This window comes from Pongo pygmaeus, chromosome 15, assembly GCF_028885625.2.
Source record: "Pongo pygmaeus isolate AG05252 chromosome 15, NHGRI_mPonPyg2-v2.0_pri, whole genome shotgun sequence".
Lineage (NCBI taxonomy): Eukaryota > Metazoa > Chordata > Mammalia > Primates > Hominidae > Pongo > Pongo pygmaeus.
This window is the reverse complement of record NC_072388.2, coordinates 94,236,966-94,472,841: the sequence shown is the minus strand read 5'-3', so window position 1 is coordinate 94,472,841 and position 235,876 is coordinate 94,236,966. Positions and strand designations below refer to the sequence as shown.

The 235,876-nt window shown below is 46.6% G+C and overlaps 1 protein-coding gene and 2 long non-coding RNA genes across 6 annotated transcripts; 1 reads left to right on the top strand and 2 right to left on the bottom strand.

Annotated features, from left to right (window-relative positions):
• Positions 1 to 69,474: 69,474 nt before the first annotated feature.
• Positions 69,475 to 83,650, bottom strand: LOC129012506 (uncharacterized). The gene is made up of 5 exons (XR_008493631.2): positions 83,431 to 83,650; positions 78,364 to 78,506; positions 74,284 to 74,494; positions 71,178 to 71,317; positions 69,475 to 69,935 (listed from the first exon to the last, which is right to left on the bottom strand). It is a non-coding gene; the product is annotated as an uncharacterized LOC129012506 (long non-coding RNA).
• Positions 83,651 to 83,952: 302 nt separating this feature from the next.
• Positions 83,953 to 215,517, top strand: CLMN (calmin). Of its 4 annotated transcripts, none has more exons than XM_054448190.2 (14): positions 83,953 to 84,206; positions 176,914 to 176,975; positions 183,240 to 183,335; positions 185,302 to 185,385; positions 191,357 to 191,449; positions 193,690 to 193,880; positions 196,212 to 196,405; positions 197,621 to 197,703; positions 202,608 to 204,233; positions 210,347 to 210,543; positions 212,447 to 212,507; positions 213,127 to 213,197; positions 213,631 to 213,727; positions 215,316 to 215,517. In XM_054448190.2, the coding sequence occupies exons 1-14, from the start codon at positions 84,125 to 84,127 to the stop codon at positions 215,478 to 215,480; spliced, it is 3,102 nt and encodes a 1,033-aa protein (XP_054304165.2). In that variant the 5' UTR covers positions 83,953 to 84,124; the 3' UTR covers positions 215,481 to 215,517. The 4 variants fall into 4 exon arrangements, with proteins under 4 accessions (XP_054304165.2, XP_054304168.2, XP_063508115.1 ...); XM_054448192.2 differs by lacking the exon at positions 83,953 to 84,206 and adding an exon at positions 84,624 to 84,687; XM_054448193.2 differs by lacking the exon at positions 213,631 to 213,727 and having other exon boundaries at positions 215,312 to 215,517.
• LOC134738169 (uncharacterized) lies at positions 163,178 to 167,793 on the bottom strand. The gene is made up of 3 exons (XR_010123784.1): positions 167,711 to 167,793; positions 167,132 to 167,235; positions 163,178 to 163,343 (listed from the first exon to the last, which is right to left on the bottom strand). It is a non-coding gene; the product is annotated as an uncharacterized LOC134738169 (long non-coding RNA).
• Positions 215,518 to 235,876: the final 20,359 nt, after the last annotated feature.

The window sequence follows — 235,876 nt, the reverse complement described above, 5'->3', positions numbered from 1 at the left end:
AGGCTTGGAATCATCTTGATCAGTGTTTGGCTCCAAGCAACCAAATCTGCAAGGCATTGGATCTTAACAAAGTTCTCCCATCTTCTGGAATACTTATCTCAAAGGAATGTGGTTGTGCGGATTAAATGGGATAGTATGTATGAAGGGCTTTCACAGTGCTCAGCCCATAGGACACACTCCATAACTGGAAGCTATTTATGCCACCCCATCCCAAATAACTTCCCCAGTCATGCTAGGCAGGTTCTGAAGAAGTATCTTCTTTTACATTCTCTAGGATGCATAATCTGACCCCAAAGTACTGCCCTGCAACTACTGCCAGGAGTCCCTTATGGGCTTACAAGTGTCCTGAGGATGCTTGTTAAGGGGAGAGTGTAGAATCAGTCAGCAGTCAGTTGCAGAAAACAGAATCCACTCTAACTAGCTTAAGGAGAAAGGGATTTATGATGGGGTATAAAATGGCTCACAAAATTGTTGAAGAACAGACTCTAATCTGAGATTTCAGGAGGAGCTCAGCCTTAGGACCATGCTGCCTCTTTCATGGTGGAGAAAGTTGCTGCTGCTGCCCCGCGGGACGCTGCCAGACCGGGAGAGCACTGCAGCTGCCGACTAAAGGCCTCGCCTCCGCTGCACTGCAGCAAAGGGGTGCCCATGTCAAGCTGTCTCCTCGTGCACCTCCCTCCCACACTCAGCATCCTGAAGGAGAATTGGAGTTGGAAAAACCTGGTTCACATTTAGAACACAGCAGCAAAGGAGGCAGGGATATGCCACGTTATTTATTTTTTTTAAAAAAAATGATTTTTTTTTTTTTTAGAGATAGTCTCCCTATGTTGCCCAGGCTGATCTCGAACTCCTATCTCGGCCTCCCAAAGCACTAGGATTCCAGGTGTGAGCCACCACACTCGGCCAATACCATTTTAGCTTTACCCTTCTGCATTACGGGAAAGCATCTGGCAAGGAGTTTAATGCACAATTAATAAGCAAATCTATGGTATTCCCCACGGCCCATGCCTCTGGATACTTCATGTCCCAGTGTACCCCAATTTCCATATTTAAACTTCCAAGCAAAAACAGCAGTGGAATCAATAACTCCCATATTCCACCTAATGCACCTACCCCCATATGAGCAAGTGAGTGCTTAGCAAAACGTCCCGTTTATCAATATATCCATTTCTGTGCTCTATTAGTTTTCCTCTGGTTCATTCACAATTTTACTTGATGTCCTGAAGTCTGCAAACTAAATTATGAGGTTAGCTGTCACATCCCTGCCACCAGGCCTGCTTGTTCATGGGCAACTGAACTGACATCCAGTGATGTCTGGACACCTGATTATCAAGAGCCTTCTCTACACAAATGGACTTTTGATGAGCATTCAAATAGTACATACATATTGTTCTACCCAAGATCTCGCTGAAAGGGCTACCCATATATATTTTCCTCAAACTTCCAGGTTATCAATCCCCATTCTTGTCCTTTTCAAGCCCTTGACCATCCTTAAGGAAAGAATCAAGTAAAGAATATTTAAATAAAAAACATCATTGAGCTCTTTTTTTTTTTGAGATGGAGTCTCACTCTGTTGCCCAGGCTGGAGTGCAGTGGCGCGATCTCGGCTCACTGCAACCTCCACCTCCCAGGTTAAAGCGATTCTTCTGCTTCAGCCTCCCGAGTAGCTGGGAACTACAGGCGGGTGCCACCACACTTGACTAATTTTTGTATTTTTAGTAGAGACAGGGTTTCACCATATTGGCCAGGCTGGTCTCGAACTCCTGACCTCATGATCCACCCCCCCCCCCACGCCCGGCCTCCCAAAGTGTTGGGATTACAGGCGTGAGCCACCGCACCCGGCCTATTAAGCTCTTATTATACATCAAGAATAAATAAAATGGTGAACAAAACAGAAACCCCCAAACACTGCCTTCCTGGAGCTTACTCTCTGGTGCTGGGTACTGCCCGTTCTTCTGTGTAGATCTGTGCTCTCAGTCATTTCTCCTTCTAGGCAAAATGAACTACTAAATACACATTTCAAAGACAGTGGGGGACGTTCCTTCCCCATTGTCTTTCATCAGCAGCCTTCACGGGGGCTGTAATCCTATAGCATTATACATCTGACTACTTGCATTATATCAGGCAAGGTCATCTAGGCTCAAATACATTTTTTTTTTTTTTGAGACAGAGTCTCACTCTGTCACCCAGGCTGGAGTGCAGTCACTCTGTCACTCAGGCTGGAGTGCAGTGGTGTGATTTCAGCTCACTGCAACCTCCGCCTCCCAAGTTCAAGCGATTCTCCTGCCTCAGCCTCCAAAGTAGCTGGGACTACAGGCATCTGCCACCACGCCCAGCTAATTTTTTGAATCTTTAGTAGAGATGGGGTTTCGCCACCTTGGCCAGGCTGATCTCGAACTCCTGACCTCAAGTGATCCACCCACCTTGGCCTCCCAAAGTGCTGGGCTTACAGGTGTGAGTCACCATGCCCGGGCTCAAATTCTTTATTCTGAAGACAACTGGTCATGGGGGACGCCAAGTGAAGCCGTGGGGTGGGCTGAGGGTTAGGGGTTTTGCAGCAGGAGTAGGCATCCTGGGGGGTGTGGACCATTGGTAAGGCCTGCATGTTTATTTCCCCCCACTCCCAATTCATACGTTGAAATCTTAACCCGCAAGGTGATGGTATTAGGAGGTGAGGCCTCTGGAAGGTGATTAAGTCGTGATGGTGGAGCTGTCACGCATGGGATTATTAAAATGACCCCAGAGGGAGAGCTTGCCCCTTCAACCATGTGAGGACACAGCAAGAAGGCACCATCTATGAACCAGGAAACATGCTCTCACTAGACACTGAAACTGCTGGTGCCTTGATCTTTGACTTCCCAGCCTCCAGAACATGAGAAATAAATTTCTGTTGTCTATCAGCCACCTAGGCTATGATATTTTGTTATAACAGCCCAAATGGACTAAAATGCCCACATACACATGCAGCTCACAAAATGACCAAATAAGACACTGGGGAAAGATTTCAGGCCTGGGCATTCATTCAGCAAGTGGACCATGGCACTGAGGACAGGCAGTGTGAGGTTACCACCCACGAGAAAACTGGACAAGCATCTGCCGAGGTCCCTCCAGCCCACAGGGCTCCTGCTCCCCTGAGCACTGCTCCCGCTATGGAGTTCTTCTCCGTTGCCTCACTTTGGACCCTCCTGGAAAATGGACCCTCTCTCTGACCACAGTCTGTGATTGAGCGCCATACACCAGGGACTCCAACCCCCAATCTCTGCAGGCCAGTTTGTGACCTCAGCTCTGCACTTCTCACACAACACCGCCATGGCTCTTTGTTTGCCGCGTGTTCTGTGCTCTCAGCTGCTGGCACTGACCTTCTTGTGTTTGTTCCTGTTTGGGGTTTCATAAGTTCAGATTTGTCTACTTGTTTGTTTTGATTCTCAGCGCCTCGGACAGGGGTAGACCTGTGGGTCAAATCTATCTGCCACCAGTTTTCATACAGTTCAAGGAGTAAGAATGGTTTTTAAATTTTTAAGTGGGTTACATTTGAAATGGTTATGTAAGTACCAACAAAATAGCTTTAATTTTGCCTCTTGCGCTACAAAGCCCTAAAATATTTACTCTTTGGTCCTTCACAGAAGTGTTTGTCAACTCATGCTCAAGGACATCGCTCGTGCAATTTCCCACCTGATTAATCCATGTAGCCAAGCTGTCCATCCCCAAATCCCAGCAAAGTCCTTTCTTATGACGAGCTCCCCAGCAGGCTGGCCGTGACCTCCCTGAAGGGGGCCAGGGAGAAAGCACGCTGGTCGGGGAGGCAGGAGAAATCGGTTCCAGCCTCGCAGTCATCACCAACTTGCTTTGTGACTTTTGGTAAGTCCCATTCCCTCTCTGTACCTCAGATCCCTCTCTGTCAAATGGGGAGTTTAGATGTGAATCACCTTGGAAATCTCTCACAGCACTGCCAGTCCTCGCCAAACCATTGTTCTCCATAACCATGAGGAACATGGGAGAGAACAAGGCACGGGACTGTCCCAGGGCCCCCAGGATTGAGCCCACGATCAATTCTTCATCCTAAGGCATGGGTGACAGGTCATGTGGGTACACAGACACACATGCTATACACTGTAGACACGTGCACGCACCTGAGTGCTTATGCACACACACCACTCATTCATGCACCACACACACAGAGGCACACATAGACACAGACACACTCCATACACACACACCTACACATACACCACATACCTGTGTGCAAGTACATGCACCACACACAACCATGCACCACACACAGAGGCACACACAGACACGGACACATTCCATACATACACACACACACACACACACACACACACTTGTACACATACACTACACACCTGTGTGCAAGTACATGCACCACAAACAACCATGCACCACACAGAGGCACACATAGACATAAACACACTCCATACATACACACACTTGCACACATACAATCACACACACCATGCATACACACACATGCCACACACACAAAACACACACCACACACAGAGATATGCACACACGCCAAACACACCCACCACACCACATACAGGCATACACACATGCACGCACCACACACAGACACACACATACACATCATAGACACATGCACATGCTTGCACATACCCCCTACACCTGCATATATGTGTGCACACCCCCCCACGCACCAAACACACACAGATGCACACATACACTACACATACAGATACACTACATACCACACACAGACACCACAGAGGCACACATGGATACAGACACAGACAGCTAATATACACAATTGCCAGACATGCAAGCTATATACACAGGTGCACACCCACACCACACACACAGAGACCTACATAGACACAGGCACATGGTGCTCTGGGCAAAGTGTTGTGACCGTGTCTCACAGCTCGTCAGGTTGGGAACCGCAGCAGAGCTCTGGGGGCACATCCCTGGGGGATCCCTCCTCGACTCTGGTCTGATTAAGTCAGCTCTGCAGAAACCAGAAAATTAAATTTGGGGCCATGTCTGTGTTCCGGATATGGTGCATAATTTCAGGATTACTCTGGGTAAAGAAAAGAGAAAGGGCTCTTTTCTTTTTTTAGGGTTTGGAAAGGAAAACATGGTTGTGTGGGCTAATGTGTGTTGCTGGGTGAGGTCTTCAGGGGTATGGTTCGGAGCAATGGGGGAGGTGTCTGTGCAAGCAGCAAGCCTTCCTTTTTGGGGTCAGGTAGGGGGTTGGTAATGCATGGGTTATAAAGAAAGAGATTGCATTTGATTAATGAAATATTTCTTACAATCATGTTTTTGCTGAAATGCATGTTCAACCCTGACCAAAGGCCAGGGAAACCAAATGCAAAATATATAGTGTGCGGTTGCCAGAATATCTCCCAAGCTACATTTTAATATATGGCAAAATTCAAATTTACCCCGAAGTCAGGGTAGTCAGAGAGGGAGCCCTTTGCCTTATGGGCACTGCACACCATGCTTCATAAAATGATCATGCAACCTTCACAGTTTGCTGGGCACTTCCACCCACAGTCTTGCATTTGATTCTTACAATAATGTCAAATGCTTTTTTATCTCTTCTACTGAAGAGTAAAACAAGGCTGAGAGAGGTAGAAAGGTGACCTCAAGGTCATAGCCTGAAAATGGCCTTGCTGCCGTCCAGCCCTGCCCTCCAGTGATCTCTTGTTCCAAACCTGCAACACAGCAACGAAGCAAAACCACTGTTTACATCTCTTCATTTGCAATCCCAAAACTATCAGAAGCAGATGAGAGCAAGCCCTTAAAGATAATACAGCAGAGTTAGGGAACCCTGAGCAAAATCTCTTATCCCTGAGGTACCTGATTGGTTATCTGAATGGCTGCCAACACAGAGCACTATGTTAAGAGGGATTCTAAGGCTGTGATCAAGGAAAGAGCTGCATGATCTCTTGGTGATATCTCCCATAACCGTCGTAGGGAGGGGCTTATTGTCATCTTCACTTTGGCCTCAGTTTCATTATCTATAAAGGTGAAGGAATTGCTCTCAATCTGGGTCTGTGAACTAACATGCTTACAGAACCCAGACAGGAAACATCTGAGCAGACCAGATGTGTTAGTTTGTTCTCACACTGCTATAAAGAACTACCTGAGACTGGGTAATTTATAAAGAAAAGAGGTTTAATTCTGTCACAGGTTCTACAAGCTCTACAGGAAGCATGGCTTGGGAGGCCTCAGGAAACGTACAATCATGGCAGAAGGTGAAGAAGAAGCAGGCACGACTTACGTGGCTGAAGCAGGAGGAAGACAGCGAGCCTCTGCTACACACTTTTAAACAAGAAGCTCTCATGAGAACTCACTATCACGAGAACAGCAAGGGTGAAGTTTGCCCCCATGATCCAGTCACCTCCCACCAGGCGCCTCCTCCAACACTGGGGATTACAATTCGACATGAGATTTGAGCAGGGAAACAAATCCAAACCACATCCCCGACCAAAGGTAAAAACATCCTGAAAGAGGGAAGGTTGGGGTCTCTGCCCAATCATTGCCATGTGGGGATGTGGGCTTTGGATTACAGTGACAGTTTCTCGATCATTCAAGATTTCACGTTATAATGTTAAGAAATTTTTTTCAGGTGGCAACTAATTTGAATATTGTTAAAAAATACTGTGCTAACATGCGTATGTACGCATGTGCTGTCAGGCTGGGTGTGGCCCACAGACCATTGCTTTTCAAGCTTTGGTTTAAATAGTCCCCAAGATTCCTTTCATTTCAAAAATTCAAAAATTCTGTGTGGGATGCAGGTCCACAGATTAGGTGCCTGTGAAATGTTTCTCAATAGATCTAGAGTTCTAAACTCAGTCCCTCACCCACGTGGGCCAAGATTAGTTTGAGCACCTGCTGTGTGCCTATTAGGCTTCTACAGACATTGTCTCACTCAGGCTTCATGACTAGTCCAGCTGGCTCTTCTCCCTTATTTTGCAGCTGAAGACACAGGCTCAGAGAGAGGACTAATTTATCCAAGGTTGCCCAGCACATAACCAAATTGAAATTTACTCCTTGGTGATTTCTCAAGATTTTGGTTTTGTGATGGAAATTCCGTGACATAATCAGCACTCAGTGGAAACTCAATGATAAATGGGTAAAGCTTGGGAGGGCTTCACCCCAATATTGTATCTAGATCCACTGTGGAATTTCCAGCATTCCCAAGGATAGTAACTTGATCGTCTTCAATGAAGAACCCAGCAGGCATTATCAGGCTGGGCCGGTACTGGCAGCCCCTGGGTGAGCAATTTCTTGGCAGCCATCCAGCCCATAAAGTGTTCTAAAAGGTCACCTGGTTTTGGCTGTTGGTAGAAAGTGGAGAGATAGAGAGGCCCTGAAAGCTGGGGTCTTTCCCATCTGTTCCACATTACAATGCTGTTAAATATGTTATGATGTTCATTGTACCAACAAATACAAGCAGAATTAATCTCTTTGTTTAAGGTTCCTTGACTGACATCATTGGTAATTAGATGAAATACTTATTTTCTCATGACAAGAGTGGACTGGTTCAGTGAGAGGTTTGGAAAGAGTATAGGCTCTCACCCACGAAGTTGAGTGGAAAGTATCTCGATGCTGATGGACGTGAAAAACAACGACAGCTCCAGGGATGGGGATGGAAAAGAGAAATGCTTTGCCATTGTCTCAGCCACAGAGATGAAATCTAGAGGAGACTAAAGACTTTCTGAGTGTCTATTCATTCATCCATCCATCCATCCTTCCATCCATCCATCCATACATACAATTATCCATCAATCCATCCATCCATCCATTCATCCATGCATCCTTCCATCCTTACATCTATCCATACATCAAGCCAGCCATCCATTCATCCATCCATCTATCCAACCATCCATCCATCTTTCCATCCATTCATCCATCATCCATCCATATATTCAACCATCTATTCATCTATCCATCCATCCATCCTCTGTTCATCTCTCCAACCATCCATCCATCCATCCATACATACATATCTTCAACCCTCCATTCACTCATACATCCATACATCCACACATCCATACATCCATTCATCCTTCCATTCATCCATCCATCATCCAGCCATCCACCCTTCCATTCATCCATCCATACGTCCAACCATCCATTCATCCATCCAACCAACCATCCATCCATCCTTCCATCCATCCATGCATCCATCTATCCTTCCATTTATCCATCCTTCCATCTACCCTTCCATACATGCATCCGTATCCCCATCCGTTTCTTTATCCCCATTGCTGGAAGGGAGCCAGAAGCTGAGGGATGCACATGGTTTCTCAAGGCTGCATAAGGCAAGGAACAGATTTTCTCTAGATCTTCAGAAGGAACATAGGCCTACTGATGATTTTTAGCCCCATTTTAGGACTTCTGAACTCTGTAAGTGTAAGAGAATAAATTTGTGCTATTTTCAGACATGAGATATGTGGTGGTTTGTTACAGCAGCAATAGGAAACTCATACACAACCTCATGGGGTCACCAGAAGCATTAAATTAGCTAATATATAAAACGCAGTTAGCACCATGCCTGGAGCATAATACATGCTCAAAAAAGTAGTAGTGTCTCTTATTTTTGTGAGTGCTCTTATGATGTATTTCGGGGATGTGGCCTTGCCCTCTGAGGAGCCCTCAGTCTATTGTAACACAAGAGAAGTAAATTTCTGGGGGTTGGATAAAGGGGAAAGCAAAGAGAAGCCCTCAAAGTGAGGAGGGCTGTGGTTTTGCTGCCTGAAACTCATTCACCACGTGAGCACTGGGGCTCCAGAGGGGTAAGGGGCGAGTTAACACCTGATCCTAATGTCAGGGTGATGTCGCAGCAGCGTAGCCAGATCCAAAGCAGACTGCAGGCCTGATGGAGAGGGGGCTGTTCACATCTAGCTGGGGGCCTGGTTCTTAGCACACCATCCCCCAGGCTTCTGGGCAGCTTGTAATGCTCTTCCTCATGCATTGACATGTTTAAATCTTGTTTACTCCTCATAATAATCCTCTCTTGTTTTCTAAGCACTATTTTTGTTTCAAAGTGATAATAGCTAAATTTGTTTCTGATTGAAAATTTAATGCATGCTCATCGAAGCAAATTTGGTAGACAAAGACAGTAAACTTTGATATTTTCTAAAACAATACTTATGATTAGTCCCAAATCTTCACACTCCCCCTGCCAGCTCCCTGTGGCATGTGCTTGATCAGGGGCTACTGCTCCGTGTGGGATGCTCGCCATGTCTTGGCTCTAGGCTCAGCTATGCAACTTGTTTTGACCAATGAGATGGGAGCAAAAGTGACAGTAAGCAGAGGCCTGAAAGCATGTTCCTGAAAGAGGCCTGAAAGCTGGATTAGCATGTTCTCATGGCACATGGGGCAGAGATCCTCATGCCCATTTTCAGAGACACGTGGCCTATTTGCCCCATCATTTCAGTGGACAGCCAGCTGGCATTGAACCTGTTAAGTGAGCCCAGCTACAACCAAAAGAACCACACAGCTGAGACCAGCCTGCCTCACTGACCCGCATATTCCTGGGATAAACAAATGCTTATTGTTTTAAGCCACTGGATTTGGAGAGAGTTTGTCATGTACCACTATTGTTGTAATAATTAGAATAATGATTACAACAGCTACCAATGACATATACTGAAGACTTACTGTGTGCTGAGTTTGTTACTAAACCCTTTTTAAACATCAGTGTTTCTTACTAACATGTCTAGATAAAAGAATCACCTAGAAGTTTGTAGGTAGGTCCCAGAGTCCCAACTTTACTTAAGTAATCAGAAAATCTGAAGAGATGCCTGGGAACCTGCATTCTAACATCTCTCTCTTGATTTTTGTGCACCATATGTCTGGGAACCATTAACACTTGTCATCTTGTTTCAGCTATACAGCATTCCCACGGGGCAGAGACCCTCATGTCTGTTTTACAGACAAGGAAAGTGAGACTCAGAGGAATTAAGTTTGCTAGCTCAAGGTAGAGCCAGAACTTGAACCCAGGCTTTATGATAGCCAGAGATCAAGCCCTTGGTTCATCATCAAGTCTGCCTGCTGTGGTCAAGGGCTAGCTTGGTATAGCTCCCCTCTCGGCCTGACATTCTAGGGGCTGCCTCTGGTGACCAGCAATAAGTGCTGTTCTGGGCTCACCTAAAGCTGGGGTTGCTCCAGAAAGAGGTGAGAAGTGGCAGGGGATTAAAGTCTGCTTTCTTTGCTAAAATGGAAATTGTTGTTAAATAAGAGCATAAATATTTAATTACCCACAGTGACTACTCTTTGCATAACAATTTCAAGTCCAGATTCAATATGAAGCAAGCTTAAGATAAACACAACTGGGTGCAAGTCCCATACCTTCTGGCTAAAGTCAGCTCTTCCTGCTTACTCACTCCAAGGCTAGTTTCCCATGGTCTGCCCTGAAGAGAAGCCTTTTATTTTATGCTCACTTCTGCTCCCAGGTGATGAAAAGTGCCAGCTACCCGTCCACAAGACCTTCTCACACCACAAATGGCTCCAACATTTAAAATCTCACCTTTTTGCTGCTAAAAGCCCTTAGAGCACAGTTCACTGTCTGAGGTAGAGGTGATAGTGGTGTGGTTTCCCCCTGCCATTGGCTGTACCTCGTGACTCCCAAAACAGCAAGTTTCAGGGGCTACTTTTCCCTGTTCTTTCCATGACTTATGTCCCTTTGCCTAGATTTTCTCCTCTTCTAAGCTCAAAGCAGAAAAGATGCAGCCATCTTGCATTACGTCTGTCTCTGCGTGCTATACGAAGGCTGATATACAAATCCCTGCCCATGCTGGGATTCTTTCTTCCGACTTAGGCTCCAGCCTTTCCTCTTTCTCTCTGAGCTGTTCTCTTGCCCCTCAGATGGTCTGTGGCAGCAAATCACTTCTCAGGAAAGCCCTGCTGCATTTAACACTTCATCACCTCCTCTGAGAAATATTTCTGGGATCTGCTACTTCAAAATGGCAGGCTTATTCTCTGTCTAAACCCTTTAAAGATAAGAGCAACAGAACCTTGAGGCAAATTCCATAGAAATTATTTCAGCTGGGTGAAAATGTGAAATGGCTTAGCATTTGAGAGGCTCGCAGATGGCCAAGGATGACTGGAGTGTTGGAGCAAGAGACAGGGTGGTGAGACATGAAGATGGAAAGAAAGACAACAACCAGATCATGAATAGCAAAGTAACAAAACTAAAACAACCACATTAATAATTACAGTAGCTAATTCTCACACTGTGCTTATCATACATTGGATACCTATAATAACTCATTTAATCCTCACAATGCCTCTACGAGGCAGGCACTGTTATTACTCCCATTATACAGATGAAGAAACGGAGGCTTCCTTGGTTCCTGCCATTTCTAAGTCAAATCTTCCAGCCTCTTGTTACTAAGGAATGTCCCCCCTACCTCTACCATAGCCTTTCTGTACATCTCCTTTTGGGAATTATCTTAGTTCATTGTTGTGCTGCTATAACAGAATACCTGAGACTGGGTAATTTATAATGAACAGAAATGTATTGGCTTATGGTTCTGGAGGATGGGAAGTCCAAGAACAAGGTGCTGGCATCTGGTGAGGGCCTTCTTGCTGTGGCACCACATGGCAGAAGGCATCACATGGTAAGAGAGAGAGGGAAGTAGGCCAAACTCATTCTTTATAAAGAAACCAGTCCCACAATAATGGCGTTAATTCATTCATGAGGACAGAGCCCTCATGACTTAATCACCTCTTAAAGGTCTCACCTCTCAACACCATTGCATTGAGGACTAAGTTTCTAGCCTGTAAACTTCTGGGGACACATTCAAACCACAGCAGGAATGTCAGCAAAAAGTGACATTCGCTGCTTGCCACCCAAGATCCTAACCAATGTGGGGCAAGCCAAGGAGTCACCATTTATTCCACTAACTGGATCTTTGTTTACTCCCTTGCTCCTGAGTCTGCCTCCCAAATCCCAAACATGTTCATTTTCCGTATCTCTCTCAGCCTCAACAGGAGACAATTTTGCCTCCCTGCTCTATGGACATTTGGTGATGTCTAGAGATATTTTTAGTTGTTACAACTGGGGAGGGGGTGTTACTAGCATCTAGTGTGTGAAGGCCAGGAATGCTGCTAAATGTCCTACAACACATAAGACTGTCTCCAATGACAAAAAGCTATCCAGCCCCAAGTGCCAGTTGTGCCAAGATTGAGGCATCCTGCTCCAAGCCTGGGGTTTTGCTTTGTTCTTGGAACTGGCCCCTAATATGAGGATCCTATTTCTAAATTTCCCCCTTTAACTAGAACTATGAGAGCTCATTCCTGCCTCCACTTAATGCCAGCAAACTACCTTTGGGCATCCCATGGCTCTCTGTGGATCCTGACTACTTGCTGGTGTGGTCACCTTTTCCTTGTCAACATTGCCACATGCCACTGGCCATCTGGACATCCTCCACCACCCACAGCAGGTCCACTCCACCCACCTGCCCTCCCACAGTGCCAGCCTTGACACATGGGCACAACTTGCACCCAGGTCTTGACCAAAACCAGCTGCTCTGCCAAGACACAAAAGGACCCCTGCCGGAGTGAGGTCATCTCACTCTAGGACACAGTGTCCAGCTCAGACAGAACACCACCCACCAGCTTCCTGCTGAAGCTATTCATTTCCCAGGCTTCCAGAGACCCAATTCCCTGGAGTTCCAGTGCGGGGGCGAACCCGGCAGCAGAAAGAAAAGACTCTGTGACCCATGCCTAAAAATAAAAATATTATTCAATTTCATGTCTGACAGACTGAATGTCTGACGCAGAAAGCAAACCCATGGCAACTGGAAAAACACATTGGAAACCTTTTCACTTGGGTGGATCAGAATGAAGTAAGGCTGGGCCTTCTGGAGGCAGAGAGTTTCTCAGCTCAACCCTCTGGTTTTTGGGCTGGGATAGGGGGTGTCTGTGGGTATGTGGGAAGGAGGAAGGGAGTGGACCCCGCTGGGTGGGTCTCATTTGTTTGGGCTTGCCCTGCCTTCCCGGGATTGCTCCCTCTCTTGAAGGACACGCAGCTTTAGAAGTAAATTTCCACTAGAACACGGGGACCTGGAGGGCAAGTCAATACAGAGACTTCATTTGGGTCTCCAGTTCAAGTGAGCCTCTTTCCTTTTTCACCCACATGAAACTGTGGGCTATGGACAAGCCAGACAGGACTACCTTTGTCCCCCAAATACTTCCCTGGCTTTAGGTCTTGCTTCTACTCTCCGCCTTGTTTGAAACATCCTTCCCTCTCATCTCTGCCCCACTAAATCTGACTCATCTTCCTAGATCTAGCTAAACTGTGACTTCCTCCACGAAGGATTTCTAGGTTTTTTCTCTCCACCAGCCTTATCCCAACCTTTGCAGGCAGCAGTGGTCTCTGCCCACCCAGAGTTCCCATAGCATTTTGTCAATGTGTATATTGGGCCTTCTAGCTCAGCAAGGTAGGGCCAGGAGCAACTTGGAGGAGAAGTCAGGTGAACCTGCTCAAATCCCAACTCTGCTCCTAAGTGGGGTTGTGTTACTTTGAGCATTTCACCTCTGCATGCCCTAATTTCCTCACCTAGAAAATGATGGCCCCAGTGCCTACCTTGTAGGGCTGTTATGATTTTTAAGTAGTAAATATGTAAGGAATTGCCCATACACCACAGTCCCCTGAAAACACTGGCTGTCATTATCATCAGCTTCAGGCAGAAAGAGCATGGACTCCGGAGTTGGACATGGGTTTGAGGCCTGGCTTCACTGCTTAATGGGTTTTAGGAGTTGAATTGTTTCCTCCAAAAACAACGCATTGAGCTTTTACTCCCAGTAACTCAGAATATAACCTTATTTGGATATAGGGTCATTGCAGATGTAATCAGTTAAAACGAGGTTGAGCTTTTAATCCGATATGCCTGGTGTTCTCATAAGAAGATGGCCCTGTGACCATGGAGACAGAGGTTGGAGTCAGCAGCTACAGCTGTGGAATGCCAGGATCACCAGCAACTACCAGAAGCTCCGAGACAGGCAGGGAGTGGGTTCTCCCTCATGGCCCTCCAAAGAAATCAGCCCTACTAAGACCTTGATTTTGGACTTCTGGCTTTCTGAACTATACAAGAATAAATTTCTGTTGTTTTAAGCTACCCAGTCTGTGGTCATTTGTTACAGCAGCCTAGGAAACTAAGACAACAGGTGTTCACCTCTTTCAGCCTTGGGCCCCCCAACTGTAATCCAGGGCTTAAGGGAGATAATGGATGTGAAAGTACCAGACACCCAGAAGATGCTGAATTAATATTAATAGAATCTGAAACCCAACCACCTTCAGAAAAAGGAATACAAAAGTGGGGAGATATGTGCATTCCCAGCCCAGGCTAGAAGGAGGCAGTGTGGAACCCAAACGAGAAATCCAATCAGCAATGCCTGCTTTATGTTTATGCATGTATTTATACTCTGTGACCTTTCACAAAGGCAGACAGTGTGCTGGAACACTCGCCAGGCAATAAGACAGAAAGGGTATCAGCCGGAGAGAGTACAGATAGAATAGAAAGATGAGGTGGGAAAGAAATATCTCTGAACGATCCAGGAGTCCTGCCAACCTACGCCCCCAAACGAAGTGGTGCGGAGGTCATCTGCTGTTTCTATTTGTCCAGCATCCCTTCCTACATCTTCTTGAAATAGGATCGTCCTTCTGCCTACTGACCTGTCCTCTGTGCATGTGATTCTAGTACAGCTGCCAATCAGTCCCTGGGCAAAGGAATGGGCATGTGACCCAGGCCTTGACAGTCAGAACCTCCCACCTTCCTGAACATAGTAATGGCAATAATACAGGAAACACAGGTGACCCAATTGACCAGTCCCAAGCTGGGATTCTACCTATGGAGGTTGGAGAAAGAAGACCTAAGCTTAGCCTGGGGCTAAGTTGGGATGACGTACACCTGAAGATCCTGCAGCTGTGACCCTTTCTCCTACTGCGCGGAGGAACTCATCTACAGTAGGAAAAGCTGGGCCCACGTGCAGAGGGGAGCAGAGGGTGTGTGTGTGCAGTGGGGAGCAGGGAGAGAGAGAGGGAGAGAAAAGAGAGAGAGAGCAAGAAAGAGAAGAGGTCTGATGACATTATTTCCATCCTTAAGCCAGCTCCACTCATTGACTTCTCAGTTACATGAGTCAATAAATTCCCTTTTTCACTTTAACCAGTTTGAGTTAAGGTTCTGTCATCCACAGTGAGAAAGTCCTGCTCAGTCCAGGAGGGCTGGTAGACAGGAAGGTTTATCAAAGAGTGAAGCCTCACAGGACGGAGCAGCCCCAGGGCGCCCAGAACCCTTCAAAGGAAGGAGGATTCTGTGCCTAAGTGCAGGCGCAGGGAGGGGCTTGTCTGGGGAGTGTTTGGAGTAGCTCCCAGGGTGGGGGGCTTTTCAGAAATGCTTACCTGGGGCCTAGCGCGGTGGCTAAAGCCTGTAATCCCAGTAATCCCAGCACTTCGGGAGGCCAAGACAGGCAGATCACCTGAGGTCAGGAGTTCAAGACCAGCCTGACCAACATGGCAAAACCCCATCTCTACTAAAAAAAAAAAAAAAAAAATACAAAAATTAGCCAGACATAGTGACATGTGCCTGTAATCCCAGCTACTTGGGAGGCTGAGGCAGGAGAATCTCTTGAAATCAGGAAGGCGGAGGTTACAGTGTACTGAGATAGCACCACTGTGTTCCACCCTGGGCGACAGAGTGAGACTTCATCTCAACAACAACAACAACAAAAGAAATGCTTACCTGGGCATCCAGGCAAGGAGGCCTCAAACCTGCATTCCGTGCACCCTGCTCAGAACTGTCACCATCACCTCCCTAGGCCGGCTTTAACCTGCTCATTTTAGTAAGTGTCTAGTGGAAGAGTCCGTTCAGTTGCCTGCCAGGCTCACCTCTGCCTCCTGACTCAGCTGTCTGGGAAGCTTCCATATGGAATCTTCTTCCATAAGCCCTGAAAGGGGCTGAGGGATTCAATACCTATCAGAGCCTTTTGGACTCTTTCTTTCTTGAGAATCTCAGATAAGTGACATGAAAACAGTGGACAGTAGAGTTGTGTCAGAGTCAGCAGGGAGGGAGGCCAGGACTGTGAGTAGGCTGGGAAAGCCGGTCTGCAGTCAGTTGTGGGGAGGTGCAGGGGGATGGAGCCACCAGAAAGGGGCAGATGAGCATCCAGGGGGCCTCTGGAAAATGCGTCTCGATGTTGTTCTAGTTCCCACGAGGCCATGCTGTCCTTCCCGCACCTCCTTTCTGGGAGATTCCTTACCTTCTTCAATAACTTCTCTTGACTTGAGTTAGTTGGATGGGGGTTACGTTCCTCGCAGCTGAGACACAATGGCCACGCCTTCTCTGCCTCAGGTAGGCATGCTGGCTGCCAGCAACAGAAACCAACTCTGCCTGACACAAGCAAGAGGGAATTTATTGGAAGCCTGGCAGCTAAACTATCTGGCTGGGAATAGATAGGTGCTGGCTGTTCTGGAAAGTCTGGGGAGCATGAGCTTCTCAACAGTCTCCCTGGGCACTGGAGGTGGAATAGATGAATTCTAACCAGGTTCCCGTCCCTGGGTCAGAAGAGTGGAGCCAACTGGTCTCCCTGAGACTGTGCATCAACTATTTGCCTGGGCTTGGTGGTGAGGGGAGGATCTGGCCCAAGAAGCTCCTGGGTGCCCTTAGGCTTCTGTAGGGAAAGGGAGGTACATGAAGTTACATCCCAGCAATAAAGCCCAGGGTTTGGCAGATATGAGTTCCCCAAAGGAACTGGGAAGCAAAAACACACACAGATGCAGCTGCCCAGCCTCTACACGTCGGGGTCACTCTTGCCCCTTCCTCACTCTGGCCCCCAGTTGCCCAGACCTGGGCCAGTGGAGAAGGAAGAGTTCAAGATACAGAGCTTATGTTCCATACAACTCAGACACAATGGTGCCATCTTCATCTTCAGGAAGAATGGGCAGGGGTCCATGGGGAGACCTTCCAAGTGGGGAGGAGGGACAGATGAGGAGCGCAGAGGGCAGGATTGGTACCAACTTAGAGGAGGGATGCTTTTTCTGCTAAGACAGGGGAGAGGGGAACAAGTGGCCATGGTTGGACATGGGCTGCAGGTGTGCGGACGTCAGGTGTGAGTGACACGCAGGAGCCCTATGGTTCCTTCTACGAATTGGGCGTCAGGTCTTCTCCTGAGAGTGGAGAGGCTGGAAGAGAAGGAGATGTTTGTGGTTTAATGGAGGCTTGAACACGCTGATGAAGGATGAAATGCAGAGAACATCCCAGAATCGGTCCAACACTCACCAAGGCATGGAGGGCCCCAGTGGGTAGAGACCACGGGTTTTTGGTGGCATCAGTTGCCCTTGGCGGCCAGGCAAGAAATAAAGCAGGTAGAGGGCTGGGTGGGCACAGAGGGATGGGTGAGTAGAGGGCTGGGTGTTTACAGAAATGTAGGAAGAAGGCAAAGGAAAAAGACATTGAGGATGGGGGATAGGAGACTCCAAGGAAGGAGGGTGGGGGTGATGGAGGAGAATGGGGGATCCAGATACTGGTGGTGCAGGTGGGCAGGAGGCTGCTCAGGGAGGGGCACTGGTGATCTCCCATATGATGGTAGTCCCAGGTGTGCGGGGAGTGGTGGCCAAAGTGGAGTGGTGGGGCCCTGGGAGCCAGGGGCTGGGTCGTGCACATGTCCCCTGAAGTCCTCTGGAAAAAGACAGGCCTGGAGAGGAAGAGAATACTGGATGCCAGGGTGAACTCCTCATTCTTTGGAGTCTCCAGTTATTTATTTGCAAAGTGAGTTGAGAGAGGTGAGACAGGGAAGGCCCCTCTGAAGCGTTGAGCCTCATGAAGCTCCAGGGTGCTGCCCAGAGGGTGAGTGGCCGCACCCAGGTCTGGTGCTGGGAGCTCAGCAGATGTCAGGAAGAACAGAAAGCTTGCAGCCTGGGCCCTCTGCCCCAGCTCAGCTGTACCTACACCGCCCTGGCTCAGGTCTGCCTGGCTCAGGTCTGGGACAAGGTCCTGGCTGGCCCTTCTCAGAGAGCACCCAGCAATCACACGGCTGGCCGCCCGCATACTGGGCTCTCCTTACTGCTCATGTCACCCCCTCACCTGCAGGTTTGTCTGTCATTGTTCTCTATCTTCCTATTGGGCTATAAGCTCCTGGAGGACAGGGCTTTAGTTTTGCTCACTGTCAAGTGCCCGGAGCCTAGCACAGTGCCTGGCATGTGATGGGCATCCAGGATTTGCTCTGGAGGGGGCTGCAGGGAGATGGCACAGGGCTTCGTCAGTTGCAGGAAGAGTTTTCGGTTTTGTTCCACACTCCAGGCCTGAGCCATTGGAGGGAGTGAGCAGGTACAATGGGACCAATTTTAGCCTTTGACAGGGCCTTTCTGGCTGCTGTGTGTGTGTGTGTGTGTGTGTGTGTGTGTGTGTGTGGTTTGTAGGGGCAAAAAAGGAAACGGGGGCGTGCTAGGAGCCCATCCCTGCAGTCCAGGTGAGGGAGGAATATGGACGGTCTCAGACGCTGAATGTATAAGGGCCACACTGGAGACCAGCTGCAGGGGCTTGGAGTTCCCAGCACACACTCTGTCCGGGGCAAGGGGAGGAGGTGGGTGGACATTGACAATGCCTGCCTGCTCCTCAACACACACAGAGCCAGGCTCACTGTTTCAGGGAGGGACAGGCACGTGGACAGGAGCCGAGATATAGCCAAAGTGGAGAGGTGCAGGGTGAGGTAAGGGAGTCCAGCTCTGAAAAGTCCACGTCCCAGGCCAGGAGCAGCTGGAAACTGAGTCCTACTCCTGGACACTATTTCTTTTCTTTTCTTTTTTTTTTTTTGAGATGGAGTCTCGCTCTGTCACCAGGCTGGAGTGCAGTGGTGCGATCTCGGCTCACCGCAACCTCTGACTCCCCGGTTCAAGCAATTCTCCTGCCTCAGCCTCCCGAGTAGCTGGGATTACAGGCACGTGCCACCACGTCCAACTAATTTTTGTATTTTTAGTAGAGACGGGGTTTCACCATGTTGGCCAGGATGGTCTCAATCTCCTGACCTCGTGATCCGCCTACCTCGGCCTCCCAAAGTGCTGGGATTACAGGCGTGAGCCATCCTGGACACGTTAAATGCAACATGGTCTCTCTCTTTTGCTACAGAGCAAGCCACGCTTAGTGCCAAGGAATGAGTCTTTCTTGTGCCTCCCCCACCTTTGTGTAATTATGCTCTTGAATACGCCTGATGTGAGTAGCAGTACACGTAGTGGTTAAGAGCCAGGAGCCAGACTGCTTGGAATCAGATTGTAGTGCCTCAGTCACATGCTGTGTGACCGGTGACATGTTAATTAACCTCACTGTGCCTCAGGACCCCATCTACACGATGGGGGTGACATCAAGAGCATCTGCCTCATGGGCTTTTTGTGAGTGAGCATTAAATAAGACAGAATGCAGAAGGCCTTAGCAGAGTTGGAGGACAAGCTGGAGAAGGGGGCTCCTGTAAGCCAAAGTTTTCACGGAGTGATTGTCACAGAGTAAGACAAGGGCCTTCCAGGACAAGGCCTGAGGAGTGGCCACAGGATTTGGGGACAAGGAAGCAGCCAGGTACTCCTGGTTGAGTTTTTTTAAAAAACAGGACAGGCTTGTGAATGGTCTTAAAAACTTTGAGAAGAAAGGCGCCTCCCTCTGCTTTTCTCTGTGTCTGCAGGTGGGTTCCCAGTCTCAGCCTCCCCAGCAGGTCTGCATGGGAGCCTCCAGAGTAACAGACCTCCCAGGCTGGCTCTGCCTGTCACCGGATTGTCTCTTGAGGACTCCTTCTAGTGCACACTGGACAGCCTCTGCTTTGCAGGCAACTGAGGAAGGGCCAAGGTGATTCCGATGCAGCCAGACTCACAGTGGAAACAAATCAACTGAGCTGAGGGTGCACCTGCTCCCACCTATGCCCACCCATGAGCTTTCAGAAGCATCCACTGCAAGGATCACTCTTGCAGGAAAAAACTGATAGACCTGGAGATCATTTGAGCACACTGACCTTGGGCATGGCTCACACTGGGCCTACCCCATCTTTGAGCCTGGAGGACTCCTCAAACCAAGGGCTCCTCCAAAGTCACCATCAGGGGCCCTCCTTCTGCAGACCATGCCCTGCCCTTTGCCCTTCATGCCCCACTCCACTCTGTCTCTTGCATAATGACTGGCAATCACATCGCATTTACCCTTCACAAAGCTCTTTCAAGTCCATTATTTCATTGACCTTCTGTCTCCCATCCAAAGACTACTGGCTTCATGAAGGCTAGCACCAACAAGCAGACAGCTGCTGCAAAGGATGCTGGGCTGTGGCAGAGGTGCTGGGGCCATGCAAGCACCATGCCAGGAGCAGGAGGTCAGCACAGGCTTCTCAGAGGAGGTGACACCTGAGATCCACTGGATGAGTGGCATCTTGACTATAGAAAGTTTTTATGCAATCATGACTTTGCCACATGTTAATGTGCTTCTTTGGGTTATATAATGAATAGAGGAATTGAGACATGTCATAATTACTGGTGGCCTCATTGTTTCTGGACAACTTCACAGAAAATGCCAGAATGTATATAGTAGTGTCAGGAAATATGTGTGTGTGTGTGCATGCACATGCATATTTTAATCATATAAAGACTACTGGACTGTTCAGACTCCTCCAAGCCAGAGACAAATTATCTACTATGAGATTTTCATTTGCCCCCAACATTTTTATGCTGAAACTTAAGAAGAGGCTTGTGCTGCTCCCCGCAGCTACCCCCAACCCAGGTTTTTTCTAGGTAGAAGCTATGGATTCAGACAGACCTGGGCCTGACTTCATGTTTGACCTCATGACTTCACGTTTGACCTCCTGACTTCACGTTTGACCTCAGTCAACTTCTCTGGACCTCCAGTTCCTCCCCTGTGATTCTTCCTGGGGTTGCAATGAAGCTCTGTGTGTGGAGGCATCTAGCCACATGCCAGGCCCATAGAAAGTGGCCAGTAAGTGTTGGTTTTCTCTTTCCCCGCAGCTTGCTTTTAAACACTGGGACTGTCTCAGCTCGGTAGAATGCAGCATGGTACCTGCATAAAGATGGCACTGAAAAAATCCTTTGTGAATGAAATAGACTCAGGGGGAGACAAACCACTCAGAGAACACAGGTTGATAAACGAATCCTATTTTGGAGTCTTTTGCTTTACCATTTGATGGAAACCACGATGCTAGGCTTTGAGGACACTCTCATCTTCCCCAGTGGCTGTAAATCCTGCCAACAAGTTATCAGATAGTAAACGTTTCTCTTGTGAAGTTTTAGCATTCTCTTGAACAATAAAGGTGACCCTTTGGCCTCACTTATCACATTTCATGATAAAGTCAGGCCTCAGTGATGGGCCAGTTTGGAGATCATAGAAACATCTGCAATGAAAGCAGAAGGTAATACTCATTCAAGACAAGGGCTTCAAAAGGGAGAGTTCCATGCTATATAAAATCCCAGCTCCGTTTCCACCGCAATAAACTGCTTTAGAAACTCAAATCTGATTTGGGCCTCAAAGGAGAAAATTAAAACCAGAAACAGAGACGTGAATGCCATATTCTGTTTGGTTTGTTTTTTTTTCTGTATGTGTGGCAGCATTTTAAAAGACAGAAATGCAAACATCCTCCTGTTAGGATTCTACTCCAACAACGTTAAATTTTCACTGAGCTATTGTTCTCAACAGCAAATCTGTGACTTCACAGACTTATAAATATTTTGCTGATGTGCATGAAGTTTCAATTACATGAACAGAGGAATAGGACTGGAATTTCTGTAAGCAGAGACTGCCTTGTCTGCCACTGTATCCTCAGCCCCTTGCACAAGACCTGGCCCATAGCAGATGCTCATCCAATATTTGCCCAACAAATGATTAAGCCATAGCCTCACACATAATCATAACGCCATAATCAGTTTGGCAAACATTTTAGAGTCACAATGCACTTTCACCCTGTCTCAAGTAGTTCAGCCTACTGTAACACCATACCATCGACGGGATGGCTTATTAAACAACAGAAATTTATTTCCTACAGTACTGGAGGCTGGGAAGTCCAAAATCAAGGAGCAACAGATTCATGTCTGGTGAGGGATCACTTCCTTATAGACAGCTGTTTTTTCACTCTAACCTCATGTGGCAGGAGGGGCAAAGAAGGGGCACTTTCATCAGGGAACCAGTCCTATTCATGAGAGCTCTGTTCCCACAATCTAATCACCTCCCAAAGGCCCCACTTCCTAATACCATCAGTTTAGAAGTGAGGATTCTAACATAGAAATGTGGGGTGACACAAACATTCAAACCACTGCATATCCTTGTCAACAGAAAACCCCAAACAGTTTAAATCTGATACGTCCAGACTTCAGAACAGACACTCATCCAAAGGAAAATACTTGAACACCTCAATTTCCTATCAGGTCACAAGTCAAACTCTGCTCAATTTCCTATCAGGTCACAAGTCAGACCCTGGCCAGCCCTATATCTAGGCCGAACATGCCTCCCTGTGGTGAGTTAGCTGTCTTCTTCTCATTTCTCATTTGAGAAGTGTCACATACAGTGATGCAGTGGCCTTCAATTTATTCTTTATCAGTCACATGCAGGTATCTCACCTGCATAAACAACTCCATGAAACTCTTAAGAAGACCTGAAAGTTAGTGCTCCATCCACCTCCAGCTGTCTAGTGTGGTGTATTAGAAAGAGCACAAGACTGGGGCCTATACTGAAAAGAAACTGCTGGAAGGAAATAATAAAAGCTGAGTCATAAGGAAACAACTGAGACTACAGAACAAGAAAGGCCAGATAAGAGTGGGGAGCTGAACAGAGTCAGGGGACTCAGGCAGTGGCACACCGTATTTTAAAATATGACATGAAAACAACAGAAGAAGCAGCTCTGTGAAGTTAGGAGCATTATCTGAACCAAGCTTTCTTGTGAAATTTCAAGAAAAACTAAATTGGCACAAAAAGGAGCAACAGGAAATAACCATCTTATACCAAATTATTGTAAGAAAAAAGAGAATAAGAATCAGAATAATATCCCTACAGACAATGAAAGCACACCAGAGACACTCACAAAATACATCAAACTGAAACCTACTATTAAAAAAAGAAAAGCTAAAAGGCATTGGGGATAAAATACGAGACACAATGGAAAAACATAAATTAGAATTTAAAAAACTAGAAAAAAAAATGAGAACTAAGAACTAGAAATAGAAGAAAAATTCATTTTAGAAATGAAGACAAAACCAGAAGAACACAATAGCAAACAACACAACTAAACATGCCCCAAGAGAAATCAAAGATAAAAAGCAGTTCAGTTTTTTTAAAAAACAACAACAAAAAAAAAATAAAAATGAAAGAAAGAGACAAAGTGTTGAGAGGATGTGACCAGATATTGAAAATAGTCAAAGAAGGTCTAATATATGGATAATGGAAACTGAAAAGTAGAATGAAAGCAAGAGAACAGAAAATACTGAAAACTGTGATTCCAAAACTCTCTTCTGAAAGAAAAACATACAATTTGAAGATATATATTGAAAGAGCACACTGTATATCTAGGAAAATTTGCCAAGAACAACCAATGCCAAAAGAGTCTATTAAAACCACAGACTTCAAGGAATAAGTCCTTTGAAAGCTTACGAACAAAGAACATGTGATTTATAAGGTAAAGAAAATGATCAGATTTACTATCAGATTTTTTAAATTAGTAGTTTATGCTAGAAAATGGAATAACTTAATATATGCAAGAGGAAAAATGCAAAGCAAGGATTTTATACCCAAGAAAACCAGTTTTCAAGAATAGAGGGTATAAAGATTACACAAACTGTCATCAACATGTGGCAACCAGAAAATATTGTTAGCTGGGTGTGGTGGCTCACCCCTGTAATCCCAGCACTTTGGGAGGTCGAGGCAGATGGATCACTTGAGCTCAGGAGTTCAAGACCAGCCTGGGTAATGTGGCAAAACCCTGTCTCTCCAGATAAAAAAAAGGAAAAAATTAGCAGGGCATGGTGGCATGTGCCTGTAGTCCCAATTACTGAGGAAGCTGAGATGAGAGGATCATCTGAGCCCAGGAGGTCGAGGCTGTAGTGAGCCATGATTGCGCCACTGGACTCCAGCCTGGGTGAAAGAGTGAAACCTCTCTCAAAAAGAAAAAAGGAAAAGAAAAGAAAAGTAAAGTAAAGAATTGTTCCTGTAGTCCTTCCTAAGGAATCTACCAGAGAATCAGCTGCAGATGACCAAAACGATAGAGAGACATTAACATGAAATATATATACTTACCAGTAGAACTAGGGACAAAAGACAGCTTAAAGAAGGCATGCAGTCCAGGTGCAGTGGCTCGTGCCTGTAATCCCAGCACTTTGGGAAGCCAAGGTGGGCAGATAACAAGGTCAGGAGATCGAGACCATCCTGGCTAACATGGTGAAACCTTGTCTCTCCTAAAAATACAACAAATTAGCTGGGCGTGGTGGCACACACCTGTAGTCTCAGCTACTTGGGAGGCTGAGGCAGAAGAATCGCTTGAACTCAGGAGGCAGAGGCTGCAGTGAGCCAAGATCATGCCACTGCACTCCAGCCTGGGGGAAAAGAGCGAGACTCCATCTAAAAAAAAAAAAAAAAAAAAAAAAGGCACGCACTGGCCATATGTCCTGACAATGGAGACACTGTACAACAACAACGAGTGAGAGGAGAGGGAAGCACATGTACAAGACATTCTTAACAGTTTTCAGTCATCATAATTGGTCATATCAATGTTATGAGACTGTTGTGTGTGAAAGATGAGATAATACAAATGAGTAATTATGGGATATTTAAATTCTAGCATCTCTTGTGCCCTTCAAAATCAAGATGCTCAGCTATGGAAGAAAGTAGATATAGATATAATCAAAAGAGGTTAAGTTAAAAAACAAAAACCTATAGTCCTGATTTGAATTAGAAACATCATCATAAACTTATGAGGCACGTTTTGCATAGTCTAGATATCCTAGCTCTGGCCACTGAAAAGACCTAGAAAAAATACTGGTCGCGACATGCAAACATTAACCCAGACACTTAAATGTGAGAGCTAAAACTAGAAAACTTCCAGAAGAAAACATAGGCAGAGAAAAATATTTGTGACTTTGGGATAGAGAAAAATGTCTTAGGAAAAAAAAGTTTTGATAATCTAAGAAAAAAATGGATCAACTGGACTTCATTAAGTTAAAACTTTCTGCTTTAAAATAACACCATTAAGATCCTCTTAGAATGAGTGAATTTTATAAAATGTAAATTATACTTCAATAAAGCTGTTTAAAATTTAAAAGCAAATAAAAAGATACTAGAAGAAAATAGAGCTTTCTTATTGTTTAAAAAATAACAAAACTCGAAGACACCAAAATAAGCTGTGTGTGGTGGTGCACACCTGTATTCCCAGCTTCTCGGGAGGCTGAGGCAGGAGGATCACTTGAGTCCAGGAGTTTGAAGCCAGCCTCGGGAACATAGTGAGATCTCCATCTCAAAAAGGAAATAAATAATTTTTAAAAATAAATTTTTTAAATGTACAAAAGAAGGAATTGAAAATGCAAGACATAGTCTGGGAGTAAATATTCACAACGCATGTACCTGATAATGGACTCATATTCAGAACATATAGAAGACTTCTACAACTCAATAATAAGGAAACAAAATGCAATTTTTTTAATTGGCAAAAGAACAGATGCTTCACAAAAGAAGGTATGTGAATGGCAGATAGAGATGGATACAACTACACACCCACTAAAACAACTAAAATTTAAAATCCTGAAGATACCTGATATGGTTTGGATTTGTGTCCCCACCAAATCTCATGTCAAATTGTCTCATGTTGAATCCCCACTGTTGGAGGTGGGGCCTGGTAGAGGTGATTGGATCATGGGGGCAGAGTTCTGATGAATGGTATAGCACCATTCCCTCGGTGCTGTTCCTGTGATAGTGAGTGAGTGAGTGAGTTATCATGGGATCTGGTTGTTTAAAGGTGTGTAGCACCTCCCCACCCTCTCTGGGTCCTGCTCCTGCCATGTGAAGATGCCTGCTTCCGATTTGCCTTCCCCCATGAGTAAAAGCTCTCTGAGGCCCCCCAGAACCTAAAGCCACTATGCTTCCTGTACAGCCTGTGGAACCACGAACCAATTAAACCTCTTTGCTTTATAAATTACCCAGACCCAGGTATTATTTCTTTTTTTCTTCTGTTTTTTTTTTTTTTTTTTTGAGATGGAGTTTTGCTCTTGTCACCCAGGCTGCAGTGCAGTGGCATGATCTTGGCTCACTGCAACCTCCATGTCCCAGGTTCAAGTGATTCTCCCGCCTCAGCCTCCTGAGTAGCTGGGATTACAGGCACGTGCCACCATGCCTGGCTAATTTTTGTATTTTTAGTAGAGACGGGGTTTCACCATGTTGGTCAGGCTGGTCTCGAACTCCTGACCTCAGGTGATCCACCCGCCTTGGCCTCCCAAAGTGCTGGGATTACAGGAGAGAGCCACCGCACCCAGACTTCAGGTATTTCTTTATAGGAATGCGAGAATGAACTGATACAATACCCAAAGCAGACAAGAATGTGGAGCTGGAGTAACTAATTCTCATAGGTGGCTGGTAAGAGTGTATGATGGAACAACTCCTTTGGAAAACAGCTCAGAAATTTCTTAAAAAAAAAATAAAGTTAAACGTGCACCTACCATATATCCCAGCAATTCTACTCCTAGGCATTTACCCAAGAGGAATGAAAACACATAACCTTGCAAAGATTTATACAATGATGAGTATGAGTCAGTAAAGAAAGGAAAGAACTAGAACCCAGAATGAAAGAAGCCAGTCACAGAGGGGATCATTCTACATGTCTGACTCCATGCACAGGAAGTTGTAATATGGATAAATTGATTTCATAGTGATTCAGACCAGATGAGGAGTTGCCTGGTTGGGAAAAATTGTGGATATTTGACCAGAAAAGGACAGAGGGACCTTTCTGGGACTTTGGAATGTTCTCTATTTGGATCAAGGTGATGGTCACTTAAGTATACAATTTGTCACAATTTGTTAACTATACATTTATTGTTTATAAAGAATACCTCAATAAAATTGATTAAAAATAATAGAGTAACAGGCTAGTCAATATACGTTTGTATAAATACGGGGGTTTGAGGAAATCCTAAGTCACAGCTCTTCTTTCTTTAAGAAACATTGAGAAGTAGATCCAAGAACGAGGCAGATGGAGATTTTTTTTAAACCAGTTTCATTACTGAAGTTGCAAAGGTCACAGTTTCGCCTGGAGACCACAGCTGGGCTCCCTGCTTCTCTCCTCTTGCCCCTCAACCCAGTGCTGGCAAAGCAGGTGTAGTCAGGCTCACGCCCACACCTGCCAAACCCAGCACTGGGCGGTCTTAATTTGGGTTCTCCAGAGCAGAGCCTGAAGCAAGGACTCAGGTGCTGGCAGTTGATTTGGGAGGTGATTTCAGGAGGCAGGAGTGACAGGCGAGGAGAGCAAGGCAGTGCACGGGGAGGATCCAGCCTAAGAGAGACCCATGGAGGTGGCTGCTGCTGCAGGCAGGGTGGCAATTCCAAGGCACCCTCTGAGAGGCACCCATAAGGACTCACAGAGCTTTTACAAAGGAAGCAAAGCCGTGCCTTCATCCACCACCCCTCTCCCACATGACTAGTGCCTACTGAATTTACCTGGCTTTAGACTCTCAGAAGGCAGGGTGGCTTTGGCTGTGAGGGTCAGTATTTGCAGAAGGAGCCGACCAAAGCTGGCTGTTGCCATTGATGGTGAACCCCTCAAGGGCAGAAATGCTGAGTTACTCATCTCAGTGTCCCCTGGCACACTGATTGGTACAAAACAGATGGTACACAGTGCATACTGTGCAGTAAGTAAAGGAGGGAGGGAGAGAGGAAAGAAGGAAGAGGGGAAGGAGGGAAGGAGAGAGGAAAGAAGGAAGAGGGGAGGGAGGGAGGGAGAGAGGAAAGAAGGAAGAGGGGAAGGAGGGAGGGAGGAAAGAAGGAAGAGGGAGGAAAGAAGGAAGAGGGGAAGGAGGGAGGGAGGAAAGAAGGAAGAGGGGAAGGAGGGAGGGAGGAAAGAAGGAAGAGGGAGGAAAGAAGGAAGAGGGGAAGGAGGGAGGAAAGAAGGAAGAGGGGAAGGAGGGAGGAAAGAAGGAAGAGGGGAAGGAGGGAGGGAGAGAGGAAAGAAGGAAGAAAGGAAAGAGGGAGGGAGGGAAAAAAGAGAGAAGAAAGGAAAGAGGGAGGGAGGGAGAGAAGAAGAAAGAAAAGAAGGAGGGAGGGAGGAAAACAGGAAGAAGGGAAAAGGAGAGGGGAAAAGTCTTTTCCCTATGAAGGGGTAGGTCCTGGGACAACTTCACAGTCTCAAGAAAGATACAGGGGTCACACTGAGCTGGTGAGGGGTGGGGATGGGGGTGTCCAGAAGTGGGAAGGTCTCCAGTGAGAGAGGACTCCTATTCCAGGGGGAGAGCACAGGATTCGGGCTGGAGAAACAGCATGTCAACAGACCCAAGGGTTAAGTGTGTGCAACACTGTGATTGAAGAAATACATATTTGGTCCCGGGCCCCTGACACACAGCTCCTGATGCCCTTGGACTCTCTGGACTGATGAGTGTCTTTTTTATGCTAATGAGATGACCGGTGGCTGGCAGCATAGACCAAGGCAGGATTAGAGGGTTGGGACTTTAAGCCCACCTCCAAACCTCTGCAGAGGTGACAGGGGCTGAGGGTTGAGTTGGTCCCCAATGGCCAATGGTTTAATCCATCATGCCTACCTAATGAAGTCTCCATAAAACCTCAAAGGGACAGAGTTGGGGTGGATCTCCAGATAGCTGAACACGTGGAGGTTCTTAGAGGGTGGTGCAGCTGGAAAGAGTGGAAGCTCTGTGCCCCTTCCCCCATGCCTTGCACTGTGCTGCTCTTCCACCTGGCTGCTTACCTGCATCCTTTGTAATACCCTTTATAATAAATGGATCAATATATGTAAAGTGTTTCTCTGAGTTCTGTGAGCTGCTCTAGCAAATTAATCAAACCTGAAAAGGGGGCTGTGGGAACCCCTGTTCACAGCCAGTCAGTCCGAAGCTCAGGCCACAGTCTGGGGCTTGTGATTGACATCTGAAGCGAGGTGCAGTTTTGTGGGACTGAGCCCTCAGCCTGTGCGATCTGATGCTGCGATCTGATGCTGTATCTCCAGGTAGATAGGGTCTGAATTGAATTGCAGGACACCCCGCTGGTGTCCGCTGGAGAACTGCGTGGCATGGGGGAAGCTCCCTGCACGTCTGATGTCAGAAGTGCTGTGCTGAGTGCTGTGAGAAATCAGGAAAAACACCTTGGTCTTTCCCATCCTTGGTTAATGTAGAACCAAGAAAATCAAGCATGACGTTAGTGCAGGAAGGAGCAGAATCAGACCCACTGTGAGGGGAAAGGTGGCTGAGGGCCTCGATCAGCAAGATTAGGGATTGGGTTCTGGCCAGCTCCTGGGTCAGCAAGATTCGTGAGAGAGTGGGCAGAGGCCGTTGGTGCCCCATCCTCAGCCGACCCCAGGGAACACGTTCCCACCCCCTCAGGCCATCTCCTGTGTCCTGTGCCTGACGACCTTCTCCAGCAGCTGGAATGACCTTCACCAGGGCACAGCCAGGGTGGCTGCAAAAACTCCTCAGCTTCCTGCCCTTGGTGGGACAATTCCGAGGGGCACCAGATAGACTCTCAGAGGGTCCCTGGTGCACTGAGCTCCTGAGGTCCACCCACCACAACTGTCTCATGAACCCCCCTGGTTTCAGCTTTCCTCCCATCCGTGTTCCCTCATCTACTTCCTGGAACAACTTCCCAGATAAACTACTGACACGTAAGTCTCAGGACCCGCTTCATGGGCGCCTCAAACTGTAAGTGAATAAAGGACAGTGGGCTGAACTGCAGGTTGGGTTGGCTCACGTGGAGGTGAAATGAGAGGCTCCAAGAGCTGGAAGCACCGGTGTCCCTGTGATCACACTGTACTAGGAGTGTGCGGCCACCTTCTCCAATCTGCCGAGTATAAAAACAAAATTAAGACCCTCCCTAATCATTTCCTTCTTGTGGCTACCATATTCATTTGCTTGGGCCTCTGTAACAAAGTACCACAGACTAAGGGGCATAAACAACAGAAATTGACCATTCTGGAGGCTGGAAGTCCGAGATCAAGGTGTCAGCTGGGCTGGTTTCTCTTGAGGCCCTTCTCCTTGGCTTGTGGATGGCTGTCTTCTCTCTGTGTCCTCACGTGGTCTACTCTGCATGTGTCTGTGTCCACATTTCCTCTTTTACGAGGGCATCAGTCCCGTTGGATTAGGGCCCACCAGTTTGACCTCATTTTAGTTTAATTATCTTTTTAAAGACCCTATGATGTCCAGGCTGGACACGGCAGCTCATGCCTGTAATCCCAGCATTTTGGGAGGCCAAGGCGGGTGGATCACCTGAGGTTAGGTATTCGAGGCCAGCCTGGCCAACATGGCAAAAACCCATCTCTACTAAAAATACAAAAATTAGCTGGGCATGGTGGTGCACACCTGTAGTCCCAGCTACTCGGGAGGCTGAGGCAGTAGAATATCTTGAACCTGGGAGGTGGAGGTTGCAGGGAGGCGGGGACAGTCAAATTCTGAAGTACTCACATTCATTAGGACTTCATCATATGAATTTGGAGGGGGACATAATTCAGCTCAAACACTAATCCTGAATCTTTTTTTTTTTTTTTTTGAGACAGAGTCTTCCTCCATCCCCCAGGCTAGAGTGCAGTGGTGCGATCTTGGCTCACTGCAACCTCTGCCTCCCAGGTTCAAGCGATTCTCCTGCCTCAGCCTCCTGAGTAGCTGGGATTACAGGTGCCCACCACAGCGCCAGGCTAATTTTTGTATTTTCAGTAGAGATGGGGTTTCACCATCTTGGCCAGGCTGATCTCAAACTCCTGACCTCATGATCCACCCGCCTTGGCCTCCCAAAGTGCTGGGATTACAGGTGTGAGCCAACGCGCCCGGCCAATCCTGAATCTTTTATTACAAGCAGGCTGGCTAGTCATTTGGTTTGGTGGCCCACGCGGGCTGACCTGTGGACAGCAGGGGACCCCCCCCCGGGACAGGCACTCTCTCCCCAGGCATTGCCTTCCCCGCCTCAAACGCCAAGGTCACTCTGGCCACCTGCTGCTCAGAGCTCACTGTGAGCTTAACCCCCACTGGGGTTTTAAAATTTAAATCCCCTCGCAGAATATTAATCCCTGCACCTCCTTCCTATTCCGGGTCCCTAAGAAGGCTGCAGTCATTGAGACCCGGCCATTCAGTCCTCCCACAAGTGAGCTTGGGCTCTCAAGGTGAAGACGATCTGGAGTGGTTTGCATTTGTGTTTTAACGTCCTCCAACTCCAGAGCATTTCCCCGAGCACTCGAGAGGCCTGAGCTCTTTCCCTTCCACCTGCGTCTGCCCCATACAAAGCTCCGTTTGTGTCCCTGCGGCTGAGGAGAAAGGGCTACCCCGTGCCACCTCATCCACCGACAGGCCACAAAAGCCCAAGCACGAGGTGAGGCTCAAAACAGGCCAGGCCGAGGAGCTGACAAGCCAAACACAGAGGAAACGGGTGCGAGCCCAGCAGAGAAACCAGATCCCCCTGGAAATCGCTGCTCCCTGCCGTGTCTGGAAGGCCGGCCCCAATAAAGCGGCTCCAGAAGGCCTGAAGGACCCCCATGGCCCTCATCTTGATGGAGATGCCAATAAAACTCTCAGAACATCCAGCCTGCAGGCCCTGTAGGCACTGCCCCGGGGCTGTAAACCCGGATACGAGCAACTGGGGAGCCAGAGGGAAGAGGCCTGCTCCCAAGAAAGCCCACCAGCCAGCCGGGCCAGGCCCGCAAGTAACCGAGACGGCTTCAGGGAAAGGCAGGCAGGGCAGGCTGGACGGGAGGGAAGCCCGCAGCCGGGGCCCCTGCTCCTAACCAGGTCCAAAGCTGTTAAATCCATGGGAACTTCAGGAAAGAGTAATGACTGCCCAGCACTGCAGGTTCTTAAAGAAACCCGGGAGGAACCCGCCTCAGGAAGCAGCAACAGACCCTGTGGTTGTAAACTCAACTCGGAGGGCACCTTGGGGACACAACTGTGCTCATGATAGAGGAGGAAGTGTGTGTGTGTGTGTGTCTGAATCCATGGCAAAGGACAGCCAAGTTATGCATACGTGTGCACATATTTGTGTCTCTGTATCGGGGGTGTTGTGGAGGCATATCCACAAGTGTGTATTTGTGTGTCTGTAGCATTCTCAGATTTAACAAATAAAAATACAGGATGTCCAGTTAAATTTGAATGTAGGCAAAAAGCAAATACTTTTTGAATGTGAATATTCCCAAATATTGCTTGGGATGTACTTATGCTAAAAAGTGTTCATTGTTTATCTGAAATTCAAACGTAAGTGGGTGTCTTGTATTTCTCTAGCAACCCTATGTGTGCGTGAATGTCTAAATTCAGAGTGGCAATGACATTTGAGATCACAGAAGCGGTCTTTAATAAAGAGACAAATATATACATATACACACTCATATACTTTGCCTCCTTACACACACATATATAAAATGATACTATAATAGTCCTCAAAAGTTCTCCTAACAGGTGATTAGTCATTGTTTGTAAGAAGAAAATTATGTGCCTTATATGGTATGGTTGTAACCTAAATGCACTTAACTTGCAAATTCATCTACAGGGGCTTGCACAGACAGTGGAATAGCTCCTGCTATTCCACTCAGAGTTCAGGCTGGGAGACTCGCCTCTGCGCTCCCTCCACCATCTCAGCCCCAGACACTGCCCCAAGGGGAGCACTGGCTGTCCAGGCTTCTCTAGGGCTTAAAGTCATACATATTTTTCTACTCTGTGACTCTGAAAGTAAGCCAGTTGCTTCATTTGGGGCATCCCACAGAGAGAGAAATCTGTTTGAAGGGGATGGAAAGAACTGATTTGAACCTTCCGGATGCCAGAGGAATTGAACACTCAACACAAAGACTTTTTTTTCCCCCTTCAAAAATGGTCTGAGCTTGCAAACTCCCAAACACTAAACGCCTTCCAAGGATAACTTATTCAATGGTATCACTACATGCCCCACTTGATGTAATAAACACTTCCCAGGCCATTCCTTAGCCTTTTCCTGGGTAAGGATGTGAAGGACAGGAGTTCAGGAGATGGGTAAGGCGCAGGTATGGTGGGTAGGAAGAGGGGCTGTCAAACCAGACTGGGCCCTAGAAATCCTCTAGTTGAGGGATCTCAAAGTGGCACCCTGCTCGCCAAGTCTGCCTGGTCAGCAGTGCACGGTCATCTTTAAATGTTTGAATTTAGTGCTTACAGGCAGGGCACGCACCCTCCATTTTCACCCCTACCCTTTACCCTCTATGATCTGAGGATCAGCTGTTTATTATACGTGGGCCGCCTGCCTGCTCCTGTGCAAGACAGACTCCCTTCGTGAGGACACTGAGTCCCACATAGAGTGGGGCTCGTAGCAAGGCAGGGCAGGAACTCAGGTCTCCAACTCCCAAGCCAGGGCAGGACTCTGTTTCCCCTCCATTCTGCAGCCCTCAGGCCATGGAAGAGTGAGTCCTGCTAGTTGAAAACACAGAAGTGAGACATGATCCCTCAGTCCATGTCACCTTGGGAAGTCTCCTCAGCTGTGGTGACACTACTTTCGAATCTGAATCTGATCAGGCAGAACTCGAAGGGTTACACTGATCCTGCTCTGTTTACAGACCTTGATCCCAGCTCCTTCATTTAATTTGGTTTTTGTTTTTCTGGTTTGTTTGTTTGTTTGTTTGTTTGAAACAGAGTCTCACTCTGTTGCCCAGGCTGGAGTGCAATGGAGCGATCTCGGCTCACTGAAACCTCCACCTCCTGGGTTCAAGCCATTCTCCTGCTTCAGCCTCCCAAGTAGCTGGGATTACAGATGCATGCCACCATGTCCAGCTAATTTTTGTATTTTTAGTAGAGACAGGGTTTTGCCATGCTGGCTAGGCTGGTCTGGAACTCCTGACCTCAGGTGATTTGCCTCGTCAGCCTCCCAAAGTGCTGGGATCACAGGCATGAGCCACCACGCCCAGCCTCAGCTTCTTCATTTAAATCCACTGATTGGAATCCCAAGCATCTGCAAAGAAAAGAGAAAAAGAAGAACCACATTTTTTTCTGTGGGTGTGTTTTTTGATATCCAGGGATCCTGTAAGAACCCATTGTTAAATTTTCAAGATTTTGAAATTGCTAAGCACAATAAATATTAAATTTATATACTTAAATAAATTATATTAAAATGTGGCAATAAATACTTAAAACTTATCCCTTCCTGATTATGTCATGAGATTTTACTGTTACCTATACTCTCAAAGATATGGATGTTTATTGCATCTGTGTGGTGATATTCTTTTTTTTTTTTTTGAGACAGGATCTTTCTCTGTAGCCCAGGCTGGAGTGCGGTGATACAATCAAGGCTCACTGCACCCTCCACTTCCCAGGCTCAGGTGGTCTTCCTACCTCAGCCTCCCGAGTAGCTGGGACTATAGGCGTGCACCACCACACACAGCTAATTTTTGTATTTTTTGTAGAGACAGGGTTTCAGCATGTTGCCTAGGCCTGTCTCGAACTCCTGGGCTCAAGTCATCCACCCGCTTAGGGTTGGTAATATTATATAATGGCATGCTATTGTGCAGCTCTTTCCAACTCCATGTTCAATAATATCACACACATTAGTAGCTTGAAATTTGTTGCTGTGGAAGTATATACACCATGGAAATAGGCAAGTGCTACAAATGAGACTTGGATTTATTGTTTTATTGATTGTCTAGACTTAAGAAGGTGATGAAGAAAATGTTAATGATCAAGATTGTGAGAGGACAATTGTCAAAAAAGGTTAAAATTATGACTCTCAAGCAGGTATAGTATGTATACAAGTCAATTATTTTACCTAACCCATTAATTAATGACGGACCAGTGAGAAGTTACAACTGGGTTAAACAAGGATTTGCCTTGCACAGATTTACATTTTCTACCTGGTAAAATTCATTTGCATAGCCTTGGACAGGTATCATTTGCTTAGCCATGGACATAAAAGATTTGCCCACTATCAATTTTTTATAAGTTAACATCTCTGCAGAGTTGTAAAATACAAAGACAGACAAAGGCACGTACCTCTATAGCATGAGATGATCCCTGGAGGCCCCAGAGATTTACGAAAAGAATATCCAGTAATCTTTTATTCACCTCAAAATCTTCCACAATTTTTCCTCAAGAGATTATATTTAAAAGTATGTTACACCTGTACCCATTACATTGTGAACAGCACCAAAAAAATTAAGAAAATACTCTTAGAATTTGAAAACTATTATCCAACTTAGTAAAGAAGTGACATAATATTGATGAATAAGTGAAGTTCTTTTTTTTGAGACAGAGTCTCACTCTGTCACCCAGGCTGGAGTGCAGTGGCTTGATCTCAGCTCACCACAACCTCTACCTCCCGGGTTCAAGTGATTTTCCTGCCTCAGCCTCCCGAGTAGCTGGGATTACAGATGCCCACCTCACAGCTAATTTTTGTATTTTTAGTGGAGACGGGCTTTTCCATGTTGACCAGGCTGGTCTTGAACTCCTAACCTCAGGTGATCCGCCCACCTTGGCCTCCCAAAGTGCTGGGATTACAGGTGTGAGCATCACGTCCAGCCTGATGAATGAGTGAAGTTGTGACGTACATCTTTGTTGTTTTAGTCTTCTCTCACTCATTAAAGTAAATGACTCATTTTAGTCTTCTCTCTTACTCATTAAAGTAAATGAAAATACCAACCAACATACATGTTGAAACTATACTCATTCATCAGTGATGTGAGTCACTTCTTTGCTGAATTGGACAGTATTCAAACATTTACTTGTAGTTTAATCTTCTCAAATCATGATTGAGATGCAACCATAAGTCAGCTATAGATAAGAATTTAGCAAAAGTTCTCAAAAGCATTCTATGAGAATCAACTGGCTCTATGGAATTTGCAATAAAGAATATTATATATTTTCTTATTTGTAAGTTGTGTGCTACAATCCTTCATATCAGTAAAATGCATAATAAACATGTACACATATGAATGCATACTTTTTTTTTTCTTAGCCAACTGTTAAAAAATTTAACCACACACCACTGGTGGAGATCCTCTGGTTTCTTATCTGGATCATAGAATTTCCTTTAAAAATTTCTTTTTAATTTTACTCTATAAGAGTAAGAACATTTTATATCAAGAACCAGCATACACACACACACACACACCTTTAAAACAATCATAAGACAATTATTTTTTCCTTTAACTCTAGACACATTCCAATCTATTCCATTCCATTCCAGTCCATTTCAGTTAAAATAGTTACCATTTCATTATGATCTTACTATTGATCTCAGGAAGATTCCCATCTGCAGTTTGAAAAACTCTTACCTAAACTCAACTTTCAGCCCTCCCTCGTCTCCCAACCTTCCTCCTCCTCCTCCTCCTCTTCTTCTTCTTCTCCTGCTTCCTTCTCCTTCTCCTTCTCCTTCTTCTTCTTCTTGACAGGGTCTTGCTCGGTAGCCTAGGCTGGAGCTCAGTGGTGCAATCACGGCTCACTGCACCCTCACCCCTCACCCTCCCAGGCTCAGTCAATCCTCCCACCTCAGCATCCGGAATAGCTGGGACTACAGTTGCGTGCCACCACATCTGGCTATTTTTGTGTATATAATACATATATTATATATATATAATATATATATATAATATATATTATATATATAATATATGTATTATATAATATATATAATATATATTATATATAATATATAATATATAATATATATAATATATATTATATATAATATATAATATATAATATATATATAATATATATAAATTATATATTATATATATAATATATACACACATACACACACACTATATATGTATACATATATACACATACATACATATATACACATATATACACACACATATATATATACACACACACATATATATGTATATATATATATATTTTTTTTTTAAAGACAGGGTCTCTCTGTGTTGCCCAGGCTGGTCTTGAACTCCTAGGCTCAAGTGATCCTCCTGCCTCAGCCTCCAAAAGTGCTGGGACTACAGGCATGAGCTACTGCACCTGGCCCCCTCCCAATTCTCTCCTTATTTCCACATCACACTTGAATTTTAAGGTCTGTCTCAGATGCCTTCTCCCCAATCAGTGAGTTGGCTAATCTCCAGAATTAGCTCTCTCCCCCAGTATTTTTTCACACTGGTACAATTGTATGTTCCTTTGTGTCTGGCCCTCCTGACTTACTCTACACAAAGGTGGGAGCAACCTTGTACTCATCTGTGGAGCTTCAGCACATGACACAGTGCCTGGCACAGACAAGTCTTTTGAAAGTGTGTGGAATGACTATATGAATGAACAGTTGAATGAATGAAATTCACAGTGCAATGCCTCTTATGAAAAGACAGCCTTCAGTAGAGTGATCACTCATTCAGTCTCATGAAATCTATAGGAATCAGACGAATCATCATGCCCTTTTCACTAGACAGAGAAACTGAGGCATCAAGGAACAGAGTGACTTGTAGGGAAAAATACACACAGCTTATTCTTTGGCCATCCTGTCAGCAGAAAAGGAAGGGGAAAATAGTTATGATGATTCTTGCACAGAAGAAACCAAAAAAATCTCTCCCACACTGGTTGAAATAGGAAGTAAAGCTGAATGCTGATTTGCAGATGTTGGAAATCAAATTGCATCATGTGTAATGGAATTCTAGAAATTTGTAGGGTCAAAAAACAAACAAAATAACCAAACACACACTTTTCATTTCTTATGCAATACTACCAATAAAATGGTGTTAACCCGAATCACATTTCTTTATTTTAGCTTCAGTTACCCTGAAGAAAATTCCAGCCAACAACTTTCCACACTGTTGTTTAAGTAAGCTGACCCGGGTCTGGCTTTTATGTGAATTGTGAATTAGACACGGACACTTGTATTTTATTTATAGCAAAACGCTATTATTTATTGAGGGCTGATGATTGTTATGTCAACTACGTATAGTCTTTGGTAAATCTCCCATCACCCATAGAAGGATGTTACTATTATTTATTGAGGGCTGATGATTGTTATGTCAACTACGTATAGTCTTTGGTAAATCTCCCATCACCCATAGAAGGATGTTACTATTATTTATTGAGGGCTGATGATTGTTATGTCAACTACGTATAGTCTTTGGTAAATCTCCCATCACCCATAGAAGGATGTTACTATTATTTATTGAGGGCTGATGATTGTTATGTCAACTACGTATAGTCTTTGGTAAATCTCCCATCACCCATAGAAGGATGTTACTATTATTTATTGAGGGCTGATGATTGTTATGTCAACTACGTATAGTCTTTGGTAAATCTCCCATCACCCATAGAAGGATATTACTATTATTATGCCTATTTCACAGATGAGTAAACTAGATTTAAAGCAGCTCTTCAGCCAGCAAGTGGCCAAGCTGGGGTTTGAACCCAGTGCTCCAAAGCCAAGATTTCCTCCAAAACATGTGAAGAGCCTAAGGCAACATGGTGCTGAACTTACCAGGAAGTATCAAAGGAGTCTGTAGGACTGAGCCTGCACTGTGTCTGCTCCACCACAGGTGAGTGTATGGAGATAAAGAGGGAGTGCCTGGCAACCTGACCTGTGGCCCCTGGCTGGTGACCCTTGCCTTGACCCTCTGCTGTGTTTTTGCTTAGTGATTACAGATGGTCAGGGTCAAGGGCAGCTTGCCTTTATGGGTGATCTAGTGGAAAAAGTGCAGGTTTTGAAGGCAAACAGAGCTGGGCTTGAATCTGGACTTTATTATTTACCAGTTACGTAGATCTTCGACCTGGGACTGCCTCTCCCCGAACCCCAGGCTCCTCATTAAAAAGTGTGGCTGCATAAGACTTTCTTCACAGGTGTACTCTGAGCATGAAATGAGCTAACATGCATGGAGGCATGCAGTGAGGGCTGAAAGACGCTGGCCCCTTTCCTTGCCACTCACAAGTACAGCCCCAACTGCTGAGAGTGCTGGGCCACCCAGAGAGAGAGAGAGAGAGAGAGAGCACGAGGGCCTGCAGAGAAGGTCATCACAAGGACAGCAGCATCTTGCAGGTGTCAGGGGGACAAGGGACCAATGCTTTCACCTGCCCTGTGCTGCTTGATTTTGCCCAAACCCATTTACTCGGGCAGGGAAGAGATTGTCATTCTTTCTATATGAGGAAACTGAGACTCTAGTTGGATGACCAAGTGTGACGCCTCCCCCTCCTCTCACTGCCCCCCACACCCCAGGCATTCTCAAACCCCCTTCGTGAATTTGCCACTTCCGTATACCACCCATACTGCAGTTTACTAAATATGTGTCCTCAAGTCTACTTGGTTGCTTACTTAAATTCATTGTCAAAGGAAACTTGACTTCACCACCATAAATGGGAAACCAGCAGTACAACTGCGGCCATAACGAAGAATACGATGGAAGTAAGTCCACTTGATTAAATTCCAGTTAAACACACTATTGCCTGTGAACCTGGAGCCCGCCTGCTGTTGATGAAAAGGGAGATAAACAAAAGTCAAAGAAGTGTTCTAGACAAAGTAGCACCAGAGACTCTCTTCTTAACAGAGGCTTGAAAGCAAACTGAAAAGGAAAGAATCATTTCATATGTGGTCTGTGTTACCTAAAGGTACAGTCCCTGCACCATCAAAATCAACTCTGGGCTTCTAAAATCTCTCTAGTCAGGGAAACACTGATAGACCTGGTCCTACTTTGGGCTCTGAACTGTTGAGTGGCTTGCCAGCAGCAAGAGGGCTGAGAGGCAGTGTCTCAGGCTGGCCTCGACCACTGAGCAGAGCTGTTTCTGCTGCTCCACGGGTCCGGAAATGCTCAGGGAGGGATGTGGGGGCTTTGCTTGCTCAGAACTTCCATTTCCCAGGCTCAGCAGCTATCAACTTTTCTCCCACAGATTGTTCTAGAAATGAGTCTGTCTGGACCCCCCCACACACACGTGGTTTGGCAGTGGCATGTTCACGCCTCTGTGTCTACTGTTTAGACCAGGGTTTGTCACTCTCAGCAGTGTTGGTGTTTGGGGCCAGAAAATCCTTCACTGTGCTGGGGCTGTCCTGGGCACTGCAGGACGTCTAACAGCGTCCCTGGCCTCTGCCCCCTGGGTGATGTTCATCTCTTTCCAGGAGTGACAACCAAAAATGTCTTATGGGGGAAAACCCTCCCTCTCCCATCCCACTTGAAAGCACTGCTTTTGATGGAAAAAAAAAATGTGGTTTTTAGTCCCTGGGGAAAAGTCTACTGTTAGTGAGATTTAGTTTGTTTATTTTACCTTCTTAGAGAAAGACTTACCTTTTTAAATAAATTTGTAAGTTATAGTTATTATTCTTACCTCCTGACTAAAGACTAATAAAGCAGTGGGAAAAAAAAGGGGGCATTTATTGTTTATGTCACTTGAGGCCAACTGAAAGCCAAGATAATGGACCAGAGGGTAGAAGAGGGAGGGAGAGGATAGGAGGAGGGAAGGAGGGAGGAAGGGAATGGCCACTGATTAAGCATCCCCCCAGGGTGCTTGGACCTCAAAACATTGTCTCCTTTCACTCACAGAATCCAACAGGGAAGGTTGGATGAGAAGGTGAGACTAGAAAGGTCAAACAGCAGGCAAGTGACTAGCTGGGTCCTCTCTCTGGCTGGGAAGCCCACACTCCCTTTTCTGGGGAGGAGAGAGGAGGAAAGAGTCAGTTCCAGGACTGGAGGGACTTGGAGCTCAGCTAGTCCTACCTCCCCAAACTCAGAGCTGTGATGTGAATTCCTTGAGGGCATCAGCTAATTGTCACTAGAATCCAAACTGTCACCAAGAAGACAGGGAAGAGGTAGACCTAGTGGATGTTGGTGAAGAGGGGCAAAGCAGGCTTCAACCCACACAGCCTGTCTCTTAGCTCTCTGCACTGCCCACGGCTCAGTCACATAGTCCTTCTCTGCATATGTGCACAGATAGGCTGGCCAAAGGGTGCTAACAGAGATTAGCAAGGCAGGTAGTCAGCTGTCACAAACGGGGCCCCAGTGGGAGATGCTACAGGCTTGGCATGAGGTCTTCTCAGACCCCTGGATCTTTTCTTCTATTCCTCTCTCCTTCCAACTTAGCAACCTGCTACCTAACTGCAGCCAAAAGTGGACGTCTCATGGACCAGCCTCTTGCACCTGGAAAACCAGAGATCACACACAGGTCACCCCTCAGGTCAGAAAAGCCCGTCGAAGTAATCTTAACCCTGCTTGGGTGATAAAGTCCAGCTCCCAGAGCAAGGACCACATTCGCTTGTTTCATTAAACACCATGGAAAGATTCAAGACTCGTCTCAACTGGTCATCCCCAGATCAGAGCAAGCCAATGAGCAGCCCCGTTACTGCCCTCGCCTTCTGCAGAAACGCCAGAGGACTAGAGAGGTTTATCAATTGTGATGGAAATTCTATCCGGGTGGACGTTTGTCTCTCTCCAGGTTTCTCTGCCTGCCGGATACCCAGGCTCACATCTGCTCCATGGCACACTTATTAAATATAATCTGAAAGAAAGTTGCTGGCAATCTGGAGAAAGACGAACCCTTCCCGTTTCTGAGACGGAAGGACTTCTCAGGTGAGAAGCACTTTTACATGCATAGCCCCCTTCTGAGTGCCCCAGCGCCTCCAGGAGGGCAGGTGACTGTCGAGGCTGTGGCTCTGTTTGCGACACAGAGCCGCCATCTACTCTCCTGGAGTCAGAAAGTTAGTTGGCAAGTTTCAGATAATAACTCAGCTAATTTGGGTGGAGCTCTCTCTACTTTTGTTTCCCAAAGGAAAGACGCCAGAGATGGAAAGATGTTAGAGAAACAGAAGAATGAACTCCGCTGAACTAAGAAAGGCAGTCCTTGGCAGGATGTGGGGAGGGTAGCGCCTCCGGCCAACACAATAGGATTCACCTGGGAGAAGGGCCAGCTCCGGAGAGAGGCTCCTCCTCCAGAAGGATCAGCCAGGTTCCGGCAGCTCAACCGGGCCAACGTGCCGGAGCCCCTCGGACTCTGCAGACTGTCCAGTAGGGGGCACTGTCGCCTCCACACCGGCCAACCTCAAACACCCTCTGCTCCTGGTGTGCCCGTCCCCAAGGTCCTCCCCCAGAAGTGGAAGGCCGTCTCCAGCCCTGAAGAGACTCAAGGATCCTACCAGTCTGCAAGCCACTCCAGACTGGCCTACCTGGCAGAGCCTGGGTGACATCCTGCATCCTTAGGGATGACACAGCCATCACTACAGCTGCTGTTTACTGAGCACCTACTATGTGCCAGATGCTTTCACTGTGTGACCTCATTAAAACTCCACCGGAGCCCTCTGACTGGGGTATTATTAGTCCCACTTTACAAATAAGAAAGGCAGCTTCAGAGGCCACACAGTCGGTAAACATCAAAGCATAAGCATCTCAGGTCTTTCCAGGTGGGAAATTTGGCCCCCTTCCACTGTCCCCCACAGTGTCAGATCCTGTGGTTCCAGAGGGCTGCCTGTCCCCTGGGATCCAGGGCTGGGTGTGTATTATCTTGTGAGCTAGGTACTATTTTATACAAAAGCACAGAGCGGTCAGACGCCTGCCCAAGATTGCACAGACACAGCAAGTAGAGCCAGGATTTGAGCCTGGACTTCTGGGATCCAAGGCCCATATTCTTTCCATTACCTGCTCCACCCCCCCGCCCCGCGCAGAGGGCCCATCAAAAACACCTGGGTCCTTGTTTGCCCAAACCAACAGGAGGCCTCTTCCATGATTTCCTTCACTATGGCTTTCATCCCCTATTAATGCATTCTTGTGAATTTGGGGCTTTCTAGGCCTTCTCAGGTTGGCCAGGTTCACACAAGCTCATTGGCCTCTCTGGCCTCAATTTCCCCACCGGAAAATAGAGATTTCAAGGCCTGGGCGGGCAGGGCTGCTGGTACGGAATAAGACCCCGATTCTGGTTCTGGTTGGGGGTGGCCGGCAGGCTTTTTCCACCGCCAGGGTCAGGGAGGCTTTGCATACTTGTGTGGGCGGCGGAACAACTGCCCCCACGTGAGCCCCTGAACAAAGAGGCCTCAGAGCACCTCCCCTCGCCCCGCTCGCCTCCAGCGCCCGCCGCCAGCCGGCTCAATAGAGCGCTTGTAGACGCGCTGAGGAGCTGCGGCCCGGGCTCGGCGCATTGTGCATTGTCTGAGTCCCGGCGCCGCGGCCAAGGGTCGCTCCATCAAGGTCGCGCCTGGGAGGACGTAGGGTGGGGGGCGCGCGGGACTTGCCGGCCGCGGGGCAGCGACACGGTGCATTTGTCCCAGCGCTAGGGGTCACGGGGACTTTCAAAAGAAAGGCTTCCGGGCGCCCCTCTGCCCCTGATAAAGACACCCATTGCTGCTCTCAACCCAACCCAGGCAAAATCCCACATTCCTCAACAGAGCCCTGAACTGAAATGACCCAGCAACCCACGGTGGAGTGAACCTCAGCTGAAGCCAAATGTTCTCTTTTCACTGAACTGAAACAACACTTGGACGTTTTCCAAAATCATTCACTGGGAACATTTGTGCATTTGTTTATTCATTTCATAAACGCTCACTGGTCACTGCCCTGTGGTCCAGGCACAGTTCAAGGCGCCAGGGCTCCTTGTGGGGTAAGCAGAGAGGTCTGCCTGGTGGAGTCACAGATACGGAAACAGACGGGATGGCACAGTCAATAAATGGTTGCCACTCCACATTCTCAGGGCAAGCACAGTGTCTGGCTCAGGTAGGGGCTCAGCCTGTTCCCTGGAGGAAGGAAGATGGAGGAAGGAAGACAGGGAGGGGGCGAGGTGGGGACCCTAATAGAAGCGTGGCTCTGGTCTGTAATACAAGCACTTTAGGAGGCCGGGGCAGGAGGATCGTTTGAGCCCAGGAGTTCAAGACCAGCTTAGGCAACATAGCAAGACTCCATCTCTACAAAAAATAAAAAAACTAATCAGCCAGGTGTCGTGGCGCGTGCCTATAGTCCCAGCTACTCCAGAGGCTGAGGTGAGAGGATCGCTTGAGTTTGGGAGGTCAAGGCTGCAGTGAGCCGTGATGGTGCCACTGCACTCCAGCCTGGGCCACAGAGCAAGACTCTCTCTAAAATAAATAAATAAAAGTGTGGCCAGGTGCTGCAGGATCAGAGAAATTAGGTCTGCTACTTCTCCGGGCAGTCAACATCTGAAAGAAACCTGAATTTACCCTACCTGAACTACGTGTTTTTAAACTGAAAGAAATCAAGTAAGACAAGAATAACGAGAGGTTCAATTGAGTTTTCAAAGGTCCGGAAGGTGTCCTGAGCAAAATGCCAGGTTGGTCGTTAATCATGCATTAATTCATCCATCATTCTTTTCATTCAACCAACACTTATGGATGAAGCACCCACTCTAAGCTAGAATCTGTGGGGATTTACCCACACCCAGGTCCTTCTAGTTTCTTTAACAATGAAAAAGCAACTCTTAAAAAGCCCACTCAGGGGCCAGGTGTGGTGGCTTACACCTGTAATCCCAGCACTTTGAGAGACCAAGGTGGGCGGATCACTCGAGGCCAGGAGTTCAAGACCAGTCTGGCCAATATGGCAGAACCCTGTCTCTACTAAAAAAAAATTAGCCAGGTATGGTGGCACGTGCCTGTAATCCCAGCTACTTGGGAGGCTGAGGCACAAGTATCACTTGAACCTGGGAGGCAGAGGTTTCAGTAAACCAAGATCATGCTACTGCACTCCAGCATGGGTGACAGAGCGAGACTGTCTCAAAAAAAAAAGGAAAGGAGAAAAGAGAAAAAGCCCACTCAGGGATTGGGGCCTGCAGAAGATCCGGACTCAAATTTTACAGCAAGTGACTTAAATAAGAAATGGAATTTGAGCTTATTTCCTCACTTACAAGGCTGCCTGCCTTACAGGGATTTGGGGAGAGTAATGTATAGAAAGTGCCTCCCTCAATGGAGCCGGCATCACCATAATCTGCTACATGTGCCCTGGTCTTTGCAGTTAACAAATGTCCTTCACTTGCAAAGTTTCATTTTGTTTTCACCATAATCCCAGGAGTTCAGTAGGACTGCTATGTTTAATAGTCACCTTACAAAGCAGGAAATTGAGGGTCAGAGAGATGAAGCAACTTACCAAGGTCACACAGCAACTCAGCATTAGAACTGAGATGAAAACACAGAGTTTGAATCTAAAGCTTTGAGGGTTGACAAAGCTTCCTGATGATGCCAGAAGACTCTGGGGACTGGTATTTCCAAAGTAATTGGTCACATCTGACTTAGGAGAGACTTAGGATCAAACACCAAGGACCTGCCACCTATTTTGGGCATGTGAGTAGCCTAAAGAATGTTCTAGAAGGAATACCTGGTGAGAAAGATCATGTTTCCCAAAGATGGCCACAACAGTAGCTCCCATCCCACATGCTGTACCTGTAGTGGGACTTTCTCATTCTCTCATTAGGATGTGGGGTCTAATTTGCCTCCCCTGGAATCTGGGCTGGCCTTACAGACTTGCTTGACCAATAGAATGTGGTCATTAGTGGTATTCTGGGACTTCTAGGGCTAGGTCATTAGAAGCCTTGCAGTGTCCACTGGGGTCTCTTGGGTTGATCTTGGAGCGATCTGTGTTGTAAAATTCTTTACGCAGAGAGGCCATATATGGATGTTCCCAGGGACAGCCTTAACCATGCTCCCAGTTGACGACCAGCAGGTCATCATGCTGTGTGAGCCATCTTGGACATCCTGCATGGTCAAGCCCTCAGATAATTCCAACCCCAGTTGAATCCAACTACAAACAGCGTAAGAGACCCTGAGCAAGAACTGGCTGAGTCCAGTCAAATCCCAGAACCACAAGAGACAATAATGCATCAATATTTTAAGCCATACAGCTGTGGATGGTATATTATAAAGCAATGAATAACTGGAATACCTGGAGTGGTTTACAGGGCTCTTCGTTTAAAGAGAAACTGAGGCTAAGAAATTAATCAAGGCCCTTCCTCTGGGCTCTCAAAATGCCCAGTGTAATTGCTATAAGGGTATCTGAGCCCAAATCATTGGTTTACTTGTCTGTCCCACGAGACTGTGAGCTCTTGGGGGATAGAGAATATATTAGGGCTCTGGAGTTGCTAGTAACGGAAATTGGTTTACTTAAGCAAAGCAAAATTGATTGGGAGGATTTGGGAGAGCTCAAAGAATTAGAATAAAAACCAGACTGGGTTCAGAGAACAGCAGTGATCCAGGGCAGGGGCACATGGAGAGTCTCTGGGGGTGCCAGGGCTATACATGAAGAGTAATCCTTTGTCCCTGTCATGTTATGCTGCTCAAGATTCCAATTCCAGGGGGAGTACTCTTGACTGGCCTGCAGTGGGCCACAGAAGGGCAGGCCCCACTTGGATGTGGGCCCCACTCGGGCTCTATCCATTGGATGGGCTGTCCCCCAAATAAAATCAGGATACCGATGCCAGAAGAATGGGGAGTGAGTATTGAAGAGGCAAAGTTGGGCCATCACATTTGCCTCAGCAACCCCAGTACCCAGCTCAGTGTCTGGCACATAATAGGTGCTCAAGAAATATTTTTTTGATGTGTGAACAAATAATCTAATGAATAAATGTGCATGAATGAATGAAGCAACAAATGAACAAGTGCACAATTGGACAATGCGTGGGCCATGTGCAGGCCTTTGGAGACACCTGCTAGATATTACAGCACTTTAACTCCCCTCCACCAAGCCAGGCATTTTTTTCTCAAGAGAGTTTCTGATACCTGGATTCTAGAATATATAGAATTTTAATCCCCTAATCCTGTCAGTTTAAGAACATTATACACTTTGAACAGGGTCTGTGATAATTCCTGAAAACACCCCAGGAGCGGTGACTCCCTAGCCCTGCTTGATTTTAAATTCAGTTTTCAGGGGAGGGCTGGTGGAGGAGACAGATGTGAGGGAGGCTTGTCTCTGAGGCAAGAGCTGGGAGGTCTGGCATTTCCTTTTATGGGTCCACAGCTGTTCAGCAGAAGGCAGCTGGATGAGGCTTGGTCTGGTGGCAGCCACGCTACACCCAAGGCAGGTAGATGCGTCATCTGCACATCTGCCCAAAACCTGCACGTAAAGGACAACAGACCATGTTGTCTCACGCCTTACACAGACTCACTAAGGGTAAAAGGTCAGACTTCACCAACTCCTGAAAACCTCGCTACTTCTATTTTTGGTACACTTTCAAGGCACTCGTCCTAGGTGGATAAGCTTTGGGGGGACAGGCCAGAACGAGGTCCTGGGTCAGGAGCCTGGCTGGCTGGGCCCAGCTGCCTGTGTAAGGCCTTCCAATTTGTTCTGAGACCCCCACCCCATGAACTAAATCCAAATAAAGTGACATTTCCAGCCTGCTGGTCCTGTCCTGGTGGCTGGAGGGAGAATGGGTTCTCCCTCCAGCCAGGACTATAGAATTTAATGTTAATGATGGCCAATAGTGCCCCCTGGGATGGGCAATGGATTTTATTGGCCCCAGACATAGTCATTCTGGTGGGGGACTCAGGACCAGAGCTGGTTCAGCCTAACGGTGGCAGAGGAGGGTGGCCAAAGAACTGGATAAGTGTTGGCAATAGTGAATAGAATCTTTGATGCCTTTACAATTTGTTAGCACACACACAAAGAAAACTTAAAAAGCAAATTGGCTCAAATATATATTAATACCTCGACACACCCTGATTTACTCATCTGGAGGTAACTTACCAGTCAACAGATATTCTCCAGGACGGGAGGGAAAGGGTTAAGGAAGGAAAGGTCATTTGTGCTGAGCACCAGGGGGTGCCAGGGGTGTGTTAGGAACTTTCAATGTATTATGTCCTTTAGGCCCTACAGCAAACTGGAGATTCAATGCAACCCCATTTCACAGGTAAGGAAACTCAGTCCAGAGAGGTGAGGTACATTGCCCAAGGTCATGATACTCCTAAGTGGCAAACCTAGGATTTGAACCTGGGTCAAGTCAGACTCTGTGGCCCATCTCCATTTCATTGCATCATACTGTCTCCTGGGAAGTAAACAAAAGAGGTGTTTGCATGGAAACGCACAGACCTCATTGACCAGAGAGTCTGCCAGAGCCACTGACTTTGGCTGTTAAACAATTCTCACAAGTATGATTATTCGATCTCCTGGTTCACAGACAATGGGAAACATCAAATAAGTAGGAGAGAAGGCTACAGAAGGAAGCATACAGTGTGACAAGTAGCTATGGAAGCCAGGGTTCCAGGTACAGTAAATGGTGGGGTGGCTTGAATCTGACCAAGCCTCCTGATTGTAACCATTAAAAACTCTGAATAGCAAATTTTTAAAAAACCATTTGAAGGCACTGGAATGCAATTCAGAACTGGTGGGAATACAGCTCTTGGAAAAAAAAGAAAGCATATCATTTTATGATTTTCTCAAAGAAAAAGCTTCTGTTTCATTCTCTCCTTTTTTATTTTTTATTTGTATATATTTGGGGGGTACAAGTGCAGGTTTCTTCCATGCATATATTGCATAGTGGTAAAGTCTGGGCTTTTCCTATACCCATCATCTGAAGAGTGAACATTGTACTCAATAGGGAATTTTCTATCCCTCACCCCCATCCCCACCCTCCCATGTTTCGTAATCTCCAATGTCTACTATTCCACTCTGCATGCCCCTGGGTACCCATCATTTAGCACCCACTTATAAGTGAGAACATGCAGTATTTGACTTTCTGTTTCTGTCTCCTCTTGGCTTTTCAATGCCACTGATATTTAATTTTATTTTATTATTTCCTTTCTTCTTTTTACTTTGGACTTGATTTGCTCTCTCTTTTCTTGTTTCCTAAGGTAAAAGCCTAGGTCATTGCTTCATGACCTTTCCTCTTTTTTTTTTGTTTTGAGACAGAGTCTGTCTCTCTCACCCAGGCTGGAGTGCAGTGGTGCCATCTCGGCTCACCACAAGCTCTGCCTCCCGGGTTCACGCCATTCTCCTGCCTCAGCCTCCCAAGTAGCTGGGACTACAGGTGCCTGCCACCACACCTGGCTAATTTTTTTGTATTTTTAGTGGAGACGGGGTTTCACTGTGTTAGCCAGGATGGTCTCAATCTCCTGACCTCGTGATCTGCCCACCTTGGCCTCCCAAATTGCTGGGATCACAGGCATGAGCCATCACGCCTGGCCCTTTCCTCTTTTTTAATGGCAATTCATGCTATGAATTTTCCTCTGAGCACCACTTTAGCTGCATCTTGCAAGTACTGATAATGTCAGTTTTTATTTTCATTCACTTTGAGTTACTTTTGATTTCTTTTTTTAATTTTTAATTTTTTTATTATACTTTCAGTTCTGCACAATGTGCAGGTTTGTTACATATGTATATATGTGCCATGTTGGTGTGCTGCACCCATTAACTTGTCATTTACATTAGGTATATCTCCTAATGCTATCTGATAATGTCAGTTTTTATTTTCATTCACTTTGAGTTACTTTTGATTTCTTTTTTTAATTTTTAATTTTTTTATTATACTTTCAGTTCTGCACAATGTGCAGGTTTGTTACATATGTATATATGTGCCATGTTGGTGTGCTGCACCCATTAACTTGTCATTTACATTAGGTATATCTCCTAATGCTATCCCTCCCCCCTTCCCCCACCCCAATTTTTAAATTTTATGGGTACATAGTAGGTGTATATATTTATAGGGTGCATGAGATGTTTTGATATGGGCAACTTTTGATTTTTGCTTTGGCCCATGCATTACTTAGATGTATATTACTTTGTTTCTAATATTATGTCATTTTCCAGATGTCTTTTGGGTATTGATGTCTAATTTGTGAGCACAGAGCAAATTTTGTAAAGTGGGGGTTCATTTACATTTATCAAGACTTGTTCTGTAGCCCAGAATATGGCCTACTTTGGTATATATTCCATGTGCGTTGGAGAGGAGCGTGTATTCTGTTGTCCTTGGGTGAAGTGTTTTATAAATATCAACTAAGTCATGTTGGTTGATAGCATGCCATCTGTTGTTTCCTTTTCCTCTTTTTCTGCCATCTTTTAGGTTGAGCTTTTTTTTTTTTTTTTTTTTTTTTTTTAATGGAGTTTTGCTCTTGTTGCCCGGGCTGGAGTACAGTGGTGTGATCTCAGCTTCACTTCAACCTCCGCCTCCTGGGTCCAAGTGATTCTCCTGCCTCAGCCTCCCAAGTAGCCAGGACTACAGGTGCCTGCCAACACACCCAGCTAATTTCTGTATTTTTAGTAGAGATGGGGTTTTGCCATGTTGGCCAGGCTGGTCTTGAACCCCTAACCTCCGGTGATCCTCTAGTCTCAGCCTCCCAAAGTGCTGGGATTACAGGTGTGAGCCACTGCACCCGGCTGAGAATTCTTTTATGATCCTATTTTATACCTTGTGGGCTTCTTGGCTACCCCTCTCTGTTTTCTTTCGGTGGTTGCTTTAGGGTTATAGTACACATTTTTCCCTTATTACAGTCTACCTTCAAGGGATATTATAACATGCCATGTGCTATATGAAAACTTTATAACAGTATACTTCCATTTCTCCTCTCCTGGCCTGTGTTCTAATGTGTCATATATTTTTACTTCTATGTATGTTGTAAACTCCACCTTACAATATGTTAGTTGTCAGTAGTTTTACTTTTAATAATTACCTTTTAAAGGAATTATTTATTTATTTATTTATTTATTTATTTATTTATTTTACAGAGAGGGTCTTGATCTGTCACCCAGGCCGTCTTCCCACTTCAGCCTCCCAAATATCGAGAACTAGAGGTGTGCACCACCACACCTGGCTAACTTTTTTTATTTTTATTTATTTTTGTAGAGACAAGATCTTGCTATGTTGCCCAGGCTGGTCTCAAACTCCTGGCCTGAAGCAATCCTCCTGCCTCAGCCTCCCAAAGAACTGGGATTACAGGCGTGGGCCACATTGCCAAGCCGTTAAAGGGATTTTCTAAAAGAAATAATATATTTTGTATTTACTAACATACAGTATTTATCACTTCTAAAGCTCTTCACTATTTTAAAAAGACAGACCATACCAAACATTTCCAAGGATGTAGAGCAATGTAGGGTGTCCTGCACTGCTGGAGGGCATGTAAAATGGAACAGCCACTTTAGAAGCACAGTTTGGTGGTTTTTATAAAAGCTAAATACATACCTACCTATGATTCAGCCATTCCATCTCTACATATTTACACAAAAGAAATGCAAGCACGGCTGGGCATGGTGGCTCACGCCTGTATTCCCAACACTTTGGAAGGCTGAGGCGGGCAGATCACTTGAGGTCAGGAGTTCAAGACTAGCCTGGCCAACATGGTGAAATCCTGTCTCTACTAAAAATACAAAAACTAGCTGGGCATGGTGGTGGCACCTGTAGTCCCAGCTACTCGGGAGAGTGAGACAGGAGAATCGCTTGAACCCAGAAGGCAGAGGTTACATTGAGCCAAAATCCCGCCACTGCCCTCCAGCCTGGGTAAAGAGTGAAACTCTGTCTCAAAAAAATAAAAAAAGCAAGCAAGCAAGCAAGCAAGCAAGCAAGAAAGAAAGAAATGCAAGCATATTTCCACACAAGGATCAATACATGAATGCTTATAACAGTTTTATTTTTAATAGGTAAAAATGAGAAAAAGCCCAGGGGCTCATCAGCAGATGAGCAGATCAACAAATGGTGATGCATCCATATAACAATAAAAACAGGCACGCAGTCAAGCAGGGATGCCTACGGCACCCCACAACAACATGGATGAAGCGTGTGGCTATCATGCTGGGAGGAAGAGCCAGAAAAAGAAAGGGTGCGTGAAATTCCAGAAAATGCAAACCAATCAGAAAGCAGAGAGAGAGGAATGGTTTTCAAAGTAGCCCAAGGAAGCTTTTGGGGGTGGTGCCCTTTGTATGGTCGTAAACCTATGTCAAAACTCCTCCAGGTTTACATTTTAAATATGTGTGGTTTATTGTATGGCAATTATACATCAGTAAATCTGTAAAATCTATTGAATGGGCTTAAAGCAGATCCGACGTGGCGGAAGAAATGAGCAATGACCTTGAAAAAAACACACGATGAAATGATCTGAACTGAGAAAATAGTATTGAAAAAAATAAGGAAGAGCATCTCAGTAATTACTGGGACAACACCTGACAGGTTAGCATATGTCAACCAGGGTCCCAAAGAGGGAGGAAATGAGACAGAAAAAAATATAGGAAGAAATAATGGCCATATTTTTTTTTCAAATTTCCAACATCTACAGGCTCCCAAAGTTCAACAAACCCAAGAAGGAAAAAAAAATAATAATAATAAAATAAAGAAATCCACATCAAAATCAAATGGCTGAGAAGCACAAATAAAGAGAAAATCTTAACAGACTCCAGAAGTTAAAAGATAAATGAAATCCGGGGATACGTTAAGAATGACAGCTGCCTTCTCCATAGAAACAACAGAGGACAGAATGGCGCTGTGTTCTTTAAAGTGCTGAAGCAAAATAACCACCAAGCCAGGGTTCTATATTCAGTCAACATTTTCTTCAGAAATACAGGAAAATAAAGATGTTTTGAGAAAAACAAAAGCTAAGAGAATTCAGTGCCAGCAGAGCCATGCTACAAGAAATGTTTTTAAAAATTCTTTGGGCTAAAGGCAAAGGATATAGTTGGAAATACAGGTCTCAAGGAAGGAAAGAAGATTACTAGGTAATTAAATATATGAGTAAGTATAAATGACCATTTTTTTTCTTAATTTCTTTAAAAGATATGCATGTATGTTTTATTTTGTTTTTTGAGATGGTGTCTCGCTCTGTTGCCCAAGCTGGAGTTCAGTGGCGCAATCTCGGTTCACTGCAACCTCTGCCTCCTGGGTTCAAGTGATTCTCCTGCCTCAGCCTCCTGAGTAACTGGGACTACAGGTGTGCACCACCATGCCCGGCTAATTTTTGTATTTTTAGTAGAGATGGGGTTTCACCATGTTGGCCAGGCTGGTCTCAAACTCCTGACCTCAAGTGATCCTCCTGCCTCGGCCTCCCAAAGTGCTGGGATTACAGGAGTGAGCCACCTCACCTGGTAAAGATACACATTTAAAGTGAAAAAATTTAAAACATATTATAGTATTTATAACTTATATAGAAATAAAAATATGACCATAAAAGCTCAAAGGAAGAGAGAATAATAAATGGATTTATGCCATTGTAGTTCTTGTAGTTTACATAAAGCAGTACAGTATTAATTTATGGCAAATCAATATAAATTAAGGGTGCATATTGTAATACCCAAAGTGCTAGTGGTAAGGTATTACTACTAAAAAAAATCCAACAAACAAACAAACAAAAATGGATACAGCCAAAATGGCAATAACTGAAGAGAGTAAAACTGGAACACAAAAAAAATACTCAATTTTCCCAAAAGAAAGCCTGAAAGAAAGAATAAAGAAATAAGAAAAGAAGAAAAAGAAAATAAGTAGGAAATGGAGGCTTACATCCAACCACATCAATAATTGATCTAAATATAAAATAAACCCCCCAATTAAAAGACAGCAATTGTCAGACTGGATTAAAAAGTTAAAAATCAAAGCAAGACCTAGCTCTATGCTGTTAATAAGAGAGAGCTTTTAATATAAAGAAGAAAACAGTTCTGAAATTAAAGTGACAGGAAAAAAATCTAACACGAAAACACAAAGGATAAGTAAGCGAGTGTGAATATAATAGTGTCAGAGAAAGTAGAGTTCAAGACAAGGTGTGTTGCTAGAGATGAGGAAGGTTTTTGATGTTAAAAGGGTAAATTCATTTAAAAAAATCTTTAATGTGTATTTAGGAATAATAGAGCTTCAAACCAGGTAAAGCAAAAATCAACAGAATTAAAGGGAGAAAGAGGCAAGTCTATGATCATAGTTGGAGATTTTAACACATCTCTCTCAGTAACTGATAGAACCTGGGCCAGGTCTAGGGCAAGGCAAGTGAGACACTCCCCTTGGGTGCAAAATTTAAGGGGGCACCAAGAAACTTTGTAGTTAAGGTAAGTAATATTTTAGAAAATCAAAATTACTGCAGAAAAATCCCAGGTGAACAAAATATCAATGAAATTTTTTTTTTTTTTTTGAGAAAGGGTCTTGTTCTATCACCCAAGTTAGAGTGCAGTGGCACAATTATAGCTCACTGCAGCTTCAAATGCTGGGACTCCAATGATTCTCCCACCTCAGCCTCCCAAGTAGCTGGGACCACAGGTGCACGCCATCACACCAGCTATTTTTTTTTAAGTTTTTGTAGAGATGGGGGTCTCACTATGTTGTGATCCTCCTGCCTCAGCCTCCCAAGTCTTGAGATTACTGGCATGAGCCACTATGCCCAGCCCTCAAAATTTTAAATAAAGATAAGTGCTCCATGCCACCATCCATCAGACCTGTCCTGAGTGTAGCTTACAGACAAAGCCACCTTCTCTTACCTGGCCCCTGGGGAGCAAGAAGCTGCTTTGACAGGACAGCTGGCCAGCCACAAGGGTCCTGAGAACACACCCCTTCTTCTGCTCAGAGTCCACACCCACATGCAGTGCAGAGTCCATTCACATCCACCAAGCAGCACTGTAAATATTGAGGAGAGGGAGCTGTTTGCAGGTTTGGAATAATATCTGTGTCTTTACCTGTGCATGCATTTCACCACTTGTAAAGCCCTATCCTGTATCTCATCAGATCTTCACAGTCATCTTCTGAGACCTCAAAGTAAGAATCACATGCCCATTTTACAGAAACTGTCCATCAAAAGGAAGTAGAGACTTGTCCCAGGGTCCATGGTAATTGGCACAACCGAGACTCAAATCCTGCCCAAATCTTTGTCCTTGACTCCATCAGGCTGTGCAGAATTCACTTATTTCCCTCCAGTTGGAGGGAATTTGCACCCAAGGCAAATGTCTCGCTTGTCTTACCCTGAGCCAGGTCTAGGGTGAGGCAAGAGAGATATTCAGTTTGGGTGCATGAAGTACATTCGCTGGGGAGGCTGAAGGCTTGGCTGGGTCTTTTTGCCTTATATTGACACTTGTAAATATCTTTGGAGCCAGTGAGGCCAGTAAAATGTTACACAAATAAGAGCTATCTCCTAGAATCTACAGGTCATTTCCTGGAGTCAAGACCAACAAGGCATGGGGGGCTGGGTGCACCTTCTGTTGGAAAGAAGCCCAAACAAAGCACCCTTTGGAGGGTAGTGAGTTTTTAGGGATGGGCCTTTGCTTTCCTCTCCAAATCTGTGTCGCATCTGAAAGGATGTCCAAAGGCTAGATCGGTGTTTCCCAGGGTGGGTGACACAGATAGACAAAGATGGAACTGAAAGGTAACTTGTTCAATGATGACCTGTCTCCCACCCATGACCAGTGAGGGGTGCTGAGGAGCTGTTCGTGGCCGAGGTTTTCCCATTCTTGTGCTGTCTCCCCTAGCTCCTGCCTCCACGCTCCTTGGGGACTGCTTCTCTGGGCTGTGCAAATGTCAAAGGTGCCCAGTCCTCATTTTCCAGGGCTCATGTTTCTAGATGCCTCATGTCCCCTCCATTTGTTTCTTTGAGGCTGCCTGATGCATGGTTGTTTGGCTTTTTCTCCCCATCTGGATGAAAGTTGCTTCTCTTTGGAAGCAGAAATGTGAGTGTCTTCCTGCAATCCCTTTTTTCCTGAATCCTACTCCAGGGGAAATTTCTGACCTTTTGCTTCTCCTGAATTCCTCCTGGCATCTCCATCCCAAGGGCAGGGTCCAAGTACCCAGACCCACCCCAGGACTGTTGCAGTTGCCTCTAAAGGGGTCTCTCTGCCTTGGGTCTCACCCACTGGGAGCCTCAAAACCAGCTTGGGAGGGTGCCTTAACTAACTCCACCCCTATCTCCGTCAGCCTCCTCCCTCCCAAGCCATTCCCATAGACTTCAGTCCAGGAGGAAAATAGCTGTCTTGTTATGGGAACAGCTTCAACACAAATATCATATCTTCTCCTCTACTTGAAGGGAGATGCATCGTCCTGGCCTATATTGAAATTCTGGAGCTGCTATAAGACCTCTCAATACCTGTGTGCCTCAAATTGCTTATCTATATAATAGGAATAATAATAGAATCAACCTTTTAGAATTGCTGGAAGGCCTGTAACTATTGCATCAAATGAGGAGAACTCATAAGGTGCAAGCACTGAACATTCTCCCCTACCCTAACACCCCCATTCCCCTTCCACCCTAGTGCTTGCTCCAGCCTGCTCTTGGGGACTATTTCCTGTGCCTTGAAGAAATCTTGGGGAATCTTCATGCTCACTCTTTTTTTTTTTTCTTTTTCTTTTTTTTTTTTTTGAGACGGAATCTCGTTCTGTCACCCAGGCTGGAGTGCAATGGCATGATCTCAGCTCACTGCCACCTCCACCTCCCAGGTTCAAGCGATTCTCCTGCCTCAGCCTCCCAAGTAGCTGGGATTACAGGCATGTGCCACCACACCCAGCTAATTTTTTGTATTTTTTAGTAGAGACAGGGTTTCACCGTGTTAGCCAGGGTGGTCTCGATCTCCTGACCTTGTGATCCTCCCGCCTCAGCCTCCCAGAGTGTTGAGATTACAGGAGTGAGCCACCGCGCCCGGCCCATGCTCACTCTTAGATACTGCTATTACTACTAATAATCCTGCTATCACAGTGGTCTCCTGATCTCATTTTAGTAAATATTACATTCATTTGAGGTAGTGGCCAACACTCCTAACTTCATTCAGAATTAAAGCTTCTTCAGTCCCTTGGCCAGGGCCTGATGTAGGGACCCAAGGGCCAGACAGCATCTTGGCTCCTGGGGACTCATCTGTATCATCTGCCTGTTGTCAACAGGAGCACAGCTTTGCTGCCCTGCTCTGTTGCCAAAGCCACTTCATGCAGCCTCGTTAAGGCCTTGGGATTCTTCAAGGGTGAGTCAAAAAACAGCCCACTGTGTCTCTGAAACTGGAGAAAACAGGTATCACACTCTCTGAGGCCTCCTCAAAGCCCCCTAACTAGCTTGGATGAGAGAAAAGCACTACCCATGCGTCCCTGATTGGAGGTGGGGAGGTGGAGCTGGGAGGGACCACTCACAGCTCAGCATAGAGACCATTTCACTTATGAATCCTCCAAACCCTGCGCCTGTCCTTTGTGTCTGTCCTGTGGTGGATGAGCAGACAAAAGTCACAAAAGCAGTCTTCAGCCACTTCCTTTGCAAGTTCTACCTTCGTGGTCTAGTCTCCACTCCAGAGTTCAGAAGTCCATTCATTTGAGTCATTATCTAAGAGCCTTGATAAAAATGAATAAAATATTCCCAGCTAAACACTACAAGACAGAATATTCTTTCCACTTAAAGGGCCTAACGCACAGCAAGCACTCAATAAATGTTATTTTTCATTTGTTTAAAAAAACGTGGTCTCATTCTGTCACCCATGCTGGAGTACAGTAGCTTGATCTCGGCTCACTGCAGCCTTGGTCTCCCCGGCTCAAGTGATCCTCCCACCTCAGCCTCCCTAGTAGCTGGGACTACAGGCACATGCCACCATGCCAGGCTAATTTTTCTTGTTTTTGTAGAGACGGGGTTTCACCATGTTACACAGGCTGGTCTTGAACTCCTGAGCTCCAGTGATCTGCCTGCCTTGACCTCCCAAAGTGTTGAGATTATAGGTGTGAGCCACCGTGCCTGGCCATAAACATTATTATTCAACTAAATAAGTAAGTGCTAGCCAGTGCTATTCTTACTACTAATCATTACTATCCATACCTGTCCAGACTCAGCCCTTCCAAGTCTTCTCTGCCTTCATGCTCCAAGCTCTCCCAAGGCTTTTGATTTCCTGCCTTTACATATACTGTTTTTGCCCTGGATGCCTGCCCATCCCACTCCCAGGCTGGAACACTTAGGCTCTTTCTCCAAGCCCCAGTCAAGCCATGGCCACATTGGCAGGCTGTTCTCTCCTCCCCAGATGAAGCTGACCCCTCTCTTATTCTGGCGCTCCCTGTAGCGTGTCCTCTGCCCCTATCCTGGGCACTAATCCTACTCACTGCAAGGTCTTCAACCTGCTGCTGTCATACCCCCTCACCCCCACGTACACACACACATACACACACACACACACGACTTCAAACCATGGCTTATGCATTTCCATAGCCCTAGTGTGCCTCTATTCTGCAAGGATTATTGAATGAATGAGTTACTAGTGAATGAATGGATGGATGCATCAAAAAACCGCAAATTAAAAAATAAATCTGTCATCACTATGCTAGGAAAAGAATGAAATCCTCCTCAGTGAATCTTGCGCTAAGTTACCACCTCTGCTGAGCAGTTTTAAGGGGGCCTTGATGGCTAAAATGATGATGGGATTTTCCCTGCATATGATTTTATCTATATTTTTCTACCCCATTCACCTAGAAATAGAGAGTGATGAATAGTAGCAAGAGTGTGGTTCATGTTAGGTCTTTGCAGCAAAGTATCAAGTGCCTTGCAAATCCCAAGGTTCTGAGGCCACTGTGACTATGTTTTGAGTGGCGATGGCTATTCCTTCACTCTTTGCTGGGCTGCCATTTCTGTGACTCCAGAGTTGCAAAGGACCTATTCCCAGTGGAGCAACAGTAACTGTGATTATGAGCCCTCTGTCAGACACTGTACATGCCCTGCCTCAGACAGTTTATGAAGGAAATCCATTTACCCAGTCTCGCTTGTCTCACTTTTAGTCAATAGTCTTCACACTTTCCTTTTGCAAATTCAATGGTCGATTCTTACCCTTCATGGTTAATAGTGATTAACCATGTTAAATGCTTCTCGGCGGCATCCATCTTGAAACACTTCCTTCACTTGCTTTCTAGACCACCACATTTCCCTGGCTTTTCTCCTTAGCTGGCTGCTCATTCCAGATGTCTCCTCCTCTCCCCTCCCATTCTCTTCTCTTCCCCAGTCATTCTCTCCTTTCCTCTCTTGTCCTCTCCTCTCCTCTTCCTACAATCACTCCGTTAGTGACCTTGTCCATTCTTAAGGCATTAAACATCATTTATACACTGATAACTCTGAAGTATTTATCTCCAGCTCTGTCTTCTCTTCTAAGCTTCAGATTGACAATGCCAACTGACTATTTGACACTTCCCTCCTCTTGGATGTCTCAAATTTTGAACTCATGATTGCTACTGCTTACCTCACCACACTTAAACCTGTCCCAGCCCACTGGCCTCACCCATCTCAGTAGATGAGGTCACTGATCATCCAGATGGTCAGGCCAAAAACCTTGCACTGTCATTATTGCATTCTTGTTCTCCCTCTCCTATTAGCAATTGCTGTAAATATCTTCAAAATATATCTGGAATCTGATTACTTCCCTCCTTCCTGTTTCCACCCTGATCCCCATCATGATTAACTTTTTCTTGGATTATTGCAAGAGTCTCCTAACACCTCCTTGCTGCCACAACCTGCCCCATTTGTTCGCCATGCAGCAGCCAGACTGATCTTTAAAAACAACAAGTTATATCATTCCACTCTTTTGCTTAACACTCTCAGGTGATCTTCTAGCCAGTGCAATAAAGCAAGAAAAAAAATAAGTTTGTAAAAGAAGAAACAAAACTATAATGAGAGTGTGGTTATGAGAAACAACACATTGCATTTCATTGTTGTTTCTCTTTATCCCCTTCAATCTGGAATGGATCCTTATTCTTTTTTTTTTTTTTGTTTTGAGATGGAGTTTTGCTCTTGTTGCCCAGGCTGGAGTGCAATGGCACAATCTTGGCTCACTGCAACCTCTGCCTCCCAGGTTCAAGCGATTCTCCTGCCTCAGCCTCCCGAGTAGCTGGGATTACAGGTGTCTGCCACCACACCCAGCTAATTTTTGTATTTTTAGTAAAGACAGGGTCTTGCCATGTTGGCCAGGCTGGTCTTGAACTCCTGACCTTGGGTGATACACCCGCCTCGGCCTTCCAAAGTGCTGGGATTACAGGCATGAGCCACCGCGCCCTGCCCTGGATCCTTATTCTTATTCTTTCCCTATCTTTCATGTTCTCAATTATTCTGTAGGATTATCCTCAACCTGGGCCCATCTGATGTGTATACTAATAGGGTCTATGTATGTTCAACTTTAGTAGAAACCACAAGTTTTCCAAAGTGGTTGTATTTCATATGCTCTCCCACCAGCAATTGCTGCACATCCTCATAAACACTTGGTATTTTCTATGTTTTGTTTAATTTTAGTCATTTTGGTGGACGTGAAGTGAAATCTCATATAACTTAAATGTATACCTCTTTGATAACTAATGATGTTGCAGACATTTTTGTGTGCTTATTGGCCATATGAATGTCCCCTTTTGTGAAGATCCTATTCAATAATTTTACTCATTCAAAAAATTGGCTTGTCTTTTTCTTTAAAAATGTTTTATTAATATTATTTTAACTGACAAATATTCATTGTGTATACATATTATACACATATATATAAACATATATATATACTTTTTTTTTTGAGATGGAGTTTTGCTTTTGTTGCCCAGGCTGGAGTGCAATGGCATGATCTCGGCTCACCGCAACCTTTGCCTCCTGGGTTCAAGCGATTCTCCTGCCTTATCCTCCCGAGTAGCTGGGACTACAGGCATGTGCCACCACACCTGGCTACTTTTGTATTTTTAGTACAGACAGGGTTTCTCCATGTTGGTCAGGCTGGTCTTGAACTCCCGACCTCAGGTGATCTGCCCACCTCGGCCTCCCAAAGTGCTGGGATTATAGGTGTGAGCCACCATGCCCAGCCTAATTGTATATTTTTTATGGGGTGCAATGTATATGTATACAATGGGGAATACATAAATTAAGTTAATCAGCATATATAACACCTCACTTATTTTTTGTGGTGAGACATTGGACATTCACTTTCTTAGTTATTTTAAAATATACATTATTATTGGCTATAGTCACTGTGCTATACAATAGATCTCAAATCTCATTCTATCTGAAACTTTGTGCCTTTGACCAACAACTCTCCATTCTTTTTCTTTTTGATCTGTATCAGTTCATTAAATATTCTCTATACAAGTCCTTAAATGTTGAAAATAAAACAATAAAGCTTCTAGAGGAAAACATAGGAGATTACATTTGTGATCTTTGTAAAGGTAAAGATTCATTTAACTGAATACAAAAGGCATTAGCCATAAAGGAAAAAGTTGAGAAATTGAATTACATTAAAATCAAGAACTTCCGTCCACGAAATGACACTTTTTTTTTTTTTTTTTTTTTTGAGACAGGGTCTCACTCGGGCTACAGTGCAGTGGTGTGATCAGAGCTCAGTGCAGCCTCAAACTCCCAACTTCAAGTGATCCCTCACACCTCAGCTTTCCAAGTAGCTGGGACTATAAGTGCATAGCACCACACCTAGTTAATTTTCAACTTTTTTTGTAGAGACAGGGTCTTGCAATGTTGCCAGGGCTGGTCTCGAACTCCCGGCCTCAAGCCATCCTCCTGCCTCAGCCTCCCAAAGTGCTGGGATTAGGGGTGTGAGCCACCATGCCCAGTCTTCATTGAATGACACTTTTAAGAGTCAAAAGGCAAACCATACAGTAGGAGAAGAAACTTGTTTTATATCTTTATACACCTATATAACACATAGTAATATATATTGTTATGTATTATGTAATATATTAATATACTGTTTTCTATATTAATATATATAATGACATTTATTGGCCATATTTACTAAAGCTGACCATACATATACCCTATTAACAGGTACATACACACTCCTCCATATATACCAAACAGAAATGTTTATATCTGTGCAGCAGAAAACACAAACAAAATATTCTTAGCAGGATTATTCTTCATAGCCCAAAACTGGCAACTACTCAAATGTCCATCAACAATAGAAAAGATCAATAAATTGAGGTATAGTCATATAATGCATACCATACAGTGATAGGGGAGGATACAACTGCTCCAGGTGAGGACATAGATGAATCTCACAGACATAAAGTTGATCAAAAGAAAACAGGCACAAAGGAATATGTACGGTTTAATTCCATTTACATAAAGCTGAAAAAAGTCAAAACTAACTTTTCACTTTCTAAAAACTTATCATTGAACTGTATATTTAACTAATATTTGTGTGCTTTATAGTATGTGATATATGCCAATTAAAATTAAAGGAAAAAAACCAGCCTCCAGTGGCTTCCCATTACACCTAGAATAAGTCCAAATTCTTATCAAGGACATTTATGAAGTGGCTGCCATCCCGGTCCTGACCTCATCTTCTCCCCTTTTCACCTCATTCACTCCACACTGGCCATCCTGACCTTGTTGCCGATGCTTCAGCACACAAAGCTAGTTCCCACTTGCAGCAGCCAGCACTGATGTTCCCAATTCTTCACCCATCTCCCTGTCCATGCCCTCTGCCATTTGCCGTTCCTACTACTAGAGGTACAGTATACTTCTCAGCTCCATGGATGTTAAGCTTGGCGTTGTGCTATGTCTTGGTCAGGAAAATATGAGTAGACTCACAGTGCGTCAGTTCCAAGTGAGGCCCTAAGTGAATCACTTCTTTCTGTTTGTCCTATCCCTCTGCTGCCACCAGCCTGAGAACTTGCCCTCCCTAGCCTGCTGATCCAAAGACGATGAGAGACACAGATATGCAGCTTGGAGTCAAGCCCAGCTGAGCCCATCCTACATCAGCCACTCACTAGAGGACCTGCAGAAGCATCACCAAGAACAAATAATTATTGTTTTCAGCGACTGAGTCATAGGTTGTTTATTATGCAGCATCATTGTAGCAATAGCTGATTAATACACCACCTCAGTGTCTTTACATTTGCTGTTCCTCACATAGGTAACATCCTCATTCAAGTCCTTCTTCAAACGTCACTTCTTCAGAGAGCCCCTTCCTAACCACTCTATCTAAAACAGCACCATCTCTTCCCTTCATTTCTCTCCATCCTCCTGCCCTGCCTTACATGTCTTCATAGCACTTACTGCTACCTGACATTTTATTTGCTTATTCAGCCTCCATAAGAGAATGTAAGCTCCATGAGGGCAGGCACCTGTTCATTTCCACATCCCTGGTGCTAGCACAGTGTCTGGCACTTATCAGGAGCTCAATAAATATTTGTTGATTGAACAAACCAATCTCTGCCCTCTCCCTCATCCCTGCTCACAATGTTTCCAGCATATGGAGAAACTGACTCAAAAGTCACATCCTGCCCCTGTTTACCAAGGTGCGGCTGGTGAATGACAGGTCACTAGCAAAGTGACCCATCATTAAGTTGGTGGAAGGAAAAAAAACCAAAGCAAAGAATCCGCAAAACCTACGATCTTTCATACCAGCCCTTGGGAAAACCATTTCATCATGATAATAATTGGGTGTGAGCTAGTGTGGTCCATAAAAGCTCACTTTCTCAGCGTGTCTCTTCCTGGAGTCCTCTCCGGGGCCTTGCTGCAAGAGAACATGCCCCAGGCAGGAAACAGACTGGCTGGATCAGCATGGCATTGTGCCTTTGTCCAGCTCTGCTCACACACCTAATCTTTCGGGAGTCAAGGCACAGCCCACAAAGAGAGTTGAGCACCATCTGTGTGTTGGCCTCTGTGCTGGGACCTTTGTGAGCTTTATGACACCAATTCTCCCAAGATCTTGCCAGGTAAACATCATCAGGGCAGTTTGGGAACATGCCCAAGGACACTGGCCGAGCTGGAATTTGAGTCCCCGTCCTTCTGATGCCAAAGCCCATGTGGTTTCCACCCCCTGCACAGGAGGGGAGGAGGGCGAAGGCTCAGAGCTGATGAGGCTCAGGGCCAGAACTTTGATTCTCCCCACATTTTTCTGCATCAGGAATTTGACTTTGTGGAAGCTTCCATGGAACCTGACCTGCTCTCTGTGAATTATTTTCTAGGTCTTCGATGAATAAACAGGCAATTCTCTGTATCCATATATCTTATGTACCCCACAAATATATATACCTACTATGTACCCATAAATATTAAAAAACAAAAAAACAAAAAAGACCCAGAGAATTCTCACTTTTTGGCTTCAGATCCTGGTCCTCTGTTGAAATGCTTATAAATAAAGGAGAAAGAATAGCACCTACATACACCTATAAATAAAGGAACACATAGTTATAAAGATATATAGTTATAAAAAAGGAAATGGCCATAGAACTATTTAGAGGGATCTACATAGAAGGAAGAGAGACTAAAAATCAACTTGAATTCTATGAGCAAATAGCAGAGCAGTTTGCAGAGTTATGTATACAGAAGCCTCTGGCAAGAGGACAAGAGTACAAAAAGTTTCTCGTTAAATAACTTTTCAAACAGCAGTGCAAAGGTCTCTGGGTGTGTGCCCAGCGCACCTCAACCTCGAAGGCATTGCAGTGGGTGCAAGGCAGGACAAGCCCACAGAGCAAGCACTTTGGGTCGGCACTCACCTGCCTAGGAACTGAGAGGTAGGTCATGAATCAGCCTAGAAAGAAAGATCCACGTGTGACTTCCCCGTGGCTCTGCAAGTCTCCCAGGCTGTAGCGCAGTGTAGTGGCTAAGAACATGGCACTTTGGTGACAGATAGACCTGGTTCCTGTCTTGGCTCTGCCCTTCACTGGCTGTGGCACTGTGAGCAGGTGGCTTCACCACCCAGCCTGTAAAGTGGTGACAGTAGTACCTACCTTGCAGGACTACATGAAAAAGAAGTGAGATCATCCATGTAGCACACATGGGACCAGATCCCAGAAAGTGGAGGAGGAGTGAAGCTCAACTCCATTGGTCTGGACTTTTTGCAGTTGAACGGGGACCTTCCTTAGTTCTGGCTAATATTAAAAATGATCTGGCCAGGTGCTGTGGCTCATGCCTATAGTCCCAGCATTTTGGGAGGCCAAGGCAGGCAGATCACCTGAGGTCAGGAGTTCGAGACCAGCCTAGCTAACATGGTGAAACCTGTTTCTACTAAAGATACAAAAAATTAGCCGGATGTGGTGGCATGCGCCTGTAATCCCAGCTACTCAGGAGGCTGAGGCAAGAGAATCGCTTGAACCGGGGAGGCGGAGGTTGCAGTAAGCCAAGATAGCGCCATTGCACTCCAGCTTGGGCAAGAAGAGAAAAACTCCATCTCAAAAAAAAAAAAAAAAAAAAAAAAGATCTGCATCCTTTGAGCTCACACCAATGGATGAGAAAGCAAGCAGGTGCAGGAATTTATTGTTATATTATATTAAATAAATAATAATAGTAACAGCCCTTATGCCACTCTCAAGGGGCCTTCTCGTGTGCATAGTTGCTTGCTGTTGAGCCCACTGAAATATCTGCTTCTGCAATGAGGATGTTGAGCCCTGGGCAACCTGGAGAACCTACCCAGTGCTGGCACACAGGAGCACAGAGAGAGCTGGGACAGACTGTCTAGTGTAATCAGCCCTCAGTGGACACCCTCGCCAGCATGCAGCATTACAGGCACTATTATCTGCATGTCTCTAGACAACATACTAGATAGACTCAGGGTTCAAAGCTTAGCGCCAATGATGTCTCCTTCTGGAAGCCCTCTCCTTCCTCTGGTTGGAATGAATCCCTTCTGCCCTGTGTTTCCATGACTATGCTATGGCCTTTATCATTCCATTCACCATAGCGGTCCCCTTTCATGAATGACAGGCACTATGTCAGTGGCCTCAGTGAATCTCTCCGTGGGAGAGATGAGGGGCCACAGGAGGGCTGGGGCAGAGAAGCATCATCACCTTAGTGGTTAACAGGGTGCAGGGGAGCAGGGATGGATGTAGGCAGACAGGTCAGGAAGCCATGGCAGTGATCCCAGTGAGAGCTGATGGTGGCAGTGAAGGCAGGAAGAACTAGTTGGATTATAGATTTTTTTTAGGTTAAACTGACAAGATGTCCTTGTGGATTGAAGGTAAAATACCCGAGAAATGAAGGAGAGGAGAATGACTCTACGGTTTTTAGCCAGAGTAACTGCAAAGTTAGAGAACCCAAATACAAAGATCAGGAAAATTGTGGAAGAGCTGGTTTTGGAGAAAAAATAAGGAGGCCAGTTTGGGACGAGTTGAATTTGAGACACCTGCTAGATATCACACCTGCAGTTGGCTATGGGAAGATGTAAAGGTGGGAGTTATCAGTGTATAGGTGGGGAAATAAAGCTCCGAGCTTAGATGAGATAACCAAGGAGTAAGTGTAACTGATAAAAGAAGAGGACTAAGGAACTGATCCCTGGGCTTGACAAGGGTCGGCTGAGCATTTACATCACACCCAGCTCTGTGCTAGCAGCCCTAGGAAGGGGTGGATCCGAAGGACACCCAGTTTCTGTCCTCAAGGAACTCAGATCCTGTAGGGAAGGTGGAGTGTGCGTCTCAGCCACAGACCCGGGGAACTGTGCCACATGGAAAAAGCTCTGAACCTGAGCCCAGCACCCAGGGCTGAACTGCCCCCACCACCCACTGGCCATGCCTTTCACCTGCTGTGTGACTATCTCTGAGCCTGAGTTTTCTCCTTCGTAAAATGGAGATAATAATATATCCTGGCAAAGGAGTTGCTGAGAGGATCAGAGAAGAGATATGCCTGGCACAAAGGAGGCGTCCGGCAACCTGTACAGCCTGTGCTTGTTAGTATCTGCCGGCATGCTCTCCACACCCTCAGCTGGGGGGCCCATCTTCACACATAGTAGCAGTGGGGTTTCCAGAAGCACCAACCCCACGAATGGGCCTGGGGACTCCCCTTGTCCACGGCCCAGCCCCCCTCATGGCTGCCACTACCCCATGTGGGCTGGGGACGTCGGTGGCGAGGTCAAGGCCACTCTGTCCCTTGGGGTAATTGAAGATGACAACAGTATTTTGTGTCTCACAGAGACTGGTAGAGATCAAAGGCAACAAGAAGGAGCTGCTGGGACAGGCAGGAATTCCCTGGCAAAGGCCGCCAATTATTGGAAATTGGCTGCAGTTACAGCTATTACCATTAAGGGCTGCCTGGCTGCCCTACACTGCTGGAGAGGTACATTCTGACAGAGGGTGTGAAAGTGGCCCCAGCAGGGTTGGTGGGGGGCGAAGAGAATTCCATGGGTTTGCACCTACCACAACTCAGACTTCTCTATGGATTGCTGTCCCAGAGACAAGCAAAGGCGAGCCTTGGAATACCCTCTGGACAAATAGGAAAAGGCGTCCTGGAGAGACATGTGGGGAGAGAAAGGGGGCTGTAGAGCCCAGCAGGGAGAAAAGCCATGGACTCATGAGCTTCAGGGAAGAAGAGCTCCAGTAGAAGGGGGAAGAGCAAAGACCAGCAGGGAGAAGAGCCGTGGGCTCATGGGCTCCAGAGACCAGCACGGAGGAGGGCTGTGGGCTCATGAACTCTAGAGACCAGCAGGGAGAAGAGCCATGGGCTCATGAGCTCCTGGGACCAGAAGGGAGAAAAGCAGAGACCAGCAGGGAGGAGGGCCATGGGCTCATGAGCTCTAGAGACCAGCAGGGAGAAGAGGTGTGGGCTCATGGGCTCCAGAGACCAGCAAGGAGGAGAGCACAGACCAGCAGGGAGGAAGGCCGTGGGCTCATGGGCTCCCGAGACCAGCAGGGAGAAGAACCATAGGCTTATAAACCCCAGAGTCCAGCAGAGAGAAGAGCCATGGGCTCATGAGCTCTACAGACCAGCAGGGGGAAGAGTCGTGGGCTCATGACCTCTAGAGACCAGCAGGGGCAAGAGCCTTGGGCTCATGGGCTCTGGCTCATGTTAGCTGAAGCTGTGCCATGGTAGGGATGGGCATCAACCCTCTACTCCTCGATCCTGACCAGAGAGGCACAGCTGTAAACAGTGTGCCAAGGATAGCTCTCACTTCGGGCATGAGAACAAAGCAAGGCACCTTGGCAGGAGGCAAGACCCTGAGCCAAGCTGAAGGGCCCTGCTGGTGTTTGAAGCCCTCTTACTGCCTTGTCCTGGCAGCAACCTAGTAGAGTGGGTCCCAAGGAAGAGGGCAGCCAGTGATTCCCAGAGCAACCCAGGGTGCAGATAAGAATTCCAGCAGGTACCAGGGAGGAGGGGAGGGCATGGCAAAGGAGCAAGCTATTCCTTCAATAACTTCAATAACCTCAGGGATCTTATTTCTGTCTCCTTTGCTTATGAGCTGTGTGACCTTAAACAAGTTACTTAGCCTCTCTGAGCTTCAGATTCCACATCTGAAAAGTGAGGAAATCATACAAACTAGAATCATACAAGATGGCACGGTAAAATAAGTCATGAAATTATGGTTGCCGTTAGTGAAAGGTCCAAGGCTAACCACTTGCTCAGTAGTCTGAGAGGGGCCCTTACTTTTCAAAGTGTCAGTAAAAAAAAGTATAGCCGTCAATCACTGGGGTTCTAGTGCATCATCCTGAGATAGTGTCACCTCACTCTCATAGAATGTCAATACTGCAGCATTATTAAGCAAAATGAGGGAGCCTATTTCAGGAAGGCCTCCATTTTTGCTTTAAAAAATATATGATGAATTAAGGGCTTGCATAGCAAAGAAGCTCACTGACAGGAACAATAAAGGGGTCTCATCAATTATGGCAGAAGCAGGTGTGTGGCCACACATGGCTTTCAGGCTCCTGTCATCTGCTTCCATGGATGCCTTCAAAGCTCTCCTCCAGCACATTGGCCTCCATGCAGGCTCCATAACCATGAGGCCATGCCATGTGTCTTTCCATCACCAGGTCTTTGATGATAATCTGCCCCCCCGCCCATCTCAGAAAGCTCTCCCTATGGCAGGACCACCCCAAGGCCAGCCATGTGGCATGATGGAGAGAGCACTGGCTTGGGGGCCTGGTTACGGAGGGCTTCCTCTGACTATGCCATTCATGGGCCGGATGACCCTGGAGGAGTCACTTCCTGTGTCAGGCAGACTTTGAGGGATGCAAGCAACAGAAACCAATCTGGCTATAACCTAAATGGGAAAGGGCAGACCCAAGAGGGTCTCAAAATTTAAAGGAAAGCAAAGGACCAGACTCTGAAGGCGGAATAAGGCTGTCTAGGGGTGGGGTGGGGCTGGGATCCAAGGAGTCCAAGAAGCAGGGTCCCATAAGAGCATCTCCTCAGGACACGACCCCACCCTCCTCCTGGGGCAAATCAGCTTCAGCCATTTCTAATGCTTCTGTCCTTATGCTTGAAACAGAAACTCCAGAGACTGAGAGAGATGGGGAGAGCTAGAGGAGGTGGGCACCTTGACTGATAATCCCACCAGTCAGCCTGTCACAGAGAAGAGGGAATTCTCCCAAAAGAAGTCAGGGCACCATGATCAGAAGGAATAGGAATCAACGTTGGGTAGGGAAAAATTAACTCATCTACACTTTCCTCTTCTGGAGGCTCAGTTTTCTCATCTGTGGAATGGAGACAGTGACACCTTAAAGGAGTGGTGTAGATTTGGTGCATATCGTGGCATAGATGAACAGCAGTTGTTGCTATTAGTGATAGCGCACAGGGCATCGAGCAATATTGAGAGCATTCCTTATGTTGATGACTGTTACACTAGTTGTATTGTCATGCAGTTAGGACTGAATAAAGACTAGATGTTATTGACCATTTTTCTGAGTCCCAGAGGTGTCTTCCTTTCATGAAGAAAGGAGTGAGACACATGGACATTCATTCTCATTTAATACTCAGAGCCAGTCCATTTTCCACATGGAAACTGAGCCTCGGAAAAGTGAAATTGTTGGACAGTTGTGGGCATTGCTGGATCCACCTCAGGTCTGTGCTGCTCTGAAGTCACAGTGGCAGACACAGTTCCGGGTGATGCAAGCTCCAAGTGAACGTCCCCTAGAGTCCACCTGGGGTGATACATCCCTCCGCGTGGGCCTCCTGTGGAATTCCTCGCTGTGTTTCTTGGTCCCTCAGCCCTGCAGATGGTTCTGCTTTCCCTCTGGAAGAGTATTATGTGGATTCACTTGAAGTCATGTTTGGGGCAAACAGGGCACCAGATGCTGGAATGTGGTCCCCTCCACTCTTCCAGAGAGGTATGAGGATTTAATCTTTGCTTTTCTTAAAAAAAAAAAATAATAATGGTTCTGAGGGCTGGAGGACATGTAAAATCAAAGGGAAATTACAGGCAATGTGCAGAGAATTCTTAGTTTCCAGATGCTTGTCAACCCACCTTGGGAAACGAGCCCCTCTCACAGGTAGGGGCTGCCAGAAGCCCTTTCCGGCTGGAGAACATCACGGAGGAGAATTAGCAAGACCCCTGCCTTCTCGCCTGGGACCTGGCACTGCATTTAGCAGCATTTAAGAAACAATCTCCCCATCACCGCTGATTAGGAGGAACATCAATTTTAATGGAGAGGTGTTGCCTAAGTCTGGCCACATGGCCTAGCTGCAAAGGTCGCCCTTTCTCAGAAAGTCTGCATTCCCTTCCTCCCCAAATCACGCACTGGTGTGTGGGAGAGAGCCAGCCTTTGCTACTGAGTGGCTGACCTCCATCACTCCACAGGGCCCGGGGTCCTCTCAGCAAAGATATCCCAGGGCAAGCAGAACCTGTCCATTTGTACAGGGCTGTGGCTGTGGGTCAGGTGAAGGGGGGGTTATAGATTTTTCTGGAACTAAAGCCCACCTAAAGCCTCTGGGAAAATGATGATCCCTCCCTTAACCACAAATTCCACTGACATCATGTACCCTAACGAGCGATTTCGTGACTGTGTGTGTTTTCAGCAACCAAGCAAACTTCAGTGCATGCACATTGCAAGTTGTGAAAATAAAGAGAAGCTGGATATTTGTGTGGAGGCCCAACTCTCTCAGTTGCAGAGCTTCTGCCAGTGCTCATTCCCTAAGATTCACTGATGCTGTCAGGGAGGAAGACATGGACTCATGCCTCTATGTCAGCTGGGCTGGATAATCTAGGATGGCCTTATGTGTGTGCCAGTTAGTATCCTGTTGCTAGGGGCACCTTGGTTCTCCTCCGTGTGACCTCTCAAGTAGGCTAGCTTGGGCTCTTCCCATCAATGTCTCAGAATTCCAAGTGCCACAAAAGAGGGCAAAAGTCTGAATGCACAAGCACTTTTTAAGCCTCTGCCTCTGCCATGTTTGCTAATGTCCATTGGCCAGAGCAAGTCATGGCCAAGCTCAGAATCAAGAGGTGAAGAAATGAACTCCACCTTGGCTGGGAGGAGTTATTGAGGCCGTGTCTTTGTAAACAATCTACCACCCTGCCCCACCCACACCCCACACAGAGAACAGTTTCCCTGTTGGATATTCTCACCACTCCCTGAACTTTCTCTTCAGGGCACTTACCCACTGTAGTTGACTGTTTGTACACCGAGTTGTTTGTTGTCTTTCTCTCCCATATCCCTGTTCCACCACGCGGGCAGGGGCTGATGTGTGTCCATCCGTGCCCAGCACAGTGGCTGGTGCATAGTGGGTACCAGTAACTACTAGTGAAGGAAGCAGGAAGAAAAGAAGGGAAAAAAGAAAAAGAAGAAAGAGAGGGCGGAGGGAGAAAGAGGGAGGAAGGGAAGAAAGAGGTCAGGAGAAAAGGAGGGAAGGAGTCCTGGAACAATGGGGGCACTTCTTAGGCAGAGGACTAACTGGAACCTCTCTGGGCAGCGGGTGCCCTGTGCATCCCCCAAGCCCACTGAGCTGCTTTTAGCCTCCATATCTTGGCTCCTCCGGCCCTCCCACCTGGCTACCCTCCCATCCTCTTTCCTCTGCTGGCTCAGCCCTGGGTTCCTTCCACGTGCGTCTCAAGTGTCTCTCCCCACTCCCAGCATCTTCCCCTCTACCCCTTCCTCCTGAGCATCTGCCCTGCTCAGGCAGCTCCCCACACCCCCGTCTATTGCTGCCCATGCTGTCCTGCACATGCATCTCTCAACTGAGCACCGCACTGGCCCTTTGAGAAATCTAGGACAGGCATATTGATCTTTCCATCCCATTGATGAGAACTCAGGTTCAGGGAGGCTCGATGTCCACAGTCACCCTCTAGGACCAGAGTCAGTCTGGTTCAATAGCCCCCAGACTGCAATGACTGTGGTGAAGCCTCAAGGCCCTGAAGGAAGAGGCTCCATCCTCTCTGTCTTGGTGAGAGTGGATGCCCGTGCCACAGGACCCAGGATTCTGACCTCTGGGCAACGGCAGTCAGAGGGCAACCAATAGGTCAGAGGCGGAGCCTGCCGTCTCCTAGCCCACAAGGACTTCCAGAATGACTGGGCCCTAGGGCAGGCCTGCAGCCTCCCAGGTGACACTCCCATGGCACCACCTCTCCCATGGAATGACTTCTTTAGAAAAGAGATGAGCCCATTCTCAAAAGGGGAAGGGGCTTTCAAGGTCACACAGCAAATTAGGGCAGCCGGAACTCCAGACTCAGGCTCCTGCTGTCCCTGCAGTCACGTCCTGCCCTCCCTCACTGCCTTCCCAGTCCTGCCTCCTTCCCACCTCCACAGGGCTTGTGACCAACTGAAGGGGATTAGACTAGTTAGCAAGGGGCCAGTTCCCCAATCCAGGCGCAGAAGGGAGGGGAGTGGTAGAGGGAACAGGCCCATCCAGCAGGTGATGGACCTCACAATAGGTATTTGCCGCGTATTGGTGACTGTCTTCAGAACTGCGCCTTCGTCTACACTGCTTGATGTACATGAGTGTGCTGGTTAACTTTAACCTGCACCCTGGGGGTGGGTGCTTGAAGTAACATAATTAGGAAGCAGCTCCACAGGGCAGCGAGCCTCGGATCTGGTCAATCATGGCTTTGCTAAATCGGCACTGGAGGCTGTGGCTAATCAGCATAGGAGATGTTGCCAGTGCCTTTTCATTGGTGAAATGAGCTGTACAAAAAAAAATGTGGTTGGCTCCCGAGATCGTGCAGTACCCTCCTCTCTTGGTGAACCAAGCTCAAGAATCCACCCCCGGCTCCATCTGGGCCAGCGGCCCCCCACTGAAGGGAAGGCACTGAGTCCACTGGAAACCTCAGGACCTGCCTTCACTGGGGATCCTGCCTTCTCCAGGTCCTGCCTTCACTAGCGATGCTGCCCTCAGTAAACAGTTGCACTTGCCTGGGAGTGACACTGGCCTGTCTGGGTCTGGTCAGATGTCCCCAAGGACAGCGCGTGGTCCCTGCTGTGTGCCTACTCTGTGCCAGGAAAGTTCTCCACATCATGTATATATTACTTCATTGAAAAATCACTGCTATCTGGGTGTGGTGGCTCATGCCTGCAATCCCGGCATTTTGGGAGGCCAAGGAGAGTGGATCACTTAAGGACAGGAGTTTGAGACCAGCCTAGCCAACATGGCGAAACCCCATTGCTACTAAAAATACAAAAAATTAGCCAGGTGTGGTAGCACATGCCTGTGATCCCAGCTACTCAGGAGGCTGAGTCATGAGAATCACTTGAACTCGGGAGGTGGAGGTTGCAGTGAGCTGAGATCATACCACTGCACTCCAGCCTGAGTGACAGAGTGAGACTCTGTCTAAAAATAAATAAATAAAAAATAAAAGTCACTGCCACCTCCATTTTACAAGAGATACCAAGTGGATATGTTGCTTCTCCAGGGCCTCACAGGGAGGAAGTGGTGGAGCTGGGATTTGAACCCGGGCTGTTGTTTTTGTAAAGGATCGAATAAATGATGTGAATGTACTGATCTATGATAAGCTAGCTGCATGAGATGGAGACTCAGGCACAGATGAAGCCAAAGCCGAGATGCAGAATTTGCTGAGAAATCTCATTGTATCTCACAAGAGCAAATTGCTAAGCCCACCACGATCCAGGCTGTGCCGTCTGATTGAAGAGCCTGTGCTCTGAACACCATACAGCCTCCTTCCTGCAGCTGAGGAGCTGGAGGCCTACGGGAAAATGGGCTCTAGATGGCTGAGTTTCAACGGGAGCCTACAAGTGTCCCTCCCCAGCTTTGCATCTGCCGTGGCTCCATAACCAAGAACCCACTCTCCCCCTGGATCTGGCCCTCCACCCTTCCCTCCCAGCTCATATGCTTGGCCCAGGCTACACTGAGCTCCTGGACCATACCAGGCAGTTTCACACCCAGCAGCTTTGCTCACCAGGCTCCCTTCGCTTCCCTTGGCCATTGCCCACCAGGAAAACATCCACTTATCCTTGGCTTCATCAGGCCTCATCACCTCTACCAAGAGAACAACACTGGACACCAGATGCCCTTTGGGACACACCAGTGTGAGGCCACCCTCACCCTGCTGTGTGACCTTGGACAAGTGACTCAACTTCTCTCAACATCAGTTTCCCCATCTACAAAGTAGGAAAATGATGTTTACCTCATGGTTTGTTGTACAGGTTAGAAAAAATGCACATTAAGCCTCTGACATGGCTTCCACTAAAAACACGGTACTTATTTTTAGAAAGTTTTCCTGCCATCTGCCCCAGTAGAATTGAACTCTGTATACCTGTATACACCTCAGACTCTCTGGACATACTTGTGTCTTTTTTCGTTAGCACTTCTCACAAGCTGGCATCTTGTGTATTTTCCTCTGTTTATTTTCTGTCTCCTTCATTGCTGGACTTAGTAAGGTGCAGCTCCTTGGGGGCAGGAATCTTGTCTGTCATGTTCATCACTGGATTCCAGGGCTTGGAATGCTGCCTGGCACTTGGTAGGCCCTCCATTAAAGTTGGTTGGTGAAATGCATGAACAAATAAAGGAATAAAAAAATGAACAAATGAACCCATACCCACCTCCTGCATTAATCTTATCCATCAATCTGTCCCCAGCTCCCAGCACAGTAACTGACATGTGTGTTCAGCTGGGATTATAGAACAAATCTTATCAATTCTTTGTTTATGCATTTCTAAAACACAATTTAATGATGCACTAAATCAGATCAGCATGAATGAAGCTTTCCAGATGGGCACTGAACCAGGATTCTCTTTCTTCGTGCCTTGCTTCCTCAAAACTGGTCCACATTATCCTCCCCAGCAGCATAAGAACCGCCCAGATTGCCAGCCATAGAATCATGAGCTAATTAATGAGACTGCTTTGAGTCACTGTGCTTTGCTTGTAGGTATGTTCGCCCCACAGCCAAGACTAACTGATGCAACAGAGGAAGGGCTCTCCGAAGAGGGGAGGGCTGAGCTACATCTGAACAACCAGAAGAAGACTAAGAGAAAGCAGTAAATTCCAGGTGGAGGAATTTGGAAGGCGTGTGTAGGAAAGTCATTTGGAAGGAGATAGGACAGCACTTTTTTTTTTTTTTAACACTTTATTGAACATCCAGCCAGAAAATGTACAATTGGCGAACTACCCCCTAGAGAATAACATGCTTGTACAACCAGATCCACATGAGAAACAAAGCATGACCGGCACCCCAGAGGCACTCCTTATGCTCCTTCCCATTTCCCACCTCCCTCCCAGGCTAACCACTATCCTGACTTTTCTCATTACACATTGTGTGTTTTTGAGCATTTTTTCAACCGGACTCTGCATTGTGCATTATTTTGTATCTGGCTGCTTTCATCCCATGTTAGGGTTGTGAGACTCATCCGTGTTGTTCTCTCCTCCTCTTGATAAATCGTATTCCATTATTTACCCATCCTCCTGATGGATCTTTGGGCTGTGTTGGCTATGGAGAATAACACTGCCATGAATACTCCTGAACACATCTTTCAAGGAATATATTTGTACACTTTTTTTTTTATTTTTTCGAGATGGAGTCGCGCTGTGTCACCCAGGCTAGAGTACAGTGGCGTAATTTTGGCTCACTACAACCTCAACTTCCCAGGTTCAAACAATCCTCCTGCCTCAGCCTCCCAAGTAGCTGGGATTACAGGCCTGCATCATGATGCCCAGCTAATTTTTGTATTTTTAATAGAAGACAGGGTTTCGCCATGTTGGCCAGGCTGGTCTCAAACTCCTGACCTCAAATGATCCGCCCACCTCGGCCTTCCAAAGTGCTGGGGTTAACAGGCATGAGCCACCATGTCCAGCTGATATTTGTACACTTCTGGTGAGTGTAGACCGCCAGTGAAATTCTTGGGTCATAGGGTTTGCATATAAAGCAGCTCTTTTGAGGAACTGAAAGATACAGGTGGCTTGAAAGAGGAGGGGGGAGCTAATGAGATGAGGGGTCAAACTTTCTCAAGCCCCGTGAACATGGCAAGGAGGCTGATTTTCAAGAGATGTGCAGGGGGAGGCCAGGGAGTGACATGCTCCAATGACATTTTAAGATCACCCTGGAGAGTGAGGTTGGAGACCACCATGGGGGACAAGGAAACAGGTAGGTGGTGGTGGAGGGAATCTAAGGGAGAGATGACCATGGCCTGGACCAGGACGCTGTGGAGATGGAGAGGAGAGGATCGTGCTCTAGTTAGTTAGTACCGCATAACAGAGCTGAGCAGCTTAAAACTAAGCAATGGATTTTCTCCAAGGATTTTGGGGGTTGACTGAGCTCTGCCGGGGAATTCTTGTATGGGATCTCTCATGCTGTTGCAGTCAGGTGATAGCTGGGGCTGTAGCTCCAGCCAGGCCAAAAGCTCAGCTGGCTGAAGATGAGCTCTTGTCCGAGGTGGGTTTTTCACTCACCTGCTTGGCTCCTGGGCTGAGATGGCTCAAGCAGTTGGGGGCTGGTGGGGCCTATGTCATCCCATATGCAGCTGACTGGGCTTCCTCATAGCATGGCACTCTCAGATTGATTAAATGGAAGAAGCCTGTGACCAGAGCGAGTGTTCTAAGAGGCTAGGACAGACGCTGCAAGGCTTCCTATGACCCAGCCTCAGGGGCCCCCAAATATTGCATCCACTACATTCTCTTAGCCAAGCAAGTCATTAAGTCCAGCTGAGGTAGGAAGCAGGACTCGACTCTGAAGGTGGGGCTCAGATACCGGAACAAACTGAGGACTAGCTGAAACAGGTTGGGACAGAAGCACTTCCCCGTAAGACACCCCACCAGTTTGCCATTGTGAGTTTACCATTGCTATGGCAACACCTGAAGGTTACCACCCCCTTCCATGGCAATGACCCAGCAATCCAGAGGTTGCCAAACTTTTCCTAGAAATTTCTGCATAAACTGTCCCTTAATTTGCAATATTATTAAAAGTGAGTATAAACGCGACTGCAGAACTGCCTCTAAGCCACTATTCTGTGTACGCTGCCCATGGGTTAGCCCTGCTCTGCAAGGAGCAATGCCTTTGTTGCTACTGTTGTACACTGCTGCTTCAATAAAAGTTTCTGTTTAACACCACCAGCTCACCCTTGTATTCTTTCCTAGATGAAGCCAAGAACCCTCCCAAGCTAAGCCCCAATTCTGGGGCTCACCTGTCTTGCATCACAGCCCACTTTCAAGGGAGGAGAAATGAGATTCTCCTGTTTCATGTGAGGAGCAGCATGCCCCTGTGGGAAGGGAAGAGTTGGTGGAGGTCCTCTTTGGATGACACTGGCTACCAAGGATGGATTTGGACTTTTTGCTGGCTTGGATAAAGGCCTTTTGTTTGTTTGTTTTTGCTTTGTTTTGGAATCTACATGTTGAAATCAATTTGAACAGCAGGAAACGTACATACTTTTCCAGCACAGCCACAGTGTTTGGGATGCTCAGGGGTCAGAGGCATAAATGTCCTTGGCATTTCACACACACAGAAGAAACCTTTCTGCAGAGGGCAATGGAGAGACTTTTTGCTCCTGGACTAATAGGGAAAACTTGCCCCTTGTGATCTTGTTTACCTGAGACCAACAATTGGCTGAAAGTATTTCTTAGTGAATTTCTAACTTGAACTATTCTCCTGAAAGGCTGCTGCTGCAGAGCAGAAAGATCAGACTTGGTTTCTGCAAAACAGCTGGACTCCAGTTCCTTCTTGGCTAACCTAATGACTTATGTGACCTTGGGGACATTACCGAACTTTTTTGTCCTTAGTTTCCTCATAAAGAAAAGCAGGATGATAACAGTATCTCCTTGGAAGAGTTGTTGAGAGGATTAAATTAGATAATACATACAAAGCACTTGGCCCAATCCTTGGGAAATAGAGAGTTCTTGGTCAATGTCAGCTGCACAGTAAGTTAACAGATGCACAACGAATTTGTTGTAATTGAGTTGTCCATGTAAGGAATGTCAGCTCGAAGCACTGGCTCAAAGATTTTATCTGTGCCACACTTTAGTATTTGTTTATTTATTTATTTAGAGATGGAGTCTTGCTCTGTCACCCAGGCTGGAGTGCAGTGGCATGATCTTGGCTCACTGCAACCTCTGCCTCCTGGGCTCAAGCGATTCTCCTGCATCAGCCTTCCGAGTAGCTGGGATTACAGGTGTCCACCACCATGCCTGCCTAATTTTTGTATTTTTAGTAGAGACGAGGTTTCGCCATGTTGGCCAGGCTGGTCTCGAACTCCTGACTTCAGGTGATCCACCCTCCTCGGCCTCCCAAAGTGCTGGGATTATAGGCGTGAGCTTCCTGGGACTATCAGCAATAAAGTTTGCTTTTGATTCCAAATGTTAAAAAATTATATATATATGTATATATAATCTGCAATGCTGTTGCAAATACCTCATATATAGTGCTTTCTCTCCTTCCATAGTACCGTATCTCTCTTCACATCTTTACATTGCCAATTTCTCACACTTTGTAGGTGGGAAGTTTATCATTTGCTTCACTAGGAGATGTACACTCTTTAAATAGTGTTCTAATGTCTGCAAAAAAAAAAAAAAATTAGCAGAGCTGTCTCTAGGGAAGCAGCCTTTGTTCAAACCTGGAAGAAATGAAGGGTTTTATTTGTGGAAATTGGGGCATCCGGTGCCGTCTACTTAGGGAAGCAGGATTTTTTTAACCACCCACCAACACCTACACACACCAAAAAAATTAATAAAATCTCAGAGAATATATTAATCTTTTACTTATAGGTAATCTCCCAAGTTCAGGGCAAGTTTTTCTTCTGAATGTTGTTCACTCTGTCCCATGGAAATGATCTGAATCTTACCAAAGAGCCTCACTGAAAATCTCTTCTCTATACGCACAGGTTTGATCTCACACAATCCTTCCAGGCAGGGACACTGGGCCCCATTTTACAGATGACAGCACAGAGGCCAAAATTAATTAGGAACTTGCCCAAGTTCACATAGCTCGTGAGTAGCCACTTCTGTCCGTTGTCTACTGCACCACACCCACCATTCTTTTGCCTGAGCCTGGATTTTCTTTTTTCTTTTTTTTTTTTTTGAGACAGATTCTCACTCTGTCACCCAGGCTGGAGTGCAGTGGTGCGATCTCAGCTTACTGCAACCTCTGCCTCCCAAGTTCAAGTGATTCTCCTGCCTCAGCCTGCCACGTAGCTGGGACTACAGGTGCGCACCACCACACCCAGCTAATTTTTGTATTTTTAGTAGAGACAGGGTTTCACCACGTTGGCCAGGATGGTCTCCATCTCTTGACCTCGTGATCTGCCTGCCTCAGCCTCCCAAAGTGCTGGGATTACAGGCATGAGCCACTGTGCCCAGTTGAGCTTGGATTCTTTCTATGTCTCAGCATCTCTTTCTACTACCAGCCTTCGCATTATATCCCGCAGGATTCCTGGAGGTAGGTAGCAATGGGTGAGAAAAGTTTAGCAGGCAAAACCTCAGCAGACAGGCTGACACCCAGCATTCCCAAGCACAGATGAGACCCTGACTCTCCTGAGGAGCTTGACACTCAATGAGTTACTGCTTGGTGAAGTTTAAATATTTGTTTATTCATGTATGCAACTAACATTTATTGAGCTCCTACTATGTGCTCAGCACGGTGCTGGGCTCTGGTGATGCACAGATGAATTAGACAGCTCTGCTTGCAAGGCATTCTTGAGGAGTTTGCAGTATAGTGGGTGAAACAGACATATAGAAGTCCTAGAAGCAAAAGCATGTGGACAGGGCATTGCCAAATTCCTCAGCCAGCTGCCAGGTACTGCTGATTCCACTGTCTGAACAGCTGGAGAATCCATCTCCACGGCCACCGCTCTGGCGAAGGCTGCCACTGCCTGACACCTGTATCACCAAGGCCAGCAGGGCCACCTGACAGCCTGCCTCACCCCTCTGATCACTTCTCCACACCGCAACTAAAGGGACAATCTCATCCCTGTTTAAGTTCTCCAAGGCTCCTTGATGTCCTTTTGATAAGGTCTAAAATGCAGAGGCAGGCTACACTGTAGAGAGTTGGACTCCCTCCTCACAGATGGATTCTGGGTCTTGTTCACAGTTGGGTGCTAGCACAGGGCCAGACCCTGGGTGACCAATGATTCCAGGGGGACTTTATGATACATGCAGCCTGGTGACATCATAATGCAAGCCCCCTGCCCAGGAGATGTTTCTGGCTCATTTGAAGGATAATCATTGGTCAATCTAGCTAGGATCCAATATCATCACTTAATCGGACTTAATTTGAAATTTCTAAAGATTTTTATATGCTGGTGAACACTCTGATTTAATGGAGTTAAGACTTTTTAAAAAATACAACATAAACATATAACTAATACCAATTGCCAAGTGTCAATCTGGCCCATAGCATGAGCCCTTATGCAGTCATATTTGGGAGAGATGTGGGTAGGCGGTAAGAGCTACAGGACAAAGATTGGTTTTGCCTTGCCCTGCGATCTTGGGTGGGTTACTCAGTAGCTTTAAGCCCCGTCTAAAACTGATCCCTGCCTCCTTGGCCTCATGAAGTCACTGCAAAGACCAGATGAACACTGGCTAAGAAAGGGCTGTCCAAACCCTAAAGGGTTGTACACATGTGAGGGCTTGAGGCCGTGACCAGAGAAGGCAGCATCCCCCTTGCCACAGCCCCCAACACACTCCTCTCCCGGAAGTGGCTGGGAGGGGGCACTGGGCTTATCTTCATTGTCCTGTTCTTCCCCAAAGTGGGTCTGGGATGAGGAGATGCAAACCTCTACCTGGGTTTCCTGCCAGAATTCATCAGTTCCCATAAGCAGAGGCAGGAAGACCACTGGGCCATCCATCATGAGACAGGTTGCAGGGAATCTGGACCTGTCTGGACCATGTTTTAGAAGCCCTTACATGGGAAGAGATGTTAGACTTAGCAATCTTTAAGGTTCATTTCGGGGATTCTCTACAATTCTCTGACTCCAAGTCCTTTCCCTCAGCAGAAATCAGTTTTAAACAATGACAAGGATTCTAACAGAATTGGGCAACTTCTATAAACTCAGTTTCTGGAAACTCCCAGGAAGCCAAGCCTTCAGGCAGAATACTTCTCCTTCCCCCAAAGAAGTGCAAAAGAAAAAGAGTACTGTTGATTCATGCAAGATGCCACATACCTAATTCCTTCTGAAAGTCACACACCCTTCTCTCCCAGCCAGAACTCCAGATCCAGGAGGCTGCACACACCCAGAGGAAGGGACATATCATAAATTGGTATGTACCTGGTTGCCAAAGATGTGCTTTGCCTATTGCACATAAGCAAACTTTTTAAAAATCACCTTTCCAGGAGTGTACTGGGGCCTTGGACATGAAGGTCAACTGTTTTTTCACTTTGGTTCCCCGGTTTCTGAGTTCAGGCCTATAGTGAGAGTCATTCATTCATCCATCCATTTAATTTTGAGACCTCTCCCTGTGCCAGACACAGAGCAGCCGTTGTTTTCACGTACTTCACAATTTACTGGGGAAAACTGTCAAGTAAACATAATTATAGCACAATGCAATCGGGAAACAGAACTGCAGAGTTCATGGAATATTATACGATTGTACTTAATATTACGGGAATTGTACAAGACAGGCACCCAGCTGGGCCTAGGGGTGTTGGAGAAGTCTCTGAGTTGCACATGATTAAGCAGGAGTAAGCTAGGTAAAGGTGAAGTGCAGGGAGCAGGGGAAGGGCGTTTCAAAGGGGCAAATGAGCAAAGGTCTGGAAGTGACTGGATGTGGCCAGGACCTGCGGCAGCTCAGCACTGCTGGGTCAAAAAGTGTAGAGCCAGGATTGAGGGGCACAGATCAATCACAGATGACTTTGTGTGCCCCACAGAGGAGCCCAGAGACACTGTAGGAGACAGGGGTGATAATGACACATGAGTTCAATGAATATTCAAGTACCTTTTAGAGGCCAGCCTCATGCTCAGTACTGGCTTCTATTCCTTTTTGAAAAACACCTAAAATTCTTTCTACCTTACTGAAAAGCAAAGAAGTTCTTTAGGCTGAGAGTCGTCCAACACCTGGTATACAGTTGGTGCTCAATCGATGGTGATCATAGTCCCTCCCTGCCAGGGAGCTGTTGCTGCCTGGGTAGTGTTCCCCAAATGATGTGGCTGTCCATTCCCAGGATCAGACATCTTTGCAGCATGAAAAATGGCCCAACCCTGTAGCTAACATCCACAGGGCACGTTGCTTAAAGACAGATTCCCTGCAACCTGTCTCATGATGGAGAAGAAGGCTGATTCTCTCAGCTCTCTGCTTTGTAAAGAAAATGGTTTTCAGCACAACTTCATCCCACAGCAATTATGGAAAATAAATTGAAGCGTAATAACAGGGAGATGGCTAGCAGACGGGGCAAAATTAGCCTGGCTGCTGCTATCATCCTGGTTCCACAGGACGCAGAAAGAGATCCTGCTCCCTGGAGTGTGAAATGACCACAAGATTAAGAATCAAGGCAGCAGCAAGGAAGCTCCTGCCTCAAGCCCAAGCACTCAGGAGCCCCTGATGGGGCCTCCACTTCTGTCTCCACTGAGCCCACCTTCCCCCGCCCAAACTGCTGTCCCTGTGGAGGTTCCTCTCCTTCTGAGCTCAGCCCCAAGGTCAGCCTTTAGAGATCTCTGCTGCCCTCCACCCCCATTCACAGTTCCTTAACCCAAATTGACTTTCTCCTTTCTGGAGTCCACTTTAGAAATCTCCTTTCCTTGTTTAATGGCTACCCGAAAACCCCTGCCCCCATGGATGACTTGAGGGTAGACTCACCCTCCTTCAGGGCCCTGCCTCAAGGGCACAGGTCTGTCCTTCGGGGGACCTCCATAGCTACTGGGTAATTAGTGAGCAGCCGGGTTTCCCGGATTCATGGCTGTGAACAGAGCAGCAATGCACACAGGCACATGTGTTTAAACGCCCAGTGAGCCCTGTCCATTTTTTTCCCCCTCTTGGAACACTGAATATTTAAAGCCATTTTCTTTGCGGCCTTAGTTGTCACAGAAAGGGCCCAAGCACTGAGCTGGGAGCAGGGGGCTGGGACTTCCTGCTCCTAAGTCATTCCTCAGCCTTGGGCAAATTCGGTAACTGGAGGGTCTCACTTTTAAGGAGTGTAAACCACATGGTGGGTACCAAACAAGATAAGATCCTGGAATTCTCTAGAGTTCAACAGTGGAGGTGGGGAGGGAGGGGACCGGAAGGCCTGTCCTGGCATTTTCAGTAATTTCCACAGGAAGTTCTGTCCTGGCATTTTCAGTAATTTCAAGTGACCCCACAGAGGGTCACTTGGAGACTCAGTGGCCAGAGACCCCACAGCGTACCCCAGCTCCTAGGAGTTGGCCTGCTTCTTGCTCCTTCCTAGAAGCTGGAGTCACATCACTGGACCGGAAAAGGATCCTAGTGTCTAAACCAACGAAGAAGGCCCTTCTTTCACAGCTCCCCACTTTGGAGACTCCCACAACTTTACCTCCACACTCGTTTGCCCCCCGACCCAGACCCTCGACGCTCCCCACGCAGGGCTCCCAAGATTCGGGGATGGGCAGGGCTCGAGTCCTGGTCCCTCCAAGTGGGGCTGCCTCTCCAGAGTGGGCAGCGGACAGGGAACCCGCGGAGGGGGCGTCTTATCCCGTACGGGAGGGAGACGCTGCCTCCTGGACCAGGTACTGGGACCCGCGGGCCCACCCCCAGTTGCGTCACCCGGCCCACCGCCCCCTGAGACATCACAATCTGGGGGCCGGGACCCGCGCCTCATCACCGCCGGTTTGTAACCAAACAATCCAACCTACAAACACCCCGGAAAGAAAAAAAACACAAACTGGCCAGACCCAGCCTCCCGCCCCTGCCCCGCCCCGCCCCGCCCCGCCCCGCCCCGCCCCGCCCCGCCCCTCGCCCCTCAGGGCCCCCGCCCCCGCACGGGGGAGTGAGCGCGAGCCCGGCGCCCAGCACCCGCCGCCCCGCGCTCGCTCGCTGCCAGCCAGCGGCGGGGGCGGCCTCGACCGCGCCGCCCGCCCCGCCCGCCCTGCCCGCGCCCCGCCCGCGCCCGCCGCAGCTACAGCTCCGCGGCGCCCTCGCCGGGTGCGTGCCGCTCGCGCGCCCGCCAGCCAGGCTCTCCGCGCCCGCCGCCCGCGCCGCGCTGGCCCGGGCCCTCCCGCCCGCGCTTCATGGCTGCACACGAGTGGGACTGGTTCCAACGCGAGGAGCTCATCGGGCAGATTAGCGACATCCGAGTGCAGAACCTGCAAGGTAACGCAGCCCAGGCTCGCCCCGGGATCGCCCGGCCGGGCGCTCGGGGAGCCCGGGGCGCCGCTCCGACACTTGGCAACTCCCCCGCGCCGCCCCCGCTAGCCGGCCGTTTGTTGTTCCTGTCACTTGCCTCGGGGTGGGAGGCTGGGGTTGGACACCCGCCCCCAAGCCCCAGGGCGGCTAGCCCCAGCCAGGTTTACAGTTGCCCAGGGGGTGGGGCCCCACACGTGTGTGTGTTGTGTGGAGAGGGCTCGCATTTTCATTAGAGGGGCGTCACCACCCCCTCCAGCCACCGCTGCGAGTTTGGAGAAGTTTGTACGTGGGCTCTTGGGGGCGGTGGCCCAGGTCAGGGAGGGGAGGAGACAGTGCGACTCTGTGTGTGTGTGTGTGTGTGTGTGTGTGTGTGTGTATGAGTGAGTTCGCGCACTTCCTAAGTACCTTCGAGGCAAGAGGAATTGAATGGTGGGCGGCGCTTCAGGGGGTGAGTTGGGGAAAGGGGGGCCAGGGGTGCGGATCGGATCGGTGGGGTCAGGCAAGCACCCAACTCCAGCGGCCACTTTGCTTAGGGAGCTGCCCCTCCCCTGCAGGATCAGTACTCTAACTGGGGAGAGGGCGAGAGCCCCCCCACACGCTGGTCCCCAACTCCGACCCTGCCTGGGCACAGGACACTGGGACCAAGGCTTCTACCTGGGAGGTAGCTGAGAAGAGGTGAAAGAGAAACTCCAGTGGTGGAGAGCGGCTGGGGATGGCGGTGCCACACATGAAGTGTGTTTCTCTTTCAAAAGAATGTATTCAATGTGGAAACTTAGAAAGCACAAAAATATTTGAAGGAAAAAAGTCACCCATAATTTCCCCCCCACAACCTACCCACCCAAAAGACAGCTGTTCTTCATGGAACTGTATCTCCAGCTTCTTTTTTTTCATATGTGGGCTTTGCAGAACTAGACAGAACACCACTTCCGGCCCTTCTTCACCCACATTGACCTGTGCAGGTGAAGTTTCTGTAGCTGCTTCCCCTGCAGGCTTGGGTTTCTAGAGAGTTCAAGGTTAGGAGTGGCTAGGAGCGAGCTGGGAGGCCTGGGCAGAGAGGCGATGGGGCTGTGGTTGCCCTTCCCCAGCAAGGGCAGCGACTTTACTGTTAGAGGGCAGGGAGCCCCAGCCGCTGGGGGATGGCCGAGCAGTCAAGTTTAAACATTACACCTGGTTGAATGTTTCCTGGGAGCCCAGGATCTGCCCCACCCCTAGGTTGGGCAAGGACAGTGCCGGCAGAGGTGACCTCAAAAGGATTGGGGAGCCTCCTGGAGTGGACACTGGAAACTGAGTTTGCTCTGGGCCGCTCTGATCTCTTCTGGCTGTGATTTGTGTTAAAGGAGGAGGCTTGGGCTGGGGATGTTGAAAATGATCTCTTTTGATAATAAGCCAAGTGCCTGGATCCTGTTGCCTGAGAAGAACTGACATCCTGTTTGGGGGTGGGCATTAGTGTCTTCTGCTGAGATGCCATCTTGTTTGGACTGTCAGGGTGTGAGTGTGTGTACCTGTCTGTCTTAGGCAATCATTGAGTGTTTAGTAAGCACATACTAACCAATGTTTCGTACAACAAGTTACTGCATTCCTCTAGGATTAGCTCCTGGTTTAGAGAAGATTGACTGTTGTGAAGAGATGCCCCGCAATATGAACATTAGGTTACAACCAGAACAGTGGGAGAAGGCTTTACAGAATAGGGACAATTTGAGATGGGTCCTGGAGGTTGGGTAGGAGTTCACTGAGTAGGCTCCTCTCCCTCAGCTCCCAGTGAACTGTCCTCACCTTTAGGCAAACATCAGTTACAATTTAAGCATCAACTTTGCCATTAGAAAAATAAACTTTTAAATTTATGTATATGTTTAAATGTGCACTTATTCTTAAGTTCAACAAAACTTTATGTATGGGTACATCTATGTAACAACCACCCAGATCAAGAAGTAGATTTCCAGTACCCTAGACGGTCGATTCATCTTCTTTCCCAGCCAGTAACACTGCCCCCTGACCACCAAGGGAACAAAGTTGATCCATTACTGAAAGTTAGTTTTGCCGCTAGATCCTGATATACAATTGGATCATACAGTATGTACTCTGGCCTTTTTTTTTTTTTTTTCAGCATTGTGTTGGTGTGATTCTTCTGCGCTCTCGCCTGTATCTGGACTTCCTTTTCTTGCTGAGTACTATTCCATGGTATGGATGCACCACCGTTTGATGATCCATTCACCTGTTGAGGGACCTTTGGGTTGTGTGCAGTCTGGGGCTATTATGAATGAATGAAGCTGTCCGTGTCTTTTGGGGGCATTAGCACTGTAGAGTTACCGTGTCAGGCGTTGTGCTTTGCTTAGCGTTGCTGAGAAGAGGCTGGGAGTGGAGTTGGGGGCAGGCATCTGTCTTCTCTTGATTTTTTCCTTGGTCAGTCTCTTGACTGAATGCTTAATAGGCATTTTCTCTCCTTGCTCCTGTGGTACTCAGGAAGTCTCAGCCAAAGGGCCGAGTCCAGAAGGTGCTCCACGCCGAGCTTAGTTAGAGCATCTGCCATAACTGGCTGTCAGATGTCAGATGGCCCGGGATGTGCCTGGATGATCGGCTTTGGGGGCCACCAGCAGGGGCCTTGTTCTTCTGAACTCAGTGCAGAGGGTAGTCAAGGGAGGCAGGAGGAGTCCAGGCAGAAGGGCTGCCATTGAAGCTGTGTGCCTGCTTACAGCACAGATAGCCGCAGTTGTCGCGGCGATGGAAGGAGGGCTACAGTGGGAACTTACAGATCTGTAATCATAGGGATTGAGAAGGATTCCCGGCCTCCATCTGCAGGCAGCAGCTGCTGTCAGGATCAGGCATTCCTGATTCTTTTCAGAAAGCTTTGACTCTCTTGGGGCTCTGGGATGGGGTGATCCTGGGGTCATTAATGAGGGGTAGCCCTGAGGTTATGGCCTCTGGGATATTGCATTTCAGGGAAGAATAGTTTGATAATACAGCTATATCTTTATATCTTTCCATATATCCATATGTTTAAGTTGACTTAGAAGTATCTTGGCCTCTGCTCACTTGCTCATCCAAGGCTTTTATCTCTCACGCTGAACTGTGGAATTCTGAAATCCATGCAATATGATTGTGATGTCATAGATCATCCCCCAAAAAACATTGGAATGAAGATTTCTAGACCTGTCTTTGGAGGTCCGGGTGAGCTGGGCAGAGTGATGGCCCCTCCCAAGAGGCCTGCCACTCACCTTCCTGTGTCTGATACTTGAGCAGATGCAGTGTTCATGGATATATTCACATGCATAGCTCAAAAAGACGTTCGTCAAGGAGGAGCCCTCTGGCAGAGCATGGACATGTCCCTCTGGGCAGACTGCCTGTGCCACCCTCACAGGGTCCCTTGCGAGGAAACGGGGGTGGTCCAAGCTGTTGACCTTTTTGGAGAAGAGAAGACGGAATTGCAGGATGCTGGCAGCCTCTGCCAGTTGGTCCCCGCTTCCTTGGAACCATGTGGGAAGGCAGGGACATACTTTCTAGAATTGACGTTAGAGGTGGTGTGTTAATAGGTCTGCGCCTTAGTTCCCTGCCTGGCTGTTAGCTACAAGGGCTCCCGTGTCCTTCGAAAGACAAGCTACTCTGGCTGCCCCCGCTCCCTCTTTGCCTGAGCCTCAGGGTCCAGCTCAGTGTTCCACCAGTTCTGGGGGTCACTGTACTGTTGGACAAAAAGGGGTGTCAGGCCAGGATTTATATGGGAAGCCTCCATTCATATGGGAAGCCTCCACCACCCAAAAAACCCACAACCCTTCTCTGAGCCGTTTAGCACATGTGTGTCGAGCACGTAGCATCTTGCAGACATTGGAGAATGAAAGCTGGTTCTAGTCTCTGCCTTTCAGGAGCGTGAAACTGTCATGGGCACCCAGCCAGACTGGAGCTTGAATTTTCTGATTCTAGCGGTGCAGAGGTCAGTTCTGCTTTGGGCCATCCCCTGTCATTCTGGTGCTTTTGGCGTTTGATGCTGTAATTCTGGACCTGGACTTTTAAGGCCAAGCAGAAACTTGACTGCGTAGGTTCTGGGTTGCACAGTGCAGAAGGGGGAGAAATTATTGGAATCCCCTCAAGGCAGGCTCAGAGGCAGGGCAGGGCCTGCGTTTTCAGAAGGATCAGCCCCGGCCCACGTGGCCCACTTTCTCCTTTTGTTCCACTGGCTCAGGCCCAGGCGCAGGTGTTCCTCATGCGAGCTTGGACTCTGCAGTGACTGACTCCTTTACGGCTTTCCGCCCACCACCCAGCCACTCGAGCATGTTGTTGCTAAAGCCACCAGTAGGTTTTGTGACCTACAGCAGAGCTTCCCAACCCGTGAGCTAAGGGCAGCAGAATGGGGGCCTGGGCGGCTCTTTGGTCCATCCCAGGACAAATAGTATCATGGTCCCATGTGACCATGAGAAAAAGGCTGGGTTGCACTGGCTTACCGGATGAAGTCCAAGCCCCTTGACCTGTTGTGCGAGGTCACCTGTGGCCTGGCTCAGGATGCCACACCAACCTTCTCTTCCATAACTCCCCAACACTTCCTGCCCCCACAGCCCGCCCCTCCAGTTCCTTATCGCCCCATCTTTACCTCCCTATCTCTAGACCTTCCTTTCACACAGCAGTGGAGCACACAGCAGTGGGATGGGATGCTGCCATGGTCACTGTTATCCAGCAGCCAGAGAAGGGATGGAGCCAAGGAGGGACCATTCCTGTTCCCACCTCTGCCAGCTCTTAGAGGGCACAGCAAGTGCACTGAAGGTTTCTATATAAAAACCCAAAGAAAACCAAATGCACAGGTTTCATGTCAAGGAACTGCCTGCCAGGGCACTACCCCTGGGGCTGTGTGCCTGGTTCTAAGGGATGAATCATCACGTAGAAAGTTTCTTTCTGGCTGTGGCTGGGGTCAGGCCACGGGCTTTGAGTTCACTCCTGATTACAGGCAAAAGGCCGTGTTCCAGTGCCAGCTCCGTCCCTATCTCATGGTGTGGATTTTTCTCGAGGGGCCTTTCCAGGTGGAGCATTGTGCAGCTGCGGAAGCCACAGCCAAGACCCAAAGGCTGAAGGCCTGAGCCAGGGTCCTGGCTTTGTTGCAAACTCGCTGTGAGATTCTGAAAAATCTCTCTCCCTTGCAGTTCCTTAGTTTCCTCATTTGCAAAATGAGAGGGTTGGATTATCTGGGGCTCAAATCTACCCCTGGGAAGGTGGTCAAGGAGTGGTGGGCCTGGGCAGGTGCCCACCTAAAGCCGTCTGCCTTCCAGCCCCTGGCATGCATGAGTGGATGGCTGGTGTGTGACTCTGGGCTCTGCTAAGCACTGCTGGCTGCGTCCTAGATTCTTTTCACTGTGGAGTGCTGGAGATTCACTTCCACCAAGTGTCCTGGGTAGAAAATGTTGCATTTCATAAGCTTTGCTATACAAGTACACGTGGTAAATGATGTACATTCTTGGCTTGTCCTTGGCTGTCAAGTTGAAGGTACCTAGGGAGATTTAGTGGCCGGCCCGCAACCAGGGTAGACAAGGGGCTCTGGACTCCACCTATGCATGTTTGTACCAAGGAACAAGTGTGTTCAGGGGCCAGGTAAAACAGAAGCCCATCTCACAAATGGCTTTTCAGCAGGGAGAGGGAAGCCCTCAGTCCAGTTGGCAGCTGAGCTAGGAAGAAGTTTCGCCACAGAATCACGTGTCAGCAGCCATGACTTTGCATCAGAGCAGCCCAGAGCTGCCTGCTGGCCCTACAGCCTCATGAGAGAGGCGGGATGTCTCACCAGATCTACAGCTCTAGGGAAGCAACCCTTTGCCCAAGAGGCCCAGATTTCATAAACTGTCCTCCCTGACCTGTGGAACACTCTGGCATTTAATTTTTCACTGAAATAGCTGAGGCTCTGGACAAAGTCCCTCTGCCCAACAAGCCATAGATCACATCTGCCCTGTCTGAGGGGAAGAGAGAAAAATAAAGTAATTGTCTTTTTTGTGATTGAACCATTAAAAGTGAACTCCCTGTTCCCATAGAAACCTTTTTATAAATTTTTTTTTCTTTCCCCATGCCTCTTTTTGTTTGTTTGTTTAAACAGTGGTAGATTGCGTTTGTCACAAAAGGAATTAGAGGCGGCATCAGAAATCATAAGTGCAGCATCAAAAAATGGACTTTTTCTTCCTTACCAGGTCTTCTTTTCCTACTTTCTTTCTATCAGAGTAGGGATTTGCAAACTATGGCCCACAGGCCAAATCTGGCCTGCTGCCTCTTTTTGTGAATAAAGTTTTATTGGCACATAGCCACACCCATTTATTTGCATATTGCCTATCGCTGCTTTTGCAGGACAAGGGCACAGCTGAGTAGTTGAGGAAAAGAAGTACCCACAAAACCAAAAATATGTATCATCTGGCCCAGTGTAGAAAAAGAGGAAGACAGAAATGGAGAAAGTGTTATAGTAAAATGCTCTCAGCAAAAGAAAAGGGGTGTGTGTATGTGTGTTTTTACTTTTTTTTTTTTTTTTGAGACAGAGTTTCATTCTTATCACCGAGGCTGGAGTGCAATGGTGTGATCTTGATTCACTGCAACCTCTGCCTCCTGGGTTCAAGCAATTCTCCTGCTTCAGCCTCTCGAGTAGCTGGGATTACAGGCATGTGCCACCATGCCTGGCTAATTTTTATATTTTTAGTAGAGACAGGGTTTCAGCATGTTGGCCAGGCTGGTCTCGAACTCCTGACCTCAGGTGATCCACCTGCCTTGGCCTCCCAAAGTACTGGGATTACAGGTGTGAGCCACTGCACCTGGCCGTGTATGTGTATTTTTAGTGTGTATGTCTGTCAGTGATGTTTTTGCTAAAGTCAGCTGCTCTGCCTTGGAACAGCAGCCCAGGATGAAAGCCATCAAGATGCCCCCACAAGCCAGAACTAAGGCGTTATCTTGGAACCCCTGCCACGTGCCTCCCACACTTGCCTGGTCATTGTTATCCGACTTCTGATTCTATCCAGAAGAAAGCCCCAACATCTGTGGACAAGGGATCACTCTTCTTTCCAGCAGCAAGATGTGAATATAGGGGCCTGGGAGGCTGGAATCAGGTTGGTGGGGTGAGGCCAGCCAGCCTCCCTACAGAGTAAGAAATGTATCCTTATCAGCAAGCGTCAGGCTGCTATGCAGAATACGGCAATCTGGAAGACTTCCTGTAGGAAGTTAGGAACTGTATTTTCTGAACCCTGACCCCGGGCACGTGACAAGTAGAAGATGCTTCTCGTGATGACAGCTTGTTGTCATCATCACGTGATGAATGCTTGTTGTATGTGTGGCAGCCCAGCCTTCTTCTCCAAAGGGTGCCTGACTGCCTGGGGTACATTTTGAACCTGCCTTAGAAATGGGCTTACCCACTTGAAGCCTGGTCCTTTGGTCAAATAACAGTTATCGAGTCCTCCTGAAATTCTGGGAGCTGGGGATGGAGGGATGGGTGAATGGGACATGCTAGGAGTTCTCAGTAGAGAGAGGATAGGGTTATGGTGAGGTTGAGATCAGCGTGTAGGAACTGTGGGTGCTCACCGTGGGTGCTGCAGGAGTGTAGGGTAGGGAGAGAGGCCCAGTCCACTCTCAATGGGGATATTTGCACAGCTAGACTGCCCTGTAGGTTTCTTTGTGAGTTTGGTGGAGAACAGGTTGGTGGCAATAGGCCTGAGCTGAGAGTGTACAGACCAGGGCTCTGGTCACGGTGCTGCCACCACTTGGCCACAGAAACCCGGGGAGGCTTCCTGACAGAGGGCAGGAGAGTGGGACTCAAGGGGAAGGAAGTGGCCCGCGTGAGTCACAGACTGTCTACCCAGGAGGCCAGAGAATGTGGTGATGTCATGTCACAGTGGTCGCCTCTATGTTCTGTATCCCTGGGATGAAGAAGGTGGCAGAGGATGGGGTACAGAGGAAACTCTGTCCCATAAACCCATAGGGTAGGGAAGCGTGTGGTGGGGGGCCATGGGGTCAGGGAGAGCCCCAGCAAGCTCCTCAGCAGGACGGAAGCCAGGGTTGGTTCGGCGCATGCAGGATGGTGCGTCCCAGATGGGCCCATGCTGTTGACCTTCACCTTTTATTTCTGTCCCTCTTTTTATTTGGTTCCCTAGTGTTCTACTGCTTCTTGGAGATTGTGGTCCAGTGTCCCCAAGGCACAGAAAAAGCAAGCAGGATTTGGGGAATTTACAGAGGCCCTGGGGTCATCAGGATTTGGGGAATTTACAGAAGTCCTGGGGTCATTTTGGTGTTGACCAGAACTACTTTCAGCTCCTGCAGAACTGCAGACCTCCGGATCTAACTGGAAGGACCCCAGGCTCCGACGGTGGAGGCACGCCCCACCCCTGCCTTCCTCTCCTGGGGGGTTCTCCATGCAGCCAGGAGGCTTTGTGATATTTATATCCCTCTCCTTTTTAAAACTATTTTTAATCCTCTATGGTATGACATACTTAAAAGCAGTGTTCTGAGCCCTTCCAGCTGAGAACTGGGGCGGCGGGTGGGGAGGGGGCTCGGAGGTGACCTGCCAATCTGGTGGTGGAGGAACCTGAACCTTCAGATAGCACTGTTCATGCGCCTCTTCCCTCGCCTCCCGTGTCCTGTCAGTCCTGGCCCCGAATGCCTGTCTCATTTGGGCCTTCCCACGTTTGCCTCCTTTGCACACATTCTCCTTGTTAGTTGCCACGACCACTGTCTACGCTGCCTCCAGTGCGCCCGTCCTGCTCCGGCCCTGCAACCCGAAGACTTTTCTCGCACCCCGTCCATCTCTCCACCAGGGCTCTTCGCCTTTGGGAAGAAGCACTGCTCTGTACTCTGTCCCCACCTCTCCTGGCCTTCCTTGAAGGAACTGGGCCACAGCTGCACCCAGGTGTCTTCCGGGTTTGCCCACAGGCCACACCCTTTACCCTTGCTGTGCCTTTGTCCACGTGGTCCCTTCTGCAGAGAATGACTGTGACCGTGCCCAGAACAGCCTCTTTGGGCGCTGTCTGTGCCCTCCTGGACAGAACTCACAGCCCTGGGATCTGGACTCCCAGGGGCTTCACAGATGCCCTCTGAGCCCGCCTCTGAGTGGAGCCCTGAGTGGAGCGCGTGCATCTTTGTCCTGCCAGCCCCTAACATGGAGCAGGTCTTTAGAACCATTGTAGGCTGGACAATGCCTCCCCCTGCAAGATGTCCACATCCTAATCCCCCAAAGGGGTGAATATGTTCTTTTCCTTGGTAAAAGGGACGTGGCAGATGTGATTAAGTGAAGGATCTTGAGATAAGGAGATTATCTTGGATTATCCAAGTGGACTCAACTAATCACAAGCCTCCTTATAAGAAGGAAGCAGGAGGGTCAGAGAGAGAGGGAGAGAGGAGATGTGATCATGGAAGCGGAGTTGAGAGCAGTGCCGCTGCAGGACGGGGCCAGGAACCGAGGAATGCAAGGGCCTTGTGTTAGGCCGTTTTTGCCTTGCTCTAAAGAAATACCTGAGTCTGGGTAATTTATAAAGAAAAGAAGTTTTATTGGCTCATGGTTCTGCAGGCTCTTCAGGAAGTGTGGTGCCAGCATCTGCTTCTGGGGAGGCCTCAGGAAGCTTCCAATCATGGCGGAAGGGAAGGGGAGGGAAGGGGAGCCAGCACAGGGCCCACTTCCAACACTGCAGATCGCATTTCAACCTGAGATTTGGAGGGGACACACACCCAAACCATATCAGGCCTCTACAAGCCAGAAAAGGGAAGACCTGGATTCTGGAATCTCCAGAAGGAACACAGACTTGCCCGTAACCTTGGTTTTAGCTGGTAAAACCCATTCAGACTTCTGACCTTCAGAACTAGAAGAGAATTTATTTGTGTTGTTTTCAGCCACTAAGCGTGTGGTAACCTGTCACAGCAGCCACACGAATCTCATACGCAAATAAATAACAAATGGCTGTCAAGCCTTCTCCGCTTCCATAGAAGAGACACATTGGGGAGGTATTTGCACAGCCGGACTGCCCTGTAGGTTTCTCTGTGAGTTTGGTGGAGACCAGGGTCGGGGCAGCAAGCTTTAACTGAGAGTGCACAGACCAGGGCTGTGGTCACAGGGCTGCCACCACCTGGCTGGAGAACTCGGGGAGGCTTCCTGACAAAGGGCAGGAGTGGGCTTTAAGAGGAAGGGAGAGGCCGGCTTGAGCCAACAGACTCTTTACCTAGGAGGCCAGAGAAGGTGGTGGCGTTGTGTCATGGTGGTCTCATCTATGCCCTGTGGCCCTGGGACAAAGAGGGTGGCATTGTAGTGTCCTCTAGTTGCATACGCTGTTGTGTGGATTTTGGAACTGAACATGTTCTGGCAGCAGTAACATCTCTGTTCTAATCCTTGTGTTCTTTTGGAGTGGAGATCCATGAACCCTGGAAATGCCGTTACCCTAGAGCAAGCTGAGTCCTGGTTGTGTTGGGTAAACAATCTTCTACTTGATGTGAAATATCACAGTTTGTTTAGAAAACAAGAGAGCATCATTAAAATATGGGTTTATAGACAGTTTCCAACTTTTGGTTTTATTACATCACATATTGAAAGTCCCAGGCTAGACATGCCAGTTACAAGGGACTTCAATTGCCAAAGAATGGAAGAAAAGTCCTAATCCTGCCTCACTGTTTCAGTGCTGTTGGATGATGTAGTCTGTGTTTCCAACCTCCCTAGCCTCCCTCTCCCTCCTTGGCTGAACACGGGATTAGCCCCACAATCTTCATTGCCCCAGTTCCATTGTTGTCTCATGGTAGGTTTATGAAACCAGTAATGATCATGGATAACCACACTTCCCGTTTTTTTCTTCTGTTTCTACTTATTTTTATAAAACAAGGATGAAATGCAATCAGACATTCCAGTAATATTCCAAATATATGGCCGTGCAGCTGAAAAAGCTCCCCCATGCGTGCGCACGGCATCTTCCTTGTCAGGCCACGCTGGGGGAGTTGCAACCTGAGTTACAGAAGACAATCTGCGGTATTGCTGTTGTTGCAGTATGTGTAATATACAGTACAGCTTGTATAAAAATCAATTAAGTCAGGGACTGTCTTTATTGGTTACAGGGCACTGATGTGATCATGGGGAGTGTGTGCGGGGAGGGGGTTGGTAGGCTGGGGAGAGGTGACCACAGTGCAGGACCCTGTGCCATGTCTTTGGAAGAACCCTGATGGTGGGCATTATTATCAGCCCTGAGAACTAAGGCTGAGTGAGATTGTCACAGGTTCCAAGCCATTGAGCTAATAAGTGGTAGAACCAGGAATCAGAGGTAAGCCTGGGAAGATGAAGTCAGTCAAGGGCTGGGTGGGTAGTAAGATGAGATTTGAATGTGAGGACATGGGGAGAGACTTGACCAGCACTAGATCAAGGACCAGTTGGTGCTAGAGAGGACAATTGACTTACTTGGAACCCAGAAAGAAAACTGGATCCCAGCTTAAGGATGTTGGGCAAGATGTCAGCCAGCTTTGCTGCTGAGCCTTATCACAGTCTGTTCAGTGGCCCAGCTGGTTCTGTTTAGAGTCATTTACACACCAGGTTTTTCTTGAACTAACAAAGTAAAGGCTGAGTTCTTGACTGAAGATTTCTGCCTGGTGATTCCCCGGGGTGGATCTCAAAAGAGTGGGGATCTGAAGAAATTGAGGAGATGAAATTCTCATAACCTTGAATGATGGCAGAAGTGAGCAGAGGCAGCCATGGGAACCACCCTCTCGTCCCTGTGTTGTGTTATGCTGATGGCAGATGATAAAGCGAAGCCATCTCCATTATGTCATTTAAGGCTGACATAAACCTCTGGGGCCCCTACTTCACAGATGCAGACTCTGAGGTCAGAGGGGCTCCGTGGCTTTACCCTGTTCTCAGCGAGTGAGCAGCAGACGTGAGGTTTCACAACACACTGTGGTATCTCCAGGAATTTGCTGCAGCCCCCTAGACTCTCCAGGCCTTTCTGGAGGCCGGTCTACAAAGGCTGCTTCCTCTCCTTTCATGTACACAAGCGTGGAGCTCTCTCTTGGAGAGCTGGCCTGGCCTGTGAAACTCTGATCTAAAACAAACCAAACGTGTTACCTCCCGATTCAAAGCCAAGGGCTCTGGGTGCCGAAAGCAGGAGGTTGCCCCGGGCAGTGGCCTGTGTTGAGTTCCCAGGAGTACCTTGGGCAAGGGCCATGAAGTGGCATGTGATTGCTGACCCGTAGGGGACAGAGACATCGCAATGCCATGAGGTCAGTGAGGGATTGCAGAGTGGGCGAGGAAAGGAAGAGGAACAGCAGGAATCAGATAAGTGCTGCAGTCCTAGGTTGAGGCTGTGTAGGGTAGGCACTGCTACACTTGGATTTGTTGTTAATAATGGGTTGTTTACTGTGAGTTTGCCCAGGTAGACCAGATGCCCTATTGGGTCAGGTGCTGGAGTCTGCCCTGGCCAGCCCTGTGACCCAGGCTTAGAGAGTGCTCAGTTTATATTGTTGAATGCATGAATGTGGAACCAAAGGGAGAATGTGGATGCTGGGTTTGGCAGAGCTGGGTTTGAGCCTGTTTTTAGTATTGACTGGCTGTGAGTAGCTGTGAGCCCGACCATGTCTTTTTGGTGGAAAGAGATGATAACCCCAACTTTTCCTGGTTGCTAGAACATTCAGTGAGGTCACATGTCTTCATCAATGCCTGTTTCCCCATTCCCTTGCCTTTTCTTTAAGGTTTATATGGAAAACAGTGAGACCCCAGCCCCTTTCCCTGGAGGATATGGCTTGCATTGTTTTTTAAGCTGATGATTTTAGTATTTTCTTCCATGTCTCTAACTAACATGCATATATTGCTTCGTCTTGAATTTTTGGTTCTAGGCTCTGGTTTCTTACTGTAGAAGGTGAGGATGTAGGACCCCTCTTTACCTCCTTTAACCTCAAATCTGCCCCCTCTCTCAACTTCCCCATATGTTTTCATCATAATTTTGATAAGATCAGTAATTGGGGTTTACAGTGTCACTAGTAGGTCAGTGCTCTTCAGAGCTTCATTGTGTAGTAAATGATGGTCACTTTTCCTTACCTGATCTGCTTTTTGTTTTCTTTGGAATTAAATATTGTCTGCTGTTGCTATTGGTGGTGGGGTATGTGCTTATTAATTCATCTGAAACTCTCTTACTATTCTGGATATCTCCTTAAGTTGTTTGGGTGCATCAGGTAAAGTGTCTCATTTATCTCTTCTTTTTTTTTTGTTTGAGATGGAGTCTAGCTCTGTCGCCCAGGTGTGATCACTGTCTCTGTGCTGTGGTGTGATCTCGGCTCACTGCAACCTCTGCCTCTTGGGTTCAAGCGATTCTTCTGCCTCAGCCGCCGCTTCCCGAGTAGCTGGGATTACAGGTGTGCACCACCGCACCCAGCTAATTTTTTTGTATTTTTAGAGAGATGGGGTTTCACCATGTAGGCCAGGCTGGTCTCGAACTCCTGACTTTAAGTAATCTGCCCACCTCAGCTTCCCAAAGTACTGAGATTACAGGCATGAGCCACCATGCCTGGCTAGTTCTCTCTTCTTGAGCAAGTCTGGGGCCTCTGACCTTCTTCAGTCTGAACTTGTGCTGTCCTCCACACCTGGGTCCCAGCTGTCACCTGGACTGCCTGTCACTGTCACCTGTGGTCCTCCTCGCTTCTCTCCTGGGTCAGATCTCCTGCTTCCTGCCTTCCTCTGACGGCTTCACTTGCTGAATACAGGAGCACATCCTTCCTGAGAGAGAGTGCCTGGGTGGTAAATTTTCTGAGAATTTGCACATGGGAAAATGAACTTATACTCTAATTCTTGATTGCTACATTAGCTGGACATCAAATTCCAGGTTGGAAATGATTTTCCTTCAGCGTATTGAAGTGTTCCTTGCTCCACTGTCTGCCTGCTTCTAGGGCAGCTATAGAGAAGGGTGAAGTCATCTCTAATTCTCTGTTTGCGTCCTGCTTCATGCTATCTGGAAGCTCACAGGAGCCTTGGTTTGTCCCCAGCAGCCTGAGACTTCAAGGTGACCTGCCTTGGTGCTGGTCTCTTTTCATCCATTATGCTGTGCCCTTAGTGAGACCTTTCTGGAAACTATCCTTCAGTTCTGGGAAATTTTCTAGGACAATCCATTATGATTTCTGCTCCTTGGTTTTCTGACCTTCTAGAACTCCTTTTACTTGGATATCAGTCCTCATGGGCTGATCCTCCAATTCTCTTACCTTTTCTATTTTTTAATCCCTTTTGCTCTTTGTTCTGCTTTCTTTGAGATTCCATCAATTTTACATTCCATATTTTAACCTATCACATTTTTAATTTGCGAGAACTCTCTCTTATTCTTCAAAGAAGCCTCTTGTTCACGACTGCAGTATCTTCTCTTATGTGCTGAGGATGGTCATGATGGACACGGCTGGGGCGGAGCTTTGAGAGGTGGCTCACACAGCGCTCAATGGTGTGGAGCCAAATGGCTAGTTGGGAATCCTGGCTCTGCCACTTACTAGCTTTATGATTTTGGACAAGTTATTTAACCTCTCTCTTTTTCAAAGGCCTCATCTGTACAGTGGGAAGAATAATACTGATGTCTGCTTTGGGAGCTACACTAATTGCATGAGTTACTGGAGGTGAAGGGCTTAGAGAGGGCCCGGCACACACTGGATGTGATGGACGTGTGCACCCCTTCTCTTGGCTTCGCTTGATCTGAAGCTTTCGTGTTAGAGGCCTTCTTTCTTTAGCTGCCTCATAGTCCTTGGTTGCTTTCCCCTATTTAAGAGTTGGGGACTAATAAGCATTCTGCAGGTTCCGAGTACATGGGTGTCCTTCCTGACTGGAAGCTTCTCCCATAGGTCCCTACTGGACTGTTTCATGGGGACCCCCATGCCAGTATCTTTAGATCTTTCCTCCCAGGCTGCTTGGGCTCTCCACGGAAGTGTCTTACAGTCTCCAGTCTGGAGGGTCAAGACCAGGCTGCTGGGGGTGAGGAGTGGGGGGTTTCGGAGCTGCAAGAAGGAAGTGGGCTTGGGAGGCATTGGTCCTCTGTATGTAGTATGTCTAAAATCACTTAATCTTGCTGTTGTACAGATTGTACAACAATCTGTACAATCAGTACAATTGTACTATACAGATTGTACGGTACAATTTGCATTGAGATCTTCTCAGTTTTTTTTAACCTCTTCAGAGAATAAACTTCCAGTTCTGTGCCTGATGCGGGAGGGACGGTCACCCGGCTGGGAGATGTGGGGGAGGGGATGCACAGATCCAGCTGGTTCTTTCCTCTCATCCTGTTAGTGCATCCCTGCACTTTAACCCCATTTCCAGAGATACCTGCCACCACTAATTCCCGACCCTTTGGGACTTCTGGGTTGTAAATTGGCTTGGTGTTCATCCTTCCTTGCTGTCACTGAGGATGTAGATTCCTTTTTTTTTTTTTCTTTTAAGACAGGGTTTCTCTCTGTCACCCAGGCTGCAGGCTGGAATGCAGTGGCACCATCATAGCAAACTGCAGCCTTGAACTCTTAGGCTCAATCAAACCTCCTGCCTCAGTCTCCCAAGTAGCTGGGACCACAGGCATGCACCACCATGCCTAATTTTGTTTATTTTTTTGTAGAGACAAAGTCTCACTACGTTGCCCAGGTTGGCATCAAACTCCTGGGCTCAAGTGATCCTCCCACCTTGGACCCCCAATGTGCTGGGATTACAGGTGTGAACCACCATGTCTGGCTGAAGATGTAGATTTCTTTGAGTTTGCCAAATCCGTGACCACTGGTCCTTCTTGCTACCGCCTAGAACTGTATTGCTGTCTCCCCTTCTTCTGTTCTTGCCATCATTGAGCGTTTATTATCTAAATACGTAATGCATACATAAAACAAACTCCCTTTCCTCTGGGTTTCAATAAAGTTGGGAGACGGACAGAAATTAGAAGCCCAGTTGGGTCCGTCCTCATCTCTGAGAAATCTCTGCCTTCCTTTCCAAGCATCACAGAACAGCCAGATGGGAGGCTGGCAAATGGGTGCTGCCATCATCCTAGCTTTGGAGATTCCAAGTCTGCAGATGCCTACTGGCTATGTTCATTCCATTTTGACCATTTCCCAGGCTGCTGCTGAATACTGGTTACCAGGAGAAATTGGGGGCATTGCAGAGGAGGCACTGGTCACACCTAATGGCTATTTTCTCAGCCGCACACTTTGGTTCATCCGTGGTTGAGGTCCCAAGGCATGAGGGTTGGGGGCCCATATGGGGTGCAGCTGCAGAGGCAGAGGACGTTCTCTAATGACCTCCCCGCCAAGGTCCTCCCGGCCTCTAATCGCCCATCAGTGGACTGAAAGCTCTTCTGAGCTTGGCCTGGCAGGGGTGGGAGTGGGGTTAATTTGACACCCCGCTCACCATCGTACACTTGTTGTGATTACTGCTGTTTTAAAGCTGCAGCCTCTGCTGCACATAGGGTGCTTTGGCCCCTTGGGAGAGAAAAGCCACACCACTGAAGGAATGAGTTATTTGCTAAAACATGCATTGTTTGGTGTTGGAGTCCTGCCTGCTTTTATAAAACCTCCTCAAGCCCAAAGCCACAGGCTCCCTGAGGGGAGAACTGGCTGGTGCCAAGTTTTTAAAGTTAAGCTTTTCTTCATGGCAAGATTAAAAGTTATCCTGCCTGAGCCTCTATCAGATACTGACTTTACTTGATCTGCTACATTTTTGTGTGGTTTGGATTACCCGAAACTAGGAGCACTGTGGAAACACTCTTTGGAGACTCCAGTAAAGAACAAATCACTACCTGACCCTCCAGCACCGCTGAAATGATGCCTGCTTATCCTGCAGCCCTTATCTAGTAAACATAGTTGATCAATAAGAACAAAGCCAGAGAAAGGACAGCCTGCCTGGCCTGTGGTGAAAAGAGGAGGTGTTTGAAGCCAGACCCAGATTCCGATTTTAGCTTCTTCACTTTGCAGCTGCAGAGCTTTAGCCAAATTATGGGTCCTTGTGGTGTGTTGGTCTCTTCTATCTGTAATGTCGCTTGAACAAATAGTCAAGCCCTCCCAGGGTTGTTTGGGGGACTCAGTGAAGTCATGAGTGTTAAAAATGCCCAATACTAGTAAAGCCTTTTTATGAATCAACTTTTGTTTTTTTCCTTTATTTAAAGTAAAAGAGGAATGTGTTTGCTTTGGTGGTCAATCTGATTAATATCTCATTAATCGTTTTAAAATATTACCTAAATGTTGAAATGATAATACTTTGGGTATAGTAGATTAAAAATATATATATTGTTAAAATCAATTTCCCCTGTTTCTTTTGACTTTATATATAACAGGGCTACTGGAAAATGTAACATTATATGTGTGGCTCATGTTATATTTCAGTTCATCAGGACTAGGTCTAGGTTAACCCCTTCCTTCCTCCCTCCTTCCCTCCTCACCTCCCTCCTTCCCTCCTTCCTTCTCTCTTTCCTTCCTCTTTCTTTTTTTTTTTTATTTTTTTTATTTTTGAGATGAAGTCTCACTCTGTTGCCCAGGCTGGAGTGTAGTGGTGTGATCTCGGCTCACTGCAACCTCTGCCTCCTGGGTTCAAGTGATTCTCCTGCCTCAGCCTCCTGAGTAGCTGGGATTACATGTGCACACTACCATGCCCCACTAATTTTTTTGTATTTTTAGTAGAAATGGGGTTTCACTGTGTGGGCCAGGCTGGTCTCAAACTCCTAACTCAAGTGATCCACCTGCTTCCTTTCTTTTTTTGAGATGGGGTCTTGCCCTGTTGTCCAGGCTGGAGTTCAGTGGCACGACCATAGCTCAGTGTTGCAGTGGCCCAACTGAATGAGGTGAATGAATCGGTCACCCCAATCTGTTGGGGTGGTGCTGGAGCATGTCAGACTTGGTGTCTGCACTCAGGGACCATGTTGTGGAGAGTACACAGCAGTAGTTGACAAGTACTAAGTGAATTGTCTGGTTAGAGGTCTGGAATTTTTTGGAGATGGGAGAGATTATTGGGGTTGAGTGATCCAGGAAAGTTTCCTGTAGAAGGACTTTGTGTTGGGTGGAGGCTCAAGTAGGTGGGGCTTGGTGGGGATGGCCTCCAAGTGAGTGAGGAGATTGGTATGAGCCAGCATGCAAGGGCAGGACTGTGCTGGGTGTTCAGGAAGGTGACTGGTCCATCCTGGGTAGGCAGCAGACCTGGGGATGAGGGAGTAGGGGGTCCTCATTAATAATGATGTGACCTTTTGGACTCATTTTCCCATGCAGCCATTTCACCCTGTGGACATGGCCTAGGCTGGCTTGAGGCCAGCATCCCTCAATATGTGAGTGTGGGGTGGCCACTCCTGGTTTTGGAGCAGGATGGTCCTCTATGAGTGGGATGTTCCACACATGGCAGGAGGTTTTAACATCCTTGAGTGAGTCCACAAAATGCCGGTCATGTGGCAGTCAAAAAACTTCCCCCGCATTTCCACCTGGGAGTGGTACTGCCCATTTGAGAGCTGGTAGGGTAATAGGCAAATGAAGGGGGAGCTGTGTTTCTCCAAAGAGCTGTCCCCACTCCCGGACACACAAGAATTATGGGAGCTACGTGTGCCTTCACTCAAAAGACTCTTTGATGTGAAGCTTCAGCTTTGGGGCCCTTGGAAAATCAATAGTTGATGTAATAGCTGTTCTGTGAATTGTGTCCATTATAACCAGATACTCTCCAGTCGTGGGAAGAATCCAACAAAATGACACAATAGTGCATGACCCTTTTGGAAAGTTACTTCATGGAAAATTACTTAATGCATCAGGTGCAGAATCTGCAACTTTTATTTCTGTTTTCCAAAATATTGCCTATTTTCAAGTCAAACCAACCAGAGCCCTTCTGATTCCTGAGTTAACTTCATGCAACAGCAACTTCCTACAAATATTTACTGAGCATCTGCTCAGTTCCAGGCTCTTTCCCAGGCACTAGGGATACAGAAGTGAGGAGAACAGACCTAGTCTCTGCTCCATGGCAGGGAGTCAGTCTCCCCGGTCTCATCGGGATATAATGATGGCTGTGATGGCAGACTACAGGGAGAGTATCTAACAAGGGGACCCTGCATTATGTTTTATGGAAGGCTGTTCAGAGAAGGTGGTGTTTTTAAGTTGAAATGAGAAGAATAAATGGGAGTTAGCCAGATGGGAGAGGGAGGAACATTCCTTGCAGAGGGAACAACTCACCCAGAAGCCGAGGTAGGCAGCAGCGTGGCTCATGGACATTCTCTATTGCCCTGAGCTAACAAAGTTTCCATTAGAGGTCTCCTTTGATCTGGAGTACTGAATACACAGAGCCCTCGTGCCCTGCCAGGTGAAGATGGTCACATCTTTGCCGTTGGAGGCAGGTTCTGCATTTCTTCCATTCAGTGAAGCAATGGACTGGGGCGTTATCAGAGAGTCCAGAAGGTCTGTGATTTGCTTCTTTTAAAACAGGCTCAGCTCTAAAGAGGCTCCACGGGTCAGCTCTGACACCAGCCCACAGAGTTGGGGTGACTTTTGTTTTACTCATCTATGTGCTTTGGGGTGCAGCAGGCCACTGGGGCTCTAGCACCCCGTGGTTGTGTCCTCTAGTCTCCCCGTGACCATCTCTCCCATTTCTTTTTCCTGCCGCCATCTTTGCCCTCCTGCCATCTGGTGGGCAGATCTGCCTGGGCTGGGACAGGGCATCATTTTTCTGGGTTGGGGATAATTAAAATGTTAAAAAAAGGTGATGGCAATATATTCCTACCTATATCATCATCATCATCATCATCATCATCATGTTCCCATTTATTGAACATCTACTATGTGCCAAGACCCCTGTTGGGTATTTCATATTTATTTCTCACAACTATATGAATAAGATAATTATCTCCACTTTTCATATGGGAAATTGAAACTAAGAGAGACCAAATACAAAGTTCACAGGCACACAGCTAGTTAGTGGCAGAGTCAGAATTTGGCCTTGGATCTTTCTCACTTTCTACCTGTGCTGTTTCCGCTAAGCCACACCAATCCACCACCGAAATTGCCTTTGGCTCTGTAAATGACAAGCATGTGGTTCCTTGTTCAGTCCTCCATTTCACCCTCAGTTTCTTCTGTGTAAACCGAGGGGTTAGACCTCCGCTGTCCACAACGGTAGGAACCAGTCACGTGTGGCTATGGAGGAACCCTGTTCACTTCCGATTGAGATGTGCTTTGAGTATGAAACATACATGAAATTTGAAGACTTAATATGAAGCAAGAATGCAAAACATCTCATTAACTGTTTTAAAATATTACCTAAATGTTGAAATGATAATGCTTTGGATACGGTAGGTTACGTGAAATACATTGTTGAAATCAATTTCCCGTTTCTTTTGACTTTCTATAATAGGGCTACTTGAACTCCTGGGCTCAGGCGATGCTCCTGCGTCAGCCTCCGAAGTCACTGGGATTACAGGCATGAGTCCCCACACCCAGCGTATAATTTCTAAGAAACTTTTAAATTCTCGTGCTTAGGGTTCTCTTCTTCCTCAATCATGTAGTGTGTTTGAGCTCTTAACCTTTTTCTGAATTACTTGCCCCATTTTATCCCTGACACTCTGCAGTTGGACTCCTACCCTTGACTCCTACTTGACCCTTGACTCCATTGGAGGAAAGAAACTGACCTGTTCTAACATCACCTGCCATCCTGGACAAGGTATTTCACCTTTCTGAGTCTCAGAAGCACCATGTATAAAATGGGGTTGGACAACCCCCTCCTCATGACATTATTAAGATAACAGGGTGTGGGCCAGGCACGGTGGCTCATGCCTGTAATCCCAGCACTTTAGGAGGTTGAGGCAGGTGGATCACCTGAAGTCAGGAGTTCGAGACTAGCCTGGCCAACACCATGAAACCCCGTCTCTACTAATAATACAAAAATTATTAGTAGAGACGTGGTGGTGGGCACCTGTAATCCCAACTACTCAGGAGGCTGAGGTGAGAGAATCGCTTGAACCTGGGAGGTGGAGGTTGCAGTGAGCTGAGATTGTACCATTGCACTCCAACCTGGGCAACAAGAGTGAAACTGCATCTAAAAGAAAAAAAATAGATGATTGGATGTGCATAGAGCCTGTACTATGTGCCAAGATCCCCGCTGGGTATTTCATGTTTAGTTTTCACAACAACTATGAATAGGGAATGATCTCCACTTTTCAGATAGAACTAGTAGGAACTCCCCTGTTCCGCATTCTGTAGCCAACATGGGCCCCTCTCATGACGGTCGGCAATTGTGTTTGGCATAGTCTCTGCCGACGGTGATGTTCATCTCTTAGCAAAGTTCCTTAGTGGCGACATGCTGCAGTCACATCAGCCACCCCATTGATCTTGCTGGCACCAGGTCAGATGGGGTGAGGGTGCCGTTCCATCCTGTGCCCTAGGGGCAGGGATGGAGTTGGAGGAGGGTGTGGGTTGGAGGCCTGGATTTGCCTTGTACACCTGGTGCAGGGAAATCAGAAGCCTCTGGGCAAATGGGTGAAGTATTTGCCTAGAATCTTTTCTCCAGTGGCCGTAGATACCCAACGGGCCCGTCTGTTCGGGCCTCAAGTAGGCTGAAATCTAGAAACTCGGACATTGAAGAGCTGAAATGGTGATGGGGGTGCTGGTGGGAGCAGCTACAGAACAGAGAGAAAAGGCAGGAGGGAGGCCGCTGCCCTTATAGGGTGCTCTGTCTCAAAACAGAGCCCCCACGAGCGACAGATCTCACGGGGAAGCCAACCATGGGCTCGAGGGCGTGTCCCTGACCTCCCTGGCCTGTCTCCTCTTCTGCTGTTGCTGGAATCCGGTGCCCGCCGACACGCCCTTATTAGTAGTGCTCATAAAGCCCTTGGCCCGGCACGGGTATGATCTGCAGGAGGATTATCCACTTGGTTAATCATCTATGGTCGCTACTGTTTCTGTTTTATATGGTTATAAAAGTCACATCACCACATTTTTGGGCCGTTACCCCAGCACAGCTGCTGCTGGCACTCTTGTGGCATCCCTCCTGATCTGTCTCCATTTGAGCATGTGGCTTTTGCACTTGTGTTTCTGGACTTCTCCCATTTGAGTCCTACTCTTTACTTTGCCTTTGCCGGCTAGTGTCTTATCCATTGCCTTCTTCCATGTTGGGGGGCCCTCGCTGGGCTGTGTGAGGCCCCCGGTGCCCTTGGCATTGCATTTCAGCTCTTGCCACTTCATTGTCACACTGTGGTGGCTCTCTCACCGGGTGTGAGCCCTTTGGGGGCAGGATGTGGTCTCAGCAACCTCTAGGAGCCTGGCCCAGAGCTAGCCCAGTGGTGCCCATGGAGTGGCTACATCGTGCCCCACTGAGCATTCGGGCCGTCTCCATAGTGGGAGATGGGAGGCTGCTTTCCAGTCAGAGCTGCCTGATTGAGCATCTCGCTCTGCAGAGGCGTCTTTATGTTGGGATGAAATTTCCTCAGGATAGGTTCCTAGAAAAACAATGATGAGGTCAAACATTTTATTGCCCTTGGTCAACATTTATGCTTGACTGCCATTCTGTTTCTTTCAGGGTATAGGTTTCTGGGTCCCCCCAAACTCCTGTCATTTGGCACTTATGCAGAAAAATATTGAGCTAGTTCTAATGGAAGGCAAGAATGACAATGAAGAGGAACGGTAACCAAAGATTGGGCAGTGTAGGGAGAGGGCCAGCAGCACAGGTCAGTTCTGGGACACTGGATTTAAATGCAGAAAAAATCCAAGTGGGAGGTGGTGGCGTAGGGTGACGATCACACAGCTTAGAGCCCACAGCCTGGACTCGAATCTTGGCTCTGCCTCTTTGTAGCAGGGTCTCTTCCAACCTCAGAAGCCCTGTTTGCATCCCATCATTTACCTTCTACTTCCTAGTGGGCGTGGACAGGTTGCTGTCTCCCCACTGCATTGTGAGTCCTTGTGGACAGCGGCCCTGCTCTCATCCTCCTGTGTCTCCAGCACCTGGTGCTGCACCTGGTGCTGCATAGGCACTTAGCAAACAGTGGCATGAATGAATGAATGCCGGAAGCCCTGGTGCATGGCCCGTGGGGCTGGAGGAGGGACCTGGCTCTTGGGCAGTGTTCTTGCTCCTTCACGGTGTCTCCCATTCTGTCATGGATGGATCCAGTGGGGCCTGGGCACTGAAGAGCCCAGAATGGTCCTCTGGATCCTGGGTTTTTGCATCTGCTCTCTCCTGACTTGGATGAGCCTTTTTGGGTAGGGAAAGGGCCTGTGGCAGTGGTGGTGGGGTTGGGGGGAGCACAGCGAGGACCCTGGGCAGCCCAAGTCCCTTTTCTCTACCCGCTGGCTCTCATTCCCATTAGACCATGTGCTAACAGGGCAGGATTTTTGTCTGGTTCAATCACTGAGGCTTCCCTAATGTCAGACACATAGAGGGCACTCAATAAATGTGTAAATGAATAAACATATGAATGAATAAACATATAAATAAATGAATGAGTGCTGGAAGTACTGGAAGTGGCTTTCTGTGGGGCACCAAAGTAACTGGAACCTGGTGGTAACATAGACGCTTCTAAAATATTGCTAGCAAAGATGCCTTAGAGTCAGGAGAACCTGGATCAGACACCCTGGCCTGTGACCTGAGCAGGTTATGGCGCATCTCTAAACTCCCTTTATTCCTCTGTAATATAGGAATGGTAGGTGGTACCCTGGATGTTAGGTTAAATATGCTTATTTATGTGCACCTGTCTCCATTTCACGGTTACTTCTGTCTCTCCTGCTGTCTTCCTTTGCAGGTATAGATGTACCTCTTTTTGCAAAGACGTGAATATACTCCTTTTATAGGTCCTCCTGGTTTATACTTGGGCCAACATTCTGACCCAAGATTAACTTAGCCTGGTGGAAAGCTTCTTTCTTCCTTATAAAAATTGTGTTTGGTGGGGCAGTTGCTGGCAAGTGAGGGGTCACATTCCTGCGACTGAGGTTACTATCTCTTTGTATGACTGACCCTCTCCACTTTGGGGTGCCTGGATTAGTGGCTGTGTGTCCCCTTGAACAGTCTCTCTGGTTCCTTGCACCAGTTTGGTCTCCAGGGGTGCAGGCGAGACAAGAGAGAAGCTTCTGGCTAAAGAGGATGCCCTTCTGATGCAGCAGCGGGCTACCCTGGAGAAGCCGAGCAGAACCCACCACTCACCTTCTGGCAGATCTGAGTCATGACAAGGGAGAGAACAGGCTCTTCTTTGTGTTTTGTGATTCACTGGGGTATAAAATCTGTTGGGGGGAAGGGGAAGGGAAGGGAGAGGACTGCAGGCAGGAGCCCAGCTAGAATTGGGTGCCATGGTGGCAGCCAGGTGGGTTGGGGTTGATCAATGACGCCATGGGAGCTGGGACAGCCGAGAATTCTGTGACTTTAGAGCAGGCCCATCCCAGTGCCGGCAAGGCCCTGGAGCATCTGGAGCTCTCGTGTGCTGCTGGGGGAAATGCAAAGTGGTACAGCTGCTCCGGAAAGTGTGGCTAGCAGTTTCTTGTCAAGTGAGACATACTCCACCATACAGCCTCAGATTTCCTCTAAGGTATTTGCCAAGAGAAATGGAAGCATATCCACACACAAAACTATATGCGTGGGTGAGCATACATATGCATGCACTCTGTGTGTGTGTGTGTGTGTGTGTGTGTGCACGCCTGCCATATTCATAATAGCCAAAAACTGGGCACAGTCCAAACGTCCCTGTACTGGCAAAGGGATCAACAGATTGGGGCACATCCATGCGGTGGAATGCTGCTCAGGAGGAAGAAGGGAAGAACTGCTAATGCACACAGCACGGACGAATCTCAAAACCATTCCACTAAGTGGAAGAAGCCAGATTCTAAATGCTCTACAGACTGCATGATTCCATGTATATGACAGCTTGGAGAAGGCAAAATTATCAGGACAAAAAATGGATGTGTGGTTGTCAGGGGCTGGGAGTCAGGGAAGAGGATTGAGTACAATAGGACACAAAGGAATTTTGGGGGTGACGGAATATTCTCTCTCTTCCGTATGGTGGTGGTTATATGGCTTTATTTGTTTGCCAGGACTCACAGAACTGTACACAGGAAAGGCTGAAACGTATGTAAATTAGACTTCAATAAATCTGACTTTAAAGAGAGACCTCTAGCGAGCTGAGAATATCCTTATCACAGTTTTTTAATGACTCTGGTATGTCTGTTTAAGCAGGACTGCACAAAAGTGGCCATTTTGGTTCTGTGACCAGCGATGTGCATAAGCGCCTTCTAGTGATTTTTGAAATCCCTTCCTCCTAAAAACCACAGGAACTCCACTGAGCCCCAGGCATAGGCTTACTTTGTAAATGAGACTTTACAGGCTTCTTTCAAGCCTAGTAAAGTGATATCTACAGGGAAAGCCACAGATAGGAGTCCCCATGGCCACACTTTCGCTCCCACCCCTGGCAAGCACCGAGCCCAGAACCCTTCCTTGGAACACACTAGCTGGCATTTGTTTGCTTCCTCCACCTCCAACAGAAAGTGTTCTCTTATCCCTTCTGATGGGAAGATGAAATTCAAGCGCACAGCCCTGGAGTCAGACAGACCTAGGGGTGACTTTGGATCAGTCTCAATTAGGTTTGGCTATGAATTACAGAAAACCTAAAACAACATTGTTGTAAACCAAAACACATTCCTGTTCAAGCTGGTGTGGCCTGCTGTGCATCAGATTATCTGCAGGTTCTCAGGTTTCTCTTTAGCTCATTGCACTGCTATCCCACCATGTACCTCTTGACCTCAAGACACAAGATGGCTGCTAGAACTCCAGCCACTACATTAATGTTTCAGGCAGCATGACAGAAGGAAGGATGATGAAGAAGGATCAAGGGGCGGATGCTAGCTCTCTGTTAATGGACGTTTCAAGAAACTGCCTGATAGCATTTCTGCTGACATCTTATTGGTCAGCACTTAGTCACTGGGTTGTGATTAACTGCACAGGAAACTGGGAAATAAAGCCCGGGGTGCCCACCTAAGAACAAGAGGTTCTGATTCTATGGAGGAAAGAGAGAATGGTTATTTGGGGTGGGGAAGGCAACCAACAGTCTGTACTACAACTTCCAGTTTTGTTGTGTTTTTACAGCAGGGCTTTTGATCAGTCTTTATAATTATGTCGTAAGGGCTCTGCCCTGGTGAATGAATTAGTGTCATTATTGAGGGAGTGGGTTAGTTATCACAGGAGGTGGTCTCTGATAAAATGATAAGTCCAGCCCCTTTCCTCTCTGTCTTGTATGGTCTCTTGCCCTTTTGCCTTCCACTATGGGATGATGCACCACCAGATTCCAGTGCTGTGTTCTTGGACTTCCCAGCCTCTAGAAATGTGAGCCAAAATTCTGTCCAGCATAAATTACCCAGTCTGTGGCATTCTGTTACAACAGCATAAAACAGACTAAGACAACGCATTTTCCCCCTGGAACCTCCAGAGGGAATAGCGCCTTGATTTTTGCCCAGTGAGACTCTTTTGGGCTCTGACCTCCCAACCTATAAGATAAGTTTGGGTTGTTTTCAGCAACCACATCTGTGGTAATTTGTTACAACAAGGGAAACCAAGGAAGCTACTTGTGGTCAGGGGGAGCCTCTCTGAGGAGATGAACAATGAAGAGTAGACGACGCCATGCAAACAGTTGGGTGCACATTACTTTGGACAGAGAAAACAGCAAGTGCAAAGGTCCTGAGGTAGGACCGAACTTGACTTGTTTGTGGGTCACTCATCTGTCATTGGCCACCCATCACTTTAAGTGGCCTGGTCCTTTGGTCAACATGAGAACACTGACCTTTGTCCCAACAGGCCTCTCCCACCCCTTTGTTTTTGTATATGTTTTCCCTTTTGCTCTAAGTGCTCTTTTAGCCCAGAAAACTGCACATTCAAAGAGGGCTAGTCCAGTGTCCCTTGTTCCGAGTCCTCTCCTGACACCACCCCTGGGCAGACTGACAGAGTTTCTTCTTGCCCTTCTCAGCTCTTACCATACCTATCCCCTTTGCAGCAGCCACTTGTTCATACAGTACATCTACTGCCTCTGCTGGGCTATCCCCCCAGGGAGAGCCTGCGTCTTACTCACCTCTCTGTTCTTACCAGCTGGCAGAATGCCTGGCGTGCAGGAAGCACAGTGCTTGTTGAGTGAATGATAGTTCTGACTTCACAACCAATGGCTCTGAAGTCTCCTGCTTACACTTTCCAGTGGCTACCCTCTTCGATTAGACTGAACTAACCAGCTTGTGTGCATTGCAGCCTGAACACATTTTCCCCAGGAGCAGTGGCCTCCACCCTGTAATCATGACTAAAATTGCATCAAGCTTATTGTAGGGTCGTATGAGACAGGAGCCCAGTAGGAAACTCAAAGGGGTGAGTCCAGAGGGTTTGATGCAGAGGCTGTTTACAGAGGTGGAGCAAGAAAAGGGCACCAGCAAGGGCTGGTGCAGCACCCAGTGACTCCCAGCAGCAGGGAGCTGTTACCATTGCCAGGCCTGATGGGCAAGAAGAGGGGGCTGAATTATAGGAGCCCCACAAAGCTATCGCCTGGTGAGGGGCGCTCTGGCTGCAGCTGGGGGCCCAGGTGGAAGAATGCAGCCCTGGCCAAAACCACAGCTAGGGAGCAGGAGCAAGAGTAGGAGGCAGCAGAGGAATAAGTGATGTGGCCCCTCCACCCCCTGTTGTCCTGCCAGCGCCTCCCATTGGCCAAATCCAGTGAGTAGCCAGAAGACCAGGTGCCCAGTGACACAACCTGTAGAGGACCTGCCCCCAGGACACAGGGCAGGGAGAGAAAGGAGGATGAAGTAGGAGGAGGGGTGTGCAAAGGAGGCTAGCACAGGGATTTATCCTAATCCTCACCATCACACTTGAAAATAAGCGCCCTTTTCTACAAGGTAGATACCAGGAGGTAACTTCCCAAGATCATGTGACTCGGAAGGGACAGGTGAGGGAGGGAGAGCCGAAATGTGGACGCAGGTCTGTCTCCAGGGCCTTTGTGCTGGACAGGATCCTTCCCCGCGGATGCCTCTTGGCCCAGACTGGGTGCAAGGCCTGCCCTGTGCATGCCAGACAAGCACACGTTCTGCCCCCAGCCCTTCTCCTTCCAGAGGTGCCCTAAGAGATTGTGTCCTGGAACCCAGCTTTTTCCTGCTTCATTGCAGCGATCTTAACTGTAATTCTGCTGTTGTGCTTTCTTGGTTAAATTTTGTCTTCCCTGCACAAGCAGGGGCCATGCCTTTTCCTCATCTTTGTAGTCTATCCAGTCCCTGGCACATAGTAGGTGCTTAGCAAATTTCTGGAAATATAAGTGAATCCAGCCCACTCCCCCACCTGTTCTTTGGCAGGCAGGCTGACTGCACGCACTCTCCTGGGGCTGTTTAGGGTGAGGTAGGTAGGAAGAGGTTCACCTGGGGAGGGGGGAAGCCCTCCAGCCAGACTTCTGGCCTCCTCCTCCTCCTCTTTGGTGTCACCCTCCAGCCAGGCAGTGGGGCTGGCACCTTCCCTGCTGGCGTTTGGTAAGTTTTACCTAGAACGCTAAGTGAGAGACTGAGGAGGGAGTGGGAGGGAGTTTTTCCTTGTTTTCTACTTCATGTTGCCTCATTCTGTACCATGTAGAACAACATTAGGCTTGGTTTCTAGAGACTGCAGGTTTGTGTGATGGTCCCGAGACCCTTGGGAAAGGAAGGAGCCTGGACCCCATTCTCAGCCTCACAGGACAGCTCAGCCAGGGGATGTGTTGTTGCCTCAGATTTATTTTTTCATTTCACAAACCAGAGAGGGCTGCGGGGCGGGGGTGGGTGGGAGACAGGGGGCGCTGTACACCCACGTGTCTCTGCCCTTTTCATCCAGTGCTGGGGTCTGTGCAGCTTGTTCCTTTCTGCCGGGAGCAGGTGCACAGAGCCTATTCTCCTGGCCTTGAATCCAGAGAGAATGACAGCGAAGATCAGAGGCTGACAGACTGCCTAGGGAGGCCTCAAGATATGTATGGTTATTTGATTTGATTTAAAAACAAGTCAGAGAAAACTTGAAAATAGGGAGGAAGGTTGGAAGGAGGTAAGGAAAGAAGGAAGGAAGGAGGTAAGGAAGGAAGGAAGAGAGGGAAGGAAGGAGGGAGGAAAAGAAGGAGGGAAGGAAGGAAGGAGGGAGGGAGGGAAGGAGGGAGGGAGGGAAGGAGGGAGAGAGGGAAGGAGGGAGAGAAGGAAGGAATGAGAGGGAAGGAAGGAGGGAGGGAGGGAAGGAAGGAAGGAGGGAAGGAAGGAAGGAGGGAGGGAAGGAAGGAAGGAGGGAAGGAAGGAAGGAGGGAGGGAAGGAAGAAGTGAGGGAAGGAGGGAGGGAAGGAAGGAGGGAGGGAAGGAAGGAAGGAGGGAGGGAAGGTAGAAGGGAAGGAAGGAGGGAGGGAAGGAAGGAGGGAGGGAAGGAAGGAGGGAGGGAAGGAAGGAGGGAGGGAAGGAAGGAGGGAGGGAAGGAAGGGAGGGAAGGAAGGAGGGAGGGAAGGAAGGAAGGAGGGAGGGAAGGAAGGAAAGAGAGAGGAAAGGAGGGAAGGAGGGAGGGAAGGAGGGAAGGAGGGAAGGAGGGAAGGAAGGAGGGAAGGGAGGGGAGGGATTTTCCATCCCATTTACCCTGACATAGTTATTGTCATTTTAATTTTTTTATTTCTAACCATCTCCCAAATACATTCCTAGTGGTTCTCATGGCCATGGACGGCTATGTGCAAAATTGCATTCTACTCTGTGTCACTTACCCACTTCTTTCTCCTGCTCCTTGGTTGCCCCCGGATGATCATGTTCATGGCCTGGTTGGATGTGCTGGGGTGGAATTAGCCATGTCCCTGGAGGAGCAGACCCACACCGGGCACCCGTGCTCTCACAGGCCTGCCCTTTTGGAGCTTCGTCTCACCCTCCTTGAGCTGGTTCATGTTAATTTAATCAGGCTATGCTGATTTCTCTCCAGCTCCCAGCAAATCCTAGCTCAGGGGAAAGCTGGTGTTTTTAGTGGGGGCACAAGCATAATGGTCCCCACCCTCCCCTACCACCAGCCTGGGAGTCTGCAGAGCAGGTGAAGTCAGAGGGTACCCTCTGTCCCCATGAGTGTGCAGGGCAGAGCTGTGCTCAGGCTTTTGACCTGAAGTTATTTAAAGTCGAGGACATTGTCTTGGAGGAAGGACAAAAATCAATAAGGGAGATAGTAAGGCTTTTACTTACACCTCCTGGAGGGCCAAGGAGCCTGTGACCCAAGATGCAGGGGGTGGAGGTGGGGGTGGGGGACCCTTGGGGGGCAAATCTCTCATTACTGGTGTTTGTTTGTGTTGTTATTTTAAAACATTCTAGGGGAGCTTATGAAATCTCTGGAGACTTTTAAAAATAGCATAGTTTCTGGTTTTAAAAGTAGTACATGTCCACTGTATAAAATATGGAAAAATACAAAATGTTCCAAATGGTGCCACCCAGAAATGACTACCATTTACCTTTTGACGCATTTTCTTTTTGGGCTTTTTCCCTGTAAATGTGTCGAGTTTTAACATAAATGGTGTAGAGAGTGTTAAGGACATGTAGTTGTGTGGAGCGAGCCTCTGAATTCTCTCCATGCCTCAGTCCCCCTATCTGTGAAATAGGCCCAAAAGTCAGACCTTCCTCACAGGCTTGCAGTGAGGCCAAATGAGGACGTGGGAACACGTCAACCCTTGGCACAGTGCCAGGAACACAGTCAGTTCTCAATAAATGCTTGTCATTGCCATTAGCAATTTCAGTCCACCATATATGTAATTTTGGATCCTATTTTTTTCACTTTGTGTTCTGACCTCAGAATTTTCCCATGTTTTAAATGTTGGGTAACCAGCATTTTCGGGGCTGCATGCGCATTCTTTCTGTGGCTGACTTAACTGCTGTTGGCCATCCAGGGCTTCTCCAGCTTTGCATGCTTTTTGGTACCTCCTGCTGAACCTCCTTGCACATTCATTCTTGTCCCCATTTCTGGTGATCTTAGAGGACAGATACCTAGATGTGGAAATATTAGGTCACAGGCTATGGGAATTTATCTATGGGGCTCTGAATAATGTACACTCAGCTTGCTTTTAAGGAGGAAGATAGGGCTCCCCATTCCCCAGCGAGGCTTGCTGGGGCCAGTCTGACTCCAACTCTCCTGGAGCTTTCACCTGGGCTTGGTGTTTATTTGCAGAAGTGATAATCCCCAGCCGCACCTGCAAGCTGGAGCTCTGGGGATGAGAAACAGCTCCTGTGGCCAATGATATTTCCAGGGGGATGTGAGTGTCTGGGTTTTTTTGGCACAGGCAGCATGCAGTCCCAGGTATTAGCCAGCCCCGAGACGCAGGAGCTGCAGGGATGCGGCTCCATGTGGGCGGGATAAATCTGTTTACAGGCCATTGCCATGGCTAGGCTGCCTGGCTCCCATTTCACAGGCGCCTGCAACAGGTGGTTTCATGGATGGCGAGCCAAGCCCCAGGCAGACAGGAAGCCTCACGCCCAGGCTCAGCTCGGTGGGTGAATGTTGTCATCAGTAACCAGGGACGCTGTCACAGCCCTGGTTCCACTCTGGCCAGCCAAAGCTTTTTCCAAGGTGGTTTCTTTTTAAATTGTTCTTGCTCTTTGGGAGAGGAAGAAATTAAGAATTTGACAGAAGAGCACGGTCAGGTCGGAGCCCAGCAGGTGCCTAGAAGGATATTAATAATCATAGCAGCATTGGCAGCTGCACTCCTGGCAAGCACATGTTTGCGTCATCTCTGCTACAAGCACGGGAGCTCCATGCCCTTGGTATTATTAGTTATTCTGCGTCGGTATCTCTAGGCTACCACCCTTCATAGAACCAGCACTCATTGAGCACCTACTGCATACCACAGCACTAGAGTGAGGACAGGAATACTGAGAAGCTGTTCTGACGCTCGGGAGCTGAAAGCACCATAAGGAGGCCCGTGGGTTTCCTAGGGCTGCTGTAACAAACTTACACGAAGTGAGCACTTTCAAGCAATGCAGATGTGCCGTCTCACAGTTCTGGAGGTCAGAAACCTGATGCAGTCTCACTGGGCTAAATTCAAGGCACTGGTAATACTGCGTTCCTTCTGGAGGCCCCAGGAGAGAATCTGTTGCCTTGCCTGTTTTAGTTTCTAGAGGCCCCTCATATTTGTTGGCTTGTGGCCTGTTCCTCCATCTTCAAAGCCAGCAGCGTCTCATCTCTCTCTGACTTTGTTTCCATCAACTGCCTCTTCTCTTCTGTCTTCTGGATCACATCTCCCTCTGTCTTCCTCTTATAAAGACCCTTGTGATTACATTTAAGGCCCTCCCCGAGAATCCAGGAAAACTTCTCCATCTCAAGATCCTTAACACATCTGCAAAGTCTGTTTTTGCCACATAAAGGCAACACACAGACTCCAGGGATTGGGATCTGGACATCTTTGGAGGAGCAGCAAAGTGTGACAGAGTCACAAAGCACCACCACCCAAGAAAGAAGAGTGGGCGGGGCAGACCCAGGGCGTCATGGTGAGGGTTTAGCACTAGGACCCATTGCACCTGAGTGGCTTTGCACACTGTGAAGGGCTCTGCAGTTGTCAATGAGAAACAGCCTTGGATTGGAGGCAATTTGTCTTTCATGTGAGGATTAAGGAGCTTTTCTCTTTTGAAGGTTATATTATTTTGAAGCTAGAATTCCCGAAAGACGTCCCCCAAAGAGTGGACACTTTGCCTTGAAATGTTATAGGCTTCAGCTGTTGTGTTTGATTCTTGCACGCCTTTAAACCTGTCTTAGGTGGCGATTGCATGCAAGGAGGCTAACCCCCTGGTGGGGGAGGTGACAAGCTGGCCCCTGAGCAAAAGGACCATGGAAGACCTGGCACAGTAGGCTAAGGCAGCCAGTGGGGATTTTGGCGTGATGGGGTCATAATATGAATGACCAGCTCCTAAGAGGATGGGGATTGGGCATAAAAGGAAACAGAGAGGACAACAGCCAAGAGGACTAGGCTGGTGGAGAAAGTGGGCAGCCCAGGAATGGGGCTGGGGGATTGGGGTGGGAGGAGCCTGATTGCTTCTTTTCCCTGGTTTGAAGCCTTCAATGCCCGCGCCCCCAACACCGAGGTCTTTGTTATCAATCCTTTTCTCCTTTTAGCAGTTAAAAAAATTGAAGTGTAGTATACATATGATAAGGATGTAGAACAACGGTTTTTTGTTTGTTTGTTTGTTTGTTTGTTTATTTACTGAGACAGAGTCTTGCTCTGTCGCCCAGGTTGCAACCTCTGCCTCCTAGGTTCAAGCAATTCTTGTGCCTCAGCCTCCCATGTAGCTGGGACTACAGGCACGCACCACCACACCTGGCTAATTTTTTGTATTTTTTAGCAGAGACGGAGTTTCACCATGTTGCCCAGGCTGGTCTTGCACTCCTGAACTCAGGCAATCTGCCTGCGTCGGCCTGTCAAAGTGCTGGGATTACAGGCATGAACCACCATGCCCAGCCTGACCAATGGGATTTATATGAAGTGTCATGTAACAGTAAAGTGTACAGAGTGCCCTAACCTTAGGTGTATGTGACGTGTGCACACACCCATGGCATCGCCACTCAGGTGCAGGCAGAGGCCATGTCTGGAACCCAAGCAGCTCTCTCTGTGCCCCTCCCAGCCATACCTACCTCCAGCGGTAACCCCTATCGTGATTCCCAGCACCATGCTGAATGTTGCTTGTTTGGGAACTTTGCATAAATGGATCCTGCAGTGGATTCTTTGTGTCTTGGCTTCTTTTACTTGATAGTTCACGAGATCCAGAGATTCATGCAAGTTGTGAGTTAATTCTTTTTCATTGCCGTGTAGTATTCCTTTGTGCGACTGTACCATGTCTGTTCTCCTGTTGATGGACAAGTGGATTGATCCCAGTTTTTGGCTATTATGAATAGTGCTGTTTAGAACACTCTTGGGCATGTCTTTTGGTGGACACAAGCGCTTGTTTCTTCTGGCTTATACACAGGGGTGGAATTGTTGAATCAAAGGGTCAGCATATTTTATTTTTTGTGGATGCTGCCAAACAGTTTTGAAAGTGGCACCAATTTACAGCCCGCCAGCCAGCAAAGCATTGATGTGAGCTGAAACTTCTTGATGTGTTTTGTGAGATGCTCAAGAATAGGATCTGCCAATCTCTTCAGCCTTGTCCTTCATCACCTAGCAGAACCCTGTGCTCCAGCTGCTGTAGTTTCCATTGTTCAGATGTGCCTGATCTGTCTTACCTCTCGGCCTTTGCATCTGCTGTTCCCTCTGCCTAGCTCACTGTTCCTTCCCCAGCCCTGCCTTCTCACTGGCTCACTCCTCTTTAAGCCTTGTCTTAGGCTTATCTCTTTCAAAAGCCTACTCTGATCCCAAAACCTCATTAGGTGCCCTCCTAGGGCACCTTAGTCCCCTGGATCAGCCACATCATAGCTGTTGCGACTCTGGTTTGCAGCTGTTCACGTAAGTCATCTAAGAGCAGGACTTTGTGATAAGGCCCCTGCCTTAGGATACAGGGCTTCTGTGGGGGATACCACTGTGGCAGTGTAGAAATCGTATGTAGGTTTAGAAGTAGAAAGCCCAGGTCCTCTTCCAGGCCCCACTATGCTGTGGTTGTGAGATCTTAGACAGGTTACTTGACTGTTCTGATTCTGTTTTCTCTGCTGCAAAATGGGCATAAAACCTGTCTAAGTCACAGACTAATGAACTAATGAACCACGAACTAATGAACAGGAAACCTTTGTACTCTGGTAGGTGATGCCTTGGTGTGCACTGAGAATCTCGATAGCCAGTAATTACGGTGGGTTGGTTGAGAGCATAGGGAGGGAAATGCAGATAGCTGGCTAGGAGCCTCTCTGCCCTCCAGAAACAGGGCTGTATGGCGAGAGGCTGATCACCCTGGACTGGAGGCTGCAGGATCCCAAGAAAGACCCAGAATCCCAGGGCATCTCCTCCCTGCAAGCCAGTGTTGTCTGAGCTTTATGGACATCTTACGATGCTAAACCATTGAAGCTGTCGTTCTCAAAGTCAGGTTCCCGGCCAGCAGCATCAGCATCACCCAGGACCTTGTTGCAACTGCAGATTCTCAGGCCCAACTTAGCCTACTGCATCAGGAACTCTGGATGTGGGGCCTGATGCTTCTGATGGGTGCTCAAGTTTAACAACCATGGCACTGCAGGAAGGGTGCTGCTCTCAGACCCTCCTCTCTCCCTCTCCAAGTAAGTGACAAACAGGGATCCAGCTGCTGCCTGCTACAGCATCCAGCATCCCAGAAATGCCTGAACATCGCGCCATGCTGAGAAGGGCGGGCAGGCTGAGGCAGGCCCAGCATACTTGGCTCTGTAGTTTGCGTGTTTCGTGTGGCCTCCATGGAGCCTGGCCACGGAGCTGGGCTAGAAAGTGACGGGGACAGTTCCCATCAGACAGAGGGTTTGTGCACAGAGAGGGCTGGCAGGAGCGGGGAGGTTTTTATTTATTTGTATAGATGTAAGCTTTGTTGCTCAAATCATAGCATTTCCCTGGTTTGCAAAGTCAGACCATTAGAATTGCCCCTCGTCTGTGCAAATTCACAGGAGGGAAGATAGGAGGCAAGGCCAAAGGGGCCCTTCAGGCAAGGCTGGGATTCTAGCGAAGGTGACAGAAGCAAAATGTGGTAGCCTTGGGGGGATGACATGACCTGGGAGGCAGCTTACGTGTGGCAGCTGGCCTTTTTGTGTTAGTTGTTGGTTCTCCCTTCCAAATCATAGATGCCACCTTTCACAGTCTGGGTCTGCCTGTCTGCAAAGTTGCATGCAAACTTTCTGTGGGGTCATGTGGTGAGCAGAGGCTGTCACACACAGGTGTTGAGTGAGAGCCTGATGATCCCTGACTTATCTACCGTGAGACACGTGCTCTCTCTTCAGGGCCTTTGAACTCACTGTTCTCTCTGCCTCATGGAAGGGCAGCCCCCTCCCTCCAGACTCTTGGTCTTTATGTCTTCAACTCCCATTAATTTTATAATTTTTTTGTGGTAAAACAACATTTTTATTTTGGGTGAAAATATTTTGTAACTGAGCCGAAAATCACACAATATAAAGTTAACCATTTTAAAATGTGTAATTCAGTAAGATTTAGTACATTCAGAGTGTACAACCATTACCACTATCTTATTCCAAAAGTTTCATCACCCCCAAAGAAGACCCAACACATTAAGGAGTCTCTCCCCATTTACCATCCCTCTATCTCCTGGAAACCACTAAACTGCTTTCTGTCTCTATGGATTTACTTATTCTAGATACTTCATTTAAATGGAAGCAGATAATATATAACCTTCGTGCCTGGCTTCTTAGCATAATGCTTTTGAGGTTCATCCATGTTGTAGCATGCATCAATGCTTCATTCCTCTTTATGGCTAAATAATATTCCATTGTATGGCTATTACCCCTTGCCTCCTCTCCATCTTCCCACCTCATTGTCTAGGACTTACTAGTGAAGTGAATTTCAGATGTTGTTCCATTTCATCCATAAATACTTTAGTATTTTTCTTTAAAAGATAAGGACTTTTTAAAAAGCATAACCACATTACCATGATCACACCTGAAATAATTAATAATGTCCTTAATATCATCAAATAGCCAGAGGAAGAAGTTTTTCAGCCTGACATTTGATGCCTGACTTGCTTCATCTCCACTCTTCTCCCCTTCCTCCTCCTCCTCCACTTCCTATAGGTTGGAGATGATCTTGCATATACTTTACCATGTGGTCCTATATGAATCAATTGTTGGTGGCTGCCTGGAGTGCTGAGTGCAGAAGGATTTTGAAATGAAGTCTGGGATGGGTGGGAAAGAGTGCTGTGGTTGATTAGCAATGCCTGCTGTGGACATGAGTGGAGGGTGTGGCCGCACCATGGAGCTTATACCTTATCCACATATCCCAGTGATTTTGCCTGTTACATACCCAGCTCAAATGTCCACCTCATCCTGGAGCATATATCTTAGCCACATATCCCAGTGATCTCCCCTGTGATATACCCAGTGCACATGTCCACTCTTCTAAAAGATTTTCTCAGATCCTCCAGTTATGATTAGTCTTTTCCTTTATGGGACTCTGTGGGGCCTGTCATATGTGTCTAGGGGAGGAAGTCATGTTCTACAATTTACCCAGTGTTTCCCTGGCTTGTGTGTCAACAGCACAGAAGACAGCACTGCTTCTCCAGAGGCCCAGACAGTGTTCAGATGCAGGCCCTACCTTCCTGGGCCCAGATTCTCTCTCCCACACACATTTAAATTTCATACTCTCCTTTCCTGGAAGAGGATTTGATGACTTAAAAGATTGATTCTAATGGGTATATTTCCAGGTACTAGTTGAGGATGGGTGGTTTCAGGTTTAATTTTTCTTCCTGCTCAAAATCAAGCCTGGAAAGCCACATGTATTAGTCCGTTTTTCACACTGCTGATAAAGGCATACCCACGACTGGGAAGAAAAAGAAGTTTAATTGGACTTACAGTTCCACATGGCTAAGGTAGCCTCAGAATCATGGTGAGAGGCAAAAGGCACTACTTATATGGTGGTGGCAAGAGAAAATGAGAAAGAAAGAAAAGTGTAAACCTTTGATAAACCCATTAAATCTCATGAGACTTAATCACTATCATGAGAATAGCATGAGAAAGACTGGCCCCCATGATTCAATTACCTGCCCCTGGGTCCCTTCCACAACGTGTGGAAATTCTGGGAGATAGAATTCAAGTAGAGATTTGGGTGGGGACACAGCCAAACCATATCATTCCACGCATGGCCCCTCCAAAATCTCATATTCTCACACTTCAAAACCTGTCATACCTTCCCAACAGTCCCCCAAAGCCTTAACTAATTTCAGCATTAACCCACAAATCCACAGTCCAAAGTCTTATCTGAGACAAGGCAAATCCCTTCTGCCTATGAGTCCACAAAATCAAAAGCAAGCTAGTTGCTTCCTAGATACAGTGGGGGTACAGGTATTGGGTAAATATTGCCATTCAAAATGGAAGAAATTGGCCAAAAAAAGGGGTTACAGGGCCTGTGCAAGTCCGAAATTCAGGGGTGGGGGGCACCAAAATTTAAAGCTCCAAAATGATCTTTGACTCCAGGTCATGCTGATGCAAGAGGTGGGTTCCCATGGTCTTGGGCAGCTCCACCCCTGTGGCTTTGCAGGGTACAGCCTCCCTCCCGGCTGTTTTCACGTGCTGGTGTTGAGTGTCTGTGTTTTTTCCAGGCACATGGTGCAAGCTGTCAGTGGATCTACCATTCTGGGTTCTGGAGGATGGTGGCCCTCTTTTTACAGCTCCAGTAGGCAGTGCCCCAGTAGGGACTCTGTATGGGGGCTCTGACCCCACATTTCCCTTCTGCACTGCCCTAGTGGAGGTTTTCCATGAGGGCCCTGCCCTGCAGCAAACTTTTGCCTGCGCATCCAGTCATTTCCGTATATCTGAAATCTAGGCGGAGGTTCCCAAACCTCAATTCCTGACTTCTGTGCACCCGCAGACTCAACACCACATAGAAGCTCCCAAGGCTTGGGGCTTTCACCCTCTGAAGCCACAGCCTGAGCTGTACATTGGCCCCTTTCCGCCACAACTGGAGTGGCTGGGACACAGGGCACCAAGTCCCTAGGCTGCACACAGCACAGAGACCCTGGGTCTGGCCCACAAAACCATTTTTTCCACCTGTGCCTCTGGGCCTGTGATGGGAGGGGCTGCCGTGAAGGTCTCTGACATGGCCTGGAGACACTTTCTCTATGGCCTTGGGGATTAACATTAGGTTCCTTGCTACTTATGCAAATTTCGGCAGCCAGCTTGAATTTTTCCCCCCAAAGTGGGTTTTTCTTTTCTATTGCATAGTCAGGCTGCAAATTTTCCAAACTTTTATGCTCTGCTTCCCTTATAAAACTGAATGCCTTTAACAGTGCCCAAGTCACCTCTTGAATGCTTTGCTGCTTAGAAATTTCTTCCACCAGATACCTAAATCATCTTTCTCAAGTTCAAAGTTCCACAAATCTCTAGGGCAGGGGAAAAATGCCCCCAGTATCTTTGCTAAAACATAACAAGAGTCACCTTTGCTCTGGTTCCCAACAAGTTCCTCATCTTATTGTCCATGTTGCTATCAGCATTTTGGGCAAAACCATTCAACAAGTCTCTAGGAAGTTCCAAACTTTCCTACATTGTCCTGTCTTCTTTGGAGCCCTCCAAACTGTTCCAACCTCTGCCTGTTACCCAGTTCCAAAGTCACTTCCACATTTTTGGGTATCTTTTCAGCAATGCTCCACTCTACTGCTACCAGTTTACTGTGTTAGTTCGTTTTTCACACTGCTGATAAAGACATACCCGAGACTGGGAAGAAAAAGAGGTTTAATTGGACTTACAGTTCCACATGGCTGGGGAGGCCTCAGAATCATGGCGGAAGGTGAAAGGCACTTACATGGCAGCGGCAAGAGAAAAATGAGGAAGAAGCAAAAGCAGAAACCCCTGATAAACCCATCAGATCGCATGAGACTTATTCACTATCACAAGAATAGCCATGGGAAATACAGGCCCCCGTGACTCAATTACCTCCCACTGGGTCCCTCTCACAACATGTGGGAATTCTGGGAGATACAATTCAAGTTGAGATTTGGATGGGGAGACAACCAAACCGTATCACCATAGCATCATGCCATGGAGCATCAAGCCCTGAGATCTGCTCCAGCCCCACTGCCCTGTGACCTTAGGTGAGTCCCTCCCCCTCCCTAGTCCTCTGTGTCCTCCTGTGTATAAAAGCAGTGTGGGCTTCTTGATTGTGGTCATTTTTTCTGCTCCTGCATCTGACAGGCTCCAGTTCTGCTCCTGCAAAGAATGTGCTGGTCCTGCTGACTTGAGGCTGTAAGCCGGTGGGAGCAGGGAGGCTGTTAGAACTCGGGGCTGCTTTCCCCTTCAGGCCCTGGTTCTGACCTTCTCTCTGACTGGCTGCTCCTTGTCCAGAGGTAATATAAAGGCTTCCTGGGCTGAGGTGGGAAGTGCCTTGGAGATCTGTCCTTGACTCTTTGTGCCTGTGGATTTTGCCTGCCCTCCGCATAGGTGAGGTGCCCAGGGGCCATTTCAGTGCTTGTTTGGCCTCTGCATACTGGATTCAGCTGCCCCTTTCTGGCCACTCAGTTCTCATTTGGGCCTGAACCAGCTCAGCCTGCATTGCCTCATGGTCCGTCTGAACAAACTGGCAGGTCCTTTCTCTCCTGATATTGCTCTGATCTGACCCTTCCTATATCACCCCCCAGCTCCTACTCCTGTCCAAGCCTCCATCACACATGCCTAGACTACAAAAACTTCCTAACTGGCTTCTTGGCCTATACTTGCTTCTCTTTCCAATATCCTTTCCATATGCTGCCAGAGAGATGTTCTTAAAAATGAAGTCTGGTTTGGCCACTCTCCATGGTTCCCTAGAAGTGCAAATCTTAGTGCAAGAAGAGTTGTTCAAGATCTGGCATTTGCCTTCTGCCCCATCCTCTGCTCCTGCAAAACCAAACTGCTCGTTCTTTTTGTACATGGTGTTCCCTGGACAATCTCTTCTCCAGCAACTGTGACTGATAAATTCCTACTCATCCTTCAGAACCCAATTCACATGTTCTCACTTACTTGTTAAGCTGATGCTCTGAGGAAAGTTACCAACCATAACCAGAGACACACAGCCAAATCCAACAAGTGTGGCCCACAGTAGAGGAAAACAGGGCAGCTCTTTCGTGAATTGAAGGGTGGTGGAGCCCGCCCCCAGCCTCTACTCTCTTTCTGCCTTCATCTGCCTGCATGGTACAGCCCTTCTTGGTACCAGAAAACAGAAAGAACTGTGACTTCTGACAGTAGGTGACACTATCTGGAAGAGTTAAAAAGTGTTTAAGAAAACGTGGAGTAAGCTTATCTTGCATTTCTACACGAGGAGTACAATAGCACTATATTACACAACAGTAAAGCAAAATAAGTAACATTACCCCAAGTGACTAAACAAGAAGGCTTTCCATAAACTGGGCTATTGCTGGAACCAAGCTGATATGGAGTTGTTAGCCTATTCCAATGTGTGCCCAGAATTAGAAAGTCAATCCAGATTTTTACATTACCTATCCCTAGTTTCTCCTGAGCAGTAGCCAGCGATCACTGGTTGGCTCACAAGAATAAGCAGGGTCAGTCTAAATTGCAGAAAAAACTCAAAAACAATGAATGGGACTAGAATCTAATAACAGGTATACCATAGTTTTTGAAACATAATTTTTCTCTCTCCAGTTCCCATTTTTATTAAAAAGAAGTAACAGTAGGACCGATTTGTCTGCAAAATGACTTTTAGTTTTATTATACTTGGCCTGATGATCTGTATAATGTGCAACAAGAATAATTATTTGCCATATAGCCTTCTTTTTAAAATTGGCTTTGATGGAACTTTGTTCCATAAGCAGTGTCAGGTTAGACTTTTTAAAGCCTTGAACCCAGCCATGGATTTATTTAACTGTGTCCATAAATACTTGTATGAGTTGGATAAATTTTTCTCATCTCAAGGTCCCAAGATAATTTGGGGCTCCTGGGCCTGTCAGAACTTTTATTAGTTCTGTCTGTGCAGTTAATTCCTGTTTTGCCTGGTATTTATGAATACATTAGTTTTCCAAAAGAGACTTGGAAGTTTATTTTTCCTCTCTGCATTTAAAAGTGCTTGTCAGAGTTCCATAGCTGATTATAAATGACCTTTTAAAGAGGATTGAAACAAGATAACAATTGTCTGTGGATGACAAAAAGTCTTAGGGCAGCCGCAGTCAAAGACACAATTTACAAGGAAATTTGGTTACTTTCGTGGCATGTAACAATTTTACATAACCATTGTAATTATTACTGATAACATACCACTAAGTCATATCAAAATTATAGGAGTTTCCCCTAATTTTGGAACACATACCAATAACATATTTATACAATTATAGCCCAACAAAAGCAAACACCATTTCCTACTTGACAATGTTTCCTGTATGATTTTAATATACCAAATAAGCCAAATACTTTTTGGACTTTAGGGGATCTAATATCTAAAAGGATTAATCAGGTCAGAAAAAGACTTAATTTAGAATTAGATTTTGGAAAGTTTGTCAAATATCAAAGGTTTAAAACACTATAAGAGAAAACCCCAGGTCACTTTAAGTCATTTATTTAGCCAAAATAACTCAAAGATTTTAAACAAGCAAAAACCTCTATTCATTGACAGAGGGAAGACTTAGCTTTTTAAACAGTCTCTTTTATTTCCCTTCTTTTTCCTGTATTTCAAAGGCAAATAAAAATATTTCATTATCTTTTAGTGTTACATGAAAATCTTGTTCAAGAGAGAAAGCCAAATTTCACCTTTGCATTAGTGTCCTATTAATATCAAACCCAATTCTTAATAAAACCCTATAGACAAATTTATCCAACTTTAATCAGTTTGACCATGAAGTAAGATTTTCAAAACTGTTTATAACCCTTTAGAGTTTTTTGTTAAAGGACAGGTCAATGCTCTAAGAAAATCCTGTTGTGCTTTATTCCAATGTTCAATTCATGGAAAAACCAAATAACGCCTCTTTAATTTTAGCCAAAATGTTCACACACAGAATTTCTTTTACAAGATTAATCTTTCACAAACCTTCCACAACTTGCTCAAATCTTCAGCTTTAGCCTGTCTAACTTAATATAATCCTTTAACCCTCTATACTAGGCAAAAACAAAACAAAACAAAACAAAAACCGTATTTGGATGCCTTCTTATAATCTTTTACCGAAGATACATTCTACATTTCTTATACACCTTGCATGTAAAACTGTTTCTTTAGTCGTCTCAGTTACATGTTACGGCATTAACTCTTAGCAACTTTTATTTTTGGTGAAAAAGCCAGTAAGTAAGTGATTTGTGTTTTGTTTTGTTTTGTCTTGCTCTGTCGCCCAGGCTGGAGTGCAGTGGCGCCATCTCGGCTCACTGCAAGCTCCACCTCCTGGGTTCATGCCATTCTCCTGCCTCATCCTCCCGAGTAGCTGGGACCACAGGTGCCCGCCACCACGTCTGGCTAATTTTTTGTATTTTTAGTAGAAACGGGGTTTCACTGTGTTAGCCAGGATGGTCTCGATCTCCTGACCTCGTGGTCCACCCGCCTCAGCCTCCCAAAGTGCTGGGATTACAGGCGTGAGTCACCGTGCCGCGCCAGTAAGTGATTTTAATTATGTACCAGGTGTGGAGCCTAGGACACCAGACAGAAGTGCAGATAAGGTTTGACTCTTTCCAGCATAGCTGGGGGCATGGCTAACTCCATATGTCCCCAGGCCTTATCTAGAATCTAATGTCTCCAAAGTAGGTAAGTTGAACAATTATCAAGTCATAGAAGCAGTTTAGAGCTTAAAGCATTTAACAAACTTAATATCTGACCTGCATAATTTAGACCAAATGTCTACATTTTGAAGACATTTTTATTTTACCAATAATCTTTAAAGCTATCTGTATTTCCCAAAGTTTACTCAAGTGACATGAACTAAAAGGTATTAAAGTTTTTATTTTTCTCACAAAATATTTGATTTAAGCACTTAATTTTCTTTAAGCCAATTAAGTAGAACTCTTTTATATAAATGTCACACACAGAACAGATATAAATACACACAGACAGAAGATGATCCAGTAGTTGGAAGATTTTTCATTTGTCAGTTTTTAAATTTAATTAGATTACTGGCTTCAGGGTGCAGTCCTTCAAGGAACAGGGCCAGGAAAGCATGCAGTTTTTAGGGCCTAATAAGTGGGCACAGCTGGAAGACAAAAACAGAACAGATCCCCAGAATATTAAGGGTCCCATTTTTATACTGGATCCTGGATCTGAAAAGGGAATCAGCACATCCCCCATAGGAGTCTTATTTGTCAGTGGGGGTGGGGATGTTTCCATAACTTCTAGGCAGCCAAGAACAAGCTTCTCTGATCCAAATATGCAAAGAGAGTATCTCCCCATTACTGCCAATAGCCATCCCTAAAAATATATTTCCTACCTACATCAAGGCTGTATCTATCATAATGCATACGAATTTCTGATACCCTCAAAAGTCAAAAAAGGTCAGGTAACACAATGTAAAACAGAGCAAAGCCTTAGAATTTGAGAGGAATCTATCTACTTCCAGTTTCTGGGGTTCCATGAGGAAAACAGAGTTTTCCCAAAACAGGGTTGGTGGCACCTTCTCCCTTTTTTGCCAGGAATCCCAGGCTGTTAGAAATTATCTTATGTCCTCTCATGTGGGCATCAAGAGTGGCAAGAAGATGAGATGGAGAAAAATGACTCAGTTCACCAAGAAGAAAAAACTTTTTCAGAAAAATAAGATCCAAGAAGAGAAAAAACTTAAAGGCCTTTTAAATACATGTATAGCTTGGATATCCGTTTTTAATTAAGCTGATTTTTAATGAAATCTCTTATTCCCAAACTCTAGCCAGGATAAGCACCCGATATTTCTGGCTTTTGAACTTTCGCAAAGGTAACCTCCCGGGTGAAACCAATATTCCTTAACTAAGGTTATGACTTAACTATGGGTGTATGAGGTACTTTCAAAAAGGTGTAAACACTTTTTTTTAAATGAGATTTAGAATCTCCAAAGGTAGCTCAGAGAAAGGAACTTCAAGATGGCAAGTCAGAAGTTGTACGTGGAGAGGGAAAGAATCAGTAAATGGCAAAGGTCACGCAAATAAAAAACCAGAAAATACTTACTCCCTAGGCTGAGATTGAACCCAGGCTGCCGTCATGAAAAGACAAAGCCTGGCCTGGCCCAGTGGCTCATGCCTGTAATCCCAACACTTTGGGAGGCCAAGGCAGATGGATCACCTGAAGTTAGGAGTTAGAGACCAGCCTGACCAATATGGTGAAACTCCATCTCTACTAAAAATACAAAAATTAGCCGGGTGTGATGGTGGGCACCTGTAGTCCCAGCTACTCTGGAGGCTGAGACAGGAGAATTGCTTGAACCTGGGAGGTGGAGGTTGCAGTGAGCCGAGAGTGTGCCACTGCACTCTGGCCTGGGTGACAGAGAGAGACTCTCTCTCCAAAAAAAGAGAAAGAAAGAAAAAGAATAGAAAAGACAAAGCCTTAGCTACTAAGCTACAGCATTGGGCAGTCTCCATTGACCTCCCCAGAAGGAGCCTAGAGCAATCAACTTTGAGCTTGCAAAGCCTTTTAACTGCTCAAGATAATTTTTAGAGCTAACTATGACATGAATTCCCAAAATTCCCACCTTCCAGATGGCAGAGACCAAGAGACAGAACTGCCACATGGTTAGAAAGTCAAGCTCCCAAGGACATAAAACAAGATGAGAGGGAAACTTCATCCAGTTTTTGTTTCAGGGACCTGCAGCAGCAAAGTTTATAGTTGATCAGTGCTGGGTCAGCTCAAATAGCAGACTTACAGGGGTCCTAGGCCTGCATTATATCCTATGGCACACCTTTTATGACAGAATGACACACAAAGACAAGTTTGTAACACAAAGTTCACCAAATTCGCTACAGCCTAAGACTAGCCTCACCAGTCCTTTTTCCCATTAATCAAAACTTTGCAGAAGAGACAATGATTTTTACCATTCATTCAACCAGTTTGCACAGAGAGAGGCTGAAGCCTGACTGGTAAGAAACTCTTGCCCTTTTGCCAGTGTGCCAGGTTTCTGGGTTCCCCTTCTCTGAGTGGCTTTGATGACCCTGCTTGCTGTGCCATAGCTATGAGGGCCAAGCCATGTTACCAAAAAAAAAAACATCTTTTTCGCTTTTATGGAACCATAGGCAAAAACCTCTCAATTTTGCAAGATGCCACACCAGGGGTTGCATGGGGGAACTGAATTAACATTTTCCATTTTGGCCAGAGCAAAATATGCGTGACAAAACACAGACATTAGCCACCCAGCTCAGTGTCCAGTATCTACCTGGCAAGGCTCAAATTCACCTCCACTGGCCCATATTGTCTTTAATCCATTCAAAGTGGGGTGCAATGACCTCCAACCAGGAGTTTCAACATGTGGTCTCTGGGAAAGATGGAAAAGTGGACAGTTGCCCTGAGTGACAGAAAAGATAGGAAAGGGAAAGGAAAGAAAGAGAGAGAATAAAAGTATTGCCTGCAGCGGGGTGAGGCAGGCAAGGAACTCAGGGAGGTCAGAGAAAGACCCACCCATCGTATCAACACTGAATCAAAAGTTTAGCCAGCCACTTGTCAGTCACTAAAGGACCTTTTCCAGCAATCCCATCAGCTCTCAAGTTTCCCCCTTTGGGGAGAAAAAAGCTCCCCATGTCCCATGATCCTGTGCATACATAATCCTGTCACCCACAGATGACAGCAAAGAGCGTAAAGGCAGATTAATCCAAAGAGAATAGCGGCTAACATCCTGTGGTGCTAAATCCAGTTTTCCTTACTGAGGGACTTCACCAAGGGGACCTCTCATCCCCTATTGTCTTAGGAGTCCCTGCCCGATTCCATCCTTTCCCCAGGATAAAATACCTCTAACTCAATTCCGCCCTTTCCCCAGGGTAAAATACCCAACCACTTACCCAAAGTTGGCCAATTGGGACTGCAGTTGATTTCCTTTGAGTCAGGGGTCTCCTCAATATCACCCCTTTGAGGTTTGCCAGGAAGATGTTACTGGAAAGGGGTCCCAATTCAGACCCCAAGAGAGAGTTCTTGGATCTCATGCAAGAAAGACTTCAGGGTGAGTTCATTGAGTAAAGCAAAGCAAGTTTATTAAGAAAGTAAAGGAAAAAGGCCGGGCACGGTGGCTCATGCCTGTAATCCCAGCACTTTGGGAGGCCGAGGTGGGCGGATCACTTGAGCTCAGGTGTTCGAGACCAGCCTGGGCAACATGGCAAATCGCCATCTCTACAAAAAATACAAAAATTAGCCAGGTGTGGTGGCACGCGCCTGTAATCCCAGCCACGCAGGAGGCTGAGGCAGGAGAATCAGTTGAGCCTGGGAGACAGAGGTTCCAGTGAGCCGACGTCACGCCATTGCACTGCAGCCTAGGTGATGAGAGTGAAACCGTTTCAGAAAGAAAGTAAAGGAATAAACAAATGGCTACTCCAATAGGCAGTGCAGTCCAGAGGACGGTGGGTTGGTGATTTTTATGGTTATCTCTTGATTATATGCTAAAGAAGGGGTGGATTATTTATGAGTTTTCAGGAAAGGGTGGGCAGTTTCCGGAACTGAGGTTTCCTCCGCTTTTTAGACCATATAGGGTAACTTCCAGATGTTGTCATGGCATTTGTAAACTGTCATGGTGCTGGTGGGAGTGTCTTGTAGCATACTAATGCATTATAATTAGCATCTAATGAGCAGTCAGGATGACCAAAGGTCACTTTCATTGTCATTTTAGTTCATTTTAGTTTGGGGAGGTTTTGGCCAACCTCCTTACAGTATCCTGTTTTATCAGTGGGGTCTTTGTGACTGGTATCTTGCACTGGGCTCCTATCTTATCCGGTGGCTAAGAATGCCTAACCTCAGGGGAATGCAGCCCAGTAGGTCTCAGCCTAATTTTACCCAGCCCCTATTCAAGATGGAGTTACTCTGGTTTGAATGCCTCTGACATCTATCTTCATACCAGACTGCAAGTGCCCTGAGTCTGAGATTTTTGTCTGCATCATCTGTGAGATGCCTGTCTTGGGTATATGTGTCTCCAGGGCTAGACTACTATCTGGCCCACAGTGGGATCAGTAAATATTTGTATTTGTTGAAGGAGTGAGTGACTATCTTTTTTTTTTTTTTTTTTTTTTTTTGAGACAGAGTGTTGCTCTGTCGTCATGCTGGAGTGCAGTGGCGCTATCTCGGCTCACTGCAACCTCTGCCCCCCCGGGTTCAAGCGATTCTCCTGTGTCAGCCTCCCGGGTAGCTGGGACTACAGGCACTCGCCACCACGCCCAGCTAATTTTTGTATTTTTAGTAGAGACAGGGTTTCACCTTGTTGGCCAAGATGGTCTTGATCTCTTGACCTGGCGATCTGCCCGCTTTGGCCTCCCAAAGTGCTGGGATTACAGGTGTGAGCCACCGCACCTGGCCATGACTGTCATATAATAATACTGCAAGACACACACAGGAATGAGAAGGCAGTCAGCTTCTCCCCTTCAAGGAGCCACACAGGGTTTACAGATGTTCTTACGAGGCAGCGTGCTGGGTGTGACCTTTGGGGACGCTTCCCTTCTATCCAGCGACCAGGGCCAAGTGCCAGGAACCTGATGGGAAGTGATACCTGTAGCTGTGCTGGGCAGAGGGACCACAGCTCTCCAGGACTGTGTTTGCTACTTGACCACAATTAACATGGTGACAGCTGACACACGACACAGCCTGTGGCTGCTGTGCATGGGCAGGGGTGGTAATAAGAATACCTCCTGACTTCGTGTGCTAGGTGCCACGTAGCCCTGGGAAGTTCATAAGGTGTGGTTAGACCATATGTGGTCTGATGGGGAAAGAGAAAAGACAGGCATTTCCAAGCAGAACAATGGAAACGAAAACCAGAGGAGACGGGGGAATCTGGGTGCGCAGAGAGCTCATGGCTAAACACGTTCAGGAGAAACCAAGTAGGAGCAAAGAAAGTAACAGGGGAAGGTCTGGATGGCAAATTAGGGGAAGTAAAATGGTAATAGCTGAGAAATATAAAAATCACAATAAAACATGGGAAACCTATTGATAAGCCAGAACCTGGGTAATGACACTGAGAACTACATCAGTAAAGGACCAGTTCTTTCTTTAATAACCGAAGGGGATGCCAGGTTCAGAACCAGACAGCTGAGTTGAGCGTGACCCAGCATTGTGAGTTTCCAAGTGCAGGCTGGACTGGCTGGGAGGAGGGTGTGGTAGGTCTGAATGAGGTTCATGAGGTTCATGTGCAATCGGTTTATCTATAGGACTGGCTTTGGGAAGCAGGGAGGCCCTAAGAGTGTGTAGCTTTTATTGTTGACCTAAAGTGTGTCATCAAAGTGGAGACGCTGAGGCACGGAAGGGCAGGGGGCAGGCTTTGCAGAGCTATATGTCAAATACACACTCACATTCACCCACCTTCTTTCTTCACCTCCCCTAATGGCGGGGGTAAGATACTCAAGGTTATTAAATTCCCTGGACATTGCTGCAGGGGCCGGGTGCAGAATAAGTCTGTGGTTATTATGGCACCATCACAAGCACTGATGAGCCTTTCGGGGCCTTTTCTGAACATGGCTTACTGCATTAGGAGTAGTGTTTATTTAGGGGAGAACCAGCCTCAGATTGGAGTGTTAGACCCTATCAGATGATGGAAGTTGGCTGCGCAGCATCATAAGTGAACTACAGCCTCATAGACTCCTCCTTCTCCTTCTTCTCCCTGTGAGGAATCCTCCAGGGTAGGAGTGAATAGGGAGGAGCCCTTCTTGACGTGTGGCCTCTGGAGAGGGGCAGGTAGTGGATCCTTTGACTCACCCCAGGCCTGGCCTCTGTGGGGCAGGAATCTCCCCAGAGCGGTCCTGGGCCAGGCAGTCCAACTCTCCACACTGTCACCTCTAAGTCTTCTGAACATCCTCTGGGGCTTCTCACCTGCTGGTATCTCTTTCTGGAATGTTCTTTCCATCACAATTTGCAGGGCTGCTTTCCATCACAATTTGCAGGGCTGATTCATCCTTGCTGTCCATGGATCAGCCCTTTAGAGCATGCTAAATAGTGTGTAGGGGAGGGTGTAGGCATGCATATGCATTTTCTTCATAGAAGTCTAAAATATTTCATTAAGGACTCACACAACCGCTACTGCATTGTTTGCTTTGGGGGAGGGAAAGTGGCTGGCTGCAGAGAGGGATAGAAGGGAGACATCACTGCATTCCCTTTTATTACATTTTTGGAATTTTGAACCATGCAAGTGTTTGTCTATTCAAAAATAATAAATGAACAAGGGAGGTTTTCAATATCTGGGCCCCAGTGTTTTCCCTTGGGAGCACATAGAAACAACTTACAATTATTTTATTAATCAGCTTGAGTTTGGTCTTTCTTCTGTCCCACTACACCATGAACTCCGTGCAGGCGGGAGCCAGGTCCACTTTGCTTCTTAGCATCTGGTCAAGAGCTTGGCACACAGCTGGACTCAGCTATTGGTTAAATTAAGGAAGAATGAAGCACTCACCACATATGGCTGGTGTATTGTCGTACTAAATGTGAATCTATATCCAAACTTCAAACTTTGAATGTTACTCCAGATGTCACAATTGTCCAGTGAGTTCACTGCCTGAATGCTTGAGATTCCGGGCCCCTGGCATAGGGCCTGGTGCATAGTAGGTGTGCAGGAGAAACCTGTTGAGCATGTGGATGAATGGCTGACTTCATCTCTGGATGTTCTGGAACTTCTCTCCCACCCCATTCTGTTCCTGGGCCCCAGTGAGGTTTGGGGCTTATCTGTTACAGCAGCCAGGATCCCTCTAATACCCTCCTCATCCTCTTCCTGGAGTGCCCTCCTCCCCTCTCCTCTTCCAGCTCCCCAGCCCATACCCTCCTGGCAGGCTCCTCCTCTGGCTCAGTGTCTGCCTTTCTCCAGAGCCTGCTCCAGCCTTCTACTTGTCCTTCCTCCGTTTTGCCACCAGCAGGCTGAGGGCCTCGCCCTACCCACAAACGAAACATCTTGTACACTTTGGCATTTTTCTTTTCACACTTTTCTCCATTCAAATGTTTATATTTTTCTCTGGGACAAGATGCATGCCCATCAACAGAGAACGGATAGATTAATTGCATAATAGTCACACTGTGGAATAATTCATAGCAATAAAAGGACCAGCCTGTTAATACACACAGTAACACAGATGAGTCTCAAAATTGTAAATGGAACAAAACCAACAGGCACAAACTGTTTGATTCCATGTATGTGAAGTTCAGGAACAGGTACATTTAGTCTATGATGATAGAAGTCAAGACAGTGCATACCTTTGGTAGGCACGGGGTGGAGACAGACTGGAAAGAGGCGAAGAGAACATTCTGGGGTGATGCAAATGTTCTGTATTCTTGATCTGAGTGGTAGTTATGCAGATAGATATACAGGCTAAAATTCATTGAGCAAGACACTTAACTTTTACACATTTTACAGCACTGAATCACGCCTCAACTCAGGGAAATTAAAAAGACAGGCCTTATACCCTACATACTACTCTGTTCCCTTGTCCTTTTACTTTATTTAAACCTGCTGCCGGTTGGTAGATCTGCATGGTAATTTTAGTGGCTGCGTAGTATTTCATTCTGTGATCATCGTTTGTATCTTCAGACCAACTTTGTTCCCTGGTAGAAAACCCTTCTGAAATGAGGTAAAAGGAGAGGGGACCCCAGGGCCGTTGGTGCTGTCTTTGTGGCTCTCAGGAATGTGGCCTCTCTAGACAGGTCGGGAGAACACGGCTGATGTTCTGGGACTGAATCGTTCAGAATAGTTTGGCTTATTGGGAATAGTTGAATCAGGTTTCATCAAAATTAAAAACTCTTGTGCTTCAAAGGATACCATCACGAAAGTAAAATGATAACCTGCAGACTGAGAGAAAATATTTGCAAATTGTATATCTGATAAGGGACTGTATCCACAATGAATAAAGAACTCTTGCATCTCCATAATAGATAAACAACCCAGTTTAAAAATGGGCAAAGGATTTGAGTAGATATTTCTTCATAGAAGATACACGAATAACCAATAAGCATATGAAAAATGTTGAACATCATTAGTCATCATGGAAATGAAATACCACTTAATAAGGATATGCCACTTCACACCCACAAACAATGGCTGAAATAAAAAAGACCATTACAAGTGTTGTCAAGGATGTGGAAAAATTAGAACCCCAATGCACTGCTAGAGGAAATATAAAACAGTTTCTTTTAGAAAACAGTCTGTCCATTTCTCAAAATGCCACACATACCATTACCATAGAATCCAGAAATTCTACTCCTAGGTGTGCACCCAGGAGAAATGAAAACAGACCTCCATGTAAAAAAAAAATGTACACAAATGTTTATAGCAGCATGACACAATTATTCATAGTAGCCAAAATATGGATGCAACCCAACATCTATCAACTGGTGAATGAATAAAGAAAATGTGGTATATTCATACTTGGAATATTAATCTGCAATAAAAAGAAATGAAGTACTGATGCATGCTGTAGCATGGATAAACCTTGAAAACATCCTATAATATGGATGAACCTTGAAAACATTATGCTAAAAGAAGCCAGTCCAAAAGGCCACATATTATATGATTCCATTTATATGAAATGTTCCAGATCAGTGGAGCTAGAAGGTCTATTAGTGTTTGCCTGAAGCTGCTGAGGGGAAGGTGGAGAATGGAGAATGACTGCTAATGGGTAATTGAATGTATTTTTGGTGAATGTGTTCTAAAATTAGATTGTGGTATGGTTATACAACTCTGTGCATAGACTAGAAACCACTGAGCTATGGGCTTTAAATAGGTGTATTATATTGCATGTGAATTATATCTTGAAAAAAATGAGTGAGGCACTTGGCTTGGGAAATAAGTTATTTTTAATAGAATTTCCTTTAAAACATTGAATGAGGTGATGGATGGGGAGATGGTCAACAAAGACAGCATGAACTGGACCATAGCTTGGCAGGCAGACATGGCACATCATGGGAGGAGATTCCCTGCTGAGTGCCTGAGTCCTGGCCTTGGGTCTTCCCCTCCCTGGCTGTTTGACCCTGGCCAAGCCATTCTACCTTCTTAGGTTCTGTTTTCTTATTCCTAAAATGAAAGTGTGTTGTTAAGGGAGCGCTAGCAGGGTCTGCGAATCGTAGTGGTTTAACATAGTAGAAGTTAATTTTCTCACTCATGAAGTCCACTGCAGGGGCATGCAGGGACAGGCACCAACCTCCAGCCTGTGGATTGGGGTGGGGGAGGAGCTCGTGTGAGGTGCAGGGGCCAGGCTGGAGAGGGCACACACCCCTTACCTCCCATTCCAGTGTCCAGAATTCATCATGTGACCCACCTAGAGTCAGGACCCTAGAGATATGGTTACCTCCCAGCAATATCTCCATGCTGTGGGTGCCAGTGGGAGCCTTTGGTGCCAAGCAGCTGGGTCAGCCAGGCTGATGTGGGGCTTGGGCATCCAGGAGGGAGCCTGGCGGGGTTTAGGTTGGCAGAGCCTATGGGCCACAACCAAGGGGTCAATTACTGTCGAACAGGAGTCCATTGAGACTCAAAAGGCCAAATATGAACATAAAGCACAATGACCTTGTCACAGCTCATGAGTTGGGGAAAGCCCTTTTAGCTGTGACTTGGGTCTGGCCATCTGACCACCTTTCCGTAGATCTACCAGTCAGAGGTGAAGCATATTATTTTCCCATTTGAAGAACAATGATATTATACTCATATTGAATATCATATAAAAATAAATGAGGTAAAGATAGAAATGTGAAAATACATGAAGATATTTTACATGTAATTGTTTAATACATTCATATATAATGCAGTAGAAATCATAAAATAAGATTTTTTATTGTAATGCTCATAAAGCATTAAGAATACAAAAAGGATGTTATGTCTGACAATAATTAAAACTAAATATAAGCACAGGCATATATTTGATTAACATCTTGGTGGATGAAGAGTTTTTATTATTTTTAACCTTTCATTTTGAGATTATTGTTGATTTACATATGGTTGTAAGACATAGCCAGGTGCAGTGGCTCATGCCTGTAATCCCAGCACTTTGGGAGGCTGAGGTGGGCGGATCACGAGATCAGGAGTTCAAGACCAGCCTGGCTAATATGATGAAACCCTGTCTCTGCTAAAAATACAAAAATTAGCTGGGTATGGTGGCATGTGCCTGTAGTCCCAGCTACTCGGGAGGCTGAGGCAGGAAACTCACTTGAACCTGGGAGGTGGAGGTTGCAGTGAGCCGAGATTGTGCCACTGCACTCCAGCCTGGGCGACAGAGTGAGACTCTGTCTAAAAAAAAAAAAGAGAGAGAGAGAGAGGTCCCAGTATACCCTCACTAGTTTCTGCAGTGGTAACCTCTTTCATAGCTACAGTGCAGTATCACAGCCAGGAGAAAGAACTGGACACAATCCCTCCAGCTCGTTCAGATGTCACCAGCTGCATATGGACTCATCTATGTGCTTGTGTATTTAGTTCTAGGAAGTCTTAGCACCTATGTAGATTTGTGTGACCACGATGGCAGTCAAGATGAAGAAAGTTCCATCAAAAGGGTTAGTTGTGGTTCCCTTTTATGGTCATGCCCCCACCCTTCCTTCTCAGTCACTACCCCCAGCAACTTCAAATCCACTTTCCAACTCTAGAATTCTGTCATTTCAAGAATGTTGTATCAGTAAGAATCATTGTGGTGTAATCATTTGAGATTGGCTTTTTTTTTTTACATAGCATAATTCCCTTCAGATACATCCAAGGTATTGCACATACAGATAGTTCATTTATTATTTTTACAAAATTGTTACATAAACGATATACATATTTTCAGGGTATGTGCAAGATTTTGATATATTCATATTATGTATAATGATCAAACCAGGGCAATTGGGGTATCCATCACCTCAAACATTTATCTTCTCTTTGTGCTTCAAATTTTTCTCTTCTAGCTATTTTGAAATATATAAGAGATTATTATCAACCATAGTCACTGTACTGAACTATTGAACACTAGGTCTTATTCCTTTTATCCAACTGAATTTTTATACCCATTAATCAACTTCTCTTCATCCCCTCTCCCCTCTCTCCTTCCTGGCCTCTGATAGCCATAAATTCATTTTCTGTTTTCATGAGATCCTTTCTTAGCTCCCACACATGAGTGAGAACATGTGATATTTGTCTTTTTATGCCTGGTTGTTTAACTTAACATAATGATCTCCAGTTTCATCCATATTGCTGCAACTGACAGGATTTCTTTTTCATGGCTGAATAATATTCCATTGTGTGTATATATAGCACATTTTCTTTATTCATTTATCTGTGGATGGGCACGTAGGTTGATTCCACATTTTGGCTATTGTGAATAGTGCTGAAATAAATATGAGAGTGTAGATATTTCTTTGATATATTGACTTCCTTTGTTTTGGATATTTACCCAGTTGTGGGATTGCTGGATCATAAGGTAGTTCTATTTTTAGTTTTTTGATGAATCTTCATAGTGGGTGTGTTAATTTACATTCTACCAACAGCGTATGAGGGCTCCCTTTTCTCCACATTCTCATCAGCATCCATTATTTCCTGTCTTTTGGTTAAGAGCCATTTTAACTGGGGTGAGATGATATTCTCACTGTGGTTTCGATTTGCGTTTCCCTGATGATTAGTGATGCTGAGCATCTTATTCATATACTTGTTGGCTGTTTGTATGTATTCTCTTAAGAAATGTCTACTCATGTCCTTTGCCCATTTTATAATTGGATTACTTGGGGATTTCTTTTTCTATTGGGGTGTTTGCCTATTCTTGTTATTAATCCCTTATCAGATGGATGGTTTGCAAATATTTTCTCCCATTCTGTATGTTGTCTCTTCACTTTGTTGATTGTTTCCTTTGCTGTGAAGAAGCCTTTTAGCTTGATGTGATCCCAATTGTCTATTTTTGCTTTTGTTCCCTGTTCTTTTAAGGTCTTTTTCAAAAAATCTTTGCCCAAACCAATGTCCTGGAGCATTTCCTCAATGTTTCCTTTTAGTGGGTTCATAGTTTTAGGTCTTAAAGTCTTTAGTTCATTTTGATTTGATTTTTGTATGCTCAGAGATAGGAGTCTAGCTTTATTCTTTGGCATATGGTTATGCAATTTTCCCAGCACCACTTATTAAAGAGACTGCCCTTTGCCCATTTTGGCCCCTTTGTCAAAAATAAGTTGGCTGTAAATTCATGATTTATTTCTGGGTTCTCTATTCTGTTTCATTGGTCTTTGTGTCTTTTTTTATGCCAGTACCATGCTGTTTTGGTTACTTGGCTTTGTACTGTATTTTGAAGTCAGATAGTGTGATGCCTCCAACTGTGTTCTTTTTGCTTAAGATTGCGTTGGCTATTCAGGGTCTTTTGTGAATTTTTAGAAATTTTAGAATTTTTTTATATTTCCGTGAAGAAAGTCATTGGTATTTTGATAGGGATTGCATTGAGTCTGTAAATCACTTTGGGTGATCTTGACATTTTAATATATTAATTCTTCCAATCCATGAATATGGAATATCTTTCCATTGTTTTGTCTTCAATTTCTTTCATCAGTGTCTTATAGTTTTCCTTGTAGCCATCTTTCACTTGGTAAAATCTATACCTAGGCATTTTATATTTTTATAGCTATTGTAAATGGGATTGCTTTCTTGATTTCTTTTTCAGATTGTTTGCTTTTGTCATATAAATGCTACTGATTTTTGTATGTTGGTTTTGTATTCTACAACTTTACTGAATTTATCAGTTCTAACATTTTTTGGTGGAGTCTTTAGGTTTTTCTAAATGCAAGATTATGTTGTTTTATATTTAAAGACAAGGATAATTTGACTCCCTTTTCCATTTGGATGCCCTTCGTTTGTTTCTCTTGCCTAATTGCTCTAGCTAGGACTTCCAGTACTACGCTGAATAAAAGTAATGACAGTGGACATCCTTGTCTCGTTCCAGATCTTAGAGGAAAGACTTTCAATTAAGGGGAAGCATACTTTTAGATACGCATTTGTAAATTCCCAAATCAAAGGACTGTGGCACTACCTGCTTACTCCCACTCAAATCTAAAGCTGATGACCAGGTGGGGTGGTCCCATCCTGTGGCATCTTGTGCCTCGACGGTGGCTTCTCCAGTGGCCCGCGTGTGAGATGTCCGGTTTCATCAGGAGATGGCTGGTTGTTGCAGCTGCCAAGAGGATTGTGTTGTGGAGCTGTTGCTATAGAGAAAATCTGATTACATTCAAACTCAAGCTCATTAAATCAGAATTTTCTTCTTCCTCAAGGCTAGAGAATGTCACTAGGAGGCCCTTCCTCTTTCTGCCTTCTTCAGGAAGGTAAACGTTCAACAGGGCTCTGTCTGAGCATGAAAAGAATGCCTTGTTTCTTCTGATCCCAGCCAGCTGCTTGGAATATGACTCACCAGGAAGTGAAAGTGAGAAATTGATATGGTTGGGGCAATTGCAAATATGCACAGATGGTCTGATTCACAGGTAGTGCCTTCTCCTCTTTGTAGCACTCACTGTGCCAGGAGTCATACCTATGCATATTAGTCAGGGGTCTCCAGAGAAACAGCCAAGAGGATGAGTCTACATACAGAGAAAGACACTTATTTTAGGGAGTTCGTTTATGCAATTGTGGAGTTTGGCGAGATCAAAGTCAGTAAGGTAGGTCAGCAGGCTGGAGACCCAAGGAGGAGTCGCAGTTTAAGTCTGAAGGCCACCTGCTGGCAGAATTCCTTCTTGCTCAGAGGAGGTCACGCTTTGTGTTAAGGCTTTAACTGATTAGATGGAGCCCACCCACGTTTGATGGAGGGCAGTCTGCTTTTCTCAAAGACAGCTGGGGATTTTTTTTTTTTTTTTTTTTTTGGTTCAGAGTCTCACTCTTTCACCCAGGCTGCAGTGCTGTGGCACAATCTCGGCTCACTGCAACCTCTGCCTCCCAGGCTGAGACCCTCTCAGCCTCACCCTCCCAGAGCAGCTGGGACTACAGGCATGCACCACCATACCTGGCTAATTTTTGTATTTTTTTTTTTGTAGAGACGGGATTTTGACATGTGGTGGTCTCAAACTTATGGGCTCAAACAGTCCTCCTGCCTTGGCCTCTCAAAGTGCTAGGATTATAGACATGAGCCACTGCAACCACACCTGGCTGATTTTTTTTTTTTTCTTTTTTTTGGTAGAGACGGAGAGTTATCATGATATCTGACGGTTTTTTGGTAGATCCATGTTGCCCAGGCTGGTCTCAAACTCCTGGATTCAAGTGATCGTCTGCCTTGCCCTCCCAAAGAGCTGGGATTATAGGTGTGAGCCACTGTGCCCAGTCTTCAAAGTGTGATTTAGATGTTAATGTTACCTAAAAAACGACTTCACAGAAACATCTAGAATAATGTTTGACCAAATCTGTGGGTGCCATGGCCTGGTCACGTCGACACATAAAAGTAACCATCACACTGTGTTTATTCTAAACATGCTCATAGAAGTGGGGGCTTTCCTGTGAAGGGCATGGACCCTAGGAGGCCTGGATGTGAGTCTTTCCTCCTTCATTTTCTAGGAGTGTAACCTTAGCTTCTGCGCGCCTCTGTGATCTTGTAAACACACTAGCCATTTATTGAGCCCTCTGTACTGAGCATGGTGGATCTGTGAAAGACAGAATGTTTTACGGGACTAACCCAGGGTTGTACAGCTGCTAAGTGGGGCCTCGAATCCAGTTCTGGCACTCCGAGGTCACAAGGCTGGCTGAGGATTTATTAAAATAAGATGCAGGGGTCCGGCACAGTGGCTCATGCCTGTAATCTCAGCACTTTGGGAGGCCAAGGCAGGCAGATCGCTTGAGGCCAGGAGTTCCAGCCTGGGCAATATAGTGAAATCCCAGCTCTACAAAAAATACAAAAATTAGCCAGGCATATTGATGCATGCCTGTAGTTCCAGCTACTCAGGAGGCTAAGGTGGGAGGATCGCTGGAACCCAGGAGGTCAGGGCTGCAGTGTGAGCCAAGATGGCGCTACTGCAGTCCAGCCTGGGTGACAGAGTGAGACCCTGTCTCAAATAAATAAATAAATAAATAAATAAATAAATAATAAGGTAATAAGGTGCAGGTATGTTGAATACCAAGTTGGGAATGGTGGTCATGAATCCGGACTCAGAGGGTCTAAGGTCATGATGATACTAGTGACAATGACCATAACTGACACTCACTAGGCATTTGCTGTGCCAGTCACTTGTGTGAGTTCTTCACAGGCACTAACTCATTTAATCCTCACAACAACCCCCCAAGGTGGGCACTGCCATTATCCCCATTTTCCAGAAAATTGAGGCACAACTTACAAAATGTATCCGAGGTTTCCTTTCTTCTCCCAGCCACCCCTACCTCATCTCTTTGGCTGCTCTAGGCTCTGCAAAGCCTGTCCCATGCCCTTCCAGCTGGAATATCCAGTTATGCTACCTGTGAATTCATATTCCAAGTAACGTTTAGGGCTCCATTGCCAAACTCCTGCATTGAGGTGAAGTGGGCAGATGCCTCCCGCTCCTTTTCCTGGGTCACACCAGAACCCTTTTGCTAGGTGGATGTGGCTATTTCATTCCCTCATCAGTGTCCGGATCTTTCAGGCTTGTAGGTACCAGGCCCCAGTGAGTGATATGGTTTGGCTGTGTCCCCACTCAGATCTCATCTTGTAGTTCCCATAATCCCCACGTGCCATGGGACCAACCTGGCGGGAGGTAATTGAATCATGGGAGCAGTTACCCCCATGCTGTTCTCCTGATAGTGAGAGAGTTATCATGAGACCTGATGGTTCTATAAGGGGTCTTTTCCCCTTTGTTTGGCACTTCTCCTTGCTGCTGCCACGTGAAGAAGGACGTATTTGCTTCTCCTTCACCTTCCACCATGATTGTAAGTTTCCTGAGGCCTCCCCAGCCATGCTGAACTGTGAGTCAATTAAACTTATTTCCTTTATAAATTACCCAGTCTCGGGTATGTCTTTATTAGCAGCATGAGAACAGACTAATACAGGGAGCCACACATGCACTGGGCAGTTGGTTTGGATGGCACAGGCTGAGCCTGGGAGCCGCGGTCACTGCACGGTGGTTAAGAGCTGTGCTCTGAGACCATGGCCTAGTTTTGCTCCCACCTCCCAGAAGAACAAGCTGCGTGACCTTGGACACATGACTTGACTCTCTGAGGCCAACTTCTCTTCCAGAAAATGGGGAGGCTGGGCGCGGTAGCTCATGCCTGAAACCCCAGTACTTCAGAGGTCAAGACAGGAGGATTGCTTGAATCCAGGAGTTTGAGACCAGCCTGGGCAACATAGGGAGACCCTGTTTCTAGAAAAAATACAAAAATTAGCCGGGCATGGTGGCACATACCTGTAGTCCCAGCTACTCAGAAGGCTGAGGTGGAAGGATCACTTGAGCCTGGAGAGGTTGAGGCTGCAGTGAGCCATAATCACACCACTGTACTCCAGCCTGGACAATAGAGTAAGATCCTGTCTCAAAAATAAATAAATAAATAATAAATAAATAAAATGGGAAAAAGAGTAGGCCCTACCTTGAACTTACCAAGATTGGATACGATACTGTCTCTAAAGCCCTAAGCACAGTGCCTGCCTCACACATAACAAGTGCTCCAGAAGTGGTAGCTATTCTTATTAGGCATTTCATAAATGCCACATGGATATCTTTTGGTTGACTCTTTGCTTGTTCTAGATTATTTTTCAGGTCGCTGCTTGCTGAGTTGTCCTCTGGTCACTGGGAATGTATTTATTTTGTTGTTCTTCTGTTGAACAGAACAGCTGGCAGAGTGGTTTTCAGTAGCCAGGCCAAAAACTCAGTGAACCCCAGCGCAGGTACAGGGCTCTGAGAAAACGTCAGCTCAAAGAGAGTCCCCTGGAGCCCAGCTCTGAGCATAGCTTTAATGCTTTTGAACAGGTGATGACATCGGGTTGCTGGCTGTCCAAACGATGTGGGGAGACACGTGGAGAGTTCAGATTGATTTGCCAGGATGTTTGGGAGCATTTGGAAACACAGGCGTGGACGCTGGCCCAGCCCCAGCGCCTGTCAGCCAGGCACAGCCAGGCCTTTGATGCGGGCCCTCCTGAGCCCAGAGCCAAGCTGCCGCTCGGAGGAGAAATTTCCAGGACAGGCATCTGGGGGACAAAGCTGCTCGCAAGTTGTCAGGACTCATTCCCTCTGAGTGAGGCTATGGATACTCATAGAGGCCAGGGACGCAGAAGCCGGTGATGACTTCCAGGTTCTTGCTGCAGAGGGGCATGGGCTGTGGGGATCCCCATGTCATCTGGGGCGCAACTGCCCAATGGGCAGATGGGAGGAGCAGGTGGACCTGCGGGCAGCTTGGGAAGGCCAGGCTTGGAAGAGCCACCCTGCCTGACAGCAGTTATGTGATCTCCGGGTCACAATGCAGAGGCACAGGTCCTCTAAAACTAGTGACTCTCACTGCTGAGAGTGACTTCTCATTCCATTCCATTCCCTGATACGTGTATTTTCTCTGCAGGGAATATCGCAGCCTTTCTGCACTTCAGAGGGCCATTTTAGGTAGCAAGATGCCCAGGAGAAACTATAAAAATGCAAAAACCATGGCAGTAACCTGAGGGCCGTTTTAGGTAGCAAGATGCCCAGGAGAAACTATAAAAATGCAAAAACCATGGCAGTAACATGATATTTGTAGCTACAAATGCATTTTAGAGAGTAGACCAGTTCACAAAGACAGAATCCTGGAATTCACCCACTCTCTGAAATGTATTTATATCTCCAGAATCAGTGCTCGTCTTTCACAGAGGTGCGCAAAGTGGCATAAAGTCTGAGCAGCCGGATGTGCACTTTCCCAGCGGAGGTGAAACAAGGCAATGGGCCTTGGCCTTCTGCTTCAGCTCTCAAACTATAAATGAGTGTCCTGTCCACAGCCTACTTAGTGCCACTTTTTTTTTTTTTTTTTTGCATTTGTGTGCTTTCTCTTGGTGATCTTGCCGTTTAAAACAGCCCCCAATCAGAGTCCGGAAGTGCAGAAAGGCTCTGATGTTCCTTGCGGAGAAAATACTTGTGTTCAGTAAGCTTTGTTCAGGGATGAGTGACAGCATTGTTGGCCATGAGTTCAGTGTTAGTGAGTCATCATTGCATATTCAATAAAGTGTCCTTAGACAGAAACACACATGAAACAAGAGTCAAGGGTATGTATTGATTGGTTGGAAAAAATTTGTAACCAGAGGTTTGCAGGAACCTAACACTATATTTCCACAAAAAGCAATGATTCAGTATTCACAATTCAGGGTTGACTACAACTTCATAGAATATCATACTGTGAATGATGAGAATCAACTGTATTTCATTTGGACAATGGAGATAAACTGGGTTGTGTAGTCACTCAACACCTGACTCAAAGACACTTCCACCAGGAAGCCTCCCATGGTCACACCGGCCTCCAAGGATCGTTTCCCACCCACACCACCTCACCCCACAATATGTATTGTGTTTACCATTGATTTCACATTTGACATGGACTGCAAGATATTAGTCACACTTCCCATAGGCCTTCTGTTACTGTGTGTCAAAATCACCAGCTCCCTGAAGACTGAGGATGTGTCTAAGATAATGTCTCCACTCATAGCAGGCAATATTGTAAGTGCTTGATTCTTTCAACAAACATTTTATTCAGTAATTTGTTTGTTGGATCCATTCTTTTTTTTTTTTTACACAGAGTCCGGCTCTGTCGCCCAGGCTGGAGTGCGGTGGCGCCATCTCGGCTCACTGCAAGCTCCGCTTCCTGGGTTCACGCCATTCTCCTGCCTCAGCCTCCCGAGTAACTGGGACTACAGGCGCCCGCCACCACGCCTGGCTGATTTTTTTGTATTTTTAGTAGAGACAGGGTTTCACCATGTTAGCCAGGATGGTTTTGATCTGACCTCGTGATTTGCCTGCCTCGGCCTCCCAAAGTGCTGGGATTACAGGCGTGAGCCACTGCACCTGGCTGTTTGATCCATTCTTTTAGTGAACCAATATGCAGGACAGAATGAATGAATGAATGAATGATATGCTTACTGAACACCTGCCATGTGCCAGATGCCCACAGGAGGATGCAGAGTCATGGGTGCTGCAATAGCAGGGAGCGGAAAGGAAGTGCCACCCCTATCTTAGGGAGGGCAGCCAGAGGAATTTGCCAAGCAGGTGGAGAAGTGCAGGGAGAGCGTGCCAGACAGCAGGAAGAGCGCGTGCAAAGGCCTGGAGCCCCAGGCAAGCAGGCATATTCAGGAGCCACCAAGTGCAAGGGAATAGCCGTCCAGGTGGGTGTGGGGAGAGGAAACGCAGGTGCAGCTGGCCATGCGTTTTAATGCTGAAGAGTCCTGAGTGAAGAAGGACCTTTGAGGGCGTTGTGCATGTCATGGTTTGAGTTTGCATGTCGTTACTTTTGTGCTCAGTGAACTCAACAGCAGATGCCCGTAGTTCAGAACAGGTATCTGCCCTGTGCTGGCCTCACCTGGGGGTGGGGGTGGGCCCTGTGCAAGTGATCTCCTCTCCTAGCCCCCAACCAGGCACAAAAACAGGATTCCCAAACAGATCAAGATCTCGTTTCCCTGGCCTGCTCCCAGCAGCTCTGTGGGAACTGCAGCCTGTCTCGTTTCCTCCCAGATGTTCCTTGAAACTCCAGGAGGGGCCCAGGAAGAGGTGGGTGGGAGTGTCCTCCGTGTCCTCGTAAAGTGCACATTCTGGTAACCCGGAGGTTTGTCCACGCACATTTCCTCCTCCGTTCTGGTGCCCAAGGTCAGGCCTGGTGAGTGGGGAGCCAGTGGATGGCCAGGGTCCAGCCTGCTGTCAGCTCTGTCGCATCTCCCAACCAAACATATGTGTTCACCCCTTCATTCCCTCTGACATCAGGGAAGAGCAGTGGTTGTCTATACCACTGACGCTAGGAGGCCGGCCCACCGCTTTCCCAGCCTTGCTGGCCGGCGCAGCCCACCGCTCCAGCCTGCCATGCAGCACCAACTCCCTGAGTGCACACCCCACTTCACACACACAGATGCACACAGCACACCACAGCACACATAAACACACAACACATATCACACATACATACATACTCTCCACACACCACACCACAGACACACACAACACATATCACACATACATACAAACACACTCTCCACACACACACACCACACCACACACCATACACACAAACACATCCTCCACACACTCACAAACCACACATATATACATATCCTCCACATACACACACACCCTCCACACACACACCACAGATACATACACATACCACATACACACCAGAGATACATACACATACCACACACAAACACACCCTCCACATACAACCACACCACACATACACACCCTCCACACACACACCACAGATACATACACATACCACACACACACAAACACACCCTCCACACACAACCACACCACACATATAAATATATCCTCCACATACACACACCCTCCACACACACACCACACATCACACATACACACCCTCCACACACACGCCACAGATACACACATATACCAGACACACACACAAACACACCACACACACATCACACATACACACCCTCCACACACACGCTACAGATACACACATATACCAGACACACACACAAACACACCCTCCACACACTCACAAACCACTCATATACACATATCATCCACATACACATATACCCTCCACACACACATACACCCTCCACACACACACCACACACCACACATACACACCTTCCACACATATACCGCAGATACACACCCTCCACACACAACCACACCACACATACAAACACATCCTCCATACACACTACACACCACACATACACACCCTTGACACACACACCACAGGTACATGTACCACACACACACACAAACACACCCTCCACACACAACCACACCACACATACAAACACATCCTCCACGCACACCACACAGACCACACACACACCACACATACACATATACACACCCCCACACAAACATACCATACACCACACACCACACATACACATACGCACACCCCACACACACATACACCACACACACACCACACATACACCCACACATATCACAGATACATACATATACATCGTACATATATACACATCATGCACACCACACACACCACATCATATGCACTATGCATGTATATACACACACCCCACATATACACAACACTACACACATATCATATCCCCACACAAACACACATAAACACTGCACATGTGGTGAATACACATTCCCCACACCCCACACAAGCACACACACCTCACTCATACCACCTTTTCTGCACACTCACACCACACTCATGCACACAGCCCCCACATGTACACACACCACACACTTCACACACACCACTGCTGACTCTTGTACTTTTGCCTCTGCCCCTCTCTACAGTCTGTCCCGTTCTCTCTTATTCTCCGGACCAACTTTCTCTACCAAGCGGGAAATGAGGCCTCCTTTAACCCCCAAGTTCTGGTCTCATAGCTTCAGTCATGGGAGAGATTCCTGAGTCCAAATCTCTCAAGGAAGAAGCTCATTGGCTCAGCATGGGTCCTGCGTCCTCTAAGTCAGTCCAACTGGGACTGGGAGGACCAGCGTGCTGAGATGTGGCAGAGACAAGGCCTAGGACTTGGAAGTCTTACTAGAACATGGTAGCTCCGCACCCCAGGTAGCCACGTGGCTGGGGCATGAGAGCAAAGAGGCAGGCTGCAAAAAAAGGGAGTTTGAACACGTTGTCATTGAAAGAATTAAACCAGGTGTGTGCCTGAGCACCTTTAGCCCACCACCTGGCTTCAGAAACGCAAGCTTCCTTGCCCTCCCACCCACGCCCTTAAATAATGCAAGTTAATTGAAAGAGTTTAATTTGAATTAATGAGATTCTATTAAAATATTGTTAACAGTTAAGTAGATAATTATTCTATGAACAAAACAAATGGCTCCTGCAGGGTCTATGTCAATGAATAGACACCTTCATTTACAGTTGGGATCCTTCAACTCCAACAGAATGATGTAAATCTATTATTTGCAGAGGATTAATTAAGAGGGAAATGAATAAAAACAGTAACAAACAGGTCCTCGTCTAGATGCAGCAGGCGGTTGACAGCAGGCATTCGACAGTTGTTTCGATGTAAAGTGTAAATAATGCATTTTGCCCTTACCTTTGCCTTCTCAGACTTAACTCGTGCAAACGTCAACCCAGGATGAAAGATCACGCATTCTAATTTAATGGAGCTTTATGAATAATCGGCCTCGTCGTATTAAATATATTTGGTCTGAAGAAACCCCTAGGTGGCATTTAAGGCTCTCTCATCAAAGCGCCCCTCCCTCCTCTGTGTCCCCCTCCTCTCTGTCAAAGAGCTTGGGCTTAACCAGTCTCAGAACACATCATTCATCATTAGATGCCCCCTAGCCTTTGCCCTTGCTGTTCCCAACATGGAGAATGCCCTCTCTCCCTTTCTCTGTCTGCTAACACTGCACGGGGCCTTCAAGCTCCTGCTCCAATTCTGCTCCTGACCCAGGAGGCTTAGTGGCCCTGTCCACTGACAGCTCTTCTCCTGCCATCCCCAGTTTCCCCATGTCTGTTTTCCCGGCACGATGTGGACTGGGGCCCTACATTTGGCAGTTTCTCTCCCATCCCAGCCTAGACACACGCCATGTTCAGTTTCGTTTTGAAATGAACAAATGAAGGACTCTGGCCAGGAGTCACCTAGTCTTCTTTCTGGTCATGTAAGTGTCTTGCATAGTTCCACAGGGGGTGGATATTGACGAGGCGGTTGTGCAGAGCCACACTCAGCAAGCTGGTGGCAGTTACCCTGGTGTGGGCCCAGCAGCAGGTGGGAGGTACTCCAGGAGGCCAGCTCCTTCACAGGGAGCAAACTGTGTCAAAACGTGTTCACAAAGAAGGAGTTAGAGTGCTTCTCAGTGTCAAGCACTGCAATTATCTGTTGAGTCACAGAGTCCCTGGTAGCAATTTCCTCAGCCAAGATTCATTGTTGCTGACAAAACAAGGAGGGTTCCATCCCATTAAACATTCATGAAGTCTGATCAGTCTGTGCTCTTTTGTGAATAGAACTGGGTTTTAAATGACGCGGGGAGTGCTGTGAAGTCCTTCCCAACTGGGTGCCGAGGAGTGGGTGGCGGGCCTCAGTTGGGAGTGCCCGTGGTGAGGACAGTGTGGGGGCATTGTACCCCATATGCCCACCCATGTAACTACCCTGTAGCCCAGTGGTTCAGAACTTGGGCTCCAATTACCATTCTGCCCACTTCCAGCTGTATGACTGCAGCTAAGTTCGTTAACCTTTCTGTGCCTCAGTTTCCTCATTTGCAAAATGGGGATAAGGATAGTAGCTGCCTCATAGGGTTAAAAGAATATGGATTAAAGGAATTAATTTAGGCAAAGAGCTTATACTAGTACTGTCAGTTCTGCTATAACATGGCACATGTGCTCCTAAACATTGCCACACTCATGCACAAAAATAAGGGAAAATAACACTGGAGTGCAGCGCTCAAAAACTTCATGAGGGATGCATTAAAAAAAGATGGGAGCCTAGTAAAAACAATAGAACTGTTGAGTGGTTAAGAAATGCGTCAGTACTACACTAAATATGGCACTGACTTGAGGAAGGCCTGAAGCTTGCTCCTGAAGTGGGCGTGGGAGGGGTGTGGCTTGTGAATTGTGAAAGGGTGGAAGGAAGGTGACCCGATGGAAATCAGACAGAAAGCTGTGTATTCATTTGCTAAGGCTGCTGGAACAAGTACCATACTGCCTCCTTCTCTGCAGGGGATGCGTTCCAAGAGCCCCCAGGGATGCTTGAAACTGCAGATAGTGCCGAACCCTATATATACTATGCTTTTTCCTGCACATACATATGTATGATAAAGTTCAATTTATAAATTAGGCACAGTGAGAGATTAACAGCAATAACTAATAAAATCAAACAATGATAACAAGACCCTGTAATAAAAGTCAGGTGAATGTGCTCACCCTCTCTCTCAGAACATCCTCTTGTACTATACTCACCTATTTTCAGACCGCAGATGACTGCTAGCAACTGAAGTCATAGAAATTGAAACTGCAGGTGGGGGGAACTACTGTACCCCAGGTCGGGTGGCTTAAACGACAGAAATGTATTTTCCCATAGTGCCAGAGGCTGGAAGTCTAAGATCAAGGTGCTGGCAGGGGGCTTCCTTGGAAGCGCTCTCCTTGGCTTGCAGATGGCCGTCCTCTGTCCCTCCTCTCAGGGTCATCCCTCTCTGTGCACGCACCCCTGGTGTTTCCTTGCATGTTCAATTGTCCTCTTCTTGTAAGAACACTGTCAGGTTGGATTAGAGCAAATGCGAAAGGCCTTGTTTTAACTTAATCACCTCTTTAAAGATCCTATCTCCAGGCCAGGTGGGGTGGCTCACTCCCAGCAAGGTGGGAGGATCACTTGAACTCAGTTCAAAACCAGCCTAGTCAACATAGCGAGACCCTGTCTCTACAAAAGAAACAATTTTAAATTAGCCAGGCGTAGTGGCACACACCTGGCTGCTGGGGAGGCTGAGTCCAGAGGATCACTTAAGCCCTGGGAAGTTGAGGCTGCAGTGAGCCGTAATCGCACCGCTGCACTCCAGCCTGGGTGACAGAGCAAGACTCCATCTCAAAAAATGTTTAAAAAGATCCTATCTTGAATAGTATTGTCACATTCTGGCTCCTTGGGTTAGGACTTGAACATCTGGATTGTGGGAGGGTGGGGGAGAACACCGTTCAGCCCATAACACGTCACAGGATTTGATGTGGATGGGGTGCCTCATAATGCACGCAGGGAGCCAAGGGGGCTGGTGGACGTCCAAGTGTGTGTGCACGAGGCTGTGGTGTATTGAGAGCAGGGTATATTCTACACAGCTTCACTCTGCTCGTCAACTGGGTGCAGAGCTTTATGAATTCTATGCCCATCTAGTGTTTCTCAGGGATGAAATTGTACATCAGCAAATGCCAAGTTTATGTCATGCTTAAATTTTTCCCTACTATGTCAACTGCTTTGGAACCAATTTGCATTTTCTAACCAGCGTCCTAGCAGAACTGGCTGCACCCACTGTCTAGTGAGTGCTGTACACTGCTGATCTTGGAGGGTGGCCTTGGCTTCTAGGTCATGGGTGGGGCTGAGTCTGCCCCAAGCACATCATCCTCACAACTGCACGATTGGTGAGAAACGACAGGTGGGATCATCACCCCCGTTGCATAGATGGGGACAAAGGTCCAGACCTGAGACTCTGAGACTCACACAACAGTGGTGCTGCTAGGAGGGGACCCCAGGCCCTTTCCATCTTGACAGGGGTTCTCGGATCCGCCCGTGGGTAGAATTGGCCCACAGTGAGCTATTAAACATACAGATTTCCAGGCTTCTCCAGTTGGCGTTTGGATCTTGTCAGTCAGGTCCTGGGCCTAAAAAACTATGTTAATGGGCCGGGTGCGGTGGCTCACGCCTGTAATCCCAGTACTTTGGGAGGCCGAGGCGGGCGGATCACGAGGTCAGGAGATCGAGACCATCCTGGCTAACACAGTGAAACCCCATTTCTACTAAAAATACAAAAAAATTAGCTGAGAGTGGTGGCGGGCACCTGTAGTCCCAGCTACTGGGGAGGCTGAGGCAGGAGAATGGCGTAAACCCGGGAGGCGGAGCTTGCAGTGAGCCGAGATCGCGCCACTGCACTCCAGCCTGGGTTACAGAGCAAGACTCCATCTCAAAAAAAAAAACTGTGTTAATGAGCCTCCCAGGTCATTCTTATGACATGACTGGGCCATGGTAGGTGACACTGTCCTCTATCTCCCTGCATGCGAGACTTGATCCATATTTGTGATGCTAAAGATGTATAAAATGTCATTTCCTGTGTGAATGAGCCATCCTTCCTGAGGGGGACTGTCTCACCACCAAGCTGGCCTTAACCCTTAGGAGGTTATGTGGACTGGGCACAGTGCTCAGGCCATGGAGCGGAACCCTGTGCTCTTGCTCCCTGACTGTGAGACCTTGGGCAAGTCACAACCTGGAGGGGTAAGCACTGTGAGTCCCGTTTTACAGATGTGCAAACCGAGGCATCCATGAGCTAATTTATAGAAAGCACTCCACATCGTGCAGGCACAAGCTTCCTTCCTCAGTTCCTTTGTCCTTTGCAGTGTGCGTGGTCAGGGGCCACAGTGGGCATGGAGCTCAGAAGGGTTTTGGGAGGGGAAGTTGCCTGGAGTTTGCCAAACTGCCAAGGTCCACACGAGACCACTCTTGTTTCTGGCACCAACTGCAAGTTCAGGGGGTTCCTAAAATCACCCTCAGTTTTGATCATTCCATCAGAAGTACTCAGTGAACTCACTGAACGCTGTTATACTTCACAGTTACGGCTTATTCCAGGGCACAGTTTCAGATTAAAATCAACGCAAGCAAGAGATGCGTAGGGCGAGACTGGGAGGGTTCCCGATGCAAAGCTCCCCATGTGTCCTCCCCATGGGGGCAGGATGCGTTACCCTCCCGGCATCACACGTGACAGCACTCACTGAATATTGCCACCTGGGGAGACTCACTTGGGTTTCCACTGGGGCTTCATTACAGAGGCATGGCTGTTGATTGATTGATTGCTTGGGTTGTTGAACTCAGTCTCCAGGACTCCTGAGACTGTGTGACCTTAAAACCTCCACTCTAAATCACAGGGCAGGTCTTTCTGGATTGGTGGCCAGTCCCCACCCTAAGCCTGTTGGGTGTAGCCATTCCCACACTAAGGTCCTTCGTAGTCAGAACTCTTCTCAAATATGACATAAATTACCCCCCAGAAGCCAAGGGCACAGACCAGATGTCTCTCAGCTACTCGTAAGCAATGAGTCCTGCTTGGACTGATGGGTGAATATTCAAGGTGATCATTCGGATGCAGGGCTGGCACTGTCCAATCTCTGTTCACTGCCACTTGTCAGATCCCAAGCACTTTGTAAATACCAGCTCTCATTTTATCTTCAAGGCAACCCTGCAATGCTGTGGGCTCTCATTATCCCCACTTTCCGTATAGGGACAGTGAGGGGGAGCAGCTTGCCCACCCTCTCAGAGCTGGTAAGTGGTCGAGGCCAGGCAGCCTGGTTCTGAGGGCCTGCACTTGACCCCTGGTTGCTTTGTTTTTTAAACTTTTAAAACATTAATTAGTTGCTGCCGGACTTCAGCTGGCACACTCAGCACCCCCTGGCGCTCCTTTGGTAATTTCCGGCCCCTTGGAGAAGGAAGGACCACCCCGAGTCCATGGTCTTGGGCCCAGACCCAGCAGGACTGGAAGGAAGAGGCACAGAGCCATAAAGTGGTCTGCAGGGAAGTTATTTTTCAATCAAGTTGGACTTTGCCTCGCTAATCCTTCTCCTCCATGGGGGCTGAGGGCAGAAAACTCATCTCTGCATAAAGAGACCCCAGGCCTGGCTCGGGTCCTTGGACCCAAGTTTAGAACCTGTGCCTGGAACTATGAGAATAAGTAAAAGGAAGGGAATGTGTCTCAGAAAACCACTAGGCTCTGAGGAGCTGCAGCACTCCAACAAAAGAGACAGTTGAACAATGGGAAGAGGTGCTGTTAACCAGCAAAAGCCCCACAATTCTCCCTGTGACACTGCATGCTCCCAGAATTACAGCCAATCTTTCTAAGACTTTGAGAATATCATTTTTGTGTGTGTGACCCTGAGCATAAAATTCCTTTACCTTTCTGAGCCTCAGTTTCCTCCTCTACAAAACAGAGATAATGATACCTATCTCTCAAGTGCCCAGAGCCATGCACAGAACTCAATAAATACAGGTTCCTAGTTTTCACACTCAAGGGTATACAATGACCTTTTTGATTCAGATGCTAGGTCCTCCTTGTTCTGTAACAAAAGAATTGTATTTATACAATTGAAGACATTCAGAATCGGACAAGTAGGGAACAAATGTGTTTTAAAGAGTGCAAAGACCACTTGACTAGGAGACGAGTCCCTTTTACTACATCTCTGATTTTATAGGGTTGGCCGGTGAGAATATGGGATTCGATTCACAGCCAGAATGATTGGATCCCATCCACAAAATGAATATCACATGCAGAGGCACTAAGCTTTCTCAGAATGCAGGATAGTGGGTGGTGGTTTTATCATCATTGTCTAAGAATCAAGAAGATGGATGTTGCCTTTGGCCCTGCGACACCTACCCCCCATTACACACACACATGAGATCATTGAGTGCAGACGCCAAATGCATATTCCATACCACATGGGAAATAAAAAGTGCACTCAGGAAATCCAGAGGTTAGAGGAGGTGATGTTTGGCTCCAGGTGGTCCCTGGAGCAGATTTCCTGTACTGTTGTTAAGAACCAGCCTCTCCTAATACCTTTGCAAGATCTCCTAGTCCTTGCCACCTTTTCTAGTGCTTGTCCTTTCCATTCTCCTCCCCTCCCAGCTCCCACATGCAAACATGTAGCTCATGATCTTGAGGCTTTGGGCCAGTCCCCCTATGTTTTTCAGAGGCCCCAAGCAATATACAGTATTCATGAGCCCTTGTTTATGCCTTAGTCACCTGCATTCATTCATTCTTTGTACCTGAAGTAAGAGACAGGCTTCCTGACTTAACCGGGTGACCTCCAATAGAGTTAATCTGCAGGGTTTTAGAACCTGGATGACACGCTCTGTAGCTCTTCAGGATGTGTAATTGTTTTGCATTTCTTGCTTTTGGCTCAGCAGCCAATATTTATGAACACTGCATGGCTTTTTATGAAGAAGTTACATGTGGGGCAACATAACAGAGGGAAGAACACATCCCAGAGAGCCTGTTGCCTGTTATTTGTCTGCCGAGCCATCTTATCTTGAATTGTTTTTCTCTGGCTTCATGAGAGAATGGAGTTGGAAGAGTTTTGCAGATTGTAAAGTGCTACAGAATTGCAAGTACCCATGGGCATTTATGCATAAAATGCTTATTACCGAAGTATGTATAGCAGCAGGAGAAAAACATTGGAACTAGCTGAAATATCCAACAATTGGGATATGGTTGAGTAAGTATTCTGTTTACCGTCACACATGATGGGTTTCTAATAACACAAGGATGTCTATTTTATCTGTTAGGATTGTGTTCACCTGCAAGTAACAAAAACTTGACTTACAATGGCTTCATCAAAGAGGATTTATTGATCATATACAAATAAGCCCAGAGATAGACAGCCTGGCCCAGTTCTGGGGCCCAGTAGGGCCATTCAGGAACCAGCTACTTCTGTTCACTGCTCAGTCATTCTTAGCAGTGACAGTTGTGTAATCCAGCTTCGCACCTTTGTTTCGGGAAGGCAGAAGATTAAAGGAATGGGAACGGGGGCACACACCAGCATTGTCTGCTCCCTTTTAAAAAGCATTCCTGGAACCCCCACTCCCTGAGTTCCACTCCCAGCTCCTTGGCCAAACTTTGTTACATGGCTACCTTTGAGTGCAAGAAGGCTGGGAAATGCTTGTTTTTAAACCAGGAAGATTGCTAACTTGAAATTGGGATTCTGAGCGGGCGGATCATGAAGTCAGGAAATCAAGACCACCCTGGCTAACACAGGGAAACCCCGTCTGTATTGAAAATACAAAAAAATTAGCTGGGTGTGATGGCACGCGCCTGTAGTCCCAGCTACTCGGGAGGCTGAGGCAGGAGAATTGCTTGAATCCGGAAGGCAGAGGCAGGAGAATTGCTTGAATCCGGAAGGCAGAGGCAGGAGAATTGCTTGAATCCGGAAGGCAGAGGTTGCAGTGAGCTGAGATCGCACCACTGCACTCCAGCCTGGGCGACAGAGGGAGACTCCATCTCAAAAAAAAAAAAAAGAAAGAAAGAAAAAGAAAAAGAAAGAAATTGGGATTCTGTTTGTTAGGAAGAAGGGGAAAATGGATATTGGGGAGGCAACCAGCAGCATCTGTCTCTGTCCACCCCATTAGCTTCCCAAGATATTTGTACATACCCTTTTCCAATACACAGACATGACTCACCTTCTTCCCAAGGGAGAGGGCTACAAAGTTTCATTGTGTTATTGCAGCTAGGGTGCAAAGTCCAGGATCGGGCAGGACTGTGCCAGTTTCCTACCAGGTTTGAATGTGTCTGGTTCCTTGTGCTAATCAACTAAAAGACAAGTTATCTGCCCAACATGCAGTGATGAAGAGGAAGCAAGATAAACAGCAGTGACAACGGCTACCATTCAGGAAAGGCGAGAAGAGATATTGGGCAGGCAGCCAGCTGTGTCCACTGTGCAGCGTACTGTACTGGTGCACACACAATGTGGTCAAAATAGTGTTAAGCCATCAAAAATGCAACAAACGTAGAAGGAAGAATGAAAGGAAATCATTTGTCATAGAATAATTTAATCCATGTGGCTTTTTTTCTGTTGTAATTTTCAATTTTGTTCTATCATAGATACCCATTCATTTTGTACAAAGAAAATTTCCTTGTCAAATATAACATTTGTAAATATTTCCCCCGATTGGTATTGAAGACAGAAGATCAGAAATGCTGCACTATGCACAGGGTACATAGTAATTTTTTGTAAATAAAGCATAAAATTTTTATCAAATACATACCCGTGGTAGAAAAAATATACAGGCAAGCTTATGTTAATAAAGTTGTTTCCTATTCCAGTTCCCCCCACTGCAGGCTTGTTTATGCAGGGAAGCCCTTTTATGGCATTTAGACTTTGAAGACAGGATTCTTCCCTTGCAGAAGGGAAGAACTGACTGAAATATTTGAAATTGCAAATAACCACCAAAAGCACGCATCCATCTGCAGAGGGACCCTCCAAGCTGGCAGGCAGCATTGCAGGGGGTGGTGGCCTAATTTGGAAGGACTTGGAATACTTCTGCTAATGATTTCCTCGTGGTTACTGGGATGTGCCATGAGTGACATCTGGTGTCCTGGTCAGGGATAAGGTCAACGGACAGTACTGTGTAATGGTTAGGGATGTGAGCTTTAGGGCTAGGCCTGGGGTTCAAACCTTGCTCTCATTTCTTCGATGGGTAACCTAACGTCTCTGTGCCTTGGTTAGCACAGCTGCAAGATGGGGATCAGAAATATTTGAGTCAAGGTCTCTATGTTGCTGTTTTTAACGTTCATTGGTTTATTTAAAATTTCCCAATTCTTCTTGCCCTAATTTTGGCATTTTATATTTTCTTAAGAATTTTAGTTATGTTTTCAAACTTTCAGAATACAATGATTTTTTAAAATATTTTTAAAAATTGTCCAAATCAAAGCCCATACATTGCAATGAGCTGGTGTGTCTCTTAAGCCTCTCTTGACAAGTTTCTTTTCGCCTCTTTCCTCTTTTTTTTTTTTCATTTGCAGTTTGCTTGTTGAAGAAATTAGTTGGGCTGCTTTTAATTGTAACCAACAGAAACCCATGAGAGCACCACTAAAAAGTTGGATTTACTTTAAGAGTAGCAGAGTTGCATAAACCCAAGGGTTAGGGTGTAGTGGGGCCTCAGGAACTGGCCAGAACAGGTCTCTCTTTTACATGCTTTCTCTCTCTCTCCTTGTCTCTCTTTTTCTCTCTCTCCTCATGTCTCATCTCTATGTCTCTCTCTTTCTTACTTCCTCACTGGTCTTTGCTCTCCAGTCCACATAGCAGCTAATGGCCTGCACACCATCCCTTTGATTCAAAGGACCAGTCAGTTGGAGTCCAGAATCATAGTCCCATTCTGAATTTCCAAGGAACGGATTCAGGTGCAACCCTGATCCATTGACCACGTTGTTGGCTGCCAGGGTCCCAGTGCCCTTACCATGTAGATCAGTGGTAAGAGAGGAGACATCCTCATTCAAAAGTGGGTCTGCAGACCCTTCTGGTGTGCACACCATAATGATAGTGCCCGTCTCCTGGGTTGACTGGGTCAGAGTAAAGGATGAAGTATGCACAGTGCAGAGCAAAGAGGAAGCCCAAAAGACATGGAGCTGTGCAGCAGAGATCCGACAACCAACAGCCTCTGGACTCAGGGAGGTTCCTTCATGCCTGATGGCACCATGCAGCACGCACCTCTTTTCTTCCCAGGGGCCAATCAGATGCAGCACCCTAATTCACCATTTAAATGCCAAGATGGCTGAGCCTTGGCCAAGCATGTGTACATCTGCTGCTCATTATGTAGCCTGGGAAGTTCCCTGGATACCTGAACCTAGGCATAGAAAATGCTGGCCTGGGTGAAATCCCTTCACAGTGGCTCAGCGCCAGAAAAGCACCATGTAGGGACTTCATTCCAGGTCAGAATTCCACCGATATAGCCATAGTGACCCATCCAATCAGGGATGGATGTTCAGAAGGCCCCTTGGGCTGGCACACTGCAGAGCTGGGTCCCACACTGATTCCTGAGTACCTTCACCCAGGCTGTCATGGTTCTGTCCTGTGAATTCTGCCTGGTGATGTCACTCACATTAACAGCCTGATCAGTACTGTGAACAGCAACTCTGGGAGTCCAGGGGGCAGGTGCAAAGAGGGAGAAGACCTAGATTTTGTTCCTAGAATTGATGAGGTTAGATTCACAGAGTAGCAGTTAAGGTTGCAGCTGGGAAATGAGTGATCCAAGCTCTACAAGAATTTGGGGGCAGGGATATTTTAAAATGTGGGTTTTATTATAATTCAGGTATGGTGAGGCCCACAGATCAGGAGACAACTTCCATTTTAAAAAATAGTTTGTGGCCAGGTGCCGTGGCTCACGCCTGTAGTTCCTGCACTTTGGGTGGCTGAGGCAGGAGGATCACGAGGTCAGGAGACTGAAACCATCCTGGCTAACACAGTGAAACCCCATCTCTACTAAAAATAAAAAAAATTAGCCGGCGTGGTGGTGGGCACCTCTACTCCTAGCTACTTGGGAGGCTGAGGCAAGAGAATGGCATGAACCCGGGAGGTGGAGCTTGCAGTGAGCCAAGATGGCGCCACTGCACTCTAGCCTGGGCAACAGAGTGAGACTCCGTCTCAAAAAAAATAGTTTGTTACTCACAGTTCCCAAGAGGAGGGGGGTGCCACACCATGCAGGGCCCCATGGGAAGCCCCAGGGCCCATCAAGTGGCAAAAGGAGAGAGAAGAAACATGGACAAGAACCTTTCTTGTGGTTTTCACAGGAAGGAATAGGAGAGGCAGGTTCAGCAGGTTTAGGATTGGTAGTTTGAGTGATTTCAGCAGGTTCTGAGCATAGGGGCTGTCCCTAGTTTCCTGGCCTGGCCCTGAGATAATTAGGGCAGGAAACATTGTCTCAAAGTATAATAGCCTGATAGAGGAAGGGAAAGGTGTGGTCTCTGGATTGTTTGGTTTTCATATGAAAAGCATGTTTCTTGTGAGTTGTGTGCTATCACTGGGAATCAGTCAGCTCTGGGAGCAGCAGCTTCTTTAGTATCAGCAGAGTCCCAGATGTCACAACATCAGAATATGCAAAAAATAAAAAGTCATGATTAATACAAGGGAATATCATAATGGGCATGGTGGGTTTGGAGGCCAAATGCAAAGAGTAGACAAGTGAATGGGCTTTCCATCCATCCATCCATCCGTCCATCCATCCATCCATCCACCCACCCACTCATCCATTCATCCATCTATCCATCCATCCATCCATCCGTCCATCCATCCATCCATCCATGCATCCATCCATCCAACAATCCACCCACCCACCCACCTATCCATCCATCCATCCATCCATCCATCCATCCAATAATCCAGCCACCCACCCACCTATCCATTCATTCATTCATCCATCCACCTATCCATCCATCCATCCATCCACCCACCCACCCACCCATCCATCTATCCATCTACCCATCTACCTATCCATTCATCCATCCATCCATCCACCCACTCACCCATCCACCTATCTATTCATCCATCCATCCATCCATCCACCTACCTATCCACCTATCCATTCATTCATCCATCCATCCACCCACCCATCCATTCATCCATCCATCTCTCCATCCACCTATCCATTCATCCACCTATCCATCCATCCATCTACCCACCCATCCACCTATCCATCCATCCATCCATCCATCCATCCATCCATCCATCCATCCATCACGCATCCGTACTTACACACCAGGCACTGGGAGAGGGCAAGATACAAAGATGTATAAGACATTCTGCCTACTTATGCATTCATTCATTCATGTGTTCACTTGTTCATTATTATACTCTACATTCTTGGACATAACATTTGAGGTAGCTTACCTGACCCATAAAATAAAACAAAACAAAACTATATATATATATTATATATATATATGTAATATAACCAGTTACAGCTCCTTTTTCACTTTGCTGTCAGGAAATTCATCCTTGAACTTGAAGTCCACCTTTAGCAAATGAGTGAGAATGTGGCCCAAATATTTAGATATTAACCTTCCTTGAACCTAAATTTTCATTAAAATATTCATTGATTTAGATCCTTGTGTGTGTGTGTGTGTGTGTGTGTGTGTGTATACACATATATATGTATATATGCTAAAGGTAGACTTCAAGTTCAAGGATGAATTTCCTGACAGCAAAGTGAAAAAGGAACTGTAACTGGTTATGAGATTCCTGTTGCCCCAAAAGGGGAATCCTGAATATTTGCAGCAGCCCGTGCCCCACTGGAAGGGGATCTGTTAGTGATATGATATGTCCCTTCTTTTAGTGCACTAGTGTGTTCTCATCTCCTGCACAGATGCACAGGTTCATTTTCACATAAAAATTGACCCCTAACAAACCTGTGTCAAAGAATAGTTTTCATAGTATATATAGAGGGAAGAATTATAGTAGTCTTTCAACAAAAGTAACAAAACCTTCCATTGTACTGGATTTTTTAGCAGCCTGAAAAACATTTCTCAAGCCTTCCCTGTCAGAATTATCTGATGTACAGTGTTTCTGTGCGTTCTTAGTTTTTCTATGAGATGTTAAGTTTTGGAGGAACTAGAAATGTTTGACCAGAGGCACCCACAATCAGGGTTTCCAGTATCTCAAAGCTTGTCTTGTGGATAAGGAGAAAACTCAACGGGCACAACTAGGACCAATAATTGGGAGTGTGAGGGTGACAGGTTTCAGTTCAGTATCTGAAAATTAGGCTACTGGAGCTGCCCAACTGTGGAACAGGCTACCTGAATAGGTACTGAGCACCTCATCCCGGGAGGCATTCAAGTAGACTCTGGCTGACTGCCTTGATGACAGTGTTGGATAAGAAGCTGTATTAGTCTTTTCTTGCACTGCTGTAAAGAAATACCTGAGGCTGGGTAATTTATAAAGAAAAGAGGTTTAATTGGTTCATGGTTCTGCAGGCTCTACAGGAAGCACGGCTGGGGAGGCCACAGGAAACTTACAATCATGGTAGAAGGCGAAGGGGAAGCAAGCACCTCTTACATGGCTGGTGCAAGAGGAAAAGAGAGAGGGGGAAGGTGCTACACGCCTTTAAACAACCAGATCTCGTGAGAACTCTATTGAGAGAACAGCACCAAAGGAATGGTGCTAAACTCTTCAAGAGAAATCACCCCCGTGGTGCAATCACCTCCCACCAGGCCCCGCCTCCAACATTAGGAATCACAATTTGACATGAGATTTGGGTGGGGACACAAATCCAAACCATATCAGAAGCTACTCTTATTGAAAGGCCTCTCCCATCAGAAAACTGGATTGTCGAGTGCTCCAATAAGCAGAATAATTCTGGGTTCTTTGGTGCTTAAAAAAAAAAAAAATAGAGATTACTCTCCTTGAACAAAATTTGATCTATTGAGAAATTTTACCTTGGATTTTTTTTCACCTATTTGTATTTAGATTTTACCAAAAAAAAAAAAAAAGATCAAGGAATCATTTTTCTTCTCTATGCTCCCCTGGATTCTTCAAACAAAGGAAAAATTTTAGTAGGGGTTAGGTGAGGGAGGAGTGAGTGATAGGACTGGATTTGAAAAGGTCAATTGTTGAAGAAGGAAAACAGAGGCAATAATTATTTAAAAGCATGGTTGTCCAAATGTGATTTTCAATACTGGTTTTGGTGATGGTGGGAGAAAATTCAAGTAGGGCTCCCTGACTTGCAAATAACAAACACTTCTGCTTTTTCTAGTTCCCACAGACCTACCCCCAACACACACACCTATCACCCCATCAATCCCACCACTGCTATTTGATTTTCTTATAACAGTAAAGAGAATGCAAACAAATCTTCCTTCTGAAGCCCAAAACTGGATCTTAAAATCTTAAAAGTTGGGCCATGAGCGGTAAGGACACCAGAAAAATCTAAAATGCCTGCTTAAATTAGGCAGTGGATCTTATGGAGTCTACAGCAGGGTTTGGCAAAGTAGGCCCACCACTTGATCATACAAATAAAGTTTTATTAGAACACAGCCATACCCATTTATGCAGTGTTTTGGCAGCTTTCACACCATGATGATGACTTGAGTCAATGTGACAAAGACCATATGGCCTTCAAAGTCTGCAACATTTACTATGTGGCCCTTAACAGAAAAAAATTGCCAACCTCTAGCCTAAGGCAGTGGTTCTCAGCCCTGGCTCAGTGTCAGAATCACCTGGGGTACATTAAAAATAGAGATGCCAGGCTGGGCGCGGTGGCTCATGCCTGTAATCCCAGCACTTTGGGAGGCCAAGGCGGGCAGATCACAAGGTCTGGTGTTTGAGACCATCCTGGCCTATATAGTGAAACCCTGTCTCTACTAAAAATACAAAAAATGAGCTGGGCTTGGTGGCATGTGCCTGTAGTCCCAGCTACTCAGGAGGCTGAGGCAGGAGAATCAATTGAACTCCGGAGGTGGATGTTGTTGCAGTAAGTTGAGATCATGCCACTGCACTCCAGCCTGGCAACAGAGCGAGACTGCGTCTCAAAAAAAAAAAAAAAAAAAGAGATGCCAGGCTGGGCACGGTGGCTCACGCCTGTAATCCCAGCACTTTGGGAGACCAAGGCAGGTGGATCACTTGAGGTCAGGAGCTCGAGACCAGCCTGGCCAACATGGTGAAACCCCATCTCTACTAGAAATACAAAAAATTAGCCAGGCATGGCCGTGCATGCCTGTAATCCCAGATGCTCGGGAGGCTGAGGCAGGAGAGTCGCTTGAACCTGGAAGGTGGAGGTTGCAGTGAGCTGAGACTGTGCCACTGCACTCCAGCCTGGGCAACAGAGCCCGACCCCATCTCAAAAAAAAAAAAAAAAGAAAAGAAAAAGAAAAAAGAAAAGAAATGCCTGAGTCCCCACACCTAGGATTCAAACTCTCAGTCTGGAATGGGGCCCAGGCACCTCTATTTTTTTTTCAGGTTTCCCCAGATGACCATCATGTGCACCCAAGACTGAGAATCACAGGTGTAATCCAAGTGGGTTTAAGATTGCAGAACTGGCGTTTGTAGCCTACAGGGTTTCTACTCAGGAACAATGATCCAACTTTGACCTCAATGTCATGGTCCGGTTCTTGAGGTCTGAGCTATTGGGTCTGTGGCATTAGGGAGACCTTGTAATGATAAAAATCCCTTCGGGTACTCTGGTGACGAAACTTCCTTGAAAAGGTTGAAGGTGGTTGACATTACGACGAGAGTGTGTGTGCGTGTGTGTTACATATACACACGCACACACACTGGCGTGCATGAGTGTATACATTTAGACGGTTTGTCTATATAGATAACTTTTGTTTGTTTTCAGATGAATGCATTTCAGAAGAACCAGTTGGTGTTTGCAGCGTTGGTATTGTCACATCGTCATAGCTCAGTCTCCTGGCTCCAGCTTACGCAGCCTCTGGTCTCTCTTGTGCTAATTAACGCGAAATGTTGGTGACACTTCCAGCTCCAGGAGAACTTGACACTTCTTGCCTTTCCTCATCATAGTTTCCAGTCTTTACCTCTCCTGCTCAGGGTAGAAACTTCAGTTCATGCTGTTGTCACTTTTTGTTGGCAGGTAGAAGTTGCAAATGGGAATTTCTGGGTTTGTTCTGCCCCTTGCATTGAAAGCAAATATTAACCGCCTTGCCTTTCTCTTTGTCTTTCATGTGGATCCAGTTCTACCTGTCCCAGCTGCTTTCCCCGTGGGGCATGCTCTCCTGGACATAGTAGCTGACTCCTAGCCAGAGTGGCCCACTTGTCCTGGTTTACCTAGGACTTTCCCAGTTTGAGCCCCAAATGTCCCATGCCCCAGGAGCCCCTTCAGTCCCAGGCAAATCTGGACAGTTGGTCACCATAATACTAGATCATCTCCCAGCTGATTGGCCTTTCCATGCACTTAAAAACACGGATGTTTACAGGGTGAGTGTGGGGTTTTATTAAAGACAGATGTGCTTAAAAATGCAAATCAGGGTCATTTGTATGAGGTTGTGTGTTTTTCATTTTTCTTTAAAATAGCTGAACACAAGAGGTCAAGCTAATTCTTCTTGCTAGGCCTGTCAAGCTCTGTTCCTAAGGGACAACACACCAGATCAAGCCTTTCCTCTGCACTTGAGCCAACCCAGGCATGAAACAGATACTTCACAAAGGGCCTTCTCCAAGATGTTTGCTTTGAAGGGGTTCGAGCAGCCCAGCAAGGTGCCAGGGAGGGGCTTGGCTCACGGTGACTAGAATAGACTCCTCTCCTAGCTGTACCACCAGCTACTGAGGCCAATCACTTCCCCTCTCTGAGACTCAGTTTCCTCATCCACATAGGAAACATGGCCACTCACCTGTTGAGGTGTTTGGGAGAATTACGAGGCTTTATAAAGGTTGATTTCCTCCCTTCCTTCCTTGCGCTGTGCCTAGTTCTTACTCAAGGCAGGCTTTAGCCAGGGTGAGCAACTGCTGTAATTACCACCCCACGTGGCTGTGGCTTAACTCGGTGAATATTTATTTCTCACTCAACAGTCCAGCAACGGTATTCCTCCTTGGATGGCTTTACTGGGTGATCCTTGTCCACGGGGAGACATGGGACCCCAGACTCCCTTCCTTTTATGGTTCTGTCTCCCCTCCAGGTCCGTGGAGTCCTTCCATGCAGTGGTCACAAGGCATGGAGGGTTGTGTGGGGTTTTGTTTGGGGCCATGTCTGGAAGTGGTATACCTGGAGCCCACCCATGTTCTACTAGCTGGAACTTGATCATGCCACACCATTCCCTGCATAGGAGGCTGGGAGATGTAGCACGGCTGTGTGCCAGAAAGGAGAAGGAAGTAGGGTTTGGTAAGCCCATGGCTGGCTGTGAGCACCAGTGGGTCATCTTCCCCTGATTTATGAACATTTCTCTGTGCAGTCATACATTGCTTCACAACAGGAATGCATCCTGAGAATTGCACTGTCAGGCGATTTTGTTGTACAAACATTGTCGAATGTGCTTACATAAAACTAGACGGTACAGCCTACTACACACTTCAGATCTATGGTGCAGCCTATTGCTCCTAGACTCTGAATACTGCACATAATTGTAACACAACAGTGTTTTCGCATCTAAACAATATCTAAACATAGAAGAGGCATGGTAAAAAATAGATATAAAAGATAATGAATGGTATACCTGTATAGGACAGCTCCATTATAATCCTATGGGAACACCATTGTGTATGTGGTCCATCGTTGAAATGTCATTATATGGCACATGACTATTTCCAAAGCAGGATTCTGTAAGAACATTGTGATTCATTTTACACAGAAATGGGGTCTGGGTTCAAATGCACTTAGTTTAAACAAAGTTAAATCAATTTCTTTATTGCAGGGCTTATCAGAGCCTTTCATTTACGAATCAGAAACATCTGTGCAAGGGGGCAGACTATGTAATATGTTCCAAACTTAGCAAGCTCTTCCTTTTTGGAGGGACATTTTAGAACTCATACTCTGCAGAATATGGCTTGGAAAACACTGCTTTAGACGTTGCTCGAGTTCGTATTCAGAAACCAGAATACTTTCACAAAAACATTGGTATTAAAAGAAACCGCCAAAATCTGTGGTTCTCAACAGAGAGTTTAGTCCCCCAGGGATCATGGTCAGGGCCCCAGAAGCTGAATCCTTATAGAACGTAAAAAGCGAATACTTTTCTGTCTCCATTCCATCGTTCCTTCCTTCCCTCCCTCTCTTCCTTCCTTCTTCATTTTCTTACCTGTCTCCTTCCTTCCCTGCATTCATTCCTTCTTCTCAAACCTGGCAAAGGAAGCCCATGAGGTCTATGTCTTAGTATTTACGCCTGAGTATAGTCATCAATGTCTGCTAACTGGGTGTGTGAGTGATGTGTTCAGTACTATTTAAATCCTTGTCTCAATTTCAGCCGGGCGCTTCAGGGCAGTCTGCCTGGATTGGTCCTGTCACCCTGGCCTGCCCATCTGGGTGAATGTTAAAATCCCTTTCTAAGCTTGTGTTTTTATGGCTGGCTGGCGTCACCTGTCATAAATCAAGGTGGGCTGAGGTTTAGCACTGAGGTTAGACAGAATAACTCACAGCAAAACTAGAGCGGTTTTATTTTTCTATTTTAGTTACAGGCACCAGCCCTATATATATATAGCTTAAACTTAATTTGGTGTGTAATTGGGACTAGCTCTTTGGAGCCCTGGGTTATGTGTTTTGGAGCAGCTGAGAAGCGGGGCATGGTGGGGCAGGACGTGGTATGTTAATTGGTGGCCTCTGGGACCTGTGAGAGAATTGGATTTAAGTCCCTAGTTAGAGTGAGCTTGGCAGTTTTATTTGAGTCTCTGCGGGCATGTATTTGGGAGACCACCGGTTTGTGCCGGCTGGAGCAGGTTACTGTCTGCCCTGATGCCCGTCTGTGCCTCCCTGGTCAGCATGGTGGCAGGGGGTGGTGGAAGAGCCCAAGACTTTGAGGGGGGGGGCTCTACAAGACTTGGCCTGCCACTTACCTGTAGTAGGTGCATGCTGCTCGGCGCATGGTCCCAAAGAGGGTTTTGCATTTTATTACCAAAGTCTCGATAAAAGGGACTTGGGTCAGAGCAAACATGGGGGGAGGAAAAACAAAGGAAATTAAATGCAAAATCACTGCTGGCGAAAAACCACATGGAGGCCTTGACTTTAATACCGCCGGAGCCAATGGGGGAAGTGGCCCCCAGGAGTCGGAACCGAAGGACGTTGGCCTGGTATTCCTGAAGCCTGGCCCCTCTCCTGTTTAAAAAGAAATTGCCATTTAATTTGTTTCTGAGTTTTATTTCTCAAGTGAACCAGCATGAGGCCATGTAATGAGGTTGTGTTTCTGGGAGGTGTTGAAAGATGGGGAAAGGAGCGAAACCACCAAGCGGGGCTGGGCCACGCCAGGAGTAAGGAGTGGCAGTGGGCCGTGGGAGTCAGCAGCACCGGGGCTGGAGGGGCAGGCAGGGGCCGTCTGAGGGCTGGCTCCTTTACACACCGTCAGTGGGGCAGGGCTTGCCATTGTGTGGTCGGAGGGTGGGCCAGTTGGCTGGGCCGCCTCACTTGGCTCAAGAGAGGAAAGATGTTTTTTCATCTGGTTTAAAGATCCACAGGGGCCCGCTCAAGCTGATGGAGTGAGATTGCATGGCTGATGTGAGCCAAGAAGGACTCTTGCAGTTAGAAAGAATCTGAGCCATGGAGAAAAGGAATCCTTGGGCAAGGAGGAGAACGGGTTTCCCAGAGAGCAGAGGTCAGCTCAGACCAAGAATGAGCAAGTGCATGTAAAGCATCTCGGGAGATCACTCATATAAAAGGTTGGGCAAGAGATTTCTAGACCAGGGAGCATCAGAGAAGCCTCCAGAGCCTGCCACCCATGGGGCTGCAGCTGTCCTCTGGTGCTGAGATGGCTGTGAAGCGCTGGGCTTCTTGGGAAATGACGCCTGGGGCATGGGAGCAGTGGGTGCCAAGGTCTTCTTTCCTCTGCACAAAACTGGAGCAAAGTTGCAAAGTGTGAAGCCTCCTGCCACCCTCCCTCTCCTGGCCTCCCGGACAGTGGATGGGGACATTTGCTCTCAAATGATCCTCCCAGTGGTAACAGAGAGAACCCAGGGTAGCCAGTCCCTCTCTGCCAGGTGACCATGCTGTCCCAGCGCTTAGTGTGTGACCCCCTGGCACACACACATAACCCCTGGGGTTCAGGTGGGATCCACCTTCTCTGCTGCCGCAAGCTCTGACTCCGGCTGGCTCCTCCCGGCCTCTGCAGGTGCCGGGTCTACTTGTCTAAAGGCGCTTGGCTCTGTGAGGATTGCGAAAGGCACTCCGCCCATCTGCAGGGCCTCTGGGCATGGCCGTGAAGTGCTGTAAATTGGAAGAACAGATTAGTCTGTTTACTACACAACTTTTTTGCACCCGGTGTGCACAGGCTTCGTTGTCTCTTCAACAGCCCCAGGAGGGAGTTATTATCTCCATTTTACAGGGGAGTCCACTAACTTATCCAGAATGAGCAATCATAGCCACAGCTGCATCTATTAAGCACTTATGATGTGCCTGGCCCGTGCCAAGGTCTTCGGATGCTTTATCCTATGGAGGCCTCATCATAGCTGTCCTTCCTTCTTGCTGTCACCTGCCTGCACGCTCTCCCCGGCCGCCTAGTGCCTGACGAATAACCACAGCAGCCGCAGCCCCTCCCCACACCATTCCCACAACCCCACGTGGTATGGCAAGGACAGCGCTAATGAGCTTGGTCCTCACAACCCCATGAAGTGGGTACCATGATCCCTGTTGTACAGATGGGCAAACTGAGGCCCCAAGTACAGAACGGACATCGTCCAAGGTCACTCAGAGGGGCTTGTTGGCAGAGCCCTCTTGTTGCTGAAACTCTTTTCTGGCTTCTGTGGGAGAAAGGTCAAGATAGGAGCAGTGTGGGGTGGTCACACAGGCCCCCCGATGGCCTCTGCCCCTGGCACTGTTGCCACTCTGAGCCGGGTCATCGTGTGATCTGGGGCTGTCCCGTGCATGGCAGGATGTGGAGCAGTATCCCCGGCCTCTGCCCGCTGGGTGCCAGCAGCCCCTCCCCTCAGTCGTGGCAATCAAAAACATCTCCAGGCATTGTGGGATGTCCCCTGGGAACCATCACCCCGGGCTGAGAACCACTGGTTGAGAGCCAGGCCTTGAGGGATTCCAAGCTGCACGAGATGTTCTGGGTGGGGGCATGGGGTGAGGAAAGCTGGGAGGCCAGAGTACTTCCTGGAGGGGGGTTTGGAGCATTGAGACCTCCCAGCCTGGCTGAAGAGCACGTACCCCCAGGACGCTGCAGAGCAGTGGGAGGTGCACCGTGCAGCACCTCAGCCATCACGTGTTCAAATCCTGGCGTTTCACTGAGCGGCCATATTCCTAAGCTCCCTGTGCCTCAGACTCCTTACCTGTAAAATGGGGACCACACGAGAGCAGCTGTGCGGGAATGTTTGAGGCTTACAGAAGAGACAAGTTATTGCATGGGAAGCGGCGGCTGCTGTCAAGCAGCTCCCTTGAGGACCTTCACTGCCCCAGTTGGCAGGGCAGGTTCACCCATTCAAATGTCTCCTTCTCTACAGCAGCTTGGTGGCAGAGGGAAGGTGGGCTTTTTGCCCCCCATGCTGTGCTGCAGCTCACCCATCCTGGTGGCAGGTTCAGGGAGCCTGGTACCCCTCCGCCTCCTGCATGCCCGAGCGTCTGGGCAAGTGCGTGTAGAGATGAAGCCACGGCTCACCCCCTTTGTCTCCCTCCCCTCTCCCAAGCAGCGTCTCTGAAGCTGGAAACACTGGCCCCAATGGACCTGTCTGGATGGATGTCAGAGAATACGGCTCCCGTGCGGAAATTCTGATCTGCTGTCCACCTAGGCAAAACACCTCTCACAAGAATCAGATTCTGTCCAACTGTATGAATTCAGTGACTAAAGCCATTTGGAGATGGCCATTGTCAGGAAGAGCCCTTTAGACAAAGAAGGACAGAAAATGACCATTTTTTGGCCCAGTGCCCATGAGCCATTCCCTTTGCAGTATCTCACTTAATTGTTTCAAGTGACCATGAAGCCTGGGGTCCGTGGTGGAGCCTGTGTGTCTGGCTCTAGACTGCCTGGTCTTTATCCTATGCCAGGCTGAGGTGCTCATTGTCATTCTCTACCCTACCCAAAGATGACCAAAAAATGATGCTAATCATCTCCTCTGGTTAAGATTTAAGTTTTCAAACTGTACATCCTCATCAATTGCAGAGCTGGCTAAATGCAGATTCCCAGGCCCCGGTCCCAGTGTGAGGCAGTAGGTCTGGAGTCCGGGAATTGGCATCTTAATTGTCATCCCAGAGGCTCATTAGTGACCCATGTGGGCCACACGTTGAGAAACTCTGAGCCGTTTACTGATCATGTTTAAATTGTATACATGAGTGCATGTGCTTGCTCTGTCTGTGTGTGTGTGTGTGTGAGAGAGAGAGAGAGGGAGAGAGAGTTTTCTCTGGGCATAATGAAATGTCAAGCAATTTTAGATATTTTTCTCTATGCTTTTCTGTATTTTAATTTTTTACAATGAGCTTATAATTTTTTATGAGCAGATAAAGCCATCAAGACTTTCTCCTGGGCAGCAAAGAGCAGAAATATTATCAATATGTAGAAAGTAGATTTGGGGCAAAAGTGGACGTAGAGACAAAAAGCCACAACTGTAAATAAACATTTTAACTCCTAGGGCCTGCATCCCTTTCTCTGTGACTCTGAACTCCTGAGCCAGCCACGGACAGCCTGGACAAGAGAGGAATGTCCCACCTCCCATTTTCAAGGGATCTGTTCTTGGCAAAGCAGAGCTAAAGACACACCTAGGAATTTGGGCTGGTGCGGCTGAGCCAGGGCCAGGCCTCCCTCCCTTCTGTCTTGGCCCCTGAAGTCCAGGCCTGGCCAGCTCCTGCTTCTCCACCCGGCCCGGCACTCGGGCACCCTGGCCAGCCAGGCAGAGCCAGGTTGGCGATTTTACAGCACTTTTATGACTCTATTCTTGCCCAGTAAACCCACACCGGGCCCCACAAACACTCTGTGAGAAGGCCAGGCCCTTCCAGAGAAATGGTTTCCTACACCTTTACAATGTGATAGGAAAAAAGGGGCCGTTGGATTTATGGAAACTATATAAAGTTTATGGAGTCTTGGCAGGCCAGAAGTAGCAGGAGTCTGCAGGATGGGGGGTGGGCATCTCAAAGCGGAGAAGGCCATGAAAGAGCCACAGACCTTCGTGTCGAGACACCAGTCAAAACGCCGGTGACCAGAGCAATGCTGGGGGACCCTGGGGACGGAGGAAACTGGCCTTGCTTGCAGCAGCAGCAGCTGTGGGGGTGCTTTCTGGGCTGATATCATTTCATCTCCATCGCATTCCTGTGAGGGAGGCATGGCCAACCTCATGCTGTGGAGGGGAGACCAAGGCAAAGGTGTTTTGAAAATTACAAATGTGCCCCAGGTTGCCCAGCCAGTGGTACGTGGTGCTGAAGTGGATGTTCTGGGGCGGGCTTGAGTTCTTGCAGTCTCTCCTGTGTATTGAGCAACGCGTCCCAGTTTTAGGTCCAGATAACATGGTGTCCACACTCTGCTTCAGTTTGGGACTTGTCTGCTATTTGTGGTTTTCTCAGGGTTCCCTGGAGTCCTTCTGTCAGCCCCGTCTGCCTCTGTGGGTCAGCTTTGCTGTTGAAGCTGATTTGTGCTCAGGCCAGCCTGCCGGCCTTGGCTAGAACAGAAGTGAAACCACCCAGAGGGGTTGGCTCTGAATCAGGACAGGGTTAGAAGAGAGTCTTTGCCTTTGGCCACCCCCACCTTGTTCCAGTTCTGCCAGCAGAGCCTCTTAGGGCCCTGCAGGAGTACCTCACGGGGTCTGAAGTCACCTTTTCCAGTTCCTGTCAGCCTTCAGCATTCTAATCCATTTCTCCTTGCATATACACCTTGTGGCAGCCATGTTTTCTCTCTTTTACTTATTTGGCTGTGAATTCTTAGAGTGCAGATTCCATGAATGCTTAATTCTTCATCTCTGGTTTTGCCTAGAGAGCCTATCATAATTTCCAGAATATGGTAATTACTGCATAAATATCAGCTGGGAGGATGAACAGATGATTGGATGGATGGATGGATGGATGGATGGACAGATGGATGAATGGATGGATAAATGGATGGGTGGATAGATGGATAAATGGATGGGTGGATGGATGGATACGTAGGTGGTTGGATGGATGGGTGGATGGATGGATAGATGGATGGATGGATGGATGGATAGATGAGTTATGTGTAGACTGTCAGATACCCACCTCCTCATTTACACCCTTGAGTGTAGTTAAACTAGCAGTCTAACCCAGATTCTCTGAGGCTTTTACTAAATGCACTTCTGTTTCAGGGGATATACTTTGCTCTCTCTGAAGCCATATGGAGAAACCAGCCTGAGTGTTTGAATGTGTGTGTAAATACTTTACGGTCCCCATAAACTTGTTTAAAGACAGGTGGGGGTAAAAGCATAAACCGGGACAGCCTTGTGGGAGGGCAATTTGGAAGTAGCTATTAAAATTTTTAATGTGCCTGCCACTAAGACCCAGCAGTTCCACTTGTAGTTGTCACAGGTAAGAAATATATTCATATGTTTGTGCACAAAGAGCCATGCACCAGGATGCTCATACAATGCTTGTTTCTGCATTGCTCGAAACAGTGAAAAATGGGCAGCAGCCTTGATGTCCATCCCCGGGGTAACACCCAGACTATGGAAAACACTGTAGCTATCAGAGAGAATAAGGTGGATCCATATTGCAAAGTGGAAGGATCTCCGATGGAGCCTGGGACAGACACTTTCCAAGCTTCCGGGAGTCTCCAAGACTCTGGTACTCACTGGTCTCAGCACATGTCTCCTCCCAACCTCATTTCTATTAACTTGTTTTCCTTCTCCCTTCCCTCTCACCCATGAAACACAGTTTACTGGAATTCGTTCTTTAATTCTTATGTCTATTAGCCAGTGACCCTCCCTTACAGAAAAGGAGGAAACTGAGAGAAAAGCAGTGATGTACGTAATTACTGTCCGCTGGTTCTTCAATTAAAAAGATTGTAAGGCATAATATTGAAACATGATTTATGGGTGCCACATTCTACCAAATAATGGGGCCAAGAGGAAAAAAGTCCCGTTGTTACAGAAAACCATAGGCTTTGCTCTCCTGCAGGAGATCAATTGGCTCTCATTTTCTTATTGCTAAAGAAATGTGAAATGGTTTTAGGCGTATGTGATATGGTCTGTCAATATGTTGAAATCCAGTAGCTGAGGAGCTGTCTGGCTCAGATATTGAAGGAAGTTTCCTGGAGGCGTGGCAGCTCACAGCCGAGGAGGCTGCAGCCTCAGGCCACCACGCACCCTCACCCAGACACTGGCACTGGGGCCCATCTCAGAAACATCCTCTGGGTGCTCGAGGGCCCAAGACAGCTAAGGCCACAGAACTCAGGAGAGAGCAAAAAAAGCACAGAATGGAGTTCCACCTGGGTTGTTTTATTAACCATTTGCCCCTCTGTTTCTTCATCTGTAAAACAGAAATGATAACCTTACTATTAATTGTGTGACCTTGGACAAGTTACAACATCTCCCTGGGCGCGATTGTCCCATCTGAAGGTCATAATAGCAGCTGCCACAAAGGATGGTAGTAAGGATTAAATTAGTTAATCCATGTAAATTACCTAGGTCAGTGCCTGCCACATTGCAAGTGCTTGGTACTTTTTTAAAAAACCACTGTTATGACTCTTGCAGACACCTTTTGCCATGATTGGAATAGCTGGAATCCAAACTCAAGCCTTCCGTTTCCAGGGTTCTGGCTGGTGTGGGGCTGACAGACCTGGATGGGGATTCCCAGCTCTGCCTCTCTTCAGCTGAGCAAGTCACTGGAACCTCTGAGCCGCATTCTCTTCAGCTGTAAAATAATAGTTTGTACTTTGCAGGGGGTGTTGTAAGGCAGTGTTCTCCAGCCTTTTTGGCACCAGGGACCAGTTTTGTGGAAGAAAATTTTTCCATGGATGGGGTGCTGAGGGGAATGTTTTCAAGCTCCTATGAGGATTTAATGCGGCCGGGCGCGGTGGCTCACACCTGTAATCCCAATACTTTGGGAGGCCGAGGTGGGCGGATCACGAGGTCAGGAGATCGAGACCATCTTGGCTGACACAGTGAAACCCTGTCTCTACTAAAAATACAACAAAAATTAGCCGGGCTTGGTGGCAGGCGCCAGTAGTCCCAGCTACTCGGGAGGCTGAGGCAGGAGAATGGCGTGAACCCGGGAGGCAGAGCTTGCAGTGAGCTGAGACTGCGCCACTGCACTCCAGCCTGGGCGACAGAGCGAGACTCCGTCTCAAAAAAAGAAAAAAAAGTTAGAGGATTTAATGCCTCCGCTGATCTGATAGGAGGCGGAGCTCAGGCCGTCATGCTCACTCCCCGCTGCTCACCACCTGCTGTGCAGACCAGTTCCTAACTGGCGCGGACCTGTACTGGTCCATGGCCTGGGGGTTGGGGACCCCTGTTGTAAGGTTTAAAGATGAATGGAAACAAAGTGTCCGGGACGCAGTTAGTGCTTGGCGGATGGCAGTCATCCTTGGCAGTGAAAGATCTGCTAAGAAGCCTCTTTGGATAATGCTCTCCCCTGGGAGAAAGGGTCCATTCCTGATTTATGTCCTTCAGTTCACGTTGGCTCAGAAGCAAGCGCCTGCAGAACTCTGTATTCCTGGAGGGTGCAAAGTTTGCCCTGGCTCTAGAAATAATAGCTACAAAGAAAAGCCACTGGCAGCCCCTGTGCCAGGGACTGTGTGGAGCTGGCTCTGCAGGAGCCTGGGTGTCCTTAGAACAGCTTGGAGAGTGAGCTTCTTGTCCTCCATGTGCAGATTAGACATGCGGGTGGGGGTCTGGCCCAGGCACACAAAGCTGGGAGATGGCAGGGCTCAGAGTCTGATCTTGGGCTGTCCAATCCCTTTCACCACACTGTGGCACGTTCCAGAGCCCCTATTCAATTCCGAATTATCGGCTCCACTCCACCGCGACCCTGACTGCCCTCTCCCATCTCCTCATGCCCATCACTGCCACTGGGTGACTATGCAGTCCCATTACAGCGTCTTGTGGGGTTGATTTGTGGTTTTTTCACCAGTGCTTCTTAGCCTGAACTGTCAGATGTCTAAATGTTTGAATTGGGTTGTAGAGAACGTTTTGTTCCATGTGTCTGAATCTGTGGGTTTACATAGATGCTCAGGGGTTGGGCTGGGGAGCATCAGTTCTGGGTGCCAGGTAAGGCCTTGCCAACCCCTTCCAGAAACAGCTCTGTTCTTACATGGGATGCCCTGGGCTTCTGTCTGCCCTCCACCTAGAATCTCCCCTTGGGAAGGGGAAGGTGTGATTTTTCACATACTTCTTATTCTCCCAGCTAATGGTATGTCTTTGTTTTCAGTTGAGAGGGAAAATGTGCAGAAGAGGACCTTTACTCGATGGATAAATCTACATCTAGAAAAGGTAATGGCGCACTTGGGTGTTTGCTAAGTGATAGATTCATCTGTAACTGAATTTACAGTTCCAGAGAGTGGAGGGGGAGCTGGTGACCCTGTGCTCTTTCTGTTCATTCATTTAAACATTTATAAGTGCCTCCCCCTGCCGGTTACCAAGCTCAGGATTGGGAAGAGATGACTGAGACACGACTCTGCCCTCCTGGGGTCATCATTCTTATCAGGGGAAGGAAAGAGAGTGTCTGTCTTTAAGTAGGAATCTGAGCAGATGGTGGAAGATGTTCGTTATTGAACACACCAACACCTGAAACTCAGGTGTCTTTGGGCCTGAAACTCAGGTGCGCATCTTGATTGCCAGAACTGGGATCTGTGAAGAGCCAAGAGCCATTTGTAGGTATTGGACAAAGCTAGATTTCCTTCTAAAGTCACATAATGTTGCTATTTAATAATAATAATAGTAATAATAATATTACGTGCCCCTTTTGATGCAGTTCACTCTGCATCAGGCATCCTGCGTAGTGCCACACACACATGCCATGTCTCCTGTCATCCGCACAACGACTTGAATTACCCCCTCCTATCAGAAGGAGGAAACAGAGGCACGGAGACATAACGTGGCTTTCCTGAACTTTCTGTGGCTTCTCCTCTGTATTCAACTTAGTGGCCCTTCTCTTCCTCTGTTTCTTTGTTTTCGTGCATGCTTTGGCCCAGCTGTTTTGAGTTGCATTTTGTCTGCAAGCATCTCATGCACACACTGTAAAACAAAAGCAGTTGAATCAGCTCCCCCGTTGAAAGAGACTGAAGGAAGAGCCACAGAGGAGAGGCGGTGATGGGAAGGGATGAAAAGCTCTGGGTGAGAAGGGGGATGGGAGCAGGCAGAAATCTCAGTCCTGGTGCATGAGGTTGGATGGACCAGGCAGAAATCTCAGTCCTGGTGCATGAGGTTGGATGGACCTCAAGACTGTGGGCCTGGGGCTGGGAGAGGAGAGATTATTTTTCTCTTTTTTAGAAAGTTGATTTTTTATCTACTCACTTCACCTCTTTCTCCTTAAGCACCACTATCTGATTCTCCATCTGTATCCAGCAAGTAGTCTCAATTCTGTTTGAAGCTAGTAGCACCCCACTTTCATGTTTGTAGGTAATCTTCTCTCTTCTCCTCTTAAAAGGTTCAAGAGAGGCCAGGCACAGTGGCTTATGCCTGGAACCCCAGTGCTTTGGGAGGCTGAGGCAGGTAGATCACTTGAGGTCAGGAGTTTGAGACCAGCCTGGCCAGCATGGTGAAACCTTGTCTCTACTAAAAATACAAAAATTAGCTGGGCGTGGTGGCACATGCCCATAGTCCCAGCTACTGGGGAGGCTGAGACTGGAGAATCGCTTGAACCCAGGAGGTGGAGTTTGCAGTGAGCTGAGATCGCACCACTGCACTCCAGCCTGGGCGGCAGAGCGAGACCCTGTCTCAAAAAACAAAACAAAAGGTTCAAGAGTAACTATTGACTGCCTTTATGGTTAACACAAAAGAAAGGTTCTTAGAGGAAATCACTGAAATGATTAGAAAGCGGAGAAAATAAATGTGGCTTTTAGGAAGTGGAGCTCTTGACCGCAATTCTAATTCATATAGTTTACCTTTAGGTCTAGGATATTGCCCAAGCAGGCATTTGGCCACCCACACCTCTGCTCCCCAAGTGTAGAACGTGTGACGCAGTGCCACCACTTCACCCAGGAGCATCCTGAACTCTACAGGTGAAAGATTGTATCGCAGATGAAGCTTATAAATCATCAACCAGTTGTTTTGATTGTTGGCACATTTTCGGCAGTGCTCCTAAAGTGAAGTGTTATTTTGGGGAAAAAAACAAAAGGAAAACTGGTCCCCAAACCTGAGATCACTGAACTCTTAAATTAATGCCTGATGTGTGTCAGGGTAGCTGGAAATTCCTGCTGGGGGACACACTAGAGCCATGGAGTATTTCTTTCTTTCTTTCTTTTAAAATTAAAATAAATAAATACAGAAAAGTACAGAGGGTCATGTGGTGAATATACCCGCACCCACTCACCACCCCAAATGAACCTCTGTTCGCATTTATCATATCAAGGATTTTCTCCCTGGCAAAATTCCTGCCCCTTTCTCAGGGCAGGTGGGTAGCGCCCACTCTGAAAATAAATCAGATAGCACCTGAAACTGATGTCTAATAAACAGGGCAAAATTAACAGCCATGTTTCCAACCTTGAGACTTTCAAGAACAACCTTTCATGTAAAGGAAACCCAGGAACTCCTTGGTGAATTGGGCTTAACTGCAATTTGAAGGCTGTCAGAAATATTTACTGAGTCTCTGGCTTCTGGAAAAATTCCTTAATTTACCGACGGAGTTAGATCATGAAGAAAGCCCTGGGGGTGCTGTTTATTCGGCCATACCAATCTCATGAAGCCCATGGAGCGTTTGGGGCCCAAGGAGTGTTTTCCCTGGCGCGGGTTCAATTTCTCCCCCTGCCATCTCGCAGGATGGACTCCGGCCAAGGCCCCGTTTGCTCCTGCTGCTGAGGCTCTTATAGGAACTGTCAATGGAAATTATTCTTCAGGTTTAACTCAGAAGTAAGGCTTGGCCACGGCCAGGGCTGGTAACTGGAAATTTTGTTAGTCCATTTATCAGGGGGTATTCTGTTCGGGTCTCGCGTTTTCTGCCTCGCATTAACAGGAATAACATTTCCGTAAGAGCCTCAGTAACCTGATCCCGTCATGCTCAGGGTGGAATGTGCCCAAGGAGCTGCGGCAGTTTGCAAAGAAAATAATTTGCCTTTTGGTTCAAAGTCGCTGTTGCCCTTGAAGCGAAGCCCTTTTCTGTGCACCTGCGGGTGGAATTGCCCTGTATTTTGACTAACTGGGGGTAAAGGGACTCGTATAAAGGGTAAGGAAATGCCACCTTCCTCCATAAAAAATGAAACGCAGGCCCTCCACGGCTGCCACAGGAAGGAGGCTTTCCCACAGGGAAAGGGTGGCTGGGCCACACTTGCACTGTTTCCTGCCCCTGGGTCTCTGGCTGGTTATGGCTACCACCCTCCCGTTGGCCTCAGGAGCTCCATGCCCCATTAGTCCTGTCTCCCATGTGAATGCCCAGCCTTCCTCTGTACCCAGGAGCAGAGACAGCACCCAGACCAGCTGCTCTAACCTTGCCAAAGCCCCCAGTATAAAAAGGTAAACAGGGAATTCATGCTGGGGTGGGAGCTTATTAAGAATCGGGTTTCGGCCGGTTATGGTGGCTCATGCCTGTAATCCCAGCCCTTTGGGAGGCCAAGGCAGGAGGATATCGCATGAGCCCAGGAATTTGAGACCAGCCTGGGCAACACAGAGAGACTCCATCTCTACAAAAAGTTTAAAAAATTAACCAGACGTGATGGCACGTGCCTGTAGTTCCAACTATTTGAGAGGCTGGGATGGGAGGATCACTTGAGCTGAGGGTTTGAGACTGCAGTGAACTGTGGTCATGCCACTGCACTCCAGCCTGGGCCACAGAGCAAGATCTCATCTCAAAAAAAAAAAAAAGAAGAAGAAGAAGAAGAAGAAAAATGCAAGTTTCTGGACCCTGCTCCCAGAGATTCTGTTGAGATTAAAAGGAGTTATTATCAAGCTTGTTTAGACAGTAGAAACCTTTCTTCAAGCAAAGCATTACCTAGAACCGTAAATGTAGTCATCCCTCCTTCTCTGTGGGTTCCACATCTGTGGGTTCAACCAACAGCAGACAAAAAATATTCAGAAAAAAAAACTGCATCTGTACTGAACAAGTACAGAGTTGCTTCTTGTCATTACTCCCTGAACGATAAACAACTATTTACTTCGCATTTACACTGAATTAGGTATTATAAGTAATCTAGAGGTAACTTTAAGTATATGGGAGGATGTGCATAGATTATATATAAATACTGTGCCATTATATATCAGGGACTTGAGCATCTGCAGATGTTGGTACCTGAGGGAGGTCCTGGAACCGATCCCATATAGATACTGAGGGGTGACTGTACAGGCCAGTAAGAGCTGAGCGTCTCTGATTAAAGCGGGTGCAGTGGGATCAGCTGCCTCCACCATCCCCCTCTCCCCTATAGGGTGTCCTAAAGCTGCTCTGCTGAAGCCTAAGGTTCCAGGGAACAGAGTTTGCAAATCCTCGCACTGGAGCATCTAATCCATAAGTTCCAGCCAGTTCTTCAAACTCCCGGCCACGTCCAGCCAAGCTCCTAGCAAATACCGTGTTGAACCACGCAGTGTCAGTTCACTTGGACAGCAGATCCCTCCCAGGTCTAGGCCCAGAGAGGAAAGCCCAGGGGGCTTCTGGCTCTTTTCCTTCCCAGGCCCCCCTCCACACTCCAGATCCTGTTTAGGGAATTGCGTTTTCCCTCAGGGAGAAGGAAGTAGTCTACGGGAACTGAGGCTGGGGCTTCTGTTCACTGACCCAGGTAACCCAGAAAGTGAGTGAGTGGGGCAGAGAGAAGGTGTTTCAAGAGCCGTTCACTACAAAGGGGCCGCCAGCTGAGGACATCTGCCTTCCACTGATGGCCACAAGGCATACACCCTCTGAATGAAATGTCTTCCTGAGGAGGGCATCCCAAGGCTCTGCAGGCAGGATGCCACTTAGCAGTCAGCAGGTGGGCATGGGCCGGGCAGGTGGGTGCTGTGCCAGGCTCCCTACCTGCATGATCTCATTGCATTCCAGCCCAGCCCTCTGAAGAGGGTCAGATTCCTCACCTGACATTGCAGACAAGTACACTGTCTTTGTGCAAGTGTGCAGGGTCAGGTTAGGCCCAGGGAGGTTAAAGAACATGCCCAAGGCCAAGTTGCTATCAAGCTAGAGCTTGGCTTTAAACTCAAGTGTGTCCAACGGCCTTGCTTCTCATTGGTTCATGTGAGAGATGCAATGTTGATTTATCTCAGGAAGCTGGATTTTGTGGAGGAATAGAGGAGTAGTATGCAGCTTTTTTTTTTTTTTTTGGTACAACTTTAATGAGTTAGATTTGTAATAATGAGCTTGTATTGCTTTTGTACCTAAACATATAAATACACATACACATATACATGGACATGTAAATCGACCTCTGAACCTTTGAGTTCCTAGTAAGCCTACACACGTGGGGTGAGGAAAGGCTCCTTCCCTTCACCCAACCATGGAGCCATTCAGCAAGCCAGCTGTGTCCTGCCAGCCGCCCACCCTCCTAGCCAAGTCTCACACACCAGCCCCCTTTCCTGGCTTCCTCTGCTAAGAGTCCCACCACCTCCAGACTTGGTCTAAATATTGGTGAAGCAATGACGGGCACCTCAGGAGGGCACACTTGAAGACTAAAGCAGTCTTGGAGATGGGGGAGCCCTACTGACGCCAGACTGAAGGCTGGAGAGTAAATGGCCCAGGGTCTTGTCATTGCCATGTGGATCTAGGGTGCACTTGCATTCAGCCCTTGTGGCCGGATACAGGAAACAGGACAATACCGAACAGCTAGCTTGACCAAATGCTGCGACTATCACTCATCCTCTTTGAGCCTCAGTTTCCCCAATCTAAAGTGAAGGGTGGCCGGGCGCAGTGGCTCATGCCTGTAATCCCAGCACTTTGGGAGGCCGAGGCGGATGGATCATCTGAGGTCAGGAGTTCGAGACCAGCCTGGCCAACATGGTGAAACCCCGTCTCTACTAAAACTACAAAAATTAGCCGGGCATGGTGGCAGATGCCTGTAATCCCAGCTCCTCAGGAGGCGGAGGCAGGAGAATCACTTGAACCTGGGAGGCGGAGGTTGCAGTGAGCCAAAATTGTGCCACTGCACTCCTAAGCCTGGGCAACAGAGCGTGACTCTGTCTCAAAAAATAAATAAGTAAATAAATGAATAAATAAAATAAAATGAAGGGCTTGCACTAGGTAATTTCACGTAAGCCCTGATAGAATTGTTTTATTCTACAGAAGGATGTAGTCAAGATATGCCATTTCTTTCTGCCCTTAAGCATGTGGATGTGATCTAAACATGGGGTCTGAGATCTTTGGTTTGAAGGGCCCCCAAGGGTCACTTGTTTGATCAGCCCCCTGTTGGTGAATCTTCTCTGCAGCCTTCCTGCCAAGTGTCTGTGCACCGCTGCCTGGGTATCACCTCCAGGGGGATGGGCCTGCTACCTCCTTGGATGGGCTTTTCTACCTGTAAACAGAGCTGGATGTTTGGAAGTTTTCTCTTGAGCAGAAAGCTGTATCTCTGAAATAGCTTTGTGGATTACACAGGTTGCTAATTGGCTACTTTCTTCCCTTCTCTTTCAAAGTGCAACCCACCTCTAGAAGTTAAAGATTTATTCATCGATATACAAGATGGCAAAATCCTAATGGCTTTGTTAGAAGTCCTGTCTGGGCGGAATCTGGTACGTATGTTACAGAAGGGTCAGAAAGAAAGAAAATGCAAAGGAAAATGCTGCTGAGGTTTTCTTTTCAACACAAGTACCTGGACATATCCTGTAATAAGAAACTCTGAAGCAGTGACTTTTTTTATTAGTGCCTACGAGCCATATAATCATGTGGAATGAACTAGTACTTTTTTTTTTTTAAAGCCAATTTATTTTAGAAAATAAATGCCCAGTGTTTTCTTTGAGTCTGTTAAGGCTTAAGATTAGAACTAAACAGTTAAAATTTAGCCAGCCAGCCATTATATAAACTAGAATGATCGCTAAGAATTGGAAAAATTGGAAGAGAAAGGCCTTTTATCAACCACCCTAAGGCTAAGCACCCTAGAACTGCTGGCTTCTAGAACATTCTTTTAAGTATGACTGAAGTTGAGCCAGCTGGTCTTGACGTTCATTCCGCTTTGGACATTAGCCAGACTTCTCTGTGTTGCATCCCTCTGCTGTGTGCAGATCGGCCCTTGTTCTCTTCACAGACAGCAGAGTTTCTCAGCCTTGGCACTGCTGACATTTGGGTCAGATAGTTTCTTGCTATGGGAAGATGTCATGTGCATTGCAGGACATTTAGTATCTAACTGCTAAATAACAGTATCACCCCCAGGTGTGACAGCTAACAATCTCCCAGACGTGATGAAATGTTCCAGGAGGGGGCAAACTGATCCAGCCCAGAATGGTAGAAGTGTCAAGATTGAGAAAGCCTGTTCCAGAGTCCACTGTTTGATTTGGCCTTGGCAACCCATTGTGCCTAACACAGAGGTGCAGCAATGGGGTCACGACTCTACCAAACCATAGCTCAGCCAGCACAGAGTGTCCTGGGTCTGTCCTGAACTGTAGGTCTAAAGTCAAGAGTCCCTGCTTCTCTTCTCAGATATAATGTAGCTGGTATCTTATCAGACCTCTTAACCCTCCCACCTTTGCTTTCCCAATGGCAAAACACAAGATACCTATTAGCAGCACCCACAGAGGGCTATGCAATATTCTGTGATGAATTCTCAACAGTATTTGGTTTCTTAGAGGGCCTTGCCATGAGCACGGTCCCCAAAAGACTTCCTGAAAAATTACCTTCTAGTCCCGTTTATGCTCGCAGCAACACAGGCTCCCCACTTTATTGCCAGAGCCCTGGTCACCAGCTGCTGTGTCCTTGGTGGGCCTCCATGGGGAGTCTTTGATTCTGGAGCCCAGCCAAGAACAGGCCTCCACTTCCCCATGAGCGTGGCCTGGCACTTCACACCTGGTGGAGCTGACCCACTGGTTTGCCTTGTAATGCCATCCTCCCCCAACCTGGAGGAGCATCAGTGCACTTCAGTTCAGGTTGAGTTGGCTGTGATGGTATTCCTGGTATGTAGAGCTAACATTGTCAGAGTTTTAGCTTCTGCAGACGTCTCTTTCTCTCTCTTTCTCTCTTTCGACCTGGGATAACTGTCCACAAAACTCTTGGCTAGAAAACAGAAGCATCTGCCACCACTGGGGAGGACCTCGGCTGGATGATTTAGGAGCTGAGCAGTGATGCTGACAGCTAATGCTCCCTGTCCTAACAAAAGCAGCCGTTTAGCAAAGGGAACACGTAACAGAGGGTCTCAGGAGAAGGGAGGAATCTAACAAGCCAGGAGCTGGGTCCCAGAGAAAAAAATTGACAAATTTGTCCCTTGCTGACCCACTTCAGCTCCCCGCAACTCACCAACTTCAGTGAGTTAAATCCCAAGTACTGTAAATAAGGCCGACCTTCGAGAGCCCTCTGATGTCACATTTGTATGTCCTGAGAGGCACCTGTGTGGGTTTGGATGCATTCCAGGTGGGTTTTAGCTGTGAGCCCCCAACTTTTTCTTGAAATTCACGTAAAGAAAGTAAAGCACACCCAGCAGCACCGCTGGGTGTTGTGAAGTGCCTGCGCGGGTTTAATGTGCTTGTTTTGTTCTGTTCTGTTTTATAGCTGCACGAATACAAATCCTCGTCGCATCGTATTTTTCGGTTGAACAACATAGCGAAAGCACTTAAGTTTTTGGAAGATAGCAATGTAAGTGTTTGAAGCACATCCTCCTAACACAAGCTTGTCCTGTTAGGAAAAGGACGTCATTTGAAGTTCAGTGCTGGTCACAAGAGAAGCGTGAGACAGGGAATGAGCTAAAATGGTCAAATTAAACTAAGCTTAAATTTCACAGAAATCACTCAGATGACCCCTCCGTTGGGAACATAGTCCCTGACTCCGTGCCTACCCACTTTACAGCCATCAGGATTAAAACTCTAATGTACATTCAGTCGTAGAAAGGCAGAGCAGCTAACTGGCTCTCAGATATTTAGAATTTAGTTCACATTTTCTCCTTCATTCCCTTGAATAAGAGTATGGCAAGCATGTCCGAGTGTAAAACTTTCTCTTGGAACTTAGAATATGGGAGAAAAAGGGGAAGAGGAGGGCTAAATGAGCCAGGCGAAAAAAAGTTATAAAATTCTCCCTTTCTTGATGTAACTTTCTAGACTCCAATGATCTTTTTCTGTGCCTGGAACTCTGCTCCACGTTCTTCACACAGGGGAACGGGTGACTCAGCAGGGAGGACGTTTCCTCTCACCTCTCATTAGGTTTCACCAATCAATCCGGGTTAAAACAAAACCCAGCTTGCCCGACACATTGGCACATACAGTGAGATTTTATCATAAAGTAGGATTCATCTGGGGTTCTTCATAGTAACAGAAGCTGAACTCAGCTGATTTAAGCAGTAAAGGAATTTGTTGAAATATACCGAGTAGCCACACAATGACTTGAAAGACCAGGGAATCAGGGACAGAACCCAGCCAGGCACCAGGACCACCGCAGAGCCCCCTGAAGAGACAGCAGGACATGCCCTCACCACCCTGCCCCTGCAGCCTCTGGGCAGCCCCACCACAGCCTGCAGAAGGAGCTCTCTCTGCTTTGTGGTCATCTCAGTATCACAGGTCCAGATTCAAAGGCCCGGACAGGATGTGTGGCTGCACAGCCTGGGCCCCAGCCCACATTCCGGGGGCAAAGGAGGATGGGAAAGCACTTTTGCTGTCTGAACAGGGGTAGCCTCTGCCTCCCAATAGTCCCCTCCCAGTAGTTCCAGGGGAAAGTCCCAGACACAGAGGGGAGGTTCAGATGGTGGCGGCCAGCAAGCACGTTACAGTTCATGGCAGCACAATTCACAACAGCCAAAAGGTGGGAACAACCTGCGTGTCCACCCACGGACAAATGGATTCTCAAAATGTGACCTAGATGGCCGGGCGTGGTGGCTCACGCGTAATCCCAGCACTTTGGGAGGCCGAGGCGGGTGGATCACCTGAGGTCAGGAGTTCAAGACCAGCCTGGCCAACATGATGAAACCCCATCTCTACTAAAAATACAAAAATTAGCTGGGCACGGTGGTGGGGGCCTATAATCCTAGCTATGAGGGAGGCTGAGGCAGGAGAATTGCTTGAGCCCTGGAAGTGGAGGTTTCAGTGAGCTAAGATCATGCCACTGCACTCCAGCCTGAGCAACAGAGCGAGACTCTGTCTCAAAAAAAAAAAAAAAAAAAAAAAGTGAGCTATCCATACAGTGGAATATTATTCAGCCTTAAAAAAAAGTGAAGCACTGATAATGGATGAACCTTGACAGCGTGCTAAGTGAAAGAAGCCAGATGAAAAGGACCACTTATTATATGATTCTATTCATATGAAATGTCCAGGACAGGGAAGTTTCTGGAAATGGAAAGTAGACTAGTTGTTGTTTTAGGCTGTGGGAAGACAGGGGGATGAGGGATGGTAGCTCAAGGGTAAAGGGTTTCTTTTAGAGAGGATGAAAATGTTCTAAAATTGATTGTAGTGATTCTTGCATACATCTTTCAATACACTACAAAACATCGAATTTTATACTTTGAGTGCGTGAATAGGATGGGATGTGAGTTATAGCTCATTAAAGCTTTTTATAAAGAAAGCCTAGCCCCTGTTCGTTAAAAGGCTCCCTTTCTGTTGAGTCAGTGACACTGCTGGCCTCTGGCCAAATGTGGGCCAGCACAGGTCCTGGAGTACGGAGGCCTGTTTCCAGTCCTGGCTTCCCCACTGCCAGGAACTGTAGGCAAATGGCGTCTTCTCTGAGCCTCCGTTTCTACATCCGTAAAATGGAGGAGAGAAAAACAAAACCTACCTGGGAGAGTTGTTGGGGCTAAATGGCTCATCCAGGTACAGGTTAGCCATGCACCAGCACAGACTGAAAGCTGCGTGGGCTCCAGCTCTCACTGTGTCACCCGCCTTGATTGATTACGTCTGATGCCCACCTGCTCCCTGGAGCAGGCACTGCGTGTGGCTGTCCTCAGCAGTGTCTGCTCCTGAATTGCAAAGGTCATGGTTTTTGTGATAATGTGGGGCCTTTGAACAGCCTCCTCAGATTCGTGCTACTCTTCCTTCCACCGTATTGACCTCTAAATACTCTCCTGCTCTGTCAGCTGCGCACGTTTATGAGTCTGCTGTAATGCAGGCAAAACCCTCCTGCTGCATTTAACAGAATTACCCAGTAGGTCCTAGGTTTGCTTCCAGCAGCCGTTTGGGTCACATTTACCAAGTGTCTTTTGTGGGCCTGAGAGACTTCTCAGCATTGGAGACAGACAGCTACATTAGAGACTCATCTGTGCCTTCAAGATGCTTAGGATCAGCTGGAAGAGACCTCACATGGACAGCGTGCTGCATGTCACACCAGGGGCATGAAGACAGGGGATGATCCTGCAGAGGCAAAAACAAACAGCTGAGTGGGGGAAGGACTAGCCTAGGAACAGGTGTGGCAATGAGGAAGTGCAGTGCAGAGGCTTGGGAAGGCCTGGCCTCCTGTCATCCATCTGTGTGGTATTTTCCAAACTGCCTGCAGTAGCTGCCTTAAAGTCAAGGAACATTAAAGCCTCCATCCCCTCTATTTTTTCAAACAACTGTAAATATTCCAAATGCAAGCATACTATGTCAGCTTGGTGCCCCATTGGGCCCCATTTACCAGGCAGGTAGGACAAGTGAACAGCCCAGTGGAAAGGCAAGCCCAAGGGAGCGAGCTGGGTGGAAACGAGCGTTTCAGATGCAGTCTCTGTCCCATTCCCAGAATCCACAAAATACTCAGTGGGCCCTCGCTGGTTGCTTCTTGTCCCATTATTTCAGCCCACTGTCCCCAACAGGCTACAACGGCTCTGCTGAGCTAAAGCAGTGCCCAGAACTGGGTGGTGGATGCCAGGCAGCAGCCAGGTCCTCTTTGTTCGGGATTCAGATGCCTTCAGGTGCTGTGGCTGGCCCCTGTCCTCCCCTCTCTCCCCTGCTACCACACGTCACAGAGCACAGTGTTTATTCCCGTGTCAGAGATGGGCTGCCCCACAGGACCAGCTCTATGACTTGCAAGTTATTCAACTTCTCTGAGCCTGAACTTCCTCATCTCTAAAATGGGTATATTGTAAACACTAAAGGAACTGACCTGTGAAAAGCATTCTCCATTCTCAGGATGGCTGTTATCACTCACCAGGCCCCTGAGTTATCACCCTACATGTGATAACTAGGTGTGATACCACCTTCTCCCAGCCGCAGAGGGAGAGGGAATATTTCCATAAACTAGTTGCTCCACTTGTTTTCAATCTGGCAAAACTAGCTGAGTTAGGAGGAACAAGAGGAGGAAAACATTGTCCCTGAAGCTCTGCACTGAAGTCTGGCTGTTAACTTTTTTATTCACCACCAAAAACAAAATGGTGGCTGGGCACACAAGCCACAGTTTTTGGAAATATCTGTTCCTTGGGGCCTCGGACCACCTGCAATCACCACCTTCCCTCATCCCAGTTCTCTGAGGGAACTGGGCACCTCAGGAGGGTGCTTTATTCCCTGCTCAGCCCTGCCCTTCCCCTCTTGGGATGGTGCACCATGGTGTTTACGGCACCCCTACAAGGCAGCTCTGTCTCCTCACTTTGAAACCTCAGCTTACAGGGCCACAGCTGTCACTTGCCATTTGGGCTTCCCCCAGGTGAAAGGGAAGGCCAGGGTGATCAAGTTGACTAGTGGCTTTGATTCCCCTGGACTGGAATGTGCTCAGTAGGCCACAGAAACAGAAAAAGCTGTCAGAGCAGAGGCTTAGGAGATGAGCAGGCGAGTTCTCATGGGTGATCCATCATGCAGGACGTGTGCTCGTGATGAATGTGGACGTGGTACTGAACCTGAATCTGATCGACTGTGTTATTCACAGTATTGACAACTTCCTTCCTGGCCTCCGACCTGCCAGTGATGAGCCTGTGTTGTCTGAATTATATTCTTGGCATCTGCCCTCAAAACAGACTGCAGCTTGGGAACCCAGAACTCTCCCTCGATTAGGCAAGCCCAGGCCTAAATGATTGGTGTTGTCGGAAACCCATGATGAACTGATAGGATCAGAGACCCATGCAGACAGTTTAAAAAGCCATGACGGGAAGAGAGAGAGGAAGGAAATAGAGGAAAAAGAAAAAGGTTTTGTATGAGATGCTCTCTTCATGTTCTCTTTCCCCAGTCTACCAGGCAGAATTTTGCAGTGTGGACCTGATAGTGTATCTTGACTTTCTCTTTCTCCTGAAGAATGACTTTGACTTTTGCTATATTAAGCGTTGTTAAGAAAGAAGAAAAACATGTGACAGACACCAGTGTGACCTGCAAAGCCTTAAATATTTACTCTCTGGCCTTTTTCAGAGAGGTCTGCAGAGCCCCGATCTGTGTCCAGTGCTTAGATTTTGTTTGTGGAATGAACTGATGACTTAGGGCAGTGATCCTCAAACCTGAGCATGCACTGGAATCAGCTGGTGCACTTATTAAAATACAGATTTCTGGGCCCACCCACAGAGTTTTTGATTCTGTAGACATAGGGGAGAATGAGCATTTCTAACACGGGGGTCCCACGTGATGCAGATGCTGCTGGTCCAGATGTCAGGTTGGCCTTAGGGATTTATCAAGAGCATCATTCTGTGGTCAGAACACAGTTAAATAACATAGATAAGACCCTAAGGGTTTCTACAAAAGGCACATTTTAACTAATCAGTGGGATATTTTCTAATGATGCAGAAACCCTGGGTATAAACCTTATCCCAGTACACTATTTCTAATTAGCAGTCAACTCACCCACCACAGTCCGTGATTGCTCATGTCGGTGCTCTGTGTTTGTTCCAAGGACATGCTAAATCCAGGCGTGGTGGTGTTTATGTAGCAGACAGATGTACTGGGCATTTTCCATCTCTCTCAGAAAAGAATGACTGAAGCCTTACCAGCTGTGTGACTGACGCTGGGCATGTTATATTTAACCTCTCTGAAATTCCCTTACCTGAACTGGAGGGACAGTAGAAATACCTACTGATATGGTTTGGCTATGTCCCCACCCAAATCTCACCTTGAATTGTAGCTCCCATAATTCCCACGTGTCATGGGAGGGACCTGGTGGGAGGTCATTGAATCAGGGGGGCAGGTGTTTCATGTGCTGTTCTCTTGATAGTGAATAAGTCTCCTGAGAGCTGATGGTTTTATAAAAGGGAATTCCCCTGCACACGTTCTCTTGCCTGTCGCCATGTGAGACATGTCTTGCTTCCCCTTCGCCCTCCGCCATGATTGTGAGGCCTCTCCAACCATGTGGAACTGTGCGTCCATTAAACCCCTTTCCTTTTATAAATTACTCAGTCTCAGGTAGTATCTTTGCAGCAACATGAGAACGGACTAATACACCTACATCATAGGTTTATTGTGAGAATAAACTGAGTTAATATTTGTAAGGAGTTTAGAATAGAGGCTGCACATGGTAAGTGCTATGTATGTGTTAATTAAATACACTTTTGCATGCTGAGTGTCCCTGAGAATGGCAGGGTAAGTAAGAAAAACAGACTCATGCAAACACACACACACACACACACACACACACACACACACACACACACACAGAGAGAGAGAGAGAGAGAGAGAACCAGAAAATAACATATGTTATCCTCCTTGGACACCCCCCTTTAAGTTCATAAATTGCTTCCCTCCAGGTAAAACTGGTTAGCATTGATGCAGCAGAAATAGCAGATGGCAACCCTTCTTTGGTTCTTGGGCTGATATGGAACATAATCCTCTTCTTCCAGGTAAGATCATTTCCTTTCCAAAACACACAATCATGATCTTGTGTCTGCTGAGCAGCCGCAGAAGAGAGTGGGGCCAGATCAAGGGAGGCAGTGAGGCTTAGTTTATGGCAGATTTTATCTTTTCTACTCACTGAAAAAGCACTAGAAGAATCTGGTTGCTAAAGTGTTTGAGTCTCTGTGATTTTAAAAGTGGTGCGAGTTCTCTAGAAGAGAATATCCATCCTCTTGGGTCTGGAAGAGTTAAATATTTACTTCAAAAAATAACTTTGTTCTAAAGTGTCACAAGAACCAGGGAATACTCCTGACCAAAAATGGAACTTGGTAGAGTTACTTTCCTGAAATCACTCAGTATTCCTTAGAGGTGATTAAAGAGCTTGCGCTAAAGATGCCTGAGGAAGAAGAATAACAGGCGAGACCTTATTGTTCCGTTCTTTGCAACTTCAGCCTCTAACTGGAAATGCAGATTTTATAGAGGAAGAACTAGATCTGTGATTGGAATAAGAAGATGACATTTTATTTTTATTTTATTTTTTATTATTATACTTTAAGTTCCGGGGTACATGTGCAGAACGTGCAGGTTTGTTACATAGATATACACGTGCCATGGTGGTTTGCTGCACCCATCAACCCGTCAGAAGTTGACATTTTAAATTGTGCTCAAGTTCATTTCCCTGTCAGAAGGAGAGAGCTGGTATCTCATTTTCCAGAGCCCACCTGCTTTTGGAATAGAAACTCGTGGTTCACTGTTCGATTACCCTCCCAAGACTGAAAGTGATCCATACGGACATGATTTGCTTGGGATTTTGGCTCAATGCCTGCATTTCAGAGAAGCATGAGCACAAACAAGGTCTGGAGACAATAGTTCCTGTTCTGAGTGAACCCTGAACTTAAAAAAAAAAAAAAAAAAAGACTGTCTCTCTCCGAGCCTCAGTTTCCATGTCTGTGAAATGGGAGCAGTGGTCATAATAGGTGGTGAGCATCAAAAGAAGCCATGTGGGCCGGGCACAGTGGCTCACGCATATAATCCCAGAACTTTGGGAGGCCATGGCGGCAGGGTCGCTTGAGTCCAGGAGTTCCAACATCAGCCCTGGAAACAGAGCAAGACCCCATCTCTACAAAAAACAAACAAAATTAGCCAGGCGTGGTGGTGTGTGCCTGTAATCCCAGCAACTTGGAAGGCTGAGTTTGGAGGATTACTTGAGCCTGAGAGTTCAAGGCTATAGAGAGACATGATCATGCCACTGCACTCCAGCCTGAGCAACAGAATGAGATCCTGTCTCAAAAAAAAAAAAAAAAAAAAAAAGCAGCAGCAGCCACCATGTGTTATACATATGCTTCAATTACTGCTACCTGTTATTAAACTTCCTCAGAGATTCTGGAAACATCCTGAAGATGTGGTGAAAGTAAAGACCTTAAATCCACCACCATAAGGCTTCATTTATTTATTTAACAAATGTCTGTTGAGTTTCTCCAAGGTGCCAGGTGCTGAAAGTAGAAGGCCCTGCCCTCATGACCCTTTAGGATCACAGACAAGTCAATCCTATATGGTAGAAGGTGATGCGAGAGCTCCAAGCAGGGGCAGCTAGCTCAGATGGGGGAGTGGAGTAAGGACAACTTCCTGGAAGAAGTGACACCAGAGTTGGGTTTTGAAGGATGAGTAGGAGTGCGCTAGACCTCCTACTCATCTTTCAAACTAAGTTAGACTTAACCTACTGTGTGTGTGAATTGCCTGAGGGTGGTGTTGAAACAGATTCTGATTCCAATAGCTCTGGGGTAGAGCCTAGGGTTCTGCATATCTTACAGAAGTCCTCATGAGAGGATTTCGCTGATGGAGGGAAGGGACACATCGAGGCAGCAAGGGCAGGATGAGCAGAGGCAATGGGGCTTGAAAGAGCTCAGTAAAGTCTGGGAGTGATGGGCGGTGAGAGGAAAGGGGCGGCGGAGTCGGGTCAGGGAGACCTGGTGTGAAGTGCTGGCTGGAGCTGGAGAGACTCCAGGAAAAGATGGTCCTCCCTGTAGAGTGTAATTACGTGCACCACAAGCCACAAGAAACGGACAGGCCATCGCAAGTACTGCCTGTCGCCTGCCACAGCCATCAGAAAGGGTTTCTCTGCATTCAGAGAACCAATCCTGCATGAGCCAGTCCCTCCAGCCATGGTCCGTGTGGCCACCCGCCAGACAAGGGGCTTGCTGAGAGGGTGGGTCTGTTGCTGGGGTCTGAAATACCATTTTCCTTCCAGATTAAGGAGCTCACAGGCAACCTCAGCAGAAACTCTCCATCTTCCAGCTTGTCCCCTGGCTCAGGGGGCACAGACTCAGACTCATCCTTCCCACCCACACCCACCACAGAGAGGAGCGTGGCAATATCGGTGAAAGACCAGAGGAAGGCCATCAAGGCCCTGTTGGCGTGGGTACAGAGGAAAACGAGAAAGTAAGCCGTAGCCCCTCTCCCCACACCACTTCATTTTACTAGCTGCTTTCAGGCAGAGGAAAGGAGAATTAGTATTTATTAAGGTGCCAGTTATGTATGTGCCCATTGCTTCATATAGAACATCAGAACGGGGCAGGCGCGGTGGCTCATGCCTGTAATCCCAGCACTTTGGGAGGCCGAGGCGAGTGGATCACCAGGTCAGGGATCAAGACAATCCTGGCTAACACGGTGAAACCCTGTCTCTACTAAACAATACAAACAAAATTAGCCGGGGCGTGGTGGCAGGCACCTGTAGTCCCAGCTACTCAGGAGGCTGAGGCAGGAGAATGGCGTTAACCCGGGAGGCGGAGCTTGCAGTGAGCCGAGTTCATTCCCCTGCATTCCAGCCTGGGCAACAGAGCGAGACAACATCTCAAAAAAAGAAAAAAGAATATCAGAACAGGAAACTCTGCATTTTTCTGGTTTTGCAGTACACACAAAATACAGTTTGCAGAATGTTTGCTTTGCACAAAGCTGATAAGATTTGAATACAGATCAGAGGGGCTTTCATCATGTTGCCTCTCAAAATGGGCATGTCTCTTGGATTCTAATGACTTGTATGCATTTAAGCTTCAGGGTATCTTCCAGAGTCTGTACCTACTTTAAAAATAGTAATAATAAAGGCTGTAACATACTCAAAGTTAGGTCAGACCTTCCAAAATCGAGACGGGAACTGGAGCCAAGTTCCGGCCCTGTTTCACCCCACGCCGGCAGCAGAGTAATTTTAGCAGTTTTGTATCAGGACTTTTTACCAGCAGCAGGCCCACAGCCCCTGGGCCATTGGCACAAATGCCAGACCAGTGTGGTGGAAACCAAACCAACTCGGGACCGCCCTAGCTCCTCAACGTACAGACTGGTTGAGATCCTGGTGAGTCATTTACCTTTCCAAGCCCCAACTGCAAATGGTATCCTATCACACACTGCCTTCCAGGACAATTAGGTGAAATGAAATAAAATCCATGAAAGAGCACCTTGCACAGTGCCAGCCCATATTAAGCACTTCACAAATATTGATTCCTTTATCCCTTGTGTGTGGAAATAAAAGAGGGAAGAGAGGCTGGATCTTTAGTTTTGATTGAGAGACCAAGCATGGTAGATTGAAATCGACAAATGTGAACCGCCATTAAATGTTGTTTACATACAAATCAACCAAAAAAAAGTTCATTGTCAGGGGTTAGGGTAGAAGGAGGGTGTGACTGTAAGGGAGAGGAAGTGTCTTGGGGTGATGGGACAGTTCTGTTTCTCTATTGTGGTGGTTACATTAATCTGTACACCACCCCCATGAAAATTAACACCTGTGAAAATGTGAAATTCAAATGCAGTCTATAGCTTAATTAATAATTGTCTTGGACCAGTGTTGGTGTTCTGGTTTGGATAACACACCCTGCCTGGTGGCATAAGATGCTGTCACTGGAGGAAGCTAGGGAAAGAGTAGAGACTCTCTGTACTGTGTTTGCAACTTCTTTTGGGTCTTAAATGATTTCCAAATAAAAAGGTGCTTGGTTGTTTTTTTTTTTTTTTTAAGAGGGTTCATTGACCACAGTTGAGAGATCGGTGGAGTCTCAGGATAGATTCTAAAGGAAATTAGTGCCTGGCAAGATTCTCTCCTCTTTTGTCCTTCACTTTTACTTTTAAAAAGTTGAGGTAGCCTCCATTCTACAAAATAGAATGAAAGCTCTCTGCCCCTCACTTTTACAATGATGCTTTTATTTCTATTACTGATAATAGTAGCTGTCATTTAGTGAGTGGCTTTCTTGGGCTCCCAACGTTGCATATTAGGTTGACCCTATGACACGGCCGTTCTTCTGGGGCCAGGCTCGACTTTCCCCACAAAAGCCCCAGCAAGTTCACTGTGTGGAGTTTGAGGCTCAGAGAGGTAGGTGACTTGCCCAAGGCCATGGCACTAGAAGCATAGAGGGGACAGCTGAGGTACAAACTTGTGTCTTTCTGGTTCCATTTTTATGGCACAACACATCCTTGTTATGTTTTCAATGTCACTGATACAAGGAATGGTCTATACAGTTGGTCCTTTATGTGTCTGAGAATTGGGGAACCCAGGGTCCTATTTTGCCTCTTTGTTCAGTGTATACCCTCCTATTCCATTTGGCTGGAAACGGAAATGCGAGTGGTTCAGGGCAGCTCTCCCATGCTCAGGGACGAAGGCGTCTTCACCTGGCGAGGTCGGCAGCTCTGCCCCACTCAAAAACTCACGCGGCTGCTGCATGCTGACCTTGCGCCTTTGAGTCTGTTTACTAACCAGCATTCTGGCCGCCGCTGCTGTTTTTCCTTCAGGTATGGCGTGGCGGTGCAGGACTTTGCAGGCAGTTGGAGGAGTGGGCTGGCTTTCCTGGCTGTGATCAAGGCCATTGACCCCAGCCTAGTGGACATGAAACAGGCCCTGGAAAATTCCACACGAGAAAATCTAGAGAAGGCTTTCAGCATCGCACAGGATGCCCTGCACATCCCCAGGCTCCTGGAGCCAGAAGGTAGCAGTGGTTCTCTCTTTCTAATAATTTTTTTTACAAACGTACCACTTGCTGTCCCATGTAGAAAATCTGGAAAATACAGAAAAATCTAATGAAGATTTTGTCTCCTATATTTCTACCACTCAGATCATATGTATATTTTTCCAGTATTTTGTATGTCTCTAATTATATTTTTACATAATTGGTATCATTTACTGTATGTATAATTTTGTACTTTTTATTTAACATTATATCATAAGTATTTTACATACTACTATAATGTATTACATATTTTTATTGGCTGCATCATAGTTCATCTAGTGGGCATAGTAAAATGTACTTAGTGGCCGGGCGCGGTGCCTCACGCCTATAATCCCAGCACTTTGGGAGGCCGAGGCGGGTGGATCACCTGAGGTCAGGAGTTCGAGACCAGCCTGGCCAACATGGTGAAACCCCATCTCTACTAATCATACAAAAATTAGCTGGGTGTGGTGGCACAGTCTGTAATCCCAGCTACTCGGAAGACTGAGGCAGGAGAATCGCTTGAGCCCAGGAGGTGGAGGTTGCAGTGAGCTGAGATCGTGCCACTGCACTCCAACCTGGGTGACAGAGCCAGACTCTGTCTCCAAAAAAAAAAAAAAAAAAAAAAAAAAAAATGTGCTTAGCTCTTCCGCTACTGGTAGACATTGAGGTTGTTTCTGAAATATTTCCTTTTATATATAACAACACCGCAGTGAACATCTTAGTAAATAAAGCTCAACGTGCATCCCAGATTATTTCTTTAAGGACCAGGTTTCATTAGCAGAATGACAGAGGGGGAGAGCCCACGCCTTTTTAAAGGGTTTGACTATCTATGTGAAGTTGCCTTCCACGTGGGTTAGGCTAACATAGGACTCCGTGTACCATATGTAGGCTGCCTGGTTCACCGTCCTTGCCCATGGAGCCAGCAGCGAGCTGGCTGCTCACTGTGGAAGGGACTAAAACAGCAAGGAAGAAGGGACAGAATTTTGAGAATGAGAAGCCCTAAATTCTATATCCTTACTTCTCTGTTCATCGGCCAGCTGTGAGATTTCAGTTAAATGATTCACCTTCTCTGAGCCTAAAGTTCCTCAAGTGGAAAATAAAGAGAAAAAACCTTCAATGATCTGTGGGATTCTTCACCTTCAGGCATCCGGGAATACTATTGAAAGTGTGTGTGTTTGTATCTCCTGCTAATTCCTGTGTCTCTCTCGACAGACATCATGGTTGACACACCAGATGAGCAGTCTATCGTGACTTACGTGGCACAGTTTCTAGAACGTTTTCCGGAGTTGGAAGCCGTATGTTTGCTTTTCTTACCTTTAATTCCGACACCATACAATTCCATCTGCTGGCCATCAGACGAAGCAGGGACGTGGGCAGCGTTGCTCTGTGTAACTAGCAGCCAAAATCGTCAGTTGCTCCCAAGTCCCTTGAGCACAGCCTTACCACGTTTTAATTTCAGAATGATAGTAGTCCCCCTCATATGCGGGGGATACAGTTCAAGACCCCCGGTCAATGCTTGAAACTTTGGATAGTACCGAACCCTATATATACCATTTTTTTTCTATACATATATATCTATGATAAAGTTTAATTAATAAATTAGGCACAGAAAGAGATTAACAACAACTAATAGTTACATAGAACAATTATAACCATGGGCCGACATCATTACTTTTGCAGTTTGGGGCCATTCTTAAGTAAAATAAGGGTTATGTGAACACAAGCCCTTTGATATCATGGTGGCTGATCTCTGATCATCCAGGCAGCTACTGAGTGAGTGATGGATGGGTAGCAGAGATGGCATGGATGTGCTAGACAAAGGAACGAGTCAAGTCCCAGGCAGGACAGAGCAGGATGGTGAGAGATTTCATCCCACTACTCAGAACAGCACTCCATTTGAAACAGGAATTGTTTATTTCTGGAATTTTCCATTTAATCTTTTCAGACCACAGTTGACCATGGGTGACTGAAACCTCAGAAAGCAAAACCTCAAATAAGGGGGAACTATTTATATGTAACATGCATTAAGTTTCAAAGCAGGATGGAAACTGACGCCTCTCACAGACCTCTTCCCATGACAAACTTTATTAAGATTATGAAAGATGCTTTCTTATAAAACGGATCTGCTTCTTGATTTTTTAGATGTCAGATGGAACATGTTAGCATCTACCAGATTTTTATCAGTGTTAAAAATCATAAAAGACAATGATCATTGAAAAGCCTGCCTTTTTATCTTCAGAATTCCAGATTATACTTGGTGAGAGTTTTTTTGGACACAGAATCACACCTTTTAGATGTTGTCCTGGCCCCGTTGAACTCTCACCCAACCCATGCACAACCCCGAGATGATAATAATGACAGCAATGACAGCCTTTTCTTGAATCCGTTAGTAATTGACTGAACCCTTGCCCCTGGCTTAGGGGACTCAGAAATAAACTGGATGGCTGAGGTCCCTGGCCTTGTGGAGCTGTGTTCTAGTAAAGGAAACAGTTATAAGTGAGCAAAAACATAAGTTCGGGTAGTTTTAAGTACCAGACAGAAAAAAAGAAAGCATAAAGAGTTAAAGGATGCTTGCAGGAAAGGGGAGCTGCTTTTCTAGCTGGCTGCCTTACCCCTGTGTCTCTGGGCTGCCTGCCATTCCTGCAATCCAGCATGGCTCAGTATCATAATCCTCTTTTATAAATGAAAATAAGGATCTCAAAGAGGCTTAAAGATCTCTCCATAGTCACTCAGCTACCAAGCACAGAGCTGGGGTTTGGACCCTCTGTGTTTCCAAAGTTCAGGCTCTTGTTTCCCTTACAACATGCAGCTGAAACTGGGGCTCCGTTTTGTACAGAAGAGCTTCCCAGGATCCTCCATGCCGTGGCTTTCATCCTGGCCCCCACCTGTGTGTGTGTTTCCTGCCTGTCCCTGCACCACATATGGACCCCTTACAGGGCACTTTGGAAGCAGGAATTCCTGGGCTGGAATGCCAGTTCTCCACTTGGAGCTGTGTGACCTCAGGCTGGCGACTTGACCTCTCTGATACACATCTGTATTGAATGTGTATCTATTGAATGTGTGTCACCTGTAAAATGGAAATATGACCCACATTTCAGGGTTATGTGAAGAATAAACAGTTATGTGAAGTACCTAGTACTGTGCCTGGAACAGCAGTGGATGTTTAGTGAATAATGATGACTTGGTCAATGGGTATAAAGTTACAGTTACATAGGAGGAATCAGTTCTGGTATTGTGTTGCAGAGCAAGATGACTATAGTTAATAATAATGTAACCAGTGGCTCACATCTATAATCCCAACACTTTGGGAGGCTGAAGCGGGAGGATTGCTTGAGCCCAGGAGTTAAAAGACCAGCCTGGGCAACAAAGCGAGACCCCATTTCTACAAAAAAGAAAGAAAGAATAATATACTGTGTATTTCAAAATGTCTAAAAGAGAAGATTTTAACTGTTTTCATTACAAAGAAATGATAAATATTTGAGGTGACAAATATATTGATTTCTCAGATTTGATCATTTTACAATGTATACACATTTTAAGACATCACATTATACTCCATAAATATATACAATTATTATTTGTCAATTAAAAATTTAAACAAAATCAAAAGAAAGGGATCCGGCCCTGCCAGTGTCTTGATTTTAGTCCATTGAGGCCTGTTTTGGATTTCTGATGTCCAGAACTGTAACATAACAAATTTTTGTTGTTTTAAGCAAAAAAAAAAAAAGTAGTGGTTATTATTTTGCAATTCAATTTTCCTGGCCTGTTACTGTATTTTGAAATACTAGGCATTGGGGCTTTCATTAGCCCTGAGCTCTTAATCTGTAGGCAGAGTTTGAAATCAACTGAAACATATGGTATTTGTGTGAGTCAAAGCCACAGCTAAGATTGAGCAAATCTGACACAGATCTCCCCAATGCTGAGGTCAGAAACTGCAGATGGGAAAAGATTGAGCCAGAAATAATACCTGGAGAAAGTCATTCTGGTTCACAGAACATAGTGCATCACTGCAGAACAGTCTATTTACATCTACAAGGGAATACAGATGAGAATTCACAGCTTATCCAGACACGCAGTGACTCGTTCTTAACAATTCTGCTGAGTTAGTTCATTTCAGTAAACATTTGTTGGGCCCTGACCATGTACCACACATTGTTGCTAGCTTTGTGGCCCAGCACACAGTTTCTTCTGGTAAATGTGCCATATGCATTTGAAAAGAACGTGTCTTATGCAGTTAAAGAATACTGGTATTCTTTAATATGCTGTTAATATGTTAATATGCTATTCTAATATTCTATATTTATACTGATTTTTCCTGCTTTCCTGATCAATTAATGTAGGAGAGAAATGTTGAAAAAAAATCTCCAACTATGATTGTGAATTTATTTCTCCTCTTAGTTCTGCCAGTTTTTGTTTTATATATGTTGATGCTATGCTGTTAAGTGCATAGACACAATTTATTATATTTTCCTGATGACTTGATTGCTTTATTTTTATAAAATTTCCCCCGTCTTGAAGTGTGCTTTGTCTGATATGAATATAGCCATAGCAGCTTTCTTATGATTAGTGCTTGTGTGATATCTTTTTCCATTTTTTTCCTTTCAGTGTATGTACACTTATATTTAAAGTATGTCTCTTGTAAACAGTATACAGTTGGGTCTTGTATTTATTCTGACAAACTCTGTCATTTAATCAGTACGTTTTTCATACATTTATATGGGTTTAATCTACCATCTTGGTTATTGTTTTCCATTGGTCTGATATGTTCTATGCTCCATTGTCCTTCCTTCTTAACTTTTTGGGGATTATTCAAGAATTTCTTTTGTGTGCATTTATCCCCTTTATTGGTTTTTTAACCACATCACCTTGTTTTATCTTTTTAGTAGCTGTTCTAGTGATTATAATACTCATCTTTAACATACACCAGCTTACCTTAAATTAATATACTACTTCAAGTACAATGCATATTTTACATATTTGTATATATTTTATATATATCACATATATAATTTTACTTCATCTCCATTACATTTGCTACTATATTGTCATTTACTTTACTTCTACATATGTTTTAATCCTCAATACTTTGTTATTTTTGCTTTAAATAGCTAGTAGGCTTTTTAAGAAAACTTTGAAGTAGTATTTTATATTGACCATGTATTTACCATTTCCAGTACTGTTCATTCCCTCCCTTAGGCTTTATATCTGAGATTGTGTTCTTTGAGCCTGAAGAACTATTTTTTTTATATTGCTTGTAGCATAGATTATTCTAGAGTCTTCGCTTACGAATTCTAATTCCGGGTCATATATGGGTCTGTATCTAGTGATTATTTCTTCTCTTGATTGTGGATTTCGTTTTCCTGCCTCTTAATGTCTTGTAATTATTTTATGTCAAACTTGGTATATGAAAGAACAATAGAGGTTGAAGTGGATGTCATTTTTTTTCCCTCAGGAAATATAGCCCTTTCCCAAACAAGTGCATAAGATGAGGAGCTGTCGTTTTGATCATATCAGCATCAATAGGAGCTATGTTGCAGTTTTATTTAATTTCTTCTGTCTGGTTTTAAATGATTTGAGGCTGAAGTCAATTCACTCTATTGGTGCATTGGGAGTCAAGTGCTGCAGTACCACAAAGTCATTTTCTGCTTTTCAGCCCTGCCCCTAGCTGGCTCTTACACAGCAAAATTCCCTGTGTGGGCTAATTAGTATGTGAAGAGAATTGCTTTTGTGTTTGGAGTCCTTCCAGATTCATTCTCTCATACCAGCCCACACAATCAATAAAGATTTGGCTGATCTCTCCTTATCTCAGGTAGATTAGCTCTTCTCCAAGTCCATACCCAGAGTAGGCAACATGGTCCTCAAGCATGAAGTGTCTGACAATCTCTGCTCACTTTAGAAGGGATTGTCCTTCTTTCGCGCTTGGTTTATTGAGATTCCTTAATCCATAGCTTTTTTAAAAACTTGGTATTTTATATTTTTATTTATCTGATGTTTTCATATTTCAGCAGGAACAAGAGTCTTCTCTAACCATTTACATCTTAGAACACTTTGCATTGGTTTGAAGTGGCTTTTTCCATTTTTGTTTGTTTGTGTTTTGGGAAAGGTAGATATGGGTTGTACTTAAATCCTCTTCTTATTCATGTTGCTCTGTGCTTTATTTTGTTGTTGTTCTTTTGTGTTTTGTTTGTTTGTTTTGCAGGAAGATATTTTCGATTTAGATAAAGAAGTTCCTATCGAATCCACTTTTGTTCGCATCAAAGAAACTCCTTCTGAACAGGAGAGCAAAGTCTTCGTTCTGACTGAAAATGGGGAGCGTACCTACACTGTTAACCACGAAACCAGCCACCCACCACCCTCCAAAGTCTTTGTCTGTGACAAGCCCGAGAGCATGAAGGAATTCCGCCTGGATGGTGTTTCCAGCCATGCACTGTCAGACAGCTCCACCGAGTTCATGCACCAGATCATTGACCAGGTCCTGCAAGGGGGCCCAGGTAAGACCAGTGACATCAGTGAGCCATCTCCAGAATCCTCCATTTTATCATCCAGAAAGGAGAGCGGGAGGTCCAACTCTTTGCCGAACAAGAAAACAGTTCACTTTGAGGCTGACACCTACAAGGATCCTTTCTGCAGTAAGAACCTGTCCCTTTGCTTTGAAGGGAGCCCGAGAGTGGCAAAGGAATCATTGAGGCGGGATGGACACGTCTTGGCAGTTGAGGTTGCTGAGGAAAAGAAACAGAAACAGGAATCCTCGAAGATTCCAGAATCCTCCTCTGACAAGGTCCCTGGTGACATTTTTTTGGTGGAGGGCACAAACAATAATTCTCAGTCTTCTTCCTGTAATGGCGCTTTAGAGAGTACAGCCCACCACGATGAAGAAAGTCACTCTCTTTCATCCCCAGGAGAAAATACTGTGATGGCCGATTCCTTCCAGATCAAGGTTAACCTGATGACTGTAGAAGCTTTAGAGGAGGGAGACTATTTTGAAGCCATCCCATTAAAAGCCTCAAAATTTAACAGCGACCTAATAGATTTTGCTTCTACCAGCCAGGCTTTCAGCAAAGTCCCTTCACCTCATGAGTCAAAACCTGACAAGGATGCTGAGGCTTTTGAGAATCATGCTGAAAAACTAGGTAAAAGGAGTACTAAATCTGCTCACAAAAAGAAGGATTCGCCAGAGCCTCAAGTTAAGATGGACAAATATGAACCTCATCAGGACTCCGGAGAAGAAGCTGAAGGCTGTCCTTCAGCCCCAGAAGAGACACCAATGGATAAAAAGCCAGAGGTGCATGAAAAGGCCAAGAGAAAGTCCACCCGTCCTCATTATGAAGAAGAGGGAGAAGACGATGACCTCCAGGGTGTGGGCGAGGAATTATCTTCCAGCCCCCCAAGCAGCTGTGTCAGCTTGGAGACCCTTGGGAGTCACAGCGAAGAAGGCCTGGATTTCAAGCCCTCCCCACCCCTCTCAAAGGTTTCCGTCATTCCCCATGACCTCTTCTATTTCCCACACTATGAGGTTCCCTTGGCTGCAGTTTTGGAGGCTTATGTAGAAGACCCGGAGGTTCTAAAAAATGAAGAAATGGATCTGGAAGAGCCAGAGGGCTATATGCCAGACCTGGACTCCAGGGAGGAGGAGGCCGATGGCTCTCAGAGCAGCTCCAGTTCCTCGGTGCCAGGCGAGAGTCTCCCCAGTGCCAGCGACCAGGTGCTGTGTCTCAGCAGGGGTGGTGTGGGTGCCACACCAGCCTTGGAACCCGCTCCACTGGCCCCCTATGAGGACCACCAGCAAAGGGAGACCAAAGAGAATGACCCCATGGACAGCCATCAGGTACTCAACCATGGGATTTGGGAACCCTGGGTCCTGCCTGGGAAACTTGACAGTTCTTTTTCTGAAGCTCAGCTTCTTGCTCCATAAAATAGCGATGAGGGGGCTTCCCTTGGGACTCCCATGGTGCAAAATTCAAAGAGGCACCTACTGTGAGGCTCGGGCAAATGCAGGGTTGGCACCTGAGAGTGAGCACCTCCTGAAATCCTGCACACGGGCACCTCACTGGCTTTCCCCCAGTCCTGGCCCTACTCACAGGGATGCTCTGAGGATCAAGTGAGGTCACCTTTGAGGGTCCAGCAGAGGAGGACCAGAAATGATTTTAAAAGCAGTCATTGTCGCAGGGCAAGGGTTGAAAAACTAACCGTTGCATACTATTCTCAGTACCTGGGCAGTGGGATCAGGAAAGCGCATCTCCCTTATCCTGTTTACACACACATTTCTAACACAGAAACCAAAGATTAGTGCCCAACAGGAATAAGTCCTTTAAAAATCAAAAAAGCTCACCATCACTGATCATTAGAGAAATGCAAATCAAAACCACAATGAGATTCCATCTCACACCAGTAAGAATGGCGATTATGTCAGGAAACAATAGATGCTGGCGAGGCTATGGAGAAGTAGGAATGCTTTTACACCATTGGTGGGATTGTAAATTAGTCCAACCATTGTGGAAGACACTGTGGTGATTTCTCAATCTGATTTCAGAACCAGAAATACCATTTGACCCACCAGTCCCATTACAAGGTATATGCCCAAGGAATATAAATCATTCCGCTATAAAGACATATATGCACACATATGTTTATTGCAACACTATTTACAAGAGCAAAGACATGGAACCAACCCAAATGCCCATCAATGATAGACTGGATAAAGAAAATGTGGTACATATATACCATGGAATACTATACAGCCATAAAAAAGAATGAGTTCATGCCCTTTGCAGGGACATGGATGAAGCTGGAAGCCATCATTCTCAGCAAACTAACATAGGAACAGAAAACCGAACACCGCATGTCCTCACTTATAAGTGGGAGTTGAACAATGAGAACACATTGACACAGGGAGGGGAAAAACACACATTGTTGGGGGGTGGGAGGCTAGGGGAGGGAGAGCATTAGGACAAATACCTAATGCACACGGGCCTTAAAACCTAGATGACGGGTTGATGGGTGCAGCAAACCACCATGACACATGTATATCTATGTAACAAGCCTGCACACTCTGTACATGTATCCCAGAACTTAAAGTAAAATTAAAAAAAAAAAAAAGGAAAAAAAGCCAATAAAGGAAGAAACGAACAAACAAACTAACAAAAAGTCCTTTAAAACTCAAGGCTGGAGTAGTCAGCCTTCATGACCCCATTGCCCAGGTACTGAGAATAGTGTACTAACCGTTGGGTACTGCAGCCAAGGGAACCTCATAGTGTGGGAAATAGAAGAGGTCGTGGGGAATGATGGAAGGCCTTTGAGAGGGGTGGGAAGGGCTGGAAATCCAGGCCTTCTTCACTGTGACTCCCAAGGGTCTCCAAGCTGACATGGCTGCTTGGGGGATTGAAAGACAATTACCCCAAGCTTCAGCATCATGCAGTCCTACATAACAAACTTGCACATGTAAATCTAAAATAAAATCTAAAATAAAAGTTGAAAAACAAAAATATATTTATATATATTTTTAAGTTTTTTTATTATACTTTAAGTTCTGGGATACATGTGCAGAACGTGCAGGTTTGTTACATAGGTATACGTGTGCCATGGTGGTTTGCTGCACCCATCAACCCATCATCTACATTAGGTATTTTTCTTAATGCTATCCGTCCCCTAGCCCCCGATCACCACAGGCCCTGGTATGTGATGTTCTCTCATAACTTACCACTAACATAGGCATTAGAAAGTTAAAAAAAAAAAAAAAAAGTCATCGCAGCTAACATCTAGCACGCACTTAGTGAACGCTAGCCTGTTCTTCTGCGGTAACTTAGGAGAAACAGAAGCAGCCCTCATGTTTGACTCCAGTTTTGATTTTTTTAAAGGACTTTTGCCTGTTGGGCACTAATCTTTGATTTCTGTGGTTTGAAATGGGTGTGTAAATAGGATAAAGGGACATGCGCTCTTCTGAGCTTGAGCAGCTGGTCACATTCTTACCTGCCACTTGTGTTCCCACTTCATCTGGCCCAGCAGCTCACGAAGGGCCGCTGGAGTGATCAGTGAAGGGGGGTGCCTGGGCCTGGCCTGATGGGGAGGCTCCTCCTGCAGATGCCATGTTAGTAAGTGCTGCTCCCTGCTGCAGCACTGGGGATCCAGGAGGTGAGTCTGAAACCACATTGGCCATGCCCTGCTGGATACAGTGCACACAGGGCATCCAGGGCAAGACACCCAGGGAGGAGAAGGGCCTGGGCTCAGCCTCTCCAGCCCCTCCGTGAGCTCACCTGCTTACTCATCCAACCCCATGGAAAGCGATGCATCTGTCACTGCCAGGAAGATAAAGAAAGAAAGAAAATCCTGCCTTCAGTGTCTACTGCGGGAGACAGAGTCCCCAGTAACTGTACTGTGAGAGAATGTGGCCTCAGCCATAAGAGATGGGCCCAGCAAGGGGATTCAGGGGTTCAACAGAAGGAGGCTCCCACCCAGATCCAGAAAGGCTGCATGGGGGTTTTGTGGAGCCTAGAACTGGGGAGGGAGTTCTGGGTGGAGGGACTAAGGGTAGAGGTCCCGTAAGTGCAGGAGCCGGGTGGGAAAGTGACCAGCTATTTCAGATTGCATTGGCTCTGCCTCTATCTCAGACCCTTCCCCAGTCTCTCACTGTCCCTCCTCTCCAGCTCAGGTTGCAGAGGGATGACCCTAAAGCACAAGTCTCATCTTATCACTTCCCGACTGCTGTATCCAGGATAAAGTCTAAATTTCTTAGCATGAACTCCAAGACTCTTCCCTCTCTAACCTGGCCACCCACCCCTCTTTGTCTCCCTCCCCTCCAGCCAAGCCAGCATCCTCCCAGACCCCCAGATATCCAGGCTCTCCTCTGCCTCCAGGTGTGACTGGGCTGGTCCCACCATCTGGGCAAGCAGTTATTCACCCTTCAAAGCCAATGCAAATGGCACCTCCTCCCAGAAGCCCTCCCACCTCCTCCCCAGGCGGAGCCATTGTTCCTTCCCTATAGCTGATCACATTTTTGACAGTCTCTCCTTGAGTGCTTACCTGATTTCCATGGGCTTTGTTTTTCTCTCCCGGGAGAGTGTGGACATTTGTGTATTTATCTTTGTATGCTAGAGACCAGCATGGTGCCTGACAGGGCCTGCCAGTGTAGGGGACAAAGGTTTATTACACGATGGTTTCGGGGGCATACAGCAAATGGAAGGTAAATGAAACACTGAGATACATGACAAAGCTCTGGCTCATCAGAGCCCAGTGAGGGGCCCGAAGGACTGGAGCTGATTGGAGGATTGAGAGAGGCTTGCACCCTGCGGGAGCTACAGAAAAAGTCGGGTTCGAGTAGCCTTTTTTAAGTTGAAGTGTATTGATAGTTGAGTAGTTGGTGTGAATAAGTGGGGTAGAAGACCTGGAAGATTAGTTGAGCCGATAAAGAGAATAAGGGAAATTAACATAAGGGATCAGGTTCGTCCTAAAAGACACCGCGGATTTTAGCTAGGCCAGAAGTGGGGGACTGGTTTTATTCAGTTTGCCAAATCTGAGCAATGAGGAGTGGCTGCCTAAGCCCTAGGAGGAGCAGCATCCTCAGGCCGAGGGCCACATGGGCAGGGCTGCATACTCTGTGTTTGCCAATCATGGAACGGATGGGAAGAGGGCTGGATGGCTCTGCAGGTGCCAGGGACCACGGCTGCCATCTTCCCCCTCTTCTCCCAGGGAGAGGAACCCAGTCCCCCACTTGCTCCCACGGCCTGCTGTGTGCTGACTTCTCTGAAGTCTCAAAATAAATAAATAATAATAAAATAAAATGATGAATTAGCGGTTTGCATCCTCCCTCCTGGCCTATTGGATGTGGCCTGTGAATCGAATGCTTTCCTTCCAGCAATTGCCAAAAGCAGAGAGTGCATGTGTCCAGCACTTGGACAGGTGATTTGGGGTGTGACTGAAAGGGCCCTGGGTTGCAATGGTAGAATCAGGAGATCTAGATTTGAACTCCATCTTATGTGGATCTCACTCTTGGTGAGAGCGTGGGCAGATGAGCTCCCTTGGGTGCAGTGTGGGAATGAAATCAACACCGTCTGCCTCACTTGGCTCCGGTCCGCTGCCTCACCTGCCCAGCAAGCACTGCCCACTGATCCCCAGCCCACCTTGCAATTTGCTCCCGAGTGCAGCCCTTGCCTCAATCCGTGTGGGTGAGCGTAGGGAGAGGGTACAGCCCGTTTGATGAGGAGCCCGAGGTGAGGTCTGGGAGTCTTGGGTCCTGGCAGACAAGGAGATGGGATGAAGCATTTCTCTGATACCTTGCCTTCCTTTAAAAAAAAAAAAAAAAAAAAAAGAGGCCGGGAGCAGTGGCTCACACCTGTAATCCCTGCCCTTTGGGAGGCTGAAGTGGGTGGATCACCTGAAGTCAAGAGTTCAAGACCAGCCTGGCCAACATGGAGAAACCCTGTCTCTACTAAAAATACAAAAATTAGCCAGGCGTGGTGGCAGGTGCCTGTAATCCCAGCTACTCCAGAGGCTGAGGCAGAAAAATCACTTAAACCTGGGAGGTAGAGGTTGCAGTGAGCCAAGATCACGCCACTGCACTCCAGCCTAGGAGACAAAAGCAAGACTCCATCTCAAAAAAAAAAAGAAAAAAAGATATTTTCCCAGCCAAAGGGACTAGAAAATGGCAAGTTTTTCTTCTGGTCTTGAAAAAATAAATAAGCCCTCTGCTTGTTTCATCTTTCAAAAACAGTAGCATTTGACCATTGATGAGGGCAGCCTGTGAGACTATCATTTCAGATTGCTGAGCGCAGCTTGTCATTCCTGCATGGAGCTTTGTTCTCCCAGGGCACAATGGCCTGGCCGCTCTAATGCTCTTATTAGAACCTGTTGAACAGGTTCTTCCAGCCCCTAAAAGAATTCTTGAGAGGTGGCTCCAACAATGACCATGCTCCTGCATTTCACTCGTGAGCCTTGCTGACGGGTTTCAGAGTGCCTGGTGCAGACAGAGGTCAAAGAATCTTCATTACCAAATACATGCTAGACATGTTGCAATACCATCCACCTTCGGCCAAAGGCACAGTGAAGATGGCATCCTGAAAACTCTACACCTGCTTGTGCGTGTGCCTCTCCAAACCTATAGGCCACCTTTGCACCCTTTGGCCCACCTAGCTTCCAGGATTTATTCTTTTGTTTAAAAGGATGATGATTGTGAAGGATTCAACCACTGCTCACTGTAAGAGCCCTTCTCCTCCTCCTTTCTTTCTCTTTCTTTTTCTCTTTCTTTTCTTTTCTTTCTCTCTTCCTTCCTTCTCTCCTTTTTTCTTCTTCATTTTTCTTCTTTCTTCTTCTTGTCCTTTCTTCTTTCTTCTTCTTCCTCCTCCTTCTTTCTTCTCATTCTTCCTCCTCCTCCTTCTTTTCTTCTTCTTCCTTCTTCTTCACAGGGTCTCACTGTGTCATCCAGGTTGGAGTGCAGTGGCATGATCTTGGCTCACTGCAACCTCTGCCTCCCAGGCCCAAGCCATCCTCCCACCTCCACCTCCCAAGTAGTTGGGACCACAGGCACCACCACACACAGCTAATTAGAGACATCATTTATAGGAAATCCTGTGGAATAGTGGGACGTGGTTAATAATTATTGTACCCATTTCACCAACAAATAAACTGAGGCTCAACAAGATAACATCAGTCACTCAAGGTCACAGAGCTGACTCAGCCAGGATTTGAAATCAGATCTTGCCGACTCTAGAACCTATATTGCTTTAACTCCATCAATTTGTAGCATTTGAAGTCTGTACCAGGGGCCGGAGTTGGGGTGGACTTGTCTCTCACGCAGGCTGTGCTGCAGGGGATTCATGAAGAGGATCAGGGAACAGGCAGAACTGGAAGGGATGCCCTGGCTGGGCCTGGGCAGAGCACTGCTGGGTGATGTCACCTACTTTACACTGCATGGCATATTGACTTGGATTTGGTTGTTCTGTCTTTCAGTCCCAGGAATCCCCAAACCTGGAAAACACAGCAAACCCCCTAGAAGAAAATGTAATGAAAGAATCAGTCAGTAGTAAAAAAAAGGAAAAAAGGAAACATGTGGACCACGTAGAAAGTTCACTATTTGTAGCACCAGGAAGTGTTCAATCCTCAGATGACCTAGAAGAAGACACTAGCGACTACAGCATTCCTTCCAGGTATTTTATTCATCTCTTTTCACCCTTAAGGTGGAGCCAGAGAGTTAGAGAGTCATTTGCAGTTTCTGATTTGGTGGGGTGGGAGGTGCAGGCATGGGATTGGACAGCAAGGGAAATAGAGCGTCATACACAATCTTCATTCTCTACACCTGGGTTCCCCGACCCACCCTCATCATTACCAGACCTCATAAGGAGCAAAAAGGGAAGGATGGGAAGCTTGCCTTCTCTCCTCACTCTTCAAACCTTTGAGTGTAAGCTGGCAGTGAGCAGTGGATGGCTGAACCATAGGTAGGCGTGGGGGTGAATGCGGTAGACTTGGAGCCTCTGCTGGCTGCCTTCTGGCCCCCAGACAACTGCAGGTTGACCAAACTTCACTTTATAAGCATCTTAATGACTTCAAGCATATCCACCTTTCCACCAAGGAGACCTTTAATGTCTGGCACGTGGAAGCTGGACATCTCATTAATATTATGGCTTCTTCCACAATTCCCATTCCAAGGAAGTACGGATGCTTGATTTAGCTTGGGAGAAGGAGGGAGCAGGGAGGATAATGAGATTTAACTGATCTACAGGAGTCTTATAGCACACCTCTGCTCTGTCACTCCAAGGCCACCAGATGAGCCAGATTTGTTCCAGGGAAAATGTGTAACTGCTGAAAATCAGAAGACCCCGGTCTCTCCCCTCTCTCATCATCACAATAGTCAGTCAGTGTTTATCAAGCTCTTACTGTGCCCAGGCACTTCACGTTCATTTTCTCATTCAGTCTCACGTCACCTGTAGACACACTGGTGGGACTGTGCCTCATATGGCAGACAAAGAAGGTCAGGGGGCCAGGTAACTTTCCCAGCTTAGGGAGTCTTGGACTTAGATGTGTCCCACTCCACAGTCCACATTCTTTTTGTGCCCCCTTGTTGCCTGTGATGATGTGAGTGATACAAGCTGCAACAGAACGCTATTGAGATATGCATTTGGGGAGGGGCAGGGAGAAGCCCATACAGACAGAGCCAGAGGAGTTGCTGGCAGGTGCCTGACTTTCCACCTCCCTCTGCCTTGCTTCTGTGCCTGGACCTTAGGGAAACAGAGGCAGGGGAAGGAGGGCCAAGGCACAACAGAAGGCTGTTGCCCACTTGGCCTTTGACTCCCAGCATGCCTGTCCCTGCCCCTGGATGTGACTGTCTAGCAGTCATCTATGATCTTTGCATGTCGCTGGGCTCTGCTGTCAGTGCAGGTGAGCACTTTGGATAAACAGTGCAAGGGATTTGCCCAGCTGCTCAGCTTCTCCCTAAGCAGGTTAATTCTCAAAGAATCCTTGAGCAGCCACTATGCAATGGAGTCTGCTAGGCCTGGGGACTTCAGGAGAGGGAGAAAGAGGTCAGCCACAGGGGTGATTCAGGCAGGGCTCCATCCTTCAAGGAAATAGGACATTACCCTCCATTCCGCTAGGACTGGGTGGAACATGAAAAGTGCGAGGCAAGCATTCCCACTTGTATATTTTGGACCTCAGAGGCAGGTAGAGAGAGTCGGGGCAGCCTGGTCTAGGCCCAGGTCTGACTAATTGCAGAGAACCTCTGGTGAGTCCCAGCACATCAGGATGCTTGGGTTACTTCCTGCTCCAAATGCTTTGATTTTTAAGAATATGTGGCTTGCTTTCTATTTAAAATCCTGACTTTGATTTTTCTTGTAGATGAGGGCCCAATGTATGTATCACTAATATCCATCCTGTTTGTAAGCACTCTCCAACCAAAGTAGGCATGTTAGATAAAATCTGTCATTTCTGTCCCTGGGTGTGAAGTTGTCGCTTGCCTAAATCTATATGTGGAAACCCCAGGATGGGGGTGACCGTACAACTGAGCCATGAAGAGCTCCAGGTGGTACCAATTCAAAACATGTGTTTGTTTTTCAGGACTAGTCACAGTGACTCCAGCATTTACATTCGACGACATACTAATAGGTCTTCGGAATCGGTTAGTATGTGAATTTCTTCTCTTTCTGCACGGCCCCTGCTAATCAATTCCTTTCCATCCTTCCTCCTCCCCAACCCAGAGCTTTGAAATTACTGACGTGCAACAGCCATACTTTTGGATAGAAGACAAGCAAATTGAAACCTTGTCATTAAGCACAGTCCAATCGGATATCCGGTTTGGGCAATAAGGGATGTAAATAAAGTGATGATTTTAAAGCCCAAAGGCCTCTTTGTTATAAAAATGCATCCAAAACGCCCTACCTGGACCCCCCCCACACACACCCAGAAGGATCACGTTCAAAGACAGAGGTGCAACATGAGTCAACGTCCGATGGACAGTTGCACGTGCTTAGTAGCAGATGTGTTAGAACCCGGAGCAGCACACCCCAATTCGGGTTCCGGGTGGTGGGGTCTCTCATGCTCAGAAGGGAGGGGCTTGGGGGAGGAGGTAGAGGAATGTATATTGTTTAGCACTTTGATTTTGGATCTAGATGCTGACAGTATTGAGAAATGCCTGGCATGCTCGGCTTTGTGTGTTTAAAATCGTTTTATTTTCTGTTTCAGAGATTTCGTCTTTACTAATTGGGTGGCGGGGGTTTTGTTTATAAATTTCACTGTAGGACCATTTTAGCTATGTTCAGTTGAGGAACGCAGCAGATCTGGACGACAGAAGAAACCGAATGTTAACCAGGTTGGTGGCTTTACTTCAGGTTTTGTGGGGGTTGTAATAAAATGTTTTTACATTCTGCAGCCTGCCTTACAGGGGTGGTTATTCTCCCACTGTTTTGTTGATAACAGTATTAATAATTTGGGATAATGCAAGAAAATAACTATTCCAGAGAAAATGATGTAAATTGAATATGAGTAGAAAGGAAAAGTAGATATTAATTAACACTGATGGGCAGGGCCCGGTTCCGAAAATGAGTCAGTTTAAAGATGGGTCTGGGTTCTGAGCCTGCAGCTGTGTTTAAATGAGTGGTATAGAGTATAGGGTGGTTTAGTGGTATAGGGTAGTTAGCAAAGGGAGGGCCAGGCAGGAGAAGAGGTGGTGGTCTTGTGAGGCTGTGTGTCCCCCGTGAATGCTGTAGCCCCTGACGCCTGTCCATCCCCTGTCGCCACTGCAGGTACAATACTCAGAAGCTCACTGAGCTGATTTTACAGTTTTATGGCATCAGAGCAGACATGAAGAGGGAAAGCAAACATGCCAGGATGTCTATGAAAGTATTTCTTGCTGTCGGAGAACTGTTGGCCTAGCCTGATGTTGCTGAATTGCTGGAAACCTGCCCATTTAAAACATAAAACCAGAAAAACTTCTCAGACTCTTACAATTCTGAGACGTCCCCATTCCTGTTGAAGTCATAGAGTTGCTTTATTATGTTTTTATTTTTAAAAATTTTTATTTACTCGCCACAGATTTGAATTGGCTTGGAAGGATCTAGATTACTGGAATCGGAAGCCTCTGTCTGAATATTACCCAACACCCAAGAGTGTGGTCCTTAGAACCTCATCCCTCTGGCTGCTAAAAAAGAAGCAGGACAGCTCCTTTCCCCTGCCGTGAAATGGAAATGCTAATTCAAGTTTTCAACTAGGCTGGATATGCTCATAGGAAAATAATCCTTTTTGCTCTTATGAGATAGAGGCGTTGAAAATAGAACCTGTAAAGTTGAGAAATGCAGTTGTGTTTTCAGTTTTCTACATTGAGCATTTATTACCTTTATAATAAAAAATATGGTTTAGGCTGCACGTGGGGGTTCACGCCTGTAATCCCAGCACTTTGGGAGGCCAAGGAGGGAGGATTGCTTGAGGCCAGGAGTTTGAGACCAGCCTGGGCAACACAGAGAGACCGTGTCTCTATAAACAGTATATAGTTTAACTTGTTTCTGTGGACAGCTTTTTAAAGAAGCCCATCATGTGGGTATTTATCATTCAGTGTGTAGACGGTGGCAGATGTTTAATCCCGCCCTGCCCCGTCGCTCCTGCTATCAGGAGATAATTCTGGGACAAGTGGTTTTAGCCTCTCGTAATCTCCATTACACAGCACAAAACCACCCTAAGAAGCTTACACTGCAGGCTTCTCTACATGCAGCTCCAAGCAGAGGCCCCAGCCCCAGGCAAAACCTTCTGGGCTTCCCTATTATCCGCCAGGCAAAACTGAAATGACATTTTAACACTACCACCTATAAAATAAAAGCAGGAAGGTAAATCTGACTGAAATCAAATCTGGTAATTATTTTAAAGGTAATATTCCAAAGCCGAAACAAAACTGTGGGGAATGGGAGAGGTCTTTGTTTCTTTCTGATAGATGATTTAAAATGATCTGCTATTAGGGACACTTCATCCCTTAGATGACCTATGGGGTCCCCTGCATTACTAACAAACAGCAGCGAGCGATCAGTATCTAACTCCGTGTCACTCTCTGAGAGCACTGTGGCATCAAGAAAGCTGTCCCAGGAGACCTGGCCTAGGCGCCAGCTCTGTCGCCAAGTAATTGCATGGCCTTGGGCAAGTCACTGCACCCCGAAAGCCTCAGTGTGTCCATCTGCAGAATGGGGCTGCCAGCTCCTCTCACCTAATGTTATGGAGATGAACGGAGTATGCGCAAAAGCTCGAGGGGCTGCCTGGATGGCCTGACCCACTGCCTTGGGCCAGTACACACAGTGTGGGGCCTACCTGGACATGGTGCTGGGGAGCCTTCAGGTCTTCAGGCAGGGAGTGGTGGCCGGGGAGAGACGGGTAGCACTGGGTGGGGTCCACTTTCCTGGGAACCTGCTTGGTAACTACCTTTCCTCTGTGTTTCTTCTGTAGGAAGGCCAACAGCTCAGGAGAAGCCATGTCACTGGGGAGCCACAGCCCGCAGAGCGACTCCCTGACACAGCTTGTCCAGCAGCCGGATATGATGTATTTTATTGTTTTCCTGTGGCTGCTGGTGTACTGCTTGCTGCTCTTCCCACAACTGGATGTTAACAGGCTCTGATACGTGTGTCTGGATAATAAAAAAGACAGGACCCTGACCAGGGGCGGGGTTACTTCATTTTATTTTGGGTTCCAGGTGGGGCACTTCTACAGACAGTTGAGGACCTCCGAGGAAACTTAGACCCCCTTTCTCGCTATTGTGGTTTTTTGATTTTTTTTTTTCAGGTTTCCTTTTTTTTCTGGACGACCTGAGCATGCTTTTTTCTTTGGCTATGTACTCAAAACTCAGGCATGCAGCTGGATCCGTAGGTGGGGTTTTGTCCTCGTGCGCCTTGCTGGGTTGGATAGGAAGCATTGTTAGTGATCATTAGCCCGCCTGGATCTTAGCACACCCCACATGCAGGTTCACACGCTGGATGAACTCGAGTTTCTTACCTCTCAGATGAAGGGCTGCTTGATGAGAAAGAGGGTGGGCACCCCAGGCCGAGCCCCAGCTGGGAAGAAAGCTGCCACGTTTTCCTCCAAGCATGGGTGTTTGAGAGAAGGTGCTGGGGTCCATGCACCTGTCGCAGTCCGGTAACTGGTTGCATTCACTGGGGGAAATTCAAGCAGCCGGCTCTGTGCAAGCACATCCAGGAATGGCAGAATCCAGGGAGGAAGGTGAAAGCTGTGTTGAGAGCCACTGTGTGCTCTTTTTCACCCCGGTTTTTTTTTTGTTGTTGTTGTTTTGTTTTTTTGTTTGTTTGAGGGGAGATACACTTGAAATTCAGTTTTCCATTGATTGGATTGAGATAGAACCATGATTTTCAAACCAGATCGCCAGGGCCCAGCAGGGCCCAGCAGGGCCCTATAAAAGCCATGAGGAGTGGGTGGGCTGGAATCAGCTGCCAGCGGTGCTGGAGCTGGGTGGTGGGGCAGCTTCCTGCCCACGAAAGCTTTGGTGCACACCTCCCTCAGAATGCATGTCTTGGAATGGGCATTCTTTGTGGTCACTTGTAATGGGTTTCTTGAAGAGGCTTTCTGGACAGCACTCTGGGAGCAGGCCAGCACAGGAGGTTTGTAAAAGAAGAGAGGCATCTCTAGCACCCCTGACTCCAGTCTTCCTCAGCCCCGGGTTCCCTGTGCTCTCTCCTTCCTGCCAAGGCTCAGGTTCGTGGCGAGTCTCTGCATTGGTTCCTCCTCCCCTTGCTCTCCCCTTCAGAAAGCATGTACCAGGCCACCCTTATAAAATCACAAATGAGTCAGGAGGGGACTCAGTGAGCATCTTGTCTAGCTGAACCCAGAGAGACAGAGCAGCTTGACCAAGATCATATAGCCAACCAGGGGCAGACTTGCAGTGAGCACACAGGCACTTGATGCCCTGTCCAGAGCTGTCATCCCTTGTAGGAAACTTCCACTGGGCACACCAGTGTCCTGAGAAAAAGATAAAATGACTAGATTAAAATGTCCACATTCAAACAAAACCAAAAATTTTAGACCAACTATTGACATTTGTTTTGTTCTTGTATTTTTCCCATGAGGAATTCTTACTCACCTTCAAGCTCATCCCTGATTCCTTCTGAAATACCCTTGACAACTGCAACAGCTTGTCATTTGACATACCAGCGTCGCTCTTACTCCAGGAATCACATTTCTTTCTTTGCTAGCCAAGGACTTGCTCATTTCAAGCAGTGGGTTTCAAGTTTACAGAATTCCAGCATGGCCAGAAGAATTTACATAGCACATCTGAGTTGATGACAGCCAAAATCTGGCCTCTAAACCAGTCTGATTATAGTCTGTCTCCCCTCCTGAAAAAATTTCAGCCTTCCAACCAGAAAGCTGCTGGGAGCTTGGAGTGATTCCATCTGGAAGGCCAAGAGCCCCATGGAAAATGAGCTAATTAATGAGCTCCCTGGCATCAATGAAAGCTCAAAGGTACAGATAATAAAGATTATGTGATAGTTTATAACCCTGGGCACCATGCAGTCCTCGCCTAAATTAGATGCTTGAAGAGCCTGGGAAGAGCCAACCCAAATGTGAATCATTTCATTTTATGGGTCTAGACCTTGTTCAGAAAAACCTCTGCAGGATACTTCTCTCACCTATTACAACTGGTAATATTGTTTAAAACATCTACTGGCAAGATGCCTGAAAGTCATTTGGTTCAGGTTGGCAGTCAACTGATATTTTGCAAAGGAAAAAAAATCTCATTTGAGTATAGGCTTCCTATGGAAGAAGCTGGATATAGAAAATGGATGTGGAAGTCTGCAGGACAAACCACCCCATTGCTTGTAATTTTTTTAAAATTAAAAGAAATACAATAAGGCTTTTAACAAGAACTAGCAGTCCCCTAAGTCTCGCTGCTTAGAAGTAACCACTTTCAACTCCCTTATGTTTGCATTTCTACATAACGTGCTTACACTTTATTTTTTAATTTAGAAACATCTACTGGCTTGCTGTCACAGTAGAGGAGGATTTCACTCTTGCCATACCGTGCTTTGGTTTTCCAGTATAGCTAGATCACATCATTTAGTACATTTCTACTAGGTATTGACATTACCTGGAGCAGTTAAGGATTGTTGACTCCCAAGCCCAGCAGTGTGTTATGGTTACATGTCCTTTCTCCTCCAAATGTCCCCCTTAATTTGCTATTCTCTCTCTTTACTTTTTTTTTTTTTTTTTTTTTTTTGGTGTGGCGCATTCTTTAATAACTTCCTGAGGAAGAGAACATGGGAAGTAAATATGGTTGTAAATATTTTGAGATTTTTGCATGACTTAAGATGTCTGTATTCTGCCCTTAACAGAAATGTGGCTGAGCATAGAATGACAGGTGGAAAATAATACCCTCCCCTAGCCCCTGCCAAGCATGCTGGTTGAGATTTTTGATGCCATTCTGATTCCCATACCTGTATATGTGACTTAGGTTTTTTATCCACCCTTCCTGGAAACATTTAAGATCTCTTTATTGTTGGTGTTCTGAACTGTCATGATGGTGTTGTATCCCAGGTGTTAAACCTTGTGCTGAGCCTTCATGGGAAATTTCTTAAATTTTCTTGTGATTACTTACATTCTTTCTTTCTGGACCACCTATTATTTCAATGTTGGACCCTCCCTTACCCCAGGCTGATGCTCTAATATTTTTTATCTTTTCTATTTTTCATCTATGTTTCTGATCTGCTTTCAGGAAGAATTATTCATTTTTATCTTCCCAATCTGAAGGTTTTGTTGAGTTTTTGTTTTCCAAATTAACAAAACCTTTGGTCATTATCCTGCCTTTGTTTTATAGTGTCCTGCTCTTGATGCGTGGATGCAGATTTTGTCTCTCTGTGGATGTTAATGATTGTGGTCTGAGGGGAAGTTCTTTTCTGCTCCCTGTGTTGCCCTCATTTTCTCTGAGTTCTTTTTATTTTGGTGGTCTCAGTCTCTATCTTTCACGTTGTAAATTTTTCTCAAATATCTGGTGATCCTGTGGATCTGTTCATGTTTAAGAGTGAGGCATCCAAAAGCTGATTGGAAGTTGTGTGTGCCAACTGGTGAGCTTTTCCACTAGGGTCACCAGGTGGGCACCTGGACTCATCATTGGAGAACGCTGCCTGTCAGTATTTGCACGTGTTTTCTCTGGGGCTCATTCTGTCTCTTTAGAGATATTCCCACTACTCTCCTTCTTGGGAAGCAGGGGCATACACAGGGCTTTTAGCCTACGCTGAGCCCTCATGTGGTTTCAAAAATGGTGTCCCATCTGGGCAGAAGTCCCCACGAGCACTTGGCTTGACTGGCAAAGGACACCTTTTGCCCCTTCCTCCAGACATACCCAGCCCTGAGCTTGGCCAATGCTTGAGGAGCAATGAAAAGGCTAGATTTTAACTCGTAATTGCCCTCTTTAGCCAGGTGCCTCTGTGCAGTGCACAACTATAGGGCCATATCCAGAGACCCTGGTCTATATTCAGTGTGCCCGAGTTCTGACCGCTGAGCAGGCAGCCTCATCACCCGTGAGTATTCAGACTTTCATTAAGTTGCTTCCACCTTTGCTGTGCCTGGTGTCCCTGAGTTGGAGCTGCTCTGATTTCTCCATGGAGTAGGTGCACAGTGGTCATCTGGCTGCATGGGAAGGACAGGGGACCTCAGAGCCAATAAATGCCCTGGTCTTCAGCCCCATGTCTCACCCTATCCCTCCCATTCCAATCCCCAAGCCTCTCCTGGAGGCCACAGGGCATCTCTGCTGACCACTCTGTGTCCTCCCCTCTGCAGGCATGTGATTTTGGGATCCGCCTCCCTGCTCACTTTTCCATCAGTTCCATGCCTGCATAAATAGGTTGCTAGCTCTTGCTTACTGTTCTCTTCTGTATTCCTGTGTGTTCATGGTTGTATTAATATAGCTTTCATTCCTCTGCTCCTATTTTCATGGGGTTTCATGAGGGAAGAAATGGGCTCATGTGTTCAGTATACCATCTTGATCCATAAACCCCATTTGAGTTATCTCACTGGTTGCTTAGGGGCCTTGCTGCTCTGACTGGTTTGTGAAAGTGCCCTGAGTCCAGCTGGGACTGCAGCAACATCCATCCTGTTGAGCTGTGGTCTGCTAAGTGATTTTGTGTAATGCTGTGCCAAGTGCAGGAGAGGGATAAATAGCATGGCTAAGCTCTACTTGAATGCCATGATTAGTTATTACCTTCCTTCCTTCCCCCTGGTTTTGCTGCCTATTGTCAGTAAATGATCTTAGATCTCCTGCCTCCCCAAAGATATAGTCTGTGTGGTGGTCTGGGTTCTAGGTTTTCTTTACCACCCTTGCTTCATTTAAGAAACAGAAAACTGGCTAGGCACAGTAGTGGCTCACACCTATAATCCCAGCCCTATGGGAGGCCAAGGCAGGAGGATCGCTTGAGGCCAGGAATTCAAGACCAGCCTGCACAACATAGCAAGACTCCATCTCTACAAAAAGTTAAATTTAAATTAGTGGTGGCATACACTTATAGTCCCAGCTGCTCGGGAGGATGAGGCAGGAGAATTGTTCGAGCCCAGGACTTCGAGGTTACTGTGAGCTATGATCCTGCTATTTCACTCCGGCCTGAGTGACAGAGCGAGACCCTGTCTCAAAAACAAAGAAACAAGTAGTCCACACAGGTGTTTGCCAGCAAACAAATAGCGCGGATTCTCTGTTGAACGTGACCAACATTTCCTCGTCGAAGTTTGTATCTTGCCATAGTTGATGATCAGGTGGCTGGGGCTTCCTGGTCAGACCTGACCTTTGTGGAGAGATGTTCTCCCACCAAGGCTCGGAAGCAGGACACTCTCGCTGCCCCTTGGGCAGCCACCCAGAACATGGGCTTCTCCATTTCTGAGGTTCAGCATAGTTCCCCCCACCCTCTTCTCATGCAGTGCATGCCTGCTCTTTGTCAGGATGGAACAGAGGGAAGGCAGAGGCACTGGGGGCAGCCTGTGTAGTTGATCTCTGTAAGTCATAAACTGTTCAAAAACCTCAGGAATTATGTAAGCGTTCAGTGCCTCATTTAAGAGATGCAAAACTGAAGATTAGAAAGAGGAAACAACTAGTCGCCCTGCTAGTTGATGACCTCCAGATAGCCATCTTCATTCCCAGTTAAGTTTACTACAAAACCACAGCCTCAGCTGCTGAAGCTAACCTCCCTACCCACCATCGCTAGGGACTCAGAACACCATGGAGCTCATCTCTCCAACAAAAGTCAGAATTAGCAAGTACAGATGTGTCTTACGAAAATGTCAGAATCCATCATGGCTGCTTCGGTGAGGAGCTCTTCTCCTTCCGTGGTCATGCCATTGGAAGGCAGTTGTATGACAAGAATGCTTTCACATGAGCTCTGATTTTCTTAACTCTCCAGAAGGACTTCAGAAGCCTCTGGAGTTTTGAGACACGGCCTCTCTCTCCCTTCTGCTTGGAGACACCTTCCTGGGGGTCTCCACTGCATTCCCCGCTGGTATTCCTCTGTGGAGCCTTGTGCCCTCAGGTCCCAGAAATGGGCTGTGTGGGAGCTTCCAGTCAGCCTGGTATCTCGGGACCTTCTCAGCCAGGAAATGAGACTGCACAAAGCCCTGCGAGGGCCAGGTGTGTTATTTCTCCTTCCCCGACATTGCATAATCACTGCTGACACAGCATTTGGGGAAGATTTAACGTCTTGGGCCAGCAGCTGCCATCTGGAACTGTCACCACATAGCAGGTTGTTCTGTCGCATCCAACTGGTGAGGGGGCTGCCCTAATGACAAGGTCCAGGACCTGGGTTGGGTGGTGGAAGGCTGGGAGCTGGAGTGGGCATTATCGTCCTTCTTTGCTGAAAATTGCTATGGCTCTTTTCCCCTAACAGCCAGCGTGGGAGAGCCAAACATGAGACACAAGCATCCCCTTGAGCTCCACAGATCTTGCGCCTTGCTCTCATCAGGCATTTCCCTGGAGAACAGCAGTCGGCAGCTCATGGAAGTGAGCCCGGTGCACATACTTTGCATGGACTTTGCACAGGTTCCATTTCCATCGTGTGCAGACACCTGTATCTTCGGGCTCCACGTGAGCATCTGCCCTCTTCACTCTGATTTTAAGAGACAGCATCTTACTCTGTCACCGAGGCTGGAGTGCAGTGATGTGATCACAGCTCACTGCAGCCTGAAACTCCTGGGCTCAGGCAATCCTCCTGCCTCAGCCTCCCTAGTAGCTGGTACTACAGGTGCATGCCACCACGCCCACCTAATTTTTTTTTATCTTTTATAGATACAGGTCTCACTGTTGCTCAGGCTGGTCTCAAACTCCTGGCCTCAAGTGATCCTCCTGCCTTGGCCTCCCAAAATGCTGGGATTATAGGCATGAGCCACTGTGCCTGGTCTTCACTCTGATTTTTTTTAAGAGTCCTACAGGACCTTCAGGACTTGTCATTTCTCTACCATTGTGTGTGAGACAGGGCATGGGGTGAGCTTGGTCAGGTGTGGGTCAAAAGCCTGGAGACTCAGAGCTGCTGGTTCCCCGAGAGCCCACAAAAGTTAGAGTTTCTGAGCTGAGTGTTCTGCAATTGCCAGACCCCACAATGCTGGGAATACTGGCTTCTTTGTGTTTAGAACTTGTTCTGAGAACCTTGATGAGAACACATCAAGCAAGCAGTTCCTCCCAGCCAGGGCTGGAGCAACATGCCAAAAAACATTCTTGTCTATGGGAAAAAGACAACCAGTATTTTGTGCTGTTTGACCAAGTTGTTTTTAAATATACACATGCCTCAACAATCCACGGCCTCAATCACACTGCTAATTTGTTTAAATCCCTGACACTCAGATGTCAAGAATAGCTTCATCTAGCAGTGTTCTCTTTAAAGGAACCCTTTTTTTTGTTTCCATTTTAATCACTGCCTTCTTCTCTGGGAGGTATTGTGGGCTAGAGAAAGAAGTCAGGTTTGGGAGTCAGCCAGATTTAGAATGGAGTCCCAGCTCTGTCACCAGATCTCTGGGTGATCTTGGCAAACTAACTTCTGAGCTTCTGTGCATTATAGGCATTCAGCACGTATTTGTTGAATGAAAAATACTTTTCTTGAAAGTTTATGAAGTTGTAGGATGCCCAGCAGCCCCCTTTTCTCTATTTCCTTCCTCTTGAAGCAAGCGTTGACTATACCTCTTTCCCTAACACTCAGTTTACCATAGCTTCTTCCAACCTCTCTCCAATCCATTACTTTTTTCCGAGCTACCCTGTCTCAAATCTAACTCAGGCCTTTTTGCAAGAGGAAGTTTAAGCCATTGTTTACTCATTAACTCACTTGACCCTTAGAACAATCGTGGGAGGTGTTTATTTCGGAAAGGAAGCTAAAGCACAGGACAGAAAAATAACAAGGTCATAGCGTGAACTAGTAAGTAGCAGAACTGGGAACATAGGACTCTTATTTTCAAACACTCTATAAACTTCACTGCAGTTGCAAATTTGCAACCAAAATGGCTGCCTTGAAAGGGTCCTTTGCAGTAAAATCTCAGTGTCCAACATCAAAGATAGTTCTTCAGGGCCTCCAATTAACTATACATCCTGCCCCCAGCTGCTCATCTCTGCACCTCTAACACGTACTTCTCAGAGTAGGAAATTGGGCTTTCTCCTTCAAAAAGAAAAGTAGAGAAGGCCTGAGGACAGTGTAATTAAAATGGAGTAGTAGAGACCACGAATTACTTGGATGAATTCATAACTGGTTGGTCTCTGAGGCAGGGATTATTATTTTTCCTGTATTTTAAGCTTAAAAGTAGTGATTTTTGCATTGTTACAAAAAACAAAATAACAAAATATCATTTGATACTTGTATTCTGTTTGCAACAGCTACCACTTCCTTTAGCCCCAGCAAAAATCAATAGGTGTGTATTCTCTACAAGCCCGTGCTGTGCCAGAATGCCAGTATTGCTAAATGTCATGCAAGGATTTAGACACTTTTTTAAAGGAAACTCTGGGAGTGCCTGTTGTCTGGAGAGTTGACATTGTCCAAAGCAGGCCAACACTGCTATGGGTATGGAGAACCCACGTCCTAGCTGTGGCTCACCTGCAGATGCCTTGAATTTACCTCTCTGGGTTGGAAGTGGGAAGACTTCTTTTAAAAGTCCTTTCTAGGTTTAAAAATCCAAAGGTTACGAAGGTAGTTTTTATTTATCTCAATAAGTGGCCTATTTGCTTAAAGCAAGTGTACCTCTGTATATAACCCCAAAGCTTAGGGCAGTGCTTCTTGGCTTTAGTATCTGAGAAAGGTGCCTTTGGGAAGAGTTTGGTCAAACAGAAGGTAGTCTGAATCTTAAAGGTTTCAGATGAATGTTTGAAGTAGAACCTGGGAAATCTGCTTCCTAGGGCTGTTAGAACTAAATTGGCCTCCTTAAATTACGTCAGCATCTGAGGCAGTTTCCTAAGGGAATATCTTTTAAATTCAAAAGTTCAACTGCAGGAATAAATAGCTGTACAGGACTAGATCTTCCCATCCCTCATCTTTTCCCCTTCCCCGAGTAACGACTCAAAAAGGCTCCTAAAATTCTACTCAGAATCGGAGCCGTTTGCATTACAACAAGGATCCCTTAAGCCAAAGGCTGGTGTGTTTGTGTAGAATGTCCCTGGGGTAGGGGCGGTAGCTGCAGGGAGGGAATGTGGTGCAGGAGACACCTGCCCTCTGCCCTTGAAATTGCACCATAAGATGCTGCCTATGTCACTCACAGCAGTGCTGATACTATCCGCCAAAGACAAATTGTGAACACGGAAAAATGGTCGTTCCCTACTGTACATCCTCAGGACAGACTACTAAACTTGGAGACAGGAGATTGTTCAGACCATATTGTAGTGGGTGGTGATCGTTGTTTTATTTTGGGGGAGTCTGGTCTATTGAGCAGATTTAATGTTTCCTTATTGTGCAGGGCTTAATTGACTATGTCTGAAAGTTTTTACTGAGAGCTCTAAGAAAACTATTGAGGAAAATGAAATGTTATTTTGTAGTACAAGGATTATTTTTGTCTATTTAGGACATACATAGCTGTATAGCTGTAGCTTTGTAAAAAAAAAAGATCTTTGTAAAAAATATATGAATGTGCCGTCTTATTTATTGATTACTGTAAATTAAGATATAAATGGCTATTTGCATAATTTATACCTGTGGGAAATTAACTGGAGTATTTGTTATTTGACTGTTTTCTATTAAGGAATATTAGGCTTGGTGCTATGATGAATGATCTTGTAAAATTATATGTATTCTTAAGAAAATTTTTGAATATAAATTTCTTGAACTGACCATTTCGTTGATAATACTTATCTTCGTGTGTGTTTGTGGTTTTGACAACCAGAAATTACACTCTTTCCAACAAATAGTCCCCAAAAATAATACTTTTGCCAGGGCTAAAGCGAAGCCAATTGGCTTTAGAGTGGTAGAGATGATAGAGAATGTGCCCTTTTTAAACTGCATTAACTTGCCTAGAGCCTTTGTAATGCTCCAAGAAGTAGTAGTAATAATAGTAGTAGTAGCTCTGCAGCTCTGGAGTGGGACTGCCTAGGTCTGAATCCTAGATCTGTCTTTTACTAGCTCTGTAACCTCCAGGAAGTTACTGTAGTTGCCAGGGGTCCTCAGAAGACAGAGCCTGAGCCAAAGCTGACGTGATGATTGCATCATTTGAGGGCAGAGGGGATGAAACCAAGGGCAGCAGGAGTGAGATGGGGACAGAGGGAGAGCAAATAAAAGGTGGTGCAACAAATATTTATTACACACCTACTTGGCATCAGCACTGTTCTGGTTGCTGCGAATATAATAGGAAACCAAAACAAGGTTTTTATCCTCCCAGAGCTGACCGTCTAGTGAGAAGAGGCAGACAGAAACAAAATGGTACAATGCATAGTATGTCGTCAGTGCTATAAGAAAACGCAGGGAAGGCAGGTAGATTGGGGGTGGACAGCGAGGTGCCACCAGGCTCATACAGCAGCCAGGAAAGACCTCTTTGAGCAAGAGACATTTGACTAAAGACCTAAAAGAGCCGCAGGGACAGATCCTTCAAATGCCTGGGGAAAGAGTTTTCTAAGCAAAGGGAGCAGCCAGTGCAAAGGCACTGAGGCAGGATCATGGCTGGGGTTTTTAAGGAACAGCAAAGAGCCTGGTTTGGTGAATGCATGGTGAGTGAGAGGAGAGAGGCCAGGTAGGGCCTTGTAGGATGTGGTAAGGACTTTGGCCTTTACCCAGAGTGAGCTGGGATCCACTGGAGAATTTTGAGCACATGTCAGCGTACATTTTAGCAGGCTAAACCCAGCTGCCATAATGAGAATAAACTCCAGGGAACAAGGGCAGAATGCAGAGGCCAGCCAGAAGTCTATTTCAACAGTCTGGGAGAGATGACAATGGCACAGGTGGATGCAGCGGAAATGGGGCACAGTGATTTTATTCTGGATGTATTTTGAAAGTAGACCCTCTGGATTTGCAGATGGATTGGGTGTACAGTGTAAGAGAAAAAGGATTGAAAAATGCTCCAAGGTTTTGGCCTGAGGATCTGGAAGAATAAAGATGCCATTGGCTGATGGGGAAATGGGGCCGAAGCAGATGGTGGGGAAGACCCGGAGTTCCTGAATCTGAGCATGTTAAGTTTGAGATGCCCGTTGCTCATCTCCTTTTCCTTTCCCTGTCCAAGGGTACTTGGGCTGTGGCATTGAAGTGCCCTGAGGTGACTGTGCCTCTGTCCGCACTGGTAGGGCGCAGCCCCCATGGCCCCTTAGCTGCTCTGCTGCTGTGCCGTGACTGACTGGGCTTGGGCATCTCTGACCAGTTTTAGAATCTCAGGTCCCCAGTGTATCATGAGGCCATTCCCATGGCATCTGCGGAGCCCCCAGACTGATCTCTCCCCCACCAATCCCACTCTGACACGCCACCCCGAAGTGGGTCTTCTGACCATTCTCCCTGCTGTATTTGAATTTTAAATCTTTCTTTTGAATACAGATACCAGGAGGCCCTTCACAAACCTTCCTGGATGTACAGAGCCTTCTCCCTGCTTGAATGGACAAAAAAGAGAAAACATATCAAACGATCTGGCCACATTAAAACGGGAATGGCAGGCTGTATGACAGGAAGAGAAATCCTGTACTGAAATTTCCAAAGCCTCTAAACAGCTGAGCATAATCATGTTTCAACTTGGTGGTATATTACTTTGGTCAGAGTGGTTATGCCATAAAAAGCTCAAAGCGTGAAGATGGGGTGCTATTTTTTTCCATTAATTGCTGCAACGTTTCAGATTAATTTCAGTGACATGTGACAGCCCAAAAGAGCAATGGTTTAAACACCAATAAATTTTATTTTTCTCTTAAGAGAGACAGTCCTGCTTGGCACAGCAGCTCCCTTGTCCTTCTCGCCACTCTCAGTGCTCTGGCTGTGTCATCCTTAGACAATCGTCCTTGTCTTTATGGTCCAAAATGGTGTCTGTACATCCAGACCACACATCCATATTCCATGCTGCAGAATGGAAGAGAGGCAGTGAAGGGTGGCCCCTGCCTTCTCAGAGTTTCCAGAAGAACCCTCACAACACATGGGCTCTCATCTCCTTGTCTGAGCTAAGCCACTGACCACAGCTGCTATGGAGTATGGAAATGTGTCCCTGGTCCAAACACAGAAGATCTTGCTTCTCTCCCATCTTCACCTTCTCCCGAGCACGTCCTTCCTCCATTCCCAGCCTGGGCACTCCTTCAGCTCCAACCTTTGCTAAATGAATTACAAGTGAGAAGGGCTGTTGGTTGGGAGCAAGCATCTAGCAGCCTTGGTGACATTTGTCTAAGTCCTGGTTGTCAGGGGTTGGGCCAGATGTGGGCAGCTTGTTCCTTATACATACCTGTATGGAAGGCCTGCAGGGTGTCTGGGGCTTAGAGATGGTAATGAGATCAAATCCATCCTCTGAAGGAGTTCGCCCAGAGCAACTACCATTTCTTTTCTTTTGTTTTTTTTTTTGAGACAGTGTCTTACCCTGTTGCTCACGCTGGAGTGTAATGGCACGATCATAGCTCACTGCAGCTTTGAACTCCTTAGCTCAAGGGAGCCTCCTGCCTCAGCCTCCTGAGTAGCTGGGACTACAGGTGTGCACTACCTGCCAGGCTCACAGCTACCCATTCTTGAGCACTCTCCCAGGCGCTAGGCTATGAACATACTACACTATCACAAGACTCTCACAGTGAGTTTTGTGGTGGGTGGTTGCGTCCTTCCCATGAGAAGGTTGAGGCTGGAAGGAATGATTGAATGAAGATAGTGCAGGCAGAGTTGGAATAGGAACCCGGGGCCACTGGAATGTTTCTGGCACACCATTCTTCCTTCTGTGTCCCCAGAAGTGGCCCCCAAGAGAATGTGACCTGGGCCATGGGATCTGCAGCTGCTTCTGGTGGGCAGGGCTCAGACAGACCCACAGGGCAAAAATGACTGCCAGGGTTCCAGTCTGAGGCCTACGTCCTGCCATGTGGAAGAAAGCTGGACAGGGGAGCTTCGTTTGCCACCCTGACTCAGGGGTCCATTCTTTTAGGACCTCTGAAAAGTCTCAACATTCCCAGGCCTCAGTTCCCTCAACTGTGAATGCAAATCATAACAGTCCCCATAGGAAAAAGAACTCAATAGACATTTCTGAAAAAAAAAAAAATAGCAAACAGGCATATGAAAAGGTGCTCAACATCAGTGATCATCAGAGAAATGCAAATTAAAACCACAATGAGATATCATCTCACCCCAGTTAAAATGGCTTCTATCCAAAAGACAGGCAATAAGGAATGCGGGTGAGGATGTGGAGAAAAGGGAACCCTTGTATGCTGTTGGTGGGAATGTAAATTAGTACAACCACTATGGAGAATGGTTTGGAGGTTCCTCAGAAAACTAACAATAGGACCAGGCATGGTGGCTCATGCCTGTAATCCCAGCACTTTGGAAGCCGAGGCGGGTGGATCACTTGAGATCAGGAGTTTGAGACCAGCCTGGCCAACATGGTGAAACCCTGTCTCTACTAAAAATACGAAAGTTAGCTGAGTGTGGTGGCACACACCTGTAATCCCAGCCACTCAGGAGGCTGAGGTAGGAGAATCACTTGAACCTGGGAGGTAGAGGTTACAGTGAGCCAAGATTGCGCCATTGCACTCCAGCCTAGGCAACAGAGTGAGACTCTGTCTCAAAAAAAATTTTTTTAAATAAAAAATAAACCTAACAATAGAGCTACCATATGAGCCAGCAATCCTACTACCAAGTATATACCTAAAAGAATGGAAATCAGTATATTGAAGACATCTCTGCACTCCCATGTTTATTACAGCACTGTTCACAACAGCCAAGATTTGGAGGCAACCTAAGTGTCCATCAACAGATGAATGGATAAAGGAAATGTGGTACATACACACAATGAAAAACTATTCTGCCATAAAAAAGAATGAGATCCTATCATTTGCAACAACATGGATGGAACTGAAGGACATTATGTGAAATAATCCAGGCACAGAAAAACAAACTTCTCATGTTCTCACTTATTTGTGGGGGCTAAAAATCAAAACAATTGAACTCATGGAGATAGAGAGTAGAAGGATGGCTACCAAAGGCTGGGAAGGGTAGTAGTGGAGGGGTGGGGGATGGTTAATGGTTACAAACATATAGTTAGATAGAATGAATAGGATCTAGTATTTGATAGCACAACAGGATGACTACAATAATTTATTGTATATTTAAAAATAACTGAAAGTATAATTGGAAAGTTCATAACATAAAAAAAAAATGCTCGAGGGGATGAATACCCCATTTACCCTGATGTGATTATTATACATTGTATGCCACCATCAAAATATCTCATGTACCCCATAAATATATACACCTACTAGTACCCATAAAAATTTAAAAAATTTAAGTAACCAAATTAAACCTCTAGAGATTAAAGCTTAAAAGAAATAGTCCCCCTGCGAGGACTGAAATGAGCTACTGTCTGTAAAAATACCCAATAAATAAAGCAAGCACTAATGTTCATGGAATTAGAGCAGCATCATCCTTTCTTTCTACAAACCACTGCTCAGGGAAATAAAAGAGGACACAAACAAATGGAAGAACATTCCATGCCCATGGATAGGTAGAATCAATATCATGAAAATGGCCATACTGCCCAAGGTAATTTATAGGTTCAATGCCATCCCTATTAAGCTACCAATGACTTTCTTCACAGAATTGGAAAAAACTACTTTAAAGTTCATATGGAACCAAAAAAGAGCCCGCATTGCCAAGACAATCCTGAGCCAAAAGAACAAAGCTGGAGGCATCACACTACCTGACTTCAAACTGTACTACAAGGCTACAGTAACTAAAACAGCATGGTACTGGTACCAAAACAGAGATATAGACCAATGGAACAGAACAGAGCCCTCAGAAATAATGCCACGTATCTACAACTATCTGATCTTTGACAAACCTGAGAAAAGCAATGGGGAAAGGATTCCCTATTTAATAAATGGTGCTGGGAAAACTGGCTAGCCATATGTAGAAACCTGAAACTGGATCCCTTCCTTACACCTTATACAAACATTAATTCAAGATGGATTAAAGACTTAAATCTTAGACCTAAAACCACAAAAACCCTAGAAGAAAACCTGGGCAGTACCATTCAGGACATAGGCACGGGCAAGGACTTCATGTCTAAAACACCAAAAGCAATGGCGACAAAAGCCAAAATTGACAAATGGGATCTAATTAAACTAAAGAGCTTCTGCACAGCAAAAGAAACTACCATCAAAGTGAATAGGCAACCTACAGAATGGGAGAAAATTTTTGCAATCTATTTATCTGACAAAGGGCTAATATCCAGAATCTACAAAGAAATCAAACAAATTTACAAGAAAAAAACAAATAACCCCATCAAAAAGTGGGCAAAGGATATGAACAGACAACTTCTCAAAAGAAGATATTTATGCAGCCAATGGACACGTGAAAAAATGCTCATCATCACTGGCCATCAGAGAAATGCAAATCAAAACCACAACGAGATACCATCTCACACCAGTTAGAATGGCGATCATTAAAAAGTCAGGAAACAACAGGTGCTGGAGAGGATGTGGAGAAATAAGAACACTTTTACACTGTTGGTGGGACTGTAAACTAGTTCAACCATTGTGGAAGACAACCTTGTGGCGATTCCTTGTGGCGATTCCTCAAGGATATAGAACAAGAAATACCATTTGACCCAGCCATCCCATTACTGGGTATATACCCAAAGGATTATAAATCATACTGCTATAAAGACACATGCACACGTATGTTTATTGCAGCACTATTCACAATAGCAAAGACTTGGAACCAACCCAAATGTCCAACAATGATAGACTGGATTAAGAAAATGTGGCACATATACACCATGGAATACTATGCAGCCATAAAAAGGGATGAGTTCACGTCCTTTGTAGGGACATGGATGAAGCTAGAAACCATCATTCTCAGCAAACTATCGCAAGGACAGAAAACCAAACACCGCATGTTTTCACTCATAGGTGGGAATTGAACAATGAGAACACTTGGACACAGGGTGGGGAACATCACACACCAGGGCCTGTTGTGGGGTTGGGGGAGCGGGGAGGGATAGCATTAGGAGATATACCTAATGTAAATGACGAGTTAATGGGTGCAGCACACCAACATGGCACATGTATACATATGTAACAAACCTGCACGTTGTGCACATGTACCCTAGAACTTAAAGTATAATGAAAAAAGAAAAAAATTTCACTAGTAATCACTTAACATATATATATACAATTTTAATTTTTCCATTTAATTCAATCCTTGTTTTATCTATGTATAATTTTTAGAAAGCCTAACAGAGAATACATACAAGATTATATTCTGAGTTTGGTCCAACCCCCCCTCACTCATAAGCATTTTTCCCTATCTCTAAATTGATTGCATACATATTCTAATGGCTACAGGATGACAAATAATTCTAATATAATATTTTACTTAGTCACTTAATATTTATTATTTCGGTTGTTTGAATATTTTACGATAAAAAATGCTGTAACAAATGACCTCATGAATTTGAGTTTTTCCTTTTAGATTATTTCTTAACAAAAGCACAGCAGTTCAAAAGAAGGATTATTTTTATTTTTCCTACCAAGTTGAATTCCAAAAAGCAATTATCATCACTACGAATGTAACAGTTCCAACAGAACTTTATCAGATTTGGGCACTTACACTTTTGGTTAACTTAGAAAACATAGCTTAGAAATATATTTGTAAAAGAATAATTTTCTTGCCTTTTTAAAGATGACAAGTGGGAGGGTTGACCTCTCCATGTGTAAGTTGGCTGCCCTTACAGGAGATGTAAATGTCCTTTGCACATATCATCTATTGAGGTCTTGAAGATTTCATTGTATCTCTGGCTTCTAATGTCTTCAATTACTTATATCAATTGCTTTTAATAACAATACAATATTTAGGGAAACTCTTTAATATTTTCTAGCAACTTATAGCTTACAAGAATAAACAGGGCAAGTCTCATGGTTTTTAATATGCTTCTTCAAACAGTATGAACTGATTAATTGCCAGAATGTTAATAATTTCACATGACACATGAAATACAGAGTGGACCACAGTGAAATAGATAGCTCCATCTACTGTAAATACTTTGAATTGGATATCTCCAGCTTTTGTCTTTACAGACTTACTTTCATAATGAATTTAGGAGTTTTGTAAGTGATGTCATGCTCAGAGCCTTTTGTTAGACTCTGAGAGATAGAAATATAATTAACATGAGGATGCTGCCCTCGAGGAGCTCCGAGGTGAGCAGTATGAGGGCAGCCCCTAGTCCAGGCTGACATTTGGTGATCTGCTGACTTTATGCTGACTCAGAAAAGCCAAGGTTTTAGAGTGTAAAAGAGTTACTCTGCTTTACCTAAAACCATAATCACTGGAGTGGGATAAAATTAAGTGATGAGTGGGGGAAGGACGTTTGGAAAGTGTTAGAGAGATGGGCAGGAAAAAGGAAACGCAGGGGAAAGGGTAAGGAGAGGCCAGTGGTGCTCCCATTTATCCCAGGCTGACCACCATTGGAGGGCAAGGAAAGGGTCTTCCCTTTCCTTGGAGGACTAGGTCATTTGTTTACAGCAGTTGTGCCTAGCACAGGCCAGATTTCATTTTCTGAACTAAGAGAACTTTCAAGGAACTATTGTCTGGTAGATGAAATGGATACTCAAGAAAAACCATACCCTGTGATAAGTGTTAGAATAAAAGTATATGTAGTGTGCCTTGGAAGTAGAGAGAAGGAAGAAATTCTTTCTGCTGCAGGGAGTAGGGTCTGGAGCAAGTACGGTATCAGGTCACAGAATGGGACAACCTCCCAAAGGAGGAGACCAGTTGAGATAAGCACTGAAGAATGGCAGGATTTCTAGGGCACAGAAAGAGGAAGGGCATTGTGGGCAAGAGGAAAAGCATGAACAATTGCATGGAGGTGCAAAGTTTCATCATGTGTGTAGGAAACAGTGCAGCCTGATGTGGCTAAAACTTAGTAAGGTGTTAGAAGGCTAACTTCTTAGCAATGCAAGAAGTTACATAAGCAGGAACCAGCATCTGAAGACTTTGAATTCTAGATTAAAAAGTCTGCAGACACTGGGGAGCCATTGAGAGTTTTGATGCAGGGCAGGGACAGGACAGCAGGCAATAGCCTTTGCTTGCAACAAAGGAGAGGGTGGATGGTAGCAGGTTAGGACTGCAGGTTAGAGAGACGGAAAATAGAGAAATAGAGGACCAGAACCAGGCAATAACAGTACAAAGAGGAGGAAACAGAATTTTCTCTCTCACAAGAGAGAGTTCAAATTTACCGGTGGGATGCACGACCGTACTGGGCCATGAACTGGACTTGGGCACCACTTTTAACCAAGATAAGATTCGGGAGAAGAAATGATCAGGTGATTATGATCCATCTGTTGATACAAGATATGGCACATAAAAAGTGCTCTGTCTGCTGGGTGTGGTGGCATGCGCCTATAGTCCCAGCTACTCAGGAGGCTGAAGCAGGAGGATTGTTTGAGCCCAGGAGTTCGAGGCTGTAGTACACGATCATCATGCCTGTGAATAAGCACTGCGCTCTAGCCCAGGCCACACGGGGAGACCCCATCTCTAAGGGAAAAAATGCTCTATCCATGTTATTTATCATTACTGTATCACTACTATTATTATTTATCTCAAAAACTAAGTCATCTTTTGCTGAATTTTTAAATAGATAACCTTTAGGAAAGTTATATAATTAGATTTCTTTACATTAAGCAAACTACCAGAGATCACTAAAAAAACTGGTTTACTGATTTTAAGATCATTAACCCTTAGAAAAAAGCCTTTGTAACTTGTGCCTATGACTCTCTGAGAGACTGGAGTCACAATGGAGAATAAGTCCGTGTGACTCAGGGAAGCTCACAGTCCAGTGGGAGGGCAGGGGACAGAGGTAAACTAGGGGTCGTAACATCCTACCCTCCCACTGGACACATTAGGGCTTATGCTCCATTATGTGCCAGTCTCCAGGGCAGTCTTAGAGCATGACCAGTGCTCCAAAGATGTTTGTTGAAGAATGAAGGAATGAATGAATGGAACAAGAAGATGAATTAAATATTTGAAAAGAATCTTTCTTTTGAATTAAACATAATGTGTCTCAGACTCAGAAAGTGGCCAAATGATCCAGCCATGGGATGACAGAACGACTTTGACAGACACTTAGATACTAGAATCTACAATGAACAAGGGTGAGTCAGCATCCTACCCAGAGGCAGCTGAAGTGAAGCCACCGCACTCTCCCTCTCCTGAGCAGTTTTCTCAACTCTAGACTCATCAAAGAGATTTTGGTTGAAGGACAGCTTGGCTGAGTAGATGCTATAGGAAGTATCAAAATTGAAGTTGACCTTAAAATGGTAAACATAGGTTCAATGTTCATTGTGAAAGGTGAGCGGGAAAAGGTTATATAGGGACTGTGGGTTGAGTTTCATATTTTGCAAACCAAGAAGGTAGGCAGCCTTTCAGAAAGGGTATGGGACAATGCAAAGTCCAGGTTAGCCCTTGACCAGGTAAGGTGGAAGCTTGGTAATTACCTGCTTGCCTTGGCCAATCTTGAAAGATTAATGATAATTTACAAAGATAAAATATATCTTATAATGAACTCTTTTTCCTTATGGTTAATAGAAATAACAGGGTATCTCCTAATGTTTCGGGTCATTTTGTACCTGTAGATAATCAAAGAGCAACCAAACTGATGATAAAATGTGTTCTTTATTGCATACATTCAAGTTTCAAACTTTTGTGAACAATCCTCTAGTAAAAGATGTGTAAGGCAGAGAAGGGCAGGAAGGTTAAGTTGCAGGTAAGGTAGCACAAAAAACAAGCACCCTCTACAAACTGTATTTAAGATTTGCAAGGCTTTAATTACATGCCAGTCACCATGGCCAGAATCTCAGAAAACAAAGTTTACTATGAAAGATCTGATTCTGGTCTTCAAGGAGCAAACAGTAGGGGGAGAAAAGGGTGAACACAGATCCGGGAGGGCCAGGATTGTGAGCAGGACTTGCCACAGTGGCCCCAGTACCTAATAAACACAGTGCCCACAAATAGTAGGGATTCAGGGTGTCTGCTTGGATGAAATATGGCCCAAGGCAGCAATGGCTGTGGGACCTCAGATGTGGTTCACAGTGATATTTGTCCATCCTGAGTCCTTGGGGGTTCAGAAGTGCTCTAGGAGCAGGACAGAGAAGGGCTTCCACTACTGGGGTCTATGGGAGGCCACCTGAATCAGCATTACTGGAGGGATCTTCTTATACCTGCAGAGTCCCAGGCCTTACCCCAGACCTACTCAGTGAGACTGTCTGGGACTTGTCCTAAGAATCTGGCTTTTTAACATATTCTGGAATCAAAACATCTTTTTTTGAAACTCAGTTTTCCTACACTTACTGATTGTGTAAACTTGAGCAAATTAAAAATCCTCCTAGATTTCAAATAGCTCATCTGTAAAATGCAGATAGTAAAA

Excerpts from the sequence above, each read along its gene's own strand:
- CLMN (XM_054448190.2), top strand. The coding sequence starts at position 84,125 with ATGGCTGCACACGAGTGGGACTGGTTCCAACGCGAGGAGCTCATCGGG. Across the intron at positions 183,336-185,301 it reads TCCTGTCTGGGCGGAATCTG|CTGCACGAATACAAATCCTC; the intron begins GTACGTATGTTA and ends TCTGTTTTATAG. Across the intron at positions 213,728-215,315 it reads ATGCCAGGATGTCTATGAAA|GCCAACAGCTCAGGAGAAGC; the intron begins GTATTTCTTGCT and ends TTCTGTAGGAAG.